General features: G+C 38.3%; 32 protein-coding genes and 2 long non-coding RNA genes across 56 annotated transcripts in view; 10 read left to right on the top strand and 24 right to left on the bottom strand.

The window, feature by feature from the left end:
• LOC135677524 (subtilisin-like protease SBT5.6) overlaps positions 1-2,649 on the bottom strand; it is a 3,194-nt gene extending 545 nt beyond the window's left edge. Inside the window, exons 1-9 of the mRNA XM_065189882.1 lie at positions 2,546-2,649; positions 2,349-2,446; positions 2,090-2,260; positions 1,824-1,935; positions 1,052-1,616; positions 872-972; positions 444-801; positions 164-377; positions 1-96 (exon numbers count right to left, since the gene is read on the bottom strand). The exon at positions 1-96 is cut by the window's left edge and continues 545 nt beyond it. Of these exons, the coding sequence (XP_065045954.1) occupies positions 1-96; positions 164-377; positions 444-801; positions 872-972; positions 1,052-1,616; positions 1,824-1,935; positions 2,090-2,260; positions 2,349-2,446; positions 2,546-2,649 (1,819 nt within the window). The remainder of the gene's footprint in view (positions 97-163; positions 378-443; positions 802-871; positions 973-1,051; positions 1,617-1,823; positions 1,936-2,089; positions 2,261-2,348; positions 2,447-2,545) is intronic.
• Positions 2,650-8,259: 5,610 nt separating this feature from the next.
• Positions 8,260-15,088, bottom strand: LOC135676862 (subtilisin-like protease SBT5.6). Its single transcript, XM_065188518.1, has 10 exons — positions 14,654-15,088; positions 14,485-14,579; positions 14,276-14,373; positions 14,035-14,205; positions 13,712-13,823; positions 10,039-10,603; positions 9,852-9,952; positions 9,415-9,772; positions 9,140-9,353; positions 8,260-9,058 (listed from the first exon to the last, which is right to left on the bottom strand). The coding sequence occupies exons 1-10, from the start codon at positions 14,735-14,737 to the stop codon at positions 8,538-8,540; spliced, it is 2,319 nt and encodes a 772-aa protein (XP_065044590.1). The 5' UTR covers positions 14,738-15,088; the 3' UTR covers positions 8,260-8,537.
• Positions 15,089-16,711: 1,623 nt separating this feature from the next.
• LOC135676861 (alpha,alpha-trehalose-phosphate synthase [UDP-forming] 1-like) lies at positions 16,712-38,155 on the bottom strand. Of its 2 annotated transcripts, none has more exons than XM_065188517.1 (18): positions 38,038-38,155; positions 36,816-37,256; positions 36,361-36,458; positions 35,785-36,173; positions 33,648-33,762; positions 33,354-33,455; positions 30,635-30,785; positions 29,227-29,315; positions 26,144-26,192; positions 25,609-25,709; positions 24,506-24,693; positions 21,896-22,013; positions 20,305-20,484; positions 20,112-20,234; positions 19,944-20,031; positions 19,708-19,838; positions 19,137-19,235; positions 16,712-17,244 (listed from the first exon to the last, which is right to left on the bottom strand). In XM_065188517.1, the coding sequence occupies exons 2-18, from the start codon at positions 37,234-37,236 to the stop codon at positions 16,822-16,824; spliced, it is 2,865 nt and encodes a 954-aa protein (XP_065044589.1). In that variant the 5' UTR covers positions 37,237-37,256; positions 38,038-38,155; the 3' UTR covers positions 16,712-16,821. The 2 variants fall into 2 exon arrangements, with proteins under 2 accessions (XP_065044589.1, XP_065044588.1); XM_065188516.1 differs by having other exon boundaries at positions 38,035-38,146.
• Positions 38,156-45,182: 7,027 nt separating this feature from the next.
• On the bottom strand, positions 45,183-50,413 carry LOC103989118 (protein phosphatase inhibitor 2-like). Of its 2 annotated transcripts, none has more exons than XM_065188514.1 (5): positions 50,185-50,413; positions 48,747-48,812; positions 47,923-48,065; positions 47,681-47,842; positions 45,183-45,769 (listed from the first exon to the last, which is right to left on the bottom strand). In XM_065188514.1, the coding sequence occupies exons 2-5, from the start codon at positions 48,776-48,778 to the stop codon at positions 45,546-45,548; spliced, it is 561 nt and encodes a 186-aa protein (XP_065044586.1). In that variant the 5' UTR covers positions 48,779-48,812; positions 50,185-50,413; the 3' UTR covers positions 45,183-45,545. The 2 variants fall into 2 exon arrangements, with proteins under 2 accessions (XP_065044586.1, XP_065044587.1); XM_065188515.1 differs by having other exon boundaries at positions 47,923-48,038; positions 50,185-50,389.
• Positions 50,414-52,491: 2,078 nt separating this feature from the next.
• LOC135677817 (GDSL esterase/lipase At5g45670-like) lies at positions 52,492-54,855 on the top strand. The gene is made up of 5 exons (XM_065190226.1): positions 52,492-52,756; positions 53,572-53,696; positions 53,779-54,024; positions 54,119-54,371; positions 54,469-54,855. Exons 1-5 carry the CDS (start codon positions 52,507-52,509, stop codon positions 54,690-54,692), a joined length of 1,098 nt encoding a protein of 365 aa, XP_065046298.1. The 5' UTR covers positions 52,492-52,506; the 3' UTR covers positions 54,693-54,855.
• A 437-nt stretch (positions 54,856-55,292) lies between these two features.
• LOC135676860 (serine/threonine-protein kinase 12-like) lies at positions 55,293-66,215 on the bottom strand. Its single transcript, XM_065188513.1, has 12 exons — positions 65,690-66,215; positions 63,845-63,919; positions 63,640-63,735; positions 62,190-62,275; positions 61,942-62,062; positions 61,213-61,292; positions 60,988-61,050; positions 60,769-60,887; positions 60,261-60,346; positions 59,370-59,491; positions 56,837-56,948; positions 55,293-55,529 (listed from the first exon to the last, which is right to left on the bottom strand). The coding sequence occupies exons 1-12, from the start codon at positions 66,026-66,028 to the stop codon at positions 55,434-55,436; spliced, it is 1,395 nt and encodes a 464-aa protein (XP_065044585.1). The 5' UTR covers positions 66,029-66,215; the 3' UTR covers positions 55,293-55,433.
• A 619-nt stretch (positions 66,216-66,834) lies between these two features.
• LOC135677523 (cyclic phosphodiesterase-like) lies at positions 66,835-67,316 on the bottom strand. Its single transcript, XM_065189881.1, has 2 exons — positions 67,072-67,316; positions 66,835-66,937 (listed from the first exon to the last, which is right to left on the bottom strand). Exons 1-2 carry the CDS (start codon positions 67,314-67,316, stop codon positions 66,835-66,837), a joined length of 348 nt encoding a protein of 115 aa, XP_065045953.1.
• A 390-nt stretch (positions 67,317-67,706) lies between these two features.
• LOC135676859 (MACPF domain-containing protein CAD1-like) lies at positions 67,707-76,860 on the bottom strand. Its single transcript, XM_065188512.1, has 6 exons — positions 76,235-76,860; positions 72,391-72,629; positions 71,993-72,188; positions 70,298-70,481; positions 69,397-69,560; positions 67,707-68,468 (listed from the first exon to the last, which is right to left on the bottom strand). The coding sequence occupies exons 1-6, from the start codon at positions 76,547-76,549 to the stop codon at positions 67,863-67,865; spliced, it is 1,704 nt and encodes a 567-aa protein (XP_065044584.1). The 5' UTR covers positions 76,550-76,860; the 3' UTR covers positions 67,707-67,862.
• A 739-nt stretch (positions 76,861-77,599) lies between these two features.
• On the bottom strand, positions 77,600-110,418 carry LOC135676858 (probable LRR receptor-like serine/threonine-protein kinase At1g07650). Of its 4 annotated transcripts, none has more exons than XM_065188508.1 (24): positions 110,267-110,418; positions 108,520-108,679; positions 107,394-107,465; positions 107,234-107,302; positions 107,071-107,142; positions 106,919-106,990; positions 106,749-106,820; positions 106,592-106,666; positions 106,371-106,442; positions 106,185-106,253; positions 106,025-106,093; positions 96,708-96,779; positions 96,534-96,602; positions 91,089-91,154; positions 90,967-91,002; positions 90,786-90,829; positions 83,889-84,274; positions 83,538-83,730; positions 82,872-83,006; positions 82,117-82,235; positions 80,312-80,522; positions 79,973-80,210; positions 78,418-78,565; positions 77,600-78,131 (listed from the first exon to the last, which is right to left on the bottom strand). In XM_065188508.1, the coding sequence occupies exons 1-24, from the start codon at positions 110,358-110,360 to the stop codon at positions 77,748-77,750; spliced, it is 2,997 nt and encodes a 998-aa protein (XP_065044580.1). In that variant the 5' UTR covers positions 110,361-110,418; the 3' UTR covers positions 77,600-77,747. The 4 variants fall into 4 exon arrangements, with proteins under 4 accessions (XP_065044580.1, XP_065044582.1, XP_065044583.1 ...); XM_065188510.1 differs by lacking the exon at positions 110,267-110,418 and adding an exon at positions 108,896-109,178; XM_065188511.1 differs by lacking the exon at positions 110,267-110,418 and adding an exon at positions 108,904-109,178.
• A 3,360-nt stretch (positions 110,419-113,778) lies between these two features.
• On the top strand, positions 113,779-124,748 carry LOC135676857 (probable LRR receptor-like serine/threonine-protein kinase At1g53440). 2 transcript variants are annotated; one of them, XM_065188506.1, is made up of 24 exons: positions 113,779-114,052; positions 115,047-115,221; positions 115,324-115,395; positions 115,492-115,560; positions 116,229-116,300; positions 116,389-116,460; positions 116,583-116,654; positions 116,817-116,888; positions 116,975-117,046; positions 117,131-117,202; positions 117,305-117,376; positions 117,543-117,617; positions 117,739-117,804; positions 117,905-117,967; positions 118,054-118,092; positions 118,203-118,252; positions 118,383-118,753; positions 118,993-119,185; positions 119,265-119,402; positions 121,363-121,481; positions 121,594-121,804; positions 121,936-122,173; positions 123,412-123,562; positions 124,157-124,748. In XM_065188506.1, the coding sequence occupies exons 1-24, from the start codon at positions 113,926-113,928 to the stop codon at positions 124,508-124,510; spliced, it is 3,015 nt and encodes a 1,004-aa protein (XP_065044578.1). In that variant the 5' UTR covers positions 113,779-113,925; the 3' UTR covers positions 124,511-124,748. The 2 variants fall into 2 exon arrangements, with proteins under 2 accessions (XP_065044578.1, XP_065044579.1); XM_065188507.1 differs by lacking the exon at positions 113,779-114,052 and adding an exon at positions 114,649-114,960.
• A 537-nt stretch (positions 124,749-125,285) lies between these two features.
• LOC135676855 (uncharacterized) lies at positions 125,286-127,964 on the bottom strand. The gene is made up of 2 exons (XR_010514444.1): positions 127,303-127,964; positions 125,286-125,540 (listed from the first exon to the last, which is right to left on the bottom strand). It is a non-coding gene; the product is annotated as an uncharacterized LOC135676855 (long non-coding RNA).
• Positions 127,965-132,745: 4,781 nt separating this feature from the next.
• Positions 132,746-134,605, bottom strand: LOC135677816 (gibberellin 20 oxidase 2-like). The gene is made up of 3 exons (XM_065190225.1): positions 133,732-134,605; positions 133,343-133,664; positions 132,746-133,138 (listed from the first exon to the last, which is right to left on the bottom strand). Exons 1-3 carry the CDS (start codon positions 134,265-134,267, stop codon positions 132,860-132,862), a joined length of 1,137 nt encoding a protein of 378 aa, XP_065046297.1. The 5' UTR covers positions 134,268-134,605; the 3' UTR covers positions 132,746-132,859.
• Positions 134,606-142,761: 8,156 nt separating this feature from the next.
• LOC135676852 (uncharacterized) lies at positions 142,762-152,970 on the top strand. 4 transcript variants are annotated; one of them, XM_065188503.1, is made up of 14 exons: positions 142,762-143,020; positions 143,978-144,129; positions 144,344-144,435; positions 145,293-145,406; positions 146,385-146,715; positions 147,808-147,987; positions 148,219-148,299; positions 148,713-148,931; positions 149,091-149,233; positions 149,521-149,687; positions 149,845-150,062; positions 151,268-151,360; positions 152,103-152,372; positions 152,485-152,970. In XM_065188503.1, the coding sequence occupies exons 1-13, from the start codon at positions 142,819-142,821 to the stop codon at positions 152,301-152,303; spliced, it is 2,193 nt and encodes a 730-aa protein (XP_065044575.1). In that variant the 5' UTR covers positions 142,762-142,818; the 3' UTR covers positions 152,304-152,372; positions 152,485-152,970. The 4 variants fall into 4 exon arrangements, with proteins under 4 accessions (XP_065044575.1, XP_065044572.1, XP_065044574.1 ...); XM_065188500.1 differs by having other exon boundaries at positions 152,455-152,970; XM_065188502.1 differs by having other exon boundaries at positions 152,103-152,377.
• A 767-nt stretch (positions 152,971-153,737) lies between these two features.
• Positions 153,738-156,294, bottom strand: LOC135676851 (DNA-directed RNA polymerase subunit 10-like protein). The gene is made up of 4 exons (XM_065188499.1): positions 156,139-156,294; positions 155,892-155,950; positions 154,050-154,144; positions 153,738-153,952 (listed from the first exon to the last, which is right to left on the bottom strand). Exons 1-4 carry the CDS (start codon positions 156,172-156,174, stop codon positions 153,930-153,932), a joined length of 213 nt encoding a protein of 70 aa, XP_065044571.1. The 5' UTR covers positions 156,175-156,294; the 3' UTR covers positions 153,738-153,929.
• Positions 156,295-156,525: 231 nt separating this feature from the next.
• LOC103989107 (NAD-dependent protein deacylase SRT2) lies at positions 156,526-166,520 on the top strand. 2 transcript variants are annotated; one of them, XM_009407867.3, is made up of 11 exons: positions 156,526-156,679; positions 158,020-158,062; positions 158,169-158,421; positions 158,536-158,601; positions 158,686-158,731; positions 161,433-161,593; positions 161,679-161,808; positions 163,015-163,179; positions 164,287-164,414; positions 165,996-166,095; positions 166,173-166,520. In XM_009407867.3, exons 1-11 carry the CDS (start codon positions 156,635-156,637, stop codon positions 166,224-166,226), a joined length of 1,191 nt encoding a protein of 396 aa, XP_009406142.2. In that variant the 5' UTR covers positions 156,526-156,634; the 3' UTR covers positions 166,227-166,520. The 2 variants fall into 2 exon arrangements, with proteins under 2 accessions (XP_009406142.2, XP_009406143.2); XM_009407868.3 differs by having other exon boundaries at positions 158,020-158,066.
• Positions 166,521-167,789: 1,269 nt separating this feature from the next.
• LOC135676850 (uncharacterized) lies at positions 167,790-179,569 on the top strand. The gene is made up of 8 exons (XM_065188497.1): positions 167,790-167,848; positions 168,191-168,304; positions 172,486-172,543; positions 173,114-173,270; positions 173,379-173,465; positions 173,970-174,102; positions 174,507-175,311; positions 175,875-179,569. The coding sequence occupies exons 2-5, from the start codon at positions 168,233-168,235 to the stop codon at positions 173,425-173,427; spliced, it is 336 nt and encodes a 111-aa protein (XP_065044569.1). The 5' UTR covers positions 167,790-167,848; positions 168,191-168,232; the 3' UTR covers positions 173,428-173,465; positions 173,970-174,102; positions 174,507-175,311; positions 175,875-179,569.
• LOC135676849 (protein kinase STUNTED-like) lies at positions 174,588-178,097 on the bottom strand. Its single transcript, XM_065188496.1, has 11 exons — positions 177,905-178,097; positions 177,733-177,833; positions 177,524-177,645; positions 177,328-177,452; positions 176,560-177,231; positions 176,229-176,477; positions 175,979-176,148; positions 175,810-175,889; positions 175,583-175,730; positions 175,151-175,300; positions 174,588-175,062 (listed from the first exon to the last, which is right to left on the bottom strand). Exons 1-11 carry the CDS (start codon positions 178,095-178,097, stop codon positions 174,805-174,807), a joined length of 2,268 nt encoding a protein of 755 aa, XP_065044568.1. The 3' UTR covers positions 174,588-174,804.
• A 5,576-nt stretch (positions 179,570-185,145) lies between the features above and the next one.
• Positions 185,146-189,239, bottom strand: LOC135580763 (glutathione S-transferase TCHQD-like). Of its 6 annotated transcripts, none has more exons than XM_065188493.1 (4): positions 189,162-189,239; positions 187,296-187,341; positions 186,229-186,439; positions 185,146-186,142 (listed from the first exon to the last, which is right to left on the bottom strand). In XM_065188493.1, the coding sequence occupies exons 2-4, from the start codon at positions 187,309-187,311 to the stop codon at positions 185,554-185,556; spliced, it is 816 nt and encodes a 271-aa protein (XP_065044565.1). In that variant the 5' UTR covers positions 187,312-187,341; positions 189,162-189,239; the 3' UTR covers positions 185,146-185,553. The 6 variants fall into 6 exon arrangements, with proteins under 6 accessions (XP_065044565.1, XP_065044562.1, XP_065044566.1 ...); XM_065188490.1 differs by having other exon boundaries at positions 186,229-186,451; positions 189,162-189,235; XM_065188494.1 differs by lacking the exon at positions 187,296-187,341 and having other exon boundaries at positions 189,162-189,236.
• Positions 189,240-190,981: 1,742 nt separating this feature from the next.
• Positions 190,982-191,942, bottom strand: LOC135677815 (uncharacterized). The gene has a single exon (XM_065190223.1). The coding sequence runs from the start codon at positions 191,805-191,807 to the stop codon at positions 191,262-191,264; it is 546 nt and encodes a 181-aa protein (XP_065046295.1). The 5' UTR covers positions 191,808-191,942; the 3' UTR covers positions 190,982-191,261.
• Positions 191,943-192,288: 346 nt separating this feature from the next.
• On the bottom strand, positions 192,289-192,915 carry LOC135677522 (uncharacterized). The gene has a single exon (XM_065189880.1). It carries the CDS (start codon positions 192,913-192,915, stop codon positions 192,289-192,291), a length of 627 nt encoding a protein of 208 aa, XP_065045952.1.
• A 665-nt stretch (positions 192,916-193,580) lies between these two features.
• On the top strand, positions 193,581-198,934 carry LOC135676848 (uncharacterized). Its single transcript, XM_065188488.1, has 7 exons — positions 193,581-193,830; positions 193,908-194,618; positions 195,421-195,776; positions 197,290-197,498; positions 197,714-197,970; positions 198,058-198,236; positions 198,345-198,934. The coding sequence occupies exons 1-7, from the start codon at positions 193,620-193,622 to the stop codon at positions 198,414-198,416; spliced, it is 1,995 nt and encodes a 664-aa protein (XP_065044560.1). The 5' UTR covers positions 193,581-193,619; the 3' UTR covers positions 198,417-198,934.
• A 4,880-nt stretch (positions 198,935-203,814) lies between these two features.
• Positions 203,815-205,706, bottom strand: LOC135676847 (U-box domain-containing protein 26-like). 2 transcript variants are annotated; one of them, XM_065188487.1, is made up of 2 exons: positions 204,781-205,706; positions 203,815-204,702 (listed from the first exon to the last, which is right to left on the bottom strand). In XM_065188487.1, the coding sequence occupies exons 1-2, from the start codon at positions 205,132-205,134 to the stop codon at positions 203,941-203,943; spliced, it is 1,116 nt and encodes a 371-aa protein (XP_065044559.1). In that variant the 5' UTR covers positions 205,135-205,706; the 3' UTR covers positions 203,815-203,940. The 2 variants fall into 2 exon arrangements, with proteins under 2 accessions (XP_065044559.1, XP_065044558.1); XM_065188486.1 differs by having other exon boundaries at positions 203,815-205,240; positions 205,353-205,705.
• Positions 205,707-208,108: 2,402 nt separating this feature from the next.
• Positions 208,109-214,145, top strand: LOC135676846 (pentatricopeptide repeat-containing protein At2g13600-like). Of its 2 annotated transcripts, none has more exons than XM_065188484.1 (3): positions 208,109-208,362; positions 209,581-211,301; positions 212,964-214,145. In XM_065188484.1, exons 2-3 carry the CDS (start codon positions 209,598-209,600, stop codon positions 212,976-212,978), a joined length of 1,719 nt encoding a protein of 572 aa, XP_065044556.1. In that variant the 5' UTR covers positions 208,109-208,362; positions 209,581-209,597; the 3' UTR covers positions 212,979-214,145. The 2 variants fall into 2 exon arrangements, with proteins under 2 accessions (XP_065044556.1, XP_065044557.1); XM_065188485.1 differs by having other exon boundaries at positions 208,111-208,362; positions 209,110-211,301.
• A 918-nt stretch (positions 214,146-215,063) lies between these two features.
• LOC135677814 (NAC domain-containing protein 104-like) lies at positions 215,064-216,249 on the top strand. Of its 2 annotated transcripts, XM_065190222.1 has the most exons (3): positions 215,064-215,376; positions 215,450-215,730; positions 215,821-216,249. In XM_065190222.1, exons 1-3 carry the CDS (start codon positions 215,214-215,216, stop codon positions 215,968-215,970), a joined length of 594 nt encoding a protein of 197 aa, XP_065046294.1. In that variant the 5' UTR covers positions 215,064-215,213; the 3' UTR covers positions 215,971-216,249. The 2 variants fall into 2 exon arrangements, with proteins under 2 accessions (XP_065046294.1, XP_065046293.1); XM_065190221.1 differs by having other exon boundaries at positions 215,084-215,376; positions 215,450-216,206.
• Positions 216,250-218,010: 1,761 nt separating this feature from the next.
• On the bottom strand, positions 218,011-220,628 carry LOC135676854 (photosystem I reaction center subunit N, chloroplastic-like). Its single transcript, XM_065188505.1, has 3 exons — positions 220,172-220,628; positions 218,999-219,124; positions 218,011-218,203 (listed from the first exon to the last, which is right to left on the bottom strand). Exons 1-3 carry the CDS (start codon positions 220,469-220,471, stop codon positions 218,108-218,110), a joined length of 522 nt encoding a protein of 173 aa, XP_065044577.1. The 5' UTR covers positions 220,472-220,628; the 3' UTR covers positions 218,011-218,107.
• Positions 220,629-220,778: 150 nt separating this feature from the next.
• LOC135676856 (uncharacterized) lies at positions 220,779-221,840 on the top strand. Its single transcript, XR_010514445.1, has 2 exons — positions 220,779-220,928; positions 221,044-221,840. It is a non-coding gene; the product is annotated as an uncharacterized LOC135676856 (long non-coding RNA).
• LOC135676853 (carboxyvinyl-carboxyphosphonate phosphorylmutase, chloroplastic-like) lies at positions 221,430-225,083 on the bottom strand. Its single transcript, XM_065188504.1, has 7 exons — positions 224,777-225,083; positions 224,612-224,685; positions 223,092-223,174; positions 222,969-222,993; positions 222,818-222,837; positions 222,568-222,717; positions 221,430-221,984 (listed from the first exon to the last, which is right to left on the bottom strand). Exons 1-7 carry the CDS (start codon positions 225,004-225,006, stop codon positions 221,628-221,630), a joined length of 939 nt encoding a protein of 312 aa, XP_065044576.1. The 5' UTR covers positions 225,007-225,083; the 3' UTR covers positions 221,430-221,627.
• Positions 225,084-243,169: 18,086 nt separating this feature from the next.
• LOC103989096 (mitogen-activated protein kinase kinase kinase 3) lies at positions 243,170-249,683 on the bottom strand. Its single transcript, XM_009407855.3, has 11 exons — positions 249,157-249,683; positions 248,176-248,622; positions 247,856-247,943; positions 247,635-247,697; positions 246,482-246,642; positions 246,321-246,396; positions 245,358-245,417; positions 245,154-245,261; positions 244,796-245,032; positions 243,866-243,987; positions 243,170-243,784 (listed from the first exon to the last, which is right to left on the bottom strand). Exons 1-11 carry the CDS (start codon positions 249,546-249,548, stop codon positions 243,502-243,504), a joined length of 2,037 nt encoding a protein of 678 aa, XP_009406130.2. The 5' UTR covers positions 249,549-249,683; the 3' UTR covers positions 243,170-243,501.
• Positions 249,684-255,225: 5,542 nt separating this feature from the next.
• LOC135676845 (exocyst complex component EXO70C1-like) lies at positions 255,226-258,529 on the top strand. Its single transcript, XM_065188482.1, has one exon. It carries the CDS (start codon positions 255,526-255,528, stop codon positions 257,659-257,661), a length of 2,136 nt encoding a protein of 711 aa, XP_065044554.1. The 5' UTR covers positions 255,226-255,525; the 3' UTR covers positions 257,662-258,529.
• Positions 258,278-258,959, bottom strand: LOC103989094 (abscisic stress-ripening protein 1). The gene is made up of 2 exons (XM_009407852.2): positions 258,746-258,959; positions 258,278-258,643 (listed from the first exon to the last, which is right to left on the bottom strand). Exons 1-2 carry the CDS (start codon positions 258,902-258,904, stop codon positions 258,491-258,493), a joined length of 312 nt encoding a protein of 103 aa, XP_009406127.2. The 5' UTR covers positions 258,905-258,959; the 3' UTR covers positions 258,278-258,490.
• Positions 258,960-260,612: 1,653 nt separating this feature from the next.
• LOC103989093 (abscisic stress-ripening protein 5) lies at positions 260,613-261,459 on the bottom strand. The gene is made up of 2 exons (XM_009407851.3): positions 261,128-261,459; positions 260,613-261,017 (listed from the first exon to the last, which is right to left on the bottom strand). The coding sequence occupies exons 1-2, from the start codon at positions 261,395-261,397 to the stop codon at positions 260,835-260,837; spliced, it is 453 nt and encodes a 150-aa protein (XP_009406126.2). The 5' UTR covers positions 261,398-261,459; the 3' UTR covers positions 260,613-260,834.
• Positions 261,460-262,973: 1,514 nt separating this feature from the next.
• Positions 262,974-266,447, bottom strand: LOC103989091 (thioredoxin Y, chloroplastic). 4 transcript variants are annotated; one of them, XM_009407847.3, is made up of 5 exons: positions 266,205-266,447; positions 264,471-264,559; positions 263,678-263,855; positions 263,453-263,526; positions 262,974-263,335 (listed from the first exon to the last, which is right to left on the bottom strand). In XM_009407847.3, exons 1-4 carry the CDS (start codon positions 266,382-266,384, stop codon positions 263,461-263,463), a joined length of 513 nt encoding a protein of 170 aa, XP_009406122.2. In that variant the 5' UTR covers positions 266,385-266,447; the 3' UTR covers positions 262,974-263,335; positions 263,453-263,460. The 4 variants fall into 4 exon arrangements, with proteins under 4 accessions (XP_009406122.2, XP_009406123.2, XP_009406124.2 ...); XM_009407848.3 differs by having other exon boundaries at positions 262,974-263,296; XM_009407849.3 differs by having other exon boundaries at positions 262,974-263,286.
• Positions 266,448-269,073: 2,626 nt separating this feature from the next.
• LOC135677521 (egg cell-secreted protein 1.4-like) lies at positions 269,074-269,626 on the bottom strand. Its single transcript, XM_065189879.1, has one exon. It carries the CDS (start codon positions 269,557-269,559, stop codon positions 269,074-269,076), a length of 486 nt encoding a protein of 161 aa, XP_065045951.1. The 5' UTR covers positions 269,560-269,626.
• A 400-nt stretch (positions 269,627-270,026) lies between these two features.
• On the bottom strand, positions 270,027-279,533 carry LOC103989090 (probable helicase MAGATAMA 3). 2 transcript variants are annotated; one of them, XM_009407845.3, is made up of 20 exons: positions 279,345-279,533; positions 279,094-279,244; positions 278,882-279,018; positions 278,601-278,798; positions 277,755-277,946; positions 277,608-277,643; positions 276,743-276,828; positions 276,525-276,575; positions 275,990-276,098; positions 275,787-275,892; positions 275,053-275,150; positions 274,867-274,977; positions 274,696-274,788; positions 273,146-273,199; positions 271,582-271,640; positions 271,415-271,499; positions 270,980-271,339; positions 270,777-270,899; positions 270,587-270,673; positions 270,027-270,509 (listed from the first exon to the last, which is right to left on the bottom strand). In XM_009407845.3, exons 1-20 carry the CDS (start codon positions 279,456-279,458, stop codon positions 270,285-270,287), a joined length of 2,475 nt encoding a protein of 824 aa, XP_009406120.2. In that variant the 5' UTR covers positions 279,459-279,533; the 3' UTR covers positions 270,027-270,284. The 2 variants fall into 2 exon arrangements, with proteins under 2 accessions (XP_009406120.2, XP_018682441.2); XM_018826896.2 differs by lacking the exon at positions 276,525-276,575.
• Positions 279,534-282,628: the final 3,095 nt, after the last annotated feature.

Here is a 282,628-nt window from a genome sequence, read left to right as displayed (position 1 = left end):
GGGTGGGTCGGATGTGACCCGACCCGTAGTCCATCGGCCCCGCAACTCGCCCTGATGCATCCGTCAGCGCCTCTCCTCGGGCGTTCTCCACAGCAGCTGCGAAGAAGGAAAGCCGATGGCTTAAATGAGAAGACAGGAAGAACGAGATCGCATGCGCGTGTACCAGTGGTCATCATGGCCGATCTAATGGCCGCCGAACTCCAATCGGGGTGCAGGGACTTGAGCAGGGCCGCCACGGCCGACACATGGGGACACGACATCGACGTCCCCGAGGAAAGATCATACTTGACGCGACGGTGATCGTCCTCGAGCTTGGTGGGCGACGACGACTCACTCCATGCAGCCAGGATGTTCAACCCCGGCGCCGTGATGTCGGGCTGCGCGAGTCGCAAAGCTTTAATCGTTGCCCTCGACCATAACATCTCGAGCTCAATCGAAATTACCTTGAGAATGTTGGGCTCGACTCGATTCGGACCGCGGGACGAGAAGGCGGCCATGGCGGGCGCCGGCGTGACGCTCAAAACGGTCCTAGCCGAGCCTACCTTTGCTCTCGGCCTGCGGGTTGCGTCGATGTACTTAAGGATGGCTATTGCGTCGTCGGATGACACAGCGGTCCCCGGGAGGACGTGGGCGTCCACAGGGATCTCGTTGCCATTGGCGACCGCATTCCCCAGTATGATGGCCGCGCCACCCGCCCGCTTCACCTCCAATCCTTTGGCCACCCTTGACCCGCTCCCTCTCAAGCACAATACTACCTTTCCTCTCACCTTATCGCCATCAAGAGAATTGGGTAAACATTGCCTGTTCGATGTCAAGAATAAATTCAGTATAGAAGCTAACACATAGCTATGCAAGGAAGCAAAAGACGTACCCAGAAATATTTCTCGGAGTGCCAGGAAGTACAGCATCGCGGGCATAAACTAAGGGGTAGAAGTCCGAGCTATTTAGCACATACGGCGTCACGGTTTGGCCCTGACGCAAGTTTATAAGCAGAGTGAGATCTCGATCTATGTCGCTCTGGATTCGTAGCAGGCGTGTATGAGCTGTATACCTTGATGGTCACTCCGTTCCCGAGTAGCACCAGCGAATCGAAAGCGCGGTCGATGCTGCTAGCGCCGACGGTGATCGTCCATGGCGCAAGGTTCGTCACGGTGGCCGGCCCCGGGCCATCGTTACCGGCGCTACATACCACGACAATATCACGCTTCGCCGCGTGCAACGCGCCGATGGCCATGCTGTCCTGCGAGTAATCGGGCTGCTCTCCGGTCGCACCGATCGACATGCTGATCACGTGGACGCCGTCGGCGATGGCGTCGTCGAAGGCCGCGAGCATGTCGGCGTCGAAGCAGGTGTTCTCGATGTTGGGGTTGGGCCCGGGGATGGGCCAGCAGACTTTGTAGATGGCGAGGCGGGCGAGCGGGGCGCCGCCGGTGGCCGTTCCCCAAGCGAAACCGCCGAGGGCGGAGACGTTGCGGACCACCCGTCCGGCGACTGTGGAGGCGGTGTGCGTGCCGTGGCCGTCGTTGTCTCGTGGGGAGCGGTAGGCATAGGTTCTGTTCAGAGGTCCGTAGTAGTACTCATAGGACTTCACGTAGTACCGAGCTCCGATTATTTTGCTGCCATTAACGATATGCAACAGTAAAGATCATGACACGCATTATGGTGTACATGAATTCAGAAAGAAGATGACGACTAAATGATCGTAGGCATTTTATGCTTCTTTTAAGCGGAAATATTGACAGGCACAGTCAAAACTCATCTCCAGAGAGAGAGAGAGAGAGAGAGAGAGAGAGAGAGAGAGAGAGAGAGATGAAAGAACTCACTTGTTGCAATGGGAAGAGTTGAAGGCATCCCCTTCTTGACAGATGCCCTTCCACCGTTTGGGGAAATGTCTTATCCCTCTGTCACTGAAACTTTGGGACTCCGGCCATATCCCTACCAAACCAAGCAGATCTTTCCATTGAGATCGTTACCATCTCATCGGACACGCAGTTAAGCCATCCGAACCCAACATGAACGCATTATTGACTTTCATCATATAAGCAAGCAAAATTTGTGTTCCATATGACGAGAAAGTAAGAAAGCAAACCGGAATCCAACATGCCGACGATCACATTCTTGCCGCACTTTGCTTTCGAGCCTATTAAGTTCTTCTCCGAACCCTTCGATCCTTCTTCCTGCGTTATGAACTTCCATGACCTCGTCGTATGTGGAGACGACCTTCCTTCACTTGGGAAGGCAGAGACCACTTCATCCATCTCTGATGAACACGGTGAAGGTGAGAGACAAAGAAAACGAACGAAGGATGAAAGGAAAATAGATTACTGTACTCGTCGGCTCCTACTTACGGGACAGCTTTGTTGCTTCCTCCTCGGTGAGCAATGCAGCAAAGCCATTGATGCTGTGCTTGTAGCTGTATAGTATAGCACCCGATGCCTCTTCTTCGCTGGTCAACCTCGAGAAGAGTTGAAATCCATCAAAGATTGAGATAGCAAGTGAAACAGCAGGAAATCATCAACCTGCAGATGCTACCATAAGTGGCTACCTGTTCTTGACAGACAACAACAAGGAGTGGTGGCCCTCTAGGATTTCTTGAGGGGATTTAAGCCCCTTGTGCTCTCCTAGATACACAATGTAGATCTGTTCCATGGAAACAAACACGCGGCTTTGTTAAATCTCATCCAATTCCGATTTCTCGTATGCGTCATCATGAAACTATGAAGATAACAAAGATCCAAGAGAAATAAACAACGATCAAATCTCACCCGGCGTTGCTCATTGCAATAAGCAGTGAAGCAAAAGACACAGAAGAAGATAGGTAGAAGAATACTGCGAGATGCCGTCCTCATTCTTGTTCTCTCTTTCTCTCTCTCTCTCTCTATCTCTCTCTCTCTTGGAGTACGCTGGTGTGTCATATATAAGAGGGAGGGAATCGAGATAGGATGTTGTTGATCTCTGCTGGAATAAGCTACTTTTCTCTATGTATGGAAAAGGAAGAAGAAACAAAGCTGGCGCAGTAGGTGTCGATGGCTAATATTAAAGCTACTTTTCTCTATACATAGAAATGGTAGGTGGAAAAACATGATCGTTCTTCTTCTTCGTCTTCTTCTAATCTCTCCAGTTGAGTGGAGAAATGTTTGCGTATATGAAGAGGAAAATTAATATTAACCTCCCTCAAAGGAGGAATTATATCAACAGTAATGAAATGTGGATGCTCACATTTCTGAACAAGATCCTAAAATCTGCATCATGTGTGTTTACTAGAGATCTTCTTCTAATTTGTTTTGATTTCTTAAGAATCACTGATAGATTTGTTTCCTTGAGAAACTTCATTCCTAATATTAATTAGCCGTAAATCTTGTCATTCTTGCCTTTTTACTCATTAATCATGGTTGGAGTGATCACTCGTATCTCTTGCTTCTAACATATCCCAAATGAAGATAATGGTTACCTCTGACTGCTTACGCAAAAGCTGGAAGGTAGTATCGAGATATGTGTTAGAATTTTTAGCGCCATATATAATTAAATATATTAAGTCATTATTTTTATTAATCAATATTAAAGTAATCTAATTAAAGTAATAATTATTTGATTAATATAATTACTATAAAAATTAATTATGTGAATATCATCATTAATATTTCTAACTCGAGAGACAAGTTAGAAATATTAAATATCCTAAGACATAATTGTAAATACAGTTATAAATATAAATAGGATTATGATCACCGATTCTAGTATTTCTCTGCACCCGTCAAAGAGAAACCAAAAGGTTAAGGATACTCTGCTTAATTAATCGGTGAAAAACTAATTCATCGATTAATTAAAAAAAATACTTCACTGGATTTATCAGGTATGCTTCCATGTTAATGTATTTCTTAATTATTATAAGATTTCATGTATATTATTATGGATTTAATACATTTTATGAAAACATTCTAAAATTCAGTTTTGGATATATAAAGATCCATATTTGTTATATTAAATCATCAACTCATGGTATTAAAGTCATCCTATCATAATTACTAAACATGTAGGCTTATTTTTCATATATTTTAATGATTTATTTAGTATTTTGGTATGATTCAGTTTTATCATCGGTCGAGGAAAATGATAGTTTCATATAATCAGAATGCTTCATAGTCTGTCATGCCTTCACGTTGCAATGCATAAACCTCCTCGCTACAACGTGTCACATAGTTTATTTTTTAAAATATTTCTTTTTGCTTGCTATTGCGGCAAAACTACTCACTACAGCGCCTTTGGATTTTATGTAATTAATTAAATTCATATAAATTTAATTAATAATAGTTGGTTTACACACAAATTGACTAATATTTTTCAACAAATTAATTAATAATAGGTGTTTGTTGACACAAATTGAATCAACAAATTAAGATCAAGCTAATTTGACTAATATGTTTCAATTTTAATTAGTGATTATATAGTTGTTTAATATTAGATTAAGTAATTTGATGAGTGAAGTTATCAAAGTTATCAATCATGTGTGACATTTCTTGAAAATATTAAATGTAGTGTATATTTACATCGTAATTACTTGGCCCAAAAGAAAATTAATGGTCGGTAGGATTTTATACACACTCGTAACGGTAAACACGTGATAATTATAAAATAGTAAATTAATTTAAAGATAGGTTTATCATTTTACATACCTTATTATTAGTGTTTGATCATTATAATAAGACTACAATTAGTAATTAATATTGAAATCTAAAGACAACATATTAATGTTACTCTATTGTTATTTTATTAGTAATTAATAAGATGTATTATATTATTATTTTAATTTACTTAAGTTTATGGTAATATATATGAGCATAATTTATAGTTATCTATTGTTCTCTTGTTTAAGTTATTTTATTACAATATCTGTTAACCTTAGTTCCCGATTCTAAATGAAACAAATTTTAAGGATTTAAAGGAAAATATTCTGATCATTTTGGGTTGTATGGATCTAGACCTTGCACTAAGAGAAGACCAACTTGCTTCTCTTATGAAAACTAGTACTTCTGATGAAAAGAGATCATATGAGAAGTAGGATAGGTCTAATTGCATGAGTCTCATAATAATTAAGCATGGGACTCCGAAGGCCTTTAGGGGTGTAGTATCTAAAGGGATTACCAAGGCTAAAGATTTTCTTACCAAAATATAAAAGCATTTTATTAAAGATGATAAGGTGCTTCATAGATTGATTTCCATGAGGTACATAGGAAAAGAAAATATAAGGGAGTACATAGGAGATGTCTAAACTTGCTTTAAAGCTTAAAGCATTAAAACTTGACTAAGACTTACTTGTCCATTTAGTTCTGATATCTCTCCCTACATAATTTAGTTAGTCTAAGGTCAATTATAATTGTCAAAAGGATAAATAGCCTCTTAATGAGCTCATTTCATATTCTGTGCGGAAGGTTGAAGTAAGAAAAGACTGAAAGTGCCAACTTGGCTAGCACCTCTAAGAACAAGGGTAAGAAAATGAAATACAAATCTCGAAAGAATGAGGCTGATAAGAGTCTAACGTAGAAGAAACAAAATAAGGATGATACTTATTTTTTCTGTAAAAAATCTGGGCAATTGGATGATTGTGCTAAATATCATGCTTGGCGTCCAAATAGCAACCCCTAGGGCTAGGGTTTGAAGTCCTATATAAGTATGTAGCCTCTATCTATTTGAGAACAAGATTTATCTACAATTGTAGCCATATGGTCGACTTCTAACTAAAGCAACTGTAAAAATACCTTATAAACGAACTTTGTTCTAGGAGAAAACCTAATCTAAGACACTTTAATATATAGGGTTGTCCAACTAAGGCAAAGCCCTATAAGCTTAATAAAAAAAAAATAGAAGCTCGAACGGTGAGTAGTTACTTTATTGGTTATTCTAAGTGATCTAAGGGGTATAAATTTTATGATCTCAAATCAAGAAATCTTTTTGAGACGGGTATTGTTGCATTAGAATATTGAGTTTGAAGGGAGAAATAAGATTAAAGATTTTACTTTTGGTTATAAATTATTGATCTAATTCATATAGTTGCCACTTACGTGGCAAATTCAGTAGCTCAAAAAATGTAGTCATTTCAACTTGCATATAGTATGAGAAAATTATTTATGAGGAACAAACTTAACATCCTCAAGAACCCATGCCACGAGAGCTAGCACCTTTGCAATAATCCACTAGGGAAAGGAGTGCCATTTTAGATAATTATATGATATTTTTTCAAGAACATAAAGAAAGTAGTAGTATGTTGTAAATAGATTTTTAAAGCCAAAAGAGATTCTAATAATAATGTGAAGAGATATAAGGTACGTATTGTGAAAAAGAGCTATACTAAAAAAGGAAGGGACTGACTTTAAGGTACGTCTTTTAGGACAATTATCAGATGGATGTCTAAACAACGTTTCTTAATAGAAACATTGATGAAATAATTTATATAGTACAATCATAATACTTTATGTCAGAGACCGAAAGAAAATGATTTATAAATTGATAAAATCCATATATGGGCTAAAACATGCATCCCGTCAATGGTATTATAAATTTCACTAAGTAATTTTCTCATTTGGTTTTAAGGTGAATGATGTTGATGATTGTGTGTATCATAAGTTCAGTAGGAACAAATTTATTTTCCTAATATTATATGTTGATGATATTATGCTTGCCACAAATGATATAGGCATATTGCATGAAACCAAAGAATTTCTATCAAGAAATTTTGAGATGAAATATCTTAATAACGTTTCTTTTGTATTAAGAATCCAAATATACTGGGATAGATCTCGACATATTCTAGGATTATTACAAATGAGCTATATCGATAAGATACTAAAAAATTTTAGCATGCAATATTACAAACTAGGAGACACCCTTGTTGTAAAGGGAGACAAGTTCAGTCTCAATTAGTGCCCTAAAGGAAATATAGAAACTTAAGAAATGTAGAAGATTTCCTATGTATCAGTTATAGGGAGTCTAATGTATGCATATGTTTATACGCATCTGAATATAATATATATTATTGAAGTATTAGGTATATACTTAAGAAATCCTAAAATGGATTAATGGATGGCAACCAAAAGAGTTATGTAATATTTAAAAAAGATTAATCCATTTGGAGATCATTGAGTATTTTGACTCTAATTTGCTGGATGCCAAGACAGTAGAAAATATATTTCGGACTATATTTATATGTTGGCTAGTGGGGCAATTTCTTAGCATAGTACCAAGCAATCTCTTATTACTTCTTCTACCATGGTAGCGAAATTTATAACATGTTTGGAGGTATGTCCAATCATGAAATTTGATTGAGGAATTTTGTCACAAGAATAAAAAAGTACAAAGGGTTAAAAGACCACTAAATATATACTGTGATAATAAATCAGTTGTTTTATAATCCAACTATAATAAGAGTTTGACAAAGTCAAAGCACATTAACATCAAGTTCCTAATTGTAAAAGAAAGGGATAAACTTTATGTTCACATATCTTTTCATAAAAGGTGTATCACCCAAGATCTTTCATAAATATATTGCTCATACGTGTATATTAGAATTTGAGAAAACTTCAGTTTAATGAGAGTTTGTCGTACGTTTTTTTGTATGTTCTATGTTAGATTTTATATATGTATAGATATTTTCTGATCAGAAATAAAGTTTTAATTTATTATAGTTTATACATTATGACTACAGTTATTAATGATCTCATAAAGATAAAGTTGGACTAGTTAAAAATTAACATGTGTAGATCACATTCATATAATTTTTAAACTACATGATCTATGTCATTTGGTTATATTAATATTAATGATCATTGATGGATTTAGCTATGATTGACATAGTAAAGACCGTTTTAGTCTTATACTAATGTCAATAGATAACAACAATTTTAAGCTTATAAAGTATTACATATTTATAAGGATACGATCCCGTGAAAGATTCTTAGAATTTTTAGGATTACACATATATAATTAAATATGTTAAATCATTATTTGATTAGTCAAAATTAAAATGATCTAATTAAAATAAAGTTATTTGACTAAGGGACATAATTGTAATAAAAATTAATTATATGGATACCATTAGTAAAATTTTTAATAACGAGATAAATTAGAAATATTAAACATGCTGAGCATAACTATAAATATAATTATGAATATAAATAGGGTTATGATCACAATATCAAATTCAGATTTCTCTTCACCCATTAAAAAGAAAACCAAACGATTCTTAAAGATACTCCGAAAGATTAATTCATCGATTAATTCAAAAAAAATACTTTGATTAATTCATCATGTTAATGTTTCTTAATTATTATACGATTTGATGTATATTATTACGAATTTAATAAGTTTCATGGAACATTGTTTTGGGTCTATAAAACTATATTTGATCCTTCAAATTACCGACGAGAATGAACTCTTTATGAACCGCACAAACAACACACTTGTTGTTGCTTTATTCGACGTTGCTCTTTGACCTGCGGTGTGCATTAGGAGAGCACAGGAGGAAGCAAAACAGGGCAAAGAGATCAAGCGACGGAAACCACGATCGGGCTTCGGACGACGTGTGCCCCATCGGACCACGTATAGGAACCCGCCACGTACACCTTGCTTGGTGTGTCCCTCGCTTTGAGCGTCACCGTGAAGCTCTTCTTCTGGCCTACTCTCTTGAAGCTCAACACTCCCGGTGAAATGCGCACCGAGACACCGGTCGGCTCGGTGATGGTGACTCGGTACCGGGCTGGGCCGCGGCCCACATTGGTCACGGTTCTACGGACGGTAACGGAGCCGTTGAGATCGGAGACGGCGATCGATGGATAGTTGAGGTCGGAAGGAGACGGTGAGGTCTCGGGGCAGGGGAAGGAAGGGTCCATCTGTGCTCCGATGCTGGAGCATGCAAAGAGCAGGTAGTCTTCGTAGGAGGCGTCGTAGACGAGCCCCGGGTCCGACGCATGGTTGGGTCGTACGTGACCCGACCCGAACTCCAGCGGCCCGGCAGCTTGGCCTGCCGCATCCGTTAGCGGCCCTCCTCGGGTGTTCACCACAGCAGCTGAGAAGGAAGAAAGCCAATGGCTTGAATGAGAAGACGGGCAGAACGAGTATTCTAAGCCATGCAAGCATGAGGGTGTACCGGTGGTCATCATGGCCGATCTAATGGCCGCCGAACTCCAATAGGGGTGCAGGGACTTGAGCAGGGCCGCCACGGCCGACACATGGGGGCACGACATCGACGTCCCCGAGTAAAGATTGTACTTGACGCTACGGTGATCGTCCTCGAGCTTGGTGGGCGACGACGATTCACTCCATGCAGCCAGGATGTTCAACCCTGGAGCCGTGATGTCGGGCTGCGCGAGTCGCAAAGCTTTAATCGTTACCCTGGATCATCTCGAGTTCAATCGAAATTACCTTGAGAATGTTGGGTTCGACGCGGTTGGGCCCGCGGGACGAGAAGGCGGCCATGACGGGCGCCGGCGTGACGCCCAAAACGGTCCGAGCCGAGCCTATCTTTGCGCTCGGCCTGCGGGCTGCTTCGATGTACTTTAGGATGGCTGTTGCGTCATCGGACGACACAGCGGTCCCCGGGAGGACGTGGGCGTCCACGGGGATCTCGTTGCCATTGGCCACCGCATTCCCCAGTATGATAGCCGCGCCACCCGCCCGCTTTACCTCCAATCCTTTGGCCACTCTGAGCCCGCTCCCTCTCAGGCAAACCACTATCTTCCCTCTCACCTTCTTGGCGTCCAGAGAATTGGGCAGGCACTGCCTGTTGGTTGGATATCAACGTCGAAGACTTGAAATCATCATCGAGCAATTGATCATTATATAGGAAGCGGAAAATGTACCCAGAGACATTGCCCGCAGTGCCAGGAACCACAGCGTCGCCTGCATAAACTAGAGGGTTGAACTCCGAACTCTTCAACACAGATGGTGTCACGGTTTGGCCCTGACGCAGATCAGTAGGTAGAGTGAGGAGGCCATTTATTTAGCAGCTTCGCTAGTCGCAGGTGATGCATTCACGAGTCTTCGTACCTTGATGGTCACTCCATTACCGAGTAGGACCAGAGAATCGAAAGCGCGGTCGATGCTGCTGGCGCCGACGGTGATCATCCATGGCGCGAGGTTCGACACGGTGGCCGGTGCCGGGCCATCGTTCCCGGCGCTACATGCCACGACGATATCATGCTTCGCGGCGTGGAGCGCGCCGATCGCGATGCCGTCGTTCGAGTACTTGGGAGGCACTCCGGTCGCACCGATCGACACGCTGAGCACGTGGACGCCATCGCCGATGGCGTCGTCGAAGGCGGCGAGCATGTCGGCGTCGAAGCAGGTGTTCTCGATGTTGGGGTTGGGGCCGGGAATCGGCCAGCAGACCTTATAGATGGCGAGACGGGCGAGCGGGACGCCGCCGGCGGCCGTCCCCCTGGCGAAGCCGCCCAGGGCGGAGACGCCGGGAACCACCCGTCCGGCGACGGTGGAGGCGGTGTGGGTACCGTGGCCGTCGTGATCGCGTGGGGAGCGGTAGGCGTATGTTCGATTGAGGGAGCCGTAGTACGCCTCGTAGCCCTTAAGGTAGTAGCGAGCTCCAATTATTTTTCTGCCATGCACCACCAGAAAGTCAACATGTTGAGTCAAACAAATAGTAGAACGGAACAGAATATATAGGAATCAAGAGACAATACGTCATTATTAACAAAGTGGAAGGCACCGTATTATCTCACGATAGTAATTATGATAAGACTCAGCTGACGTCAGATGACGCCTCACGCAACAGCACATGGTCAATGCAGACCGAAACATCGACCGAGACGCATTAACATCCTGCTAAAGCTCAATTCTTCACACCACACCAACACAAAGTCAGATGTTACCAGCCTGCCCCTTACAAGCGGGCAGCTCAAGAAGCAGTATGCTTCCCTATAAATACCCTCTCGTTCATTAGAAAGGGGGGAGAGACAAACACACAAAATACTTCTTCATCTGAAACCCACTCCACATCTGCTAACTCGATCGTCGGAGGGGTCGGGCCGAGCGCCTCGGCCCGACCTTTGTGCAGGTGCGAAGCCGAAGGTCCCCTCCGGACGCGCAGGCGAGGAGTTCCTGCCCGGAGGAGACGGCTACACCGCACTCGACCGCCTCAGCGGGCTCGAGGAACGCCCCAGGGAGATCCCCGTCATCCGGATCCGAACCGAGCCGCGTCGGCCCCGAGGCCACGGCTCAAAGTTGTTTCTCACAACACATTAAATCAAGATTTAAAACATCAAAGAGATATTTTATATATATATTTGCATGGACCAGTTGGATGGCCATTGATTCCCGAGAAGATGCCAGGCTTGAACAGCCACAAGAGTCCGGCGCTCGCAGTCGGACAAACAAAGCTGTCCTATCAGCAGGAAGCCGCCGAGCTGTGGCAAATAATTTTGATGGCCAGCCAGCCTATCATGTCTGTTCTATTCATGTAGTTTCGATCCAGAGTTTTCTTTCATTTTCCTCTTGGACGTCAGTGAGGAAGGTGATCATCTTGTGTGTGTCCCGTGCAGGGGTTCACGGGTGCTTCTTCTCCGTAGAGAAATCACACCTTGGTTGTTTGTTTTGGGAAGGGTCTCTTTCTACTAGCAAGTCAAGAGAGAATCTTTCTGATCCTAAGAAGAAGTAAAACCCTTTTCCAGCTCCTACTTCACCTCCATCTTCTCTGAGATAAGAGGAATTGATTTGATTTGATGGTGCTCTTTTAAGGAATATTTTATGAGTGCTCCTCTCATATTTCTCTTCAAGACAAAAAGAATTGATGCAATTGCTACTCTCCTAATCTACTGATCCAATCTATGCAAAGAGAACGAAATATCAAATTGAACTTTATGATTAGATGGAATCTTAGTTTAAGAGTCAAATAACGATGCTATAGTGAGAATAAGGAACACAAATGTTGCCAACCGATATTTTCATAAGAGAAAGGGAGAGAGAGAGTGGGGAGAAATTCACTTATTACAATTGGAGTCGAAGATATTACCAGAGAGACTCATTTATTATAATTAGAGGAATTGAGTGCATCATCTTTTTGATAGAGAGAGAGGGGAGGAGAAATTCAATTATTGTAATTGGAGAAATCGAAGACATTACTTTCTTGAGAGAGAGAGAGAGAGAGAGAGAAGGGGAGAGGAGACTCACTTATTGCAATCCGAGGAGTCAAATGCATCACCTCCTTGACATAAAGAGATAGAGGGAGAGAGATGATGCAGGAGAGAAAGATTCACTTATTGTAATCGGAAAAGTCGAAGACATCACCTTCTTGAAAGAGAGAGAGAGAGAGGGGGGGGGTGTGGGCGACTCACTTATTGTCATTGGAGGAGTCAATAGCATCACCTTCTTGACACACAGAGAGAGAAAGAAAGAGGGGGGGGGAGAGGAAGAGATTTACTTATTGTAATTAAAGGAGTCGAAGGCATCACCTTCTTGAGAGAGAGAGAGAGAGAGAGAGAAGGGGAGAGAGGCTCATTATAATTGGAGGAATCGAAGGCATCACCTTCTTGACAGACAGAGAGGGGGGGCGGGGGGGAGACTTATTACAATAGAATGAATCGAATACATCACCTTCTTGACACAAAGAGAGAGGGGCGGGGGAGGGAAGAGATTCACTTATTGTAATTGAAGGAGTCGAAGACATCACCTTCTTGACACAGAGAGAGAAAGAGAGAGGGGGGATGGGGGAGACTCACTTATTACAATTGGAGGAGTCGAAGACATCATCTTCTTGAGTGAGAGAGAGAGAGGTGAGGGGGTAGAGAGATTCACTTATTGTAATTGGAGGATTCGGAGACATCACCTTCTTGGCAGAGAGAGAGAAAGAGAGAAGACGGAGACTCACTTATTACAATTGGAGGAGTCAAAGACATCACATTCTTGAGAGAGAGAGAGAGAGAGAGGGAGGGGGGGGAAGAGATTCACTTATTGCAATTGGAGAAGTTGAAAGCATCACCTTCTTGAGAGAGAAAGAGAGATAGACGGGAGGGAGAGAGAGAGACTCGCTTATTGCAATTAGAAAAGTCAAAGGTATCACCTTCATGAGAGAGAGAGAGAGAGAGAAAGAGAGAGGAGGGGGGGGAGAAGATTTACCTATTGCAATTAGAGGAGTCGAAGGAATCACTTTCTTGACAAAGAGAGAAAGAGAGAGAAAGAGGGGGAAAAACTCCCTTATTATGATTGGAGGAGTCGAAGATATCACCTTCTTCGACACACAGAGAGAGAGAGAGAGAGAGGTACTAGGATGAGAGATTCACTTGTTGTAATCGAAGGAGTTGAAAACATTACCTTCTTAACACATATAGAGAGAGGGGGGAGGGGAGATTCACTTTTTGCAATTGGAGGAGTCGAAGATATCACCTTCTTGAGAGAGAGAGAGAAGGGGGGAGAGAGATTCACTTATTGTAATTTGAAGAGTCAAAGATACTTTTTTGATACAGAAAAAAAAAACGGAAGAGAGAGATTCACTTATTACAATGGGAGGAGTCGAAGGCATCATATTTTTTATACAGAAAGAGAGAAAGAGAAGGTGAGAGATCCACTTATTATAATTAGAGGAGTAGTCACCTTATTGAGAGAGAGAGAGAAAGAGAGAGAGAGATAGAGAGACACACTTGCTGTAATCGGAAGAGACGAATATATCATTTTCTCGACATAAAAAAGAGAAGAGAGGAGAGAAACTCACTTATTGCAATTGAGTGAGTCGAAGGCATCACCTTCTTCGCAGATGCCTTTCCACCGTTCTGGGATGGGACCCATCCCTGCGTCACTGAAGCTTTGGGACTCCGGCCACACACCTGTCAAGCCAAGCAAAGCAAAGCAAAGCCTTTGCATTGAGAACTCGGCCCTCTCAGCTCTCCTACGGGAGAGACATGCAGATGTGCCGTCCAAGCCAACATGTACTATTCTGACTTGAATCCTAAAATAAGCAATCATGGAAAGTTGCAGAGCATGCGGTTCCTCCTCTCGGACGAGAGAGTGAGACATCAAATCATTAATCGAGCGAACCTGAATCCACCACGCCCACGATGACCTCCTTCCCAAGCTTCGCTTTTGAGGTCATCCACTCCATCTCCCAACCTCGGAGTCCCTCTTCCTGCATGATGAACTCCCAAGACCTCGTGGTGTGTGGAGACCACCTCGCTTCACCTGGAAAGGCAGAAACCACCTCCTCCATCGCTGGTGACAAAAAGCCAAGGTTACATACAGGAAGACGAATCTGGAGACATGACTGAGACAAAGCACTCACCGGATAGCTTCGCTGCTTCCTCTTCAGTAAGCAATGCAGCAAAGCCATTGATGCTGTGCTTGTAGCTGTACACCAAGGAATTCAGCGCCTCTTCTTCGCTGCTCAATGTTGACGAGAGTCGAAACGAATCAGAGACTCGGGTAGTAGAAGGAAGAAGAAGAAGAAGAAGAAGAAGAAGAAAGGATGAGGTTGACTTCGAATCAGTGCACCTGTTCTTAACAGAACGCAACAGGGAATGGTGGTCTTCTAGGATTTCCTGGCCGGTTCTAAGTCCCTTGTGCTGTCCTAAGTACACAATATACACCTGCCCAAGAAATGGTACGAATACATTACCGTGCTTAAACTAAGCCAATCCAAGGAAGAAACCATCCTAATTACCCGGCGTTGCTCGCTGCAGGAAGCGGTGAAGCAAAAGATGAGGAAAAAGACAGGAAGAACAAGATAGGGAGAAGGCCCTCTCATCGTTCTTCTTCTTCTTTCTCACGTTCTTGGTCTCCCTTGGACTAGACTGGTGCTCTATATATAGGAGGGAGAAGATGGGGACAGAGTGTGGAAAGCATCAACAACTCACGCTGAAACGAATCGGTATCTTCGACAGTTTTGGAAGGAGTAAATGGAGAAGGCCGTCAGCAGCGGTCGATCATTGGCTTTGAGATCAAACCTTTTGGTACAACCATCTGTATTACTATTACTTGACGCTGTGCTCATCATCCTTCATATTTACTTGAGACAGTACCGATCATGGAGTACGTGTGCCAGCAACTCGGGGATTAGCGTTATGGTATCAACAACGGACAAGGCTCCACTGTCTCTGCTGTTCCGTACCTCAGGAACACACTGCCGTAATTCTGCACAGGAACTGAAACCTATTGCAACGTTACTTAGCTGAGTCGCCTTAGAGAATCGATTTAGCTCGATCTCGATGGTGACTCCTCAAGTTGGCACAAGTCATAGGGCGACGGGACGAGTACTGATTTGACGACGGTTTGAGGATCTATTTCCTTGTCAGTTCTGGGAACTTGATTCCGTTTTGTGCGGGGAGAGTGAGTGGAGCAGCAGCGGAAGGTGAAGGGATCCTCTTTGCTCAAGTTGTTCCTTTCGAGTTTCTGAAAGCGTCCAAGAAGAAGCAGCTCTTGCAACTACCGAGAAGCAAACATAAAAAAGCCACCGCCATCTGCCGGGCGGAGTAGGGTGCGCATGCCCGCGATGGATACGACGTCCCATCCCGGCCATGAGATCCGACGCGGACATCCACTAGCTCTCCGTCTCTCCATCTTAGAAGAATTGAGTACTTGTGCCATACTAATTTGTACATGTTTTCTTTGTCTTATTGATTTGAACTGTTGGAGTCAACTTCTAGACTCACCCAGCGTCAAATGGCAATCCATATCAAGGAGGAGCCTTGGTGGGTGAAGGCGAAGGTGAAGCTCTGACAAAGAATGTGATTGAGACGAATCTAAGGTCTGGCTTAGGTACCACTAAGTTGGAAAGATCAATTATTATATGCGGGAAAGGTCAATGACTCCCAGTTGTGTCTCCTGTGCTTTCGATTGAATAATCTTCCCAGCCGGTCCCTCTAGTGCAATAAGCTCCATCATGTATTATGTCAGGACCATTTAAACGACGGTCCTTCTTAATGATGGACGATCATCAATCATTCTCTCTCTGGTATCGCGACTTGGTACCTACGAGAGGCAAATGGCACGGCCTAATTGTATGTTTCGCCCATCTTTCACCAGGTAGTGCAGTTATCTATCGTCCCCCATGGACCATCCATCCATCGTCTATGTTGGAGGTTCCTTTCGAGCTTACGAATACCTTTTTACACGTCCCTCCCTTGATCATGCATGCTTCCCGGTTCAACTCTTTAAGGAATTCAACTCTGTGTTACCATCCGTATGCATCTTTCCTTATCTTGCGTCATGCACACTGTTAAAGATTGTGCAGACTGGTCTGGTTGGGTGACGGGTGCTTCCTAAACCAGATTCTCCACCTTTGCAAAGAGAGGAGCCGCAGTTGGATGTCGTTGTCACTGCTCTGCTAGTATGATGGTGGTACCACTGTTTATGGGGGCGGAGGAGCCCTTTAGTTCAGTAAACCTGTTTCAGCGTTACTACAATCAAGGTAATGATTACCGAAACCAATCTGCCGATCTTGAGAATTACAACTACTGTTGAGGTGCGAGAGATTTGCTTCCAATCATCAGCCTTTTTTCAGAATCGCATTAAAGCTTTATGTCTGCTACATTTCCAAATTAGCTGCATCACCGGAGAGCACAACAGGGCCTCACTATGATGGATGATATCATGTACAGGTGCGCTCTTATGATGTTCAATTAGCATCTAACAAACGTCAGATATAAAAGAAATCCGTATAGACACGTGAGAGAGAGAGAGAGAGAGAGAGAGAGAGAGAGAGAGAACAACAGGGCCTCACTATCCTAACTCTCCTGGATTGATGACTATGATGGATGATATCATGTACAGGTACGCTCTTATGATGTTCAATTAGCATCTAACAAACGTCAGATATAAAAGAAACCTTGGTTAAAATAATGCAGCAAGAGAACCTTGACAAGCTGCCTCAGCCATCTCTCTGAGGAAGACCACTACATCATCAGATGTATTTAGCAGATACCTTGCATTTGAACGCTTCCGCCCGACAGCACAAGAGAAGTAGTTGTCACCCTTGAGATCAAGCACCGATGACCCTTCACGCCATGACATGGTCTCTTGCGGAGATCGCCATCCGGTCAGGATGTTATGATTTGCTGGCATCCTCCTTTCAGATCCAACTGGAGCCCTTTGAGGCCTAACATGTGACATCCTTGAGTTGTTCCTAATGCTTGATGATCTTCCAGTAGACCTCTTGTCAGGAGATGCTTTACTGGTCTCAGATATTTTCATTCTGGTGGAACTTGCAGGCTCGGCTGGAAGCTCTGGCTCAAAGAAAGTATAGATATCCTCGTCCTGCAAGAGAGAACTATCTTCCTATTAAATAACAATTTCTAAAATTGTGCTGTCCACGTGCAAAAATTGAGAGGAGTAAATTAGAAAACTATGCACAAGTGTCAAGTCATATTCAGGGATGGATCTATAGGTTTAAAAGCCTCCAAACATAACAGCCAAAAACGTATAAATTTCACATTCCGAAGACGTTTGCCACTAACCTACTACTAGTGTGACATCATACCCTGAAGTTTCAGAAGCATCACCATGCAATATGATTGAGTCTATAATTTAAAGTCTCACCACTAGTGGAGAATCATCATTAGTTAGTGATCCCAAATGCAGCACTGGCAACTTGATGTCCTGTTATTGTCTAGATAACAGAAAATGAACATTACCTCTATGGTATCTAAAATTTGTATCAGGTGGCAAGAAGAGTACTTTAGAAATACTGTGTTCTTTTTTTCTTTCTCAAGATGTTCACCATGCAAAGACAAAACTAGTAACAACAACTATATGCAACACCAAACTTAGTTACCGGTCCAAACATGTCGACTTCAGCAGCCAGAAAAGATGCAAGACATAATTAAATATCAAGTACAATAAAGTTTAAATTTAGAATGTTGGTTCCCCATAGCTTTAGTTTATCTGTAATGATCCCTGAATATGACTTGACACTTGTGCATAGTTTTCTAATTTACTCCTCTCATAGTTTTCTAATTTTCTCCAACATAGTACAAACAACGGGAGAAAAATGCCTTTCTCTATTTCTAGGGGAGTCGAATGTACTTAGATAGGATTCTAAGCGATAGCAAGAAAAACAGGGTGAATAGGGTAAGCCTATCATCAGAAAAGAAATACATTTACATTTTTTCAATAACTATACAATCTTATATTATATTGAAAATATCTTGTAAAGATTAGACTAACCGTACTATCAAAAAGATAAGATTAACCTATTTACTACATTACACTTCTTTTATAGAGATCTCATGTTCAGTGCTGAGATACAGTATTATACAACATAACTGATATGTTTCTATGTACATGCTAACATCACATCAGACATTGGATGTCAGATCCAACACTCATAATAGAAACAACCCCTATAGAACATGGATTTTGTTACACTCTAACTAACCACAGGCCACGTTCCACCCTAGGATTGTCAATGAATTGGAAGCAAACCAATCTGATCCCTTCAGAAAATGATATAGATTTTTATGATGTAGTGACTCAAATGGAAAGATAATCCAGTATCAGATGATTAACTTGATTAGATGGAGACCAAACCTAGACAGAAAAGGATCCAATTTTCTTATAAGCACAGAAAACCATTGTATCACTCTATCATACACCAATAGTTAGGAAGTCAATAACTAAATACTACAAGGTAACCTGTTATTAATCTTGGACAGGAGCCACTTAGCTTCTAAACACATGAAGTACATGGAGGAAAGATCTTTTCACAACCTTGTTCCCACCTGAATATATAATTAATTCAGAGACTACAAAAGCAGGAGAAATGGAAAGTTAAGCTTGACAAACGCCAAAAAATGGAGGCCCTGCAGAGAGTTGATTGGTTTTGCAAGGAGAATGGATTTGCTAACCCAAGAAATTAAGATAAAAGGCCGAAAAGGGTGCCTATTCTTATCACTTATAAACCACATTTGCCTTCACAAAACCCAATGATTACTAATGCTAACTGACACATTGATCACAACAAAGCAATTTGGTGCAAAACGTTCCATATAACTTCTATTCTTTCTTTCTTAATGTATCAAAAACCTTTTTGTTCTACTATTCTAAGTATAATCAGGCAGATATGGAACAATAAGAAAAAGTCACAACAATAAAAGCAAATCTTCGTCCAAACATCATTCTGCAATCTCAACTATTTAAGAATGAGTTACCTTCCCCAGAAAATGGCCAACACATAAAACATAATCAATTGGTGTAACCATGCTTTTGCTATGAACTATTTCTCCCAATATACGATCAATTGCAGCACCCTGCACAAGTACATAAAAGAATCAAATAAAAAATTATGACCTTTACAGGTTTAGAGCTTTTTTGATCCTCTAGCTAATACCTACATATTGATGTTACACAACCATACTCATGTGCCAAGTTTAACATTGTTTTGCAGCAATAACTTCTACAACAATCCTAAATGATGCAAAGTGCATTAGAAAATGCTGCATCTTCTGTAGTTTATCATTGATACAAGTGAATATACAACCAGTTATGGTTTTCTGTAACCTATTTGACAGATGATCAGCCTCACATGAATGCATGCTATTTTACTTTGCAACCAACAGCAGGTAAAATATCAAACCCAGAAGTGCTGACTAATTTTCAGCACATGTATTCTTTCATGAAAAGAACCAGACATTCGTCTAAAACCAATATGTACCAACTAATCCAATACAAAAAATATTGTGAAATTTTTATGAAAGAAAACATAATTTTCTTCCATGTCACCTTTGTAACACCAACAGATCGAACCTCAACTGATCTGCTACCTTGGACCACGTCAACTGCAGTATTTGAAATTGGACCTGTCCACAAATGCTGCAACATATCTCGTGCCTGAAGCCTCCCAAACTCCACATCTGCCAAAAAAAATTGAGGAAAGAAAGAGAAATAACACAAACAAAACTGTGAGCAGGTAACTTTTTTTAGGCAAGTGACCAGTTGAACATGTTATGATACTCTACCTGCATACTTGTAGTTCCAAACAAGTGATGTCTCACGATGCTCAAAATGAGACCTAGGTGTTCTCTCAGTGAAATACTCAAACACATGCTGCAAAGTTTCAGTCAGTTACAAATCTAGTTCATCAAACAATGTGAGGAAAGAAATGGAAGCCTCAACAGTATAAATACCTTTACACTGTCAACCCAATCCATATTTAGATGCTCTGGCATTGTTGTCATCCAGTCTCCACCTGTGTGACGCAAAAACATTCCATTTTCTGCAGCAAGCCACATACTGTACTCTCCAAAGTTCTGTGAAAGAATAATGATGTTATCTAGATAGATAGATAATAAACATCAAACAACCATAATGAGGAAATACATCATCCAAGACACTTCTGTCACTTCCACTGAGAACAACTACTGTTGTCTGTGCATCATTGCAAAGAGTTGTCAAAGGCACTTTCAGCTCTGGATGCAACTTAAGCTCCATTTCTTTAATTTGATCACCTCCTCTTCTTCCAGAAGACTCAACAGATTCAGTCAATGTTGCATTGAAACCCTAAAATTAGACAACAAACATTACAAAAACTATTAGTCATGTTTGAGAAGTTAGACATCAAAAGAGTACGCATGTAAAATTTCTACCATGGAAACAAAAAAAAAGTTACTGATAATTGTGCTATAATAAACTTATAGAACTAGAGAGCAAGCAATTTTTAGCCAATAGCCATATGACAGGTTACTTCTATTTATTATTAAACTTTAAGCTAGATTAAGATTCGAATAAATGGCTCCCTTATGTTGCATTACAGACAGTTAAAAACAAAAACTGAACTGATCTATTACCATAATACTTGGCAGTACTAATTGTTGTAGACATTAGGTTAAATCGAAGACATTAGGTATAATCATTAGGCTAATCACATGAAATTATGAAAAAACAAACAGGCATAAGTAAATAGCTTAAATCAAAGACAACTTCCATCCGATCTCGAGATTCCCAGTTTCTTTAATCCAAATCACCCTCCACTAATTGCAATTTGAAATCAAAAGAGAGAGAAAGAGGGTGAGAAGTGAGAAAGAGTGGGTGAGAGTTAGAGGGGGAGAGGAGGCAGCCAAGAAGGGGGTTAAATAACAACCCCCTAAAAGTGGGCCAGTAGTCAATTTTGGTCAAATTTGACCATTGGCACTTGGCACTGGTCGAAATTCGACTGTCACCACAAGTACAGGAAGAGAGAAATAAGAGTGAGAAAGAGTGTGTGAGAGAGAGTGAATGAATGAGAATGGGAGAGGAGAAAGCCAAGAGGGGGTTAAATAACCCCCAAAAGTGGGACAATGGTCAAATTTGACTGTTGGAACTTGGTACTGGTAGAAACTGGACCAGTACCGGCCGGTAACAGTCAAATCTGCCTGTACCAACAGGAACAGTAGGAAACTAGGCATACCAGCTGGTACACCTTATACCACAGTGATTTAGCCCAAAATTGACTGGTACCCTACTGTTTTGGATGAAATTGCAGTCCTTACTTGGTACAGAGATGAATAAAATCATAGGTTATGAGATGTCAACAACAGGAATTGTAACAGAAAAATCGATAGGGTGCTCCAGTTGAATAGATCAGAAGAATAAAATTTATGTTTCTTGTATTAAAATTCACAATTTATATTAAAGATCAGATGATGTTGGCAATCGAACAACTTGGCAATTCACAATTTAACTGCTGGTATGAACAACTTGGCAATCGATTAGAGCAATGTACATCTAGGAAGCTCTGATTGCTTTTTAGAAATGTTCACACTATAAGAGCTTAGAAGTCAGCATCTACATAAGCAGAATATTTCAGAGACTACCAAGGGAATTACGATTTCTATCCATAAAATAAGTTGGAGACAAGAAAAGCCAGGGCAAGCAGCTTATCAGTTTATCATTTATTCCAAGAAAGCTCCAAATACAAGAAGAAGAAGAATACCAGTATAAGCAATCGATTCATGGATTGCAAGTACCGCTCAATGGCTATATTGGTAGGAAGTAGTGGTGGAACTTGTCTTGTTCTAAGCTGAGCTTCAACAACAGTATCATTAAGTTCACTATAGTAAGAAAAGAAAATGGTCAAAAATCAAAATAATCCAAAATAAGTACAAGATAAAAAGTTTAATTAGTTAACTCTAACTCAAAAAGCAAAAAGAACATGCCTTTATGTATAGGTTACAAAGGAGATGTAAATGTTCTGAACAAAGAGATTTACAATTTATAGAAACATGAAAGAAACTACAAAGAACTGATGATAACTTGATCAAACAAAAAGGCAAATATGTTCCTCAAATTAGCTCCCTAACGGACAATATATTGTTATTTTGAAAAAAAACAACATAGTAAATGATAGTTGTTTTGCTATAAGCATGCAGCATGACATGAAAAATGCTAAGATAACTCAAATATAAAGCAAGAACTATTTAGTCTAAAGAAAAAAATTACAGGTTATAAGCTTATAGTTAATGGTAGACTTCAGAAGAACTACTATGTTGTAATCAACTAAAAGGTTTCTGCAGTAATTAAAAATCGTATGCAGTAATTAAATGATTAAAGAAATTAGTCTTTGTAAAGTCAACCAAAATCACAAAAGAATCATGTTGGACAGGATATTGAATGCCAATACAGATGAGTTCATGGACCACCATTGCAACAGGTCATAAACAGGTACACAAAAGATGACCTTATATAAATTTATCATAACTAAAAGACACTCCATTAGACATTTAAAACAGGACTCAGCCAATTATTTACAACACAGTGAGCTAAAATTTACCATCATATTACATTGGTTTGCTTATAATTTTTATCTTTTGCCAGGGTTCGTCGTACCACGGTATAATGCCAAGTATGGGTGGTACATATAGGGCCGACAGGGAATCGATACATGGACCACCTTGTATTTACCAAACGACTCTGTATCGCCTATTACGGGCGTATATCACTCAATAATAGTCGAAATCTATCTGTTACCGACCTGTACCTATCGATAACAATCATATTTCGATTGTTACCGACGGATGGCTTGGATTTGGCCCTTTCTAGCGATTAAATCCATTTGAAAGGGTTTTTCGATCATATCCATAGACACATGCTTGAATAAGGTATATTCAATCATACTTACCTCAGGAGTCACCTTGGACACATGGTTCACGACAATCAAACTATGACCATTATCACATTGATGCACAATGGCATATGATGGATCAGTATACTATGTTGTAGGATCAATTTCAGGATTGGGTCGGACAAACACATCAAATTGATATGTTCATTGTCGAGTTTCGTCGTTCTTTTTAGTGGTGGAACAAGGTATATCCATAGATCGATTACTTGGTTCATTTGAATCTTGAAGTTTAAATTGTTTAACAAATAACCTAATGATTCAAATAATTTCTTTGTAGATAATTCAATATCAACAAAAGGATAGTCTGAAACGTATTATGAAGTTACTCTTTAAAGTTTGAAAAAAATATATGTTACTATTCTATCCTAATTTAGAATATTTTTGCTAAAATTATACTAAATTTATATATATTTTCAACTTAAAAATCCTAATCTTATTTTTTTATTTTAAAAGAATTTTTGGAGCTATTTTTTATCATGTTTTTTTGTGTCATTTATCGCCCGTACCAACTCATGGTACATTGGTACGGAGTGGTACGTATCATATCGTCGGTTGACCGATACACCGGTTCCGACTGGTAAGGTGAACCTTGACTTCTACATCTAGCGACAAGCCCCTTAAGTAGTTTCAAGTGAGAAAATTCTTCATGATGAAACATAGACACAATTATAAGATACTAACATGAAATAAGAAATTACATATCTAACAAAAATGTACTTCTAAGAATATATAAAGGATGCTAAGAACTTGTGACAAACAGCATGACACAATTATTTTAATTTCATTAATCAAAATTTAATGCTCACTATAAATCACAAAGACTAATCAAATAATATAGTATAAATATCAAAAATAAAAAGAATAAAATTCTAGATAACCAAAGTTCCCCTAAGTAGTATTTGTGAAGTATCAATCTTTCTAACAATTATTCAAAATGTCAAATATTTAGATAAATTTTGGATACTAAACCGAATATAAGCATCCAACATGGATTCATGAATTACCTTCAACGATGAATACAATCCTAAGATACGAGGTGTCAACAACAGAAATTGCAACAGAAAAGACGAACGATAGATTCTAGATGAGTAGAACCGAAAAATATAATCTATATTTTGCTATAAAATGCTAATATCTATTGCTATTAAATGCTAGTATCTATTAGATAATTCTGATAACTAGAACAACAAAACAGATGCTAAACACAATTATCGCTATCATGGATATACACAAAAATATTTTTCGGTTACTTCATTATGGAAAATATATGCATACATTAATGATTTGCATAAATCACAGAAATAGCTGTAAAAATTGTGGGTATGCCAGCCTAATAACAAGTTTGAGCTCTGTTGTTATATTGTGTGACATCCTTTATGTTAACACAAGATAGAGAAGTTTCAAAGTTAGGCCAACCCACACCTCACAAAGGTTTCTGCCCAGTCTTGGGCAGTGTGTGTAGTCACATGGGCGTAGTTATGCCTGTGCCTCTTCTCTCTCTCATCAGGAGACATGTCCAATGCATAACCTATAGAAGCAGCAACTTCTGTAATGTTCCAAGGGTTTACTAAAAGTGCACCAGCCCCTAGGGATTGTGCTGCTCCTGCAAACTAGATTAGGGGGACAAAAAAAGATGCATAAGTCAACTTCACATAAGATAAAGTAGATGGAAAGAGAATTGCTAAATTAGCAAGTGGAACACATTGAACCCAAGGAAAATAACTGATGATTCCGAGAGTTGCAAGATACAATAATGGGTAAGACAAATAATAGCACAATTTCCCTGTTTCTTTGTTTCCTACACTTGGAAACTCTAGAAGTGTTGAAATACAAAGGGCATCCAAAATTCAAAACTCCATTTCATTTACCTTTCCCATCACCTCCCTTCCATAAAATGGCACTTATGAATATGGTCAAGTACTTCTCCAACTGTTTTCCCAGATGGACCTAGCAACACAATTCACTCTGTGCAGAGAGTTTCTGACTTCAGTTTTTCACCATGCATAAATGGACCCAAGGAAACTGGAACTCGAACTTTTTTATTTTAACATTTGTTTCAACACTAATTAATATTGGAAAACAATATCAATTGTAGAAAATCCACAGATTATTGTTGAAATTCCCAATAACTATGTATAGGAAATATCTAATGGGATTTTTCACTCAGATTTTCTGGGATAGTGCTCATAGTGTTCTGTCAATACCAAGCTCTCTTATTTGCAATTCATAGCCTTGATAGATATTATGCATAAGCAGCCATTAAAAACTGGATGTAGATTAGTTCTGTAAAGCAACATCTGAAACAAAATCTTCAAAAAAAATGATAACACCATAAAAGATGCCATGGCAGCCTCATTAATGCATGAGGAACTTATTCCATAGAAGTATGCAACAAGCGACAAAAGGAACCTGCCATTAGAACAGTAAATGCAGTTGAATTTGCAACTAGGATGTAAGAATAGAAACTAAGATCACTGAATGCTAGAAAATCAAAAAAACTTTAGATAACAAGATTCAAGATTTACTTCACTTAAAATGAGAACTCCTTTTTTTGAGCCCTGGCATGCTACAAACTCATAGCTTACAAGATTCATCCCATCTCTCAATGATGTTACTAAAGCCACATCTGAAAAAAAATGGAAAATGTAAACTTGTTAAATGGAATTGAATGATGAACAAAAGCAATTGAAAGTGACATAAAGAGAACTAGAGTAAATATGTTATATTAAGTTAAAATAAGGCAGCAGTCAAGCCAAAACAATATGCACAAGCTATGAACTTCTATAAATGTGGAACTTCAATGCAAGAACTCAAAGAAAAGAATAAGATGAAATATTAACCAAAATACTACATCACAGGTAAAGGAAATGCCAGTCTAAGATTTTCAGGCCACTAAATTGTGCATAAGAATAATTAATATTTACATGTTACATACAGATAAAGATGTGTGTAGCCAAAAGGAATCATTGTCGTTTCCTTATTTATTCTCCATAAACTACCATGAAAAGAAATGCATTGCATAATCAACTGAAAGCAAATTCCAAGGGTGTAAACAATCACCTGTAACTGCGTATAGAGCACATAATGCATGGAAGTCAAGAGAACGATCCTGCAGGAAAGTAAAATCTCCATTAGGAGACACAAGTCATTTCAAGATACAAACAAGCTAATTAATAAGAATAAAGTAACAAAAATGTCAGAATTCAGGAGTTGTGCCGGAGCATTGCCGAGAGTTCGTCGGATGTTCGTCGGAAGTATGCCGAAAGCGTGCAAGATTAACTACGATAGCAATAAGACATAAAGCAGGTATTGTGCCGGAGTCAAGATTGAGATCACGTTGGGAGTTCGAGAGTTCGTCGAAAGTTTTGTCGGAACTAATCGAGAAGTCCACGAGCTTGCCAAGAAGATCGTCGTAAAGTCCAGGAGCTTGCCGGGAGTCCGCTGGAACATTGCCGAGAGTTCGTCGGATGTTTGCTGGAAGTACGACGAAAGCTCGCCGGAAGAGCAATTGACGCATCGGAACAAGAAGTGTAGTAAACATGTCTTAATTGTCATAGTTAGAGCGTAAATTAAGTTAGGATTGGGAGATAATCCAACTAACTTAATTAGGGGCCAATTGGGCTCTTAACAGGGCTGAATTGGGCCGAATTGAGCACCCAATTCAGCCCCTGAATTCTTGGCCGGCGGTGGCACTGCTTGGAAAGCAGTGTCCCAAGAAATCTGGGCAGTGGTACCGCCGACAGTTATTATTGCCAGCGGTGGTACCGCCCAGTGTCAGGTGTCAGGCGATGGTACTGCCCAGTAATGGCGGTGGTATCGCCAAGATCCCGAAAATTCGGGATTAGACACTTTTTGGCTCCATTTTTGAAGCCATTGGAGCCTATAAAAACCTCACCCTTTTCTGCATGAAAAGGCACAAAAACATTGAGATAATCTTGAGTTGTTGGGGTGTAAAAGTATTGTAAACAAGTGCTAGAGTTCTCCTCCCTTTCTAAGTTTATTCAAGAGAGGTGTGAGACTTGTAAGGGTTCTCTCCTAAACCCATGAAAAGGAGAAAGCATTGTAAAAGAAGTGGTTGGTCTTCACCTATTGAAGGAAGGCCTTTAGTGGACGCTGGTGACCTCGTCGGAGAAGGAATCCGAAAGTGGATGTAGGTCACATTGACCGAACCACTCTAAAACTCAGTTTGCATTTACTTTGAGCAATTTACTTTTATATCAAACTGCCTCTCCTCCTAACTATGCTTTTACTACGCCTACGTCTCATATACACTTTCAAGTAAACACCTTGTGAGATCATTTTTAATCGTACGAAGATTTAATAAAACCGACGCTTTTCATTTGTACAATTTACATTACTACAAATCTCTTTAATCTTCTCCTGCACTTTTACGAAAAGCTTTTAAGTTCAAATTCTCTCCAAAACGAATTGAATCAAAACCATTTTCGTCGGAATCAGTTTTGTCGTTGCTCTTCGCTCTGCCTCTCTCCGCTATCACTGCTCACCGCTACTCTCAGTCAGCAACCTCTACTATCAGTCAACAGTCTTGGTCTCTTCTCTTCTTACACTAATAGTATATTGTTAACAGTATACTATTAACAAGATTTTTTTATTTATCAGATTAATAATATATTATTTTGATTTTAATACTGTTAACTTTATTTATTGTTTTGAATTTTGAGACTTTGTTAACATGACATTATAACTTTATACTTGAGATTTTCTTAATTTAATATCATATTTTTATTTAAATAATTATATTTATTGATTATATTATATATTTTTTTATATTTTAATGCCTCACTTCACTCGGGCAAGTGCCTAACGCCTCGAGCGTTTTGGATCCTTGGCGCCTTTTGACACCCAGAGCTTTTTAAAATCACTGTAGTTAAGTAGTTACTGAGCTCTCAAGCTTGAACATTATGCGCAAATTCTCCATCAAAAGTATCAAGAACCAATTTATGAGCAGGATTTAAGTTGCAAATTCATAAGAAAATTCTCAACCATATTAAATTATCCCGAACAATGATGGAAACAAATAAATCTCCAAAAAAGTACATCAAATTTAAAACTCCAATTGGAACAATTTGGTGAACAATTTCTCAGTAACAAGAATCAGGAACCACATGATCTTGATACAAATGAGCTATGTAGAGATTAACAAAATTCTTGTCCTGTCTGGTTGTTTTAGTGAAAAGAGTGCATTTTTGTTAACATGCAACTACAACTACTAGCAGATGATCAACATCACTGTTCTAGGGACTTAAAGCATATAATGGCCAGAACCCTTTAGTGGACAAGAGTAGATATAGATCTTACCAAGTATGTTTCATCCAGGATAAGCTTATATAGTAAATCCATCATTAATATAAAAAATGTAAGCTGTTTAACCATCATAGAGTGATTCTAAATGTCAAATGAGGCAATCCATCTTAAGTATCTAAGTAACTAAAGACCTTTCAGGTCAATAATTATCAATATTTGTCTTTAAATATGTACATATTTATTGTTAAGAATGTTTTGTATTGCTAATGATAATTAACTCAATATCCCTTTAGTACAGAAGCTCTATCAAGTTTGTATCTTGCTTGGGTTGGTAAAAAAGGGCCACACAATATGGATCTAGGGTCACTAAAAGAGGGTCACATTACTTTTCCAGGAACTACTCAACGTATTACAGGGGATTTCAGACATACAAGAAAACACAGATGTCATTAAATTTCTCACCAACTAACATACATGCTTAAAGCACATATGCCAATGTGATATCATTCAAATTTCAAACAAATGATCTATGTAGTTCTTCAAAATTTTAACAAGTTGCATTGGAGCTGAGCTAACAACTTTTCTGTGAGAAAATAAGCAAGCTACCCTAATAAAAAAAATCAATGTCTGCAAGTCATGATTAAAAGCAATTCCTGGTATGTCTATTGTAAGATTTTATCAGGAAAATGACATTATAATTACTATAGACCTGAGCAACAGCAGTAACAACAGTAACAGATATTTTGTGTTAATATAGAACAGTTGCTACAAGTAGTAATGCCAACGAAGCATATCGGACTCTCTTCCAGTGTACAACTAAATGAATAGATAGAAGTGATGAGATATTAAAAACCATAAGAATAGTGGTCGAAACAAACCAGATGATGTATCGGAACAGCAGTAAGTGTTCCAAATCGACCATTTATACGACCCACAATTTCATGAACCTGGCTAGTAAGCTTTTGATCTGTTTCACAAAAAAGAGCAATTTAGAATACAACTACTTAGAACCAAAAATCAGTGAAGTAATGTTGTTTATTGCCATAAATTTCCTATACAAGTTGCTCTTGCATAGGAAATTTCAAGTTCCTCTCTTTCCTTCCTCCTTCCTCCTCGTCTTCCTACACCGCTATGCACTACCTTTGTCATGCACAGCCACACACCTCAGTTATGCACAGCCACACACCTCCGCATCGAGCTCATCGTAGACATCAACCCCACACAGATGCCTACTGGTATGCCTCTTCCTCCTTCCTCTTCCTCCTTCACCATCTCCTCTCCTTCCTTTCACCTTCCTCTTCCTACAGGTATGCCTACAGGTATACCGATACTGAGTGGTATGTACTGGTCTAACTATATCACCAAAATGGGTTCGATACTCGAAATGACAATCCTTGCTAAATACTTAAGTATAACGATTAGAATTTACCAAAAGATTAAAAATGACAGATAAAACATATGAATATAACATGTCTAATAAAAAAAGTAGCAATTAGAAACTAAGATATGATACAAAATCTAATATTTCAAAAGAATAAACATGAAGAGCTAGTGAACATAATATACTGTTTGTACTATACAAGAGCTAGCAAACATAATATAATGGCTTTCAATTTCAAATTGTGTGCATGGTTGATTCAAACTAAATAAGTATGTAAGAAAGAAGTATACGAGCCATTTGTTAAGTTTCTTAACTTAAAACATCTACCTGGTGCCTAATTTAAATTGTGATTCAATGAATGGTCGGTTTAGGACTAATGAATGTGTACATTAGCCTTTCCCATACATCCACATAAAAGGCATCTATTAACTCTCCTCTTACGTGACAAGTTATGGTAAAATGTAATAAAAAGTATAGAGAATGTTGTAGGATACACACACAAGCATCTCCCGACGAATGACAAAGTAGCATGGCAAGAGGTCATATGCCAATATCCATCCAACGACACAATCTTGTGTCATATAAGTCGGCAAGCTCATCCAAAAGTTGGCCGAGCCATACATCACCTCCATCCCAATCCACCATATACAGAAGCCCCTCCAGCACAAATACATTCCAAGTTGTGTTCATCGGCATCACAATCCTTAGTTGACATAGTTAATTCCCAAGGAAAACCAGGTAAAACTGATTTTCCATAAAATCTAACAGTAAGTTCTGGGGTTGCCATGGGAAATGGAGACCTTATAAGAAATGTAAATCATAGTATTGGTACCAAAGACAAATGGCTCGAGAGAACTGTGCTATTATGTAGAACCAAACAAATTAGTTAGAAGAAAAGACATTACATTCAGGGACATCAGTTCTTGTCGGCACAGCAATTTGCAGCAGAACTACTTTATCACGCCAAGATGGATTCTCTTCTAGGAACTTCTCAAATGCCAAAATTTTCTGTGGAATCCCCTTAATCATGTCAAGACGATCAACACCCAGCATTACCTACCAATAAATAGTTGATTTACTGATAATACAAAGTAACTGGAATATGACAAAATTTAGGGCTACGATCAAGAGATTAAACTAACAATTAAAGGGAAAACAAGTACTAAATCATCACTAATGACTCAACATTAGAAAAATACAAAGAACATGTGAGAACCTTTGAAGGCAAGGTTTCTGAAAGAATAGCAATGATCATCATAAAATATTCACAATCCTGATCAAGAAAACAGAAATGAACCTTAGACCAAGAATTCAAGCTTAGTTAATTATTCCACTGAATCTACGTAATAGGCCTCACAAATCAAAGTATCAAAGCATAATCTATTGAGACATAGATACATTGTATTTTGCTATAACCACATTAGACGTATGCAAGATAATTCTTAATATATGTGTTCAATACTTTTTAATAATAGTTCTATAAAATGTCATACTTAAGGACACCTAGATATACTTCATAGATACCTTCTGCCAGATACTCTTTAAAAAAAAAAAAAGGTAATCCTTTAAGATACCTAGGAATACTTCATTGCTACCTTCTGGCTGAACCATTAAATGTTTGTTCAGACAAACTGATTATAATTATACTAAGAATAAATTTACAACTGATGAAATTAAAAGGATGATCCTGATACATCCGTCAAATGTTTTTGCTATCTTTTCTACCTCATTACGGTATCACTTAACAAAATTTCTTTAATTATGGGTATGAGAATGCTAGTTAATTATTCGTTATTATATATCATGTTACATATCTTTATATTCCAACACTGCAAGTAAATTTTATATAATGAAATATTTCAATTTTCAAATCTTTATATCCAGGCATCCAAATTATGTCGTAACAATATAAAGTAACTATATCCACACTTCATAAAGTATAAGTTGAAATTATAAGAAAACAATTTTCAGATAATTGAGCCAGAAGCATAGGCTTACAATGTGAAAAAAATTTGCTCATTCAAGCCCCTGTTTTACTCCTCCAGAACCAAGGTCAACATCCCAACATCTGTAAATAATTTAAGTTTTACTGGAATGATTGTAAGGAAAACCTTGATAAGAACAGATACTTGATTATCACTTTTCTTTATTCAAGTTCCTTAGAGCTTAGGAATATATGCTTTGCACAAAATTTTCCTTCACCAAGGTGACAATTACTAACAAAACAAAACAGTCAAACCTAAGCTCTACCTTTGAATTTTACTGCTATTCATGGAAACGTAGCACTTGGGATCCTTTGAGCTGGAGGTTGATATTGCGCAACTCCAACATAGTAATGAATATGTAAACAACATCAAGAATAAAGGAACGAATTTTGAGGGATAAGGCTTTAATATAGAAAGCCAGAAACCTGAATGGTCATAGAATACTTAAATATATGCTACAAAATTTTGAGAGAGATGAGAATTCATGTTGCTCTTATCAAATGACCACAAGGCAGAAGTGAGTGGGCCTAATTTGTGATTGCTGAGAAACAATTAATTTGTCACATTAAACAAATTCCAATTGTGACAAATTTCAGAAAATGCCAAGTGCATTTGACGGAAAACGATGCAAAATCACCAGTGAAGTAGATCCATTACACCCAAAAAAAAGGTGCAAATTTTTACAAGGTTTTGATAACCAGAAGTTTGTAAGAGAAAACAGAGTTGAGAAGGCTCACAACAAAGTTACCCCAGTTATTGCACTCAATCCCTTAATACAACTAGATCTAGCACATGAGATGCATGTGAATTTATCCAAACATAGAGTGGTCCGGATGTCCAAATCTTATAATCTGATAGGCAGTTATCATAATTGTTATTGATTGTGCAAAACTTAGAATGTAGTTTTTACATGTTTGGCTCAATAAATAGGGTTTACCAATTGGATTAATCCCATGAAGTGTTGTCATATTGCATTGTTTCAAACTATAAAATGCTTCCGACTTCACACATGTTATTCACATCAACAAATTAATCTCAGATTGCTTTGTTCTCATGAATCATGACAGATGTTAGACTGCATTCTTAATCAAATCATTTTTTTACTATTGCACTCTAATTGCAATTGAACATTTTTCTTGTCAGTTCATTTTCGTGCTAGTTCAATATGAAGATGGTCATTTGCTCTAATTAGATTTATTGCACTAGGGAACTCTCTAATTTAATTAAAGCCACAGTATATCTGGAGTAGTTCTCACCAGGGTCCCCCTCATACTTTGACTCGGACACACATAATTGGACTGTACTAGTCCTAGAACTATCCAAATTTATCCAAAGGCAATATAACAAAACAAAAAAGGGTCATAAAGTAGGGCATGTTTTCACTTATAAAAAAACTTTTGCCAAAAATGTAAGATCATAACAAGAAAAAGTAACCTTGGCAATCTTAAAATGAGTGGTCCAGAAGAATTGGCAAGTTTGTGATTCAAACTAATTTTACAATGTCACTGGTTTGTCATGTCAAGCATCTAACTAACAACATTGGTGAGATTGCATTGGCTATTTGAAAATCCTGCTCGCTGGGACCTATAAAATTTAATAAATTATGTAGGTTGCGGAGATAAATGATCCTGTTACTTACCTTTCGACCTGCAAATCTGTGTGTCAGCTCGTTGATGTGCTCTTTGACAGCTGGAAGCTCAAGTGCTCGTTTAAACCGGTCGGAGTCTATTCCAATTGGAAACTGAGGTTTCAAAATAAAAATTAGAAGGAAAAAAAAACACCAACTCGAGCAATTATTTGTAACCAAAACTATCAATGCATTTGTTTTTTACTTGGTTGAAACCTAGCCAACAAACAAAGTAATGATGCGTCACACTTTCGAATACTGATGGAAGAGTCAAATGCCATCAGAAATTAAGCAATTCAACTATACCGCAGCCACCCTAGTCAGCCGTCCTTGATCTTCCACCCCTTCAGGTGTGCCCTCCAGCCCAAGAATGCGAGTGCAAGCACTAACAAAATGCCTAGCATAATCATATGTGTGGAACCTGCAGTAACAATTTACATGATGAAACCACTGGCTGGTGAAAAAAGCTCATGAGGCAGGCACTGAACAATAATGACCTTCAACCCTGGCCAAAACAAATGCAAGGGAAAGAATAAAATTCTAATTGAACTCCTGAAGAAAAGAAAATAAACAAAAGTGAAACTCATGGCTTATCTGGTAAGATGTCATGCAGTGTTAGTAATACAAATATACATATAAAATGAGCCAAAATCAAAGGCAGCGGTTGTATGCCTTTAATCATTAGTCTATTAATCTCCTGAAAAATTCCAATGCCACAGAGAACACATTCCATATCTGGAAACAAACAATCACCATCAACCATGCCATCGATGAATCAGAAGAGAACCACAGAACTCTGTACAGTACATGTAAAGCACAAGTACTTTAATAGCAAATTTGTCAAACGAAAATTTCTGCACGATGTTAGCATCATTATTAATTAAAATTTGTCACATCAAAACACAGACAGTAAGATTTATGCAAATTTTTGGTCTGAAGACGGGACAAAATTGTATGCATATGATGCAGAATGTCATATGCATCTCAATTCAAAACCAAAATAATCTGTCACAGAGGCAAGAGAATAAGTTAGGAAACAGCAAAGGTGACTTTCTCATTCATTCAAAAACAAAAATTTTGAAGTGATGTTTGGAAATTCATACATTCAATAAACTACATGTAGATCACTAGTTCTATGAGAGAAAAGCAAAAGTGATCCTTTCTTCTGCTCAGGCAATTAAGATTTAGTCATACACAAAAAACAAATTAGTTTCTTCTAACTATCAAACAAGAATTATAAAATTGCAGAAGTAATCCAAAGATTCTAGAATTCTTGCTGCAGTTAGCAAGAGCTGCACAAGTTAAATCTAATTGAAACAAACCAAGAAAAGATCAATCACTAAAGGGGCAAGGATGCCACCATTTGCAAGTTGCAACCATCAATCTTAATCTAAATGTTAGCCAAAAAAAACTGTCTAACATTGGCCATAACTATGTATATGCCATTTTCTGTAAAAACAAAAAAAAGACTACAATCTTCACAAATGCAAGTTAATACAATGATGACAAAAGAGAGAGATTATTAATCTCATGCTGCACTATAATGAATGATAGATAAATCCTTGATCCTTTTACGTGCAAGAGTTCAATAAGACATTATATATTAACTTTGGTTTTAAACTTTTCAACACAAAAGATTCATGTTATTTTTTGAAAAAAAATTGAAAGATACTTTAAGCTCTAAATCATCATCAACACTTTCAGCTAATCAATTATCACTTTATCCACACTCAGCTCATTAACTTTCCTCAAGTCATGTGTTATCCTTTTAAACTCTATCCTCTTCGCCTTCTCCTTTAAAACAGAGGGATCTATGCATGTGCATGTCAGTTGCATTGAAGTGCCAGATAATTCATCCATTAGGTTATGCATTGGCAATTTAAAAAAAAAATTATATGTAATTTGGCCCATATGAATCTATGGATAACTATTCTAATCATTATTCTCAAGAAGAGCAAATCCAATGAGCAAAAGATTTTATCATATATTCTCCTAAGGGAGAAAAACATCCTCCAACAAAATGTTAGATAACAATGGTAATCAAAAGTTACCTGCTATAAATAATTAGTCAAATAAGACAAAAAGTCTCCATAACAATAAAAATGAAGAAATGAAACCAACAAGATGAGAAGGAAGCTGCTTTAAATTCTGAAGCAGAATTTAGTTTTCCAAATACCACTCGTTTGTCAGAATGTTAACTGACAACAATCCTCACCATGAACTAGTGCTAGTTTTCCTTCATTCCGAATCATGTTACACCAAATCCATTGAATATAAACCTTAATGGGGCAAAATAAACCAGAAAAGACAATACACATAACTGCACTAACATCACAAGCATGAGACCAAGACTGCATTCCTAGCTTTCCAAAATTGGGAGTGCATGGAAATTCAATGTTATAACATTATACGAAGTGCGTCAAGATGGAAAATGCCTGCTTACCCGACCAGATCAGCTGCAAGAACTGATCTTAGTAACTCAGACCGAGACGGCAGGGTTCTGTGGATTTCTGAGGAAGGGAAAGGAGTGTGAAGAAACCAACCCACTTTCATCTTGCTATTGTATTCCTTAAGACACTTAGGAAGAAACATGAGATGATAATCATGGCACCAAACAACATCCCCTTCTTGGTAATGCTTGTTCACAACATCAGCAAACATCTGGTTTGCCCGCTTATAAGCATCAAACTGAGATTGGAAACTACGAGTGGTCGCTAGACGATCTTCTTGTGGAAGCCCAAGGTAATGAAAGAGAGGCCAAAGTATGTTGTTGCAGTAGCCATTGTAATACTGATGTACTATTTCTTCATCAAGAAAAACTGGAATGCATCTCTGCTTGAAATAAACAACTCGTTATAGTAATGATTTTGTAGACCTTTATCAGGAAAAATAACAGGCATCTATGCTCAAAAGAAAAGCATAGGCCACCTGAGTGAAATCCGATTATTTTGTATGGTTTCAAGGGCAGAATCATCAAAATCTAAAACAGGAGAGGCAGATACTCAAGTTTAGACAGGACCTTTTCAGCCAATGCCTTTGTGAGTGCTCTCTGCCCAACTTCATCTGGCACACTGACACCGGCCCATCCAATCCACTTAGCATCAACATCCTTTACACCTACGATGTTGAAGAAACAAGAAAAATAAGCTTTCCCTTCTCTGAAGAACATGCATTATGTCAAACGGAGCACCTGATAACCATGTCAATTGTGCTCTTCTTTGCATGCATGAACAAGACAAATATGTGAACAAAATGGAGTATCTCATATGCACGAGTTCCAAAAAAACATGCAAAAAAATTGTGTGGCTTTAACCTAAATTCATATACAAAAACAATATCTCGTTCTACAATCGTTATTTTCTTCAAAGAAAAGGGATTCCAAGGTGCAACGGCAACAGCAGAAAACTAACGATCGATATAGTGCACCTATCATACATCCCAGAGAGCATTTGGAAACTGAGAGAGCAGACTTACCGAGCAGAGCGCTGACAAGTCCACCGGCACTGATCTCCAACGACCAGGAATCCTCCCCTCGCCGGACCGCAGAGACGGGCAGCCTATTTGCCACAACCAGCAGCCGCTGCTTCATGGGTCTTCCCCCGCTCCTCCTACTTCCCTGTCCCGTTGTGATCACCGGCGCCAAGGACCCATCGACAATCTCTTCATCGGGCTCACCCCCGACCTCCCTTCCACAATCCTCCGGCAGATGCTCAGAGGACTCCGCCTCCCGGCCACCGTTGCCGCCAGCCTCGTCTTGCTGGAACGCTCTATTTATCTTCCTAAGCTCTCTGTCGCGCAGCAGCCGCTCGACCCGCGTGGGGTTCCGGCTGCCGCCGTACTTGGACCCCTGCATGCCCCGCTGCTCGTCCGGCGGCTGCCCGGATGCCGGCCTCATTCAAGCAGATGCCGGCCGCCCTGCATTCGGACAGGGATGAGCGCCGTTAGCCGCTGTCCAGCACACGCGACAGACACAAACAAATTCGTCATCGACAAAGGAAGCCCGGGGAGTTCTATCCGTCGACGGCAGGAAGCTCGGCGAAGGTGCCCTTCGGTGGCCACATTACTAACTCTCTGTGCGGATGTCGATGATCTATTGTCTTCTCTAGTGTCCGCTTCCTCCTCCTCTCGGTACGGACTAATCCTAGTCCAGGTTATGTGATCGTCGAGGAACGTGACAAAGAACGAGGGGAATCGGGATGGGGTCGGTTACGGGAGGGAGTGGTGCGGAAGCGGTGGTCCCGCTACGGGTCTCTTGAGGCCCACCCTCCCATCTCACCTGTTCCATTCGACGAACACGCGAGTTGCTCGAAATCAATCAATGGCGATTCAAGGAGATCAAGAACCACGAGACCAACCGCCGTAGATCCACAACTCAAACCCAAGAAGCAAGAAAGAACACGGAGAAAACCCTACGGCGATGAGAAGGATCGATCGCAAACACAGGTTAGGGTCGATTCAAGAAGTGGGTTCTTGACGGATTCGCACAAGGATCAGAGAGAAGCCAATCCCGCCTCGATCTGCACCAAAACAAGGGGCGAAACAAAAAATATTGGCCAAGTCAGGGTAGGGTGGATTCAAGAAGTGGGTTCTTGACGGATTCGCAAGCGAAGGCCGAGCGGTTCGACGCAAGATGGAGGAAAAAGAAAGCGAGGGAGAGGAGAGAAGAAACGAGGGTCGGAAGGATTTCTCGTACCACCTGATCTCCTATTTCCTCCTCCGAACCGCGAGGGATGCGACGGGGAAGCGAGGCGGGGTTGGGGGTGGGGGTGGGGGGAGAGGTGCTGCGGGATGCAATGTCTCTCCGGTAATCTGCCCCCCTTTTATACCTGTCAGTGAGTGGTGTAATGGCATGCAGGCGATGAAACCACTTCGCACGCCCGTCAAAAGTGTATCCATACATACGGTACAGCGCACAGCGACCATGGCCGCACCGACTTCTGTATGTACGTGCGTGTGTGAGGAACACATTTGAGATGGCGACCGGGAAGTCAACAGAAGCGAGGTGGTTACGATGATAATAACCATGAGTACACGTGGACGGTTAAGAGTGATCTGTAATCCGCCTTGGTGACTTGGGGGTGTCACGCACGAGAAGGAAGCCGCTGCGGAAAGCAATCAATTGACTGGGCGTTTTGTTGTATTGGGTGATTGATGTGGTGAGCGGGAGGGGAGGTGGCGTTGCTGTTGAGCCCCACAAACGTGGCCGGTTCGGTTGGGGGTTGGAAGGAGGGCGAGCGAGTCAGGGGCTGCTCGTGACGTTGGTTTTGATCCACGGGGACGACAGCTCGACACTCGCTCCCCAACCTACCCAGGATTATATCTGCTGCATACCTCGCTCAGGCTGCAGGTTCTGATGGGGATTACGTGTCTCATACATATCATGTTAGAATTTGTTAGTCTATCAAATCTGGATAGTAACATTACACCCAAAACAAGATTAGGATCAAATATAATTATTATATATTTGATCATATATTAAAATTATACTTATATTTTTTTTATATTAAAATCTTTGTTTATATTAAAAGGAGTAAAATATCTTTTATTGTCGATTTTTTTTGGAGAAATATTTAGCATCATAAGGAATTAATCAAAAGGATCCAAGATAAATAATTGACATCATGTTTTTACCAATGATGACGTCAGAGGAGGAGCTCTACGTATCAAATTTGAGTAGTGACATGAAAGTTGCGGACGTGCTTGAAAAATATAAATGAAATTGATGAGAGTCCGACAAATCGGTGCAGTAAGGAAGGCTACGTGAGCCGTCTTGGGACTGTCTGTTTAATGATGTTTGAATGGTTGTCTAAAAGTAGGCAAGCTTTGTAGAATGAAGTAATTGGTGGAAAACTTGGAAGCAACTCATAAAGTCCGATCATGCTTTTCTGACAAATATAGTCCAAAGAAAATACCACATTAAATTGTTGACTGATACAAAAAGATAGCGATAGAATCGGTCAATTTCATATTGCATTTTTAAGTTACATTGTGAAAAATGCCTACATTTTCGTGATTTCAAGGATAGGCAACTTTGACTTGTCATGATCATTTATGTATGTATGTATATATATAGATAGATAAAGCAAGAAAAGAGATTGTACGAAGTTTTTGTAGTACTGTAAAGAAGCAAGAAACAATGATTAGTTACAGCTTGGTATAATAATTAAGTATAAAATATATTAAAAAATAATTAGATCTCAATTAAAATAATGACAAATAGGGAAGTTTATATCGTAGAAAATTTGGAAGATAACATTCTAGTAATTATATTTTTTAACATTCTTATCTATATCATGACAGAATGATAGTAACTTCACAGGATATCTCACGAAGAGAGTAAAGTAGAAAGAGAACATAAGGGTTTAGCTTTTTGATCTACGACATAGTGTTTTTTTAATATCCAAAGTATCCTATTGATTATAATACTTATCGTACAATAATAATTCATGGTGTTAAACGTTCACTGATAAGTAGAGAGAGAGAGAGAGAGAGAGATTAAGGAGGTATAGATAATATTGACAGTGGCTAAAAAGAAGAATATTGTTTTGGAGAGGTCATCTGCTGAATATGATGAGATAATGATGAATGTTTTCCTTTCTGAATAGCATTCGTCAAAAGCAAAATGAATGGTCACCTTCCATCGGTGATGCTCTGTCTGTGCTGCAAATGGATGGATTGGCATCTAAAACACTAGGAGATGGAGGTAAAGCGTGTTCGTCACATACGTGCAACTTTATCGCCTCCCTTAGGCCTTTCTTTACACATCTTTATTGACTGCGAGAGGAATATGTACATGCATATATACATATTTATACCCACACACACGCCTTGAAAGGCTAAGGATAGAGCATGGAAAGGGAATTCCCCAGCTGACGACGACATTCACAAATCCAGATTTGGGATCACAAGCTGGAGCTGTCAAACCAAAGCCAAAAAGGTAGGAATGTGATGCCCAATTGATAACAGTAGAGATTCATTTTTATTCCTTGCTTTTGGCTGCATCCAAGCGATGGACGCTTTCGGACCATTCCTTTTCCTCGGAGATTAGTGATAGAAATAGAAATAATTGAAGATAAGAACAATAATTGAAGAAGCTTTATCGTAGAAATGAAAATGCTTTAGCTTGAATCTATTAACATGTTCCCTCTCCTATTTATACAAATTAGGATGAAGGATTTTCCTAACAGAATAGAGAAATTTCATCTTATCTTCTATCATGCCCCCGCAAGATGGTGCTCCTGACAAGGATACCAATCTTGGATCGATGCAAAGAAAAGAATTGTTTACAAGCGAGAGGCTTCATGAGTAAGATAAGTGTAGATCGCTGCTACTGCTGCTACGATTGCTGTTACTGTGATGGCACAGGCGTTCCCTTCATTCTCCTTAAGTCTGCTGAATGTTGATAGATCAACGAAGACTACCGCGGTGAGGAAGATGAGGATTGACCACGGAACCTCTTAGGAATGCAACGGCGTTGGTCACTGGCCGAAGGGTGAAGCTTCACTTTTCTCAGCGACGTTGGTCGCTGGCTGAAGGCAAGAGCGAAGCTTCGCTTTTTTCAACGACGTTGGTCGTGGTTGCGATTACGACGGCTGCGACGGTAGAGAAGAAATCTACAGCAATGTTGTAGTGATGCTACTACAGCAATTGAGGAAACTGCAACAGAGGAGGAAGCTGTAGTAGAAGAGGAAGGAAAATAACTACAACGAGGAAGAAAGGTGGGGTAGTGCTGATGAGCAGCACTAGAGATGCCGTAGCAGAAGGGAACGGACATTGAATTGGCAGCGAGATGAGAGCTTGCTCTAGGCAAGCGGCTCTGATACCATGATAGAAATAATAGAAGATAAGAACAATAATTGAAAAAGCTTTATTGTAGAAATGAAAATGCTTTAGCTTGAATCTATTAACACCCTCTCCTATTTATACAAATTAGGAGGATTTTCCTAACAGAATAGAGGATTTTCCTCAACAGAATAGAGAAATTTCTCGTATAGTTAGGAAAATCTTATGTTCTATCAATTAGTAGGGGTCCTGGCGAAAGAAATATCTCGGGAGCTTCACCATTCTTTCCATTCTTATCGTGAGATCGATCAAGGCTAAAATTAACCTTCGATCCAACTAGAGCCTCACGTCTAAAGGAGCAGCTTTCGTTTGGACGATAACGTCGGCCCCCGAAGCAATCATGCAAACATGAAAAGCTGCTCGAGAGAGCTTTGCAGGCTGAAAGCCAAGCCACATGCTGTTGCTGGGAGTGGGATACAGGGTTGCTTCTTTGTTGACTCTGTTCGCACTCCAAGAACAAGACGAACTGGTGAGGTCCACGCAATGGAGAGTCAACTGGGAGTCCAAAGCAAGCTCACCCAAGAGCCTGATGGTGGCTTTGTTGCCTTTGTTATCTCCAATATATGATCCAGTCATGCTTTGTTGTACCATGCTGTTGAGAGAGAGAGAGAGAGAGAGGTAGTGCTTCTTCCCGAAGCAAGAAGCGGATTCTTCATGTCAGCGTTGCCAAACAAAAGGTGCAAAGCTGGAGATCTCATTCCTTCTATGTTTTGGTCCACAATGTCTTTTTCTTTCACTATGTATTGGGTTCTAAAGATGCTCATCTCACTGACTACCACAAAGTAGCACTGTGGCAAGAGAATCCTGGAGGCGCTGCACATCCATATCATGACAGCCATTTCTGGAGCCCCCCACAACTGGCTTTTGCCTCTCTCAGAGGTTCTTCTCCCACGCTGCAAACTTGTGGTTGATTAGGCCACTCTTGAACCTAATTACTGGGGAATGCAAAAGAACAAGGTCAACTTTCCCATGAAATTTTAGTTGATGTGCATGAATTTATGAGCACGCACAGCAACATAGAAGCGGTGGAGACTGCAAAGCCTTTGCTCGGAGGCCAAGGCAGCAGTAGCTGATGATGATTGATGATGGATTAAGAGGCAAAGGAGGGCATTTTTGCTTGCGTGCGTGCGTGCGTGCGTGCGTGCGTGCGTGCATGGGCCATGCACGAAGGCGGTGGCGCCACTTTAAAAAGCGCACAAAGTTGGCGCATTGCTGCCATCCACTTTGGCCAGAAGGCTCTGATGCCCCTCTCCGACCCCTTTTCTCGACACCATACTATCACCAGAGAGCCATCCATGGATGCTGCCACCATCTCTCTCCACAAAGCTTGATTGATTGGGTCGGTACTCTCGATGAATCCGGACTTCACTCGTGGGGTAAATCAACTAAGATCGTTGATTGATGTGGTCAATCAAGTTACCATGAGCATGACATCCCAACAATAATAGTTCTTTCTTATGGCCAATTATTACCGCATATATCGACACCTCCTGATTAAAAGCTTCTGAAACACTCTAAAAACCTTCTCGGTACTTTGTTACCCAACTCGAACAAACGCTGCCTTAAGCATTAGAAGGTCATTTATGTTAGAAAAATATTCATGTACGAGATGAAAATAAAAAAGAGAGAGACTAATCTGATCGTTTAACTTACAAGCTTTTAACTTTTTAGGTTGGATCGGCATCAATTTTGCACAATTTGATTTATTATTATTATTTGAATTTTAAAAATATATGTATGTTAATAGTAAACGGTTTGATTCATCTCATCGTTATTTGATTTTTAAGAAATATTAACATAATTGTATATGCATGGGGAGGGGTTTGAAATTTAATTAGGTTTCTTCTAGCTTTAAGCATACTTAGAGATTACGATTCCATGTGATAAATTATGATGATGCAAAAATGTTTTTATTTTTTATTTTGTTATCTCTATGGATGCTTTGACCAGAAGATAAGCACTAATTTATTTGGATTTGTGATGCTGCACTCACGACCTGATCGACAAAGAGAATATAATTTTTTGACCTTCAACGAACACAAAGTCAACTTTATATTTGAAACGAAATGATCTTCCTCTCTAAAGGAAGAAAGCACCAAAAGCCAACACTTTGACTAATAATAACAATAAAAAGTTTGTCTTTACGCTAAAATATTAAGTGAATCAAAGTGCCATTAAACAATAGAGCTAACCACTGATTGCTTAAAGTGCATCATCATCATCATCATCATCATCATCATCATCATCATCATCATGTGTTTACGAAGATGTTATCTAGCTGAGTCGATAAAAATCTTGACTGAGAAGGAATAACAAGTGAAGTATAAATTTGATGGCCAAAAAAGCTTGTGTTAATGAACGTGAAGTTAGGTCTAAACTTGGACGAAGGGATTCTATGTTTGCTTAAGGAGATCGATGTTCCCTATTTCCAATCTCAAATTGACTTCTAAGATGTGGTCAAAGTATTCCACAAAAGGCCTCCAAATCCACGCGTCCGGTGGAGTGCAAGTAAATTAGTGGCGAACACAAGATGGAGGAGAGCTTCGCCAGGCACAACTCCAACATGAGGCCACCAAACAGCGTTACATGCTCCAACATGTTCTCCGTATGCTCACCACCTCCATGCATGCATGCATGAATCACGGGTTAGCAACATTTTTCTTCGTCGTCGTCGTCGTCTTCTTCTTCTTGTTTGAATTCTATTCATGCAAAGACCACTGCACAAAGCGAGAGGAATCAGACGCTCCTTTTCAACAAAGTGCGCGTGCCTTCTTTTCTCGAGGGATGAAAAATAGCTACAGATTACGTGACACGGCTTTTGGGCAGAGAATAAAGCGGCGGCTGTTAGTGATGTCGCACGAGGCGGCCCACTCGGGATACAATATCTCCAGATGTGATCGCCAAGGAATTTGGAAGATAGCAGTCGGTAGCGAATCTTTCTACGTTTCTTGCGTGTGCTAAACATGGGGAAATCTTACTATCGTCCCTTTTGTCTTGGACGACACAGTTACATTGGAAGCTCACCTGCATGTGGCAGGTCTGCGATGGAGATCGCCGTGCCAAGCTGGGAGATGCGGGACGATGGACCAGACAAGATAGCGAGAGAAGCACGAAGGAGAGAGATGATGGCGGATCCGAAATCCACAAAGAGGATCCGGGGTGCCGGGCTTTTGGAGAACAGCGTGGGTGAGGAGGACAGCAGAATGGCAATCTGTGGATGATGGGTACTCCTGCTTTGAACAGAGATGGACCTCAGGACATGAGCAAGCGACATGTCATGTTGCTGCTGCCGCCGCCTACGTTACTGGTGGTGTGATCGTTCTTTTCAGTGCCAAAGATCCGGAGAATCCATGGTCGCATGAGGAGGAAGAGAGAGGAGGAGGAAAGCTGTGTCGCGGGCATTTGTTCCGAAGCATATATGCTGCAGTGGCCATGGCGGTGGAGGCAAGCGATGAGGGCAGCGGAGATTTGGCTTTCCGCTTTGCGAGATCTGCGCTGTCCTCGGGGACGACTGCATCTGTTCCTTTTGGCCTGTGGTCAACACCTCGACGTCACACCGCCCGCCAGTGGGTCAGTCGGCAATTTAGTGCTTCCCGGAGGTCGGTGGGGCACATCAAAGCTTTGGGGATTTTGCTGGGGACACAGTTCGCAGTGGAAGTCTTCTTTTTTGTCTCTCAGTTGCAGCTGCTGTGGACGCAGCAGCCTCCACTAGATTGCGTGCCAAACGTTGTTCCACTATTAGATTAAATCTCTGCACTGCTAATACTGATGAAATTTTACATAACCCTGCCAACTTCTTCTTCTGCAATCTCATGATCGTACGCTGCTCATAACCAATGAGAATAGTGAAGTTTAATGTAATATCCTCCGTAATCTCAACAAACAAATGCAGCTCAAAACCAAGGAAAATAGTCACACTCCTGCAAAAAATAACACCAGATTTATTTTCCATGACCCTTTCCAATTCCTGCAATAATAACACCCATTTTACCCCACATATCGAGTGAAAGAAACCACAGAATTCAACCGTTTACACAGTTTGTAATGAAGATTTACAGCTCTCCAGAAACACTGCCAGGAAAAAGGGAGGTGAGAAAACATGGAACAACCGTAGTACAAATACAGTCAAAAGATGTTGTGGAGAGAAAGGTAGATCAGACTTGGCATCACATAAAGTAAGATGGATTAGAGAATCAAAGATTTTGCACTAAAAGTCGGATAACCACAAGCCATGTGATCACGATACATGCTTTTTTTTCATTTAAGCAGAAATCAATGATCGAAGCAAATGGCTCGGATGTCTTCTTATTGGAAATTATTCACCGGTGGGCTGCATCACATGGGGGCCGTAGTTCCCTTATTTTATTTGTTGGGTGTGGAATTTTGAGCTTCACCAGATTCGGGTCCCCTCACTTCATCCGATGTTGAATCACCGATCTCTTTGCCAGTTTCCCCGCCACTGTTGTCTTCTTCATCCTCATCAACGAGGGACTTCGCTCGCAAGAGTTCTTTGACCTTATGGAATTCATCATAGTGAGCCTTCCGGTGCTCCGTGAAACTCAACCTTGCAACATCCACTTCAGAATCTGAGTCGATGAACATATTAAATGATCTTGGTTAGCTATAGTTTCTGCTTCCTAATATAAATGGTTATAAGAAAGAAAAAAAAAACATACACCTTTAAAGCTTGTTAAACATTGTTGATATAAACAACTGAATTGGATGAGATATGTCACGAAGATGAAAAAAGCAGAACATATAATAAAAGATGCATAAAAGTGTTATCATCCACATGTAACAGCATTCGGAGGAGGTATAAGCACATGATGGGGTTCTCTTCCTAACAAGCTTAGATGGAAGACGACAGGCCAATGAACCATTTCAAAGATGCAGCATATCATATAATTAATGCAACACCTGAGTAACTTGATACTAGAATAGGAAAACCTTGAAAACCCCAAGAAACTTTACTCTCAAATGTGCTATCCATCTCTAGATTTAGTCAGTACAAACCTTACTCGATAAATGCAGGCTTTAGTGTGCAAGTGACTGGTCATTTAACGCATTTGAATGACCAAAGTGACACAGGTGTTTTACAGACTGGTAATATGATATCATAACACACAGGCATTAAAAAGCAAAGAGAAATGAGACAGGCGGCTACATTATCCCAATCATAAACAGACATACAATTACCTGAATTAAGCTTAATTTGTCTGATATGGGCATAAATAAAGAAATCATGCAAAAAATATAAGGTACTTATTAAAAAAAATAAAAAACCAAAAAAATTAATATGCCATTATGTATAAATGAGATTCTCTTACAAAAGTACCTCAACAGAAAACAGTTCAAAAACACACCAAGGTGGCCTGATAGGAGAGCACAAGAACATCATTAGCAACAAAACAAACTACGCAAAACGTTGGACAGAGTCCATAGTAAAAAAAAAAAAGGCAGACCCGGTGCATGACACTCTCACATTGTCTGGGGAGAGTCAACGTACGAAGGCCAATAAAGAGTCCACAATAACAAAGACTTAAAAATGATGACATATAATGCATTGGCAAAAAAGAAACAATCAAAGGAGATTAAAATTGGTGTTGATACTATTGATGTTGAAAATCCATGTTACACCAGTTGAATGATAAATGTTAACTGAAACATATTGTACCATTTCATCTATGTATCTCACCAAATCTAGCACATACTATCAAGTCACTTTTTAATGCTTCACCTCCTAAATCACCAAGACAAATGTATTTGACCCCAGTCCATAACGGAAACTTCCTGGAGAGCAATAAAGTTTTCACGGGTTTCAATGCTTGGCCATATCAGGAATCCCAACTGCACTCCATCTTCTCTCCTATTGTGATGCCAGAACAGATCATCATGGTCCAATAGATTCATCGACAAGCCCATCATAGCATCTTATACTTTCTAAAACTTCCAGCTAACTCAAAGAAACTAGAAAGAAGCTCGGAGCAAGAAATAAACATTCCAACCATAGCATACCATTACCCTAACATTTTAGTGCTATATCACTTAATCTCCTTGTAGTTTCTATTTTTCTCCTTTCCTAAAAAACAAGGTTAGAATTCCATATTTTCCTCAAGGTAGGCACATGCATTAGCCTCATTTTCCACAAATTACACATCACTCACCTGAAAATATACAAGTCATTCAAAACCAAAGCTTCAACAGGAATCACTTTTAAAGCTCATGCAACTGATTTCACTCTTCCATTCTAAAGATCATCACTTAGTCTGCATTCCCACCAATAAAGAACCTTTTTCACCATTCAACAATGATTTGAACCAATGTTTTTAATAGCAGTTATATAAGATGAAAATTTATAAAGAAAGAAAATTCAGCTATTCTTATTTTGCTAGTATGAGTTTGATTTGTAAGAAAAAATAGAAAACGATTAAGGAAAGACAGGAGAAACAGGTAAATTCCAAGTGGGTAGGAGCACTAAGCAGGAAGCAATGGGCAACCATCATCTTGCTCCATGGCATCAGTTTCATCTTCAGAAGATGTCCAATCCCCGTTAGGGCTTCTGCTTGAAGAAGCTACATCATTCAAAGCAGTCATAAGAGCTTCAGCATGAGCAGAATTATCCAAGCATTCGTTGAAAGCAAGTCTCGGTGATACAGCACCTACAAGTCAAAACAATGCATTAAAGTTACTCTTCACCAAAATTAACACTACATAAGATGAAATATAACAGATGTCTTACCATCATCTTCGATCATAGGGTGATAAGGTGTCTTAGGCTCTGTTATTTTCTGCCTCACTGGTTTATTTGCTTCAATCTCATCCAAGTTTGCTTCATTCCATCTAACTCGACTCTTTCTAAGAAACAAGCATGAAACAAACAAGCTGATCATATGCTGGATGCACATCAATGATCACATGTCTAAAGGAATGGAATGCATAAATGGAAAATTCTTTTTATTGAACTAAGTACATTTATATGTAATTAAAGAGAGGGGCCGGGGGAGAAGAAAACATGATGATGAAAGTTCTGCTTTATTATGATACTGTATTCTAAATAATTTTCCTTTTGCTATCATGTATAAATTTTCTGCTGGATTTCATATAAAAGACTAGAAAACCAAAGGTAAAAACAATATAAACAAAAAATATAAAAAAATTAAAATAGTATATAGATTGGTCTTCAGTTCCTCTTTTAGAAGCAACACATATGTACAATTCTACAAAAAATAAAAAGAGGGGAAATATACATACATACAAAATCAGGCAACCATGGTGTGTGTGTGTATACACACACACACACACATACATATATATATATATATATATATATATATATATATATATATATATATATATATATATATATATATATATAGTTTCTATATTTAAAATTGTTTTCTATGAGTAATTTGGTGTGTGAACACTATATCTCAAGAATAAAATGCATCAATGAGGGCAAAAGGCTATATCTCACAGTGTGCTCATATGGTAACAAGTAAATATCTGCAGAAACAAGATATCATCAACAGAAATATATCTAATACTAAAGGTAATGCTACTAACCTCATAATTTGTAAGTGTTGTATCTTCTTCATCAACCAGAAAACTTAAGGTACTACAAAAACCAACCTACAACCAAAAGACCTCCAAAAACTAAAAATCCAACTATCGATATGTATCAAAAGTAAATCGGCAACATGAGATGGTTTTTGGACATTTCACACATATAAATTATATCATTTATATACATAAAAAAAGGAAACATATAGAACTCCTAGCAAAAGAAATTCAAAATTCTAAAAGAACTTCTCCAGGTGATAAAAGAGAGGCCCATATAATGTGACACATGGACAACAATATTATCAGTACCATAGGAGCCAGGCTTAACTGAATCATGCAACATTTGACAAAAATGAGCACTACCAAGACAGAAATTTCTCCAGATACTTGAATCATCTTGAAGTTTAATGATCAGAGCAAGAGAACAGTAAGCCTCATACCTAGCTCTACCAATTGTCAACAACAATAAGATTCGATCATAAGATAAATCACATCTTTCTGCTCTTCGATCCCACAAAAATCCAGTTTTAACTCTTCCACAACCTATACTAACTACAAGTACTTAAATAGTTGGCGACAAATCAGATATCGATGCATAGCAACTAGTAAATGTCAAAATACAAGTGTAAACACCAATCATTTCTCTGTTCACGTAAATAACATAGCTATAGTGAACAATATACAAATTGTGAAAGCAAAATTTATTGGTCAGACTAGAACATTTGAAAAGGAAACACAATACAAACTAATAGGAAAACATAAATAACTAATGAAAAAAGAAGTCTTGTGACCATAGAGAAAAAAACCATCCCTTCCAAGAAGTCTTGTGCACTCATCGGTCCCGACTATCCATCAAAATTTTTCTCTGTCGTCACCATAAATTAGAAGAAACTTCCTGTGCTAAGCAACCAACGATTGCACAAAAACAGTAGTTTTGCACCACCAACTGGAGACTTCGAAATCAACATAATTGACTAACAAGATGATCCACAGTATCAAGAAACTAGACTTTAGCTCAAAGAAATCAAAAACACAAAAGTTAGAGCGAAGAGGAAATAGAAGGCGATACGTAACATTTGATCTTAGGCCTTCTAAAGGTCTCCATAGAACGTCTTTAGGGTTACGATCAAACAAAACAGCGAAGCAACGGATATTATAATCCATAATATCTTTGTTATTGCGATCGAACTCAAAGATCGACGGTCCGACCCCTGCAGAAGTTAGGGTTTCTATTGGAGCCCCCAATCAGCAGGTCGATCGTAATGGCCGACAAAATATGGTGATATCCGGCGGGTTAAGGGTTGTGCTCCTCTTCTCTCACCCACCACCCAAGGCACCGTAGCGATCATGTGACAGGCTGTGTCGATGGCGGCGCGAGAGGAAAAAGGGCTAAAGAAAGCGACGACATGAACGAGAGACGCCGGGGGGAAGCAAGGCGTACCGGCGAGCGGCAGCGCACGGGGGAGGGGAAGCGCCGGCGACGGCGGTACAGCGCGCGAGGAGGCGGTCCGTGGCGGGCGATGGGCCGGCGGGACTTTGTGCTGCTGCGACTGTCCGACCAACGTACACGCGCCCACGAAACTACCAAATCTGGTCCGCGTAATGACGTCACGAACCATTATGCTCATTCGTCTGTGACGTGGCTTCTACTTAAATGTGCCGATTTCAAGTCAATTTTACTCGCTCGCTATAATACATTCCTAAACACGAATCACTTCGTGTTCGACTTGTTGGGTTTGAAATGGCCCAAATAGAGCCCATTCGTATCGGCCCAAATACTACACTTGTTGGTGGCCCAAATACCATATGCCCATTTACCATTTCCCTGTGAGCGGGAGTGACGCTGGCGGCCACCGACGACGGAGCCTCGGCCGCTTGCCCTCCTCCTCACGATCGGTACGCTCTCGTTAGTGCCAGAAGCCCCGGCGTAGGGTTCGTTGTTGTGATCAAGGTTTGATTTTGATCATGTTTGAGGGGTCAGATGGTGTTGGTGCCGCACAGGGAGGCGGCTGAGGAGGGTGGAGGGGGGTTGCTCAAGAACTGTTCGGAGATCGGTGCTAAACACCTGGAGGGCTCGCTTCAGGTCTGTCGTTCTTCTCACCCATCATTTCTCTCTCTGCGAGTTGGATGTGCTTCCGTGGTGCAGTGATGGCAGCGATGGCTCGTCCCATGCAATCCAGATCGAATCATGTCATGCGGAGGACACCACCCAAGTTTTATTGCCGAACATGGGGGAGGGAGTGCCGAAGCTCCTCTCCCTCTCTTCATTTACTTCCATCACCGGCGCCCATATCCTTCGCCCTCGTAAATGCAGTTGGACTTTGGACAGTGAGTGTCAGGCACTTGCTCTGACAGCCTTTCGGAGATCGAATTCCAGCCTCGATTGCTTCCCGAGGCGTATTGATGATGGTTGGTTGGCTTCATAAAGGATCGGTCTGATGAGCACCCAAATTTGGTTGATTGATGGTGAGCTGCCTAATTCGGTATGAGAAGACATCATTCGCATTGCCCAAGCAGATTCACATTACGGTGCAGCCGATCTAATCACCACGAAGCATTGTGTTGGGATGGATTCGCTTCAATTACGAGTCAAAGCCCGTCTTTTTCTTGTGTGATGGATGTTGTCAACATCTAACATCCATATCCATCAGATGTCTTTGTTCACGAGGCATGACGAAGGAGAAGAAGACCTCTCATCTGTTTCGACCGACTACTCTATCATGAGACTGCATTAATGGTAATCACAACTGGCTGCTAAATCTACGATGAACTCCACGTATATGTTCTCGCTCTAAACTCGAGAAGAACAAGTGTGGGGACTCATCACTCCCACTTGCTGTTACCACCATTGAATTGGAAGGCAAGGATTAGATGAAGTGCTCCACAGCCTAATTTATTGCCTCGATTCAAGTCGCCCACATTATGATGCAAGTGTCACGCGGATATCCAACCCAACAAGCTGTGGAATCACAGCGTGAAATGAATCCTTTGACCTCAAGATTGAGGTATGAATGAAATCCAAATAAGAAGGAAAATTATTGGTCTTCGTTGATAGATATAGAGTTTCTTTCTTCTTCCTCTGCCCATCATTTTTGTCTCTTAGTTCCACAAGAAGCAGACAACCTACTCCACACATGGTTTCTAATGTTCTCTGTCACAACTTGGAAGGCTCAGTAAATGAGCCGGTAAATGTAGATGGTGTACATGTCTCTCTTGCATTATTAGCTGACGTTTATGACCATTAGTACTACTTCAGCTACATACAGCAGGCCATTTACTTGGTACTGCTCAAGTTAGGACAGCAGATCATATACAGATCGAACATGAGCTCACGGTTGGTGCATATATAGTACTTCTGCCTATGTTTGCATGAAGTCTGTACTCTCGACTTTGTTGGCCATGCACCATTTGATGGTAAAACCTAATCTGTCGGCATTGAACTATTGATCTCAATTGATTATTAAAGAGATCGATTTAGACTTGACTAGCATTTGATGTCATTTTAAAGACTTAATTAGGTGATCATAATCTCATACATGTAAGCTATTATTTCTGAGGAAGGTTGAAGGAACTCCGTCTCAACTCCGAGACTGTGCTCGCCTCTGCGTCCACGTTAAGCTCGCGAGGGCTTTAATGCACTGGACCAACCCGACTCTCCCAACCGATACCCTAATCCTTGTCTCCTTCCTTGCTTCCCTTATATATATCTCCCTCCATGTGGCCTTTTACTTCCCACCTCCCCATCGCTTCCTATTCCTGCTTCATGGCTCACGTTGAGCTGAGAAGGACGATGCTGGGCGCGCGGTGGCTGCTGCTCTGGGCGGCGTTCGTGTCGGTGCGACCGGAGCCGCAAGTCCCGTGCTACTTCATCTTCGGTGACTCGCTCGTCGACAACGGCAACAACAACAACATCGCGTCGTTGGCGGTCGCCAATTACCCGCCGTACGGCATCGACTTCCCCAGCGGCCCGAGCGGGAGGTTCACCAATGGCTTGACCACCGTGGACGTTATTGGTATGGCGTTCTACGCATGCCAAGTATAGTTTTCCGCTTCTGTTCTTAGTCGCTCAAGTAATGCTGCAACAGTGTCTGCCATAATGACAACTGATACTTCTCTACATCGAGAAGATATCGTACCCCATTCGCCATCATTGTTCGTGCAGGAGAATGGTAGAATTCTTGCTCGCCATCGTTCGCTTCTAAACCTTAATGAAACATGTCCTCTTGATCATTCTATCCAAACCAGAAAGCATAGGTAGTTTAGTGGCCGGCACACACGAGTCACCGCACTGAGTCCGGAACACGTGAATCGGGCGGCGGCGGCGTCCATGCTATGCCATTAAGCTTGCAGTGGTGGGAGCCTCGTGGTCTGGGCTATATCTTTTATGCTGCAGCCAACTAATAGTTTGTCTGTGACAAATTCCATGTTCTTGTGCTCTACCATATTAAGCAAGCCAGGATGTGGTACGTTCTGCGTCACGTACTAATAGTTTGGCAGGCCGCAGTCACGTACTTGAACAGAGCATAGGGATGAATCGGCTTCGACTGCGAGGCTCAGAACAGTAAATGCAGGATATGAGTATACTCGGTCATCGGATCGGGTGCTCCTAACTCCATTTATTATCTTCACGTGATCACTATTTTAGGTTTGCTTTCCTTCTGGTGATCCTATCCGCTTGGGGAAGAGTAGCAACTTTAGAACCAGTTAGGAATGCTCTGCTTCGATATTTGGTAAAAGTATGTAATGTTCTAACACCATGAACAGATGGATCATGGTGTCGAAGTTAGCATTGGGTATTGGAGGCTAAAGTTATGATTGATTTGTGCAGCTCAACAGCTGGGTTTCGACGATTTCGTCCCACCTTACGCAAGCACGAGAGGGCAAGCGCTTCTCACCGGTGTAAACTTCGCCTCCGCTGCCGCCGGAATAAGGGAGGAAACCGGCCAACAACTGGTACGCCTTCTCTGAAAGGTTGCTTGACACCTAGAGATCTACATGGAGAAGAGAACTAACTTGTCTAGGCTTGGGCTTGCAGGGTGGGAGGATTCCTTTCGGGGGACAACTGCGGAACTATCAATCGGCGGTGCAGGAGATGGTCAGCATACTGGGAGATGAGGACTCTGCAGCTAATTACCTCAGCAAATGCATATTCTCCGTCGGCTTGGGGAGCAACGACTACCTCAACAACTACTTCATGCCGGCGTTCTACTCGACCGGTCAACAGTACACCCCGGAACAGTACGCCGACAAGCTGATCCAACAGTATTCGCAGCAGCTCAGGGTTAGTCTTTCTTTTCCGGTTCAACTATGGCAGCATCAATGGCAGATCTCGACATGATACCGATGAGTTAGTTGCTCGTTCTCATGTGCTTTAGACTCTGTACAACTACGGAGCGAGGAAGGTGGTGTTGATAGGAGTGGGACAGGTGGGGTGCAGCCCGAACGAGTTGGCTCAACGGAGCCCCAACGGCGTCGCCTGCGTCGAGGAGATCAACAGCGCGATCAGAATCTTTAACGCGAAGCTGATCGATCTGGTGGATGAGTTCAACGCCTTGGACGGAGCGCACTTCATTTACATCAATGGCTACGGCATATTCGAAGATATCTTGCGGAACCCGGCAGCCAACGGTGAGGAACATCGGTCGCCTGCCTTCATCGTCATTTCATCAAACACTTACGATACGTTGTTGTTGGTTGCATCACGTCGTGGGTCTGTGTGCTTCAGGGTTGAGCGTGACGAACAGGGGATGCTGTGGGGTGGGGAGGAACAATGGCCAGATTACATGTCTGCCTTACCAAGCCCCCTGTCCGAACAGGGATGAGTACCTCTTCTTCGACGCGTTCCATCCAACCGAAGCTGCAAACATCATCATTGGCAAAAGATCTTACAGCGCGCGGTCTCCTGGTGACGCCTACCCCATGGATATCCGTCGCCTTGCTCGAGTCTGATGTCGCATCGGCGTCAAGGAGCCGTCGGTGTTCCCGCTCCCCCCAACCCCATCTGTACTGTAGCCTACTAAGTGCGTGGAACTAATATGTGTGGGTATTATTTGCCGTCTGTCTGTCGACTGAAAACCCCAAATAAGGCTCATATTCCGTGCCTTTTGTTTTCCTTGGAACTGTTTCTCCTGCCATACATATGATTGCTGGAGACTGCATTCCAGCCATACATCGAAGACGATTTCTACTTGCTTAAACATAAAGATCAAGCATCCTTAGTCAACTTGCTATGAAAATTTTCAATCAGAGAGTAACAGCGATACAAACCATGATGGATTTCAGCCACTCCATATGTTCCAAGAGATTGTGCATGGGTCAGGTCAATACGAGAATCAAAAGTCACATATCATCCTTATATACGCATGCATGCGGACAAAGAATAAAATGATCATTGTCACATGGCAAGGTATGTGTTATCACGAAGGAAGGCCCCAACACAATTGCAATGATACATTTTACCTATCACCAGACAATCCAAAGCTACGAGTTATGAGATGATCTCAGCACAAAAAAAAATGTGATTAGATGATTCCTGTAAGCACCAAAAAATCAACCATGAAAAAGACATATTACATTAGTTTGGCAAAGGGCCTTGCGGTTGTATAACATTGTATGTCGTTCAACAGTAGATTACACCAAACAGAACTAGCATCTCGGTATCTTACTCTTATTTGGAACATCCGATAGAAGTTACAAGTTTGTGGTGGATGAACGGGATGAGCGGGTGCTACCACCGTCTTTCTTCCATATGGCCTCAAAATTCTGGAAACATTTTAATGGCGTCACCTGGCAATGCAACAAGAAAGTGACAAAACCAGTACTTTTTAAGTTCATAACTGTCAGAGAAAGTATGTGGTGCAGCTACTGAAAACCAAATGTAATTTTGATGCAGCCAAATTAAGTTGCATGAGGTTCTCTGTTGAAACAGGGGCAGTCAAAATAAGAATACAATGATCAAAATAAATACTCACAAACCAAATTGGTCACTTACATCTCCAATTTATTTTTCAATTTTTAGCACACTTAAAAAGTATTTCCCTATGAAAACTGAAAAAGGTGTAAGAGTAAGAAACTTTGTAATGTTTTTATGTACACCTAAAACAATTTTGTCCACTGCACTATGTCATGTCGATTATTATATTACAGTTTGATTATATCATAAACGTTGTGGTAAGATGGATTTTTTAGGTTACCAGAAAGGACAGAGTGAGAAACATTTACATCCATCAACAATTGCAATTACTCAAATAGAAGATAAAACAAGAAAAAACCATTTAAGAAAATAATCATGCCCAAAGAAGACTTACAGATGCTTCTGAAGAAACAGGATAGAGTTATTTTAAATTAGTAGTATGATGATAAAAGAAGGAAGCTTAAGAAAATTTCATTAGAAACAATAATAGGAGATTCAACAGCTTTTAATTTGACAATTGATACTACCCAAAAACAGAACTCAATGGTATAAAAAGATTTATGCAGTCGATCACGAATAATTGACATTATGGTTTGCTGTTGAGTTTATGATTATGTTCTCCGCAATATATCTATATGTTCGGCTATTTGTGGTTTCAGTATTTGCAAGAAATCAAGTATGGGTACATGCGCCACTGAAGAATTAAGACTAGTACAACTGAATGCTCTTGCATCACAAGAACTAAAAGTATAATCTTTTTACCGCATGGAACTTTAAGTCGACATCGATTTTTAAGCTTCATAATGTTCTGATAAAAATGTGATTAATTTTTTAAAATTTGCTTCCCTCCAGCAATTCAGAGGTAGTAGGAATCCACAATGTTATGCATTTGTACTTCCTAGATATGACCATCTGCACTATGTGCATACATAGGTGGAAATTGAATCAAACTTTCACCAAAAAATGATTTAGATAGGACTGATCTAAATTCTCCTGGTATTTTGAAAACTCAGCTAATCAGTAGCACAATTCTGAAGGAGTAACAGAAAATAGTAATTGTTTTTTTGTACTTTCTGAACTAAGTAGCAAGAGTATATAGAAAATACTAGTTCCAGAAAACATGGGAAGCCAATTACAAGGAAAAAAGCTGCAACCCGAGGTAGAAATTGAACAAACTTACCTTCCAACGGCGTTTTTGAGCAATATGGTTTTGAATTTTTGACAACCGATCAATTATTTCTCTAAATGTTGGTCTGTCAGCAGGATTTTCACTCCAGCAATGCTCAATCAACCTATAAGGGGGAAAGATGTTGTATCAGATCCAGTCAATCTTCTGTGATAACAAAAGCAACAACAATAAGAAACTAATTCTGGACAAGCATGGAGTCTTCTTTGTTGGCATTAATTAGAGGCATAATCAACACCAAGATCTAGGACAGTGGTATTCAGAAACATGGAAAATGAATCAAACCAGATAAGTTATTTAACAAAAAATGCCAACTACATTATTACAACCATGAAAATCAAAGATTTGGCAGAGCAACCCTTGTTCGTCATAGAGGTTATAACAATTACAACAACAACAAATTGTAATGTTCCAACTATTTGGGAAATATGCATACTTTTTTTGGATACCGCTCAAGATATACATATTTTGCTTACTTAATGTCTATATGTTGTTTTTTATTTTATCAAGTAACCTCATCTCTGTGACAAACAATCATATGAACTAGAGCATGTTGTGGCTGGAATAACGACAAATGGGATGGTGGGAAAAAGTGCTGAAAGGTTTACAAGAAGAGGAAAACAGGAAATTCTCATGGATTAGGCCCCTACATAAAGCATATATTGCATGACTTATTGATTCCACAGTATTGTTTTGTGTGTTAAATTTGCTCATTGCATAATATCATCCAGGCTCCAAATGATCACGTGAATCCTACAAATTCTTGTTTTGAAACAAATATGTGGAATTTTCTCCTTAAAATCTTTTATAACAACATCTGAAATTTACCAAGACAAAGGAATCATCAAACAACAAAGATGCATCTTTCTTCATATTTTGCCCCTTGATATACATAAAAGATATTCTTAGCAAAAGATCCCAAAATTTATTACAATAAATGCTAAATTGTAGCTACTCGTTCAAAAATTTTCGGAGCTCCTAATGCGAAACACTGAAGCTCAAAAAGTTTCCCAAAGCATAGTATCACATTTTTCTCTAAGGAACTTAAGTGTACCATCGAGGACATTCATCAAACTGATGCAACTAGCCTCAAGACTTAGTTTCATTCAGGCCAAATAAAATTACAATGGACCACGGTACTGGTAGTAATTAAATTTTTAGTTTAATATTTAAAATTGCTACCATAGCTGAAATCAATTTTATAGTTGAATAGAGCTTTGGTCGACAGGCCTTAGTTTAGAGTTCATGAAATTAAAATTGGACTAGGCAAAAACTTAATAAAAATGACATGTCTTAGATTTTACAACACATAAAGAAACGAGAGTAAATCTTTCTATATTTAAAGACAAAAATTGACTAGAGAAAGAGAAACAAATGGCAATATATAGGTGAAGGTACTAGGTGGGTTATGGCAACTGAAAGTAAAAAATGACAAACAAAAATGGTATAACAATGGGAAGGTTGATTGATACTCTGGTAGTACGTATCACACCTATCACATGACCTCCCTCTCATCATGCAAAACCCACCTGGCTCTTGTGTCATACCATTGAAAAGCCGATTATATTTGTCCTCATTCATCCAAAAGATCCCTGAGCAAGGTTCGCTGTACCGTACCATATCGGCGTTTCAACCCGGGCTCGATACGGTACGGTACCAATGTACCGGGCAGTACATCAGGGCGTACCGAGCGGTACACCCTGTTGCGGTACCGGGCGGTCCGCGTACTGGTAACCTGTCGGACCGGTATGTATTGCCCGATATGGGCGGTACGCTTCGGTATGACAGATCTTGTCCCTAAGTATATATCTCTTTTCTGAATTTATGACCACTCCAAGGCAACTTGCCAAAGAAAATGAAAAGAAGAAAAAAATTAGGGGAATGAAGATTCTCCACAATTCCTTATTCTTTGATTTGAGATAAATAATGTCCATAGTAAAACATATCTTATGATCATCATTACTGATTAATCAAAATACCTGATTCTATAGCCTCAAGCTTTAGAAGTCAACTTAAGTTGATAGTAAAGAGAAGGATATTTCAAATGAGATTCCCTAGCAACAAAAAAATGTATTTGTTTATGATTGAATAAAACTAATGAGTGTTATCAGGCTTGAGCAAAAACTAGCAAATAACTGTTGAAATACAAGATAAAATATAGTGTGCAACTGATACTACAATTGTATTATCTGAGAATATTATACTCCTAACAGATAAAATGAGATCAATGAAGCCAACACAAATCAGTTTATGATGTAAATGCTGCTTCATGTAGATCATGCATTTGCACATCAAAGTGGGAAATCCATTCTTCGAGGGAGACAATAACTTATCACATAGCAAACCTAAGTGTTAAATGTGCATGTTAATTGGTTTTACCATCCAAAAGCAAAACAAAGAACAAAGCTAATCAGCATCATCAAATCTAAACAATAAAGCATTGCTGGTTGTGCCCAAAAAAGTAATATAATAATGAAAATAATAAATTAGACCAACTAAAGAATATCAAAGTAAGAACAAAACTTACTCTTTTAATCCATGACCATACTGTTTTGGTGGAGCCCTAAAAGGTGGTCTCTGTTTAGACACATATGCTTTTGGAACTTCATTATCTTGTTTATAGGAAAAAGGTGGGCATCCTTCAATCATCTAGAGAAATGATAAAGGGTTGAAAATGTTAATGCAATATGACAATGCATTGGCCTTAGCCACAAGTGACTAGTAAGATAAAATATATCCATAATAATCATATACCCAAGTACAATTTTATCACAATTACACAAAGAAATAATCTCAGTATATATTAAATTATTTAGGTGTATCGAGTCTCAAAGATAGCTTAGATAGCCAATTTCAACTAGAAAACTTAGTTCCGCACCTCCACTCGATTTTAAGTTGGCATGAGTATTAAATGTCAAATTGGTGCATAACAAATGTAAGGGGAAGAAGCAGTAATATGGTACTTAACAATTTAAAGGAAGCTTAGAGTCTAAAGCCAAAAGAACATTTATTACAATAACAACAGGCTCTTAGTTTCTCAAGCTTCACAAGAATCCTTCATGGTCAATCAAGTATCAGACTAACTTGTGTTAATAGTAAATAAGAAAGTATATCTCCATGAGATGAGATAAACAGAGAGTAAGAAAGGACAAGAAAGCAAAAGTACTATAACTGAAATTTAGCATACTTCATAGTTCAAACTTCAAACTACTACTACTAAACTATAAAGTCATGTAGCCGAACCTGTCACAATTGTCGAAGTTCAATCACAATACACCTCATGCATATAAAAAAAGACAGACAAAAAGGATAGATCCTAAACATTTGTTGGTGCAGTAGCTTATTTCTCGCAACAGATTCACGTTCAAATCCATGACTAAAATAAGTTCTTGAAATTAAATGAAAGCAAATCCTTTACCTCTTGCAGGATCAAAGCAAATGAAAAGACATCCACTTTTGTATCATACTCCTCATTGAGGAAGACTTCTGGTGCCACATACCTGCCTGTATATAGTGAAACCATAAAAGAATAAGAATGATACAACCAAATCATGATATACTGGAATTCTTTAGTGAGTGGCGACACAAAACATGAACAGGCACCAAAATGTCAGAAAAAAGTAGGTAAATCTTTTCTCCGCAATCCCAACTAACTTTTAATGCTTGATTAACAAACTAGACTCAACAGTCCATAATATGCTTGTATTCTGTTTTGTAGCATGCTTTATTAGATAGGCATATAGAAGATCTCATATGTCGGTGGATATTTACTAAACTTTGACGAAACCATATTTTTCATGTTCAAAGAGAAGATCAAAGTCTAGCAAGATATAGGATCACAAAGATCCAGAGCCAGTAGCCTAACGGAAAATTAACTATTGTTTGAATAAAATTAAAAAAGCATAAGAGAATATTGCCACACTCACATGCAGTGTCAAGACATGTCAATGGTCTTTCCTCTTTTACAGTCTTTGCCACTTTTAACAACTTGCTAACTCCAAAATCTGCAACTTTCAGATGCCCAGAATCATCTCGCAAGATATTTCTGAAGCAAAAATGTTTAGACAATAGAGGCTGTCAGGCAAATAATAAGATAAACACACAATTCAGATCAGAGAGCAAACGATAAGTATCTGGACACTTACGAAGGCTCAAGATCACGGTGAATTATGGCTTCAGGTTTATGCTCGTGTAAATAATTCATCCCTCTAATATATTTGTTTAAAAAATATTAGTTTATGCTCAATTAACTGAAGATAAAAATTTGAATTATGGTAAGAAATAACCACTAAAGAATTTGCATTTCCATTGGCATTCCTCAAAAATACACACAAATAATACAATAATAAGAAAATAAAAAGTGAACCAACCTAGCAATATCAAGCGCAAATAGCACTGCTGAGGATGGGCTTAGAGTTCGTTTCCGATTCAGATAGGCCCGTAGATCACCCTGCATATGAATGAGAACTAATGATCTGAATGACATCTTCACTCAAGCAAAAAAAGTTTTCTGTCTGTAAAAGAAAAGGTAACCAATCACTGGAAAAGCAAATAGGTGGTTTGCAAAGAAATCGTTCACTGAACTGATACGTTGGCAACATGCACTCATCTATTCTGGTGAACAACATGAAAGTAGACCCTTCTTAATATACACATGTCAATACTTGGGGGTCAAACAAGGTCACGCTTCTCATGTAGAGAATCATTGATAGTTACCTAGCATACATGTGAAATTGAGACAAAGTTCACTGATGCATGTCAGGATAGCTTTCATTTTCATCTTAATGCATGATAGTCTCTGTTTTCTTGTCTTTTCCCCAGTCTCTTTCTCCCTTGCCCATCCCTCCAACTCGTATATGTACATGAAATACAAAAGCTAGGTTCATACTTCATACTTGACATACTAACAATGTATGCATTTCAAAGGAATCACTCAGCATGAGGAGATAATTGAGCAGCCAATTTGGTCATTGCTCTCATGCCACTTTCATGAAAATGGAAGAACAAGAAAGTAAGAAAATATTGAGCAACCAGGTTTATATAGCCAGCTAGAATCCATTTAGCTACCAAGCTGAGTATTTCACACTTAGAGGAACAACCTTGCGCAAATATTCTGTGACAATCATCATTGGACTACTTTGAGTAACAGCACCCAAAAACTGGACAACATTTGGATGCCGTATTTGCTGAAGCAATGCAAGCTCATCCCTGAATGCCCTTCTGCAAAATATAAAGAAATCCTAACCAACAAATAAATGAACCAAAACCTGAATGCAACAGGTACATCAAGTAGACATTACAATTTGCAAACATAAAAATATGCAGAAAAAAAATAGGACCAACCCACAATTTATCCTCATCAGCCATTACATCATCACTGAACTTCTTCACAGCGACTTGAATTCCTCGCCATTTTGCTATAATAAATGTTCCCTAAAAGATGACATTGGTAAAAAAAGGGGAGGTAATAAGTTGTATTAACAGGAGAAGTTACATCAACTTTCGACTTCAGAAAAAACAGGATAAGTTTAAATCATTAATATAATGTCAATTACAAAGACAAATTTCTGCAGAGCTGAAAGTCATTTAATAGGAGTTATTTTAGTTATTTCAGAGCAGCTTGAATGTAAATGAAGCGAAAATCCCTAGATTGCAGAATCACAGTGGTCATACGACGTTAAAACAGCAATGAAAGAAGTCATAAGCTCCCAACTATTTAAGTCAGCTACATAAATCTTCTATCAGCATTAACCACTAGTCAAACTAGGAGCCATCATTTTTAATGAATTTCTCTTAGATATTTCTCTCTCTGCACATCAATAATCCTAATTCACTCACCTTGTTTAACTAGTGCATCTACAGGTGCAGCTCTAAGTACAATAAGACTTGACCTGCTTTGACCAGCACACAACTAGATACATGTGAATGTTTCCATGAACAGAATATAAACCATGGTCTGCAGTACCGGTCCGTACCATCCGGTACGGGTGGTACATACCGGTCCGACAGGCTTCCGGTAAGCGGACCGCCTGTTACCGGTCCGGTACTGTAGTAGTATAGCACTGCTACAGTGCTCGGCACGCATGAATATACCGCTCGGTACACCTGGGTGTACCGAGCGGTATACCGTACTGTACCGGTACCGAGCCCACATCAAAACTCCGGTACGATACGGTATTGCGGACCTTGATATAAACAAAAGTTTATCTATCATATGAGATACAGTAATATATGATAGAACAAATAACTTGGAGGGTGCAAGTATTAGGATAAACTAGGGACTACTAAGGTTGCTTTCACATACACAAAGGAGATCATGAAATGCACCAACAACAAGTCCAGGGAATTATTACATGTGGGAGGAGCCACAAGGAAGATTGAAGCTTAAGAAAACTTGGAAAGTCAATGGAGGCAGAAGAAAGAGACATGACAACCCTTAATAGGTCGATTGAGCATAAGCAGAGATCAAAGCAGAAAAGATATTCATGCAGTCAACAACTTAAGCAGTTGGATTTTGAGCTCCAATTGGCATTATTATTTTTTATTTAGCTTTCAACAATTTGTAAATATCTTCATTCAAATGCCAATACTAAAACATAGAAGAAGTATACAGTGTTAAATAATTGGAAAAACTATTCTGATTAAGGACAGAAAGTTAAAAGCCAAATAACAGAGATTAATGCTAAACATGTTACTACCATGCACTGACTGATTGAACATAAGAAAAGGAAAACAACACAAAGTTACAGTTAAGGACATATGTTATCATAGTTGCAGATGAACATGAGAAAATGTACCTTAGTTATGTTAACACTGTTAGTGAAATCAAGTTCGCTGGGGTCAATCTCATATTCAGGGACTTCACGGGCATTCTCAACACGCATAGGAGTCACCTGCAGAAGATACAAAACAACAAGAACTAATGCCACAAGAATTTATTAAAAGAAAAGATAACTGCCTTTTCATCAAACTGGAAAGACTAATAGGTCTTCAATGATGTACCCGTAGCTTGGCACCATGCTTCTCAAAAAGCTTGATCACTTCATGGTTATTGTAATGAACTGCATCTGCAAGTGGCTGTTTAGCAGGAGCAATAGTGATGAAATTTGACTTAAGACTAAAACCAAACAATAATGAATAAACTTTCATTATGCATACACCATGTGGATAATCATCATTGATAAAAAATTCATTTAACTCAATCCAGATATTATGACCTCACTGCCAAGTTCAAACAGAATTATGACTTTCAGCCAATATGCTCAACAGTTCTCCTCACAATGAATCAATGCTTCACCTGGATGTCATGTCCATCCAGATTCATTTGGTTCTCGTAAAATTTTGTTGAAACCAACTAGTTTCAGCAAAAAATAACCAGCATTGGCTAAGGAGAAACTAGTTTCAGCTAAAACTAACAAGCATTGGCTAAAGAGCATTATGTGAAAAAAATTACTAATATTTTAACTCTTATGTTAAAAGTTTTAGTAGATTATTTCTTCAGATCTTGATGGTACCATACTCCAGAATATCACTTGCAATCATCAGCTTGAATTTAACTAGCTTCAATGAGTTTTAGCTTGTACTGTGATAACTCACTTGTTAAATTCTTCATGCACCAAGTCTTGCTCCACTACTCTCTGAACACAAACTCAAACTTCCATGTAAGAATTATATATATATAAATATGTGTGTGTGTGTGTGTGTGGGTGTGTGTGTATTATAATATGTATGTATGTATGTATATACATATATGTACCTATACACACACACACACATATATATATGTATATGTATACACACGCACATATATATACATATATATATTATGTATGTCTATGCATGTGTATGCATGTGTATGTGTATGTATGTGCGTGTGTGTGTGTGTGCATATATATATATATATATATATATATATATATATATATATATATATATATATATATATATATATATATATATATATATATATATATAATATTTAGAACATGCAAACATGAATGAAGTAGGTCTATGGTTAAATTTCATTCAACAAGTTAATTAAGAATGCTTATGACTTCTGTTTTTCTTAGTCTTAAACCTTTGGATGACGAGTGTTATTCTGCCATCATATTATTTTAGCTATTTCTCAATGTTAAAATTTCTATTAAATCACACTGTCTATATAACTGAATGGTTGATAACTCGGGAAGCTATATTCTTATGCATACTCAGTTGTAGCCAATGGTTATAATATAAACTGTGTGATGTAGACAACTACAGATCCTAAGTAGAATATGCTCTAGCATTAAACAAACTAACTTTGCAAGATAAATTTTCTTCTATTTCTTCCATTTTTTTCAATAATTTTCCTAAACCTTCACACAAAACAAAGGGATTTGTTAGCAAAATATTTGTCATTCATGCATTCGTTTCTCTTAATTAAACTACATCCCAACAATCAAGGAACAATTATGAGAATCCATTTTCGGAAGTCTTGAATTGAACTAACAACATCTGACTGCAAGAATTAAAGCACCAAAGAGAAACAACAAGATGCTACAGGGATCCAGCAACTTGCAAAGGGAAATATTGCAGCACCTATTGCTCGGTTCAAAGTTTTTAATTGTCCTGACTCTAGCCCGTCTACTTAATTTTTACCAACATGAATTTTGGAGCGGCAACTAATTCAGCCAGAATGCACGATGCATATGTATGCAAGTCTAGCATGGTCATCTTAGCCACAATTCAAAATCCTAGCAATGACCAAGATTCGTATATTAGTCTTCCCACCAAAAGTCCATAAAAAATAAGAAAGAAACAATAGTTAATTCACAACAGAGAAACTGAAGAAGAAACAGTGTCGCGCACCGTACTGCCCCACCGATCCTCCGGGTCGACCTGAGCCCCCCTGTCGAGCAGCAGCTGGACGACGTCAGCGAAGCCCTGGCAGGCAGCGACATGGAGGGCTGTGCGGTTGTCGATGTCCCGGAAGTTCACGTCGACCCCAGAGGCAAGGGTCTCCTCGATCCCGGCGAGATCGCCCTCGTTGGCAAGGTACATGAGGCGGATGTTGGCGTCGACCTCCTCCGGGACCTGCAATCCATCGAGGTCCCCGGATCGAAGGGCCTGGAGCTCGCCGTCATCGCGATCCGGCGCGAGCGACGACTGCTTCCCGAGAGTGAATCGCCCCGTTGACTTGGCCTCCATTCCCCAAAGTCAGACTCCAAGCGTTGGGCGTATCGAATCCAACCCTAGGCGAAAGCAGGGAGAATAGGATCGATCAGGGCTTCCGATGTTTGGGGAAAGACGAATCTGAATCGAGGTAAAGAAACGAGCGCTTCGTCGTCGCTGGCGGCGAATACTTATCACAAGAAAGCAGGAAAAGGACACGCTGATTCCTCGACACGAATCGTGACGCAAGTTCGGTAAGAAATCGTAGTGGGGACTCATCTTCCCGTGTGACTCCTACTTTTCGCGGGCGCATCAGCCGCTGGCACGACGCTTTCCACGAAGGGTGGAGGGTTTTTGTTGTGTCGGCCGAGTCAGGGAGCACGGAATTTGCCCGTCTTCATCTGACGTCTAACGTACCCAGTACATCTAATCTTAGTGTGTTCCGTGTCTCGAACGAAACAGATTAGTCACCAGACCTCGGATCCTGCAGCGTTATCTGTTAAAAAGGCCAGTGAACGGACGTGGACCACACTAATGTGACACGACGACGGCTGCCGATTTACGGCACGAGTCTGTCCACCACATTGGTCGGCGGCGTAAAAGAGTAATCAGACTAGATTGAGAATTAAATTCAAACGAAGGTTTAAATAAAGTCTATGGAAATAGTTACGGTATGATGATGATAATTGTTAGAAATATCTGAAGTTTCAAGCTCATTATTATGTTAAGTATTTTTCCATCAAATGGGTGAAAACCATCGAACAGGTTGTAAGCATAAGAGGAATGCGTGTCTTAACGGAGGGAAATGGCGGAAGAAGCATCTTACAACGGAAACGAGCAAGCTACTTACCATTGGAGAGGTGGCAGAGCTCCACGACCTCCCACGACTCCAAGCTCTGGTCCTCGGTGTCCGTCTTGGAAAGGGCGAGCGCCGAGACCTCGAAGCTGAGGCCGAGGATCCCCTTATCCAAAGCATCGACCCTCTGCCGAGCCCTCTCGTTCTCCTCGTCCGCGAAATCCCCGTACAAAAGGCATCGAGTCAGCTTTTTGAATCGATGTCTCAGAACAAATTAATGTACTTGATCTCAGAAAAGGGATCAAGGTAGGGAGAGAGGGCAGCGCAGGTGGAGCCGAAGCGGCGGAGGGCATCATCGGGGGCGAGGCCAATGGAGCCGACGACGGTGATGTGGGGCTCGAAAGCGGGGTCGCCGAACTCGGATCGGAGGGGGGACACGAGGCGCTTGAGCCGGTCCCGGACATCGTCCGGCGGGAGCGCCCACACCGAGTAGACCTTCGTCGACGCCTTCATTGGAGCTCCAGCCATCGCTGCGGGGAAGGAGGGAGGACGGTCGACGCCGGCTGTGATGAGGATAAGCGAGCAAAGTGGCACCAACATGCGCCTGCGACATTTGCAGCTCAGGAGATTGTAACCCTTTTTGCTACATAAACAGGCATATAAGCCGAGATATAAAAGAATGAATACCAAGCTGTTTGCATGAAAGACAAATAATTAGGTCAAATAAAGGAGTCGCTTTTGGCCTAAGCGGAGACATTTATTGTATCCAATCATTTTAAAGAATAATAAGTTTCACAGGTTAGCCGTAACACATGGTTGGACACACAACACCATCAAAGCTTCAACATCAAGAACTGTTTCTAATGTTACACATCACACTAACCATCTTGAACAAAAGAAACAACAAAAGAAGACGAATGAGAAAAAGGAAGACATCAACAAAAACCCTGTGATAAACAACATTTTATGTCTAGAAATGTACAGGAAGAACAAAACAACGCATGCTACCCATAGAAAGAATGCCTCACAGGAAGGTGAATACAACAAGCAAGATTTGGACAAGTAACATCAGTATCAATAGTTCAACAAGGAATACTTTACACGGACAACAATCTTCCCCTTTTCAACCCCTAGCTTAGCTCCTGTGACTAACCAGTGGCCTGGTACATCTTGTGGCCCCTTCAACATCTCTGTCATGTCAACAATCTTTGCAAGCTTGGAATTATCCCCCGAAGTGGAAGATGAAGTGTCATCTAATTTCTGGGCGAAGGTAGGGCATGGATTGTGATCCCATACTGATCTCCGTATGGTGCACCCAGGGACCTTGGAAAACAATAGTTTGAGGTGTAGGACACTCTTGGCACCGAAATCCCATACCCCCAGCTGAGCTCCTGTTACTATGTAGACGCCAGATAGATCACCAATGTTTGTTTCGGTACTCTCAATCGGAGCTGTGCTAACATGTGCAAAGTTCTTCCACTTAATGGGTTCAAACCAGCGGCAATCTTGCTCCTCGGGGCCGTGCCACTTAGGTGGGCCAATTGCAACATAGGAGTCCCAGTGAGGTAGGAATATCTTCGGTAAGGTTGCGAGATGCTGCAAATGGATGGCGAGTCGGTTTTGTTTGCTTCCTTCAAGGCTTAGCCTGAGGCCAGTGACGGGTTTACGGCCAACAGATACCTGCATCAAGTTATAAAAGTCAGCTACGAAGAACATATGTAGTTCGTACCTATTAAGGTGCCATCAGTTTGTATTAAATAACATAGAATACCACTATAAATAAGGCAATAAGAGAGTTTACGGAGAATATAGCTAACACAATATATTAATTATGTCAATCTTCCAGTGCTTTTTTCCTCCACTATTGTGTGCCAGTAATTTATACTATAGATAAATACCAGTGTGCCATAAAGATCCAAGAAATCACTCGATTTCCATATAGGTAATATAATTAATGAAGACACTGTTAAAGTTTTTTTAAGTTTGCACTCTTCTTTAGTAGGAGTTGTGTGTTTGTACATGTGTGTGTGTGGTGGGGCGAACAAGACTCGCTCCAATTAGAATTTCTCTGTTTCATATATTACTGAAGCCTAGAACAAGGGATCCAACTTAAAAAATAAGTTCTCTCAGGCTTTGCAACCAGCAACTACTACATTTTACGATACATCAGCAAATTCAGAGAAAATAAACAGATCGGATAAATTTTTTTACTTCTTCAGGAAGTTGAAGTTCTGCTCACTGAAGCTATAGGGTAGAATTCTATCCAAAACTGGGTTTAGTCAATCTGCACAATAGTGCACAGAAGAAATGATGATCAGATGTTATACCACTCATACTATGCTCACATGCAAGCAATTCCTCCACTAACTGAAGCTTTATTACTACAATAATATGAATAATCATGGGCAATTAAATCTAGTCTGTTTGCTGATCCATAATCGAAAATATTTCATCTCACATATGAAAGATGAGAGAGGAATATGCTAAACCATAAGATGGCAATGTTGGTGAGAAATTAAGTAGGATTCATAATTCTCATACGACTGATACAAGATAAATTTCGTAAAATTTGTTTATAGAAAACAATAAAGAATTTGTATCCCATTACCTGTTCTGCGCTAATGTAGAGCTTGGGGCCCATTAAGCTGAACTGAAGAGAAGGGCATACAGGTTCCTTTCTCTGGTGTCCAGGAATGTTAACAGGTGCTGGAGCCCAAACTCTCTGTACTTGAAACTCCAAAAAATACTGCAGTTCCTCTATGGGGGGCTTATCTGGAGAAAGGTGTTCTATAAATATAAACATGAAATGGCAACCCCCAAAAATTGCCAAAAACACATGCACACACAACTCATCAACTCACCAATCAAGGTTCACAAAGTACAAATTTCAAGTCATAAATATTTGGTTGCTGAATTAATAGTAGATTTTGAAATCCCCATATTATGAAAGTCATGTTCACTGATAAGTTGCTTCCCTATACATCCTCTATTATGTAAGAATTAGTCTAATTTGATCTCGAAGTACTGATCTCATCAAAGTTTCAAAGCTTCAAATGGGGTATATGTTCTTCTCAATACAAGTTAAGAATAACAAAGCTAAGTTCAATCAGATGAGAAAATTCTAGTAGAAAATTGTATTCAAAAGTAAAATCATCCTTGCGATAAATGCATCTTCAGTGAGTTCAACTACATATTATATGTTGCTAAGATTATACACCAGCTTTAGATAATGCTGCACATAAATATGATCTCCTCTGTTACCAAAACTAATTCAGCAAGTCTAATTAAGCACTATATAGGTCAATTAATTTTTTTTTCTCAAAAGCTTGAAGTACCATGACAACATATCATTTACCATGTAGTGGCATAGAAACTACTCCCAATTTAAACCTCTAGATTCCTTAAAGTTCAAATTTTGTAGAAAATCTTCCCAAAAAATGAATTATTCAGGCAATTCAGATGTCAATATTAAACAACAGAGGTGCAACAAAGAATTAACTAGCACTTACACTCCAAATATAAGTCAACAGCACGAGATAGATTCTGAATTCCAGGTAGTCCATTCAGAAGAGAAACAATAGGAAGAAAAGTCATATTGATGACATCTGGTGCTGAAGAAATGGTGTGCACCCACTCTGCATGATTTTGGACAAGATCATCACCGCCCCTCCTTCTAAAGATTACAGTAACATCCTGCAAAAGAGGAAGCATCACCTTAGTGATATTAAAAGAAATACTATTTACAGTATAGTATAGAATAGTGACAGACTTCCAGCAAACGGCTATTGCTTTGCAATCTCTCAAACAGCTAAAGATTACTATTTATATGCATGAATAATCTTGACATAAGATTGAGAACAGGGACATGCCTATTAAGTGTGGCGAACAGGCCCAACACAATTAACTTTTCTATTACATTAGTACCTAGCAATCACAAAATACTGACAATACTTTGCTTGAAAGGGAAAAAGATTTTAAAAATCTACTGTAGTTTGCTCCTGATTAGATTTATCAATCATTGTAGAGACGAGTATACTCTTTGGTTTGATAGCCACTTCATAAGAATCTTCTTTTAGAAGCCCTTCTCCAAGTTTCTATCAATTGAAACCTAAACCATTAGTCCATGATTCAATTGCGTAAATTGAAGCCAGTTTCATATATCGTTTTCCATGCCCACATACCTCACTCCAAACTACCTTCACCTTTATGCCCCAATATTTCTTAATTCTTCTGTAAAAATCATGATCCTCTCTTTGCCAATGCTATGGTATATCACTATTTACTCTCACATACCAGTTCAATCAATTATTCATCATTTTATCCTTCAAAAAAAAAATCTTATGCCAAGAACAGAACCCAAAAAAAAACATAAATAAGATTGCAATTTTCTTTTGGTCTGGTTCTCTCCATATGGCAAATCTATTGAGGATGGGACTAAAGAATAGTACAACAGGCAGATAAAAAGTTTGGCGAGAAAATTTCTAGAATCAAATATTCCTTATAATTTTATAAGCACCAAGAATACCCTATTCCATGGGATCTTCCTGTTGCCACAGCCCTCATTTTTTCTTAGTAGATGTCTCTTCTCGACCACTGTGCACCCTACTGCTTTAACTTCACAATTCAGTTCTCTGACCCTAGGTTGCCCATAGCACTAGAAGGTGCCAAACAAGAAGCAACACATGATTGAATTATAGAAGACTCAGAATCAGAAGAAATTTCATTGCTCAAAATTCAAATACCTCAGCTTTAACATGAGGATATTCTAAGCAATGTCAAAGTACAAAGACCACAAAATATAATAACTGGATTTGAGCATCTGGTGAGGTTAATTCTATAAAATGAGGTTCCTTCCAATCTTATGTATGACATGTAAAATGTGAAAATATCTCCATAGCATGCACATGGAAGCCCTTTGAGAATAATGTATATCAATAACCAAATAAAAGTAGATGAATAAAGAAATAACTAACCTACGTATGATCCAGCTGGTTTTTAAGATATTACATTTTAGTTCATGACTTTGTGGGGTTAATAAATTGCAAATATATGTATCAGACAAGCTCTAGAACATTTTCCTCAGAGATGCAGCCCTAGATAGATGAGCTGGCATGTCAATGTTACTAATAGAAGATGGATATAGTATGACAATAATACATAAGATGTAATACAGTCTAGTATTTAAGACTACAGAAGGCACTGACCTTCTCTTTGTAATTCAAGGGGGCATTAAGCGTTTGGTGTTCCATGTTCAAGAATCTCTGATCCCCAATGTCCTTAACATACTTCTCAATTTCTGATTCTGATAACTGAGATGAATGGTGTTGCTTGATATACAATTCATCTTTACCACCAATAGTAACTGATGTGATAATATGGGTGCCAAAATTCTCAATGAAGCTGAACAAGGAGTAAATGAAAAACCCAACAATCAGATGAGATGAATTAAGTTCATTTCAGACGGTCGATGACTTCCCAATGGAAGCCAAGAAAATATATAATGGAAAAAAAAAACTAGATATCCACCAAACAGATAGAAAAAAATCAAAATCTAGTTTTACAATACCTAGTCATGATGAAAACAAGTCTATTACCTACTAACCTAGCCAACAGTGGTGGATCCCAACTGTGAGGAACAGCACGCTTCACATCATCCCGGAGCAATAAATCATCACTTATAAGTTTGGCTTTATATAAAGGAAAATAAAAACCATCCATGGCAAGGGCTTTCGTTGCTGCAGCATCGACTTTCCATGATCCAGTGAAACTGAACATTGAGTTAAAGCTACCAAGAGGTACTGTTCCAGATAAACCTGACTTCTTATTGAAATGCTCAGCCATCTGAAAAAACAAAACAGCAGTAGTAGGTGGTTGCAGGGGGCACAAATGTGTTTATAATAAAAAGTAATCCACAAGATGCAAAAACCACTCTGAATCACACATGAAAATGGTATGAGCAAGTGTGTTAAATAAGAGATAATACTATTGCTTATTCTTACATTTGTAGATGAAACTGGCTCCAGTATATAGAACTGAAACAATAAAGCAAACAGCTAGTAGAAGTGTATCACACCAAAGTAAAAGCAGCAAAAATGATGTTACTATGAATCTACTAAATCAATATATTGTACAGGATGGCATTATTCTTCACAAATCTGCACAAGCGCTTAGGCTCTTTGCAATCTCATTATCAATAGAATGTCAATGACCACTTTAACTTCTCATCTCTTTTTCAATGAAAGTTCTTATTTTAATGTAAAAAAATTTGTGTCTACAAATTTCAGTTCCCAAAAGGTTAATAGGCATGAATATCATATGTTCCAATATAGGTTACCATACATCAGAGAGATCAGACTTACTTGGTAATTAGCATATGGATTCATTTCTCATAGAGGCATGGATTTTGTCATGAAGTTGTTTGTATTAGAACAAGTCATAATGCATCAAATAACCTTGGTTACTTTGGAGAGCCTAGTAGCCAATTTGCAACAAATGACATGTAAACTGCTCCTTCCTAAGACCATAAAAATGTTCTTCATTACTTCTGCTAACGTTAGGTCTAACTGTGAGCCAAAAACTCATCAGACAAGGAAAAATGGCATGTTGATACCAATGAGTAATCACCATTACTTGGAAAAGGCATTGATACTCATTCTCTGCTCAATCTAGAGATTGCTTGCATATGGAGCCTATCAATATCACTATTAATCCATTGCTACAACAAGCATTTATTCTCAGCCAGTGATTGAAAAAGGCGCTCGGGCGCTCGCCTAGGCGCTCGGGCGAGGCGAGGTGAGGCCCGAGCGCCTCGCTAATGTCCCAGGCGGCGCGCTTCAAACAGGCGCTCGCCCGAGCCTAGGCGCTGGGCGCTTTTGGAGAGCGCTTGGGTAAACCAATCGAACCAGGATTTTAGGTCTGGTTCGGTCCTGGTTCGGTTGTTAGTTGGTTCAATCGAACCAACTAAACCGATATAACCCTTACCCAACCCTAACCCGCTACCGCTCCCGATCTCGCTGCTCGTCGCTCCTGCTCCCGCTGCCGCTGCTCGCGCCTCCCGCGAGCCCTCCCGCTACTCGCGCCTCCCGCTCCCTTCCCCTTTCCCTTTCCCGACGCCGCTCGCCGCTACTTCCTCGTTTCTCCGTCAGGCTCAGTATACAGTATACTCTTAATATTAAGTTTATTTGAATTTTGAAATGATTAATTTTCAATACTATTAATAGATTAATAATATATTATTTTGATTTTAATGTTGTTAATTTTTATTTATTTGAAATTATTGCTAGGTTTCAACATAAATGACTTTGATGTAAAATTTTATTGTTTTGAATTTTGAAACTTTTTGTTAATGTGACATTGTGATTTTGTATCTTAGATTTTCTTAATTTAATAGCATATTTTTATTTAAAATTTTAAATAATTATATTTATTAATTATATTATATATTTTTATATTTTAGCGCATCGCTTCGCTCGGGCGAGCGCCTACCGTCTCGGGCGTTTTTGGACCTTGGTGCCTTTTGACGCCTAGCGCTTTTTAAATCACTGTTCTCAGCAACAAGAAGAACAATTTTTACCCTCAAATACTTGTATATGACATGATTATTTCCTATTATTAACTCTGTAGAGGACAAAATCTTCAATTATCCAACAATCATCATGCCCTTAACTATTCCTAATCAAGTTTTTTTTTCCGTAATTCTCCGTCTCCCTGTAAAAGCTGATTTTAGAATGAGATCTTTCTCAACTGGTTTACAGAAAATTCATTTTGCACATATCCAAACCACAAACGTTTTTCTTCAGAAAATCTTCCTCGAGATGCCTCTTTATTCAATTTTGATCCATGATCATACCCACCACAGACTATCCCTGCAGTCATTAGTTTTCTGCAAACCAGAATGACTATTACATGCATAAAAAAACTCAGGTCTGAAAAATGACATCAACACATACATTTCGATGAAAGCAAAATCCTTCCCCCAATTATTTGGTTCAATAGAGAAATAAGTTTCTCTCATCATTTGGTTTTTGTAGAAGCCAATGTCATTAGAAATGGTTATGATCTTGCTTATTTGGTATTCCTCTCTTACAAACCCTCTACTATTTCCTGTTTCTTTAAGGCACCTCAATATGATTCGATTTGCTTCCGTGTCAGTGCATACAGAGATCTGTCCAAGTTCTGATCATATCTAAACTCTCCTAGATCAAGTTCCTCTTACTCTACCTTATTTGGCACTATTCCTAGCTTTCAGCTAATACTATCACTAGAACTACATATTTCAGAAGCAGGTCTCAACATTCTGCAATAGATACCTTAAATTATGATTTATTATCCTTAATCTTTGTGCACAGCCACTGGTTCAAATACGTTATACTTCAATTAACTTCCTTAGAAGAATGCTCTAGTATATACATGATCCAGGGTAACAAATTTGTGCAACAACACCCACAACAGAAGTTCCAGTGCCACCTATCCCCAACGCTCAAAGTAAATAACTTATCACTTATTGCAGACCTTTCCATTAGTACAGCCTAAAGTAAAACAATAAAAGTTCTCTTAAGGAACTAATTTCTTCCTGATGACTACATACTCAGGACCTAGTGATGAATTAAGGAAGCCTATTGTTTGCATATGAGTCTATAAAGATGCATCAACTTTCAGACAAAGATGATCTATCATAGGGGAGGGCTCCTAAATAGAACATTCTACCTTTCTTTGTTCCTATGAACTCTCTCTAAATCTACACACATGGCAATAAAGAAGCTTGTCTAAGCATCAAACTCTCTTTAAATTCGCCACCTTCCAATAGTGGGCATACAAGGGTTATCTGCGGAACAATGTCATCCTTGAAGCAAAAAGGTTCCTAATAATTAGTCCAAGTCTTCAGTAGATACTCTGAAATGTGCCGATTGATCTCTTTTTTCCTTCTTAGCACAGTAACAGTTGGACTCGTTCAACATTGGAGATGCTTCTCTCGGACATCGGACCCCATTTCATGAGTCAATGAGTAGAATTGATCAATATGCTTACTATGCTCCTTTTCATGTGTGATTCCTGTTCATTTTTCCTTAAGAAGGAGATGCATCGTAGAAATTATGAGATATGTGGAGAACTTAAGATATGCAACATTAGGCACTCTTCTTCTTCTGGTGAGTGAAAGTTTTATGTCCAGAACACTTTCCTCGAAGATATATAAGAACAGTAAAACAAAATCTCAAGCAATTTACAAGCAGAATTTCTCAGATTAAATGGAAAAGAGAAAGTTCACATACAAGCAAAAAACATCAAGCATTTCATTTCAGAAAAAAAAAAATCAGAATCGACCAACACCTGATCTCAAAAAATAAAAAAGCCCTAAAGAGGATTATTCCTGTCCCTGAGCGCAAGAACAGACCAGACCATATGACAAATCCCGAAAACTACGAATCCATTAGATGAGCCGGAATTACCTGTTGGAAATTACAGACGCGAGAGGGTTCCCGCCGGTCCCTCTCCCTGCAGATCTTGACGTCCAAGAGGACATCCGGGAGAACGATCTGGCCGATGCTGCTGCCGCTGCCGCCGTCGTCTGTAATGACCAAGCTCCTCGTCCGCGTGTCGTCGAGCAGGACGAGGCGGGACCCGGGCGCTCCCTTGCAGTAGAGGAGCCGCGCGTCGGAGGTGACGTCGAATCCCCGGCCGAGCGCCTGCACCGCGTTCGTCAGCGTCGCGATCAGAGCGTCCGATCCCCCCGCTGCCGCCACCGCCGCCCGTGCCCTCTCCATGCGAACAGCTCCGCCTGACTCGACGCAGTAGCAGTGCTCAAGCGCATCACACAAGGGTTCGATCTCATCTCATGTCGTCTCTCTACCTTCTCCGCGCCCCCGTCCACCGCGCCACCCTCCTTCCTGAAAAGGAACGAGCTTTGTTCTTCCAAGGGAGAGCGCGAGACGAGAGACGGCGAAAGATAGGTTGGGGAAGAAGGGCGATCGACGACGGGGGAATGGAATGGGGGCAGCGAGGCGCGAGAGAGAGAGAGAGAGAGAGAAGGGGGATTGGTTTCTATGGAGTGCAGAGTGGGTGGACTTTTTGACCGCCGGTATCGTCAGAAACAAAATAAAAAGAACGCGTTTTCTAAGGAGGATTAGGAGTTGACCGGTCCGCACAAACAAATGACCAACTACGCATCCCATCGCTCCCTCGCTTCGGTGGACATCCCTCGAGGGTTTGGTGGTGCGGATCCAATCAGCAAAGTTCACGATCTCCATTGGTCTGATCTAAATCTCAGACTGTGGGACCCACGGTATGGACGGACGAGAAGGATTTCTTTCCTGGTTGATGCCTCGATCGAGGCAGCTGATGCGTACCATGTTTCGGTCGGTCGGATCGCCCGGCAAGCGAGGACTCATGCATGGTTGGGTCGCATTCCAACGCTTGGTCGGCTGTCCACGCAAAGCTGCAGGCGACCCACACTTTTCCTCTGGCAATGCAAAGACAGATTAGACAAGATTGACCGGGAACTGTGTATGTAGAAGCCACTCCGGTCAGGAGAAACGTATGGTCAACAAACAAATACACGTCTCGTGATCCGCTTCTTCAACCGAGGCAAAAAAAAAAAAAAAAAGGTAAGAAGTCAACCACCCCTTGCAGCCATTTACATTTATCGAGAATGTCCACCAGCATCTATCTCCCTTCTTCAGATCTGCGCGCCACGACATGCGTCCATCGTCCTCGAACTAGATCGAAGCAACTGGCAGCATCAGCGCCGCAAAAGACTCCGTCATGCCTTGTGTGCATCGCAGTGAAACATCAAAGCAACTCAGGACGATACAAAGTAAGCATGAAAGAAGGTTCGAACCTTATTCAATATAAGCACGAATGATCGGATTGTCTTACACTACATACTGCAAATTTCAAACAGAATGGAGCATCTACTCGACAAGTTCTCCTGATTCAGGTTTAGCACATCCCGATCGAGTCTTTTTAGCATCTTCGGTTCCGATAAAGTGAATCTAAATTGAGGGGGTACAGATCGGATGATGATGTGGTAGAACCATGGACAGATCCCCCCTCAACTAAGAAGCTCTTGGTCTGGCTGTCTCCTGAACTTGGGTATCGTTTTCCACTTACCTGGATCTCGAAATCATCAGTCGAGAAGATCTGCTCTGGCGTGGCATCTACAATACTTGTTTGGGCTTCCACCAGCATGCTTACCACAGCAGACATGGGTGGTCTTGGCACTGGTGATGAATTTATGCATAGCAGACCTACATTTATCAACCGAATCGCCTCTTCCTTGTTGAAATCCGTTCCCAGTCTCGGATCCACAAATTTCTCCAGCTTGCCTTCGTCTCTCAGGATTTGCACCTGAATCACCAGGGTGAAAAGAATGTGGTACAGGTTATTTCTAGACATAGTAGCTAGTCTCTTAAATCAACAATCAAAGATGTGGTACAGATTATTTCTATACATAATAACTAGTCTCTTAAATCCACAATCAAAGAAAATACTGGAAGTCAGATGGGAAATTGGACAGCTATGCTTACAATCAAAGATGTGGTACAGATTATTTCTACACATAATAGCTAATCTCTTAAATCAACAATCAAAGAAAGTACTGGAAGTCGATGGGAAATTGGACAACTATGCTTACCCAGTCCAGAAGATGAATGCTGCCTTCCTTTCTGAAACTCATGACGCTGGTTCCACTGACAAGTTCCAAAGTGACAACCCCGAAGCTGTATACATCTGCTTTTTCAGTCAGGTAACCGCGGGTAGCATATTCCGGTGCCATGTATCCTCTGAGACACCAAAATTAGTCTATAAGGCTTGCTGAATGATGCCACAAAGCAGAAATAGCGCTTTTTGTAAATTAAACAGGCGCCACAGAAAACGATTCCTTCAAATACTGTTGAACTGATAACTTGATAAAACATTAGCTCTTCAGCATGGCAGTTCAGACCAGAACTTCGAGTTAGATCTAAGCAAGCATAGGAAACTTGATCATAAGCTAGGAACAGATTTTACTTGTAAGCTAAGCCTCACCTTTGTGAAGCTTTCATTTGAGGACCATGTTTGGTGCAAACCAGGGCATCTGAGTTAGCTACCAATAATTGAATGTAAATCTACTTCACATATAGTATGGAGATTGATTTAATTCTTTCTTGAGGTCCGGTGGCTTGCAGATGAATCACAAGTTGAGAATAGAATAAAAATATATAAAATACAAGTGAGAAGAGAACAACTAAAAGCATAGGCTATGTTTCCTATGAGATTTAGCGAAACAGAAACACGAATATAGCTTTTGAAGTAGATTGTTTTGGATCCAAAGAAAGCTGGTGCAACAACTTTGTTATATCAAATTAAATTAGTTAAACAAAGTGAAGGCATTTTCAGTTTCAATGACAAAAAATAAGGATCGAAATATAACCCAACAATATGGCGAATTAAAATTTAATCCATCGTCCAAAGGCAAGAGGAATAACAAAGTATTGAAATATATTTAATAATTAAATATAACAAAGGCAAGAGGAATAACATAAAAAGACTGCAAGCTGAATTCACTACACGAAATCTAATTTTATCTTTTATGGATGGCTTCACCCCATAAATGTCCAAGGCCATAAATCCAGTTTACTTTCTCTTAATCAAACAATTGGGTTGACTTCTTTTACATAGACCATTATCACATTATTTAGCACCACAATCTTTTCTTTAAACATTCAGGACCATTTATTGTTGTTCTTCTCAACCTGTCATTTTGTCCTACTAGCAGATATAATGGTCTCAATCTTAGTTCATAATGCAGCACATGAAAAACAAAATCATGCGCCAGTACTAGATTTGATGAGGAACAATTTTAGAAATATTGATTTTAGCACTAATAGCCCATAAAAATACCCCATGAAATCTCACCTGAGCAAGTATCAGTGAATATTGCTAATGCATAGAAGTGTGTGAATGAATCACTAACAATAATTTATCTATTAGTTGTACTTGTATGTTGATGTTCCATGCAAAATGACAAAATGATCCCATTATCAGTATGAAAAGCTCAAAAAGATAAAGTGAAAAATTAAATGAACTTCACCAATTTCTTCTTCCAATAGTTTCAAGGATCAATACTGTAGGACCAAAGTTATGTTCATTGGTGGAGATACACAAGTATACCAGGGCTTCGATGAGATAGAGTAGTGTTGATTGCTTACACAGTTCCAGCTATTCGTGTGCTGATATGAGTGTTTTCCTCTTCATCAAGCCGAGCCAAACCAAAGTCGGATATCTTAGCATTAAGATCTTTGTCTAGCAATATATTGGTTGCTTTTATGTCTCTGTGAACAACCTTCAGTCTCGACTCCTCGTGGATATATGCAAGGCCTTTTGCTATGCCAATGCAAATGTTTTTCCTTGTTGACCAATCAAGTTTCAGTTGATATTCTTCACTCCCTGTAACATTAAATTTATCGAACTCAAATATGTTCTACTCTTTTGTTAAATATAGCAATTATCATATGCAAAGGTTAGAAAAGGAAAAGAATTCCACTGACCAAAAAGAGCACGAGCAAGACTGTTATTTTCCATATACTCATACACTAATAATAACTGATTTCCTTCAATGCAGCAACCATGAAGTTTTACAAGATTTGGATGCTGCAATGCAGAAATCATGCCTAACTCATTTAAAAATTCACGATTTCCTTGTTTTGATTTGGAAGAAAGTTGCTTCACAGCAACTATTGTGCCATCTGGTAACAAGCCCTGCATTGAATACAGAATGAATATTCATATCATGTTCACAGCACTAGTAAAGAAGACAGGCATACTTTTTAAGTTACAACTCTATAAAGGTGGGAGAATAGTCTAAAAGAGTTTGGACATATTATATATCAGTTATGCAAATTGAGTAGATTTACAGTAGAGGTGAAAGGAGAAATAAGAACAAAAATATTGATTAGGATCAAATGACGTCAAGACGCTTGAATCATTTAGTTAAATTCCATTGAATTGACCCACATCAGGAGTTGAAGTTAGGCAAAATCAGTATGCAGGATCAGATCGACCTAACTTGTGGTTAAAACTTAAACGGCCCATTGTAATCAACATTTTGGCCAATAAGTTTTTATGTTAGTTGGTGACAATTGACATCAGAGCATTAGTCTTTCCAGGTATGTTGACACCTGGCAAGGTGAATGTTGCCTTGTGCATACTGAGATGGGTGTTATGCTTAGATTGGTCCTACCAAGGATTTAATTTTTGGCATATTTCAGCCATAATTATGGAACATAAACATATTAAAATGTATGTACACTCGGAATGAGAGGTATCGGTATTTGTTTAAGGAGAACAATTTGTCTTACTTTCTTGTTTTGGTTGTAACTTCAGTACCAACTCAAAAAAATAGATCAGTACAGGGAGCTAATTGACTAAATTAACTCCTTTTGTGTATAAAGTTTGTCAAGACTTCAACTTGATTCACCCCAAAATTAGACAATCTATATGGGTACAAAGGCTAAAGTGGATTGGATGTAGAAAGAGGAAGTAAAAGAAACAGACAAGAGGATTCGATGAAAGGATGCTAGAGAAAGAAAATTGCGAAGAAAAATAAAAATTAAAGATATACATTTGATGCAATCCTTCCCAGCTACCTCTAGTCACTTGTTGTATATTTTTCCTATTATTGAAGTAAAATTACCATCATGGTTCCAGACCAGAGTTTTGACTCTCCTCTCCTGGAGTTGATTGAAAGTTTGAATGAGTTAATTTGTTTAGATTTTGTGTAAACTCAGTACCTGATGCAGCTGCCTAAGTCAAACTTCATCTGACTCAACGAGTTATTCGGAACAACAGAACAAGTTATTGAACTGAGCTGAGTTGAAATGGCTAATATCACATAAGTAATTAGAAAATGTGTCGAGCATTTATTAGGATAGAACTAGTCTTCTATGAAGGATGTTTAACATATAAGAAAGTTGATTTTATCATCCCATTACAAGTTAGAAAAACAAATACAACTTTTTTTCCTCACTTGGAGACTTCAACTCATCTTCCAAATTCCAAGTGATGAAATACAAGTCAAATTAATTTGCTTCATGGTATTTGGCTGAACTCTTATATATTGCCTTTCCTATTTCCTCGTATTTGTCATAGGATGGTTATGAAGAATTTGCAATTCAATTTTCAGTTTTGGGAACATAATTATGCAAATCATTAAAAACATACAGAAAACTTATCTATAATCTTTATAATTAAGACTTGAACTTAGTCAAGACTGAGTCAACTGAACTCAAACAAAAGTCGAGTCAAGTTTCTGTGATTTTGAACATAGTTCTAGACATAGTGACTCAACAATTACCTTATAAACTGGTCCGAAACCACCTTCTCCAATCTTGTTAGAAGCACTGAAGTTCCTGGTAGCCATTTTTATTTGCCTTAAGGTAAAACGTCCAGTCCGCAGATCTAAAGCCCTCAGCTCTGTCCAACAGGAAGAAACTAGCATTATCAAAATAAGTCACACAGCTTTTGAAGCAGTGATAGCAGACATGACCATAAAAGCCAAAGAAAAGCAATGAAAGAAAAAAGTCATAGAAATAATCGAAAACAGTCGCTTCCATGCGACACATAATCAAACAAATTATCTGTTATAGAGCATAAGCATATTTATAACAATTAACAAGTACTTATTGGAAATAAAACCTCTGAGAAATTGCACTTAAAAATAGCAAACATTACATATACAATCTGCATCAGACTTTCACAAACATTTGCTCTAAAAAAAATTGATTTATGATGAAAGCCACAAAGATTGTAGAATGGGATACTGTCCCGTAATTCTCAAACAAACCAAAATAATGCTATCTTATTTTCTTTGAATCTATAAACACCATAATTAGAACTTCATGAAAGATATAAATTTGTTTATCAATTGATGTTATGAATGAATGTGGATTTATATTTAGTTCTAAAATTGAACTGAAGAAATAACAAGAAAAAATGTTCCCATCACTTAAAAGACTATAAACTTGCTCTAGCAGATATCACCTTATAACTGATAAAGAGAAGTCAAAAGTGTATTTTGTCCCACATATTTAGAAAGTGCTTCAATCTTACCTCTATCTTTTGCAGTTTGGCCTCCAAGCCAGCCTTTCTTCCACAATATACTCAATAACAAGAAGATCAGGCATGATACTGAAACAATGATACCTACAATAATTTTGGTACGCCTTCCACTACTTAGCGAGAAATCTGCAGTATTGAAAGCACATCAAGCTGGGAAGAACACCATCATCTCATATGATGATCCATCCAAATAATCGAAAACACAACTCATCTTAATATAACTTAATTGTAAAACAAAGTTGCATGGTAAAAGAGAACAACAGTCCATTAAGTACATATATAAGTAGAAAGGAGACAGAAAAACTCAATCAGTAACGTGTAAGAATGAGTCTTGCACATGGAAAACCAGAAAGTGTCTTGCTCTTAAAGTCGTATTCAATGTAGGTATTGTCTAAGATAACTAACTGATTGGCATATAAGTTCATAAAGTAGATCTTTTAATTTACACATTAACCAAAAATCATCAACCAATCAACATTTAAAAGCCAATACATGTGGAGATTAAGAGAGGTGACACAAATTTTCATTTTGTTCTGCCACTTAGATTAGTAAGGAAGAACAATCTTCAGTTTAGTTGTACCAGAAAAACTTCACACAGTGCTCATAATCAGCAAATAATAAGAATATGCACTCAGATGTTTAGAAAATACTACATACTAGGTTCCACTGAAATAGCTGATATCAGAGGACCATAGGTCCCACGAACCGGAAGAGATTGTGTTCCATTGCCAGCCCAATATAAATGAATCTCAAGTTTGTCTGTAACCATCACATTAGTACTCTTGATAATAGCATTACCAGACCCATTAGCCTCATCCCTGATATTGAAGTCCTTCCAAACAAGGTTTCCCTGTACAAACAAATATTATTGGACTAAAATCTGAGTATGTTTATGCGGGTTGGTATCCATACGACGTGTATGGATATTCATGATTTTATGTATTTATGTATCTATGTCCTACATATGTCTAGAATATAGACAAATAGATCAATTGATCCGATGAAGACCTGAATGTAAATATCAAAAATCCGTTTGCCAAGACTGCCATATCCATCATTAGTGATCTGTATCTCTGCAAAGTGAAGTTTGACAGAGTAATTCCCTTCTAATAAACAAAGCCCATAATAAGTAAGGGAGACAGGAGAAATGCGTGCTTCTTTATACAAATCTGAGTCAGGCATCGAAAGCTTCAAAGAACTTGTTGCTACCACATACTCATCATTGTCATTATTATTGTCCATGAAGACACCTGTGCTACTAAATGCCCAGTTTTTGTTAGAACTCACAAAGAAATTTGATGCACCATCAGACTCACTATCTTCTTCATATGTTGTCCCTTTCTTATTTATATGTACAGTGTGTCCTCCACAGTTTATGTATAACGATGATTGACCTGTAGCAAATAAAATGATTAAAAAGATAAATGTTAATCAAATGCAATTTAGAAAAAGAAACATCACAACCAAATACGATGGTTACATTTAGTATATCATATTTGCCTAATCAGGCAGATGCAAATTCTCAGAAATTTATTTTGTTTGAGACATCTCAATAATCTTCAACATTAGTACAGATCTTTTTCAAATTATGATGAGTTGCATGAGCCGAGGAATGGAACCACAATCTTATACCAAGCATACCAAGTCCACATCAAACTTGAATGTGAACCAGCCATTTTTTACTGGCTTAGTTGGATCAAGTTTAATCTTCAAGGTTAGAACAGTCCTTTTTCAAAGTAATGAAAGATGAGTTGCATAAGCCAGGGGATGCAACCACGGTCTATACCAAGCACACCAAGTCTGCACCAAACTGGCATGGGAGCTAGCCAAGTTTGCTTGCCTATAGTCAGATCAAGTTTAAAGTCCTGTGTATATAACCCTGCCTCTTTGGAGGGTGGAGATGATGATGCTCATCCAAAAGCTGATAAATAGAATTATCGCATCCTTGAGTCAGATGCATGAGCAGCCTTAACCACATTGCTTTGAGCCCCTTGTCTTATGATTAAAGAACAATAATGGTAATGGTATCACATATAGAACAAAGGAGTATCAGCAATATATGAAGAACATATACAAGAGGTCCCACTGAACACCTCTTGATCATACCTAGGTGGAAGGCACACAAGAATAAGGTTTGTTTATGACTTGATTTGTTGAGTGATGTTGTACAATCTTTATATAAACTAACTCATGGTAGTCATTATTCATGCCATCATTGCTTAATATTTATTCATGTTATATGACAATTCCATCTAGTTATATCATGTCATTGACTTGTTTTGGTAGTGTTAGCCCCCTAAAAGGCATATGATAACCATCTAGAAGTTCATATGCACGACACTCCTTACTGGACAGTAAACAAGTGGCAATTATTAACCACAACCATTCTTTATTTCTCAAAGATTTAGATAAATTGTTTGAAAAATAAGATAGGTATTTTTATTTTGATATAATTCATGGTCCTAAATAGAGCTCAATAGCAAGAAAGAATAACTGATACCATGGCATGCTGCTTTTGTACGATTTGTATTTGCCATGCCAGTGGTACAACCAACATAGATGATACTAGATATCTTAAAGCAAGACCTTCAGGACAAAATTACAGGTCCAAGAAAAGGAAAACCACAAGAATAAGAAAATCTACCGGCATTTATGATGCATGAGATTCTTAAGACTGACCAGTGAACAACATAACATTTTGTTAGGATTCCTTTATTTTCTGAGTTTTTAAATAATGTTTATTGAGTTTATTTAGTCCAGTTAAAATCGGATAGAGGTTTATTTATTATTTATTTATTATTAAGAGTCCAAGTCCTGATGGACTCTGGGTGGAATTCTATAAATAGGGATATAACTGTTTCTTTTCGGCAAGCAATGAAATGTTATTCAGTCTTTTGATAAATCCTAGGAGGCCGATCCCCTCGAAGTGATCAAGAAGGTCGATCCTCTCGAAGTGATTAAGAAGGTCGATCCCCTCAAAGTGATCATCCCCTTTTCTCTCCTTTCTTCCATGATAAAACCCTAAGGTCTTATCACATTTAAAGAAAAACTTGACTAGTAGCTTCTTTTTGTCCTAAATTATAAAACAACTAACTAAATAAATTTCCTTGAGCATTTCGTAGGCTAATAGACTTGACATTATGACCATCTGTTGTGTGACATAGCAGAGCGGATGCCAAATTTGACGTGGGACAAGTTAAGGAAAAAACCATGAATATTCATGGTTCAAAGATGATTGACAGAGTCAAAATTAAATAACTTCTCCAATAAAGTTTAGACTTGAAAATCTAAGATCTAACACTTAATTTTACATTTAAAAGAAGAGAGTCAGGCTAGTCTCAATCTGGTCACTGAAACTGTCATAACTTGATCTCAATTTTCCCACAAAAGTTTCAGTAAGGTATTGTCATGGACAAAGCTATAAAAAGAGTTTACAATAAAATGCTCGTGTATGTCTGTGTCTTTCGGTCTTGTTCATGCTTTGCATAGCATGTAGAGGGCTTATAGTAGGCTTGATAGCCCCATTTTGGTTGGCTTTTGTGATCGTTTCAGGCTCGTAAACGTAAGTTATGTGTAGTCGTCATGTAGAGGCAAAACTGCCTAGAAATAAGCCATCCAGTCATTTTGGAGGTTAGCTCCGTATAGTGGTACGGAGTGTCAACCAACATAGCACCTAGGAGCTACCCGAGTGGCACATGGCTAGATGGGCCTTTGAGGTAGTGTCTAGAGCTGGTTCGCTGTCTTGTTCCATAGCAAGGTCATGTGGGCACTTCTAGGGATTTTTGGCTGCGACGAACCACCTTAGACCTTTTATCACATGACCATTCAGAGCTTACGAAGTCTATGGTTGTAATTTGTATTGCTTTTCAAGTGTTTGCGGAAATGGTTGCTTGTGGGATCCCGAGTTAAATGCTTTCTCTAACCCGTCTTCTCTTTTATAGATTTTTAACGGACCATAAGAGGTTTCGGGGAGACTGACCCTTTGCAGATGGACATGAAAGGGTACCGCATGACTTAAGCAAAACTAGCTAAGTTCGTTATAGAAAGTATCAGAGCGGGATAAACACATATAGAAATACTTGGCAAGCAAAAGTGGGTGACTTAGCAGCTCTGCATTGAGGGCAGCCAGCACGTGTGACCGATTGAGAAAAATGGGTATTGAGATGTAGAGAAAAGAGTCGCTCAGAGGAGCTGGCATCCAAGATTGACATTTAGAGGAATAACTAACCCTTCGCACGAGAGGCACCACAAAGACAAGCGAGCTGGGAACTAAGAGGAACACGTAGCACACAAAGGTTGGGATGACAGAGTGCGAGTTATGACTCGACATTGGCAACCAAACTTGATGGTACTCAAAGCAAGCGGGGTGCTTAGCAAAGAATGAGACTATATAAGGAGGGAAGGGTTTCTTGGTGACCGTAAGAGTTGTGCAAAGCTCACAAAGGTAAGGGGAATTGCTAACTCGAAGAATTCGATACTCATGCAAGGGTTTGTATGCCAATAATGGACTATCCATGGTCGTTCCAAGGAGACTAAAACTCAGTGCCATGGAGCATTGAAACTTTCTCTTCGGTATGGAAAGAAAGTTCGTAGGAGGCTAAAGTGTGCAACAAGTTCAATATGGGACTTTAGATCGATACAAGAGTTCTCGACCAAGGAACGAAGTAAGCAATACGCGATGTTATACCTATTCTACTCAGAGGAGTAAGTGACAGAAATGATGAAGAAGATGGTACAATCCCAGAGGCAACCAAAACTATTTGGGACTTGCTCCAAGTTAAGGTAAAATTTTGCTCTTTTCGGGCAAAGCTTCTTGTATTTCGAAAGTTCGATGGCAATGAGAAAGTGAATAACAGTAGCTAACTCAACACAATGAATGCAAACACTTTGAGTGCTTTGAAAATGTGAACAAAGAGCAAGCAAAGGATAATAACCAGCTCGATGCATGAAGTACAACTCTCGAGAAGGTGGGTGAAATCTAGTTACCTTTACCTTCTAAACTCTCAAGAGAACGGGGGAAACTGAATACCCCCAGTTCTCTTATTTATCGAGCAACAAAGCTCTGTATAGGTTCAAAGATTCTTTTAAGAAACATAGTGAAAGACAACAGTTATCAAATCCTCACCAATAATGATTGATGCTACCGAGATTAGACTATCCGCTTTATTTCCTAATAAAATACCAATCGAAAACAAAAGTGAGATGAACCTACTTGGAGGCGACAACTAAGTGGAAGAGGAATCGATAGGCAAATTTTGTGGAGGAAAGACTTCAAAGTCTGCGAGACGATGCTCGTTAATGCTCCAACAAACATCCACCCAGTTCATGCAACGCGAGACGTTTGAGAAACTGGCGCATAACAAAGAAGGTCTTTTCCTTCATCTGAATGATCCGCAGGAACCAACAAAAATCAAAACAACTCAACCAACCCCACACCAAAGTTAGTTGTTGGCAAGTTGAAACAACATAGCGGATCAAAGTTCGACTACTCAACAACAGCGGTAACGAGCAGTTGGGAGCCAAGAGATGTGTTGCAATTAAAGCAGAAGATTGAAGATTCAACAAAGACGAAGAGATGTAGTATCCGTAAAGACTTCGACAAGGACATCAACGGAATAAGTGGGGGAGAATATCATGGGCAAAGTTGTAAATAGGGTGTTCGATGTAATGCTCATCTATGTCCATATCTTTCAATTTTGTTCATGCTTTGCATAGAATGTAGAAGGCTTGCAGTATGGTTGGCAACCTCATTTTGATTAGCTTCTACAGTCATTTCAAGCTTAAACATAGGTTGTGTACAATCGCCGCACAACAGCAAAACTGCCTTGAAACTGGCCATTCAAGTAGCTATTTTGGGAGTTTTCTAACTCTGCAAAGTGATACAGAGTGTCAACCAACACAGCACCCAAGAGCTACTCGGGTGGCACATGGCTAGATGGGCCTTTGGGTTTAGTGTCTAGGGTTGATTCATTGCCTTGTTCTACAGTAGTGTAATGTGGGCACTTGTGGGGACTCTTGACCATAGCGGATCACGTTAGACCCTTTATCACGCAACCATTCAGAACTTGCGAAGTCCATGATTGTAATTTGCTATCAAATATTTGCTAAAATGATTGCTTGTGGGATCTCGAGTTAAACGCTTCCTCTAACCCGTCTTCTCTTTTGCGGTAAGGGACCATAAGAGATTTCAACGAGGCTGACCCTTTGCGGAAAGACACGTAAGGGTACCACACGACTTAGGCAAAACCAGCTAAGTCCATGATAATACAGTTAAACTTGAGGAGTTAGTGGTGATATTCATGTTGAGAACTAAAGGTATTCAAATTTCAAAATATATTAATGACCATGTCATTTCATGCAATAGTACAGAGCAAAATCTTAATATGTCAAGGTAAATGGCATCAACAAGGAGGTCCCAAGTCCACACTATTTGGAGTTGGCTATATGTATTTTATTCTGCACTAAGCTCTAAGCTCAGGTGAAGGTAATCACTAGTTGCAGAAGGTGACAACAAATCTCTTTTTATTGTTTCTACTAAAGCTAACACCACTTTTCTTTTAGCTCTCCTTGCACCACTAGCCCTAAATAGGTTTCATTTGCGAATGTCCATCAAAGTTTGCAATATTGCATTGTATGGTAATACCGGTTCGACAACCTACACGAACAAGCGTAAAATGGGAAGTATGCATGGTACAGGGCTAGCATTGTCCGATACACCTGGTACAGGCCCTAATGATGCCCTGTAGCAGACAATTTCCTTTATTCCAGCCTTTTTCAGATCTTTTCCGAAACTCGATATATACTCTCATTACCAACAGTTGGTGACTAGTGTAGTACTGGTTCAAGCCTTGACCAAAACACTATAGGAACACGAAATTACAAACCTTGATGTTCATAACAACTTCAGCAATTTTTCCTCTTGTATTCTTCATCAATATTGCCCCTAATTATAAAATATTAAAATACACATTCATTTTGATATTTTAATGTTAGCACTTAGCACTACTAACTTTTTGTAAATTTTTTTTTTTTTGAACACCATTCTAATCTATAAACTATAAAGGATAACCGACCTTATAATTATGTTATAGATTTGTCTTTTAAATCTAAGAGACACACAATAATCACACAACAACAGTTGTTCCTCTCTTCCTTAGCCATTTCTTCAACTTTGTGAATAATGTTTTAATCGGTCTTCCCATAATCCCATGCTGCTGAAAATAAAATCAAATATGCTTCAAAATGTGTTAATGATGTATCAAATCATCCGCAAGAAAAAACTTGCAGAAACAAGAAATGATCCAATCTCACTTGCTTGTCTAGGATTCCTACCTATTAGCATGTTCTCACACCATATATCGCATTACGACATAACAAAATGACTCAGCTTTATTTCTGGAACCATATATTATACGGAACATGCATGAATATGATTAAAGGTCCAATTTTGTTTATCAACAATAAGGTTGTCATTACATTGAAATGATTCATGTTGCCTAGTTGATATACACTGAGGAATGTGAAACCATAGATATTGATACACCAAGGAATACCAGAGACAGTACAATACAAATAATATGCTTCATGCATGATGAGATCCAACAAGCACATTTAACTTCTATGATTAACATAAAGAATATATTGACATTCAAAAACTATAAATGGTCAAGCAAGCCATTCCCCCCCACCCCCAACTTATTTATTTTCTAATGTTTTCTTATGCCTACCAAAATTAGATATTAGGACTTCCTATACTACAAAACAGTTTTAAATGGCATATGGTTTCCATTTTTTATGATGTCATTGTTCAGCCAATTATGAGGCATAACAAAGACACAAAAACTAAAATCTTCACCAATATCCATTCACAAATAATGAAATATCCACTTGTAGGAGAATACATACGTTGAGTACACTGAAGTAACTCTAGGCATGGGGTAGCTGGTTGCCTAAATAAATATGAGATGATCATTAGCAATATAATATTTCTATTTGCTTAGAAGTATGATGCTACAGATTAGCTTAGCTCGAGTAGTCTTCTGCCACACAAATGGCTATTCAAGACTCAAAAAAATAAGAAACTTACAAGTTACTAACTTTGACTGAGTTCCCAACCAAGTTCCTGGATCAAGAAGAGTAACAGACTAAGAGATAGTTGTAGGACAAAGACTGAAAAAGACTTCTTTCAGCTATTTTAAGAATTCTTACATTTTTCCTTTTTGGCAGTCAAGGGAATTATGGCTTGTCCAAGTTAAGTTGTTGTAAGAAAGATCACTGCAAAGTGCAAACCACCAATTAAAAAGAAATATTTTCAGAAAGAGAGAAAAAAGAAAAATTACTTGTATAATCAGCCAGACTAAGAATTAGTTAATAAGATGGTTTAGATTTTTGAAGATCAATCTATTTTCTGATCATATATTTCTTACAGAAAATTAAAAAAATATATAAGACCATTGAATGCCATATTCCATTGTGTTCAAAAAACTTGACACTCAGGAAGCAACACCTTGGATGTCAAAATTCAGCTTGAAGTGAAAAATCTAGTGTTAACAAAAAGATAAAACCAGCAAAATGACAGATAAATCACCAAAGATAGATGGTGACTCTATGAGAACCTTAGATATGACAAAAGGCACTTTGTTAGCTTACATGAATTCTATTGTAAGTGCGACATATATCTTGGTCATAAGTCATAACCTTAGAATTGATTCATAGCTTCATAGCTTGAATTTTCATTAAAATAAGATTATATGATAGTAAATAGAGCAAGCTTATAAAGGCTCCATAACTGTTGAGCAAACAACCACTTATTGGAAAAAAGTACATGACGATATTATAGTATGAAGCTATATATAAAAGAAAAATGATATGACAGATGCAAAGTATAAAGAAGTATCTCCTTGTCATTGCTGGGATTGACAAGTATCTTCTTGAGATTCCTAGAGCTAGTGTCAAAGAAAGACAAGGAGAATCCTAGTACGTCCCTGTGAATGAAGAAAACATTACAAATTAGCATTTTATTCTTATATAAATATTTAATATAACAAAACAAAACTGTAAGTCTCAACTATTTAAGGTCGGCTACATGGATCTTTTGTCACCATTGAAATATGTAAAAATCCATATATTTAGTTAAGTTTAGAGTATTTAAATCTTTATTTATAATTTCTAATGAGGTCTTGTTAGATCTTCCTTTGCCTCTCCTCATACAAATACTATTAATCTTTTCACTTTATCTAACAACAAAATCCATAGGTCTCCAAGCACATGTTCATACTATCTTAAATGATTTTATCTCATATTATCCTCTATCGAAGTGATATCTAGTTGTTCACAAATAAAAATATTTCTTTTCATATATTTTTCAGTAACTCCACAAATCCATCTCAACATTTTCATCTCATCTCAGCAACATAAACTTTTTATATATGTTGTTTTTTAATTTCTCAACACTCAAATCCATAAAATATTACTGATCTTACAATTGTGTTATAAATTTTTTCTTTTAATCTCAAATATATTCGGTGATTACGTGAAACTCTTGAAATCCCTTATCATTTTAACCATCCTATTTTTACTCTATGAATAATATACTCATCAACCTTTCCATCTTGTAAAATTAGTTAAGATCCATGTTCATGAGATCTGACATAGTTTTACACAGGTTGTCAATGACCTAACGCTCTTTCCACCTTTTTCATTTGGGATTAAGACTGACATTGGCGATGTTCAATTTTAATAAGGTAAGAGCAAGATATAAGGAATACTTTGTTGAATCTCGGATTTTGATAATAAAACCAATTGATAATGTTATGATCTAATCTGCGTTTTGAGTGATGTAAGACTAGCTTCGATCAGGAGAGGCAAATTGATTAAAGCAGGAGGAATCGGATGTTGAGCCGGAGTTGAACATGTCAGAAGATTAAACGTCGGGCCAAAGGATCGATCGACGTATTGGCAGAAGGCTTCGTGCTGTGAATTCGGGCATCGGGTCGAAGGATCGGACATTGCGCTAAAGAGATCAGAAGTTGCAAGAGTCAACATGCCAATTGAGCAATACGCCGAAGAAGAGGACGATGTGCCAAAGGATCGGACGAAGCGCCGAAAGAACCAATGACATGTCGGACAACAGATGATTCGTGCTTTGTAATAATTTGTCTAGATCGAGTTAGTTTAGGTCGTAATTGGGTTGGTTTAGAATATAATTAAGCCAACTCAATTAGGGGCCAATTGGGCCAAAAGTGAGGCTATTTTGGGCCAAGAGAAAGGCCCATTCAGTGACCCAAAGGTTGGGTCAGGCAGTGGCACCACCAAAGGCTCAGTCTCCAAGACACAATCTCCGAGACTGTGTCAAGCGGTAGTACTGCCAAACTGGGTGGTGGTACCGCCCAGTGTCAGTGTTGCAGGCAATGGTACCGTCCAGCACAGGCGGTGGTACCGCCAAGACCCGGGAAACCCGGGATGAGACCTTTTTTTGCTCCAATTTTGAAGCAATTTGGGGTCTATAAATACCCCAGTTATTCCTGCATGGAGTAGCAAGAATTGAGCACGAAATTAAGTTGAAAAGGGGGAAAGAATATTTGAGAAAAATTGTGTAATCTCTCTTAGGATTTAGAGTCCACTCTTCCTAGTATTTAGAGAGTTTTTCTAAATGAAGGAGTGAGGTCTAAGAAAGAGAGGTTGTAAGGGTTGTCTCTTAAACCCGTGAAAAGGAGAAAGAGTGCAAAAAGGTAGTTGATCTTCTCCCATTGAAGGAAGATCGATAGTGGAAGTCGGTGGCCTCGAGTGAAGAGGAATCGGGAGTGAATGTAGATCACGATGACCAAACCACTATAAAAATCTGGTTTGCATTTACTTTAAGCTTTTCATTTTAATTGCAAACTGATTTCTTACTTTCACTACGCTTACGAATGTGTTTCAAGTTAACATCTTTCCGATATCGATTTTCATCGAACGTATGAAGTTTCAAAAACGACATTTTTATCGTAAGCACTAATTCACCCCCGGTACGCGGACCACCCGCTACCGGACGGAACATGATACAGTGCTAAAGTGCTATAGTAAGAGGAAGAAATATTTAAAACCGCTCAGTAACAGTGATACAGTGCTCCAACAGTTAAATTGATCGCTGAAGCCCTTTCTCATAGTATTTTAAACCCTTCTTCTCCCATATTTCACTCCATTACATTCTCATACTCTCTTAAACTATCTCAAACTCTTTTTTTCTCACATTTGTGCTCTCCTAAACTCTACAAAACAACGATTTGTGAATTGAATCGAGGCTAATTTGAGAATATTAAGAGGAAGAACTTTCTAATCAACATGTATGTTTACATAAGGACAATCCATAATAGACTGAAATACGAACCTTGCACAATATATTCTTCAAAGCCCGAAAAAGATATATGATACTATTCTTACCTAATTTACATTGATTTTGCTAAACTTATGTTATTACTATATTTATTTCTAACTTAAAAATCCCATCCTAACTTTTTTTTTTCAGGTATTTTCGGAGGGTTTTACACCTAAATTAGGTGTACCGCTCGGTACGCCCTGGCGTATCGCTCAGTACATGGTACCGTACCGTACCGAGCCAACCTCGAAACACCGGTATGATACGGTATTGCATACCTTGATAGATTTACCAATGAATATTTGCAACTATTACATAATGTGGCCCAACCATTTGCAATTGGGAAAAGGAAAGATATATGAAAGACACGAATTTGCACAAATGGCCATGCTAAAAGCTCTCTTAACCTTCTAAAGAAAAAGGTCGCCAGATCATTAAATCACAGGTTCATTTGCACTTAGTTTTTATTAAAGAAAATTTCTTAACTTATTGATTTATTCAACATTACCTAGATTTTCCCACACGATCTAAACAACAGAGCAAGAATCTGAATTTCAGCCCAAACTTCTGATTTTGACACCCCTCCTTGTATATAGCTAAAAGTTGTAGGAAAGTGCACCAATTCTAATGGATCAAATCTGTCAGTTCAATCTAAATCTAACTAAAAAGAGTTATGACAGTTCTTCATCTCAAAATTTAGGTTTTAACAGAAATTCCCCGGTTATTGCTTTGCTACCGGAGAAACTTTATCAGTTCATTCATCTAATCACCAAAAGTGACATCAAAGAAGGGAAGAGGTGCAGCATTTTGACATTTCCTTAGCATAACAGTTTAAAATCGAGAGTTCTTTTTCTCCCTCCCTCCATCTCTCTCTCCATACTACCAAAAATACACCGCGTGTAGACTGGAGTTGGCAATGGTTAGCAAGCTGCATGCACAGCAATAGAATAGTTAAATTTTCCACAAGATATATTAGTTTCTGCCTTCTATAGAACTCGACTGAAGCTCTTATCTAATGCAATATTTGTTACCATCAATTTTAAAAATTCTATTATGTGCTACACATAACATGATTCATCCAAAGAGGCCTTGATTACAAAACCAGCAAGCCCTCTTAAGGGTATAAAAAGAGAGAGAATTATCGACTTCTAGTTGTGGGGAGAGCTCTCCCTTGACCCCCTTGCCTACAACAAACTCAAAAAAGTAGCCCTGCAGATCTCTGCCTGAAACCCCGAACTTGGGACCAGAGTTCGTTGCTCCCACCCGACCACCAGTCCCTCAGACACTCTAGCTTATGATCAGTCATTCATGAGGGCAAGTTCATGTCCAAGCCCCGAACAGAATGGACAAGTCAATTGTTTGGGAGAATGAAATGACCAAGTCAATCTGCTTGAGGAAAATGAAATGACAGTCAATTCTCTAAGCAACTGAAACTAGTACTGTAATGCTGAGACAGTAATGGGTATACATGTATGTGTCTTCTAATTCAGGTGATGTTAGTGGAGACCTCGACTCCTATTGAGTTACAGATCAGATTAAACCAACCATTACATACACTGATGTTAAAAATGTGAACAAAAATTCATGGTAGGGACCACCAGGCACCTAACAAAAGTCAGGTGGGCCCAAAGGCATGAAAACTGCAACCAGACATACTATATTTTATCCTTATTTCCTCGAATGCCATTCTTTCTTGTATATAAAAACTGAATCATGTTGGACTACCGCTGCATGCAGCTAAAATAGTTTTGAATCAAAATCTGGATTTATCTTTCTCAGTAGAGTGGATCGGGTTGGAGTTGAATGTCTTCAATTGTTCTTAGTTCCTTGAAACTTAAACAAACCAAGGAACTTGAAGTGGAGATCAGAGCATATTGGTCTTCAGCTTAGGTCATGCAACCGAAACCACAGTGTGCAAGTCACATCAAACAGAAAAAAAAAACCGTCCTTAATGGCATATTTGGTAAGTCTCAGTTTGGGACTTTTCTTCAGTGGGGTTATCACAGCATGCCTATGATGTTTGAGTTGGGACTGTTACATGGGCAAACGGCTGCAGAACTCACTTCAAAGTGAAATATCAGAGCAAGATGCTTCAAGTTCCCATAAATGCCACAGGCCCACAATAATAATAATAATAATAATAATAATAATAATAATATTATTATTATTATTATTATTATTATTATTATTATTACAATATGAAGAATATGACAGTCAAAATGTGACAACATGCACACAGAAATTTCAATTTATATTATAAACTTATAATCTGAAATAAACATCAAAATTGATCGTACATGTGTTTTGGTTTTCCAGTAGATATCCAGTCAGGGACAGGGCCAGATAAATTATTGTTGTTCAGAAACCTGACAATAAAGTCGTAGTAGGTAATAAGTATCATGAAGGATGACTTCTACTACCAACAAATTGCGGTGATGAAATAACAAAAAGTATTTCAGTAGGTTACTTACATGGAGTCTGAGACTCTCAAGTTCTGAAATGTAGTTGGAATTGCACCCGATAGATAATTAAAACTAAGGTCCCTGATGAAAGAAACAGTCAGAGAAGTCATAGTTGAGTAACATCCAAGCGAGCGTATCTTTTTTGGAATATTAACAGTAAGAGAAGTCCTCAGTAATTGAAGTAGCAAAGCAAATGAGAAAATTGATAATCTTTGTACCACAATCAAGGACAGAGAGGAACCAATTTTTGGAATATTAAGATTCACCTATTATAAAAAATGGACTAGTATCGCATACATATTTGTGTATAGAATAAAAAAAGGCAATAGACATACCACTCAATATATTTTTGGTATTGAATACTTTACCAGGTGATACGCCACTACATTAACCTTGCTCAATAATTGCCTAGTAACAGAACGGATTGAGTGAAAATGCTCGATCCATGTGTTGAATGGCCATTGGATCAGCATATTGACGAGTACAGTCAAAACTGGATTCCATGATTCCATCTACCTTTCTAGAGAGCAAAAAATATTTAAGTATAATTATTTCATCCCTTATAAGTAATCAAACTAAATCCTACTTGTTTTTCTCTCCACATCCAATACTCCCATGCCCTCCTTTAGTTATCACTATTTTCTCTCTTTATATGATCAATTCCCTCTCAACTTATATACTTTCATCTAAATTTCCCAAAGTCCATTATGGTTTTAGAATAAATAACATATCCATTAAAAGATCAGGTAAATTTACATAAGGGAATATCTAAAACAAATAACAAGGAATTTCTCCATTGACCAAAACTTTTACTGAAGCAGAATAAACACCTAGTCTCTAAAAACATCTAGTGCAGTGAAGTTAACCACATAAATGGACTAAATTAAATTATCACTAAATATTTCTACTTTCATGACTCAATTATCATGCAGTTAGACCAGAATATGCTAACACCGAAAATTGTTAGTAAAAGGATGAAATTCCAAAATAATTGTTACACACTGCAAGATAACAAACCGCAAGACAAGTGACTACCACTTGGCAATCATTTTCAGAAGGAACCAAGTTAAAGTTACAAGCATGCAGCACAAAATCTTTTCATCATAGCTGCTGTTACAACCTTGGCTTAAGTTCAACATTAAACAATCCTATCCAACTCAATTGTTGAAATTAAAAAATGGGTTAGAGATGGCCCCAAAACTAATGCAAGCCCAGTCCAACTCAAACATGTATTCAATTAATAATGGTTTGCAGATATATATGTATGTATGTATATATATGTATGTATGTATATGTATGTATGTATATGTATGTATATATATGTACATATATATATATATACATATGTATATTTATATTTATATATGTATATATATATTTATATATGTATATATGTATTATGTATATCTATATATATATATATATATATATATATATATATATATATATATATATATATTTATATATTTATTTATTTATTTATTTATTTATTTATTTATGTTTGCATATATATACATATATATATATATATATACACATGGTATGCAGTACCGAATGGTACCGCCCGGTATGGGCAGTACATACCGGTCCGACGACATACCGATACGCGGATCGCCCAGTATCAGACGGAACGTGCTACAGTACTACAGTATTACACTGTAGCATTGCTACAGTGCTACGGTAAAGAAGAAAATATATAAAACCGCTCGGTACGCCCTGGTGTACCGCTCGGTACGCCCTGGTGTACCGCTCGGTACGCCCTGGTGTACCGCTCGGTACGCCCTGGTGTACCGCTCGGTACGCCCTGGTGTACCGCTCGGTACGCCCTGGTGTACCGCTCGGTACGCCCTGGTGTATCGCTCGGTACGCCCTGGTGTACCGCTCGGTTCGCCCTGGTGTACCGCTCGGTACGCCGATACTATACCGTACCGAACCAATCTCGAAACATCGGTACGGTACGGTATTGCATACCTTGTGTGTGTGTGTGTATGTATATACATGCATACATACATACATATATATAACATAGAAAATTATGCATTACCACTTTGTAGTTGCTGATTTAACCTCAAGATTTAGCAATGTATACAGCATGATCAATCTGACCAAGAGATCAACCCTATCTAAATTGGATTATGACAGGATTTAAAGAACCTCAGTCTGAGGTCAGCTTGATGGGATCACTCTTATATCCAGAATCATGATTTCAGTTCAGCATATTTATTCATGTTATTCTTGAATATTGTATCATTATCTGACATAATTTAGAGTATCAAAATTGGGATTTCAATCTCATCAATGTCATGCAATCAAATTTCTACAAACGCTCCTATTCTAGTATCCTTCAACGAGGTGGCATTTAAATTAACCTTCAACATGACCAACCGGATCTAGTTGCAATCATAATCACAGCCAAGTATGATAAACTATGATAAGATCTACTCGAAAGAAAATTCCATCTCATAAGTGATTCTTTCTACTGATATATTCGCTTCTATCAAGAGATTGATTGTACCATCTTTCTACTGATATATTAGCACATAACTCTTGGCCAAATAGTTACTCTAAACATCAACCCACTGCCCAAAAGACTCAACATGCTCTTGGCCAAAAAGCCCTTGGCATTGAAGTCTAAACTGTCTTCACCCAGTCACTATTCATGACCAGAAAGGAACTTCTTCCTCCTGTGCAGGCTGTTATAGTTTGTCGCTCTATCCAGGCCCTGTTAAGGTCATGGTTGCTAGAGCATCACTCTCCGACCAAGGATAGTCGAAGACTTGCTCTCTTGAACAATACACTCCTTATTATAGAAGTCCTTCAATGATTACAGGACACGCTATATTATCTAGTCATTGTTTTGATATATCTTCCTCACCTTAGTGACTTAAGCAAACAGGGAACCACATTGAAAACTTTCCTGACACCATTTAGACAGTGTTCATCGTGTAAGCTCTTGATCCTTAAAATACCTACCACTCCCCTTCCATTTATGCAGTCGGCAACATTAGGAAGGCCAAGTTTCCCAAAAAAAAACCTGCTTAACAAGGCACTAAATCTCATCTTATGTGAATAACTCTTCTCACGCCCCACTTAACATATATCCATACCTACATGTTTCATTCTAACTCATACTAGATGAGACCTTATATTAGTGAATGAGCAATATTTGAGTAGAAATATTTTTCCCTTCTTTGCAAACAGTCTCTTGAGATAGCAATCCAACTTGTTTTGACTTAATCTAGGTGAGCTTGAGCTTCACCGGTAATCCTAGTCGAGCTTGTAAATGATTTCGAGCTCAGCTTGGCTTTTCCAGGAGAGTTCAAGATCAGCTGAAGATTAGCCTCATCAGTAGTTTGTTTATCCTGTCAAATGAGTGGAGTTTGATCTTGTATATGGAATGAGCCGAGCTCAAGCTCAGATTATCAGAAACCTAGCTACAATTTCATAGAGGTAAAGAATTAATTTAGTAGGCATAATCTTTCAAGTAAATAAACAGAAATGAAATAAATAAGAAAAGCTAGAATAAAAACAACATCATTAATTATACTCAATACATATCTGAACTTCAAATACATATGATCCACTAACTATTATAGTATCATACTATGAAATATGCTCCATTGTGCATTCTCGGTGATCCTTCCACCATCACATGCATATATAGCTTGTACATCTATTTTTAATTGTTAAGTGAAGCAACAATCAACAGAAATAAGAGCTTAATCCATTTGTACAAAAAAGATATAAATTTTTCTTTTTAGGTTTGCAATTACTTAATCAATAATAACCACATGTCTATGTACAAGCCTTATTATTAGTTTATAAGGTTAGCGAGATTATAAAATAATTTTAATGACAACTATATGGATTTATCAACCAGGAATGATGATTTCAATCTAAACCTATGTTGTACTTACTTGATCCAGTTGGATTTAATTAACTCTGACAACGGACTGTCACGGACAAAACTGTAAACAGGGTTTTAATGTAATGATTATGTATGCCCATGCCTTTTGGTTTGTTCATGCGTTGCACAGCAAGTAGAGAGACGATCGAAGGCTTAACAGCCCCATTTTAGTTTAGTTTGGTGGTCGTTTTAGGTTTGTAAATAAAGGTTGTGCCATGTGGACACTTGGGAGAGATATTCGGCCTGTAATGGACCATTTTGAACCCTTTGTTGTGTAACCATTCAAAGCTTGTAAAGTCTGTTTGTAATTTGCATTGGCTATGAAGTGTTTTCTAAAATGTTTGCTTGTAGATCCCGAGTAAGGCGCTTTCTCTAACCCGTTTTCTCTTTTGTAGGTCCTAAGGGACCATGAGAGGTTTCGGGGAGGCTGACCTTTACGGATGGACACACAACGGTGTCGCACGACTTAGGCAAAACCAGCTAAGTCTGCGACAGATGGTTTCGGAGCGGGACAAGCACTCATAGAAACATTTGGCATGCAAACGTGGGGGACCTAGCGGGGCTGCATTAAGGGCAACCAGCACGCGCAACCGTTTAGGGGAAAATAGGCATGGAGATGTAGGGAAAAAGAGTCGCTCAGAGGAGCGGGCATCTAAGATTGACATTCAGAGGAATGGCCAACCCTTCGCGCAACAGGCACCACGAGGACAAGCAAGCTGGGAAGAATACGTAGCGCACAAAGGTTGAGATGACTGAGTTTGAGCTATGGCTCAACATTGGCAACCATACTTGATGGTGCTCAAGGTAAGCGAGGCGCTTGGTAAAGAATGAGACCATGTATAGTGGAATGGGTTGTTCAGCGACCGAAGGAGTTGTGCAAAGCTCACAGAGGTGAGGGGAATTGCTAACTCGAAGAATTTGGTACTCATGCAAAGGCTTGTATGCGAACGATGGAATGTTCGTAGCCATCCCAAGATGACTAAAACTCAGCACCCTAGAGCATTGAAACTTTCTATTCAGTATGAGAAGGATACGTCCGTAGGAGGCTGAAGTGTGCAGCGAGTTCAACATATTGCTAGGCCTTGAGGGGTGCAGCGGGGGCTGTATTGACATAGAGTCGCAATCTAGCAAGTGCATTTGCAGGAGGCAGAACAATGCACAGTTTGTTCAGCAAGGCGGAGTAGTCCAAGGGGATGGTGATCTCCGAAACTTTCAGAGAGAAGGAAGCGAAGAGAGAAGTTGCTCCAATGGGATAGACATCCAGAAGGGGTAAGTCCCGGCACTCCAGAGGGAGAACCATGTGTAACGAACCGCACATGTTGAGGAGTACCTTAAAAACAACTTCACAAAGCTCAACGGATCGAGCGAGCGGCGAGGAGTTGTCGCATGATCTCGCTTGAGATAATGCATTGGGGGGATGCATTGCGAGATCAAGTGGGGGAGCGATCCAAGGCAAAGCAAATAAAGGCACACTTGGAGTTGACATGGAGATCGGACTCAATGAAGGGCTGACCCGTGGAATGGTGGGCGTGAGGACCATCATCAACTCAATGCAAATCGAGGAGCGGAGCAACTTGGGTGTAACTTGGCGAAGTACCCAAGCCGTATGAAGGGAGCCGACATAGAAGATGGAATATGGAGCGGAGGCACAAAGCTTTCGTTAGATAGAGGTCAAAAACATGAACTCTTGTAGAGGCAAGAGCGGGATCATGTCGTTCCATGGGTCCCGTATTCTGATGGAGCGGGCTCATCCTGCATGGTGCCACAAACGAAGAGAGCTTCGAGGCATATGCACCTTACCTCAGAGAAGCATTTGACGGAGGAACTAAGGCGACTCAACTTACAGATGTGAAGTTGGGTTCAAAAGACCTTGGCACGGGGCAAGAGGACACGGAGGCAGGTACACTTGAAGAATATGCCACAGTGCTGCCATAAAGGAAGCGATGCACAGCGGATATTGTGCTGGTAAGGGCAGAGGCCCAAGATCCAGATAATGGTGTACCAATTTCTACGAAGTCGGTGGACTTCGGGAGCTACTAGGCGACGGACTGTCCTAGAGCAGTGTTTCGTCTAGGTGTGACCCGAGAGAAGGTGGACAAAGGTCGATTGTCAAATAAGCGAACACAATCGAAGGTGGAAAGGCTCTACGATGTGTTGGTAGAGGCCGAGGGATCACAATCCGAGTTCATCCCACAATGATCAGAATGCAATGGAGATGTCACCAGGAGGCGATACAGTGCAACGGATTGTGGTGGAACAGTTCGTGGCAATGCGAGACACACGAATATTGTCCCGTGAGGGACTATATCATACGGAGGTATGATCGGGAGCTACTGGAAGCTCCACTTCAGTGAACAACACAACGGCAAGAAGGGCTATGGATTCAAGGAGTGAAGGTCATGGTACCGCAGAGGCGAGTCTTCGAAGACTCGTGCATCAAATTTTGCATCAGATGAAAGCCTTGGTCATCAGCATATGGGGGATGTGTACTACCGAGGAAAAAGTTTGAATGCAAGTACCAGTGAGTCTCATAGGAGGGACCTGATCATGCAGAGGTATGATCGGAGCGGTTGTAGAGTTGGACTACTCCAGAGCTCATATTCGCTTAAGGAAGCCCGACAAGTCATAGAACAAGGCCGAGTAAGCGAACGTTGCTACCAAGGAAGCTAAGGAAAACAGAATCGATGCGAACCCTGCAACATGATGGCAGAGGCCATGCATGGGAGTTGCAGTCTGTCTTTCCATCGACCAAGGGGAACTGTTTGGAGAACATAGAGGTGTTGAAGCAGGGGGTTGAAAGGGGCGAGGAAGCGACGACAAATCCAGAGAGACTTAGCTACCCAAAATCAAGCATCGATTAGAATGAAGGTGGACTCGGAGGAGTGTCATAGTGCCACAAAGGCAGATTTACCGATCGTGAAGTAAGGGATGCAGATGTGAGGCGACGGATAATAGGGCCATGGGCATGGCAACGCCATGGTACCGCAGAGGCGGGACTTTCATGAAGTCATCAATCCCTTGCTCTCATGGAGGGAGAGTGCTTGGACGTGAAAAGCGCCGAGGAGGTGGTGCATGCGGAAGCAAACACCAAGTACCAAGACAAGGCTGAAGGGAAAAGGCAAAGGAACTTCGTAAGACCGGTGTCAACGAGCCTTTCATCAAGATAGCCGAAAGTAAAGAACTTCAGGTCATACAAGAGTGCATGACCAAGGAACGAAGTAGGCAGTACGCGGTGCTGTACCTTTGCTACTCTGTGGAGTAGGCGACAGGGTTGATGGAGAAGACGGTACAATCCCAGAGGTGACCAAAACTATTTAAGACTTACTCTAAGTTGGGGTGAAAACTTCCTGCATTCCAGAAGTTCGATGGCATTGAGAAGGTGAATCATAGTAGCTAACTCAACGCAAGGAGTGCAAACACTTCAAGTGCTTCAGAAGTGTGAGCAAAGAGCAAGCGAAGGCCAGTAACCAGCTCGATGCATGGAGTACAACCCTCAAGGAGGCGAGCGAAGTCAAGTAACCTTTGTCTTCTAAACTCTTAAGAGAATGGGCGAAATCGAGTACCCTAATTCTCTTATCTATCCAGCAGAGGAGCTCTGCACATGTTCAAAGACCCTTCGAAGAAACCAAATGGAAGACAATAGTTATCAAATCCTCACCAACGATAATCAGTGCTACTGAGAGTAGATTATCCGCTTCATTTCCCAACGGAATGCTAATCGAAAACGGAAGTGATGCGAACCAACTTGAAAGTGACATCTAAGTGAAAGAAAAGTCGATGGGCAAATTTTGTGGAGGAAGGACCCAAAAATTTCACAAGTTTACGAGGCGATGCTCATTTAAGCTCCAGCAAGCATCCACCTAGTTCAAGCAGCATGAGACATTTAAGAGACTCGCACATAATAAGGATGGTCTTTTCCTTCATCTGAAGGATCCGTATGAACCAACAGGGATCAACACAACTCTACCAACCCCACACTAGAGTCATAGTCATTGGCGAGTTGAAGCAGCATGGTGGATCAAAAGTTCGACTACACAACAACAGCAGCGGAGAGCAGCTGGAGCAGAAGATTGAAGACTCGACAAAAGCAAGGAGTTGCAGTATCGACAAAGGCTTCGACGAGGACGTTGAAGGAATAAGTGGGGGAGAATGTCACGGACAAAACTGTAAACAAAGTTTTTAATATAATGCTTATGTATGTTTGTGTCTTTTGGTTTGTTCATGCGTTGCACAGCATGTAGAGGGGCAGTTGAAGGCTTAACAGCCTCATTTTAGTTGGGTTTGGTAGTCGTTTTAGGCTTGTAAATAAAGGTTGTGTCATGTGGACACTTGAGAGAGATATTCGGTTTGTAGTAGACTATTTTGGACCCTTTGTTGTGCGACCGTTCAGAGCCTGTAAAGTCTGTTTGTAATTTGCATTGGCTATGAAGTATTTTCCGAAATGTTTACTTGTGGATCCCGAGTGAGGCGCTTTCTCTAACCCGTTTTCGTTTTTGTAGGTCTTAAGGGACCATGGGAGATTTCGAAGAGGCTGACCTTTGCGAACGGACACGCAACGATGCCGCACGACTTAGGCAAAACCAGCTAAGTCCCTAACAGGACAGGGCAGAGTTGCACATAACTTCTAAAATTTGAATTGGGCTAGGGATGGGATGATATCATTTCCCAATCCAAAGCCTTATCGCTCTATATAGAAATAGTTTCCTTTGTATTATTAAAATATATTTACACACATTCACATAATTTATTCTCATCAATCAGGATGAAGAACAACCAAGGTGGTAACTCTTTAACATAGTTCAGGGATGGTATTGTATTTTTTAACATGTGTTAGCGATGGGGTGGGAGCATGGTGGGATGGGAATGGTTGGGCAAAATCTGCCCCACCCTACCGTGCCTCATAGTCATCATTAGTACTGCCTTATGTAGATTCGCCACTTATAAGCTTATAAGTGAACTCGTTCACAAGTCTAGACATGAGTTTGCTCAAGTCTACAGGAATGCTTATTCACAATGTTATTAGTGAGTTAGCTCACAAACCTAAACGAGCCATGTTTTTGCCATGTTCATGAACAGTTTGAATCATTTGTAACCCCAGTCTAGATTGGTGTAACATTCAAATGTGCATTTAATTTTTTCCATCAAATGAACGAATTTATGATCCATGATCTATTCCAGTCCGAGTCCATCTACAATGTCCGATTCAAATCTTGATTGAGGGCAACTGTTAGAGATATTAATTCCCTATCCATATACAAGGAAGCAGGAATCAGGGAAACTGAGACAAGTATTGCCTTGCAAGTATTTTGAACTGCATCAGATACTGGTGCAATAGCAAGGCAACAATTGCAATATATTAAGTCCAAAAAAGGGTGAACCAAGTGTAATGCACAAAGATAGTCAACTTACAAGTACTTACAAGTACTTAAGATCAAAATTTCCAATATATTCAGGGATTCTTCCAGACAGTCCGCAATTTCTTAAAATCCTGTAACAAAAATCAAACCAAAAAGGTGACCCCTCTAAACTGATAATTTAAAATTATGAATTAATTAAACATTAGAGATCATTAAGCTCACAATGAGCGCCATTTTTTGGAGGCACTTAGCTGCGGAAAGCTCATGGTTCCATTTATATCACTGATCCGTCTGCAAGTAAAAACAGTTCCAACAAATAAGTCTGTCGCAATTTCAGGTCCCGAAATTACATAGTGGAAATGAACCCTAAATGTTACTCTGGATAATGGAGTCCTAAGTTTCACTCACAATTCAGTTAAATTCTTTAAAAACGCAATTCCAGAAGGACTTGGACCTTCAAAGCCACTTGCTTGCATCTCTCTACCATCCAAAGAAGGACAAATATTGGGTATCAATAATTCATGCATGGAAGATACCATCCGGAAAAAGAGATATCACATTTATATAAGAACTTCAAAATGTTTGATGACACATTGATACAAGAATTTCAAAATAAATGACTGACTTACAATCTGTAAAGATATGTCCAGTTTTGAAAAATCTGCTCTGGTATCTTTCCATTAAAGCGGTTATCATTGATCCTGCTGCAATGGTTTTTTTTTTTAATGAAATAGCCTACCAAGAAAAACTATAATATAATAGGATTTATAAAACTTTATTACATACAAGTCTTGTATCTTGTTGAGCTTTGCGAGATCCACAGGCAAGTTCCCAGAAAATGTATTTGAAGACAAGTGCCTGCAAAGCAAACCAGATATATCAAACAATCACAAAAGCTGATATTCAAAATTTGTATAACAAAGAAGAAAAACTAAATGCTTAAGAAAAGGTCTCACAATGTCTCTAAGTTGAGTAACTCCCCAAGTTCTTGAGGTAAATGTCCTGTAAACTGATTAGCTTCCAGATCTCTTCGTAAAAACAATCAAGCAAGTCATGAACCCAAATTATCATATTTTGACATAAACAAGTGGAAAAATGTTAAACCTACAGATTTTTCAAATTTGAAAGATTTCCAATCCATTGTGGAATTTCTCCAGAGAGGCGATTTCCCATTAGAGAACTGCAGAAATTCCATATCCAACCAGTTGATAGAAAACAGGGAAACCATTCTTTAGAAAATTTAATGGCAGAAAAGGAAAAGTCAAACTTACAGATTCATTAGAGGCAAAGTTGCCCACTCAACAGGTATTGTACCATTAAGGCAGTTTCGAGTAAAGTCTCTATTCAAGACAGCATAAATGCAGGTTAGTGATACGGAGAAAAGGCTTAATTGAACAAGTTCAACCATTTTGAAGATATAGAACAACCCACATTATTTTGAGATTGCGAAGCCGAGCCATTTCTGGTGGTAGAGTTCCTGAAAGATTCTGGGATTTGAGGATTCTGTAAATTCAAAGAATTCGTTAGGTGGTGCCGCCCATGACTTAAGTGGTGGGACCCATGGGATTAATTAAAAACTCCTAACCCTAATCTTACATGACTTAGATGGGAAAAACCTAAAAGGTGACCGTCATAGAGAAGAAAAGAGACTTTCATCTGGGAGAAAAAAGATTCGACTATTGGTCGAGAGAAATTGGTTCTGATTGTCATGATTTTTTGGTATGTTGATCTAGACACAATGCTCTCTGAATTGATCAAGGTAGATCTTTAAAATTTCTTCTTCTGCTTAGTCTTTTTTCCTAGTTTCTTGAAACTCATCTGAATGCCAGGTTTTATATGATATTGATATCCTCTTGTTAATATAGAGAGAGTGACATTGTAATCCCATTATTTTATAGTGGAAGATTGATCTGGTTTGGCCGTGATTTTTTTGTTCTTCTTCAAGTTGAAGGGTTTTTCCACATAAATCTTGTCTCGTGATTTGCTTAGGATTCTGTCACTAATCCGATTGACCTGCACTGTTAGATTATTTACAATATATTTGGTGTTAAACTATGTCTTATTTGATTCACATAAAAAGGAGAAAAAGAAGATTATGATGTTTGTCACTTTCGCAGATTCAGGACTCCATATCTAATCTTTTCCCAACAGAATTAACAACATGAATACTAATTAAAAATCAAGCAGCACCGGCAGTTCAAAACTCCATAAACAAAAGAAAATCATCCTAGACCAATTTCTAACTTAGTTATGATTGCAGACAGTCAAATAAATTCTTAGAAATGCACTCAGAATCTGCTAGCTTTTCTGCAGTAATACTATAGTTTTCAAGAAAAAGAAAAAAAATGTGTAATTAATTCAATGATCAATTTTGATCAATGGCCGCAAGAAACATGATCAACTTTAGTGTCAGCTATCCAAAATAAAATCTTAGTCATGGTGAAGTTAAAAATCAACAAAAGCATCAATTATTTAACAACTGCATAGAACAAGAAAAAAAACCTATGACGAGAGCAAAACCATTGTCCAACCAATCTCGGGTACTGGGGACCCTCACATTGTTGTGATATGGCAGACGGTGTTGTTGTTGTAGTTACAATTGCAAGTGACATTGTCATCCTTTCCGGTGATCCAGCTCGTTTCATTGTTACATGGGTCCACGTTGAAATCCCAGCCGGTTTTGCCCAAAGTCACCGCGATCTTCTTGAGCGCATCCACTAATCAAACCAGAGTAACACTTGGATCATTGAGCAATCAGAGAATCGGATAACTCCACCAAGAAATATCGATAGATAAAAAACACAAGGTGAACAAACATTCCGGAAATAACCCCCTAGATTAGGTAAAACCATCATAAATCTCATCAAGACGCAACGTAGTAATACAACCCAATAAGGAGGGAGTCAACGGAGAAAGAATCAAGAATCAATTACCGGATCACCTGAAACTCCAAAACATGGTTTGGTGATCGATTCCAAACCGGAGGTATCTTTTCCTTCTGCCTTCCCGCCGCAACCACGCCATCAAGCAATCGGTTTCGCACTCGGTAAATGTATAGACTTACTCCTGATGTTGATGGAGTCGTGGCGGATGAGCATCTCAATCCGGTCCGGAACATCTCAAACAGTAGGTAGGGTTTCGGAGACAGGCTTCGTCTCGTCGTCCCCTTCCGGCGACCGGAGGCGATTTAGGATTTTCTCTTCTAATGTTTCTTTCCCCTCCGCGAAATATATATATATATATATATATATATATATATATATATATATATATATATATATATATATATATATATATATATATTTGACACCTCTTTTTTTATTTTTCATACCTCCAGAAAAATACTATAAGTGTATAAAAAATAATTTATGCAACGATAACGCCGTAACGAACTTTGAATCCAATTCAAAATAATTTATCAAAGTTTCAAATAAAAATTATTATTAATCTAAGAATAAGACATATTTTTTTTAAGAGTAAATAACGAATCTTAAAACCTTATAATAACGTGACAAAAGTATTTGCCAATCAAACTAGTCAATACATTTTGCTCGCAATAAATTGACTTATATATTAGTTATATATTTTTCGAAAAGGTTACATAAAAAATATTATAGCTGACATCACAGAAGACCATTCACCCAATGGATGAAGCCTTTTCTTTTCTATTGATCCTCTCAAAAGCATTTTGAGGATCCAACGAAAGATGACGCTATGATAGGAAAATATAAAAATAGGCATCAATTAGAAGAAAAAAAATCTAAATTTATGGTTTTTCTTAAAATTTACCCTTAATATGTATTAATATCGTTGTAAGATCCAATATATTCATAGAGAATTGTACATTAAGACAACTCTTTATGATATCGCAGTTGTTACGTAAGCTAAATATCCAATATCTAAATTAGTTTATATTAAAGACAAAGAATTAAATTATATATATATATCAAATAATTGAAGGATAAAGCGGTTATCGATATCCCACATGGAGTGATAAGAAATATATGCATAGTATTAATACCTTATCATCCATCAATAAAAACTACAACATGATTCGTGACACAACAAATAAAATCAAATTTGCAGTGCTGTTTTTTATTTTTTATTTTGCTATTTAAATATTTTAATTCTAATTTGAAGTCAACTCTCAATCATGAACAAAAAATTTAATTTGATTCGAGTAATTCAATCTTGGATTAGATATACTTGAATTAGACTCGATCTATTAAAATTTAGTATATCAATAAATCATCAACGATAGTTTAGATAGAAAAAAAAGATGAAGAAGAAGAAGCTCGTTGTACCCTCATCATCCGGTAGACGAGTCTGATTGGATCCGATCGCGAGGAAGCAAAACAATGCGAGAACCAAAGAGGATGTAAGCAGCCTTCGACACATCTTTCTTTCCTTCTTCCTCCGCCTCCTTTGTTACGATTTGATCGGTCTAAGGAGAGACTATAAAATTTTATAGAAGAAAGCTGACTTATATACTTGTCTCTATATGACACATCAAATTCATCTATAACTGTAGCATTAATCAACTAATCAACCATGAGGATCATGAATTTGTGGAAGATCGCTCTGCATCGTTGCTACTGATATAAGAGTCAGCAAAAGGCAGCTTCCGGTCTCCAATCCTATTTGGAAACTATCAATCTCATAATATATCTGTAATTATTTTAAGAGATTGATAGTTTCCAAAGGCTGCCTTTTGCTGACTCTTGTATCATTAGTGTAGTGCCATTTTCCACAAATTTGATGATCCTCATGTCTCTAATGGTAACATCGATCCACATAAATATTAATTTTCTATGAGACATAATATTTTTGTGATTAACTTTCATCATCAATCTGATGTGTCCAAACCAACTTGATGAGAGCGAAATGTTTATCACGATTATTTTGACTTATGAGATTCTTGCAAACTAGTATGGAGAGTAATATGATTGTTTTCACTTATGAGGTTCTTACAAATTTGCATCGAGAATGTCATATGCTAATTGTAATGTTTAGGAAATCAATCATGGGTCATGATAAAGTTACAACTATTGTTCTTGTATTTATTATCAGTAAAATAAATTTTCTTGGTGATCATTTATTGAGATTGGGTTGTGAACGAAGATATGTTAGCTACCCAACTACTCCTAAGACTATTGAAAGGCTTTCGATGAAATTTTATAGATTATGAAACAGCCGCCGGCATATCTTTCTTCTTCTTCTTCTTCTTCTTCTTCTTCTTCTTCTTCTTCTTCTTCTTCTTCTTCTTCTATGAAATTTTATATCGTTTATGATGGGTAATGACATTGATGGCATTATCTTCTAATGGCAAGAAATCCCTCTATTTGTTCTTTTTGTTTTTCCTTCAAAATTCACACACTATGTGATGATGATGTATAGGTTCAAATTAGTGCGAGAAAGATTTTTTTAATCTTAGGTAAGAACAGATGAGAGTGAATCCGACTGACTAAGATTAATATAGATTATATCAATTTAATCTAAAAGTTTACGTCGAGTAGATTGTTGAATAAATTTAATATATATCATCTTAGTCTCTCGGTTTTAATCGTTATGAGATAGTTATTTATATTCCTCTTTCATTTTTTTTACGTTTGAAATTACTCATGATATTTTTGACTTAATTATCTAAAAATAAGAATCATCCAATAAATACGAGTAATTATGCATTTTGAATATTAAGAGGCATAAGGTATTAGGTTACGATGCTAATCTTATATTTACATATCGGACTATCGACTTGTCACTCATTCTTGATACTTTTAGTACGATAAAACGAAGCTATTACATCAATCATCTTTTTTTAAATGATAAATCAAATTGATTTACCAACTTGCCTAGTAATTCGATTCACTCAATTAAAGTTTTGACATCATATATTCTTTTTATTATAAAATATAAATAGGCAAAAAAACCTTTTCAAAAAATTATTAGAAACCAATTGGTTTAGCCGATCGTAATATTGTGCCCTCTGATAAGGATAAAAATGGTGATGTGACATGCCATGACGTCAGTCATGCCTGGACAACACACTGCCCAAGGAAGTCGGCATTAACACCTAACTCAGGGTTGGTTCTTCACGCCACGCCAACCCCTTGTCAGACGCTATCAGGCTGCCTCCTGCAAGCAGCCACATCAGGTAACATCAAACTCATCTATAAATACCCCAGAGCTCTAAACGAATGGGGGATAGAACTCACATAGAAGCACTCCCTCTTCCACCATCCTCTCCGCGTCGCTAACTTGATCGTCGGAGGGACGGAGCCCGAGATCCCCGACATCCGGACCACCGAACCGAGCCGCAACGACCCAAGGCCACGGCTTAAACAGATGCTCCCCACATCACCCTCCATTCTCCATATACTTTATATAAAATTACCCTATTGAATTATGAGATTGATAGTTTCCGATAGGATTGGAGACCGAAGGCTGCCTTTTGCTGGCTCTTATATCCAAGATAACTAAAACATGGAAGAACCCATGAAAAGTTGCACTCGAGTCATCACGTTGTATAATGTCCTTATATAATCTAATATAATATAATGATATAGGAATAGCTTCTAATGATCATCTCTTCCAACCGATGAACCAATAATTAATTTCCACTTCAATATAATTCATGTAGACTAAATATTCAAACACTATAAACCTAATCCGGTCCACCAAACACATGTAACATTGCCGAATCCGGTCCACCCAATTTTATCTACTAAATAAATATTCCAAACATTCAATTCAATCAATCTATATGTCACATGATTTGACCTATAATTCATATTCGATTCATTTACGGATGGAGTCAATCATTTCCTGAGATTGGATTGGGAACGAACAAATGTTACCTACCCAACTACGACTATCGAAAGACTTTCAATAAAAAATAAAGAGAGAGATTATTGGAAGGCTATGGATATATTAAACTATTTCCAGTCTTATTGAGTGGCTTCACCTTCCCCTTTTATATTTTATTATTTTATACATTATCCCATCAAAATAATAAATAAGTGTATTATTATAAAATTAAATCATATTGATAAGATCATACTTAATCTATTATTGATTGGAGAGTTTAAGATATAATAAAACTACACATCAGTATTAAAGGGTTTGGGATGATATAGTAATGAAAACTCTAAATGGTTTTTGTCCAAATTATGACTATTTACATGGACTTGGAAAAGTGCTTATCATACCTACCACTTCAGCTATTAAAAATGTCATGAAATCTATTAGGCATGTCATGTCAACTTGGCATTCTTTTCTCACGTTTTATCTTCAATTTTAATAAATGAATTCTCTATCTCGATATATTTTTAATTAATTAATTAAAAAACTCGAAATATTTTTTTTAAAAAAATAAAACTAAGATACATATATATATATATATATATATTCCCCTCAAAGTGGGATATTTATATTTTTCTTTTTTCTCTTTTTTCTCTTTTAAACATGATAATACTAAAATAAAAAAGCTCAAATCGATTTCATTAATTGGAATGGCCAATCAAATTTGATCATATCATATTATATATATATATATATATATATATATAATCATTCAAAGAATTAGTTATATAAGCATATATATCCCATTCAAATTACCTATTTTATTGTTTGAATTTAAAACTTATTGAAGGGTAGATATGCTATTAATAGACCTAAGAGAGTAAAAAGATTACTTCCTACTTCAGCATTAAAATAAAAATACTGCGTCCACGTGCCGCCCATTCCGATCGACCGGGAAAAGACGCGTGACATATTGGTAACTACCTTCACACCGGCAAAGAAGGCTGTACGTTCAACCTTCCCTTTCCGCCATCGTCAGCTCGTCAACTCCGAATGCTTTCTTTATAGGACGAGCCGCACTGTTCGATCTCGTTCTGCATCTTGGAATCCTTGCTAGATCGGGACGATCCGGAGAGAGCGAGCGCGAGAGAAGTGCAGAGAGATGAGAGCACTCGGTGGGACGCGTCCCTCATTTCTCCCACGTCACTTCCCTCTTGTGCTCGTCTTGCTCGTGCTGTGGAGCTTCCCCGATCTGGGCTGCGACGGCCAGAAACTGGCCCCGGATGAAGGTGCGCTGCTTCCCCACTTTGCTTTTAGTCAGAATACCTCAGATTCTAAGCGTGAATCGATGCGTTTCATGTTCCTTTGTGAGGTTATAGAATAGCTTGGCCACCACACTTCCCTTTTGAGCTCAAGTGCGTCGCTGTAGTTTTCGTCGGAATACCTTGGGTTTAATGTTGATAAAAGCTTCAGATCTAAAGGGGACCGAGGTATCCTTACTCGACCCAAGTAGCCGCCACAGCTTTCCGAATATCTCCGGTCGTTTCTTCATTTCGAATAGGGTTTTGTTTCTTCTTTATTCGAAGAAGAATATTGTCTGTCCTCTCCACTGCTATGGATAATTTGTGTCACAAATTTCTGTCATTCCTGAATTGGCACCGGTCGTCATCCTCCGCAATAAATTACCGGTGCTTATTGCTTGCGTTCCTCTTTGTTCTCATCACTTCTGTACCCACAAGAAGAGTTTATATCCATCTTTAAGGGCTAATTTTTGGGTATCCAAACCCATCTTTTTCTGGGGATGGGGGCGGCGGCACTGTCGATGTACAAATAATTGTTATCCCGCGCGGGTACAAATAATTGTTATCCCGCCGAACTCGTTTACTTACATCGGACCGCGTGTCCCGTCAAAGTGATGGGTATCGGCCTCAACAATTGGTAAAAGATCGGAGTTTGACCGATCCTGACCGTGGGATTGGTCAACCTAAGTTTGCTCTCTGCTTGTATGAAGAATTTATGCTCTAGAAATGATAGAAATAATATGTAGGTATTCTTTTTATTCAATGCTAAAAACCAATTGGTTTCTTCGGGGAATTGAAGATTGTACAAACTACAAAGTGTATATCTGTGTGTGTGGCCAACTTATGCAATACGATCATCAATGTATAAGACAATGCTTACCTCTGAGATGATGGAGGTAAGAGAACAAAAGCTTATATGTGTATTGGTTTGATCGCTCTGCAGTGGTATGTGGGACCTAATATTTGCATATTCCAAAAACAGTTGCAGCATTGCGAGTGATTGCATCCAAGTTGGAAAAGAAGTGGGACTTTTCTGTGGATCCCTGCAGCCAAACCAATGGATGGGTCGTTCCAGGTCGAAGTGACATGCCTGTCTTTACTGACAATGTCACCTGTGACTGTAATCGTACCTCCAACGTTTGTCATGTTACTAGCATGTAAGTTTTGTTGAATAAAGGCCCATTTACACAATCATACATCTTTTTTCGTCATTTATTTAGTAGATAAGATCATGTTTGTTCTTTTTTTTTTGGCTGCAGTAAACTCAAGGGTCAGAACTTAACTGGCACCCTGCCAGCTGAGTTCTCTAAGCTTCCCTTCTTAACAGATATGTAAGTCTACAGTGACTTTCTCTTATCACTCTATCAAGACGGAAGTTAAAAGGCTGTTGCAAGATGTGGCTCATGTTACTTTTACTCTTTGTACAGTGATTTAACCTGGAATTATCTGAATGGAACTATTCCAGCTGCATGGGCTTCTCTTCCTCTCGTCCATCTGTAATTTACTTCATTTCAGTTATTAACTTATGTTTATTCTTTTTTCTCTTTTCTTGTTGCTGGATACAACATACCACATTGTTGCTTGACTTGGAAACCAGTTTTTTTCATTATTAATGAAAATCTGGTCCACTGTGTCCTTTCTAGATAAAAAAATTCTTGTCGGCAGAAAAATTTCTTCTCAACATTTTCACTTTCTTGTCTATAAACTCATCGGTCTATCATTGCCATAAATGAAACCATCTCTTGGTTCGCCACCCTATTTCTTTCATCGTTATGTATGTGATTTGCCACTACCATCTCTTCTTCCTCTTCCCATCTCTTCTAGATACCAGTTGCCATTTCCTAGCTACACCCAGTTTTATCTAGTCGACAACTGCAACTATCATCCTGCCACCAATCATCATTGCCTCTTCCTCCACCAACAGCCTCTACTATCCACTTCTCATGCACTCTCTGTTGATAGTAAATTGTATTTTAATTATAAGTTTAATACATCCAGAGAATGATCCTTAATAGTTTTAAAAAGTAGACACAAGTATTAGCTTATTGACTAGGTTGGCATTTCTTTTAAAATTGTGGAGTTCAGTGATCTAGGTATGGTTTTTATGATGACTATAGAATTATATAAAACCGGAAGAAAATTTATGTATTGTAATTCTTTGCAGGTCCCTCCTTGGAAATCGGGTTTCTGGGCCAATTCCTGAGGAATTCGCAAAAATGATCACACTTGAAGAATTGTAACATTATACCTTCCATCTTTATTTACTCTTAATCACCAATTCTTTTCCTTCTTTGCTCATGGTGGAATCTCATCTCATCGGTCAGGGTTCTTGAAGGTAATCAGCTGCAAGGACCCATACCTGCGGCGCTCGGTAAACTTGCTAATTTAAAACGATTGTAAGGCTATGCAAAAACTCTTATCCTAGCCTGTAGGATGCCTTCTGTTTAAGTTATGTGATAAGATTCTCTTTTCTAGTTTATTTGGTTGAATGGTTCAACCCTTCTTTCTTTTCCTACAGCCTTGCCAATGGGAATAACCTAAGTGGGGAGTTGCCAGAATCACTTGGGAACCTGAAAAACCTCATAATGTTGTATGTCTCACAAAGTCTTTTAATCTTTGCAAGTTACTGTGTGGGTCCATGGTCTCTGCAATGGTTTTTTAGCAGCCAGCAGATGGCCATTGCATAAGACAATGGGCCTAACCTATGTTCAGAAGAAGCAATAGACACCTAATCACTTCTAAACCTTTGCAGTTTGATTGATGGGAATTCAATCTCTGGGAAAATTCCAAGCTTCATCGGGAACTGGACACAGCTCCAGAGGCTGTACTGATCACTGACTACTATTTTCTTTTACTTAGATGTTAATTCTTTTGTTGTAATTAACAAATTGATCTTTTATATTTCTACAGAGACATGCAGGGCACGGCTATGGAAGGGCCATTTCCTCCCAGATTCTTGGCATTAAAAAATTTAAAAGAACTGTGAGAGAATAACTTACCCAATCCAATTCAAGATGTTTCATGCATCCAATAATTACAACCAAATTAGCTTGTCTGGTACTGCAGGAGGGTGTCTGACTTGAAAGGAGGAATTGGTTCATTTCCACAGCTGCAGAATATGAGGAACATGACAAAGCTGTATGTTTAAAAGAAAGTCAAATGCCCCAAACATCATGATCTGGTCTGATTTTTTTTTTTTTTTACTTTAACCAGTTTGTACTGATTGGTGCCATGATGTAGGGTCTTGAGAAACTTGTCAATATCGGGTGAACTTCCTGACTATATTGGAGAGATGAAAGCTCTTAACAGCTTGTAAGTTTATCAGCGGGTATATTTGACAGGTTTTAGCTTCATTAGCTTCTTTGGGACAGAGCTCCACTTAACTTCTTCAGGAGAAGAAACTTAGTGTCCTGATTTTGTAACCGACCTGCCACCAATAAAATTGATTATTAAGATTGTCTCCATGGTTTTCTTGCAGGGACGTGAGCTTTAACAACTTGTCAGGTCCAATTCCGGGGACCTATGCAGCATTGACGAGTTCGCTAAATTTCATGTAAGCAATTATTGTCATTGTCAGTGTTCATGCAATAAGGATAGCAAGTACATCCAATCTCATATCTTATTGTGCTGTTTGTAATTTATCTGAAATCCATTTCTTACCTTTTCTTGTATAGGTACCTTTCAAATAACAACCTGAATGGAAAAATACCTGATTGGATCTTGAACAGCGCTCAGAAATTGTATGCAATGTCTACTTCAGTTATTAGTATGCATTTCCTTCAGCTATAAAGATTGTCAAACATCGGCATGTTTATTCATCGTGACACGGATTTTCTGCAGTGATATTTCTTATAACTCCTTTACGGGATCACCTGCACCAGCTATTTGTCAGCGTGGTAGTGTGTGAGTAGTCGATGGTCTGAAATCCATTGGTTATCTAATTTGCCAAACTTTTCTTCCTTTTTAATAACTGGTTCTCTTGCCTGTAGTAACCTAGTCTCGAGCTATTCTTCCACGAATTCCGATACGTAAGCTTTCAATATACTTGCTTCCTTCTTTTTTCTTCACAACTTCCAATTATTGATTCTGCTTTCACCATAGAAGGATGCTGGTGTAATTTGACTGCTCCTTTTTACAGGACACTTTCATGTTTAAGAAGAAACCTACCATGTTCTGGAGAATCTAGAAGTGAGTATGATAACTTGCAAAAGTATTTTCGCTTTGTGATAACCTTTGAGCTCATAATTCAGGTTCTGAGAAGATGGCAAAAAAAAAAAGTTTCATGACTTATTGTGTCTGGATTTTATGTCTGTCACAGATTACAACTTGTTTATAAATTGTGGTGGTCCAAAGATGAGAATTGACGACATTGAGTATGAAGGCGACATACTAGATCTGGGTACATCTGAATTTTATGATTCTGAAAGTGGAAAATGGGCCTATAGCTCCACGGGAGACTTTGTTGACAATCAGAATCCAAAATTCATAACTGCAAACACAACGGCACTAGATATCACCAAGCCAGAGTTGTACATGACTGCTAGGCTTAGTCCGCTTTCGCTCAAATATTATGGGCTTTGTTTATACAAAGGAAACTACACAGTAAATCTGCATTTTGCAGAGATTATGTTTACAGATGATGAAACATATAGCAGCAACGGTAGACGCTTGTTTGATGTGTCAATCCAGGTGATTGATTCCCTCATCAAAATCTTTAATCTCGCTGGAATTTTTCTGTTGTTTTATCTGCACTAACAAAATTTAGTGCTGTATTATCTATCATTTGTCTGTGCTAAAACTAGCTGTAATCTAGTATGTTTCATCACTAGGTCATAGTTTTTCCTCTTTGGGCCACATATTTCTTTTTCTCCTTACTTTCAATTAAATTATTGGAATAATAGTTATGTCATAATGATTTAATATTGCAGGGCCGAAAAGTTCTGAAGGACTTTAATATTGCCAAGGAAGCTAATGGGACTGGTAAGGAAATTATTAAGTCCTTTACCGTCATGGTAGATGGCACTTTGGAAATTCATTTTTATTGGGCTGGGAAAGGCACAAACTCTGTTCCACTGAGAGGTGTATATGGGCCTCTTATATCAGCCATTTCTGTTACACCAAGTGAGCCTATGGAAGCCTGTTCCTATTTTATTGTGCATTAGTTACATGTCAATGTTCTAAATCGTTTGCTTTTGTGTAGATTTCAAGATTGATACAGGTGAAAACAAGCTAACTGTTGGAACTATTTTGGCAATTGTTGCTGCTGCTTGCATTATAGTTCTGCTGATTTTATGCCTTATTTTCCTGTATATCAGAAGGAAAAATTCCAAGAATAATGGTAAGGACATTATTTATGCATTTTCTGCTTTTTGTACTTCAATCATATCAAAAGAGGGGTTTTGTATCAGCAAGAATAATTCTTCTTTTTGTATTAGCAAATTCACTTCGAATGCATATAGAAAAACAAAATGTTTCAAGAACATTTCTACTGTTGCAATCCAAGCAATCACTAACCTATGTGTAGTCTTGTCCAACGATACCCCAATAACATTTCTACTGTTTCAGTCCAAGAAATCACTAGCCTATGTGGAGTTAGTCTTAGCCAACGATACCAAAATGCTTAAACCTAAATTATCAATACTGCTCTAACTCTATACATACACATCCTTGCTCTTATTATGTCTGGATAATTAGATTACTTGGGTATCAGAATTTCTCTTGCTAAAAAATTTGACATTATATGGTGTCACATAGTTGAACCGAGCTTACATCAAGAGTGAAAGAGACAATGCTAGATGTTAATTGAGGAAGCACAAGAACATACCTTATTTCATGTATCGTAATACCAACAATGTATTTGCATTATCCTAACAATAGAACATGTAATGAATTTTTTGTTGATGAAAAATGAACATATTGAACAACATGATGAGGTAATTATGATAGATTGCTCTTGAAATGACTTCAAATGTACATAATTAATCATTATACTGGTGATGTATCATTAAACCAAGATCTGTCATACTGAATTGTACTGCTCGGTACGGGCGGTACGTACTGGTCCGATAGACGAATGGTACGTGGATCGCTAGCTACCAGTCCGACTGTAGCACTGTAGCACTACAGTGCATTATAGACTGCAACAGTACAGTACTGTTGAAGTACACTGTTATAATAGTAGTACTACAGTGCTACAGTGCTCGGTGCACCTAGGTATACCGCTCGGTACACCGTACCGGTACCGGTACCGAGCCCAGGTCAAAACACCGGTACGGTACGGTATTGCGAACCTTGCATTAAATTATGTCTCAAGTATAAAAAAGAGATTGGCTTCATTTTAGGTGTGATTTTCTTTGTTACATAGGTGATTGATTTTTGTTTCTAATTGTTAATTGATTTTTTTATATATTAAACTACCTGTTTTTGTTTAGGAACTTGTCATTTTATATTTTATCAGCTCACATGAAAGTTTTTCTTTTTTTTGGCATGGAAGAGTCATAAAATGGTTTTGTCACCATTTATCATCAGCTAGATGTTCAACAGACCTCATACTTAGTGGATTGTTCGAAGATGCTTACACCTAAGCCAGTAGTAGAATTGTATTCCATGGTTAACTCCATCTGTTTGTTATATCCTTATGTTTTGATGGTCATGATATATAGTCCAAAGTCATCCTCTAAGGTTCCAAATGTGGGATTAACAGTCTGTAACACCTAGACACCTCAAATACACCTGGTCTCGCCACCCACGCCACTCATCTTTAACATGTCTTGTGAAGTCCTGAACTACTATTTGATTGTTTCTAACAAATAGCTTACAGTATTCTCTCTGCTGTTAGAAGCTTATGTGAAATATGTAAGATTACATTTCATTATATTTTGATTTTTGATTGAATCAGCGAACAGAATCTAGTGATAATTACCAAAGTGTAATTCGTATCGAAGATCATTGTCTGCCTTGCATGAAATAATTCGAGGACCAGTGCATCTGTCCATTGAATAATGTCATATGTACTAATGAAATATTTTTGAGATAATTCAGCATAAATTAGCAGGAATGAAAAAAGAGTATTTGGTTTCCATGTGCCTTCATAAACTTGACCTCAATATTTTCTCTGCCTTGAACTTTAATCAATGGATGGATATCTCCGCACAATTATATTTCATAATTGATTAAGTTTCCAGTAACGACATTAGATATTTTGTTGATTAGTTATTTTCTAGGGAGGTGTTGCAAGTCCAAACCTCATAAATTCAGATTTAACATTTGTTATTTTCAAATGAAACACTTGCATGCAGAGCTCAGAGGTCTAGAATTGCAAACTGGACAGTTCAGTTTGAGGCATATCAAAGCTGCCACCAAGAACTTTCATCCTGCAAATAAGATAGGGGAAGGTGGATTTGGTCCAGTTTACAAGGTAAGATATGTGTTGAAAAAATTTAACTTAAATTTCTCACCATTGATCGGTTTCACTTGACTTTTCTTAGCATTGGCCTTACTGTTGTAATATTTTTTGTTGCTTGACTCAGGGAGTGTTGCCAGATGGTTCCGAAATTGCCGTCAAACAACTCTCTTCAAAGTCTAAGCAAGGGAACCGTGAATTTGTCAATGAGATAGGTGTGATATCTGCTTTGCAGCACCCAAACCTCGTGAAACTTTATGGATGCTGCATTGAGGGAAACCAATTATTGCTTGTTTATGAATATATGGAAAATAATAGTCTTGCTCGTGGCCTACATGGTAGGTGGTTCTCTAATTATGCTAAAAGAACTTTCTTATATATCTCGTTTAATCTCTCCTCTACTATCTTCATTTTTTTGCTAATAGTTATTTAAACCAAACAAAATTAACAAAAGTTTCAACATCAATAGGTCCTGAGGGATACCGATTGAGATTGGACTGGCAAACCAGGTGGAAGATTTGCCTAGGAATAGCAAGAGGTTTAGCGTATCTCCATGAGGAGTCAAGGTTGAAGATTGTTCATCGAGATATCAAGGCGACAAATATTCTTCTAGACAAGGATCTCAATGCAAAAATATCAGATTTTGGCCTAGCTAAACTTAATGAAGAAGAGAATACCCACATTAGCACTAGAATTGCTGGCACTTTGTGAGTATCTATTAGTTGTTTTGAGAAAGCAATATTTTTCTGTCAATATTCAGAATTCTTTTGCCATGCTGTACATGTGTAATAAACCATTAAAGAATCTGCATAGCGTATCAAAAAGCAATTCCAAAGTATCACATGTGACCGCAATTAAACATACAGACTGCTATTTGCCAAATCAGTTCTGGTGATACTTTAAGAGTGTCTTCATCAATCCTTTTTTATTAACCAAAATGAAACACATTAAAGGTATGAATTATCGTTCTCAATTTCTTGGAAACACCTCCCAATACTAGGAGTTGGATGCTTTTCTAAAGACCGACTGCAGGGCTAGATGCCTTTTGGTAGATAATAGATGCGTATACATGCTTATCTAATCAACATATGTAGATGCACACCAGAGGAATGTAATATCATCATGTAGTACAATTCGAAACAGATACATGTCAGGGTATGGACATCTAGAGAAAGATTGATTTTCTTTTGCAAAAATGCCTGTTAAGAGCTTAGTGTTCAAGACTTGTGATATTGGAAACTAACTTCATATAGATGGCTTCCTTGGCAGTTGAACTTCACAATATGCTCTATTTTTGTGAGGTTGTTGATTATCCGCATTTGCTTCACTAATTAAATTTTATTAATAATCAACAAAAATATCTTATCAATGATCAACGTGTTTGTGGTACTAGAACTGTTAATAGAACAAGAATAGATTAATCGTGTAAGTAGCATTTTGTGGCACAGAATCTCAGATCCTAGTTGTTGCTATTCTTAAAGCAAGAGTTTCAATATATGCAGGATATGGAGTTAAACCAAGTACAAGCTAAACATAATTTTGCATTATCTGCTTTGGAAGAACTACAGTAAAGGATATTGCTTTTCTAACAGTGGGTTCTTCCTCAAAGTCGATATCTGGGAAAGAGTGGCTAACAAGATTCTTAGTATGATGTATGACAGCCACATAGGCAGCAACAATTTATTAATTACTGGCATGAATATTATTAGTTTTCATTCTTTATAGGACAGTCTTTTGTATTTCACAAAATAGTCTGAGCTTCCTTATAGTAAATGCCTAATGATAATTTCTGATGAATCACAAGTTCAGTGACTCCTAATAATATATGCATTCAGTTGATAATAGACAATCTAGAATAGAAAAATGAAGATACTTTTTTGCTGGTTTTTTTTTAGCATATTTTACCAGCTTTATGATCTTTTTGATGATGAATTTGATCATGCAGAGGATATATGGCTCCTGAATATGCAATGAGGGGTTACTTAACCGATAAAGCAGATGTTTACAGCTTTGGAGTTGTCGCATTGGAAATTGTCAGTGGCATGAGCAACACAAAATATAGGCCAGAGGAAGACTGTGTCTACCTTCTTGATTGGGTGAGTATAAGCACTCTAAACATATGACATAACATTGTCTGATGACAGCCAAAAAATAATAATGCAACTACAATGTGATGACCAAGCTTATCCGGTTGGCTCTCGACCACCAATTAAAATAGTAATTTTGCTTCAGGCACTGATCCAGATGTTCATTTTTGTTACATTTTGACCATCTTGTGTTGATAATGTTATATCTAGAGAAGCAATGGGAGCATTATTTACATAACGATTTTGTTTCAAACGAAGGCTGCTCAACTCGATTCACTTTATTTGCCTTGCACCATTTCAAGAAGCAAAATGATTGTCTCATTCACATTTGCTTGAATCTTAGAGGGTCCTATTACATTCCTTCAAGAAAACCACTGTGCTTATTTTTTATTATAAAAATTTGGTATTAGGAACACATCATATCAGTTCATCAAGTTGATCAAGCAATAGTAGTCTTCCACAACTATCTCATTTAACCAAAGACCTGCTCCCAAGGTTTCTTGGGACCTTCTCGTCAATTGATTGCTTTTGTGAACTGCTTCTAAATGCTTTCAAATTATTGTGGTGTTCTAATGAGCTTACCGGTTCCTTTTTCTTCTCTAGGCCTATGTTTGTCATGAGAAGGGAAATCTTCTTGAACTGGTCGACCCTGCACTTGGCTCCAGCTTCTCAACAGAAGAAGCCCTGCAAATGTTGAAGTTGGCTCTTCTATGTACCAACATATCTCCGACTCTCAGGCCCAACATGTCGGCCGTGGTCAGCATGCTCGAGGGGAAGACACCCATAGAGCTCCTCTCTGTGCAGAGCTCAATCACCAAAGGTGATGATCTAAGATTCAAGGCTTTTGAGAAGCTATCGCGTGAGAGCCAAACAGAGATCAACTCGACAGATTGGCCATGGCCTGATTCGTCGGTGTCTGCCCAGAGCACCAAAGGAGATACCAGTCTGCTTCATTGAGAAGAACTTCGCTGATTATACATGAGAAAGGTCCGCCCGTCCACTGCTCATTTTGATTTCACTGTCAAGATATATAGATGGTGATCTTAGTATATGTACATCATGCAAGTAGAAGATGTAACTTGTTGCTTAATTAAATATGGAACATCAAAAATGCAGTCAACAATAAAATATGGAAGCTAAAATTTTCCAGACTGAAATTGTTATGAATAAAACTTCAGCAGTTTTTGTCTCTCTAGATTGTGTGTTTTTTGGGCTGATAAAAAGTTGTAGATATGAATGGCAAGCTGATGAACCAAACGCCATTCATATATCATCATGATCATATTTTTGGTATTTTGGCCTTTGAGGGAGTATGATTAGATCTTTGGTAGGTGATGGATTGAGAAGATCCATTTAAAAAATGGAGAAAAATTTTGAAGAATTTGGTCTCTTTTTGCCTTCAGATATAACTTTGTTGGCTAAATTGCTTAAGAATCCATTTTGCTCGTCTTTTGTTATTCTTGTTTTCACCTCCGGTGAGTTTATCTCACCAGAGGGTGACAAAATGACAAAAAGAATCAAACAGTGCCAAATCGCTGAATACTGTGTTCTTTCTTTTTGCTGAAAATAGACATCTATTACCATTGCAAAATAATTTAGTACACGGAAACTTTCCAAAATAAGACCAACCATTACCCTCTAAATTGTACAACAATATGAGGTGAGTTTATCTCACCAGAGGGTGACAAAATGACAAAAAGAATCAAACAGTGCCAAATCGCTGAATACTGTGTTCTTTCTTTTTGCTGAAAATAGACATCCATTACCATTGCAAAATAATTTAGTACACGGAAACTTTCCAAAATAAGACCAACCATTACCCTCTAAATTGTACAACAATATGAGGTCGCCCATAAAAAAATACAGTGAACTACAGCCATTCCCTTTACAAAACTATAAGAATTTTAGGGTATGCAATTCGATTTCGGTGTAAGAAACATTGAGCTCCTTAGTCATCCTTAGTCCTGCTTAAACATAAGACCTGTTCCTGCATATACCCATAAAAAGAAATAAAAGATATATCAGTTTCGATAATACACTCAACAGCAGATAAGTGCATCCATTAAAACAATAATTAACACAACATAAAATGATAGCAGATATCCAACTAACTTATGCCATAATGTAAAATGCTAGAATTGTGAGAAGAATTCACATGAAAAATACAGTATGGTATTATTTGATCAATTATTGAGCTTTGTCATGGTTAGCTATACAAATCCATCAATGCCGAAGTTGGCAATATTTACCAGCAACACTACAAGGAAACACTAATAACAACAACAAAACATGAAACTGATACCATTATTTTGTAAATAATGTTTGTTGGATATATGTGAGCATTACAACAGACACAAAGGTGCACAATATAAGCAAAACGTAAACAAGGATAACACATAATAAGATTCAAGGCAGGAAATGGTTGAAGACAGCAACACTGGTTGTCCTGAAAATGTAACCCTGATCATCACATATATGTAAGTCGACATTACCATCCGTAATTACTGTCCACGGTGATGGACTAAGATAGGTGCTGTCAAACCCAATGGATGGTCCACTGGTGATCATGAATCGACAGTAATCAAACACTGTTAGCTGAGGCCCTCAGATCTCATAGCTTTAGAAATTCACTGCAGCTCGAAGAATGGTATTTCTCGATGAGCATTTAACATGCATAAATAATGACGATAAAGTGGTAGCGGTGGTGGTGGTGGTGGTGGAGAAGTAGTGAAGTGGTAGCGGTGGTGGTTTTGTTTCAAGACATGAAGAAGGCATGCAGTTAATGCTCAAAAGAAATAACCATGGAGCAGCTCAAATCAATGATTTCCATCACTGGGCCTCATCTTAAGTGCAACATAACAATGTAAACACAAGGGAAAAAATCAAGACAAAAAAAAAAAAACTGTTCATTAAAAGATCGGCAAAGAAATTATGGATCAGCATGCAGGTAACACAAAATGAACAGTAAATCAGCCATCTGATTTAATAAAAAGAAAAAGTAAATTGAATATGTTACTAACATCAAATAAAGTGATACTAACAGTCATAAAATATCATGCCAATGGCTGGCACAGCCTGATGTTTGTTTTTCATAATCATTAATAGAGCAAAATATATAATATTTGTATAGCTTCACACATACCTATAAATGATCATAGTAATTTCTAAACCCAAACAAGTATATTAATGAAGTGTAGAATACCATGCAACTACTCTACATTAATGAACAGTAAAGACTGATATTTGCAAGTTCTACAGATATGAACAGTACAACTAGCCATTTCTACTAAATGCAACTTGAATCAGTATAGCGATTCTGTAACTCAAAAGATGACACAATGTATTACTAATATGCACAAAATGCCATGTCAATGGCTAGCAAAGACTGTGATACTGTAATCATAAAAGGGAGAAAGCTTCATATGTTTATACAGACAGACCTATAAATGCCCACAGTGATTTACTAATCTATGAAACGTACAAGCAAAAAAAGGTTCTTAGCAAACATGACTATGTTTAGAACTTGAAAGTACAATTAAAGATTGACATTGTCTGATACATATGTTCTGTCACAATTTGATCACCTAACTGTTGATCAAGTATTATAACTATAACACCAACAGCATCTATGGAAGCATCACATCTTTACTTCTAATAAAATTATAAATTATTTAAATACTGTTAAATGCAAATAAATTCAATGGAGCATAAAGAACACTGTAAATAGCAAATATCAGTCTTTCTCTTACCACCCCAAATATCAACAATGCCAACAACATAAGAACAGGTGGACAGGTGGACAGGTAAAGAGTCATGTTCACAGCACTCTGTTTAACAAAGAAGTCGATTTGGCAAAGCAAGAAATACTATTTCTCCTGTCTTCCTTTATCTATATGATAGATGACTTTGGTTAATGAAGCCCTCAGATCTCATAGCTTTTCGCATTCATCGAGGCTTAGTGAGTGGCTTTACTTATTGAGCACCTTCACATGGCTTCGAAGAAGAAGAAGAAGAAGAAGAAGAAGAAGAAGAAGAGGATAAGTGGAGGTGATGAAGCAGCATGCATCAGTGCTCAATATAAAACCACATAAGCCGCTAACGATATTAGATCTTCCATCATCGGGCATCAATCGTAGCAGCAATGTCAACCAAAAGAAGAACAAAAACAAGTCGCCCCATAAACAGGATTTCAGCAAACTTACTCATCCGAAACCATTAGATATCAGAGCTAATAAATCCCCAAAATGCGTAGACAAATTAAACGTATAAGTCAAACAATAACCAAAAGATCAGATCTTTTTCTTTTCTTTGGAAATAAAGATAAAAAATAAATATCAAAATGTTGTTTGCGGAAGATGAGATCAAATCCTTTTCATCCGCAGAAGAATACTGCGAATCAGAAAAGAAGTTGCCCAACGGGAAGAAAGAAACCTACAGAACCCTAAACACTGTTATAAAGGTTTAGATAGGGCAACAGACCACAGGTTGCCACTATTCACTGAACTGCCATCGCCCGAGCATATATCCATTAAATATTAAGATCCGATCTTGATTACATATATTAACAACTTCTAATTATGAGTAAAATTAACCTATATGACTTAAAAAAGGTATATTTATATGTATATATACACATATATATATTATGAGTAAAGATTTTTCATTCCTTTCTTTTATTGAATTTTTCAGTTTGGTTTTGTGTTATGAATGTTACTATCAATCATATGTTATCGATCACCTACTTTTGTCAAGGCTAAGACATCGCACGCCTCCACAAAAATATGAAGGGGACTAGCATTGGGGTAATTACATATTACCTCTTCTAATTAACTATGATTACTATCCTAGTTTTTATATTTAAAAAAGTGATATTGAGATATCTACATTTATGAAAATAAAATATTTAACCTTAATTCTTCTTATACCATTAGTTTTATTGACTAAAAAAATTACACGTGTTATCAAGTACAAACAAAATATAAGAATAAAAAGGATAAAAAATATTTTTATTATTTTTTAATTATTAATTTTATATAATTTCATATAAACTTCTGTGTAAGTTATAATAGAAATTACTTTTCTCCCTTTCGGTTCCCTCCCATTCGATTTCGTTGTAAACGACAAACTAGTGGTAGCATCGATGGTGCGTGAGGCCAGTGGCTTTCTAGAGGAGATTCGGGTACCACCTTTGACCATGATCGATTTCCTCCTTCCCTCTTCTTTTGCACTAGCGCGAAGTCATCGGTCCATAGCAACCAGCCCTCTAGCCTCACGATCTCCGCCAAGTTACAGTTGAGGAAAATCGTCCTCGAGTACTCCTTCCATGGCCTCTCAAGGTACGTGCGGTGGATCTAGGCTTCGAGTAATAAAGTGCGAGGTACTCATTGCTCTTGTTGATGGTCCAATGAGAAACATGAAGCCAGTGGAGTGAGCGGGATTAGTGCGGCCATGCGTTGTGATAATGTTGGACTCGTCGTGCTCGGGGTTAAGCTAGCGGGGGAGGACGAAGATGAGGCAATGGCGGAAGAAGGTGGCGGAGTTGCCGGAGATGAAGTCGACGAAGCCAGAGATGCAGTAGGATATATAGAATTGGTAGAAGGAGTGGGCGTAGAGGGTGTCTTGGTGGCCAAGTTACTCCATCGACTCAAGCACAAAGAGGGCTATCGGAGCGAAAGGCCACAGCTTGGTGCTTGTCTGCCCAGCGATGTTGGCGAAGGTCAGTTCCCGGGCCATGGCTAGGTCAGGATTGGACCGAGGATTCATGAAAAATTCTTATTGATTCCAAAAAGGAAACTATAAGTGGTAACTCTAAGGAAAGTTAAAGTCTGTACTCATTGACGGTGGTCGTGTTATAGGTGGAGACATTGATCATGTCAACGTTGAGGGAGCCCGTAATGATTGTTTTGCCCATCCCATCCCCAATAAATACCAAGTTCATCCTCTCAAACGGCACTCGGATCATCTCCTCGTACACCCCTTTCTTTATATAGATCATGCACCGATGGGCGCTATGCTCTAGCACAGCATTGACCGCGCAGCATTGACCACTGCCTGAACCACTCCGAACTGGCACCCACCCTCCTTGTAGACCCTTGCATCTGATTCTTTGCTTGGTGATGTCGAGGTGGCGTCTGACCAGTACCCATCCCTCTTGATCTGCAACAGGGCCCAGAGTGAGATGTCAACACACTACAAGGTGGCCACCATGGTGATGGCACCATCGGTGACGTTAGTGAGGTTGGTGAGGAAGGTCATGACATCTGCCACTTACTAGGTATCGTTGACATACTTGTGGACAAACCAATAATCATATTGGTAGAGCTCCACGACATGTGAGCAGGTGCAATGGGCAATATCTCGTATAGCACTGGGGGATCAACATGCTCTCACATATAAAACTAGGTGCGATAGGCGAGCAGGTGCGATGAGTGTTCATCTCCAATGGGCGAGCAAGATCAATAGAAGGGTGATGAGCGAGCAGGTTGGAAAGAGGACGGGAGAAGAAAATTAGTCACGGTCGAAGACGACGTCTGAATCTCCTTTGGGACGCCATTGGCCTCATGCACCATCGATATTGTCGTTGGTCTACCATCGACAACACAATCGGAGGGGAGGGAACCAAAGTGAGGGAGAGCGGTTTCTTTATTAAAGCTTCTACGCTACGATCGATAAGTTTGTATAAAATTAATAATTTAAACAATAATAAAATTATTTTTTTATCTTTTCAATTCATGTTCTTTTTGTACGTGACAACATGTATAATTTTTTCCATCAACGAAAAATAACGTAAGGAAAATTAGGATTAAATGTTTCACTTTCATAAGTATAGGGATCTCAATACTATATTTTTAAATACAAGGATCGTGATGCTAATAATAATTAACCAAGAGGATAATATGTAATCCATCGTTCAATAAAGTTGGCCGACGAGGCATCACTTACCGTGTAATATTACCGAAGCATCCTTCTACGAGACCAGCATGTCATCATATATGCTTGTCCCCCCACCTTGTGGGTTGCAGAAGTTTAAGGTTAGGGAAGGCGGAATTGGACAGATCCAACTTCCATTAAAGATGTTGCGGAAAAGGTTACCATCTAACACAGCCGAAGGAACGCGGGTGGGCACTTACCGGATTATAGAGGAATAACGTCGAGCACTTTCCATGCATGATAAATAGTCTGTCCTTCGCGTCCTCCCGGCAATGACCGAGTGCTCGATTCGGAGCTGCGGATCCCGCCTTTCCTTCCATTAATAATGTCGCGGAAGAGATCACCATCCCATGCGGCCAAAGGGACACGGGTGGCCACTTACGGACTACGAAGGAATAACGTCGAGCACTTCTCGGGCACGAGAAAGCGCCTGTCCACGGATCCCGCATTGTCTTGCACATTGTTCATGTAATCAATAATGGATGTTCCCGGGCCGTACCTCGGCTCGAGTGTCAGCATCGCTTGGCAGAGCCAATCATTCGATCAACTTCAGCCGCCCGATCTGTCGCAGCTATTGGGGTGGAATGGCGGACAGTCGATCGTGCACTCGAACTCTGTTTTGTCCGATGAGGACATGCTTTTTGATAGAAGATAAGATTTCCCCAACTTGATAGAGGATAAGATTTCCCCAATTATATGAGGAAATCTCTCTATTCTGTTTATTCTGTTGAGGGAAATCCTTTCTCCTAATCTGTATAAATAGGAGAGGGAATATGTTAATAGATTCAAGCTAAAGCTATTTCATTTCTACAATAAAGCTTCTTCAATTATTGTTCTTATCTTCTATTATTTCTATCATGGTATCAGAGCCGCTTGCCTAGAGCAAGCTCTCTTCTCGCTGCCAATTCATCATTTGTGTTGCTACTCTACGCCATCGTCCGTTCCTTTCCGCTACGGCATCTCTAGTGCTGCTCATCAGCACTGTCCCACCTTTCTTCCTCGTTGTAGCTATTTTCCTTCCTCTTTTGCTACAGCTTCCTCTTCTACTACAGCTTCCTCCTCTGTTGCAGTTTCCTCCTTTGCTATAGTAGCAACACTGCAACATTGCTGTAGATTTCTTCTCTACCGTCGCAGCCGTCGTAATCGCAACCACGACCAACGTCGTTGAGAAAAGCGAAGCCTCGCTCTTGCCTTCAGCCAGCGACCAACGTCGCTGAGGAAAGTGAAGCTTCACCCTTCGGCTAGCGATCAATGCCGTTGCAATCCTAAGAGGCTCCGTGGTCAATCATCATCTTCCTCACCGCGGTAGTCTTCGCTGATCTGTCAACATTCGGCAGACTTAAGGAGAATGAAGGGAACACCTGTGCCATCACAGCAACAGCAATCACAGCAGCAGCAGCGATCTACACTTATCTTACTCATGAAGCCTCTCGCTTGTAAACCATTCTTTGTATCGATCCAAGATTGGTATCCTTGTTAGGAGCACCATCTTGCGGGGGCATGATAGAAGATAAGATTTCCCCAACTTGATAGAGGATAAGATTTCCCCAATTATATGAGGAAATCTCTCTATTCTGTTTATTCTGTTGAGGGAAATCCTTTCTCCTAATCTGTATAAATAGGAGAGGGAATATGTTAATAGATTCAAGCTAAAGCTATTTCATTTCTACAATAAAGCTTCTTCAATTATTGTTCTTATCTTCTATTATTTCTATCACTTTTATGTTTCATGCATCGCTCCAACCATTCCATTGCTGAGGGATGATCTCGAGCTTGGGGATGATGGGCATGGCTTCACGATGGCGACTGAAACGACAAGTTGGGGCTCCCGTCGGATGCTGATGGCTCCTTCGGTAGAAACCATCGACGGTGAATCTTATCCAAACTCGTGACTAAGACACGACCGTCTTCGTTATTTGCACGCAATTAAACCATCCAACGCAAATCATTGCTCTAATTTTGAGAGCGAGTCATGCGTTGACCTGTCATGTTGACTTGACTCGATCCGATATATTACCTGTGGGATCCGTTGAACACGAGTCAAGCACTGTTGACTAGTTGACATGTCACCTTGGATTTGGGTCAGCTCTGTGCACTTGTCTTGTCCGATGTCAATCTCCACGACCGTTATGCATGTTTCGTCAAAGAAATTTTTGAAATCATTTTACATATATATTTTAGAAAGTTGAATATACATACATACTGAATATTTCAAGTAGATGAGAAGATGCTAAGTTATTCATAATAATTGATTTGCTATAACATGGCAGGAAAGGGAGGAGGTGAACTCTATGGGCATGCATGCAACCGGACATGAAGGTGAAGAGTCAAAAAGCGACGGCAAATGTACGTATGCCGACGAACGGTCGGTGGTGGTTAGGGTGGGGAGGCGAGGAACCGGCGGCGGGCAAAGTTTTGGAGCGTGGTGGTGTCTGCTCTGTAGTGGGTCTGCGTGAACTCCAGCAGCTCCGTCCAAGTGAAGTCGGGGAACTCCCTCGGCACCGCCTCCTCCTCCAGTAGCAGCAGCAGCTCCCTTGGCGGCCGAACCACCCTGTCACCTCTCGGGCACACGAAGAAGGCCAAAGACAGCCGCTCCCTCTCGCTGTTGACCACCGCCCGGTGGAGGCAGCTCTTGTACCTCCCGTTGGACAATGCCTACAACATAGCATACTTCGCACATGCAGCTCATACTTTCCGAGCTGTAAATAATATTGCCGGAAATAATAAAGATTGTCATTAATAATTGTAATGAAATTATAATCAAGAATGCCACGTGTTATCAGACCACTAAATGCGAGCCGCATCTGAACAGTATCAGGTCGCTACGCCAGAACAAAATGCTACCCTACGAAAACGTACCATGAACGTGTCGCCGATGTTGATGACCAGCGCGCTCCGGACGGGGCGAACGGCCTGCCATTTGCCCTCCGTGAACACCTGCAGGCCGCCCACTTGGTCTTGCAGCAGAATCGTCAGCGCGGTGGGATCGCAGTGAGGCCCCGTCCCCAGCGCCAGCTCTGGTTCTTGGCACAGCGGGTAGCTGTTGCACCTCATGATGGAGCTCCCGTCCTCGAAGAACTGCCTGTAGTACTCCCTTCCCACGCCCAGACTGATCCCCAGCAGCTCCATGATCGACAGCGACAGCTCCTTCATGGCCTCACAGTACCTCCGGTACACCCTCCTGTTTCACGAATCGTTCATGCTCGATCGGTATCCGACTGCGGCATAAAGTTAATAAAACACCGTACCCCATCGGCTCGAATCCTTCCCCGAGCTTCGACGTGAAGTAGTCCACGACACCATCCCCGCGCTCGCCGTAGTCGTAGCAGAACGTGAGTGTCTCCTTCCACGGCAGCTTGGAGGCGAAGCGATCGGCGTGGGCTCCGACGTAGCCCCACGCGCTCCCGGGCTGCCTCCGGGCCCTCAGTTTGGTGCTCAGGGGGAGCTTGAAGAAGTCCCCGGCAGCGTCAAGGGCGTCGCCGGAGACCTTCGCGTCAACCTTATGGTTGATCACTTGGAAGAATCCGTGGCGCACGCATGCGGCCCGGCTGGCCTCGGCCGCGCGGCTGATGGAGGCCTCGTCGCCCTCGAAGAGTCCTCGGAGGTCGACGACGGGCACCTCGAGCTCCTCCAGTGGGTGAGGCCTCTCGTTGCGAGGCCAGACGAATGACTCGGGTATCTTAGCTTGTCTCCGGAGGAAGGAGGTGTCGAAGACGATGGCACCGTTGCTGCAGTGGCCTTCCTCCTTGTTGAGGTCTAAAGTGACAGGAGAGACGGAATCCATGGAAGACAAAGAGATGAGATCGGTGAACGAAGGTTCGGGTTACTGGTGGGGCTATTTGTAACGACGGGCGGAAGGAGAAGACGACAAAAGGCGAGGAGAGATGGTAAAGAAGAGGGAAACAGGGGTTTAAGACACTTGTGAGTTTGGATAAATTCGATGACGCTAAATGAAGCTAAGAATGAAGGGCGTTAGTGGTGTAGAACTTCCATTGTCGTGGTCCAAGAAAGCTTCTGCATGGGAATCTCTTGTGAAGCTGAAGCCAAAAGCTGGGGCAACTGACGCCTATGATAGCGTCTCCCTCTTGTTGCCTTGCTTTCATCTCTTTGATCCAAGTCTCGTGTCACCTTCCTCAACCCTTTTGATGTGATTTAAGATATCTCTCAAGGATAGGATTAAAGGAAAAGCTTATCTTTGTGTATCTCACTATAAAGGTTGCTTTTTTGTCTTCTTCTTCTTTTGAAGCAGTATAGAAGATGTTGAAGAATTGACTGTATCAGGGAATTAAATTATGTCTTCTTTCTTCTTCTTTTCATCATATAAATTTTAGATATAAATTTATAGACTAAGATTTCTAACCCATGCATCCTCTCTGGCACAGTGCAGGTAAGGCTTAGTAGATCACCTGTCCTGACTCCAATTGCATGTCACACTCTCTAGCTCACCAATTTGGGCAGGCAAACATGCTTGGAATCTTTGCAGTGTCATCCCTTCCCTTTGTGTTGAGCTTGGTTACTAGGATGTGTTAGCTCTTGGGGGCAAATAGATCCTAAATAGGATGTGTCTCAAGGACGCAGATTTACGAGCATGTAGTTGGTCTCAAGATGAATAGGGAAATGGGGCCTGTCACCATGGCATCTTACTACCAAATTGTATAATCTCATCATCAACGCATGATTCTCAGAGCTTCTAATTGTATATGTTCTAAGGGGTTTTCTAAGGTTTCTTTTCTATCTCAATCATATCAGGAGTATTCTTGATAAATATTCCTCTAATATTTAAGTTAGCCTAAGATTTGAAGGATTTAGAAAATACTTCAAGGTCGTATGTAAATGTGTAGTGCATTTGGCAAGCCTTTTTATGATGGGTTATTAGGACAACTACTCTTGTAATTAGCATTGGTTACGAGAAGTTGTGTATTTCTATCAAGCTTAACTACTATCATGCCACGTTAAGTTTATAATAGTTTGATCGATTTAATCACGTGACATTGAGATATCGTCCTATATGACGTCAAGGTGTTGGACATATTAGGATCAAGAGCATTAAGAGGGGGGTGAATTAGTGCAGTGAAAAACTTTCGACGATTAAAACTGCGTTCGTACGATGAAATCGTTTCCGACGTAAAATCATTTTCGGAAACTTAACTTGAAAGCGAGTTCGTAAATGAATGTAGCAAAATTAATGAGGAAGTAAAGCACATATAGAGGTTTGCAGTAAGGTAAGCAGCAAGAATATATACAAACAAGAGAACACGAGAGTTTATAGTGGTTCGGTCAATCGTGACCTACTTCCACTCTTCTGATTCCTCTTCCGTCGAGGCCACCAGGATCCACTAACGATCTTCCTTTACTAGGCGAAGATCAACCTCCTTCTTACACCCATCTTCTCCTTTTACTGGGTTTAGGAGACAACCCTTACAAGCACTCACTCTCCTCTCTTAAATAGAATTCTAACACTTAAGCTAGAGGAGGGAAATTCTAGAGATTGCAGTAGCGTTTTTTCTCTTTTAATCTCTCTATGCTTGTATGTTTTACCCGGGGATGAGAGGAGTATTTATAGGCTCTAAACTGATTTAAATTTAGAGCTCAAAAATGTCATCTCCTAGATTTTTTGGGTCCTGGCGGTACCACCTCTTGACTGGGACGGTACAACTGCCTGGCAGCTCGGAGATTGAGCCTTTGGGCGGTGCCATCGCCCAGTCTTGCTCGAAGACTGAGCCCAGGCGGTGCCATCGCCTGACCTGGGCGGTTGCACCGCCCAGCTTTCCTGGGAGACCATCTCCTGGGCTGTGCCACTACTTGGCAGGAATTCTGGTCCGAATGAGTTGATCCATTCAGCCCAATTTGGGTCTATCAAGGGCCCAATTGCCCCCAGATTAAGTTAATGAGATCACTTCCCATTCCTAACTTAATCTACATGCTAACTACGATATTTCTTAAGACATTTACTGTAACTTGCTCCGGTGCATCAATCACTTCTTCCAGCGAGCTTTCGACGAACTTCTGACAAACATCCGACGAACCTTCGCCGATGCTCCGACGGACTTTCGGTAAACTCTTGGACTTGCGACGATCCACTTGGTGAGTTCCGACGAGCTTCTTTTGGCAAGCTCTTGGACTTCTCAGATTTGTTCCCATAGAACCTCCGACGGTCATTCGGACTTTCGTCGAACTCTCGAACTCCTAACGTGATCATAATCTTGACTTCGGCGCAACTCCTGCTGCATGTCTTGCTTCTATCGTAGTTAATCCTGCACATGTAAAACAAAACTTCGATCAAGACAATTAATCCTAAGCAATTAACCAAGTTATCCGGCATGTCATTGGTCCCTCAACGCTTCGTTCGATTATTCGGCGCATCGTCCTCTCCTACGACCTATTGCCCAATCGATCAGTTGACTCCGTAACTCCGATATCCTTAGCACAATACCCGCTCTTCTTGGCCCGATGCCCGAGTCCATGGCCCGAAGCCTTCTATCGATATGTCGACCGATCCACCGACCCGACGTCCAATCTTCTGACATTTTCCTCGGGTACAACATGATTTTTCCTGCTTTAATTGTCTCATCCCGATCGAAGCATCCTGCGTCACTCAAAACGCAGATTAAAACATAAATATATATCAAGTGGTTTCATCATCAAAATATGAGATTCAACAATCTCCCTCTTTTTGATGATGACAACCACTTGATGGCGGAGTTAACCTTAACTCCCGGAGTTTAAACAAACTCCCCCTATCAATATGCCATATTGATAGAAACTCTTGGATTCAAAAATCCAAGCAACATGTCATCATATACTTATGCATAACATGTCAGGTCATCAACATACTTCTCCCCCTTTGTCATCAACAAAAAGGAGAAGTACAACTATTTTTGTGTTTGTGATATAAGTTCAACTCATTACATGAAAAACATAGTATCAAATTTTATCATCATGCAATCAAGCAATTAAAGATGTGCAAGTTGAGCATGTTTGCTTTTCATGAGATAGCAAATGTTTGCTTTTCTTTAGACTACAAGCTAGCAATTTATAGATGTTCAAAAAAGTAACTCTTGCTTCTTGAAATATGCAAGCTTTACATTATACAAGCTATCAATTTTAAAGATATACAAGTTGGCATATTTGCTTTTCTTGAGATAGGCACGATAGCATATTTTTGGGTTTTCTTGAGATTTCAAGCTAGCAATTCTATGTTCAAGATAGCAATTTTTTCTTTTTTGAGAAGTATAATTTTTGCTTTCTTCTTGAATTGTACAATTTGCTTCTTTGGAGATAGCAGCTTTTTGCTTCTCTTTAGATCATAAGCTAGCAATTCTATCAAATTTTACATCATGCAAGGTAGCAAAGTTTTTTGATGTTCAAGATGTCAAGTTCATTTCCTTGCAATATGTAAGCTAGCAAATATTTGCTTCATTTGCAAAGTGCATGTTTCTAAATTTTGCAAGATGAGCTAGCGATATTTCTCCCCCTTTGTCAATGTCAAAAAGAATGGAAGACCCTTACGTCAATTTCTAAATCATGACAAAGATAAGTATCAATCTTATCATTATATTTTTAAATTAAAACATGCACATTTTCAAAACAATACATTTTATTTTTCATGCATGATATAAATAAATTAATCATCATTATGAGCATATCATATATGATATTCAAGCATTAAAATTTTTAAGCATATATCAACATGTTGATCATGATACCAAACATTCATCATTTAAAGCATTCATAATATGCAATAGATCATGTACATCATTATCATAAGTATTGCATGCATCATTTCAAATTCATGAATATTTCATCATTGCATGCATCATTTCAAATTCATGAATATTTCATGCATTCATATCATCACATAAAGAATATCAAGAAGAATTAGTTAGGTGATGAGATAAACATATCATAAATACAAGGAATTGCATAAAGATCATATCATGAAAGATTTAAACATATGAATACCAAAAGACATGATTTCTTTTTTAAAAACCTCATCATAAATAATCGAAAGAAAATCTTAGGAGATCGATTAAACAAAAAATCTTGATTCATAATAAAATTTCATGTATCGAATATCGAGAAATCAAGATGATGATTAAAAAAAAAAACATATCACAAGTTATATTCAAGAGAAAAATCATCATTCATTTTGTCAAATCAACATTTCTTGGGTATGCATAATATCAAAACATTGTTTCAAATCTTCAACATATAATATGCATAAATTCAAAAATCGAAAGAAGAAGGGAAGAATTCAAAGGTACAAAGATTTCAACCATCTCATAAACAAATGAAGGATCAAGTCATGAATCGAAAATTCCATGAATCATTTTGACAAATCTCCTTTTAAATAATCGAGATGATCATCAAGGGAAATCTCATGTTATTATAAGAAATCAAGATCATGATTTTGATAAAACTAATCTCAAATTCAAATCACCAAAATCATTTTTATGGTTCACAAAATTCATAACATAAGTAGATTCATGATTTCATTGATAATATATTTTTTCTTTTTTAAGTATTTCATTTTAAGTAATTGATTTCATGTTAGCATGCTTTTTTATTTATGTTAAATAAAAATATGCATCAACGTTTAGGATCAAAAAATGAATTTCATCATAAAATCATCAAGATCAATAAATCACAAAAATCAAGAGAATCCGAAAATAAAATTTAACACTTTCATGCATTCGGACATGGTTTTGCCATATGTTTTTCAAATACACTCATGAAAATAACACATGCTTATCATCATTGATACCTTAAAATCTTATGCATAAAATTATCAATCATGGTTTCAAAATATTTAATATTATATCATTATGCATTTCTTCAAATCAAACATGATTTTATTTAATCAAAATCAAGAAATAACAATGAAAATGAACGTGATACACATTATTACTTCTTAACCACATATAGCATGATTTGATATTTTCAATCAAAATCATTTTATTTGTTTATTATAAAATATGTATTTTTTATGATTATTTTCAAAACTACTAGCATGATCGTAATTTTTATATTTTTTTAAACATATAATTTTCAAGAAAATTAATTCTATACTAAAAAAGAAAATACATTATGAAAAGCATCATGTAATTTTGAAATAAATTAAGGGGGTTTTGATTACCTCATCGTTAAATGTCGTTAAGGCATAGTTTGCCACCTCGCATTTCTTAATTTTCTTATCATCTTCGGAGGAGCTCGATTCATCCCACTTTGTGTTCTTTTTCTTGTGTTCAAAGCAAGTAATTCTGTTCTTTTTGTTCTTAAATTTTTATTTCTTTAATTTTTTAAATTTCTTAGTGAGTAGTTCTTGTTCACCATCACTTGAGCTTATGCTTGAGTGGTTTTCAAATGTTCTATGTCTCAAATCCTTTCTGTTCTTTGGAAGGTGGTTCAAGTGCTCATCGGGTCCAAAATGTTCCAAAAGTGTCATTTCATAGGTCATTAATGACCTGATTACTTCTTCTAATAGAAAATTATTTAAATTTTTTATCTCTTATATTGCGGTTATTTTAGGATCCCACCTTTTTAGAAGGGATCTTAAGATCTTGCTTACGAGATCAAAATTCAAAAAAGATTTATCAAGAACTCTTAGTTGTACATGTCGCCTATAGTCTTGCTTTATTGCATTCGAAAAAGCTCAAAATCATGCAATAATAACTTTCAAGTCTTTGACTCTACTAGTTACCTCGTGCATGATTTCAAGTGTTCGTCAAATATCCAAAGTCGTTTCACACGTAGAAATCCGATTGAACTCATTTTTGTCCAAAACGTAAAATAAGGCATTCATAGCCTTTGCGTTTAAAGAAAAATACTTCTTCTCCAAATCCGACCGTTCGTTCATCGGTTTAGAGCGAAGTTGAAAACCGTTTTCAATAATATTCCATAAATCCAAATTCATTGAAATCAAGAAAACTCTCATTTGAGTTTTCCAATAAGTGTAGTCCAATCTGTTAAACAACGGTGAATGAACAACCGATAAACCCTCTTGAAAGCCATGAAGAGTCATTTGTCTCGGGTGTAAATCTGAAATGAGAAATACCGGGCTCTGATACCAATTGTTAGGATCAAGAGCACTAAGAGGGGGGGGAGCGGTGAATTAGTACAACAGAAAACTTTTGACGATTAAAACTGCGTTCGTATGATGAAATCGTTTCCCCGTTTTCGGAAACTTAACTTGAAAGCTTGTTCGTAAATGAGTGCAGCAAAAGTAATGAGGAAGTAAAACACATATAGAGGTTTGCAATAAGGTAAGCAGTAAGAATAAATGCAAACCAGAGAAGATGAGAGTTTATAGTGGTTCGGTCAATCGTGACCTACATCCACTCCTTTGATTCCTCTTCCGTCGAGGCCACCGACATCCACTAATGATCTTCCTTTACAAGGCGAAGATCAACCTCCTTCTTACACCCCTCTTCTCCTTTTACCGGGTTTAGGAGATAACCTTTATAAGCACTCACTCTCCTCTCTTAAACATAATTCTAACACTTAAAGCCAGAGGAGAGAAATTCTAGAGATTGCAACATCGTTTTCTCTCTTTTAATCTCTTTGTGCTTGAATGTTTTACCTAGGGATGGGAGGAGTATTTATAGGCTCTAAACTGGTTTGAATTTGGAGCTCAAAAATGTCATCTCCTGGATTTTTGGGGTTCTAACGGTACCACCTCCTGATTGGGGTGGTACAACTGCCTGGCGGCTCAGAGACTGAGCCTCTGGGCGGTGCCACCGCTTGACAGGGGCGGTTGCACCGCTCAGCTTTCCTGGGAGACAATCTCTTGGGCGATGCCATCACCGACCCTAGCGGTGCCATTGCTTGACAGGAATTCTGGTCCGAATGGGTTGATCCATTCGGCCCAATTTGGGTCTATCAAGGGCCCAATTGTTCCCAGATTAAGTTAATGGGAGTACTTCCCATTCCTAACTTAATCTACATGCTAACTATGATATTTCTTAAGACATTTACTGCAACTTGCTCCGGTGCGTCAATCGCTTCTTCCGGCGAGCTTCCGACGAACATTCGACGAACCTTCGACGATGCTCCAATGGACTTTCGGCAAACTCCTAGACTTGTGACGATCCACTTGGTGAGTTCCGATGAGCTTCTTTTGGTAAGCTCCTGGACTTCTCGGATTTGTTCCCGTAGAACCTCCGTCAACCGTCCGGACTTCCGTCTAACTCTTGAACTCCCAACGTGATCATAGTCTTGACTCCGGCGTAACTCCTATTGCATGTCTTACTTCCATCGTAGTTAATCCTACACATGTAAAACAAAACTTCGATCAAGACAATTAATCCTAAACAATTAACCAAGTTGTTCGGCATGTCATTGGTCCCTCGACGCTTCGTCCGATTCTTCGACGCATCGTCCTCTCCCGCGTCCTATTGCCCAATCGGCTAGTTGACTTCACAATTCTGATATCCTTGGTACAATACCCGCTCTTCTTGGCACGATGCCCAAGTCCACGGTCCGAAGCCTTCTATCGATTCATCGACCGATCCACCAGCCCGACGTCCAATCTTCTGATATGTTTCTCCGGCACAACATGATTTTTCCTGCTTTAATTGTCTCATCCTGATCGAAGCATCTCGCGTCACTCAAAACGTAGATTAAAACATAAACATATATCAAATGGTTTTATTATCAAAATACGAGATTTAACAGGACATATATTAATCGTATGGTTCCGAAGTATTAGGTGCATGTCAATTATGTGAGATTGAAGTATCAATCATATTCCTCAGCACCGTCCTAATTAATTTATTATATTTTAATTATTTTTATCCTAATATTATAAAGAAATAATATTAATTCGAAGATATCATGATCAAACCATACTCATTCTTAAACTTATTTATTAAGAGGAGTATGTAGTTAAAAAAGAAAAAAAAAATGTTTCCTTGTCTTTTGACTCGTAGACATAAAATCAGAGATTTGACCTTAAATTGTTTATAATTATTCCAAAATATTGAAATTTATTGAAGTTTAATTGAGAATTTTTCTTTTTTAATCCTTTCTTGGTGTGAAAATACAGTTGCATATTAGGTTTAGGGTAATTTTGGGCTCCATAAATTAGATCAAACATGCAATTGAGCATCATAATATCAATAATTGCTTGAAAATAGACACAAATAATAAACTTCATCTCGGAGAATCCGATGACATATTTACATTAGAGAATAACATGACATGATTAACATATATATATATATATATATATATATATATATATATATATATATATATATATGTCCTTTCTTCGCTATAACCTTAGAAAGAAGATAGGCCTTTTTGTGCTGTACTCACCGAGCGATCGAGCGGCGGTTATGTTGCTCCGCCTTCGTCCGATTGCCGCCACCGCGACCACAGTGGTTCTCTCCCGGCTAAGCTCTCGCCTCTCCCCTTTGTCCTGCACGTCTCGCACGCTTCTCTTCCCGTCTCCGGTTCGCCGCCCTCTCCGAAGGCAGTCTCTCTTGTCAAGAAGATGGAACTCTTCTCATCGCCGAGGGCTTACAACCCTTGCCCAAGGTATACCCGATTAATTTCTTGATTGGTACGAGAGAATTCTATGCACCTGGCTTTCCTGACCGGAGATTTCAGGGTTTGGGGCTGGTTTTTTAGGTCCACAGTTATGAAATTGGGTAATGATCCCTGGCAATTATTCTTTGTTGGTTGTTGGTGGAAAATACTCACTGTTTCTGGTAAGATTCACCATATGAGAGGTTTCATGGATTCGAATGTTCTTCTGTCTTAAATTAGCGGTGGAATTTGGATTATTGATAAAAACCTTACAAGAGGTTGCTTGTACATGTGATTATGGAGAGCCTGGCGAGCACTATATGGAGAGGCTGATAACATGTTTTGGGTTACTGTTTTGAGATGTGAATAAAGCTCTTTGAAGCTTGGCTGTTTGATTTAGGATGGAGACTTCTCTGGCCTTCAAAACCCTCAGGCTATAGACCATGACAACTTTTTCTTGGAGCTTTGTCTTGATAAGTAAATGTCACTTGAAAATTGTACCCCATTAACCTAATATAAGGCCCTATGTGGTATGGGCATTTTCCTTGAAATCCTAGGATTTTAAGCAAGAAAACCCTAGTGTCTCCAGTTGAAACCAGCAGTTTGGCAATTCTGGTCAGTTGCTGGAAGTATGGTGATTTGAATTCCTGGGTTACCTAAGGAACTTGGAAATCCTTGAGATTACATACCTTGTTAATCCTAGCTAAGCACAATATACACATGAAATTCTCCAACCAAATACAAAAGCATGAAATCCTAGGTTGAATCTAGTCATCTCTACATTTTTGTGGTTCTGATACCGTGTATCTGAACATATATTCTAGCTGCAAAATCAATTTAATTGTTTGGAATTGGAATCTTTAACAGATCTGCCTCTAACAAAATGTTTATATTATGAATTTATCATACTCTGGAAATCAGTAGTTTGTATTCCACGGGATGAAGCTCCTTTGTCATAATGTACAGGTGTGAAAGATAATTCCAAAGCAATTGAGGAACAATATGATGTCATAGTAGTAGGAGGAGGGCATGCAGGCTGTGAAGCTGCACTTGCAGCTGCTCGTCTTGGTGCCCGGACTCTTCTTCTCACCCTCAACATTGATCGCATTGCATGGCAGGTTAATTTTGTAATTTTGACATTTATCATTGTTTTTTGTTTATTATTGTTTAAATTTCATGGCATTTCTAGGCACACTAAAAGTTGAAAGTTCATTTTGAGTATTGAGTATGTTGATTGCATAACTGATACAGCTCTTTTTTTTTAATTTTCTTAAATTATGACATAACATATTTGTCTCACTTTATTTTGAATTCTTATTTCCTGGCACACAGCCCTGCAATCCAGCAGTTGGTGGTCCTGCAAAATCTCAATTGGTGCATGAAGTGGATGCCCTTGGTGGTGAAATAGGGAAAATTGCTGATAGGTAGAATTCCCATAATGGTTGACTTTGATATATTACTAGTTTAATTTGTTGTTCAATTAATCACCATATATTTTCTTAAGCAGGTACTTGGATTCTTGAAATTGTTAATTGAATTTCTGTGAGAAATTTGTTTCTGTGGGGATGCTTATTCATGCTTCTTAATTTCTTTTGGTTCATAATTTAGTTGGGACTTCATAAATTGAACTATTTGTTTTTTGGTTTTTTTTTTTTCCACTTCTGTGTTTGTTGTAATATGTTAACTAGTGCATCATAAAGTTTATTACAATTTATTACAACATATTACAACATACTACAACAAGACAAGCTTTGTGACATACAAGATCAAGCAGCCAATTTTTTTTTGGTGCAGTATAAGCATCTTACCATTTTCCTCTTTGAATTGATATTTTTTTTGTTAAACTTGCAGATCCAGATTTTGATTTTATTTGTCTTAATTCTTGATAAGTGGAAGCTTTTTATCTGGTAAAAATTGTGCCTCATTTCATGTAATTGCAAGGGTTACCTTTGTGCCACCTGGTCATTATAATTGACCCCATCTCACTGCATTTTACTTGGAAATTTTGTAAGATTTTTCGGTTATCATCTTTTGTCCATAAGAGTTCTGGTCTATCAGAGTACAAGGTTTTGTCACAGTAAATGGGTCTCGTATACCCTTTATGGCACCACACCTAAGAACTTGTGCTAGTTGCAATTGTTCCTAGTTAAAAGATCATTTACAATTTTATTTTATTCATACACTTCATTGCAGTTGGGGTTGGGAATTGGGATTACCATCTTTGTTGCTCGCCTTCCTTAACCTGGGTCTGATAATTCTTGCTGATCTCTTACCACACCAGGTGCTACTTGCAAAAACGTGTTCTCAACCGTTCAAAAGGTCCTGCTGTTCGAGCATTGCGTGCTCAGACAGATAAGAGGGAGTATGCCTTGGAAATGAAAAAGGTTGTTGAAAGGTTAGTCTATTTGCACAAAGAATTGATTATTCTCTTTATTCTTCTCGTGCTACCTATACCTAATGTTGGCAGGTCCATGTGGGTAGTTAAGCACCAATATTATGAAGAATGTACTAGTTTATACTTTTTTGAGATAAATGTAGTTTTAACTAGGCTTTGATTATTAATGATGCTAAACCTATGTGTCTAGTTCATGCAAAACTTCAAGTATTGTGCTAATCTATTGTGTCCCCAACTTGACATGCTCTTACAAAGTTTTGCATCATCTGCATAGTGAATCATAGTGTTTGATCGCTACAGAAAATCTAAGGACAAGAATGAGTAGCCTGTTGTCAGTTTGCTGACTTGAAACTGCTGGTACCCATTGAGATTATTGTTTGGTTGATAGGTACATCAACACAATGCCGTGCTACAGAATGACAATCCTTGTTCTTGTGAACACTTTTTGTTCATAAAAGTGCTCATATTTCTTATGATTTTCGTATATAATGATCATTAATTATCTAAATAGTTTAATGTATAGTAATTATCTAAGTAGCAGTAGCAGCACAACAGATAAATTTTTAGAACACATAGGAAACATACATGTACTGATTTTCCTATGCTCTATGTATGTATCCATGCTTGATTTCCTTCATCAAGAAAATGCTATTCATTTTCATATCAAAGAAGACTAATTAGTTTCTATTTATATTTTATATCAGTATGAGTTTAATATTTACTTTGCCATAATATTGAAATTAGGATTTTTTGCATAAGAACAGGGATTCAGGAATGATTGGACATATTGTTTCAGATTCTTGATTGTTATTCTGCATGTACCATTTTTTGGTTTGAAGTTCATTCATTTTCTCAGGCGTAAAATTTTGAAAAATATCAAATTGCTTTCTGAAATATTTTGATGGGGGCATTTTAGGGGCTTTTATGAATTGGTATTACAGATACTACATGGCTTTCTAACTAGTGCTACTTTTTCAGCACCACAAACCTTTTTATCAGAGAAGCTATGGTGACTAATATCTTGGTAGGCAAGAATGATACTGTGGAAGGAGTGTCCACCTTCTTTGGCATGAACTTCTATGCTCCTTCAGTGGTTCTCACAACAGGCACTTTTATGAGCGGTAAGATCTGGGTTGGTAGAACATCAATGCCTGCAGGACGAGCTGGGGAGTCAGCTTCTCATGGGCTAACTGAGAGCTTGCAACAACTTGGCTTTGAGACTGACCGTTTGAAGACTGGAACCCCTGCACGTGTTGACTACCGTAGTGTTAACTTCTTTGGTTTGGAACCTCAGCATGGAGATGAAGAGGTAGTTACTGTTATAAGCTCATGCAGGATTGTGATAACATCAATAACTATAATTGAGAGTGTCTTATAATTAAATGTATATTATTTTGAACAATAACATTAGTAACATTCTTATAATATGATACATAGACTATAATCTCCCTGCATATATGTTCTTCTCTAACAAGAAACTTTTGTGGTTTTGTAGCTGTGCTACTCCTGGTTGAGACATTTTGAGCAGTTCTAATGTGGTTGGTTTTCTTATATGTCCTGTTAGGCCAAAGCGTGCTTTCATATCATTATCTTGTTAGCATACCTTAATGGCTTTGTCGATGACTCAACATATCTTTTTGGTTGATCATGACACAGTAAAAGGCTTTTGATTGCTCCACAATGAATGAACTTTTCTTTATGCTGTCTTTTTTTAACTAGCACAATTGTTGATTATTAGTATTTTTCAAATTTTGTCATGGAATATAAGTTATCAATTATCTAGTGGAATCATTGCTTAATCTTTAGCAATGTTTGATTTCACTCGAATGAGTAATTTGTGAAGAAATCTTGTCTTTTTATACAGATTGAATAGGTTGCCAATGGATAACTTTTAGATGAAATGTGTTCTATATTCTTTCTCTAGTCTCAGATTTAGTGGGACCTTAGACTTACCTGTCAAGTGTTCACCACTGGTGTTATTCAAGTCTCACATGGTATATTAAAATTGTGCATTGTTGTTACAAACTTCGTGAATAAACTTATGTACACTGTATACAATTACCCTGTCATGGGTGTGTAAAAACAACTCAGCTGATTTTTCCTCGAGTCAACTAAAATATAATATTATAAACTTTGGTTCGTTGATTAAAATGCATTGATCTTCCTGTGTGCAAACATGCACTGTTGAGTTTCTCAATATGTACACCCAGGGGCTCCTATTTAGTGGATCATATGGTCTCCATTTCATAGTCACAAAATGGTTTGGGAACAATATACTATAGTCAATTTTGTTGTAAAAAATGGTTTAGGAGCAATATACTATTGTCAATTTTGTTGTGAAACTGATATGTATAATTGCAATTTTTTATTTACTATTTTAACCCTTTTTTTTCTGTAACAGGTTAATTGGTTTAGCTTCGATCCTGATTACCATGTAGAGCGAGAGCAAATGTGCTGTTATTTGACACGCACCACAAAAGACACCCATCAACTTATCAAAGACAACTTACATGAGACACCCACATATGGTGGTTGGGTAGAAGCAAAAGGCCCAAGATACTGTCCATCTATTGAAGATAAGGTAGTACACTAGTATTCAGTTAGAACCTAATGTTATTTGTTATCAAGGAAGAGCAATTATCCTTGTTGCACCCTGTTATTTTTTTATTTCATTCTGAGTCTAGGAGTTAGTTGTTATCAGGGAAGAGCAATTATCTTTTATTGCACCTGTTATTTTTTACTTCATTCTGTCTAGGAGTTAGTTGTAGGTATCATATCTTTTCTCTTAAGTAACCACTAACTTTGTTTTCAGATTGTACGATTCCAAGATAAGGATTCCCATCAAATTTTTCTAGAACCTGAAGGCCGTACTGTTCCTGATCTCTATGTGCAGGTTGTTCTTTTTCTTCTAAATCAATTATAATTTGGAGTGTTTAAGTATGATGATCACTGCAGCATTCAGTGACCTTTAATTCTGTCTTCTGCATTTTGACATACTGTGAATTGTGCAATCAATGTAGAGGATATTGGCTTAGCATGTTCTACCATTTAGTTGATCAGAATACCTGCATGATGTTATAATATTCATTGATTTGTTAAGGATTCCTGATTGGTTCGTGATATCATTATGCTTCAATGTTTTATGTGTAACTCTTCTACATTTTCTTGGATCTCCTCGCATTCTTGTTTTAGGACATGCATATGTAATTTATCATGCTTTCTTTTGTTCCCTTGGTGCTGCTATATGATATATAGTTCATCTTCACTGTTTTATATATTGAATGACAACATTTTTCTGTCTGATAGGGATTTTCTACTGGTTTACCTGAGAGGCTGCAATTGACACTTTTAAGAACATTACCTGGACTTGAAAACTGTTTGATGCTAAGGCCTGCATATGCTGTGGAATACGACTACTTGCCTGCCCATCAGTGCTCTAGATCTCTAATGACGAAGAAGATTGAAGGTTTGTTTTTCTCAGGTCAGATCAACGGAACAACAGGTTATGAAGAAGCTGCAGCTCAGGTTATGCATTGTGTAGTCCTGCCACATTTGATAGATTCATCTGTTTTCTTGCTCTTATCATTTAGGACCTAGATTGTGGTACCTCCGTATAAAAATAGTGGACTTAGTGGAGTATACAACTTTTGAGGTATTTTTTGGTTTCTTTTGTTTGATGTGCAGGGTCTTATTTCTGGGATTAATGCTGCTAGACATTCAGATGGAAAATCTATTATCATTCTTGAGAGAGAAAGCAGCTATATTGGCACTTTGATTGATGATCTTGTAACAAAAGATTTACGAGAGCCTTATCGCATGTTAACGAGGTATTATGTGTTTTTATTTGAAAACTTTTGATGTTTAGCTCCGCTGGAGATGACTATTTAATTGGCGAATGAACTTGTCTAATATAAAGAAACTCAGATAGTTGCAATAAGCAAAGCACTGAACATTTGTTTGAGCTTCATGCATTATGATGCGTATGTTTTGGATGTCATGCACTGATGGCTTGCTTTTGTTCATTGGCAATACACAAGGCCCAAGTAGTTCATGTAGATTTTTAACTTGTGAATTCTCACCGATTCCACTTGTAATGATGTTTTATCTACTTCAGCCGTTCAGAGCATCGATTACTTCTCCGTGCTGACAATGCAGACAGCCGGCTGACTCCTTTGGGGTGGGATATTGGTTTAATAGATGAAAGACGCTGGAACTTATACCAATTAAAGCAAGCTCGAATATTGGAGGAGAAAGAACGTCTGAAGTCTGTACGTATTTCAGGTTAGCTATCTTTCTCATATATTATAAGACAGTTCATACATCAGGACCTTATTTTGGGTTTTATGATCGTATATGGGGGACCGCTTGCATCCGTTGGATATTATCTGCCCTTTTTTATAGTTCATCACATGATGTGATGGTTCTGTTCTAATAACAGGGGGTGATTTTGCTGCTGAAGTTAGTCATTTATCTGGGCAACCAGTTAAAGATTCATCTTCGTTGGAAAGCATTCTAAAAAAACCACATGTAGAATACAAGGTCCTTGACAAGCATGGCTACGGTAATGAGCTTTTATCCAGGATTGAGAAAGAATGCGTTGAGATTGATATAAAGTATGCGGGCTTCATTGCACGCCAAAGGAGCCAGCTGCAACAGGTTAATTATTTTATCTGAAATAAGTGGTTTTCTCTGCCTAGGGAAGCTAAATTGGATTTTAAAAATATTCTTCATTTTTTTTCGCTTATGCAGATTCATAATTTGCATCAATAATTCTAAGTGTATATATCATGATCTGCCCTAGAACATAAATCTGAAGTTCAAATGAAATATTTGATTGGCTCCTTGCATCCCATTATCTTCTTGAATTTAGGAGGCTGAAAGAACAAATAATTAACATCGTTACATATTATCAGACCATCCAATTTGTGTTGTTTGTTAAAGCTTGTATCTTTAGCTGGCCTACCACAAGTCATAAAGTTTTCTCGCTTTTCCTAAGCATCAATATAAGATGACTTAGACCCAATTGTTGACTATGTGGAGACAGTTATTTAAATCATTTCCTCCAATATGGATTCAGAGTAACGTTTGCAAATATTGCAATAATCACCATGTGCTTGGTATCTTGCAACTTGTCTATGCCTGCCTCTCTTGTCAGCTCTAGATTGCTTTTTCTCAGTTCACATTCTTTTTATTGTTGAAATAACCCTAAAAAGTTAATGATAAGCTAACATTTTGGATTCTCTTAGATATCTGTATTACATCTTCAAAGGTACCATAATTCACAAATCTGTTATTTTCTCCAGTTTTGATGGTCAAATTGACATCATTTAGTTTCATAGGTACTGGCAAAGCAGCATCTTGGTTGTTTTTGTTGGATTTTGCAAGTTTATCATCTACATTGTTTGTTTGATCTTCATACTATTTATTGATTCCAACTTGTGGCTATAGGAGAATTTCAATAGGTTAAATGATCGCTAGAAGGGATCCCATCGCTTGATGTGCTATATACCAGATTTTTGGTCTAGTTTTACCCTTTATTATACCAACCATTAGTGGCTTGGTCCCTGATCTGGCTTAGCCTCATACTGATATGTACTGAAAATGCTGGGCAGTATACTGTGGTTGTTTATTCCTTGATATGAGGTAATTTCTATTATTTTTGTTTGGAAACTTCCGAATAAACTAGGAAGTACCTAACTACCTGTTGAAACCGTATGAGACGAATAATCCTATTTTAAAAGTAATTATTGCTGATATATCAGTTCTGTTTAGAAGATAGAGTAAACATATAATAGGAATTATAAGACTGTAGGCTTGCCATACTGTCTTAATTTTTGCTACATTTTTTTTCTTTTTGTCAGATTGTTAATCAACAACATAAAAGACTTCCAGAGGACTTGGATTACTATTCGATGACAACTTTATCTTTGGAAGCACGTGAGAAGCTATCAAAGGTATGTAACCTCGATAAGATTTGCTTTATGAAACTGGTGATCTTGTTGGGTGTTCAAAAGGAAAGCTATGAGAAGTCTAAGAACAACATCTCATCCATATTAAGTGTTTGAAGCAAAGTCCATTATTGTGATGCAACCCATGGAAGAAAGTTTCTCGATCCATTTGATACATTACTAAAAGAGAACCTATTTTATCATAGCTATGTTTCAAGACTTCCTATATGGCTTCTCTGCCATATCATTAGTTAGATCCTCAACCTCAGCTAGGTTGAATATATATATTAAACTGTTGATCAGATTGATACCATGAACATTTCAATAGCCTCAATGACATAATTAGAATGAGAATGAGAGTTTTAAGTTCTTAAGTTATAATCTAAGATGACGGTTAACCTGACTAAAGACCCAATTACAATACTAAAGCGAGCCAAGTTTGATCGAAACTGACACGATTCGGATATGATTGGCCAATCAGATTATTATTGCACCAGGCATGACAAATGTGTTGTTTTGTTTATTATTTTTCATGTTGCCTCGGTGTAGTTTTGATGTTGTTCTCAACAGATCTAGGTGACGGGAAATTTAGCATAGCTGACACCAAGTAGTTGGGTTCTAAAAATTTATTGCCATCACTAAAGAAGTTTGATCTTGATCCAGCTTAAAACTGTAGTTTATCAACTGCATGAATTTTGTGCAAATGCTAGAAAACTCTATTATGTGGTGCTACGATAAATTTTGGCAGGTCAGGCCACAAACGATTGGTCAAGCAAGTAGAGTTGGTGGTGTGAGCCCTGCTGACATGACAGCTCTCCTCATTTGCCTAGAAGCTAAACGCAGGATGGCCAGTGAAATGAAAAGGCATGGTTTAGTCAGATCAGCTGCAGATGATCTTGATGAAACTGAATCTTGTTTAGCTACTGCACGACGTGCTGCCGGTGCCTAATATGAAACAGGAGATGCAATTGTTCCGTGCACCGTTCTAACTGTGATTCTGTTTACAGAGAAGATGCAAGTAAAGTATATCACTGATGTCATTTTAACAAGCAAAATTTTGTTTTCCGTTCTTTTGGATTTGCTAACTCAATCTGTCCCAGCTTCTACTGGGATTTTTTTGAAATTGGCAGGTCTATTTTAAGTCTGAGTTGGCGCATCATGCAGTTTTCAGACAATGTGGCTGATGCTTGGTATTCAGGTTCCATGCGCATATGCAAGTTTGATTTGAAGACAGAACAAAGAGCCAGAATATGAGGTTGCTCAGAATGTGGTTCCCAAGTCATGCTAAGTAATGCGATCAGCTCTTCAGGGCTTGCATGCTTAATTGTGTCTTAATGAAAATTTGTGTAATTTAATTAAGCCTCCGGAAGGAACAAGCCCTGCCCTTTCTTTAAGTCACCTTTATTTATCTGCCAAATATGTTGAGACTGCTCATGTTTCTATTAGTGTTCCATCGCCTCACATAACATTATTGTAATCCTGTTGTTCAAGTTTTGAAGTAGGTTTTTTTGCTTGTGGGGATCTTAGGCAACTCAGCTCTATGTATTTAACAAACAACATAGAGAAGAATCAAGTTCTCTCGAGCAATGTAAAGTTCTTTACATATTATTTTGTCACCAGCAAACTCTCAAAGAGGAGAGATGAGATGCTATTCATTTCTATTCTCTACTCAGTTTGACGGCTGTTATATATATATATATTATATATATATATATATATATATATATATATATATATATATATATATCAAGAATAGAGATTTATTACTGCAACGCTGTATAACAATCAATCCCTACTTGGGAAAAAGCATGGAGATTTTTCGAGTAGAGACCCCTCAGTCAGGTCAATTATCTGTCCAATAAAAATAAAAATGATTAATTCTAACAAAATTTACCAGCCAGTTGAACACTCATTTCCTGCCTATTATGCATGTATATACAGTAAAATATGATAGCACGTGCATGACATCTCTTATTATATCAAGTAAGTTTCAAGATGAATCATTCTCCTAACAAGTACATCTAGATCTTAGTCCAAGAGGGATGGATCATTCTCCTTCCCAAGGACAGCCTAGATCTATCTTACATGCACTCTCACAGTCCAGGAGGGTTAAGGAAATATACATGCCCACCGTCTGTGATGATATTTGTCTTTGAAACACACAAATTCATGGGTGAAAGCATGCCCACCAGCATCTGTTGGTTGCTGAAGCAGAATGACTTGCTGTTGCAAATGACTGAAAACTATATAATCATCATCATCATGTTGAGCATTTACTTGGGGAACAGTTTGCATATGTTTTTGATGGTTCACATACTTATCAAGTTGCTGATGTAATCCTTCTCTTCACACAAACAAAAATGATTTCTAGACCAAGCAGCAATTGCAAACCAAACTTAAAAGACTTTCAACAGGTAATATTCTGGACAACTTAGAAATCCATCTTACTTGTAATTCTCATAAGAATGAATTACAATAAAAACACTACAGAATGTTATTCATAATGCCCAACACATCAAACAAAATTACGTGACGCCCGGATCGGAATCATACTCTTTTCCACCATATCATCTCCTTAACTATCAGTCTTCTCGAGAGCTGTTAGAGGACAAATTAACATACAAGTTAACACGTGTGTCAAGTAAATGAGTCAAATGTAATCCACATGGAAGGTAATGGATTCGAAAGAGCTTACTGTTGTAGTTCAGTAACTTCTCAATAAGGTCAACATGAGTCATAAGCATTCGCCTACAGCAATAGCGGACCAAGCCCAGAGCATCCAAAGCATCCCTATAGATTCATCATTTACCAACCATTATCCGATGAACCACAATGGGCACAAGAATGTGAAATGGACATGTACAACTTGTGGGATCACTTAATATGTAGAGATGCTATGCAACTCAATGAAGAACACCAACATATGGAAATAGCAAGGTAAACAATACTCACATGCATGTGATTTACTACATGGTCAACATTAATATAAATGTCAGCATATGTCATGTTCGCTTCTGTATGTGCCCTGTAAACCATGTTGGTGGTATTACATATGGTGGATTCAGATGTGACTGGACAAGTAATAATACCTAACAATTAATTGTGAAAATGCAGTGGCATGAAGAACAGGATGCATGAAACCAAAATTTAACAAAATCAAGAAAGCCTGACAGAAATCTCATATGCTGAGTTACGTTGGTTATGGCCACACATCAGAGTTGATGACCACACAGCATTAAGAAGGCTTGACAGAAAGAAACAGTGCTTGATGGTTCACAAAATTCTCACATTTAATCCATAAAGGTTTATTTGACCCATTAGTGACAGGTAATATAGAAACGATGTTCTAGATGAATTATTAAAGCTCCAAAATTTCTTTCTCTTGAATCCAAATTCAATAAGATTGAAGTACACCACTAGATTTAGTAATTTCGTATTAATCTTCCATAATTGATTGCCTTTTGGCTTCACCTTTGAATCAATCTCACTTGTTATTTATGCAATCGAAGCCAAGTGGTCAAAGCCTTCTCAACTCACTCCCAATTGATTTAGGAAATGATAGGGATAATTGAGACACTTTTGCAATTTATACTTGTAGGACTATCTATTATCTTTCGATGTATTTTCCTCATTATTCTTCATAGTTACTCCTATCTTATATCTATATGGAGTACAGAAGTACTACTAGTCTAATATGATTATAGTATAAGTTAGACAAGCAGTTTAATATGAGAAATGGCATTGGAAGTCAATGGAATTTTGGAGAGCGACACAATTATTATAAAAGGAAGATTTTTCCCCACAAGTCCCCTTGGTTATAACTATATATATATATATATATATATATATATATATATATATATATATATATATATAGTTATTTTCTAATAGTTTGGAAGGATTTTTCTAATATTCTTGATTAAATGAAGCCCTGATAAATAAGAGGGTCATATCCCATCACCTTATGAAGCTGTCAAATTGATCCATTAACAACCTTATTGACTATTGTTTCACAGCACAACAGTCTGCAAAAACCTTTGAAGCGAAATAGATCCTGTGTCATACGAATTAATATTGCCCCTCATGGTCCATCCATGATTGACACAACTTGGAATGTGTTGAGCAATGTCGAAAATACAACAATCATTATTCAAACAGTAAAAGCATATCAAATAATTGAAAGAACTCATATCAAAACCCACCAATAAATCCAAGAAAATTTAGATCAAGTGAAAACATTTTAGTAATACTACAGGAAGAACTAAGGATGTGGTAAGATAAATGGACAAGAAGTTCCAATAAGGAAAAGTTTTAGTTATCTTGATTCGATTATTCAACAAGATGGAGATTATTGAACCTGCTGGAGAGATTGATGAAGATATTGTTCATAGAGTAAAACTAAATGATCAAAGTGATGATGAGCGAGTGATCACCCGATCCCTTTAAATTAGAAAAAAGAAAACTATCTTGATAAAAAAAATTAATAAAGCAAAAAAAAGCAAACTACCAAAGAAAACATCGATCAGACTATCCTTACCCCTCAGTGTAATCCGCCTGGAGAAGGTCGAGATACGTGTCCCATTTGTTGCCAATGACCTAAACCAAGATCCAAAGAACAGCCCCAAAACATCAAACCTAGCAGGAAAGAACACAAAAAAGGAGGAAACGAAAGAAAAACGCACAGAACAAAAACCCTAGATTGATCGGGCGACGGACGCGAATCGCCAGAGCAATCATAAGAATAGACAACATCAACAAGAGCGTGAAGGGGAGAAGGAAGAAACCTTGCCGCAGGTGAAGCAGCGCACAGGGATGATCATCTCCCTTCGTCTTTCCTTTCTTCGCTCGCCGACTCCGGGACTCGAAGGGAAGGGCGTGTAGACTTAGGAACTGGAGTGGGATCCTCTCCAAGATACCATATGGTGGTTATATTATGCTCATATAATACTCAAAAATCTTGGAGAGGATCCCAACTCTCGTCAAAAGACCCTTCTATCCTTCTCTTATTTTTTTCTACGAGCCTTGTATGTACCTTTGGACGCCCAGCAAGTGGCTCCCACGTGTATTTAATGGTATCTTCCCAACCACCACACGAGTATTAACTTGGGTAATTAATTGATGGGTAGAGAAATCTATTACTCTTCTCTGTGGCGTACGCCAAAGAAGCAAACGGTAGGGAAGGCGGCTACGTGGTCGTCTTCCGACGGCCCCCGCTCTTTACGGCTTCGCCTCAATTTCCCCGCCTCCGCCCGAGTTGTTCACGATCACTCGCTCCCTGCCATGGCGATCGCGATGACCATGGCGACCTCTCGCCCTTCGGTTGTTGTAAGCTCCCTGCTCTTTCCCACTTCAGATCATTTGTGTGAATTCTTAGAAATACGAGATTTTGGGAGCGAATTATTCCGTATAAAGGTCTCGATTTTGGAATGTCGTCCCTGAAGGTGATCTCACTGCTTCTCGATCGGTGGCGGTGGCCTTGTAGGAGTAGGAAGAATTCGTAGAAAAGATCCGTTCTTCCTACCGCGTCGATTTCCCGGAGGCATTTGAGAAAGAGTGAATCGGAGACAGAATAAGACAATCCTGATAGTAGTATGGGTTGGTTTTAGTCAGTTGTTTGTTGAGATATTAGTGCTTGAGGTTTTTTTGGCTCGGAATGCGCGCTACAGAAAGAACTAAGAGAAAAGGTCCGTTCTTCCTGCTGCGTCGATTTCCCGGAGGGATTTGAGAAAGAGTGAACCGGAGATAGAATAAGACAATCCTGATAGTAATATGAGTTGATTTTAGTCACTTGTTTGTTGAGATATTAGTGCTTGAGGTTTTCTGGCTCGGAATGCGCGCTACAGAATGAACTAAGAGATAATGGGTTAAAAAGGCCTGCTGGATTTGGCAAGTTCGCTCATGTCTTATCTGAGAATTAGTTTAACTTTTGGTGATCACTTCACGATTATTTTCGCTTTTGTGGAATCTCGTCACAGTGTTGCTTTCAATATATCCTTTTACCGTTTGAATTTCCTTTTACATCCTCTTTGGCTTCAATTGTCCCATCGAGCTTAGTGTTGCATTCTGGTGTCTCACTCTCTTTTTTCAGGTATGCTACTTCATTTATTAGTTTGAGAAATTTTCCTTTTTTCTGTCATGTAGTCCCTCAAGTTTTCAAAAGAATCCTTCTTCCACTAGACTTGTATTAATCAGGAACACTGCACCTCCTTTTCAGGAGTAATGTCTGGTTAATGGTTATTTTTAGAACTCCTTTAAAAATGTTTTGTGGAGTCTTCTTAATTTTGAATTGTGCTGTATAATCCATACCATTTAAATAAGAAAACTTGTGCCTTGCCACTTAAATTGTGACGTTATAATTGTGGCTTGTTACTTAAACACTGGTTTCTGAAAAATCCATGAAGGCAACCTATATTCTAGATTTGCTATATCTATTTATTTGTTGAACTTGGAATATATTAAAGACTTATTCCCGTGAGGTTAGCAGTTTTTTTTTCTTTTTTTACTTTATTCTATTTCATTTTAGTATTAATCCCATCTTGTTTCTTCTCATCTTGCCTATGTTAATTTTCTCAAGCCCTTTGTAAGAGGGGAAAAAGTAACCTTTTATAGTGTTAAGTGAATCTTTGATTTCCTCTAACAGATTTTCTCCTTTGCAAAATTTGCAGCTTGTTGAAAGACTTAGAGAAGTTCTTGGATCCATATCCGAAGGCAGGTCAGCTTATTACCTGTTTAACTTGTTACTTGGTGGTGTCTCTCCAAGGGCAATACTCTCACATCATGATCTCAAGTTAACTTACTGGTTATCCTCTGTTAGGGTCTCGCCTTCACATGTTAACTGTTCAGACAAGGTTGACATGTGGACTATTTTGCAATAGAAGGAGGGGCCTTGTCTTGAAATGCTGCATGCATCAATTGCTGGCTAAAAGCAGTTATTCGACTTATGAATCCACACCGAGGGAACAAAATGGATCGCACTTCAAAAATTTGAACGACAGGAAGATAGTTCCTGATTCTGATCCTCCAAGTGTTAAAGATGTCAACCTTCTGTATCAATTTATTGATAGGAGGTATATTGAACCTTTTAACGTGTTTTTAATGATTGGGAATCAGATTAAAGTTTCAGAACTAGTTTGCTTCAAGGATATTGTGCCATTAAGTCTACGTTTGTTAATTTGTCTCAGCCACAAGCTTGTGGTTTTGACTGGAGCAGGAATAAGCACAGAATCGGGGATTCCTGATTACAGAAGGTGCATGTCTCAGATTTCATCTTTCTATTTTCAAGGCTAAATATAACCTCTTTTTTACGAGCTAAAGAATTGTTTTTATGACAGCCCAAATGGAGCTTATAGTACTGGATTTAAGCCAATTACTCATCAGGTGATTCGACTTTGCTATGTTATTCTCTATCTCTAATGTCTCAGGGCTTTACCTTTTGAGTATGAAGATTCGTTGGCTTTTTACAGTTCTATTTTATGGCAACATGTATCCTATCTCTAACTGCATCTGAGTTGTGTAAGCATGTTATTTCCTATCAATGTTAAAGCGATGAAGAACCAATAACCAAGTTTGCAAAGACTTTAGCTTTCATAAAAATCATGTTAATTGATGGAAGACACTGTATTCCTTTTTACTCTATATGGCACCTGCAAAGCACATTTCTTTCGTCATGAAATCTCAGCACCTTGAAGCCAAATTTGCAGAAATAGTTTGTTTACCTATGATGGTTTTAGATGATAAGATGCGTTAAATGAATAATAGACATGTAATTTAGGGCATTACAATATCTCTTTTTGATGTATTTGATTCTTTTCATTCTACTTCTCTTGAAATGGCTGCAAACATTCTTACATCACAAAGGAAAGATTGATGATGCCATATCCGGGAAATTGCTTTCTCATACATTAATAGTCACATATTTATCAGTCACTAAGGTCCTTGACAAAATCTGTAATATCTGCAACTGGTTCCCTAATTGTGTCAGCTCAAAAATTTGAGACTGCTTTGAAACGTATCTCTATTGTTGACATTAAACTGATGCAAAAGAGTCAGGTTGAGTTGCCTTATGCTTGAATTGCTGCACTTTAAATGATCCTTAAAGCAACGTTAAGCTCAACCCACTCATATTTTTTCATCAGATTTATTATGTAATAGAATGGCTGCTGGGCAGGTCGAGGTGGTTGAGATCCAAGAGGGAAATGCATTTCTATATTTTTTAGGTTTATAGATTAAATGTTTTTCACCCGGACCTGATGAAAAAAATTGGATCACTTATTATGGATTCGTTGAAAATGATTCTGATCGGGTTCATGGTTCATGGCCTATTAGAAGTAGAAGGCACTATGCATATGTTCAGATGTTTATATGCTAATGGGCTAGTATGAATAAAAGGTGTCAAAAGTCATGTGACATGCCATTTAACAAATCGAAGGCTTCAGATGACAGATAAGAAGTTTGACCTGCAAAAGCAAGATTTTGTTTTATCAAGTTATGGAATGTGTTTATCTTTTTAAAGAACTTGAATGTTTACATACTTAATAACAAGAGGGTTGTCTACAATGAATTATTGTTAATTGCTTGTTGCAAGAAAACTTCATTAGGAAGCAGCATATTTCAAATAAAATCAAAATCAAGAAAACTTCATTGGTGTGCTGAGCTAAGCCTTGTCTAAACCTCAAAAATCTTATTGACATAATGCCTCTTAATCATCATATCCATTATCCAACTGTGCTAAGAGGAACATCTATGTTGTGACAATTCCACCTAGAAGGCAATGGGTTATTACAGCATATCCTTGTACAACACTTGAGGCGCTAGGCTGAGCAGCAAAAGAATCTTTTAGCTTGTTATATGAGTTTGAGCAATAAATTTAATGAGTTCTTGTCAATAACCAACCTGAAGATATAATATCAAAACATGTTAACTAGCAGTCAATCAATATTCAGGATATCATATATCATGTACAAACATCTTCTTTCTTACTGTTTGACTAGGTGTTTGTCATCATCTAAGATCATGAATCATGAGGCTCTCCAAGTTTGTATACAGATTGCTCCTCTATGGAATTGTAGACTTGTCCTTCCACTACTTGGTTGCCCCTGTTGGAGGAGAAAATGCATAGAAATTTTCGAGAACATTCCAACTATGACACACACTATATAGTTTTTCAGGATATTTTCCCTTTTGTAGTTTGGGTAATTTGGTGTAGTATCTATAACTACTCATTCTGTTTTGCATTTAGCAAATGTTTAGTTCTGAGGCTCTTATTCTATACAAAATTGAGTGATTGGAATTATTGTCAGTGTACTTGTATTTAGTGTCATGTTATCTTGTTCTCTTCTGAAATTAAAATACAGTGCAATGTGATGCCACTGTGAACTCCTACATTGGCACATGGTGGTGTAAATTCTAAATATTATTATCATTTTAATGTTACACTTTTCTGGACTTCTGGAAATGATTAGTTTTCAAGAAGCTTCCAACAGTACCAGTGATGGTGTTCCTTGTTGCTTTGTGCTTCTCTGATAGATAATGCTAATTGCAGCTGACAGCAGATACCTTTAACTGTATTAGTAGGGTGTAGTAAAGATTACATGAGCCAATACTGTCTTTTTGTTGTCAAGTATTTCTGATTGATTCAATCAACGACTTGTAAGGAGAACTATACCAATGAAGCAGATCCTGACTCCTTGTTGCTCATTTGACAGAACTATACAGAGGAAGCAGATTCCATATCCTTTTGCTTGATAGACCAATTTAAAGATGAGGATGGTCAAATATTTGAATGTCAGATCAATGTTGTACATTGTAGAATTGGATGTTAGAAAAGTGCAAATAGCCTATTTTGAAAACCAATTTACAATCTAGACATCTTCTATTCTTTAGAACAATTTCAGCAAATAAAACTTTATGAGTAATCGTTTTTGAAGAGTCTCCTTTCAGTGCGAACCCAACTCTTTAAGGTCCCTTTTTCCCGTCTCTGGGTGAATAGGATTTTGACCAATTAATATCTTCAATTCACAAGTGACCCATCATTGATTTATCACACTGCTGTCTTATAATGATGAAACATTGTAATTAGGAGTTTGTTCGCTCAAGCCGTGCTCGGAGGAGATACTGGGCCAGGAGCTATGCTGGATGGAGAAGATTCCTTGCTGCACAGCCGAATGCAGCTCATCGTGCTTTAGCATCATTGGAGAAGTTTGGTCGAATTAATTATATGGTCACCCAAAATGTGGATAGGTAGGATGTTTGGCTCCTTTGTTCTATAAAATATACTATTGTTCTTTTAGGTCAGAATTACTGGTAGTACAATCATATTTTTCAGGTTGCATCATCGTGCCGGTAGTGACCCGCTTGAATTGCATGGAGCTGTCTATTCTGTAGTATGCTTAAAGTGTGGCAATTCCATTAACCGAGATTCGTTTCAAGACAGGGTGAAGGCCCTTAATCCAAAGGTGTGTTATTTGCAACTAAATCATATTATTGAAAGAACAAGGGGAACTTGAAATTCTATTTGAAAAGGTTTAGTGTTGCACTGTTAAGTTTACATGTTAGAGTCTCTCTATAGACTACACATACTGAAAAGACCATAGTAGTACATGATAAATTTAATATATGCATATTTTTATCTTTGTGCAGATAAAAATGATCTATAGAATACGTACATATTTCTAAGTACATGATAAAAATGATGACAAAAAAAATATTTTCAATTTGAATAGATCTATCTCCTGATACGAGTAGGGCATGACTTCTCTTTAGGGTTTAGTTTGGACTTGATTTGGATTTTGACTTGAAGATGATGTCTCTTGGGATAAAGAAGTGATTTTCTGATGGATGAGTCAAAGATGTAATCAATTGTTGCCATAAATCCACTTTTATGCAAAGTTGCCCCTTTTGTTTTTTTCAAGATGGTTTAATTATGATAGTTTAAGACCTAAATGGGTGCAATAAAATTTTGAATGATATGATTTAGATTAGGTTATATTTGCATCATAGTGTTGTACTTATGTCCAAGGATCACAATTGCATATTGGACGCTTGTACAAGTCCATGCCTGACCAATGAACTAATACACCAGTATGGACCGAAAAGAAAAAGGAGAAGACAAAGGAAGAAGAAGAGGCTGTGGAGGAATAGGAGGAAGAAAGAGGAAGAGGAAGGAAGAAGAGATGGTGGAGGAAAAGAAAGAAAAAAGAGGAGGAAGAGGAGGAGGAGAAGAGTTGGAGAATACCTGGTCAACAGCACATGGTGGGCTGTGGCAAGGTAGGTGGTGGTGGACTCCACAGGTTAAGGCTCACAAATGGGGATGGACTTCAAGGAGGAGGCATGCAAAGTTTTTTTTTTTCTTTTTAATATGGTGGATGAGACCACCCGAAATGGGTGAGCCTTGCTTAATCCACGTAATGGTTCATGCTCGGACCAGTAAACTGGTCAGTATGGACTGGTCTGGACAAAAAGGAGTTCCTTGCTTAATCCATTGAGTTTCTGAAATGTATCTGATATTTAGCAACTTGTTTGAATTACAGTTGACACATATTTTGAAGAAAAATATTTCATTTAAAAGATAAAATGGAAAAAAGAAATTTAGGCATTTTTATTCTTGTATGCATCGTTGTATAATGTGCTGGTAATGTATGATTGACTATAATCTGTTACAGTGGGCTGCAGCAATCGAAAGTCTGGAATGTGGAGATCCTGGCTCCAACAAGAGTTTTGGCATGCAGCAACGGCCTGATGCTGACATTGAGATAGATGCCAAGTTCTGGGAGGAGGATTTTGAAATTCCAAACTGCCAGCAATGTGGTGGAATATTAAAACCTGATGTGAGCGTGTTACACAGTATAGGATAACTACCCATTCTACTTTACACATGCTCAATTACGATCTATTATTGGCCTTGTCCATGTCTGAGCACACTTAGAGAACTAAGCAAACATGACATTTGACCACTCATTTTTGTTCTGAGATTGTTTATGTTACTTGTACAGTTTGTGCCTGTTTTAGTCACATTGAGATTGATCATTCCATTGTTAGCTATTATGAAGGTCGAGTAGAAGGAAATGTAGCTAAGATAAACCAATCAATATTTCTTGTTGCTTCAGTCACAATATTTGGCTTTGAATATCAGCATAAAATAATTATTGATGGTAGTTGCAGTTGTTCATAGGCATGGACATGAGAACTTGATATGGAAATGTATCCAAGTGTCCAATTTTGCAAGGAGATAGAGTGGAGATAAAAGAATAAATAGAAGAATAATCTGAGAAAACATGATATGATTATGCTGTAATGTTTGGTAGAATGTGAAATATTGGATGTTAAGTTCACAAGAACTCTTGGAATCACTAAAAGAGCCACTTTTATTGTTGTTATTTTGTTTAATATTCAGTATAGTGAAAGTATTATAAGTGATCAACTTGCGGGCATATGGATATGTATAACTTTAGAATATGGATTCATGAGTTTATACAAAAGGGTGTACCCAGTGCATGAGGCTCCTGATTTTTGGGACAGTGGGAATACTAGCACAACATTGACATGTCCTTTAATGTAACATTTCATTGTGTTTGTAATTCATGTGAAAATAAACTGTAGATGCCAAAATATTCTATTGCCTATAATTTTTATGGCAACGTAGGTATTTTCCTTCCAATGTAATTGTTAAAATTTGTATTCTTTCATTCAACTGTTTTGCAACTGTTCTTCCATGGAAGCAAAAGTTTTCTTCGACTGTACTGTGACGTCCTTGAGGATGTGTGCTCTATTCTCTGAAAATCTCTATGTTAAGTCATAATAATGCACCTGTGTATTTTATTGGATAGATTTTATCTTCATAATGCTATTGCATAACTGAATTGCTAAATGTACCATAGTCGGTGCAATATTTTTTTTGCCTTTGATTTTTTTTTCTTTTCTTTTGAACTATGAAGGTTGTCTTTTTTGGTGATAATGTTCCCAAAGACAGAGCTGAAAAGGCTAAAGAAACTGCAAGAGAATGTGATGGTTTTTTAGTCATTGGTTCATCAGTGATGACCATGTCTGCTTTCAGGATCGTGAGGTATATGAATAAAGACATCATTGGCTTACTTTCTTGCTCAGTTGTATTCCTTTGTCAGCACCTTGAATTTGTGGATGTATTATATGGATACTTGATTTGCTTTCTTGACTTACTTTAACTGAGGAAGTAAACAGTTCCATATGTAGTGTTTTACATGTAACCCCCATTTTATGGCATGATTACAAAAATTCTATACCTTATCAACATTTTGCGAATTGACATTGTGCATTTTCATGAAATTTGCAAATAACCCATGTTTCAATTATTATCAAAACTTGGAATATTCCATAAATTTTAATCTTTTCATTATTTTTTTAAGACTATAGGCTACAACGGCATAGTCTCTTCTCTCTCCATCTTTTTTATTTTTTGGTCTTCTTCATCGTCTCCTGTGGTTGTTGACACAATTTATTGTGGAAATGTAAAAGTTGGCATGGTGATGATTGTGGTAGAGTGAGTGTTTGAGGTAGGTGGACAGAGTAGGGGGCATTGCAATATGGTAAGTATTGTGATTGAGACATGGTGGTGGTGGTAGAAAAAGAGACAAGTGGTAATAGGCTTGATGGAGGTGATTATAATGGGAAGTAGGGTGGTGATGGTGTAGAATGAATAGGAGAAAATAGGTATAGTTGATAATGCAGTGGATTTTTAACCAATGAAGCTTTAGATTATTCATAAAAGGATGAAATCTTCATGGAATATTCTGTCCGCCAATGAAAACTGATGACAGTTTATTTGCAAGTTTTGTTATAATGCATAGTGTTGGATTGATGAAGTAGGTTCCACAGTTTTATGGGAGGACTCAAAAAAGAGGAAGCACTTTTTCTCCAGAGGCTATCACCTGTAGCATATAAATTACTTGCACTATCCTGGAATTATCTGGATTTACATTGCTTCATTTGAGACATCAGTAACAGGACATGCATATCTGCAATTCCTGTGTTGCTGACAGTGATGCCTATGATGTGTATGCTGCTTGTACTGGCACTAGACACAATTTATCAAGTGTTATCTGGTAAACACATGATAAATTGTTTTATCATCTATTCTATCGAGTGTTATCTGGTAAACGTAATTTCTTGAAGCTTTGGGTAGCTGATGAATAGCACCTCCCTCCGTTCGATTAGATTCTGTTGAATCATGTCTTTTCTGGAGCACAAGTTGCTTTTCTCATCATGTAGAATGTAGAGTGTAATTTGATCACATAAAACATTACAGCTAGAAAGAAGCATTTATTAAGCATCAACTCCAGTGTCTTGAGCTAGACTCTTCCTTAAACTGCATGTAACATGGAATTCACTAAACTCCAGTGTATCAAGTACTAAATCTTGTTCTTATTATTGTGATGGCAATGTGAATGTGCCACAATCACAAAGGCATTTTCTTTGCTACTCATCAGAGGAAATTCAAAGTTTCATACTCGGGAAATTTGCAGATTGTTGAATTGGTGAATGTAGACATAAGTTTGAAACTGAAACTTGAAAGCTACTCTCTTGCAAAGGAGTTTATCTTTCATTTTTTGCCCTCTCTATCATTGCTGAAGATTCTAATTTGATTGGTTTGCTTTCTTTTACTTAACAGAGCTGCTTATGAAGCAAATGCTGCTGTTGCAGTTATCAACATAGGCAAGACAAGGTGTGATGAGTTTGTGTCCTTAAAAATCAACGCGAGATGTGGGGAGGTTGGTTTCTTGTGATTCTGCTTAAAACTTTACTGCCTCATGGTATGTCTGTTAACTGTTCATCGGCTACTTTTCAGATTCTTCCCAGAGTACTTGAGATGGGTTGCCTTGCTATACCCAGCATCAATTGAAGATGTGAATTCAATGATTACTAGCTCCTATCAGTATAAGACACTCCAGAGAATCCTTGGATGAGTATGACAGTGAACAAGCATAAGTTGATGCAGCTTTTTCCAATATCCACTGCACCCCAAGACCTGTAATCTTAATTTATATATCTAGTCTCTGAAACAACAGCCTGACAAATTATTTGGTTCTTGAAAAAATGAATCATGGAGATAGAAAGTACTTATAAATAGCCACAACTGTTTTTGTTGGTTTGTTGTACTCCAATTTAATTCCATGTTGATGGAACAACTTTGTCCCGGTTGTTGTTTCCAGGAATATTGCATTACTTAATTCTGATAAACATATATTTAAGTTCAAAATTGATATAAAATCAGGTAAGATTTTTGGTTTGTATATGCCATTTTTTTTGTCGAAAAAAATAAACCCTCAATTCAAAAAAAGAAAGAAAAACTTATTACACTTATTACATTCTCATCAGTATATCCTCGCTCTCATCCGTATCGTCATATTTGATTATTTTGATATGTTTTTTATAATATGATAAATATATTTGTTCCTTTTTAAGTATTTTTTAAAAAATACTCATATTTTGAGTATTTTTTAAAAGGTATCATTCTTTTATTTTATTTTTCAAATAGTATCTTTAATTTAAAAAATACCTAAAATATCTCTTAGAAATTTTCTATCAAATTTTTTCATCTGTTTTTTTTTCACCAGTGTTAAATTGTTACAGTATTATCATTGGGTTGATTACGTTTATGATGTTTCATTGAGGTACTGAAAATACTATTAAAAATACTTTAAATATTATTAAAAAACATAATATGTGATATCATATTGTGTCTTTTCGATCGTCATTGCTTATATAGATGATTACAATATCTTATTTTTAAGCTTATAATTAATTTGATTGAGGTTATGAGTTTATTTATATCAAATATATTTTGATTTGGTTTGGTTCATTTATAATATTTTTAGGTTTTTTTTTGTTTTAGTAGCTAAAATATTATAACAGGTGAAAATTTTTTTGAAGAAGGATTCGAGTATTTTTCAAATTAGAGATATTGTTGGAGAAAAATAAAATAAAATCATGATATTTATTTAAAAATACTAAAAAATCAAATTTTCTCTTTATATAATTAAATTATGTTAATTAGAAAAATAAAATTACAATCTCACCATTCGACCCAATGACCAAAATATTGATCGGATGGCTGTCCCATTTGGGTTTGATCGGCTCCTTCACGTCCAATAGTGATTATTATAAACGTGTCGATTTGTCCCCATATAATTTAGGCACGTAATTTAATGTCATCGTTACTCATCCAACGCCACGTCATCTTTTTAAATTTTATTAAAAAATATTAAATAACTTTTACCCCCTTTCCGTTCCAAAAAGACCGAGAGAACGAATATAGTGATTACACGCCTAACGTGGGGACGAATCATTGGCGGAAAACGCTAAGCCCCGGTGGGATCCGCAGTGGGGCCCCTGTTTTTGCTCGAGCAGGTAAGACTCTGGGCAACTGGAGGAGGTATCGTGTTCCCACCTGTTTTTCGTGCTTTTATTCACCAACCGAAAGAGAGAAGAAGATGTCTCTTCAACGCCGACGAAGAAGAGATCGTGAGCTCAATCTACTCCTTCTCTCGTCCGCTTCGGGCGTCGAAGCGGCGGCGCTCCGCCGCCATTTTCCTTTCTTGCGTTAATTTTGTTTTTTTCTTGTTTTTTTGGTCTTTTAACGATGATGATTGGATTGCTTTCTGAAGCCTGTCGGGTTGTTTGCTGCTGTTGCTACGATTAGGGTTTTTAATTTTCTTGGATTTTTTGGGCGGTTGTTTTGGTTTACGTTTTCGTGGGGGTTTTGTTGGATTCGTTTATTTTTGTATGAATTTGCGGAAAAAGATTTGGTTTTGTGAGATGATGCATTGGCCGTTTTCTTTCTATTTTTTTTCTTCCCTGTTTCAGGGTGCTGGAGTACCTGTCAAGTTATCTGGGTATGGTGTGGGGATGAGGGGGTGCTACGGCGATCCAGATGACATGCATGGACTACCTGGAGGAATTGATGAAGGAATTCTTGAGGTGAGTCGATATGTAATTGTTGATGGTGAGGATGCGTGTTTATAGATGGCAATGCCGGTGCAGGCAGTAAGACTTTGGAAATGGTGAGCGGAGGTTCTTGTTCCTGTGATGTGATAGTAGCTCTTTTTTGGATGTTGGAAACGAGCATGAAGTATTGGTTGGGATTAGGGAAGTGGGGAAAGTCTCTCGAGGGGTCGTTGTAGCTGCCAAAGATAGTCATGATCTTGTCTTAGAACCAAGAGTCTCAGTTGAGAATTCATAGGAAATTGCAGCAGAAAATTCCAGTGTCGAGGGCAGCATGTTAGTAGATGGTGATGCTGATGCAGGTGATCAGGGATTAGAAAATGTTAGTAGGGTCTCTTGTCCTTGCGATGACAGCAACTCTTTTTTGGACGTTGATAGTTAGCATGAAGTATTGGTGAAGGAGACAAAGGAAATGGAGGAAGAAAATGGGGACTTTGTTGATGCTGAGAGAGAGAGTAATCATGTTGCCCCGGAACAAAGAATCTGTACTGAGAACTCAAAGGCAGTTGGAGCTGAAGATTCCAGTGTTACTTGCGTGGGTTTTGGGATAATTGAGCAGGTGGCCTTGCCTCTCTGTAAATCGTGTTACCACATTGGTACTTTTGCTGACTCTGGAAATAAAGCTTTCGAATATGAAGGCAGTTGATAAAGGCTGTGACAAGTTTGTGCTTGCTCAGGAAGAGATTGGACACGTTGTCCTACAGAAAGAACCATTTTTTAAGACACCAGATATGGCTGAAGATGAAGTGACTGCGTTTGAGGATGCAGGGACCTGTGCTAGAGAATTTTTGGAGGCAACTTGTTCTCATAATGATGTGATACTTCTAATAACCGGGAGACGAAGGGGGTTGAGGATGCTGGGTTAGGGGCTAGACAATTTTTGGAAAAAACTTGTTTACATCTTGATGGGAATGGTACTTCTTTTACTAGAGGGAGGAGGCTGAGGAAATGTGCAAGGGCTCTGTTGGGACCATCGAAAAAAGTAGGCATTTTGGCTTAGAAGACAAACATTTTATCCTGTGTTGCAAGATGGCTGATGAAGAAGAGCAGATGAAATTACATCCCATCACTGTTGTCAACAAGTTGTGGATTCATACTGTAATAGAAGTTGGAGATGCTAATTGACATTTTTATGAATATAAGGTTTGCAACAGATGTGAGAGTGTCCCTCTTGTTTCTTCTGAATTGACTGCCAATTGTCTCTTGATAAGTACTGATGAGCAAACCACCAAAGAAGTGGATGTGTCATACTCTTCTCTTCCTGAAAAGTCCTTGGGTTCTTCTATGTGTTGTGAAAGAACATTGGTGGAAGAAAATTTTGATAATGCACTCCTCTCAAATTTAGAGAAAATGGATAGTAGTGCTTGCAAAGATACAATCCTTTGCTTAAACAATGACAATCGTGAAAAACATAAGCCATTTGATTCAGAAAATGGTAAGCGGCTAACTCCAAGTTGTATGAGATGTCGGAAAGGTGGTGTTTGTGATCATTCAGAGAAAAATTAACCCTCATGTGAACAGGCTGTTGTTAGAGATGGTTCCCAGATATCATGCATACCAAGAGGGCTAAGTGGAGGTTCACTCAAGGAAGTCATGTCATGCTTCTCAGTGGAAGGATCTTCCTATCTGCAATCATCTGCCTTATTTAGAGCTGCAGTGGATCATGCTTCTGACCCCTTGCTGACAACAGATTGCGAGAGAAAATTCACAAATATTGTTAGTGCAGTGTCTACTTGCTGTAGCAATGTAAAGGATTCTTGTGCTCAGGTGAGTGATGGAGGAATTGCCGATTCAAGTTCTGTTCCTTTGATTGTCTTAAGACGAACCAATCCAAAGCGTGCTGCTGCCTCAAGGAATAATCAAATTGATACGAGGCCTAATTGCTTAGCCAGAAAAAGGAATAGTGTGAGTAAATATAATAAGGCAGCTGATGTCATGACTTCATTTTCAAACATTACTGATAAGATGAATAAAGTCAGAAGGAAAAGAAGCTGCTTTGACAGAATGACATGGGAATCTGCTTGGGGGAAACTGGCAGCTTAGTAATGCATTTCAAGGAAAATAATGAGCCTGCAGCATCCGATTTTCATCGTGCTCAGATTCAGAAAATTTTGAAGATGAGTCAGTGTTGTAGAGCTAGAAGGCAAACACAAATGGTTCATGGAGACAGGAATACGAGATCACCAGATACTCAATGTTCTTTCTCATCTCATTCCATGCACCTAAAGAATCAAATGTCTGCATCCAAAGTTTACTAATGTGGTTGATTCACATCATTCTATAGAACTTGGTAATGATGCCCTGGCCAATTTGAGTTGCCCTGCTGAGTAAGTCTGGTGAAATTGATTGCAAACCATTGACATGTGTGCCCACTTCCAGTGAGAAGTCTCTTCAACGGGATGGACAGCAAGGTGATGAGGATGCGGAAAGTTATTGTACTATAGTTTCTAGTTGAGTTCACTGATGCATCAACTCATTCTTCTAAATAGTAGTCAAGCCTCGCTACCCTAATTCTACTCTGTGGATTGGTACTTTTAGTCTTTCTTTTGTCAGTTCCGTTCTTGTCAACAGTGATTCGATCTTAACTAGTACTGGTTCAATTCTATCCATTCCAGTTGTCATTGCATTCTTTCTAGTGGTTAGCGTACATAGTTTTAGAGACAGTAAAGTAAGGCTTAGTTCTATTTTAGGTAGTGAGACTGTTCTACATGAGTTGTTGGCTTAACTAACACATAGGGATTTAATTTATAAGTATCAAAATGGAAGTTATGAGCAGCATACTTAGACCGGGAGTGGCGGTAAGTCTTTCTTCTTTATCTGATTTTATTCTTCCGAGTGGCCTTATTTCTCCAAGTTTCGAGTTCCAGTATTTATTTTCTTGTATTGATTCCTGTAGCTAGTAGTTCTATCCTTATAGGTAGTAGTGAAGGTATTGTAAGTAGTAGAGTAGTGTCAGGTTGAAACCAAAGTCAAGTAAGATTGATCTCTCATATCGTGTATAGAATAGAAGCCCGAAGAGGCATACCTTAACTATCAATAACACAAGATGCATCTTCTGAGAACATGCTGGACGAGTACCCTGGGGTCTCATCTTGTGTCGGTTCTAAAACCTTTGTGAAAACAGTCACTGACAGGCGTTCGCTTGATCCAGAATCATCACCCGATTCTGATGTATATAATCCAGTTGTTGATGTTGTTGTCAGTCCTGTTGAGGCTGGCAGTTTGACAATCCAGTATTCTAGATTGACTCAGAGTACAACTGTTCCTGAAATGACTGTTTTAGGTGACATGCATGCTAAATTTTCACATGACTCTGAAGCTATTATAAGTCCTGAATCTGCTTCATCCTAAATTTACTGCAGCTGCAAACTGATAACAAGAACACTAGGAAAGCTAGGAAAAATTGTAAGGCCAGCCAAAAATCATATGCCTCATCAGAACATGAAGTGAAGGATAAGTTGCATGATTCGGAGATTCAGAACGCAACTATGGAGCCTTTGAAGTGTGTTAGGCAGAGACCTAATGGCTTTTAGGAAAAGAGTCTTGTGTTCAGACTCCCAGAGAAAGTCCAGCAGAAAAGGATATAAAAGTAAGGCCTTTCCTGGCAAGTCTACCATATTTGGAATGGCAGAGTTGGACTCCAGTGAAAATTCTGGGAAAGCAGATCTTGGTCTGGAAACCTGGGCATTGACCGAGCAGGATATTGACAATATACAACCAGAAGAGTGTGGATCATTGACGACTGATAAAACTAAAGGGCATAAACTTTCTATAAATTTCAAAACAAGGGTTGGTATGGTGGGTAAAGATAAATCGAGTCCAACTGGTTCTGCCAGACACCAGAGACTGAAATCTTGTGGTCAAAAGAACCACACCACACAAAAGTCAGAATAGTGCAGAAAGAAGGAAAAACACAAGTGGCTTCATTCTGGTCAGGAAGCATGTGGAGGTTCTCCAGGGAGGTCTTGTAAGTCAGCATTAACTGAATCAAGTGAACAAAAATATTATAAAATTCAAGTGATTCTTTTTCTTAGCCTCAAGTACGTGAATATTTGTTTGATATTGTATCACATGCAACTCCCTTATGATCTTAGCCTCTACACATGCAGTAATTGCTGGACAAAACAGTTTTTTCAAGCTCGTTATGGTACCTGTAGGTAATGCGCTGGAACCTAAGGTATTTGTGGATTTGGAAGGTCAATCTTTACCACAAAGGTGAGCATGGGTTCTTTGTGATGACTATCATAAGTGGCGTTGCATACCAACTGCATTTGCAGATATTATTGAGGAAACCAACCGTAGATGATAAAAGATTTCAGACATCATTTTCATATATGTATTTATATAAAACATAATGTTTTATCCTCTCTAAACTCGTTTAGAAAAGCTTTTGCATGAAATGTCTATGTGATGGATAAGTTGCCAGCTATTTAGATTGTCACAAGGATTAATTACAAGCTTTAATGTTCACTGCATGTGTTTTAGTAACTTACGGATTGATGTCTAGGGGACAAGCATGTGATCTCCATGAGTGCTCTCTAGTCATTTTTTTTATACATGATTTCACTTTACATGGACAAGAACATGGTTCTCTGAGTACATTGCAAATTCATGACTTAGTCCATGGTTTATTTGCTTACTGCAATATAAATAAAAAGTGATAGCTTAGAAGCTTACTTTTGTTGTGAACTCTTTGCATTCTTTGATGTGTATTTGGTTCTGATTAGTGTCTTTTACATCTCCCAAGCATGCCTTTAATATATTTTTATTCTGCTCTATTTTAAGGACTTGTAAGGACAATACAGACAAGGCATTTGGTGACTGCTCAATACCACAAGAGAAGACAAACTCAGAGATCAATGCTGAATTGGAGATCTCAGATGCTTCTTGTGATGATGTACCTAAACCAAATTCTGCTGGACTGCAAATTCGAAATTAGCTGGTAAAGGAGTTCTGAGCCCATTTGCTCTCATATAATGTGAATCACCAAATCATGTCCTTGGATTGTACGTAACAATTTTTTGGGTGCATGTCCTTGCTAAATTTGCAGCTGCACAGCCAGCCCCTTGGACACATATCGAGTCCAACTTGTATCTTAATCGCAATTGGAAAAGTCAGACAATTGATGAGGTTTCAGGTGATATTACCATTTGTTTTCTGTAGAACTATGTTGTTTACTATTCGTTCATTGCTTGCTACCTGTCTGTTGATAAAAAATCATGTTGCAACGATGCTTCAGTGGAAAAAAGAAAAATTATAGTTCTTTGCATGATAGTTGTGCAACTAGAAACATCATTTTGTGGAATGTTTGAGAGTTTCTTTGCATATTTTATGTCAACACTTAAACCAGAATACCAGACCCTGCTTTTGGCAACGAGCAGGCTTTAAATATGTTATCTTTACTTAACCTTGAGCTTTCATAGTAGAATGTCCAAGTGAAATAGAGCTAGAATGGATGACAATGTCAATGAATTCTGCAGTCAACACTCTTAATCATATTCTTTTTATTTTTCTTTTTGAGTTCTTATGCTGTCTAGCTACATCACATGATCCTGGTTCTTCTATTCTTTTAGATGCTCATCCCAGTTTTTCTTGATTCTTTTTCTCTTGACATTAGTTTTCACTTGTTATTTCTGAATAGACAATGGTTTTGCCACCGTAAGCGTCCTTCTGATGCCAGTTTGGGCTGCAGTGATCAGTATTTGAATTGGATGCTTAATGAAGAATGTCTCAGAAGAACCTGCTCATGTGGGGAACTTTGTTCAAACCAACAGGTAAGTCGTTACTTGGTGATTGCTAGCAGATTGCTTTCTGATTTGGACTCCAGTTGCTTCAAGATGTCTCTGAGGGGCAGTATCTTATTGACTCCAGTTGAGTGGTTGCAATTAGCATTGTTATTCTGCAGCTCTGCTAAATGTATGATCTTTTGCCATGTATTGTATTGGAGATTTGAAGATGTTGTTTCATCCAAGTTACATGCTTTTGATGATTTGGGTTTCCAGTCGATCATCAGATTGTTTCATCCAAGTCTCATAAACAGCATGAGTTTGAGTTGTGCAATGTAGCACCTCTACCTCACACATTCTTTGTAACGTTTGTTCAAGCTGCTACTCGTATTGTAGTTTTGATATAAGGTTTTGTAGTCTATTCTCTCATTAAATATCTTTTGTATAACCAGGGATCCATCAACGAAACATTCACCCCAGATGAAGGATGAACTGATGCAGTATGTTTAATTCTCTTCTTCAGACACAAATCGTGAGTTCAAAAGAAAGTTCGAAGATTCACCCCTGTAAGCCCTGAACACTGTGTATGTGTTCCTCATCCTTTGGTTGAGGAAAGCAGCTGGTCCATTCAGAACATTACACATGGGAGGAGGAGGGTACGTATATCACCTCTCATCCAATCCCTTTTCCTATAATCCAACAAGAACATCAAATTAGAGGATAGAATGGGATCAATCATCAACCAGACAGTCAATCAAAGCTCGAGGAGCGACTCCATCTCCCCTGTAGATACTCCTCCCAGGACATGTTCAGTCGCTCTGTGCTGCTGATCGACATCGATTCATCGTCTATATCCTGCAGCGCAAGATTAATATGAGACTGGATGTTGCTGTTGCTTTGGAACACGGCTGCTTCATCGTCCAATCCCTCCAACTCCTCTGAAGTGCTGACCTGTGATCTCGCCCACCGCAGCACATCATCATTGTCACCTTGCAGCAGCTTCGACACCTGAGTCAAACAGCATTTGAATCCCTGTTGTTGCAGCATAAGCACAAGATGTCTCGATCGGTAAAACCAGATCATGAGGAGGTCTTACAAGTGCTATTTGGGGTCGAGAACGAGGGGCTCGTTTGATGCAAAGGGAAGCAGCAAGCATCATCCGCTCCAACTCAGCTTTGTCATAGCAAGTTCCTAAACATGGATCCACAAGCTCCTTGACTTCTCCAGCTTGAAGAATTCGTGTTGCCTGCAATCAAGGTACCATATTCTTGTTTATGTTTCTATAAGGTCTTTATACTTAGAATGGGTGCAACACAAGAACGTTTGAGGGGTCACCCATCCTAGAACTAACGGCATCCAGTCCGTTAGCGCTGGTATGAATGGAGCCATAGGATTTTGTAGAAGATAGAATGTGAGACATCTCCAATTCACTACATTGTAAGACCCTCCTATGGTTCATGTATTGGATGCCACACAACTCGGACAAAGCTAGTTAAATCCATGAACGCTTAAAGATTAGAGGACATACCCGCATAACCAAGCTCTCCGGGCCCTTGGAGCACCCTGTGGTGACAGGCTTCCTTCCTGAAATGAGCTCAAGAAGCACCACCCCAAACGCATAGACATCGATCTTTTCGTTGACTTTTCCATACATGAAGTATTCTGGAGCCAAATACCTGCACACAAACAGTTCCTACTTGTTAGATGATCAGATGCCTAAAGAAATCTCATGAGAATTCTTCATCCATGACTAACCCAAATGTTCCTGCAACATCATTGCATATCAGTTGTGATGCTGAAGCTGATGCCCATTTCGCCAGGCCGAAATCAGCCAACTGCAGGATGGTGAGACAACAAAACAACACTGTGATCAATCACCCATACATATCTCAATATGGGATTGAAACATAGAAGAGCAGGATACCTGCGGTTCGAAGTCTTCAGAAAGGAGGATGTTGGAGGACTTCACATCTCGGTGGATCACGGGCTGCATATTGCCGGCACCACCGTGCAGGTAATCCAGTGCCTCGGCAGTGCCCGCTGCCACCTTGAACCTCTCAGCCCAACTCAAAGTATGCTTGTTGGAACTCTCACCTGACATCGATCAATGATTCCGAGTTCAAGACACAGTGGCAAGACCCTGCAAATTGAACTGGTAATGGATGTAAACCTACCATGAAGGTTGTCCTCTAAGCTGCCTCTTGACAGGAAATCATAGACCAACACAAGGTCTTTGTTCTCGAAGCAGAATCCAAACAGCGAAATGATGTTCTTGTGATGCAAGGCTGTGATGATCTCAATTTCTGATATGAATTCATTCATTACATCTTCAGAGTGCTTCAGAATCTTCACTGCCAATTCCTTGCCATCAGGAAGACAGCCCTTGTAAACACGGCTGCTGCCTCCCTTACCTATCAGTTGCTCTGTAGTGTGTGTTATATCAGCAATCAGATCAAAGGATGACAACATTAACAGAGAGATGACCAAAGAAGGGTGGAACTGAACCTGGTGAGAAGTCGGACGTCATGCGACCGAGTTCCTTGTAGCTGAACAATCTGCAAATCGATGAGTACTTCTCACGAAGATGTTCCAGTTCCTTTGGAATCTTGTGTTCTTCCTTGTGAAGGAGAGGCGAAGAAGTGTCTTCTGCAGGAACTACTGCGCCGCTTTCTGCATCGCGTCTGTGATAGGCTCTTGCATCAGAATTCACAGGCCGGTGGTCAGGATGAACTGCGCAAGTCGCTGAGAACCGGCTCGGCAGCCGCATCGCCCACTGAACCACCGACGATCCATCAGCTGAAGCAGTTCGCCTGTTGGATAGCATGGCTTTTCTGAGAAGTGGCCAACCGGGTCTCGCTTCCGACGAGTCCGCAGAGAGAAGACAAATGCGACTGGCAGGAGCCTCAGGTTTCTTTGCAGGAACCGAGGCCACGGATTGATTTCTCTGAAGAGAACCCCTGTCTTTCCTGATATGATTGTCGCAATCTGATTTGCTTCTCTTTAGATTAGACAAGCATCGAGGCGACGAACTCGAAGTTTTGGCTGTTGTTCCTGGTCGTTGCCCCTTCGCCACTGCCGACTTCACAGGTCTTCTGTTCAGGAGCTTTGTGTAGCTTCTGGTCAAGGCTTGTTGGCCTGCAGACACCACAGCCGCCGCATTCTTGGCTCTGTTTTGGGCTGTAATCGATGGAAACGCAATTTGATTTAACTTCATCGGGAGATCAACACAAAATTGAGCACAGCCCACCCGATTGTTTCGAGAATCGAACCAACCTGAGGACTGAGAAGCCGGCAGGGCTTCTCGTTTGAAGAGAGTCTTGCCGTTGCTCACCGCGAACACCGAGCAAGCTCGAGGCAGATTCCTCGCACAGTACTTCGCGATCGAGGTAGATGAGTACCTAACCGAATCGATTGCGTGTGTAAACGAGGATGAAACAAATGGGAGGAGCAGAACAAAGAGGCAGATTACCCGATGCCGTGACTGTTCTTGGCTACGCCCACAACCAGGTTGCTGGCTCCGTAGGCGATGGCCTCGCTGACCAAGACCTTGCGGATGGAGGAGCCTCGGGCTATCTTCATCTTCAAATCAACCTATCTAGCACCGTCACGATGTGATTCATCAGGAAGAAGATGCACCAGAGAAAGGATCGATCGTGAGAAGGAGCAGCAGAAGGCGACCTGTTTCAGGTTGCAGAATCCCTCGTAGACGGCGAGCATGGCTTCGAACGCTTTGACGATGGACAGCAGGGAAGAGCAGCCGAGGGACGCATCCGACGAGTCTACAGCAGTGAGGTGGTCAGAAGGAGCAGGAGAAGCCATGAAGAGAACCAATCGGAGCAGGGAGTGGTACCGGAAGGGGTGGAGGGGAGGACGTGGAGGGCGAAGACGCGATCGCCGGCGTCGGCGATCTTCACGAGGGACCAGGTGAGTAGCTCACGGCTGTCGGCGTCCATCTTGATGCCCACCAACACCGTCTTCCCTCCTCCCTCATCTTCGTTCTCCTTCTTCTTCTCCTGCAACTCTCTTCCTCCTCTTTCCTGCATCACCGAGGTGGCCCTTCTTCTTCTTCTCTTCCTCCTCGATCTCCACCTCTCTTACCTTGTCACCCTGTTTTCTGATCTGCTTTCCTGTTGTCAGCGATTGAGCTGCATCGAGGACTTGCTCTGCTTCGCAAGGTCTGAGAGATCTCGGGTGGGCTCGTACGGCGAGGGGGGAAGGTAGGGACGGGAGGGATGCGCTGCGTGAATAGATATACCATATTTTTGGTTCGATCGCATCCAAGCCTAATTCTAAGTGAAGCATCTGTTCTCTCATCCCGTCCGTTCACTCGTGTGATCATCCCCGATTTAGATGTGATCGCTCTGCAGTAATTGGACAGGACAGGATAGGATTTCGAGTTTAGCAATAAGCTTATTTTCCTGTGCATTTTAATTAAAATAATAAACTCTCTTCGGTCTTCAAGAATAAGAAAAGAAGAATACAGTCCGTCATTGCTCGAAAGCAGTGCAGTGCGATATGCTTCAAGCAATATATAATACAAATGCATGGTCACATCACTACGTAAACTTGGGGATTCACCGCAACTTGGATCTCGTTTTGATGTTAAGATATTGTGTGGCGTGGCTGCTATGCTGGCTTTCTATTTCATCGTAGTTGACCCGTCTGGAATCAGACGGCTCTGAGCGACCCGGAAAGCGTAAGAGACACCTCCCTGACATCTGAAAGCTATGGCCTTTCTTGCAGAGAGAGAGAGAGACAGAGAGAGAGGAGGTCGAGGAAGAGTGACGCCAAGTGCTTTAAATTTCCACCCCGCGCTTCGATTCAATATTCCTCACAATAATGAAACATGAGATGTGTCAAGTTGTCGTCTTCCATTGGATTGAGTTGCCTCGGGAAGTGCAATGATGAGCGCCGCGGCCGCAAGGAGCAGCCCTTGTTTTCCGCCAAGTCTTCTTCCCTGGCTAGGCCTCGATCTCCGCCCCCGTTGGCTTCTCCGCCGAATCCCACGCCTGTTCACGTGAGAGTCGGGCCTACGCCTTCCTCCAGTCTCCCCTCGACGCCGCTCCATCATGTGACCCCGGTGACATCGACCTCCCGCACCAAAGGCGGGGCAGAAAAGGAACCGGGTGGCGTGGCGGCCACCCATACGTGACAGAGACAGAGACCAGCAGCACGCCAACTGTTTGTTAATATGCCGTGCCGAAACGAAAGCCTTCGTGAGCATGTGGGCGGTGCCGCAAGCGACCCATGTTACTGGGAACATGCCTTTCCTTGATGTCACCGGGAGGAGATGTCCATCAAAGATTGAGGCATTGCATGTGCTGCAGAGGATGACATTTGGGGGGCAATTAATTGGATTCTCGGAGTGCATTGAACAGAATTAAGTGCTCGGGTTGTCACTTTCTATGGCACGTAAATGGTCATTTGTCCGCAGTCCGAAGTGACCATATGCGCGCAATGACAGAATGTACATAATTTTATGCGGTCTATTTATTCTTATGTCATTATGATTTCATACTTCGTAAAGTATATATATATATATATATATATATATATATATATATATATATATATATATATATATATATAGGCAATTGATAATTATTATACTGAAACTAATACGATGTCTTTATAATTTAATTGTTCACGAAATAATATGTTCAAGAAAAAAATACTTCAAAATAATATATATATATATATATATGACGTTAATGAGTAAGACAAAAGTACATATTACATACTCTATTAGCATATCATTCTACTGTAAGGTTAAAAAAAAAAAGGGATATTTTTCTGAGCAATGCATGTACATTTAAAATTAGTATTTTTATATTTATCTTTTTATAAAGAGTAAATGAAAAATGCGAGCCTTAGATTGCACGATGATCTGATAAAGCATTTGAGTTTAGCGAGAGATTTCTCCCTACCAAAATCAAAGTCTTATAAATACATTAGTGTAAATTTTATTACATTACAACGCTCAGAAACTCAAATTTGAGATATATCACTTATGCAATAATACACTTATTAATTCAGATATCTCAAGAAAAATATTGATATTTATTATTTTATTAGTAAAAAATGATGTTATTATTTTTAATTAATATTATTATGTATATGAGATTCTAACACTTATTAATAATATTATTTTTAGAGTTAAGATTCATTTTAGCCCTTGTGGTTTTGATCGTGGATCACTTAAACTCGTGGTTTACTCGTGTCTAAAATAATTCATATATTTTTAAAAACGTAACATATAAACTCCTCCCGTCAAATTTAAGTTAACAGACATTAGAGTCTGCTTACTAGCACGCTAACTCTTAATAAATTATTAATATAATAATATATATAATTTAAGTGAAAAAATCTATTTTAGCATTTGCGATTTTGGTCATTGACCACTTAAGCACTTATGATTTTGCTCATATCTAAAATAATCCTTACATTTTTAAAAATATATCATATAAGCCTCTCCTATCAAGTTTAAATTAATAGATATTATAATCTGTTTACATGACATGCTGATTCAAAATAAATCATTAATATGATAACACATATAATTTAAATAAAAAAATGAGACTATTATCAATGGCGATAGAAGACATTGTCATAGAAGCAACCACTAGCAATAGCACTAAGTCAATGCTGCCTAGTAGGGCATCCTATGCACGCATCCTCTCTCGCGCTAATGATAAGCTCATGAGCTTTCGGTCTTATCTCAAGTGGATGTGCGTCGACCAGTTTGACACTAGGCATGCAATGGTCTTTTGATCCCTCTTCCTCTTTTTGAGAGTCTTTGTCCCCACTGTCTCTCACTTCGTCATCTCTTGCGCCCTCATTTGTCGCGCTTATGACGTGGTGGTCAAGCTATCATTTACCTTCATCTCCGGCCTCTCCTACTTCTGTCTCTCTACCTTCATCCGTCGTTATGGTTTCAATCGTTTCTTCTTCCTCATTAAGATAGATATTTTTTAAATTTAAATTATATATATTATTATATTAAATAATTTATTGTGATTCAGCATAACATGTAAGTAGGTTATAACTTTTGTAAAGAAATGACTTATATACTATATTTTAAAAATATATGGATTATTCTAGACATAAACAAAATCACAATTTAATATATTTTTACTTAAATTATATATTATTATATTAATAATTTATTATGAGTCAGCATATCACGTAAATTTATATATTATATATTTTTTAAATATATAAATTATTTTAGATATGATCATAAAAACTAAAATAATTTAAAACAACATAAAACGAGAGGGGCTAAAACTTAACCCTTAAAACAACTACGAGATGGCAACCACTCATGCTTAAGAGTCATCTGCGAAAGCAAGCAATCAATGCATCGGCTCTTTGTACTCGGAGGTCAGAGATGGCTTCTTCTCTTCTCGTACGCATCACGGCAGGATCTGTGTGTTCCGTAGGGAACCCCACACACCTTTGGTAGTGGTCACAAGGATGAGATGCTTGGGGGTAGGGGGCCCACAAGCTGCCCTACCAGGAGGGCCACCGCCCGCTCGCCACGCGGCTTCTTTTCCGCCTCCCATGTATTCAATGCTTTCATAGTCTCCATCCTCCCTTCTCTTTACGATGCATGACAGCCGATCCATCCTCCCTTCTCTTTCATATTCTCTTTATTGTCTTTTATATTTTTAATCTTATTAATACTTCGATATCTATACCTAAAAAATTTATATTTAATCATTATAATTCTAAAAATAAAATGAATAATTTTATTTATCCTAATATCGTTAATTATATTGATAAAACATATAATAAGTAACATCACAATCAGCATAAATTTTTTTAATATCTTTATTATTTTTATTTTTTATTAATAAAATCATTAGAAACGAAAGAGGTATTGAAATTATATTTTTGCCCATCATTTTCACATACGATCGAGCACATGATATTACGTATTATGATAAATAAAATTATTTATTTTATTTTTAGAATTATAGGGATCCCAATTTAATTTTTTTAGTACAGTGATTACGATATTAATAGGGTCCAAACATAAAAGGGTAATATATATTTATGTTTGCATCTTTGTTACTTAATTATTATTTGGTAGACACTAATTATACTTGGTCACATGATTTAGAGAACTTTACGGTAGAAAACGTTCGATGGATCTTCTCATATTACTTCTTGAGATATGTCAATTCGAGTATATATATATATATATATATATATATATATATATATATATATATATATATATATATATATATATATATATATATATATATAAAGAGGATAAATATATGAGGAATAAATATGATTATTTTGCATAAATAAAAAAATCAAAATATCTTTGAAGGATAGACATGCAGCCTAATTAATACTTTTTCATAAAATACACTTGGAATATTGTAAAATTTTTGGACGAATTATTAATAAAATTGTTCTTTTTGGCTTTTTTTTATTTTCAGAATTTTTTATCGACTACCTTTTTTTTTCCTAATATATAGAATTACCAGCCACCTGCCCCTTTTTTTCTTTATTTTCTCATGAATCGATCCATACGAAAAAAAGGAGAAAAAAATAATAGATGGCTAATATTTCAAGTATTAGATTAAAAAGAAAAAATACTGTTAAGGAATTCTAAAAATTCTCGGAAAAAACCAAAAAAAAAAAATATATATATATATATATATATATATATATATATATATATATATATATATATATATATATATATATATTTTACAGGGAATTCATCCAAAATTTTCATACAAAAAATAAGAATCCAAAGACTAATGCAGAAAATGAAAATTTGATATTCTTGTAATATTTATTTACTTATTTATTAGCCGAGAAGTAACCAACTAAAAGTTAATGAAAATTCGCATTGGTGATGGTGTAATGTTGACTCGGTCATCATTAATAAGAGAAAATTATTTCCTTAATTTCTTTCAATGGACGACAGGAAACATTCTTCTACGGCCAAAAAATGGGGATTTTGATACATAACACCCTATTTTTGTGATCTTTATTGTGTCGTAGTGAGAAGACTATGTGAGAGTCTCATCCATTATAGAATCATTTTAACACGTAACGTGTGGGACATGCCATTACTATTTGACGTATAGCATGTCAACTCTCACACTTTCGATGGCAATGGCATCGTTGGCTGCGTGTCAACTCGAGATGTTGAAGGAAGCATCAACCGATGGTCAATGCCTCGTCGACAGTAGCACCCACATTTCTTCTTCTCACTACGGTCTCTCTTAAGAGAGAGAAACATTTCATCTAGTGCCAGTGACCCAGTCGATGACAAAGAGAGAAGTCAGTTCTTCTACTCTCTTTGATTCTTTCCACAGAGCGAGAGAGAGAGAGAGAGAGCTGCAGTGGGTCACTCGAGCTGTTTGACTCATGTGGCAAAACCAGCATAGTTGTAGTTGGACGCAGTCAATAACCAATGTCTCTCTCTCGAGAGAGTTTTACTTGCATCTTTTCCACACTTGTCGACGAGTAGACGATTCTTGGCGATTTGGAATGGATTTGCTCGAGGCCAACTCGAGCAGTCCCATCCCACACTGCCAAGTCTTCCACTGACACTCGGAGTAAACGCCCGCTGAGCTCCAAGAAGAAGAAGAAGAAAGCATCGGTTTCTGTCGATGGATGGGATCTTATCCCCACTTCCCATGGAGTGGACCGTGTCATCGCCTGGCCCAAAGAGAGGTGGAAAGTAGCTCTGCTAGTTGCTTCCAGCCTTCCATGATAGCGCCATGAGAGAGGTGTGGGAGTACTGCTCCCACTGTCCCTTCCGATGGGGCAACAACCATTTTCAACCACTGGGTTTTGATGCAACCATTGACACAACGCATACAATATTGATGCTAAAGACTAATTCTCCGTTGATGGATCAATTAGCCTATCAAACTAAGATAACATATGATATCGAAATTGTATTCAGATACGATGAAAGAATCTGAATACGAAAAGACTATTCATGGATAGAGTTAAAAGGAATTAACGTGAAACTACCACTAGCTACGTATCACATGCATTATAGTAAGATTTGATTTGAGTTATGTTTGGACCTAGACGTCAAGCACATAAGTGAAAAAAAATTGTATCACCTTAATTAGTCCAACATAAAAAAATGAGCAAAATTAAAACTAACTTACAAGGATCTGATATGATGAATGTATTATTATTAATTTCAATCTAAACATTTTGACCAGTGATTTTAATCAAACGAAATTGATAAGTCAAATAATCCTGACATTTGGTATCATAGATAACTTATGAAGATTAACATTCCATTTAGTTTCACATTCGAAATGAGCAAGACTAAGATTAATTTAAGGAAAGTTTGATGAGTATATTACTATCAATTCGATGATTTATGCTAAACAAAATTGATAGACCAATTAATCCATGTAGTTGATATATGCATGACTGTCTTACCTACATAATCAATTTTGTATCTTCCTTCCTCCATCACTAATAGAAGAGTAGCAATGTTATAAAATCCTGTAATAAGAAGCTAATGCTTTAGATGAAACAAAGAATTTGCACCTAAGAGAGCTCTTCTTCTTCTTCTTCCCTGGAGAAAAAGAAAAAGGATACTTGTGCAGCCATAAACCTCCCAGCAAACATGTGATGCCTCAATGCAAGATACAGTTGTGAGTTGGATCAACAAACAAGTTTAGATGGCATACAAGAACCCCAATTTAAACATTTTGGGCCATACTGTTAAGTTCCATGAGATACCAATCACTAGTAGTCTGATTGAACTGAAACCTAGACATTGTGCTCAATATAGCTGGGGAGGAAAGGCTTAAACCTGCATGGTGCTGAGAGAACACTGAACAACAAATTGTTGTGTTAGTTTATTAATTGAGAGAATCCAGGTAAAAGAACAGAGAATTACTATCTTCTCTGAACAGAACTCAGTTGTAGTTCCATTTACATTCAGTGGTGGACAACATTGTGTAGTTGTGAACAGAGAGATTAAATATCAATCTGAAGAATTGAAGGAATCTGTATGGTGATATTAAAAAAAAAAAAACACCATGAGACACAGAAAGAAGGTTTCATCCTATAATGCTCAATATGTGAAAATAGTATATGCTTTTTTAAAATCTCAATTCAACTTTGTGTGTAAGAAATTTTGGTATATTACAAGAAGGCAGAGAATAATACATGCAACTTCACCTCCACTTTTTGAAATGAAGGAAATGCTAATAAAAATGAAAAGAAAAACATTATTTCACAGAAGAATATCTTTTGCTAATGGCAGATGTAAAAGGAAGAGAGGGTACCAAAGCTACAAGAACAAGAACTAGCAACTTCACCCAAGTGTTCACTGACCCATATAAAAAAAACTTCACTATTTACTTGTATTTTTCAGAAGATTTTGTATGAAATATGCCGGCAATGATGAAGCAGATCCCAAGTATATCAGTTTTATTTGTATGCTGCACAAACTGATGTCTTCAAACTACCTTGGACACCCTCAATTTTCTAGTACTTCCCAAACATGCTTCTGATGCAAAGAAAGCACATTGTTTTAAGAAGTGTTCGATACTTTCTCCATCCACCGAAATACTTCCCAATCACTTTTTTGTAGCTTGGCCTCCGCTTTACCAGGTCATAATAAGCTGTTATTTTGGGCCTGCAACTGATATACTTCTCTTCTAGATCTAGCAGAGTTATTCGTGCCAGAATTGGAACAAACATGGAATCTGCCGTGGTAAAATCTTCACCAACCAAATATGTTGTCGCACTCAGTTGTATTTCTGCATCATCAAGAAGACTAGATAGTTTTTCCTCACTCTGCTGCAAATTCATTGGGCCCTTCAAATTGTCTTCTGTTTCATAGGCTTCTCGAAGCTTTACATGGTAGAGACAAGCTAAATCTGGGGCTTCGACCATCCGACTAATCACTACACGCCGGATAAATTTGGAAACAAACAGCCGATACTTGTCTGGAATATGGGTGAGAGTGAATATTTTAGGATTCCAACTTTCGATTCTCTCCACCCATTCCATGACTTTGCTACTAATGGGGTTCTCCTCCCCATTAAGAGATACTGAGAGCCTCTCTATGTACCTCATTAGAGTCAGATGCAAGATGCCATAAAGTAAATAACCAGATAAAACACCTAAAAGTATATAATCAATAGATAAGAAACTTACTGGATAATATCAATGGCATGGAAAATGATATGAGAACCATTTTGGAAGACTGGAAGCTTTGCAGATGGATTAATGCGGAAGAATGGAACATCCATGTTCTTCCCAGTTAAAGGATTAACATGATACGATGTATAATCAATCCCCTTCTCTTCCAGTGCTATACGCACTTTCTGGCTGTCCATTGAATAAGGATGATGATACAGCTGCATGACTGCACCAAGAGCTACATATCCAATCAATTTCAACTCCCAAATACTTTTGATGCCAAAAATAAAATAAGCTTGCATCATATGAATACTTACATAATCATGACATAAATCTCAAACATCTAGCAGGGTCCAAAAACTGCTCATGTTTTATACCAAAGTTGAATGTTGAAATATATACACCGGTGCCAAATCTTGTTTTTCAGTGATGACGCAATATTCCAAAACGTTTTCTAGTGATAGTGTGATTTTTAGGATTGGAGCTAGGCCACCATAAGCAACAATGCAACAATTGAACGATCAGTTTTTATGTTTTAGCAAACAGAGACTCTAATTCATAGATTGATCCTTCCCAAACCCTGTATTAGCAGAAGACTTCTGCATCAAGCTGCTCTTTTAGCAATGCATAATATGCAAGATACTATTCCCTTTCATGAAATGAGAAAAATACCTTGTGATACATAATAATTTCAGTCTTTTCAGACAGGTAAGATACTATGATGACTTAATTACTTGCTTAAAAGTTTTGGACTTCGATGATGATGCTGAGAACAAAATTAACTAGAATAAGCTGTATCAAAAAGGCTGCCAGAATAAACATCAAGAAACCATTGCAAATATGATTACAACATTAAATTTTCACGAGAATTAGTAAATATAACAGTTTGACAGCTTCGATTTCACGATGGTAAAAAACTAAGTTCCATAATCAAGACCATCAAATGCTTCTTAGATTTGATAAGTGATTTCTAGCAACCAAATTCAGAGAGGCTGAAGTTCAATTCTTCTTTGCCATATGAAATCATTAGATAATCAAGTAACAAACGGATTAAAGAAGACAGGATCTGAAATTTTTCGTACCAAATGTGTTAGCCATCACCAAATAGGTAGCACAGATGCATCATCACTAGCAAAATCAACAATGTAATTCACAAGAATGTTCAAAAGTTTGATGATTGCTATGAAACAAATATAGAAAAATTTTAAATTTAGAAGCACTTGATCTATTAAGTGTCAATAATTTCTCAATACAATAAGTTCCAAAATGCAAAACTACAGAAGATACAAAAAATATAAATAAAACAACAAAGAGAGAAGGCACTCTAGCAAACAAAAAGAGCAACTAAGATATAAACAACAAATATTACAGAGATATCAAGTAAAAAACCTCAGACTGTTCGTTCATAAAACCTTTCGAGATATTTCATGTACAACACTTTTTTTACAGAAACATCCTCAAATTCTATTTATAATGAATGAGAGGTTATTGGCTGTAGTTGATGCATGAAGATACTTTCAACTTGTCATAGTTTTTTATTAAAAGAAGAGCGGACATGTATCCCCCAATTGCTTTTCGAGGAAATATATGAAAACCATCGTAATTGAATGTAATATAGCCATATATATAGAGCTAAAGATTTATTTCTATCACAAAATTAACTTTTTCAATCCCTTACAAATTTAACAGTGGTAAAATTGTACTAGGAGATATGATTGAAGTAAGAAATAGGGACATGTCTATCACCTTGAAGGTGATAATTTTTTTTGCTTATGATGACATACATTATAAAAAAAATATTAAATATCAGTTGGGCCTTATATATGTTAGAAAAACCATAAAGATAAATTATTTGTCACATTTCTTTAGAGTATGTTAATTAGCGACACGAGAGACAGATAGATCCTTAAGCAGTGTAAAGGCATCAAGCAAGCTTGTCCTTGAAGTTAAATTGAAGATGTAACTCTTGTCCCCAATATTGGAGACCAAATGAAGCGTAGGAACCTGAGAAATAAAGCAAGCATATAATAATTGAGTTGAAAAAGTAATGTAATCAAAGGTCCCAAGGAAAAGAAAGGCAGTCACCGATGTTATGCCAAAAAGCACCGAAATATACATTCAGATCAAAATTGCTCTATTCTCCTCAACTCTCAATGTATGGCTACCTTCATTGTAGAACATTCGGCAGTTTCTATTCTATTTTAACTCTCCTTGACAGAGGTCAAATATCAAATATCAAATGGACCTCAGTCAACAAAAAAGGAATATCTGCTTTACATTGATACTCCAGTACATCTCTCAAATTCTAACAGATAACATTGTTAATCCAATAAGTAAACGATTAAATATTGATTCCTTAAAAAAAAAAAAAAACCGAATTCTTTTATGTATGATTCCTAAACTTTTCTTAGAAGGTTTCTGAAACATTACTCAGTAATAAAGTTCACAACTTTTATATATGTCAAATAAATAAACCGGGAGTATAAGCAAGAGGTATCCATAATTGTTTAAAGCCTCGATGTAAATCATCGAAAGAATCAGAAAGCAACCACAATTCATATTATCTTATCTTTGTTACCAGAATTACCAACTTAATAGCTTTTACTTACTAAAAAGTAATATCAGCAATTAAACTCTGCAATCAGTATGACCATCTCTGCCGCAATCGGCACAGCTCCTTGACTTCCCAAAATTGGCATCCAATACTCGGTTCCTCTGGGGATTAGCTATTCATGGGAGGATAAAGAGAGTATTCCTACGGTAACCTATGGTTTATTTCCACATCATATGGTTCTTGCAACTAAAAAAAAAAGGATCTTTTTTTTTTTTGTGGAAATCGCAGACTCTACAGACCATCGCTTCAAAATTACTAATAGAATAATAGCATTTAAAATGAAAAAAAGAAGAAGAAGAGAGAACAGGACGAGGAGGAGAAGAGGGCGCGGGACCTTGAACTCGGCAGAGATCGGAAGAATGACGAGTAGCTTCGCGAGTTCGTGAAGCTTCGTTCGCTTGGTGGCGACGCCCTTTGCCCTGCGGGAATACGAACCTGGAATATATATATTATTTTATGCTCTCCGTGGGTCCCCCCTTTCTCGTTGCCTGCCGCTTCGCGTTCAACATCGTGCTTTTACTCATATACCCCTACGTAATTCGAGTTACATTTTTACCCCTAATGAAATTGAAATCAAATATAATATATATATATATATATCCATTTTTATCTTGATTTATTTAAGCATCATTTTATCATTCCCAAAGTAAGATATAGTGCTGTAAATTTTGGCTCAGATATTGTGCATTATGATTTCTTATATGTTATAAGCACAGTTCTTTTATATTTTTGCCGTATGGGATTTCCTTAGGGGTAAATAAGTCATTATATATTGTATGCGACCACGACCAAACTACGTCGACGCGAGGCGGTCAATGTCACGACTTAGAGAGAGTGGGGATAGTAATTCTAGCCCCAAAATTCCGAAGAACACGTGGCGTTCCACGATGCGGCTGGATTTGCTGTCCGCTGTACAAGTAAGCTTGTGATATGTATATGTAATATACTTCCTTTTCTAAGTTACGAAATAACGTATACGCCCTTAATTTCGATTTCGTAATATGTTTCCGTTTTCACGAGTAACTGTAGTTAATACTGATTAATTTTTAGTAAAAATACTTAATTACGTAAAATAATTTAATGTCCCTATTATCATTAAAAAATTGAAGTTCATTGTTATCAATAAAAGTCTTAATTAAATGAGATTAACCAAAATGATATATATGAAAGCTTTTATAATTTAGAAGAATATATATATGCTCATATATATTCTTCAAATGATATATATGAAAGCTTTTAGAATTTAGAATCTGAACCAATTAAAAATAAATAAAAATCTTAAATGATCAAATATCCTCGGAATGATAAATTGTCACCTTCAAATAGCTTAATAAACAACTAATCAGATGGATATTTAAAAAATAAAAATAAAATTGATGGTTTGGAATTAGTTTCAAATTTTATAAAAATTAAGACAAATCAAAACAAAAAATTAAGTCAGCTATCTTTAGCATATCGTTCACTACATTTTAAAAAGTTACATTGAAATCCTTATAGTTATGAAAATGAGACATTTGAGTTTATTTATCTTAGCGACGTCAGTTTTAATAATAGAAACACGAAAATAAAAAACAAAAGTGATGACGTCGATGGTGACAAATAACAATGTCGTTGTGGGTAATTGTTACGAGGGAGGAGAGCAATGGTGAGAGGTGAAAACTATTAACTATTTTACATATGTATCATCGTTTACCATTATTAATTGAAATATTAAAATTATATTTTTATCCTTTGTTTTTATGTTTGCGTTGATAAAATCATTACGGTAAATGGTTTCACTTTCACAATTATAAGAATATCAATATATTTTTTTAAAAATTAAGGATCAAAATGTTAAAGATAATTAATCATAAGAGAGGTAATATATAATTAGCCCATATATTTCTGCTAAGTTTACTGGTATCAACTTATTTGATTTTATGAATATCACGTGCATTTAGGAAGCAGGTAGAACTGGTTGAATCAAGATCACAAGATACAGCAGACACTTGTGATCTAAAATGCAATAATAGCATCAGTTAGCTCGATATGACGTCCAATATTACAATATATACATGGATAGTATTTGTGGAGCAGCAGATTCACCGTGGATAGATAACAAGTAGAACAGCAAATTCCAACAGATGAACCCAACCTACTTCTATTGGTGTCAGGGTGAGAAATCAATGAATCGAAGAAGAAAGCTGGAACGATCACAAGTGATGAGTTGAACCACAGGGTAAAGATTGAGATGAGGCAGATGTGGCGGAAGAGAGAGGAGAATCTAAACGAACAAATGCTCAACGATTGTATGAACAAACGGCCTATGCTCATGTTCTACAGTTGCCTCCTTTCATGGAGAATTCGAATCAATGGATGGGAGCTGTGAGCAGAGATGAAAGATAACGCAGGAAGGAGTTCAGTTCTTGCAAAAACTGATGCTGATGAACCATGATCAAGACATGGAGAAAGCCAGAGGCACTTCGCTCTCGTGCGAGTTGAGAGACGAACCATCGCTCGACGCGAGTGTGGCATCCGAATCCTCCTCGGCCTCTTCTCCCGGCGGCAGCCCACTAGCGCCTGCCGGCCCTCCATCCCCGTCGGCGTCGTTCTGTGTGCCCATGACGGTGGCGTTGCCGAACCTCACCCTCCTCGCGTCGCCCGGGGAATTAACAGGTGAGTCGACTGTGGCGGTGGCTGCTGCACCGGTGGCGGCCGCACCGCCGCCAGATGGGGACATCGTAGCAGCTCTGGTCGGCACCGGTCTCACTCCTCCTTCCTTCCCCGTCGCGACGAACCGGTAGATGCACGTCGTGAACCAGAACATCCACGGAACGGTCACCAGGGTCATCCCGGCGATCGGGAACCAGGCCGTGTCTTTGGTTTCGGGCAAGGTGATGTAGAGCACGAGGAAAGCTCCGCCAGCGAGGAGGACGAGAAAGAAGAGGCAGGAGATAAACCAGATGCACAAGTTACGGCCCCTTCCCTCGCTGGGCGGCATTGGTGCCAAGAAGAGGCTGCCGCCGAGACGATCGTTCCGGTCTGCGGGTCCACTTCGATCACATCTGCGTCGATGCTTCTCTCTGATGTGCTATGTTCTCCAGCTGTTCCCGGGTGGTGGGAGGAGAGAGAAGCCGGTCGCCATTGGAAGGAGGTTGAAGCCTTCTACAGAGGCTCACGTAAAACAAGGGCCAGGCTCTGAGAGAGAGAGGAAAGAGCGGGGAAGGGATATATTTAGCCTTCAACAGCATTCTATATAGAGTTGATGCTGTTGTATGAAATGTCCTGACGAAGAGCACTCAGCTGGCTGGCATCATCAATATTTCGACCATCCTTTGAATCATATATATTTGTAGTCATCGGATATATATATATATATATATATATATATATATATATATATATATATATATAAAGCTTACAGCATCGATAGTTCACAGCACACAGAAAAGAAAGGGAAACAAACAATTGCAGGGAGAAGACTAGCTGAAGCAGTAGATTGTGGAACGAGGGTAGAGAGAGATGCTGAGATCAGTGGATTCTGTTTTCCTGGAGAGAAGATCTCCGATCAGTGGAATGACAGGCTTCCTCTTGTGCAGTTTGATCTTTCTCCTCCCACCGTAGTCATTTTCCTTCTCGACGTTTCTTGGTCGGTCATCTCGGCATGGCTCGCTCCGAGTTTTATTAGGCAGTTCCATTGACACACTGCTCTCTGCTGCGGTGGCGGCTGCGTCGATCTCTGCCGCTTTACACATGCTTTTACGGAACTGGAAATTGAGAGTGGCAATTGTTCTTGCCGTGTCGGATTCTCTCTCCTTCAGGAGCATCAGTTCTCGCTTCATTTTCTCTAGTTCTGCCTCCACGTTTCTCAGAGAGCTGAACACTGAGAGCGCTGCAGAAGAGGTGTAGGAAGGTGGCGAAGTGGAGGCCGAGAAGACTGCCTTTGGCGCTGGATGTGATCTTATTGGTCGTGTCTTGGCCTTCGGAGATCGAGCATGGCCGGAAAGAAAGCGCTCGTCGAGAACTGCGACAGCATCCTTCACCGACCGGAAGGGGCGAGTCGTCTCCACCTCTCCTCGCATAGGAACAGAGGATGCTTGGCCTTCCATGGTTTCTGACATGGGCGACAATGGTGAAGTCCTCAGGCAAAGGAGATAAATGCAAGCATGTTATGTTAGTGTGATGATGGAGATGATGAGTTTGATTGCTTTGCTTCTACTTCATTCTCATCACTGCAAAATGCTGCATATGTTTCAAGGAAAATAAGTTGTCCAGCTGAGTGAGGAGAACTCTGCAATCAAGTCTCCACATGTGGTCCTGTCGTTGAAGAAGACAACGCAGCAGAACACGAACTTTTAATTGCTAATATATATATATACGTACATACATATATATATATATACATACACACACATATATATATATATATATATATATATATGTAATAGTGTTATCTCAATAAAAATATCTTTTGAAGAGTCTGGACATATATAAGTTTAATATCATTATATTTGGTGAGAGGGATAGCCATCATTATACTTTGACAATATATTTCAAATTGATATATTTATAAAGTTAATAAATCAAGAAAAAAAATCAAAATAATAATTTAAATTGAATTTAAATATTTTGATTGAGTGATTTATATTTATAAAATTAATAAATCAATTGTAATAATTAATTAAACGATAATAAATTATACCTTCCCCTTCCTAACCCTAGAAAAAAAAAGGGAAAGATATGATAAAGAAAAGAAGTGTTGGAGACGAAAGTATAAAATCTTGTCTTTGAAGAGCGAAGAAAACAGAATGTGATGATGGCTCAGTATCGGCCATCGGGCACGGAGAGGCTCGCCGTTCGTGTCCACAACGACCCCGTCGACCGGATCCCCCAACGCCCCGCCCGGATCCGCCGCCTGGGCAAGGCCCACCGACGCCCCTCTGCCGCTGTCCTCGCCGTGGCCCTCGCAGTCGTCCTCCTCGTCACCTTTGCCACCTCCGGTCGACTCTCCTCCTCTCGCAAGGGTGCGGCGCTTTCCCCGAATCCTACTCTTCTCACTTTCATTGATCTGGTTGTTGCCTCAGAGTTTTAATCTTCGCAGATGTTCGAAGAGATTTGGCCAAGGATGGCGACGAGAATGACGAATTGGAGTTCCATCCGCGGGTGAATCGGTCGGCGCACTCGACGGAGCTCAAGTTCGGGCGCGGCTCGGGCAAGATCGGCCGCGATTCGAGGTACTGGGATGGGGATGATAGGAGGAGGGACAACGATTTCAACAAGGAGGGTTTGTCGAAGGACCAACACGGCGTGGAAAAAAAAGGGTTCTCGGAGAGTGGAACGAGCGGAAAAGAGCAGGTGTCCATGAAAGATCGCCTGGATAAAGTTGAGGAGAAGGGAGGTGGGAAGACCGAGGACAAATTGTCCAATGAGGGTGGGCGGGCGGAGCTGTATTCTCATGAAGAGAAAAACGAGGTTTCCGTAGAAGATGATGAGGAGCTGAAGCAGGATACTGAGGTCAAGGAGGATGATCTTGATGACGAGTACAATGATGCCACTGATATGCAGGACACGCATAATGAAATCGATAATGCTGATAGGATACGGGAACTAGGTGAGGGTGATGGAGGCGAAGTCAAGAAAGATGCATCATTGGGTATGCGTGAGAAAGATTCTGGCAAGACACAGGGTGGTGCTGGTGGCAGCTTAAACTCAAAGAAGGGTCAGGCTCGTGTGGGTGGTGAGACAATGAGACATTCCAGCTCAGAGAAGAAGTCAGGCTCAAAAAGAAAACCAAAACACCACAAATTTTCTAGTGAGTTATCGATATTTTATGTATTTCTTCAATTTCATATTTGTCATCGTATCCTTTGGATAGTGGCTGTGCCTAAAGCATAGCAGTACTTACTGCTTTGCTTATTCTTAATGCAGATTCCCCAAGAAGAGAACAAATGAGTATCTCTATTGTAATTCTAAACAACCAACAAAATGCCTGCTTGATTCAAACTGTGATCGCAAAAGATATGAAAGAGGAATCATGCCAACTATTTGTTCCTATCTATGTGGATCCTTCCCCACAATTGAGAACACTAGATAATGTAGATGCTTACTAAAATATTTCATCCTTCTATTACTCCAACATAAATTGTCTTAACTGATCGTTTGAATCATGATTGTAATGACTGGATTTAACATGCTGCGTCAATTGATGCAGATGAACCAAACAAGTGAGCTTGCATTTAGGTGCAGGTATAGTTTGATTTATACATAAATATGTAACTATCATTATAAAGATGCAGAGAACCAGAAATGCCCTAATTATATGTGTCAAGTTGGCATGGAATGAGATTGTATTGGTAAAGTTACCTGTACAGCAAATTTGTCAGGTTATATTGTCAAAACTGCAAAAGGATATAGTTTCTAATGAGATAAAAAAACAAATTTTGACAAACACTTTTTTGGTTTCTTAATCTTTTTCTATTTTGTCGTGAAGAAGAGATAAGTTCTGTCACCAATGAAATTGAATCAATGATACTGTGTATATATTGCACTATGCAACTCTATTCCTTAAATTATTTATTTGCTGATCATTGATCTAAATGTTCTCTGTCGATCAGGTTCATCGTGTGAGATCAAATTCTTGAACTCTACGGCTCAAATCGTAGAGCCTTTACATGGAAAGAAAATTGCAAGTTTCTCTTTGCAGTATACACATATTGAAAACAGGCCAAATGGATTAGAGAACTGGGAGCCGAGGTTTGCTGGTCATCAGACTTTAGAAGAAAGGGAAATGTCGTTTATTGCCCAAGACCAAACAATAAACTGTGGATTTGTTAGAGGCCCCACTGGTTCCCCAAGTACTGGATTTGATATTACAGAAGATGATGTTAAATTTATGAGCAGTTGCCATGTAGCTGTATCTTCTTGCATCTTTGGAAACTCAGATCGTCTGAGAACACCTTTTAGCAAAACGGTACTAGCTTTATCTTTCATGTTTATAAAGAGACATGTACGCATTCAACTGTAACCCAACATATCATGTTAATTCATTTGATTCCTGTGATTTGTAATTATTCAGATAGTTCTTGCTCCTATGATCCAAGGACATGCTTTCAGCTGGTTGTGTATATGTTTAGAAAATGACTCCTCTCAATGGCTGTGATTCATTGGCTCTTAGGCATATCTTGGATTTAATATGAACTAGCAGTCTACATAACAAAGTTTGTCACTTGTCCACATTTCATGGAGATATACAAGGTCTAGTGAACTTTAATCAGTTGCACTGTGATTGGTCAATTTTAATCTACACTTGATAAGATAATTCTGTAATTAACTAGTTTTTCGTTTATTTCAAACACTGTTCTCCTCCTGTTTTGTTAGGAAGATTATTTAATTTAGGAGGGTTGACATAAATTTAATAGCCATTTATAAAAATCTATTTAATTTTCCTTGAGAACTTATTGGTGTTGTGTTATATTGCCAATTCCCTATTTTTGGAAAGAGCATGGATGATCATGTCTCCTTTTGGAACCCTAACTATTACACTTTCAGCAATAATTTGATTGAAAATAATTGTTTATTTTATGCATTCTTCATGTTCTATACATATTTGGGATGTTGCAGCTTTGCGTTGAAGTTTGGCAATGAGGCTAATAATCTAATCTCTACTTTGAATTTATTTTTTTTATAAAATAATAGATATTGCTAAATTGAAATAATTGCATATTGTAGTTCATTATCCAAGGGTATATCATTTGACATATGTTCTAACGGCTGCAGGATTGTAATTTGAAATGATTTTGCTAATATTTTTTCTGTCGATACTGAATTATCTGTAGGTCCTCCTGTTGATATACAATATTACCTAAGATAAACCATGAGATAAATATCACGAAAATGTATTCTTGCTAATACTATCATCATGTTACTTTTGACTTGTATGAACTATTTTGTAGCCAATAGCCAGCATCGCAGTGGTACTCGAGGGCTGTATCTGCCTTTGATTCCACTGGTTAGAAATAATCGTGATATAGTGTAAGAAAAAAATATATAATATCTTCATACTCAACAAAATTAAGTACATTGTAAAGGTGCCTAGTAGACATGTGAATTGATTATTTGAGCCACAAAAAAAATTTGTTTTTAATATCGTTTGGTGTTCAGAGGCTTTCGCTTCTGCCAGTTTTTATATTAGTTGATGATCATAGTGATAACACTTCCTGTCATCAAATACGTTGGTGCCAAATCAAGAAATTTTCTTCTGTTCACAGCTCTAAACTTATATTTTGTAACATGAGATAATAATTTGACATGACATATTCTATTTGGTTCCTGTAACGATACGTGTTTTGACAGTTGTCTAGATTCTAGCTTAGACCGAATTGCAATAGTGCAATGAGTAGTATAACTGCCTATTGTTATACAATCTTTAGCAGAACAATCGTACTTCTGACAATGATTCAAAAGATGTAATTTAATACTTGCAGATCACACCTTTGTCAAGGAAAAATGTTTGCTTTGTTATGTTCATGGATGAAATCACGCTTAAGACTTTGTTGTCAGAAGGACAAAAGATGGAAAATGGGGTCATTGGTCTGTGGAAGATAGTGGTGGTAAAAAATTTACCATATACAGACATGCGGAGAGTTGGGAAGATTCCCAAGTTGTTGACACATAGGCTCTTCCCTTCTGCCAGGTGAGAATGCAACTAGCTAAATTGTACTTTGGCTTGGTTAATACTGAGAATAAAATGGTAGTCTTTGTTCTAGGTGACATTTTCTCTCTCTCATCTCGTGAGATGATTTCTATTCAATTCTAATGCCCCCTTCACGTAGCTTTTCACATTGGTGATGTGAATCATATGCTTGTCAGTCTGTCATTGCTGTGTAATATTGTAATTTGCATGATCAGGTACTCAATTTGGCTTGACAGCAAGTTGCGACTTCAGAGTGATCCTTACCTCATCTTAGAATATTTTCTTTGGCGACGAGGTTATGAGTATGCTATTTCTAATCACTATGATCGGCACTGTGTTTGGGAAGAGGTGCTGCAGAACAAAAAACTGAACAAGTATAACCACACCGTCATTGATCAACAATTTGAATTTTACCAGTCTGATGGATTGAAGAGATTTGACCCTTCAGATCCCAACAAGTTGCTTCCTAGCTGTATGGAATATTTTTCTACCTTTCAGTGACTGTCTTTACATGCTGTCTTCAGTTTTATTGTTTTAACTTTTAAAATCTTTTAAACAGATGTCCCAGAAGGCTCTTTTATCGTAAGAGCGCATACTCCGATGTCCAACTTGTTTTCCTGTATATGGTTCAATGAAGTTGACAGATTTACTCCCCGAGATCAGCTGAGTTTTGCATACACATATCTGAAACTTAGAAGGACCAATCCTGCAAAACCTTTTCACTTAAATATGTTCAAGGTACATGCCATCACTACCTTAAACCAAGAAGTATATGAATTAAGCATTTTTCATTAGGCTTTTCTTCTTATATTTCTTTTATTAGATCTGAAAATTCTCGATTGCCAGGATTGTGAGAGGCGTTCTATGGCAAAGCTTTTTCATCACAGAGCGGAAGAGAAGAGGAAAAATCCGACATAATCAGCAAGATAACTGTTTTTCTTGAACAAAGAAGGAAAACAAATTTGAGGCTGCTCATACTGCTTTTATCATCTCATTGGTGCATGACAGATCAGGCAGTGCAGGAAGATGGTGTGATCATGGATATAAATGACTGCTCCACACGAAGTTTATGCTCAAGTTCTCCAAGGTCACAGATGTATCCATTTTTCCTTGTACCATTATGCATCGACGACTTCATTTCTAATTTGCTGGAGAAGATTTGAAGCTCCTAATCATGTGATATGTGTGTTATAATTGTCAGTAATTTTTGGGCCCTAGGGTTTCATGTGGGCCCAAATTTTTGTCTGCACATTGTGGCAGTTTCTGTATGACCACCCAATTAATTTATTTCCGGGTCACACCATGCCGCATTGATGATACTGTTATACATGTACTGCAGGATTTATTTAATTTTTGTTGAGCTGTAAATATTATTTGTATTAAATAATAAGTTATGTATGATGAAAGAATGCCTTACAATTTAGTTTCTGTACCAACACTATAGCTCAGCCAAAAATACTGTAAGACCCTCTTCCTTTTTCCTATTTAGAACTAGTTCTCTCAGCAAAAGTTAAACCAAAAAGTGTGTCCCTTGCATCTGCATCCTTCGTGCCGGGTGGTGATGTCGAGCATGTGATGGTCCATCAGATCCCAACTTCATCTTCAGCAGTGGCAAATAAGGTACTCCATTTGGTTTCAATTTTTACGCTAAACTTCTGTGTCAGGTGAGTACTTAAATAAATTTTAGAATGATTCAGTAGTAACCTGGAGTGTGGAAGCTGTCATCCTTCTCATAACTGCAGAAACAGGATTAAAACAACTTTAACATACACCAATATGATTCTTCTGGTTATGCTTGATTACTTTTTCTTGTTCAACAAACATTGTAAGCTATGAAGATCTGTCTAATTGGACTGCCTGGTTGATGTTAGTTCTCTTTGAAATAATATTAGTTTCATTTTGGTCATAATTAATGAAGTCAAAGTCTTTTTGTTGATTTACTTTTATATACTTCTAAAAAAATTTAGATTGCAATTATGGCAAGTTATTCTAATAACTTGCTTTGAAATTGCTTGTTTATGATAATGTATGATATGTTCAGTAGATTCTTACCATGATGTGTATCAAACATTAACCTGTCTTGCTTTTTATTTGTCAAATTGTGACCATCGTTTTATGGTGAAGCAATCCCTTTGTCTATTGACCACAAATCTGACTGGCCTGATGAGCATCAAAGAAATGAAAATGCAGGAAGATTCATTACATGGGCAGGTAAAGTATTTGTGTCTTGTCTTTTCATTTGGCAGTTTCACATTTATTTGAAATAAAATAAATTGCAATTAAATCATTCAGGTATTTGGTGGGTTGGTGGTATTTTTGCTGTATTTCATGATTTCAGAGATAAATTGTTTAAGCCATTTGTTGTTGCTAATCCAGATATTTAGGTAACTAATATGATCTCCTTTTATCAACTACAAGCAGAGAAAACAAATATTGAGCTGTTAGCAACCTAGAGATGTTTTCATAAACAACCAGCTAACATCAAAGCACCTTTTCAGGGAAGAAAAGGGAGATTGTGCTTAGTATAGTACATATATGGTGTATTTATTGCCCTTGATGCACATATTAGCAATAAATTCTTGGAGATGAGATAAATCTTGCTTTCAGCCTCGAATTAGTCAAATATCACTATATGACTACATACATATGTTTGAAATGTTAGGCAAAAGGTGGTGGCATAGTATACAAGGCTCTTGTCACCAACAAGAAGCTAGGTAATTTTTGAGACTCGAACTTGCCACCTATGTTCTAGGGGCAACCTTACTATGATGCCAAAGTTTTGCCCTTTTAAGTCCAACTCATAAATCTGGCGAAGCCCAAAGTTTGACCAAATCAGTTGGATCTAGATTAGGCCCAAAAGCAGCAGCCAGGAGTCATTTGATCTTATTATGCTTTCATAAGTCTCGTAGACAAGAAATTCAGAAATAGATCTTCCTGATTGACCACCCTATGTGATGGATCCTCACTTTTGTATCTAGAATAATTCATGTCGACCTATTAAACCATTGCTGCTTAAACCTATACATACATATATTATATGATACTTATGCTACTCTGCATTTGTTGGTGCTGTTGTGCTTTCTTTTTGTGCTAAATGAACATGGATACATCCAACCATACCCTTAATAATTGTCCTTGTATGGAATCCAGTCTTACTTTGGTTACTGATCTAAAGACCTCTGCAGCTAAGTGAACATGGATACATCCAACCATACCCTTTGTAATTGTCCTCATATGGAATCAAGGCTTACTTTGTGTGCTGATTGAAAGACTTCTACTAGATCTGACATTGAATAGTGGTAAAAAAAATGAACTCTAAGAATCTCTTTGTTATCATCCATATGTGGTTATTCATTCATGTTTATATGATTTTGTAGTCTGGAAATTCTTCGTTTTTCACATTTCTATTTTTCTTCTTTTTTTGCCCTTAAATAATGACAATGATGTAAAATATCTACAGATATATTTCATTTATATGTTTAGGAGGAAGATACTGAAATCCTTGAGTTTATTATAATTGCCCATGACAGACTTTGTAGTGTTGGATCTAATGAGATCAAATATATCTGCTGCGGTAACATTGTATTCGCTGTATGTTATTTACCGGTTTCCTGTGATATGAAAAAGAAAAACGAAACTCATCCTTCAGTTATCTTAACAAAAGATGGGCTTCTGAGGAACATCAAGCATATTCAGTATTTTTTTTTTTGAAATGCTTGGTTTCTGATCATTGATCTCAAATTTCTTTACTTGGAACATTAATGTTGCCTTACACTTGTAAGCAATTTGTGAAGTTTTATTTTTGGAAGCTTGTATTTCATGTATTTACAACTTGGCCTGATTACTTTTCATGTTTATCAAGTAGGTGGTTATTTGTTTTGGGTTGCTATCCTGAACTTTGTATGACAGTTTCAGTGGCATCTTTTAGTTGATCAAGAAATTAACATGGACTGGGAAGCTTTCCATGACTGCTCAGTGAATAACCTGTAATATACTCTACTATTTACTCAAGGTTCCTTGTGAATTATCCATGATGTTAAAATTTCATTTTGTTTCATTTTCATTATTATGGCCCTTAAGCAATATACGTGTCATACCCCACTTTCATTTGCTTTGGTATCCTTTTGGTATTTATGAGTACCTATAACCTAATTCCTTATGCACCTTAATTTCTTTAATAAAGTTCATCTTGTTATTTCAGAACCTACTTGTGTTGGTTTTTTCAGATTTCATGTAGTTAGGCCTGCAGCTAGAACCTAATCCCTGAGTTGGATATGTGTTGATCAAGATCTACCCTAATTTGTGTTGTTCATTAAGCTACTTGCAGGCACATCTACTTTGATCTTTTTAGGTCTGGCAAAGATAATTGCATGTTTGTCAATTCCATGCCATACATGTGTTACTTATTTTACTCTGCACTGTGAACTGAATAAAGACTGATTTAATACTGCTTTGACTGGATGTGGTCCAAACAAATCCTGATCTAGACTTTCATATGTCCTCAGCCGACATTTATTTGTGTGATGTCTGTGACCGGATGCAATATGCTCTGACCAGTATTATGGAGCACTAGATGAAGTGGAAAATTGTCCCCAGTCAAGGGGCTCTACCTTGTACTATCATTTTTTCCTGATGACTGACATCATGGGGCTCAATAAATGACCTTGTGACCCCAGTATCACATACAGCATGTTCCACAGCCATTTTCTGGGTCTCTAGTAGGATCATTTCTTGGGCATCTTTAATCACACTCTTCTTTATGTATCTTAGCCTTCAGTTCTGTTGACTTAGTGTTGGGAGCAGTGACCCCAATATTGGACTTGAGAGTTACCTTTTTGGAACTTATGGTGCAAAGGATGATGAATATTAGGGTGTATATGTATTTTTTGGACAATAAACGATGGTTTGGTTTTCCTTTCGTTTCATCAACATAGACTGTTGAAAGTCTACCTGCTATGGGAGCTTGACACACAAGCTTTCCATCATCTAATTGTTTTGAAGGACAAAGACTGACATAAGAGAGTATTTTTATTATCCAAGTAATTTCTTCTAAGAACTATTTGTGATTATTATAATTTTATTTTCTGTTCCTAGAGTTCTACTAAAACTTATTTTCCCCTTATGTGAAGATGACTGACATTTTCCATATTTTGTGATTGAAAGGTGCCTTTTAGCATGGTTGTTCAAACACTAGAAGCCTTGTTTATTGAATGTGGCAACTTGGCATCATGGTTGGTGGTTGATAGGTGCCTTTATAACTTGATCTAGGAAAAAAGATATAATGGTCATATTTTCACATCAACCATGCTACATCTGCATGATTTGAACAAGCATATTAAATAGCATGCCTCTGCATGGTGTCTAATTACATCCCCTGAGTAGGATGTTCTGGATAATGTTTTAGCAAGTGCTTTATCAACAAACACATGACTGACTGGTTCTGTACCCTAGAGAAGTTTGGCTTTTGACATTACTGGAAAAGATGCAACTCATAGCATATGATGTCCATGGCACTAATTGCTTTATGATGTCCTACCTGCTGTGCTCATCAACTGGTCCACACTCTCAGGACTAATTATCTTTGAATGTATATTAGTCTAGAGAACTAGTCAAATCATCTGGAAATCTCATGTTCGACTCACGGAAATAGTCAGATCTTCACATTGATATTGAAGTATTTTTTTCTTTTCTTTTGAGACATTACTCCAAATCAGTAAGTATCTGAGTGTTTGCTATAATCATGCAGTTCTAGCTTAATACTTTTTCATAAAGACATTCTCTATTCTCTCAATTCAGTGGAAAGAATGAATTGGTTGGAGCTCCCACCTCAGTGATGGTGCAGTCTAGAAGGGCTAGAAATATTCTTTTCTTGGCTGCTTCACTACTTCAACAGTGTTGTAGCTTCTGGAATGACAAGTTGCTTTAGACATGAAGGCAGTGGAGTGTACCCAAACTTATTCTCCTCACAATCCCATTTTGTCTCAAACCTCTGAATCGTGCCTCTTGGAATCTTCTATCAAGAATTATTCTACTTGAAAGGTGATGATGATGATCTCCACCTTTCCAAATCATATATTTATTTAGCGTGAGTTATCAGACCAGAAAATAAAACTTTATAGGTGATGATGGCTTTGCCTAAAGAGGCCATGCATGCATCAGAGGCTTTTACGTTGATCTTTTGAGCATTCTTATGTTATTCTCTTCTGACATTTGTGAACAGGAATCCAGAAACACTCCTTTATGCACCCCAAAGAAGGTTAATCTAAATGCTTGTGAATGCAGAAGTGGGAGTTGTTAATCTTCTTAGGTTCCAATAGACATGCAATGGCCAAATAACTTGAAAGAATGTGCATGGCTTCAGTCGTGCAACAAAGTAAAGCCATCACACAGTGGCTATTTGCATGGAGAAGATTGAGTCGAGAACAATGACAGGCACAAGAGATTACAACCTCCTGGTTTCTTCAGTCCACAGAGACCTCATTAATTTGAGCAAGTCCCTGGCTTTGGCCTTGGCCATGGAGCTGCACTGGCTCTGGAGCAGCAGCAGCAGCTGCGTCATCACCCCGGCGTCCATCGCCTCCGACCGCGCCTTCTCCGACTCGCAGCACACCGCGAGCAGCGAACCCAGAGCGTGCTCGCTCCCCTCGTGATCGGCCGTCGACATCCTGAACACCATCTTCACCAGGACCTTGATCGCGTCGGAATGTTCGACGAGAGCCTTCTTGCCGGCCTCCAGTGTCAGCAGCAGCTCCAGCGTCGCCAGCGCAGGCGCAGCAGTTCTTGGGTTCGGACTCGACAGGTGCGAGACGAGGCCGTCCACCACACCTCCTCTGATCGCATGGCTTCGATTGGGTTCTAACGAGCACATACCTGAGATCGCTCGAACTGCTGCCTCCGATGCTCGGATGCTGGACTTATCATGTAGAAGAGAGACGAGCGCTTGCAAGACCCGCCGCGACTCTCCTACGACGAGGCACAGCTCTCGAGTTGCTGAAGAAGCAGCTATGACTTTCAAGAGATGGCATAAGCTCGTCTTCGTCTTCGTGTTGCCTTGGTCTAACAGGAGCTCCAACGAGGTCAGCCTGGCGTGCTCCTTGAGCATGTCGAGAGAATCCAGTTGGGCGGAGGCTAACAAGCTCAGGACGCAGTCGAGCGTCGCCTCGGCGACTGCCGAATCGACCACCACCGAGTATTGGAACAGCAGCTGCAGCAGCAGCGGGAAGAAGCCTAACTCGATCAAACACGCTCGTCCTATGTCAGACTCCACAGACAGAACTCTGACCTTCTCGAGGCAGTCAAGCTTGTCGGCGCGGGAGGTGTTCGACGACTGAAGTTTCTGTTTGAGTGCGAGGAGCGAGAAGCCAGCGTCGATGTGGCCGGCAGACTGCACGGGCCTGTGCCGGCAATTCACGCCCGGGTCGGCGAGGAGCCACCGGTGGATAAGGTGGCGAAGGGTGTGGTTGGGGATTAACGTCGTGTCGGTGAGCCTCTGCATTGTTACCGGGCACGTCAAATTGCCATCGGCAAGCCATTTCTCGATGCTCGGCCGGTCATAGGTTTGACCTGTGCTCAGAGTGACTGGATCAGTGAAGAGATCGAGGCTTATCGGGCATCTGAACAAGTAAGGAATGCTCATTTGCTTCTTCTCTAACACATTCAAGGATCAGAGAAACCAGAATCCCGGCATAAACAAGCAACAGATGGTGAAGTCTATTGCTTTTATGTCTCTGACCTCTTAAAAGCTTCAAAAAAGATAGATAAGGTTACCAAGATTGAGAGGGACAAGGCGCAGCTACTTTGACACTGAAATCAAAGTGCGCGGGGAAGGAGAATTTGGTGTTCAGTGGCACTCACTCGCATGTGGTATAGCAATGGAGGATTGTGGCTCTTCCTCAGGTACAGAATCCAAAGCTCTGATGACATCTCAGACCAACCAGAGAGAGAGAAGAGAGAAGTACTGAACCTATAGAACCACAACGGCAAGGCAATGGCGCAAGTCTGATTGCTTGCATGAAATCCTCTGAGCTGGTACAACAGTCCCAGAGAGATTTGGAGTGCAGCATACAGGGATTGGGGGAAATGGGAATGGAGCTGTCAAAGGAAACAAGAAGCTGAGGTAGGCCTTAAGTGCAGGACACTTTTGGCTGGTTTCCAGTCAGAAAAAAGCAAAGCTTCTGATAGGACCAGAAGCAAAAGAGATTGGTGAAGAGGCAATAGCACTAGTAATAGATATAGATAAGTCTTTATGTCAGAAGTCTAGAAATAATGGAAGATAAACCTTGCATGATAAGATGAAATAGAAGAGGAAATCCATGTTCTTTTACATCAGTGGTGCAAAGATGAGAGAGCCCAAAGTGACCAACTTGGATGCAGTGGATGCCCTTTTCTTGGAATGAAAAAGACATGAGATTATAATTGTGCTGAATAATAAATGGACATTCAAACCTTGCAAAGTTCCACATTAGCTGGTCCAAGTGTCTAACTTGCATAATTAGACTGCTGAATGACAGTAGGCATATGAGATTATAACAGTGCTGAATGACAGGATATATGGACATTCAAATCTGCCAATCTTCCACATTAGCTGGTCCAAGTGTCAAACCCACAGATTTGGACTACTGCAACAAGGACTTTGATCCCATCAGCCCTGGTCTATTGTTTCTTCTTTCTACATGGTGGTCACAGGGTTCACAAGTGGGACAGTCAATGCCTAGAAGCCAGAAGAACAGACAATTGGAGGTGCACTATCCACTCAGGTATACTATCAGGATGCCTCTCATGAATTCTTAGACATGTTAAGACTACAGTTATACCAGTGATTACTAACCTGGAGCCCAAAAACTTAAATATTTTAGATTTAAATCAAAACTTGTGTTGGATGTAAAGGCTATATAATTCAGAAAAGATACTAGCAGCTGGTAAAATCCTCTATGGTCTATCATCAATCCTTGGTGTGATGAATTAAGGAACTCTTGCAGATTGAATGTTAGGTTGGACAATTCTAGCATGGGAATATAATATGATAGCACAAATTAAATTAACAAAGTGAGAAAGAATGGGCATTTTTGTCAAGAATTATGCATTCTTCTACTGACTTGTTCAGAATCTCATGTCTTCTACACAACCCCTGTCAGCACTATGGTAAGGCAACACATTATCTCTTCTTAATAATTCCATGTCTTAGTCATGAAAATTTTCTTTTCTAATAATCATGCAAGTTTATTTGACAAGTTGGAAGCTTAGTGATGTCAGAGATTGCTACTGAACATTTTGGTTTTCCCTAATCAGCTGCATTCCCATTTACAAGGTCAAAGATGATAAATGAAATTACACAGCTGTTGTCATGCACTTTTGAAAGTGTTCATTCTTCTATGGAATATATTTTCTTGAGTTGTCTGATCAACAAAACCAGAGATTATAATTAATACCTTTCAGTAGGATACAAAAATAGGAGACTCCATTATATTTCCTGAAAACAGTCAACACTGCATGTAGTGGATGTGATCTAGGTATCATCATTCATTGAAGTTGGATGCCCTGCTCCTACTCTGCTGTGGCTGCAACAGAGTTCTTTGGATGACCACATTCCATGGCAGCAAGTAGATCCATAGCATGTCAAGAATTAATGGAATGAAGTGCCTTGATCAATGATAATCGAAGAGCATTAAATTACAAGTGGAAGTCAATACATGGCCTTCAAATTGCAGTGCCGGCGCCGGAGAAGAATGGACTGGTCAACATGGGCATCAAATGCTATTGACAGGATAATTTAGTGTCCTCTTTTGACTGGCAATACCATCATCATCCTCTCTAGAACTTGAGTTCCATTAGCAGACAAGGTAGTGTTCAAAGGTTGTCCACGGTCACTGAATCCTTACCTTCATTCTTACCGGTGTCGCAGTTGGAGTTTTCGTCCATTGCATCATGTTCACATCCTTTGGTCATTTGACTGCATGTCTCTCTTTACTGGCCTGGAATTCCCGTGGGTATGAGCACCATTTATGGTCGTCTGCTTTAGATATACTTCAAAGACTGATGTGATGGTAGTTGAATTCCATGTCTTTCTGGATCCCATTTTGTGTGCAGGAGAAAGAGAGAGAAAGATATTTGATGTAATGAGAACTCTTCTCTTCTAGAAGAGCATCTTTCAGGACCAACATGCAAGCAAACATCATGATAAACTTGTCTTCGATTGGAATCTGCATCTTCTTCGATTTGTGCTGCGAGTATCAGAACAAAGTTTCTTCTTTCTTCGATATATATCATATTCTCCGCCCATCGGACTATTCGAGCATCATAGTATGGCCAATCTTTTGATTGATCTCTAATGTGTAAATGAAGTGTGTTACATTCAATTATAAAATTAATATAAAAAATATATCGAATTTGATGGTATTATATAAATAAATAAATTATATTATGCCCGATTATATTATTAAGATGAAAATAAATTACATTATATTATATTTTATAATTCAGTGATGTATTCCAATGGTCTTCATATTTATCGGATTTTTCCGATGTGATCGAATTTCGATTTCACCATATATATATATATATATATATATAAGAAATCTTTTTAGGGCACGTGTCGGGTAATTAAGAAATGGGAAAACGGTGATCGAACCGAGTGAACCGTTCGATCCAAAACGAGCGCACCTCCGCGCAATTCGGATTCCACTGGGGAGAATAATCCGCCCGAGCCCCGTCCGCCATCGCCTGCTTTCGGATCCTCCGCATCGCCGCCGCCGCCGCCTCCTGCGCCTGAACTTGCTCATAGATGATAAAAACCCTCGCAGTATCCTTCGCCGGTTTCCTTCCCGGTGGCAAGTTCATTGTTATTACCACCACCCACGACGTCGTGGTAAGATCATTATTTTCCCTCCCTTTTTCCCCTTTAATGGACCGATTGAAAGTATGTTCTTTGTCGAGAATCGCCTGGGAATAATGGTTGAATGGCCGGTAGTTTATCCTGTTTGGTTTGACTTATGACTTAGGGTTCTTCAATGTCAAATTTATTGCTTTAAGCAATTGCTTGGATTGGGGGTACCGTTGGGTTGATTAGATATGCGATTAAACTGTTCACAACGCTCAAAAACTTTAGAAGCACTCGAATGCAGTTGCTTGATTAATTTCTGAAAGATCACTAGTATTTTGTTTGAGGAAGATGAGTTTGCCGTGATTTATAGTTAGTGACAGACCTGAAGGTGGCCTTTGTAGCCGACATTGAGGTTTAGATCCTATAGATGACACTTAACGCTGATTATGATAATTTTGACTTGAAATTTTTTGGCCTTTCATCTTTTGTAAAGATTAACTAATAATGACAAAACTTTTAATTAATGTATTAAATAACACTGAATGGGTGAGCCTTCGCATAATGGTATAATTTTTACGAGTTAGATTTTAATCCATTATGAAAATATCCACAGCCGTAAGTGATTGCTTGCTTGCAGATCTTGCCTTTCTTTTCCATTTAGGTGAATTGATGCCTCATTGGACTAGTTATCGCCATGTTTGCACATTTGCACATACGTATTGTTGTTTGCTAATATTTAGTCCATCGGTAATAGTTTGCGTTGACTTATTGGAACCCTGTTCATTGTTGCAGCTAATGATTGTCAGCTTGGAGAAAATTAATTATTCTCGTCTTGATGCAAATCTTTGCGGATACATAATGAATCTGCATATGAAAATTTACTATAGGCTATCTGCCTTTTAACTGCAGCTCCATTAACCATAATTCTGCTTTGTCTTCACTAGCTTTATAGTCTGTACATTCATATGGATGAATCACGGCATAGTTTCAAAGAGATCTTTAGATGAATGACAGATTCCACAAACAATGTTGTATAATTGGAGTTATATGATCTTTCCCCTTTTTACCTTTATTGACCTACTGTATTGATATGCAGTTATGCACCATAATAAATGGGCTTTCTTCTCCCATGAATGATTTGTTTCGATGGATTAGTTTTTTAATTCCAGTGTCTCTCTAAACTTAGAACTTTTTTTATCCTCACATAGCTTTCTTAACCTTTATAAGCACTATGCCAACCGGTGACACATCTTGCTCTTGCAGAAACCACCACCAGCCCCATGTGCATCGCTGCCACTGATGCCATCGCTTTCTTCCTCTCCCACATTGAACAGTGCCTTGCCACCAAGAATCTTAAGCTTGGTCATTGCCTGCATGCTTGCCTCACCAAGACTGCGCTCACCCAACACACCCTCATTGCCAACCGCCTCATTGACATCTACTCCAGGTGTGGCTCCCTACCTTGCGCTAAATCAACCTTCAATGACCTTCGATTCAAGAATGACCAATCTCATAACACCATGCTTGCTGCCTATTGTCGCGCTGGCAGTCTTGACGTAGCATACAGATTTTTTGATCAAATCTCTGGCCGAAACCTTGTTAGTTATAACACCATGATCTCAAGTCTCACACACCATGGCCATCATGAGGAAGCACTTGATCTCTTTTCCCAAATGCGAAAGGACATCATCATCATGGATAAATTCACAGTAGTTGGTATTTCAGTTGCTTGCGCTAGCTTGTTGGCCTTGAGATGTCTTCGTCAGTTACATGCGTCGGTCATTGTTTCTGGACTTGAGCTGAATCTAATAATGTCCAATGTCATGATTGATGCTTACGGGAAGTGTGGTGATGTCGATGCTTCCCGTTGCTTATTTAATAGGATGAAAAGGAGAGATGTTGTTTCTTGGACCTCAATGGTCGGAGCATATGCATCAGCTTGTAGACTTGAAGAAGCTCGAGCGGTGTTTGCTAGCATGCCCGAGCGTAATGTTGTGTCGTGGACAGCATTGATTTCTGGGTATGAGCAGAATGGGGAGGAGGAAGCGGCGCTGGAGCTCTTCACACAGATGATGGCTGAAGGAGTCATTCCAACTCCATTCACATTAGTGTCCATTTTAAGTGCTTGTGCAAGTTTAGGACTAATTGAAAGAGGGAAACAAGTGCACGGGTTTACTTTTAGGAGGTTCATTGGTTCGGATTCTTTCAATGTCTTCATTTTTAATGCCTTGATTGACATGTATGCAAAATGTGGCAATATGGTCTCCGCTTCTACAGTGTTCGATAAAATGCCTGAACGGGATCTTGTGTCTTGGAATTCAGTTGTTTCTGGGTTTGCACAGAATGGACATGGAAAGCAATCACTTGATGTCTTTGAAAGGATGGTGAAAGCAGGTGTCAAACCAAATCATGTCACATTCTTAGGGGTGCTTTCTGCCTGCAGCCATGCAGGTCTAGCCTCTGAGGGATGCAGGATGCTTAGTTTGATGGAGAAAGAACATGGAATATGCCCTAGGGCTGAGCATTATGGTGCATTAATTGATAACCTTGGGCGGAAATGTCAGCTTAAAGAAGCTATGCAGTTTATAGAGTGTTTGGCTTCTGGAGGAGATTTGGCTAGCGTAGGGATATGGGGAGCACTCCTTGGTGCATGCCGGGTGCATGGGAACTTAGACATTGCTAATATAGCTGCTGAGTCCCTATTTAAATTAGATCCTAAAAATGGGGCGAGATATACTATGTTGTCCAACATTTATGCTGCAGCTGGCTTGTGGGATGATGTTCGACGCGTCAGGTTGCTTATGAAGGAAAAAAGATTGCAGAAGGACCCAGGTTACAGTTGGTTGGAGGTGAGGAGTGCAAAACATATGTTTGTAGCATACGACAAGTCACATTATCAAGCAGAGGAGATCTATAGCTTGCTTGCTACTCTGGTGGATCACATGATTGATGCAAGAGATAGTGTAGAATACAAGCAGTGTCAGGTTAGTGTCAATGATAATTATTAAGGAATAGATCATCTTGATGTTTGTGAAAGGAAACTTTGCATTAATTTTTGCAATAGCAATTGGTAGTCACATTTATATCCTGGACTGCTATATGAATTGAGGCCATCTGAAGAGTCATCAACTTTTGCACTGACAGTATCAATCTGGTTTTCCAATCACTTAACTTATTCATTCATCAAAAACTTTCTCAATTGAAAAACTGGAGGTCTTCTTGAGTTGTCAGAAGGTTAAAATGTCAAAGTTAAAGGTTTGACTGGCTAGTCCTGTGAAAACATCAACTGAAGATGGTAAAAAAGATGTTGCTTTCTGTCCAAGAATGGTAAGAAAAATTTATGAGGGTTGATGCTTAGTAAGTCAATGTGACATGTACCTATGCTGCAAGTTCTAAAAGCTCCTCTGATAGCCTCATCCTAGCAACCTAATAGTTTTTATTATTTTTTTTCTTTGCCATATATGAGGCTTCTTTCTCTTTTTTCCAAATTGCTAAACTATTGTTAAACAATCAACTTTTTAACTTTTGATTACTTCTTTCGTTCTAGTTGTCCTAGAGTTTTCAGCTATGCCTTTTGCCAATATCTCCACCGGTTTAACTCACACAGATCGCTTTATCTATCATTGGTTTGTTTGTAAATGGCAAACGACAAAGCTGGAACTTGTTAGGAACTTATCACTAAATAAATATCCTTGTCTGAGATTTCACATATGGATCGGTTTACTTCCATAATGAATTAACTTGATTTATTCTTGGCAAAGAAATTCAATATATTGTGCCAATAAGTGGTTGCAGGATATCACTTTGATACTTTTTTGACAATGTTTTGGCATGAGGCGATAAAGTAAATATGATTTATGAGAATATCTCTAGCATTTCTATACCAGGTTGCCTAGTACTTTGTTCTCTGTTAAGGATGAAACTTAAGAATTAAGTTTTCAGGTTTAGATTTGAATTGTTACATCATGAAAGTTGGATTCGTGTATTCCTTGATTGCAGAATTAAACTATAAACTTATTGCTCATGGTGCATTTCTCAAGTAAGATTTGGCTTCTTTGGACGATTCTCTTATTTGTTTTGTCTACTACAAGATTGGATAGTCCATTTTGTTAGAAACTTATTATCTTCTCAAGTTCTCTTCTGTAGTTCTATAACTTTTTCGTCCTCGTATCACTAAACCAAGTTGACTCATCCGTCTAATCAGCATATTTATGGATTCGTATGGATATGTGCAATCCATATACAGTAATTTATTCTTCAGAAGTTACCTCTAATTTATGAGATATTCATGAATATAAATATTCTTTTTAAAATTTAATGTTATTTTTTTTCTATCTTTTCTATTAACCTCCTGTGTATATCTTAAATCCTTATTCTAGTGATATTAAACTTTTAAATATATTGTTTTGTGACTGTTAGATACTGTGATCCATAAAGCATGGACCTCATGACTCAAAAGCAACTCGAGTGTTTCTCAAAGCATGTGAGCCAATCTAAGCAACTATGCTATCATATGATTACTGATTATTTGTCACCTCTCAGTAAACTGATTTGTCATATGCTAATTACTTCCCCAGTTATCATGCAATCACTATTATTCACCTCTTCTCTTGATGTGAGCTAATATTGTCTTTGCCAAATGACAGCTTTGGGATACTTAGACCACCGAACAGGAAGTGAAGCAGGTGAAAGAAGAGAGTGACAAGAGTTGCCACCCTTGCATCATCAAGTTCCAAGAGTGCAGCCTCCAACCACGACCACCACCGAGTCCTAATGGCATGGCAGTGCCACCCATTGCTCAACCATTCTAGTTTCCTCACAAGGTCTCAGATGACACGCCAAAAATAGCCTGAACCGGATCAAAGTGAAGGTCTCACAACCCCCCTTTAATTGGTGCAAACATCATGCTCTCCTGCAAGAACCCAACCTCATCTTCCCTCAGAAATCATCGAGCAACCACGTCCTCTCCATGCTGCAAGACTTGGTCACCTCCCACCATGAGAGGGTTGTTGTTTGCGAGGGGAGGATCACTTTGGGATGGCAACATCCCATCATTACGACGTCACCGGAGGAGGAAGAAGAGCTCTCCCGAGTCTTCTGTGGCCTGAGATTTTGGTGCGAACGTGCAATGGTGTACCAACCAACCACTAAAAGGGTGGTGGACTCGAGCTTTTTATCTTTGATGCCATCCCTTCTTCCGTGGTGGTGATAAAAGAAGCAGCACATTTCCTAATGAGGAGAGCACGGCGTAGAGGAGCACAAAGTATGTAGCCCTGGTAATCATTGCCTGGTTTTGGGACACGAAGCAGAAGCAACAAAGAGGTACACACTATTCTGTAGGGTGTATTATATATCTGAATGGACAAAGATGGTGGTTTCTTTTTCAAGTGATGCTCTCAACATTGGTCACCATCTCAGCAATGCTGTTCATGGTGAAAAGAGTGGAAAGTGACGAGGAAAGTAGTGACGTGCTTGTTGGGGTGGCATGACATGGGCATCCTCTTCTGAGTTCTAACCCCATTTTTCTCTTCTTGGTTGACTCTAGGGCTTATCTGCATTTGGTCATACCAGCATATGTTGATGTTAGTAGTTACCGAGTGAGATTTATTTGGAGTTTATAACTTGCTTCTCTCTCTATGTCATTGGATTGAAAGAGAGAGAGAGAAAAAAGACCTAATCTCTCGAAATTGCATTGGATTGAAAATATTATATTTGTCGGTCGGTTATCGGATGCCGAAACGGGTTCGGTCTGTTCCAGTGTAGTGTGTCGGTATGTCATGTATCATGAGATTAAGGAAGGAGAAAGGAGGAGGAAATTAAGGATGGAATCACAACTATAACTATAATGTGATTTATATGGGACACTAATTATTTGCTATAACAATGGATGTAAGGAGGGGAATGGAAGGATGTGAGTTCCATCCCCATCTCTACCCTCCTTTCTCATGTCTCCTTGTTCGTGTGGTAGTAACATCTGGAAGCGACGTCTCACCAGCTTCATGGTGCTCTCGCTCTTGTTCCTTGTTGAGTGCACATCTCACTAGCTTTCATTGGCTTCGAGTGCCGACACTCGTGTATAAAATCTCCGGTGCATCATCGATCACACAGCTGACCTTTCAGCTGATATAGAATGGAGTTTGAGAGAGAGAGGAACACGACGAACTGTATCCATCTGAAGAAAGCGAAGTGCATTGAAGTTTGTTTGTGACTTGTCGTAATGCCATTTGATGGCACATAAATGTGAGACCAATAAATGAATTGTGTTAATTACCTAATCCTCGATTAATAATAACATATATATATATATATATATATATATATATATATATATATATATATATATATATATATATAATGAAAAAAAGGTTAGTGGTGAGTAAACATCGGAAAGATTAGGACATAGAGACCATATTGGCAAGACAAAGTAAGACGACATATATCTAAATGTCAGTTAAGATGAGTAAAATGTCCTTTAGCTTTTATTTGTAAAAATGATTGATTAATTATGAGTATTTTTATGTTTTGAGTGTCTCGAGATTTGGAAATATATTTCATTTATCTTTTGATACTTAATTATTGTACATCCATATTTACAACCTAAAGAAGAAAATTATCCTTATATATATATATATATATATATATATATATATATATATATATATATATATATAATATTTTTTGGGTTTCTAATAAGCTTCAACTTTGCAATAAACCATAAAAATGCTTTCCATTGTTGTGATGTGGTCTTCTTCGCTTGCACGTCTCTCTAACGCCATTAGAATCACACCGACTGCCAAACGCCAATTGCTTGATCGCCTATAAATGCTTGCCTCCGCATCTTCTCTTCGTTCTCCTGCTCACTGCTTTTCCTTGCTCTCTCTTGTACCAGACCAGCCATGGGAGAAGGAGCTGCGGATCTCCCGCCTGGTTTCCGTTTCTTCCCCTCCGACGAAGAGCTCGTCGTCCATTTCCTCTACCGCAAGACCGCTCTCCTCCCTTTCCATCCCGACATCATCCCCACTCTCGATCTCCATCGTTGTGATCCATGGAACTTCCATGGTGATCCCCCTCTCTCTCTCTCTCTCTCTCTCTCTCTCTCTCTCTCTGATGTACGTGGTGTGTGACCTGTTAGGTAAAGCGTTTCAAGGAGGTAACAGGTGTTGGTACTTCTTCACGAGCAGAAGCGAAGACAGAGCATCGGTCAGTGGATACTGGAATCCAGTGGGCACCGACGAGGTCGTAATCAGCGGCAATAAGGATGTCGGTGTGAAGACGACGCTCAAATACTACATCGGCCAACCTCCCGACGGCATCAAAACCAACTGGCTCATGCATGAGTACCGTTTGCTGGATGCTACTGTTCATGGTGGGAGCTCAACCTGCAGCAGCACCAGAAGGGAGAGAGGACAACCAGTAACCATTTCTTCTTCTTCGTCCTCCTCCCCATCTTCTTCTTCTTCGGCTCTCGTAGCTAACACGAGTTTCTTCCATTACACCACCCAGGAGTTCAACAAATGGGTGATATGCCGCGCACAGGAGTGCTGCTCGCAGGCGAGCGCGCACGACGACGGCGGCGGCGGCACCGAGCTGTCGTGCCTCGACGAGGTGTTCTTATCCCTGGATGATCTCGACGAAGTGAGCTTGCCGAACTGAGAACATGGCAACCCCCAAAGGCCGACCAGAGAGTCCTCGAAACCACGCCAACACTCCATGCACGTATATGCCGTACTCACTCTTCTCACATCTGTCGCTTCCAATAACACAGAGCTCGCCCAAGTGATGATGAGGCGCTCTTCCCCCATTTCCTCTAACTCTACTGCACTGTGTATCGATCGTCAATGGTGTCTCCATGGCATTCATGATACGTTTGTAGACTTTAAAGTGTATGATGGCAATCTTGTGCGACAAAAGCAATGGAGTTGGCTTCGCTTATTGTTGTGAGAGGAGGGTGGAGCTCACGCAAGCATGTCGCTGTCGATGTCGTCAATGTGATAAGCTTTGGACTACCAAACTCCTACTTATATATGGATGGAACCAAATACACACACCAGTATGATTGGACTTGAGTTCATCCAATCCAAGTGTTAGATTTCCCAATAATTAGTGTGAGGGAAAGATTCGCGTTGGATGAGATGAGATAGTATAATTGTTTGTGATGACACACCAAAAAGATTTTATATGATTATTATTTTCGATCAATCGAGACTCGATAGTATATGGAGTTCGATCTTCACTAAATTACTGTATATGCTATTTTAGCTTCCTAAAAATATTTTAGCTTCTTAAACTGCTTATGAACATTTGTCAACTATGTTGACCATCAGCTATTAAACTATTTACTAAGTATTTGTCACCCATATAAAGAAGTCAAAGTTGACATAACCATCAAAGGGGTCTCAATAGATGCATTGTAATATAGTCTTTTTCAAAGGAACAACGTGGAATGATATATAATATATGAGATATAAATATTATCTTTCTTAAAATTCTCCCTGATTAGTCAAACTTCTTTTCCTTCTTAGATACAAAAAATGGGTCGAGTATGAACAAAGTCATGATTCGGATTGACGACTAAATTGATCATGTCATAATTCAAATCCAACTCGAGTCTAACCATCTCGTGACCTAACCTAGTCTAATCCTAACGCGACCCAATCGCATAATATGCCGTGTATAATAATTTTCATACCGTAAAATATTTTCTTGGTCTCACTTAAGATCAGAGAATTAGGTTTGGGTTAGACATGGACATGAGAGTTCCGGAGTAGGGTTTGTTGCCATGATGATTGGCATGGGGCCTTGCTTGTCTCGCTTTAGCTTTCATGAGAGCAATGTGTGTGTTCATGAAAGCTATGGGCTTGAGATCGACACAAGGAAGCTTCTTTTAGGTTGGCATCTAATTATCCTGCTAATGATGTGGATTGCGAAAGGTGTGAGTGGCGATTAAGTATCTTCTTTGTGTTTAATCATTCTAACAATGTGGATTACAAAGCAAGGAAGGAGAATGACACTTGAGGATCTTCTTTTCGGCTTTGCGACTAATCATTCTAAGATGCGGATTAAGCGAGCAATGAGAGTGATTAGTGGGAGACAACATTCCATCACAGAAAGACAAGCTACATAACTAATTAGGATTTATGTCCTAAACTCATGTCCAACTTGATGTGGATCAGCCAATGCAAAGAGTTAGAAAGGGTCTCCCTCTGAAGAGCAAACATTAGGTTGAAAAGTACTTGAGATGATTTGGGGATTTGGCTTTGCACAACAACTAAAGGTCTAGTTTGTATGATGATGCCATGTAAGATTGGATCAAAGTCAAAATCTAATCTTCATTTAACATCAAAGTTGCAAAGTATTTACATCCTTATTTGCTAGCTGCATGCATAATTGACATTTAGATTAAACCAGCAACAAAAAGGGATGAAAATATTTGTAATAGTACAATTGGATGATAACATGTCCTTACAATTCCAACAACACATCATGGCAGCTTTTGTAGAATCATGTTCAAGGCCTTAAGCATGAATCATTGTTGGCTCTCCTCCCATATATAGTGTTTATTGAAGTACTTAGCCATCCCAATGTTCCATGTTGATTGTTTCTGAAATTTGATCTATGGTAATAGTTCATAAAGAACATGAAAGTGCTAGAAAAAAAATTTAAACAAGGGCACAAAGTAGGAGAAAAACAGCAGAGAGAACGGACAGAGATTGATGAGATACAATAAAAATAAATTGTTCAGAGAGAGTCATTAAGGTACATAGAGCGAGGATTACATGCGCTTTTTCTTCTATTTTGACCATTTCCAGAAGACATTGGATCCACACTTGAACTTGTCCTTGCCTTCACACTCGATCTCCAGATCATCACTGAGAAAGGGCACTTTCTGCATTTCCAAGAACAAGAGGAATAGAATGATAAGAAACACAATACAAAATAGAAGATGTAAATGAATTTTAGCTTCACAGGCTTTCCATGTCGAAAAGAAAATTCATCACCAAGAATAAAAGAGAATTGGCTTTCACATTCAAGCAATTGCGTGATGTCAGGTGGTTTCAGCTTGGCACGCGTGAAGCTGCTAATTAAGTCTAAGTGGCACGCCAACAGCTAGAGAACTAAAAGTAAGATTTCTAACAAAGAACTGTCCTAGTTAGACAATGATCACTATCTTGCATCAAGAAAAGAGAAATAAAAATATATCTAGCAGATAAAAATAAAAAAGTTTTTTCTTTGCCACCGATTGTAGTAAAAGGAGAAATCAAATCAATGAATAAGCTATGATGGAACACAGAGCAGCAGTCTTAAGGTAAGTGCCATAAAAGTTCAGGCATAAGCAATCACGTTATACAAACAATGATTCAATTAGTCTATATGTATACTCACGATTCTAAACCAGAATAATATGCAAATAAGTATACCGGAAGTAAGGTAAGACTTGAATAAGTAAAGAAGAAATGGTAAGGTTAACATAGTTGATGATAGAAAATCTGAAAATAATTATTACAAGGTCTTAATAACTTGTGCCTGATATAGATAACACATCATAAAAGTTTCTGGGGTAACAAGCCTTACAAATGTCTAAACGTTCCAGATTCTGTCACTGGCAAAATGTTATACTCGCATGAAAAATCGAATGAAAGTTGCAAATAGGCAAATTGAGAGTGTTAGAAGTGCTCACTACCTTTTGCTTTGCCAAGTCTTGGCAACCAGTGAAGTTCTCAGGGAACTTGCATGTGCCGAACTCCACTGTGTATGCGCGTGCAAAATTTGCACCGCTAGTGGCCAACCTCTTCTTGTCATTGAGCTCCTGCAGAAGATTTCATCAGTGGCTTCAAGGCAAAACTGAATTTCTATGAGCATTCCGAGCTCTGTTAAAATGACATGAGCGATAAACTTTAAGAGTTAGTAAAATTCAGGCTGATACTCTTTATTAAAGAACCAGCTACCAATTGCAGTTATGACTTTAATGCCGACGATTCCAAGTTTGGCGTAAAAATGTTTTTCTTGATTTCATTTTGATAGTCAATCATAGTCAAGAAGTATGATACTCTGCAACAATTCATACACAAACATAGTCTTAACCAACATTTGGTTGCCATGTCCTAGAAAAGCTTTCTCTAACAACTCATTCACTTGAAGACATGGAATGATAATGCATTAAGTTCTATTGCAGAATTCTGCTATAAATCCTTATTCGAATACAAATTACTAAGAATTAAACAACAAATTAATTCATCGATTGATTACAGTTTATAGCGACTACTCCAAACAGACAAAACTTCAGAGTGATCAGTTTCTACTCTCAATTTCTTTCTCTTTTTGAGAGAGACAGACAGGATCAAGCCTGTTCAGCATTGAAGATTCCGAACCATCATGCTACTAAAAAGATATCTCATGCATGATTTCCTCTCTAATCCAGAAAGATCCAATTACAACCCCCTAGTTATTTACCCCATCTTAGATACTACTTCCTAAAGCAGTTCATAAAATCTTGCAACTCGCAATGCTTTTATCTCCATCAACAAGTTTGAAGATGTTTCACACAAATGATTTTACTAGGATTAGCATACAAAACAAGTAAAAAAGTTAATTAACTATTATATAGAACCAATATGATAGCGTGCATTTCTCTAAAGATCAGTAGATAGATGCACTAGTTGCACTTAGCGGTTGTTAACATTCATTAATCGAAGATCTATTTATGCTTATTGGTGCTAAGAGCAATCAAATTCCGTGCTTCAATACCAACTTTTGATTACCTGAAACTGTAGAACATTAAATGCATGACCAAATCCTATTTCTTTCATGCAAAATACGATACAGAGACAGCGTAACATAAGCATCAGTAATAAACCTTATTTGCTTTGCTCTTCTCGAGGTACTCCTCGATGATGCCAGCATCGGCCGGTGAGGTGGCAGCCGCCGTAGCGAAGAGGGCAGCAGCGAGGCCAACAAGTGCAGCTCTCCTTCCCTCCCTCGTCGCTTGCTCTCGTTCGCCTGCACGAGCATGCTGGGCTCTGATCACCGGCAACTTGGGGGATGAAGCCGAAGCCTGCGCGCGCGAAGACGGCGCGGAGATGAGCTTCGAGCTCGAAGCAGACGCGCCGGAGAGCGCATGGTTGCACGCCAACACGCTGGAGTTGATGGCTGCCATCTCTGCTCGTCGGGATGCAACTACCGTAGGAGATGGAAGCGGCGGTGGCTTTAAGGGTGTGTGCCCGAGTAGGTGCGGCGGGTGAGCGTAGGAGGAGGAGATGGGAGGGAAGAGGTGATTGTGGTGGGAGTGTGGATAAGGTGAGATTGCCTCGCGCCCTATTGGCACATCTCCTCGCTCTCGGACCCACCAATATGATTGGCTGGTGGAGAGGAGGCATGGTGGGGCCCCTGGAAAATGGTCACACGCTGATGTGGACCTCTGAAACTTCGAGGCATCTCATCCTCACAAACAAGGATAGAAAGGCCACAAACTAAATCAATCAGATGCACTGAACTCTGATGAACAATCACCAGAAGAAATTAATCTTTTGCTGGATAAGATTTTGTCAGCTGGATATGGTGAGAGAAAAATGACTTCGGTGAGGGAATTAATTAGTGCCTCTGCTTTTGGTCAGGTTTGATTGGTTTCTGATTCTTGCCCCCAATTTCTGTGATGCTCAACATATTATTCTCATCATCTTCTTCTTCTTCTTCTGTGGCACCAATTGCTCAGATCTGATACTTTGTCAGGTAATCCACAAGAAGGATCAGCTCATCTAGTAAGTAATCCAGGCTGTGCACTGTACTCCAGAATCTGACATGATTCAGGTCAAGGGAACCAAATAATGATTTCTCATGACACTGGCAATGAAATCAAACATAAAAAGAACCATGCTGCATATGTAGATAGCACAGATGCTGAGATCAATTGCAACTCCTGCTTCTGGCTGATCTCACAGGTGCCTCATATAGATTATCCAACCATATCATTTCTGCAGATTTAGGGGGAAAGAATCATAGCCTGAGTGATCATTGAGTTATTCATAGCAAAACTACAAAAGAGGAATCAACTCATTGGAGATGGAGAGCAATGGCCATCAACAAGTAAAGTAGCAAGCAAACTTTTTAGGAAGAACTGGTTGAATTATTGTCTCATCTTATTAATATTCATTCGATCTTATTGAAAGAGAAAGCTCACAGTAGTAGCTCAAGTCCTCACAAGAATATCAAATCTAGAAGCTAAACAAGAGCACAGACACAATAAACCTACTTAATAGCTATGCTTCATGGAGATGATGCCATCACATCCATCACTGATGAATTCCTTCCAATGTTTAGTTGGAGGGAACTCGAAACTTCTCAAATCGAGCTCCGGTCTCATTGTAAGTCTTCAATCCGATCAAGCTGTTGAACTCCTCAAATGTGGTGAGCTTGTCGAGTTGGCCTCTGCTGGTACCCTCTTCCTTCATTACTTTGAGTACGTCGATCAAGGCACGAGCAGAGGCATAGACGGCTGTGGTGGAGTGCACGATGAGATGGAAGCCCAACTCTTTGAGCTCCTGCGGCGTGTGCAGGGGCGTGAACCCGCCTTCGAGCATGTTGGCAGCTCTGAACCCGTTGGTCTTCTTGCAGACTTCTCTCAGCTCGTCGTCACTCCTTGGTGCCTCTACAAAGCAGGCATCTGCTCCTGCCTGCATCAAGTCAAAGAGCCAATGGCTAAGTAGCCGCTTTCTCTACACACACATCAACAGGGTGGACCGTGCATGTATCAAGTACTAGAGATTTCACTGATCTTGGACCTTGCTGCTTGATTCATACACTGATCAAGGCACTGTGTTAACAGTCTCGCTGACTGCTTTAGTCGGTAAGTTCTTAAGATTCTACAGCTCATGTTGCTAAGGAAGCATGAGAGTATGAATTTTGATCTTTTCAACGTGAAAGATCAAAACATGATAAATGAGAAATTATCAGAAATTAGCTACTGCATCTAAGGTTTTGTTCAGCAAGGTGCAGTGACCCTCCTTTCTGGTCTAATAACATGTTGTGCCTACTAACTTTTGTCCCCAGAAAACAAGGAAAACATTCGAAGCTGCTTCCAAGCCTCAAGGCATGATATAATTCTAAGCCTATTGAGCATACAGAGATAAAACTTATGTAGGACTATAATGTAACTTCATTTGATTAATATGTGAGGCAAGATCGACGGTGGAAAACAGAGATATTTCTTGTTGCCAAATAAGATTTCATAAACCCAGTAATTTATCGATCTGATACCTCCATGTAGAGGTTAGCCCGAGCAATTGCTTCAGGTAGGCCACCTGCGGTTGCACGAGCATCAGTCCGAGCAATAAGAAAAAAGTCGGCATCGCCAATGGCTTCTCTTGCAGCTGCTATTTTTGCAGCGTGATCCTCAGCTGGTATCACCTAAGACAAGCAACACAAAGCAAGGTTCAGTGCCCATTCATTTCCATTACACGATAAGTGTTGGTGAAAGAAAACAAATATGTATGTTCCAGCTTGTTACCTGTTTACCCTGCATGTGTCCTTGTTGCCGAAGATAAAAAATGAAGAACTCGTCAGAGAGGTTCCATAAGAAACTACTGTGAAAGAGTAGCATATAGAAACCAAAGTTGAATACAACTGTAATCTATAAGAAAAGGTTAATGTTCTCTTACCACACTTCTTTGGCCAAACTTGATCCTGGAATCAATGTGGAAGAAGAAAAAGTTAGCTCTCAAAGTTAGGACCAAATCAGAATAGACTGCAATTCCAAGCATGAAGGCAAGTCATCATGGTACCTCGAGAAACAGGCCAGCAGCACCAGTAGCAATTATATCTTTGACGGTCCTTTGGACATTGAGAGCATTGCCACCTCCGGTATCTGTAATATTTCATTAGAAAACAAATTATAAACCAAGTGGCATATATCAAGTAGACATTTTCTGAGCAAAATATGTGAAACAGACAATGACATAGCCGATCTGATTGAAATGTTTCTCAGCAAGTTAGTGTAGGTTAAATTTGGACAGAAGCAGAATGATTGAGCTTTCAAATGGCTAATTACATATACATAATCAGAGGTTGCAGTTGTGACAGATGAAGGATTTCTCAACATGAGGATGACAATCAATTACATGTGTCAGATATGATAAGTTTGCATTCAAATGAGGATAAGAGGCTCATAACAATTTCTTCTTGTGATAAATTGGATTCCACCACAGATAATGGACCATGAATGCCTTATATCCTGAAACACAGCCTTCTTGTCTTCTTCCATTGCACCATAACCCTTTTCCATTCTGACTTTACAGTGAATATCCATTGCAGGCATAGGTTGCTTGGGAATAGTGGAACCGTACTCTCATCTTTTAAATTCATGCTCTATGCAACATATAGAAATACGGATTAGTAGTTTGAAGTAGCATTGGATCTATCAGATCAGTAGGTCTATTTAAATCCTGACAAGATCTCACCACTCTGGAATTCAAGGAGTGAGAATAAATTGTGATGGACATTAACTACAAAGTGTAATCCCCAAGATACATTCTGTCCATCTTATTTAATATTTTGTAGCCACTTGTTGGACCATAATCTGTCACATCCTAGCACTGGTCCCATCTATATATAAACAATTGAAGAACTAGTTGAAATAGTACTATGGATATTAGTGTGGTCCTCAAGGACATGAATAGCATAATTATGAAGTTAACATTGTTTCCCTATTACCGATGCTAAACTTTCCTTCTCTTGATTCTTCCTTTTCTCCAACTTTTCATATTTTCTTCAACTTTCTAAAAATTTTCAATATGATCCAAACAGAAAACATCAAAACCTGACTCAGAGCCACAAAATGCCAAAAGATTAGCTGCAGTCAAACCAACCTAAAGCTGTTCCATGCTAAAGTGGAGCAGCCTAACACTAAGGATGCATAGAATAGCACATAAAACTTACCATTCGATGCATTTGTCCACAAATTTCTGCTCATATCAAAGCTACCTTTCACGATATCCCCAAACAAGTTTATCATGTCAAAATCATGAATTTTGACATTATGCTGAACTTGTTGATTTAGGAGTTCTGATCGAGCACCATAAATCATGCCCAATCACATCGAATACTTACTGGTCTCTTCAAATCATGGCCAATCGTCTTCAAATTCAAAGACAAAACAACTCCATTTAAGAGTGATTCTGGTCTTCACACCCACAATCGTTTGATTCTACTCCAACACTAACAGAGCAGACCATGGATTGACAAAAAACTGAAGCAATGCAATCGAAGCAAGCAATTTAACACCCCAGTGGAAAAAGATCGTTACCAGCGTCGACGATGAATGCAACATTAGGAGCAGCAGCACAGATTGCTCGAGCTGCGTCGGCCATCTCCGGCGGCCTAACGTTCCAGAAGAAAAGAGTCATATATGGATGAAAGAAACCAGCCGAGCAAGAGAGAGGCTGGGGAGATGGGGGTAAGAGGGAGATACGTGAGGAGGCCGATGTCTGGCATGCCGAGGCGGGAGGCGGAGACGGCGTAGCCGGAGACGAAACCGGCGCGGAAGCCCAAGCTCTGGAGGACGGCCGCGGAGAGCGCGTCGTAGATCCCTGGCATCAGCACGATGCCCTCCTCCTCGATGAGGCGGTGCATGCGCGTCTTCCTAGGCCCGGCGGCGGCGGTGGGAGGCCTCAGCGTAATGGCGACGGAGGAGTCGGCCATCTCTCTTCTCACGCGCAAACGGGGAGGAGGCTCGGAACTCAGACTTGGAGAAGAGGGAGCGAAGACGGAGAATAGAGGGAGTGGAGAGACGTTATTATATAGCGCGCGCAAGGCTCAGATTAGGTGTGCGTTAGCTCACCGGGGAGGACCGTCAACTTCCTTATGGCCCCACGCCAAGGGCTGAGATCGTTCCATTGTCCAAGAGGATCTAATCGTAGCCGTCCGATGCGGTAGAGAGAGCCCGTAAGGAAGGCATTGGTTAGGTGTATCTCTCCTCTATATAAAATAGGTAATTGACTATTTAACCTATTACAAACATCCCCTCTATCATTATTGATCATATTTAGTTGATTTTACAAAACTTAATCGACCAATTGATCATTTTATTACCTTTTTATATAAAAATTCCAAAAATAAAGCTTCATGGTACAAACACAATACTCTTCTGCTAAAGTTACCGACGGTAGACGTGAGTTTCCCGGCGTGACAAGGCATATTATTAATACGCATAATAAATTCGATAAAAATTTCGTACTCGTTTATGAGCCACCAGCTCAGCTACCTACCTTCTGATGAGAGAGAACACCGGAGCCCGGCGGGGCCCATCGAGAGTGTCAGTCTCAATTCCGTATCTATGATTAGGCGGTAGACACATGGGGGAGGGGCCCCGACACTGACGCACACCCGTCCCAACTTTTTCACGACGCCCGTTACGACCGCGCACATGATGGCTTCTATGACGAGAGTCGTGCCAGGAATCGTAGCAAATCCGGCACACACGAACCTCCATTATTGCGCCTCGCCAGCTCGCCAACTCGGGTGGCACACTTGACCGCACCTTATCTTGTCGTCACGTCTCGTCCGTCCAATAAGATAATGCGTGTATCGACGCCGTGGCTGATAAGCGATTGAAACGGTGGACCGGCGAATCGCCGCCACAAGATTCCACGAGCGATCACAATAAAAGATAATTTCCCTCCCTGTCTCTCAAAATCTAAAAACCCCATCGTCGAGTTACTTCGGTCGATAAGGAGGTATACTTGGAAGGGCTGACTCAGGAGGATGTGATCTGGCCGGCCAGCGTGGACGACGTGTCATCCTTATCTTAATTGAACCCTCTATTGTCGTCAACGCACGTTCCTACGAGTGCTCACAGTCTGGCGACACATGGCGTTTAAGAATTGCGCACGGTGATTAATCCCTGTGGGTGGGTTGGAAGAGCCGTCACGAACTAAATGTCTGTGGCAGGAGATAGCTTTTGATTTGCCTCATTCGTTGGAGATAAGTGGGCTGCGCTCTCAACTCTGCTGCTTCACATGCCACGAGCCCCACCTGTGCAGATAAGTCCAACGTCCTATCATTATTGACCGCCTATCACCTTTCACATCGGTCAATTATTGCGGGGAACGAATGACTCATCACATAAATCGGGAGAATATGAATTCTAAAATAGGAAAATAAATTGCGTGGTGTGGCGTTTGGCTATCGAGAAATCGAAGTGGGAAATTTACGATTGCCACTTAAAATTGGGGGCATAATTGCGAAGATACACACAATGCAATCATTATAATGGACAAAAGACATCATGTTCGACGCCATTGTTGTGCCAGCTCACCAAATCAGATAGATCTGTCTCTTGCCTCCCTCGTGGACCATGTGCTTTGTGGGACCGGATCCAATAATTCGCAAGGACGCGACCAGGTACAATGTACCAAATGAATGATGTAGATCTTGGATTTAATATGGCCCCGAAAGCTTACCTGACAGGTGGGGCCCGGAGGGAGCGGTGAGCCACGTGGGCTGCGAGTACGTCAAACACGACTCTACCGCAAGTGGGTACGAACGGGTGTGAGCTGGTCCGTACGGTCTTTGAGGCGTGGCGTGTCAGGAATGCCACATGGGAGCAGTAGGATCCAACTTGGATGCCCATTTTTTGAGAAGAAAAGAATTAATGAAGTATCATTCATATAATTAAATTTTAAAAAGAATTAATTTAATTTAATTAATACCAAAAAATGTAGACAAAATCTTGAAAATCTCATATTTAATTTTTTGCATTGTTTATAAAGTTAAGTTTTAAAAAGAATTCAGTTGAATTTAATTATTACCAAAAAAATGTAGATAAAATCTTGAAAAACTCATATTTAATTTTGAGCCTAATTTGATCTTATCATCATTATACGTTGGCAAATTAGAGAGGTTATATTCTTCATAATGATAACATCAATATATGCTATTTATGAGTGAAATATAATATATTGGATGTCAAGTAGATGATAAGTCCATGTCAGGCAGCAGACAACCAGACTTACAGAAAATGATTTGACCGATGTACCCAATATTTATTACATGCATCATAATATTAAATTATTCTGATCATCATAATGATCGAGATAACTGTTAGAAAATCTTATGATAAACTATCAAGAACGTGACTAATTCAACCATCATAATATTGAATCGCGATGAATCTTTAGCTGATCCCCATGCCACTCGCATGCATGATCTAAGAGATCCCAAGTCCAAATTTGAGATTTTCGATCAATAACTTTTATTGACATGTTCTTAGCATTTTGCCAATACGAAGAATAGAGAAAAAAAAATATGTTAATGGGTGATAGATAATCACATTCAAATCAGATAGTATCATTGTGGATAGTTTAGTAAATACATAATAAAAGAGAAAAAGAAAAACTCATAATAAAATAAAAATAAATTTTCTTTCATATTTTTTTCTTTGGATAATTTTTTTTTTCTATGAGAGGGGTTGTCGATAGTTATTTAATTTTTATTTGAGTGTATATATATATATATATATATATATATATGTGTGTGTGTGTGTGTGTGTGTGTGTTCATTTCTCAAAAGAATAACTCAGAGAATTTGCTTTCATTTATAATCTTTGATGATAATCTAATTTAAATGCACCATAGGACTTGACTTGACTTGGTAATGGTTTTAGTGTCATGGCAGCCACGTTTGGAATAACCTAAGTGGGTTCCAAATATGAGCATCATAAAATGGATGTGATACCCAAGTCGCATTTATTATGAAATGTCAGCAATTTGATTTACTTTGGACAATCATATTTAACTACGTATCCGCTACGCATCTATAAAAGTATTAATACCTTCACATGCCATGCGCATGAAAGCACGAGGCAGTGGCATATATATATATATATATATATATATATATATATATACTCAAGTATCAAATCTGAACATATATATATATATATATATATATATATATATATATATATATATATATATAATAACAATAATAATAAAATCGTAGGTCTTAATTACTTAAGATCGATTATATAAAAATTTTTTATTATCATTAAGATATGTAAAGAATTAAATTTGAGACAACTAAAAAGGTATTTTATGTCACTTTCAAATGATAATCTAATTTTATATTAAAATTAATTAAATTTTATGATAATGAGTGATATCAAATAAGATTTTTTCATCTGTAAAAGAAAATCTCGTTGATTAATTAAGAAAAATCCTCTTTTTTTATACATTACATTTTACATTCAATTAATTCAAATATGATTTTGCCATTACATTTCACCTTGTCAAATATACATTACATTATATTCAATGAAATCCGATATAATTTTACATTGATTTTTAGAAATATAATATCCTGAATTTGGAATAAGAGGTGATGGTGTTATGCCTATCTTGTGACAAAGTGACATTGGTTTATAAATGCTAGATTTGTTGTATGTGGCAGATCTCTCTAAGAGAATCTTATAGAGAGATACATATGATATAATATATACTACAAATAGAAAAGTAATTCTGATGGAATAATTTTACAAACTCTATAGATAGAAAAAATAGAGAAAATTACTATTAATAGAGGTTAAACATAGAGGAATGAGATTTAATGTGTAGGACTGACAATAATGAGATATTTTTTTATAAAAAAATAGAGGAACAAAAATAATAATAATAAATAAATAGATAAATAACTGTCAAACTCGTTCTAATTTAAATAGAATGCTCGAAGGATAAATATATTGTACCTATGTGTATTTAGCACATGAACGATAGGAACATTTAACATGTGATCTCACACCACTTGAAAAAATAATTCAATTCATTAATTGATATTTTAAATTTCCGTCACAATGTTATTGTGTTTTTTATAGGGTTAGGTATAATAATATATGAAGAAAATGTTATAATCAAATATATGATTTGTTCTTTATATTTGCTTTCTTTTTATTGAATAAATGTAGTAATATGGGACGAATTATTATTACTATTTAAATTTATTTTAATAATAATATATTCTAAACTAATTAAATTAATTTCATTAATAATCCAACTAAATTATTCTATCGTTTAGTTTATTTTTATGTGTGAGTTCATTGTTAGATTTTGTGATCCTTTATAAATGAATAAGATATATATAATATAATTAATTGGATTACGATGAAATATATTGATCAATAGAAAAGAAGTCCACTTAAAGTATGATTCTTTAAGAGACAACCTTGATTGGAAGAATTCTCATAATTACTTATTCTAGATCATCTGCTCTTACCTATAAATAGGCAAGACCACTAGAGACTTAACATAAAAAATAAGAAAGAAATGAGAGAAATAGAGAGATTATCTCAGTTAAGGGATTACCGTCTTTCCCTCAACTCTTTCCGAAAAGACGGGAAGAGAGGAGAAAGATCTAGTTCCTTTTTGCAGATTGACAGCGATCTTAGATTAAAAACGGTGTCATTGTAGATCAAACAGAGATATCTTTTCAGATGACATCAAAAGGTATGTATCGTTAAATCAAATCTAATTATTTGATTTCAATCTTGACATAAAAGATTATTTTTATATTTAATACAGCATATTACGAATTTTAATGTTACAATTGGTATCAGAGCCTAGGTTCTTGAGATCAAATACATTATATATATTATTTTTGTTTACGATGCATAAATGATCCCTATTCTCCAATGATCACGAAGTAACAATGGTCGTCGTCGACCTTGCTGTGTACAACCAGTGATTCTACTGAGCTCGGCAGCGTGTGCGCCACAGCGCAACAGGCAACAACATCGCACCCATGTGGCAACCGCACGTAGGCAAAACACGCATCTATGCAGCGACCGCACGAGGGGAAACAATCGCATCAGGTGGTAGCCGCGCAAGCAGCAGCCACACGGATGGGTAGGAATCGTCGTAATGGCTACGCACGAGCAGAGGTAGCCCTACTGCGACAGCAGTAGCGCTGCACGTGAAGGCGACGACGACGACGTGCAGTAAGGTTTTGGCAAAATTATAGTTTTTGCCCTAGGATTTCCCTTTGGTCAAATTAAAACTTTGCCCTTTTGTATTTTATTAATATCTTTTAATTCTTTTGATAGTTCTATCCTTTATAAATCACATATTTCTAATTTATATCCTATCAAATATTTATGTTTTTACCCTTATGAGATTGAGAATTTTTAATTTATATTCTCAATAATAAAATCAATAAATATGATTTATTATAATTATGATTGAATTAATCATGATTATATTTTGATTTTTTTATTAGACTTAATTTTAATAAAAAAACCCATAAATTACAGTTCACTTTTATAGTTTTCTCATATGAATTATGGATTGTATTTTTACATATGGTAAATAAAATTCAATTATTATTCTTGGATATTTATTTGGTTATTTACATATATATTTGAAATTATGAAATAATGTTCATCTTTCACATAAAGGCATGATTTATATGTTATCATAATTATCATATAAGTTTTCTTTTGCTAATTAATGTTCAATAATTATTATGGTTGTCATTATATTATTGAACTGCTTAGCATAAATTAAATTAAAAAAATTTGATGAATAATATTTGTAATCCATCTCCCTAAGTTTTATTTGACTTGTAACTATCAAAATGACTTGAGATGATAGACCTTTCTGATGTGAATTACAATAAAAGTTTTATTATTTATAGGATATTTTAAATTATTATATTAGTCTTATAGCTACCAAAGTGACCTAGACCAATAACTTATAAAATAATATTAACGAATCAATCCTAAATGATATTAATAAAATAATATTCACAATAGCATACATAATTAGGAGATTTATATAATTTCAAAGGAGAATCTACTTCAAATAATTATGTAATGGGGTAGGATGATATTATTTTAGATATTCTTGTAGTTTAGGTTTTATACCCAAAGATTGTTGAATCTCGTATTTTGATGATGAAACTACTTGATATATGTTTATGATTTAATCTGCGTTTTGAGTGATGCAGGATGTTTCGATCAGGATGAGACAATTAAAGCAGGAAAATCATGTTGTCCCGAAGGAACATGTCAGAAGATTGGACGTCGGGCCGGTGGATCAGTCGACGTATCGACAGAAGGCTTCGGGCCGTGGACTCGGGCATCGGGCCAAGAAGAGCGGGTATTGTACCAAGGATATCGGAGTTGCAGAGTCAACTGGCCGATTGGGCAATAGGCTGCAGGAGAGGACGATGCGCCGAAGAATCGGACGAAGCGTCGAGGGACCAATGACATGCCGGACAACTTGGTTAAATTGCTTAGGATTAATTGTCTCGATCGAAGTTTTGTTTTAATTGTGCAGGATTAACTATGATAACGATGAAGATATAAAGCGAAACAAAGTGTCGGAGTCAAGTGCGAAGGATTTGTTGCGAGTTCGAGAGTTCGACGGAAGTCCGAAGGTTCATTGGGAATGCTACCGGAGCTCGCCGAGAAAGATCGGAGCTTGCCGAAGAAGCTCATTGGAACTCGCTAAGATCAAATCGTGAAGTCTAGGAGCTTGTCGGGAGTCCGCAGAATGGTTTCCGAGAGTTCATCGGAAGACCGCCGGAAGTTTGCCGGAAGCTCGCCAGAAGAAGTCTTGACTTGCGGACTTTGTAATAGCTTAGAAAATGTCTTTAAATTCATAGTTAGCTACTGCCCTCTGCGCTTTTACGAACAAGTCTCTAAGTTCTAATTTTTCCGAATCTACATTCAGACGTAAATCGGTGTTTTCGTACGATCTTTACATTGCAGTTTACGTTTACGTTTTGATTCCATTTATAACTACAAACTATCTTCTGTGCTTTTACGAACGAGTTTCTAAGTTCAGATCTTTCTAAAACTGCGCAAATTGCGTTTAGACGTAAAACTACGTTTAGACGTAAAACTGCGTTTAGACGTAAACTGCACAAACTGTGTTTAGACGTAAACTGCACAAACTGTGTTTAGACGCAAACTACGTTTAGACGTAAACTGAGTTTAGACGCAAACTGCGTTTAGACGTAAACTGAGTTTAGACGTAAAACTGCGTTTAGACACAAACTGCGTTTAGACGCAAACTGCGTTTAGACGCAAACTGCGTAAACTGCGCTTAATCTTAAGATCGGCTTTTACATCGAAATCGCTTTTATTGAACAAATGCAGCTTTCGTTTTTAATCGCTGAAAGATTTCCGCTGCACTAATTCACCCCCCCCCCCTCTTAGTGCTCTCGATCCTAACAATTGGTATCAGAGCGGGGTATTTCTCATTTCGGATTTACACCCGAGAGAAATGGCTCTTCAAGAGGGCTTTTCGGTCTTTCGTCCACCGTTCTTTAACGGATTGGACTACACTTATTAGAAAACTCGAATGAGAGTTTTCTTGATTTCTCTAAATCTGGATTTATGGAATATCGTTGAAAACGGTTTTCAACTTCCCTCTAAACCGATGAACGAATGGTCGGATTTGCAAAAGAAGTATTTTTCTTTAAACGCAAAGGCTATGAATGCCTTATTTTGCGCTTTGGACAAAAATGAGTTCAATCGGATTTCCACGTGCGAAACGACTTTTGACATTTGGCGAACACTTGAAATCACGCACGAGAGAACTAGTAGAGTCAAAGACTCGAAAGTTAACTTTTTATTGCATGATTTGGAGCTTTTTCAAATGCAACCAAGCGAGACTATAGGCGACATGTACACCCGTTTCACGGATGTCGTCAATAGTTTAAGAGCTCTTGGAAAATGTTTTTCGGATTTTGAACTCGTAAACAAAATTTTGCGTTCTCTTTCTAAAAAGTGGGATTCAAAAGTAACTGCAATACAAGAAGTTAAAAATCTAAACAACTTACCACTTGAAGAACTAATTGGTTCATTGATGACATATGAAATGGTGCACAATGCACATGATGAACATGTTGAACACAATCACCTTCCAAAGAATAGGAAGGATTTGGAACTCTGGACAAATGAATGTCACTTGAGCGATGACTCAAGTGATCAGGACAATGATGAACAAACCAACCTTCCAAAGAACAGGAAGGATTTGGAACATAGAACATTTGAAGACCACTCGAGCATAAGCTCAAGTGATGGTGAACTTAAACTACAAATGAAACGAAAATTAAAAAGCAAAAAGAATCGAACTACTTGCTTTAAACGCAATAAGAAGAACAAAAATTGGGATGAATCGAGCTCCTCCGAAGAAGAGAAAGTCAACAAAAGCAAGGCGGCAAACTACGCCTTAACAGCCTACAATGATGAGGTAATCGAAACCCCCCTAATTTATTTTGAAATTACTTGATGCTTTCATGATGTATTTTTCTCTTTTAGTTTATAATTAATTTTCTTAAAAATTACATGTTAAAAAAAATTATTATGATCATACTAAGTAATTTCGAAAATGATAATATTGCATATTTTATGATAAACAAATAAAATGATCTTGATTGAAAATATGAAATCATGGTTAAGAAGTAATAATGTGTATTACGTTGATTTCCATTGTTATTTCTCGATTTTGATTAAAGATCATGTTTGATTTGAAGAAATGCATAATGATGAAATTAAATATTTTGATTAACAATTTTATACATTAGATTTTAAGCCGATGATAAGCATGTGTTATTCTCATGAATATATTTGAAAAACTATGGCAAAAATATGCTCGAATGCATGAACGTGTTAAGATTATTTTTCGGACATTCTTGATTCAATGTTCAAAACACTTAATTGCCATGATGATTTTACACTATAACATGTTGGAAATTATATTTTTTGGATACATCAATTTTTATGATCATGAGCATGTTTTATCTTCATAATTGAACTTGAAGATCTATAGCAAAATCTTATCCGAATGCATGAAAGTACTAATTTCATTTTCGGATTCACTTAACAATTGGTATCCTAACAATTGGATTTTCTCATACACTTATGAAAAATATTTTTCTAAAATGGATTTGATGAAATGATTCCTGCTTATAAATTCCATCTCGAAATATGAATGATAGTGTTTTTGCTAAAGAAAATAATTATTATAATCATGATCTTGATAATTATAACATGAAGCTCTTTATAAATCAAGATCGTTCATTATGCTCCCTACATTTATCAAAAAGGAGTTCTTCAAATGAAATGCAACTTGTCTTTTGATTTCTTAGAATTCAATGAAGTGTCATATTGATATCTTGAAACTTGGAATATTTTAAAATGTGATCTTGATATGAATGTTTCAAGTTGCTCTTTGTACTATATCTTTTCAAATGAATCATGAGCCTTGATATCATATATTTCATAATACAGAAATAACAAGATTTTTTCGCCTTGTATGTCTTGTATGATTATTGTACATCAATTTGCTTTATTAAGAATTATATGAATCTTGATCGTGAACTTGTTAAGAAGAATTGTAATGAACCATGAATCATATCTTTGGTATTCACGAATTGATCCTCATTGATATCTTTCATTGATATGATAAATTATCATCTCATGATATGTCGCATAATTATATCATGCCTTGCGATTGTATCATGTGATCGTTGCTGAATTTTCACATTGATATTCTTCATGACATGATTTCTTTGCATTGTTGTCCTGTATGCTTCATGTGATAATATGAATACATGAAACACTTATGATATGATTTTTATGTAATTCCTTGTATTCATGAAATGTTTATCTATCACCTAATAATTCTTCTTGATATTCCTTATGTGAAGAGAAGAATACATGAAATATTCATTAATTTGTTTTGATATATACAAATAAGAAGTTTCAATCATGTATGGTAGGATATAATTTGACAAAATTGATACCATCATGATATATTTATGATGTGCAATTATGCATGCAATACTTGTGCTTTCTAATTATGATGTGATGTATTGCATATGATGTAAATCATGATTTAAAATGCTATGAGTGCTAAGTTACACACTTTGAGAAAAAATTGCTATATTGAAACATTAATGTAATTATGAATGATGATATGAAATTATGCATGTAATACTTCAACCTATGATAACGATGTATGCAATGATATTCATGATGAAAAATTGTCTTGACATTCATGACTTGATTATTCATCCTTTGTCATGATTTTGAAATCATTGTAAAAGGAAAAAGAACTACAAAACTGTATTCTTCCTTTCTTTTTGACAATGACAAAGGGGGAGATAGCTAGCTTGTACAAGTCAAGAAGATGCAAAAACTTGATTGCTAGCTTGTCTATCTTAAGTAGCAAAGATTGCTAACTTGCTTATTTCAAGAAGAAAAATTGTCTTCTTGAACATCACTATCTTGAATATCTCAAGAAGCAAAACTTGAAATTTGCACATTGCAATAGGAAGCAAGAATCATGAGCTTACACAAGAAAGCTATCTTGCATTTGCTTTCGAAATTTTTGCTAGCTTATATATTGTGAAACTTGTATATCATAAAAATTGCTAGCTTGTTGGTCTAAAGAGAAGCAAAAAGTTGCTATCTCAAAAGAAGCTAATGTGCTATCTTGCCTATCTCAAGAGGCAAAAATGCTAACTTGCGCATCTAGCAAAGTGAACAAAATTTTCAAGAAGCAAGAGTTGCCTTCTTGAACATCTCTAATTTGCTAGCTTGCATGATATAGAACTTGCTATCTTGAACATTACCAAAAGTGCTATCTTATATGCTATAAAACTTGCATATCTAAAACTTGATAGCATGAATGTTCTAAGCATGATGTAACACTTGCTAAATCTTCTAGCTCCAAGATTGCATGATGATAAAACTTGATATTATGTTTTTCATGTAATGAGTTGAACCAATATCACACAAATGGTTGATTGTGATACTTCTCCTTTTTGTTGATGACAAAGGGGGAGAAGTATGTTGATGACATGACATGTGATGCATAAGTTTATGCATATGTTCATGTTGACGTGTTGCAAGTATTCATGATGAATATTGCAATGACTTGAATTCAGTTTGAATTCAAGGTTCTATCAATATGGCATATTGATAGGGGGAGTTTGTTTAAACTCCGGGAGTTAAGTTTAACTCCGTCATCAAGTGGTTGTCATCATCAAAAAGAGGGAGATTGTTGAATCTCGTATTTTGATGATGAAACTACTTGATATATGTTTATGATTTAATCTGCGTTTTGAGTGACGCAGGATGCTTCGATCAGAATGAGACAATTAAAGCAGGAAAATCATGTTTTGCCGAAGGAACATGTCAGAAGATTGGACGTCAGGCCGGTGGATCGGTCTACGTATCGACAGAAGGCTTCGGGCCGTGGACTCGGGCATCGGGCCAAGAAGAGCGGGTATTATACCAAGGATATCGGAGTTGCGGAGTCAACTGGCCGATTGGGCAATAGACTGCAGGAGAGGACGTTGCGCCGAAGAATCGGACGAAGCGTCGAGGGACCAATGACATGCCGGACAACTTGGTTAAATTGCTTAGGATTAATTGTCTCGATCGAAGTTTTGTTTTAATTGTGCAGGATTAACTATGATAACGATGAAGATATAAAGCGAAACAAAGTGTCGGAGTCAAGCGCGAAGGATTTGTTGCGAGTTCGAGAGTTCGACGGAAGTCCGAAGGTTCATCGGGAATGCTACCGGAGCTCGCCGAGAAAGATCGAAGCTTGCCGAAGAAGCTCATTGGAACTCGCTAAGATCAAATCGTGAAGTCTAGGAGCTTGCCGGGAGTCCGCAGAATGGTTTCCGAGAGTTCATCGGAAGACCGCCGGAAGTTTGCCGGAAGCTCGCCAAAAGAAGTCTTGACTTGCGGACTTTGTAATAGCTTAGAAAATGTCTTTAAATTCATAGTTAGCACGTTAATTAAGGTTAGGATTAGGTGTTAATCCTATAACCCAAGTAGGGGCCAATTAGGCTCAAGTTCGGACTGGTTTTGGCCAAGTTTGGAGCCAAACCAAGTGAGATGAAATAGTGAAAGAGGTGGAACCGCCAGGGTTGGAGGTGGCACCGCCCAGGAGAGGATCTCCCAGCAAAGCTGGGTGGTGCAACCGCCCCAGGCAGGAGGTGGCACCGCCTGGGCTCAGTCTCCGAGCGAGATTGGGCGGTGCAACCTCTCCTGACAGAGGTAGCACCGCCTGAGCTCGGTCTTCGAGCTCTGGCAGGAGAGGTGCAACCGCCTCAGTCAGGAGGTGGCACCGCCTGGGGCTCAGTCTCCGAGCCAGACTCAGGCGGTGCAACCGCCCCTGACAGAGAGGTGCAACCGCCTGGGCTCAGTCTCCGAGCTCTGCCAGGCGGTGCAACCTCTCCAGTCAGGAGGTGCAACCGCCTGATCCCGAAATTCCGGGATTTGATCGTTTTGAGCTCCAAATTTGAACTGGGTTGGGGCCTATAAATACCCCACCCATTCAGCATAGAAAGAGCAAGAGACCTACACCGAAATCTTAATCTTCTCTGTGATTCTTGAGCTCAAAATTGTTGAAAAGCCTTTAAGTTCTCCTCCTTCTGTTCTTCAAAGTCTTGAGTTGTAAAGAGAGGAGAGAAAGGTTCTGTAAGGGTTGTCTCATGATCCCGTCAAAAGGAGTGAAACTGTAAAAGGACAGTTGGCCTTCGCCTATTGAAGGAAGGCATCTAGTTGACGTCGGTGACCTCGTCGGTGGAGGAAGCCAAAGTGGAGTAGGTCAAGACTGATCGAACCACTCTAAATCTCTGGTTTGCTTTTACTTTGAGCACTTTATCATTACTGCAAACCTCCTACATAGCTACTGCCCTCTGCGCTTTTACGAACAAGTCTCTAAGTTCTAATTTTTCCGAATCTGCATTCAGACGTAAATCGGTGTTTTCGTACGATCTTTACATTATAGTTTACGTTTACGTTCTGATTCCATTTATAACTGCAAACTGTCTTCTGTGCTTTTACGAACGAGTTTCTAAGTTCAGATCTTTCTAAAACTGCGCAAATTGCGTTTAGACATAAAACTATGTTTAGACGTAAAACTGCGTTTAGACGTAAACTGCACAAACTGCGTTTAGACGTAAACTGCACAAACTGTGTTTAGACGCAAACTGCGTTTAGACGTAAACTGAGTTTAGACGCAAACTGCGTTTAGGCGCAAACTGTGTTTAGACGCAAACTGCGTTTAGACGTAAACTGAGTTTAGACGTAAAACGACGTTTAGACGCAAACTGCGTTTAGACGCAAACTGAGTTTAGATGCAAACTGCATTTAGACGCAAACTGCGTAAACTGCGCTTAATCTTAAGATCGGCTTTTACATCGAAATCGCTTTTATTGAACAAACGCAACTTTCATTTTTAATCGCTGAAAGATTTTCGCTGCACTAATTCAACCCCCCCCCCCTCTTAGTGCTCTCGATCCTAACAATGATAACAATACTATTCCACAAGAATGGTATCAATCGTCCATAGATATCTTGAGTAAACACTAAATATGTCAATATTTCGCCCAAAGGTGTAATATATATGATATCAATAGTTCATCAAAATTTTGACAAACTCAAAGCATTAATGTTATTTTATATTTTACAATGGTATTTTCGTCCATACATTATATTGTCTTTCTTTTGGTAATGGTATTGTCTTTCTTTTGGTAATGGTAAACTCAATATATTTTATGATTCAATAAAGTTGGTTTTGGAATTCTGTATGATGGTTTGTACAGAATTAATTTGGATCTTGAGTTTGCAAAAATATTATTGACCATACAATCAAGTGTTGGATTGAAACATAGTTTCAATAATGAAAGATCTTCTATATTGTACCATAGACGATTGAGACATATCTCCAAGGAAAGAATTTAAAGATTAGTGAAAAATAATATTTTAGAATATTTAAACTTCATTGATTTTGATGTTTGTATAGATTGCATTAAGGGAAAACAAACTAAACATATAAAGAAAAATACTACAATAAGTAAAGAACTCATTGAGATTATTCATACTGATATCTGCGGACCACTCCATATTCCTTGTTTTAGTGGAGAAATATATTTCATCACATTTATAGATAGCCTGTCTAGATATGGCTATGTTTATCTAATAAATGAAAAGTCTTAAATCGTTGATACTCTTGAATTGTACATAAATAAGATCGAGAGACAATTAGATAGAAAAGTTAAAATTATCAGATCTTATAGGGGTAGTGAATTTTATGGTAGATATGATGGATCTAGTTAGAATATTGATCCTTTTGCTAGATTCATAGAACAACGGGGTATTTGTGCTCAATATGTATTACCAGATGTGCCACAATAGAATGATGTTACTGAAAGGCGAAATCGTACTCTTATGAATATAGTTATGAGCATAATGAGTTATTCCTCTGTACCTGAGTCGATATGAGGTGAAGCTCTTAAGACAGGTATGTATATCTTGAATAGAGTTCCTAGTAAGTCAGTTTCATCAACCCCATTTGAGTTGTGGACTGGTAGGAAGCCCGGTTTAAGACATTTACATATTTGGAGGTGTCCTGCAGAGATAAGAGTATCCAATCTATATGAAAAGAAATTGGATCCAAGAACTATTTCAGGATATTTTATTGGTTATCCAAAAAAATCCAAGGGATACAAATTTTATTGCCATAATCATATTACGAGGATAGTAGAATTTTATAATGTAAAATTCCTAGAAAATGATGAAATCAATGGGAGTGAAAAATCTCGAATGATCAATTTTGATATTGAGGAGATTCAAATTAATTCTCCCATATCATTTCCTATTCGAGAGATTGCCTCAAATTAATGAGAGCATTGACGAGGGTGAACAACAAAATAACATCGAAGAACTCTCACATGATGTTGATGTCACTACTGATGATCTTGTAGAACAATCATAATCGGCAACTTTGAGAAAATCTCAAAGGAAAAGAAAACATGCTATTTCTGATGATTATGTGATATATCTACAAGAATCAGATTATGATATAAGAACAAAAAAAACCCCTTATCGTTTTCACAAGCTATAGAAAATAACAATTCTAAAAAAAGGTATGATGCAATGAAAGAAGAGTTAAAATCAATGGTCTGGAATGGTGTCTGGAAACTTGTTGAATTACCCAATATTTATAAAATAGTCGATTGTAAATGGGTCTTTAAGATAAAACATGACTCAACGGGTAATATCGAACGATATAAAACCAGACTTATGACCAAAGGTTTTTCTTATAAAGAAGACATCGATTATAATGAGGAAATCTATATAGAACAACTTGAAGGATTCATAAAAAAGGGAAAAGAAAGTTGAGCTTGTAAACTTAAGAAATCTATTTATGGTCATAAACAAACTTCTAGATAATGTTATATAAAGTTTCATAATACCATTACTTCCTTCGGATTTAAGGAAAACATTGTTGATCAGTGCATATACATGAAAGTAAGTGGGAGCAAGTTTGATATTTCTCAACAAGAACTTTAAGATGATTGATATGAATGAGATAGCCTATGTTATTGCATTGAGATATTCAGGGATATATCTCAATGATTATTAGGATTGTCTTAGAAATAATATATTAATTGTATGTTGGAGAGATTTAACATGCAGACTTGCTCAGCCAATGATATACATATTACTAAAGATGAAAAATTTAGTCAAGATATATCTCAATGATTATTAGGATTGTCTTAGAAATAATATATTAATTGTATGTTTGAGAGATTTAACATGCAGACTTGCTCAGCCAATGATATACATATTACTAAAGATGAAAAATTTAGTCAAAACCAGTGTCCGAAAAATGACTTAAAAAAGAATCAAATGAAGAATATTATTTATGAGTGTGTAGTTGGAAGTCTATTATATGCTCAAATCTATACAAGACCATATATTAGTTTTCGGTTGCAATGCAAGGAAGATATCAAAGTAACCCAGGAATGGAACGTTGGAAAGCTGCAAATAAAATAATAAGATATCTACAGGAGATGAAAGATTATATGCTCATATATAGGAGATCAGATTAACTTGAAATGATAGGATATTCATATGTTGATTTTACAAATTGCCTCGATAGTGAAAAATCCACTTTAGGATTTACATTCATGTTAGCTGGTGGGATAATTTTTGGAAAAGTGTAAAGCAATTGCTTATTGAATCATCAACAATGGAAGCTGAATTTGTTGCATGCCTTAAGGTCACAAATCAAGCTTTATGGCTATAAAATTTTATTTCAGGACTTGGTGTGGTCGACTCAATTGCTAGGCCGCTGAAGATATTTTGTGATAACACCATAGTAGTTTTTTACTCTAAAAATGACAAGTACTCTAGTGGTTCCAAGCACATTGAGATAAAGTACTTTGTGGTTAGAGAAAGAGTTCAGAAACAACAAGTATCAATTGAGAACCTGAGTACCACTATGATGATTGCTGATTCATTGACAAAAGCTTTACAGTATAAAATATTTAAAGAACATGTTCTTAGAATAGGACTTGTGAGCAAGTCATAAAAGATATATTGATGCATGTTTAGGTGGATGTTATTATTGAGATTTTTTTACTTAATTAAAGTTATTTGTTTTTGCTATCCTATTTATATTTATGTTTATACATATTATAGTTAAATATAATAACATGATTGTCTTAACAAGATAAATTACAGGAATTATTATGGACTATATAAGGAAAGACTAACAATGTTGTGGTATATAGAAAGGAGTATAACATTGATGATATATAACCGTTATGACTCGCATTGATAATTTGACTTAATATATTATTATTATGTTTATTGGACTTATTAGCTTGTTTTAAAATTCATAGCCATATATAAAATGCTTTTCAAAAAAATTTTGGAATCTAGTTAGGTAAAATTATTTTTAAATAATTTTATTTTATTTATTTTGATTTTAAATATCTCTTTTATATCTTATCAATTAATGGACCAAGCGAGAAAATGTTAAATTTTGTGATCCTTTATAATTGGATAAGATATATATAATATAATTAATTGGATTCTGATGAAATATATTAACTAGTAGAATTCCATAACTTTGATAAGAGGAACTCTCTTAATTATTTATTCTAGATCTTTTTCTATCATCTATAAATAGGTAATTTATAAATAGACAAGACCTCATTCATATGCAACTATTTTGAGTGCAAACTTTCTTTCACTAAGCATGAATGACATTATATATATATATATATATATATTATAGAGAGAGAGAGAGAGAGAGAGAGAGAGAGAGTGTGTGTGTGTGTGGCAACTTAATGCAGTTTCTATTCTCCAACGAGAAGTCGAAATGAGTAAAAGCTTTGATGCGGTGGCATTTTTCCCATCTCATGTCAAGTCAATGACGAACTGCATTTCATGATCTGAGAAGACACGAAGCAAACAATAGAGATCCAAGTTGACTTCCCAAGCTGACAATGTGACTCGAGAAAATATTCCTATACCCAGAAAGTCAACGGAGTAAACGTCCCTTCTCTTCAAGGATCCATCCATCATCCCCATCCCGCTCATTACTGGGATTCATCGGTATGGTGGTGTCATCTCCAACGATTTCACGTAGTTTTACTCCATCATTTCCACAATCATCTCCCGGAGAGCACGCTTCCATGGATAGCATCCATCCCCACATGCATAGGGACGAAATGACCCGCCATGGTTGATGGAGTTCTCAAAACCCATTTCAGGACTGGACTGTTCTCCTTCACATCTCTATCCACTGAGACAGATGGAAGTATCCTTCTGGTGATTGCTATTTGCTACACCATAATTCAGCTTCTCATCTGCCTCGAATACCTCCAAAGATTTCCTTGGAACTTCACAATGGGATTCAATCGGAGCTCGTTTTCTGCATCATATCTTTATCTTAGATTTGAAGAACAACAATCAACTCTGTTTTTGTAACTCTCATTCTGCAATCCTGTAAAATGCACAAAGCTGCAACTCAAGGCAGGCATGAAGTGGTCTGAATTCATTTTTGTATTTCTTTTTTTTTCCATATCATTTTTTCTTTTCTGCATGAACACTCTATTAGTTATTCCATGCTATGAACACAAATTTGCTCTATACAACATGTGAGATCTGATTGTACTTTACTGCTACATCTTTATCAACAAAACCAACTACATCAAACAAAACTAACATTCCAGCTTGAAGATCATATTTGAAATCTTCCCATGATACTACCCAAGTGGTCAGCTGAACAAGATGAAGGATGAACATTTTAGTAATAATGTTCCAACCCTTCCACAAGCAGTTGCCCGATCAAAAACTCGTATATTCACAATTTGGCTTCACAAACCCATGTTCGATCTCCGAGGAGAATCATATGGTGCTTGCGGCTTGAACAGCGCGATATCGAGCCAAGGATCTGGAAGCTTATTGCATGGTCTGGTTGGATAGAGTGCTGATTTGACTGGGCTCTGGTTAGCTGCTCCAGATAAATAATATGAATGAGGAGGAGAAGGCAGGCAACTTCTATTAGTTTGCTTGAATTGCCTTAATGGACTGGAACAGGGTGAGAGAGAACATGGGGAGACAGGTAGTGACATGTTCAATCTCATGCTGGGTAAATCGCTGCAGAAAAAAAGAAAGTGTTAACACCGGTTTAGGAACAAACACGGAGTTATTATGAAATCAAGCTTGAACTCAGACTACCTCGGGTTCTGGCATGCCATAGGAATTGGCAATCGTAATCCAGATCCTCGTCTCATTCCATAATCTCTATCATGTAGTGGAGAAGTACTCCTATTGGAAGAGAACTCCATGGTGCTCTGTTTCTGCATCAGCAGTAACATTAAGGTAGGGATTGTATTGCCGAAATAGACCAAAATAACTGGTGCAAGCTAACTGTGAGAATTAGCATGCATAGAGTTATTAAATTTGAGTTATAATTGCATGTTAATTGAACAAATATGTGCGCAAAACAGACTCAAAGTCCCCCCTTATCTAAACTAGTAAATATCAGAAGTAATATCAGGTTGATTGAGCATGTCTGCACACATAGGACAAAATCACGAGACAAGCGATCAATCAAAAACATGCCTCAATTTCATTGAAAAATATTTCAGCCAAATATGATTCATGGGAGGAATTATGAAGCAAATATCAAAATTTTGTCTGAGGATAGATAAACTATCATAAAATTATTATCTTAGAACATTATTTAATAGTTTGGTCTATGAAATATACTGAACAATATAGCTGAGAGAAAAGTTATGGAATTGGCTCCATCTTTAATAGAAATGCCAGTATGAAGAAATAAGGAAGCTAATTTTGATGGAATATCTAAATAACTTGGAAAAGATGCACAACAGGAAAAAAATAAATGAGTCGAAAACTCAAGAGAAACATGTCTTTCATTTATTTAGAAAAATAAAGGGAATCAAGTCTACTTCCATATGAAATATATAAAGGGACACCCCAGACAAAAAAAAGACACTTCCAACATATCAACAACATCCTCCATCCTTCACGTAAGGAAAAACTTGAATTTGATCTGTTGCTAGTAATCAGAATAATAAAGCCTGATGTGCATATAATCGAGAAATTATTGACATGCTGGTGCAATTTTCTGTGTAACTGTACCATTGGATGACTTGCATCAGAGGTAGAATAGGCCACATCCTTGATAAGATTCAACTTTGCAGCTTTAATTATTGCTTGGTCTCGAACAAAAGGGTGATCCATCAGCTGCGCTGATGAGGGACGAGCTGATGGGTCACGCTGCAAGCATAGCTTTAAAAACTCCTTTCCTTCAGAAGAAAAATAGTCTGGGAATTCTGGTATATCTTTACTGTTACCAATTTTAAATATCGCAGCAACCTGTTAATTGAAACATAAACCTAAAAATTAGGAACATTAAACATGTACCCATGAAACCTTAGAACACATTCATGCTGGTTTTATCATTGAATAATCAAGTGCCAACATATGGATAATGTACCCCTTCAAACTGGCTCCAGGGAGGCTTTGAAGATGCCATCTCAATAATTGTACATCCTAGGCTCCATATATCTACTGAGAGGTCATAGCCACTGCTATTCATGACAATCTGCATAATATTAAAATTTCCAGAAAACCAGAGCACTTAGTAGTTTGTACATGAACTTCAAGAAGGCAGCATTGCAAATATCAGGTAAAATCTTACCTCAGGAGCCATCCAGTAAGGGCTTCCCTTGAAAGAACGTATTGAAGTGTAAGAAGATATCTGTTTCAAGATGAACAATGTGAGAAACCGAGTAAAGTTAGCAAAAACAATAACCATTAGTCAGCACAGATAAAATGGAAATCTCGACTAAAGTACAGTAATGCATCTTGCTACATTCATGTCTCAAGTGAAAAATAGACAAGGCTAATTCTTTTTTTGAAGTCACTATAGTATATGATTGTTTCTTCAAAACATTGTTTTATGTTAAAATTAAATATTTGGACTTGGATAGATTAATTTCCTCACTGTAGTATATCCTTGACTTAAAATAGTTTGAACAAGTCAGATGTTTTCACTCATGATGATGTCATACTATCTCCAGTTGCTTTGGTCCTCTGGGTCAATATCCATATGCTTGAACACAAAAATAAATTAAGATAATAATAGTTTCCAAGTTTTATTTTCAAATTAGCACATTTAGATCTCTCTACCAATTCAACTTAGTTGCAAACACTAATAGTCACAGAAGCTATCACCATTAATTGCAAAAACATCATATACAATTTTATTTGGTTGCTACTTCATCACTGACCCTGCACTCCTGGAATGATATGCATAACAGGGAGAAGTAGAACTTGTTTTTCCGCTTTTCATTTATGTCCTTCGTTGATGGCATCAGGTACCACATACTGGACATTGATCTCAAAATCTTTTTTCTACTCATCAAAACCATTTCGTAGTTCCATAATCCCTTTCTTCTTTTTGCATCGCTATCTTCACTTTTTAGGACATACGATCAATGTTAAAAAGAAAGAACATGAATCATAAAGAGAGGGTATGCTCCAGAAGTTTCCATTGAACCAGAGATATGCTTTTAGTTTTCTGCAGTTTTAGTAATCAAATTGCATTCCAGATTATTCCATTTTGTAGATATGATAGAAATTCAATTACTAAGAACCTTACATGTTTAGCCATGCCAAAATCAGCTAGTTTGATTTCACCATTAGGATCCACCAGTATGTTTGCTCCTTTAATATCCCTGCCAGGTAAGAAACCATCTCACGCCATCAGAGCAGCAACAAAAACAAAAGGTGTTTCCTCCACAAGGATTTGTTGTCATATACCTATGCACAGTATTCCTCCCATGTAAGTAGGCAAGTCCAGAAAGGATTTGAGCAGTGTAGTTGCGGATTAAAGATTCCCCAAAAGGACCATATTCCTGAAGTAACTTGTAAATAGAACCTCCAGAGACATACTCAAGATAAACTGAGAGTGTGTCTTCAGCCTGGACAAGAAATTTTGTAACTGATTCAGGTTACATTTACTCAAGCTATTTAAAAACACATTCTTTGAGTAGATCCTAACAAAAATTCAATAGATAAGTCCAGATCAAATTGGTCCTTACGATATTGCATATTCATTATCTTCTTACAAAAAGTCATAAATACATGAGTCACATATTATTTAAGATGTCTGAAATAGCATTCTTCATTTTTTTTAATTACTCATAAATCCAACTTGATTTTTTTAATGTTGTTCACAGGTTAATTGGTCTATAAGCTGAAGCTTCTTCAAGCTGAATTATAAGGGTTACTGTCCTAAGAATTTCTTGTTTCACTAAATTTTGTTGTCAGATAAAAAGGTTAAGGATGTGGAAATTAAACACATCTTTGGCTCCATCCATCCATCCATCCATCATCGGTTGCAGGTGAAAGCTCCAACAGCCATCTTGAAGCAAGGCTACAACAAAATTACATAATGTACAAATTTTTATCTCTTGTATCTATAACTGTTTTATAGCAAAATGAGGTGAGAAATGTCACACAGCAGATTGATTGTCACATCAGAGATTTATTCAGATAGGTAGATTTCAGCTCGTTTTTGTATGGTGGACTTATTTAAATCAATCCTGAAATATCTCCAGTTTTTTAAGAGAACCAACAAGTATGATGGCAAATGCTGCAAAAGACATCCTCATGATCTAGAGTGTGGCAACTACGAATTAATTAAATGGCTTTCTAGATAATGAGACATGATATTTAGTGGGTGACTTTTGTTCGTTCCCTTTGTTCACCTTTGTCTCTCCCTTAATTTCTTACCATACTTGCATTCTCATTATGCAACCTAACCCAATGGTCATCACAAAAGAAACTTAAAGCATAAATCACTGGACTAACAAGATCCATTATGTGGAAAACATGGAATATATTTCACAAGGTCCTTAGTTTAAATAACTTAGTAGGTTTAAAGTTACCAGCAAGGTAATCAAACACTTACCAGTTCACTTCCGTAGTACTGCACGATGTTAGGATGTGAGAGCTTACTAAGCAAGGCTATTTCCTGATGGAATGAAAATAAATATCCAATCAGTTCATGATTTGATGACTTGTAGTACTCAAAATGGCAATTTCATGTTAGCTCAAATTCTAAAGAGTCAAAACCGATCTGGAAATGGGAAGGGATGTTATCTGATAGGCGAGACAAGATCAGAAGATTGCCTGGTTTAGCTGGTTGAGACATTCTCTGGAATTTGCATCATCAGAAATTTCTTTGACCTCTTTAATAGCACACATCTGCCCATTTTCACTGGAGCATGGTCACTTGAAGTCAGATCTAGAATAGTCTAATGTTCAGGAAATAAACAGGGAATCTGGAATTCTTTATTGTACAAGAATGCAACTCTGGAAAAACATATTCCTAGTTAAAAAACTACGGAGGTTCATGTGTCATGACAACATCAGCCTGCTCTCAATCAATATGAAACCACATTACAAGATCTCAAGTGTATATGCATAATTGTGCACAATAAACCAAGTACCTGTTGAATCCAACATAGACTTGACCAAAGGTCCCCCTGCCCAATAATTTTCCCTTCTTCCACAGTGACTTAGGAGAACGTGAAGAAGACGAAGATAGAGAAGCAGAAGAGCAGCTGGGAGAGCTTGGAGGAAGAGGCAATGGATGAGGTGGGCTCCTCAGATTGTCCTGCCAGCAGTTTGGGGATGCTGGACCGATACCGAATGAACTGGGATGCACAGGTGATGTAGGAAAAGTATGCCCTCTCAAGCCAGGTGAAGGACTCGCAGTCCTTCTACTGAATATGGTGTCTGTAAAAGTTCGACCATGAGAATATGCATTTCCACCATTAGGATGCTCCAAAACTGGACTGCATGAAAAGAGTTGCATATCTTCTGCCGTCTGCTCACGCCTTCGGGAATCATGCGTTTCGTTTCTTCCCCTCGGCGTGTTGATCGGGTCGGAATACCTACAAACAATACGAATATGATCTAAATCTCATTTTTGACAAAGATAACAACAAGTCCTTATTTGCAAAGTAAGCAAGCATAGCCACCAATGTTAGATAAGTGACTCAAATTAAGGGTTATAGAGGAAACAAGAAAAAGAAACAATGATCCATCATTCCATGCGAAAAGAACAAGAAAACCAAAGGGATATTTCAGCAAGAGGCAATTTTTCAGCCTAATAATTGAAGTAAAATTTAAGAAAGGGGAAAGACAATTCTTAGTTTTACTAACGGAAAAATCTGCCCAAAAATAGCAACAGACCGAATCTGAAAAACAATCAGAAGTAACGATTTCCACTTTATTAAGATCTCTGAGCTCCAATATAACTCATCGCTTTAGACCAATCAAGCCAACCAAAAGATTCAATCTTTACCAAAACCAAAATCAAAGAATGAAAGGCACAACAATTTCATCTGGAACGAGCACAATCCAATCAGGCCTCCGAGAGACAGAAACCACAACGAAAAGAACAAAAACGAGCCAAGCCCAGTTACCTATAGATCCCAAGATCTGGCGTCTCCTCCGAGGAGCCGGAGGAGCTGATGCTAGACGCCGAGGCCGAGGCCGAGGCCGACCCGGTCGACACGCCGTGCGGCGGGATCGAGGTCGGAAGCGGGAGCGGGTGACCAAACACAAAGCCCGTTCCAGATCCCCTTCCACCGGAGCCGCCGCCGCCAAGAAGAGGAGGGTTTCCGCTCATCCTAGGGCGGAGAGCCTCGTCAAAGCTATGAGCCTTCGCCTTAGTGCCATGTCTACCCACCAGCTCCTCATCCGGCGGCAGCGTCACCGTCGCCCTCGGCGTTCGCGGCGTCTCCGGCTCCTTACTCCGAGGGCTGGGTGTGGACTTCGACTTGGATTTCGACTTCCCCTTCCACCACGCCGGCATCTTCGCGCGAGGGGAAACTTCGACTGCTTCGGCAGCAGATTTCACCGGAATTGAGATAAGATAAGGAAGAAAAAGTTGTGATTTGGGGGAGAGGAGAAAGCAAGAAAAGAGAAGGAACCTTCGATTTGGATTGAGTGAGAGAGAAAGTGAGAGAGAGAGAGAGAGCGCGAGGGAAAAAAAAAAAGATCAGAAACTTACCCGCCGTCGAGCGGTCAAGGGACGTCCACGTGGGTTCCAACTGTGTCCCACGTAGTTTCTCCAATCAGCGAACAGGTAGCTGTGGGAGACGCCTGACGACGGGTGGAAAAAGTGGTCCGGGTGAGAGGCATGCTTTCGGTGACAGCTCATCACAGCGCCGACCGGCGCTTCTCGCGTATGAGATGACGTGGGCCTCCCTGGAACAGCAAACATCATCTTTTCTTTCGCTGCCCCCACCGTCACTCCGTTCCCTACCAGCGTGAAGCGACCGTTGGGGCCCACGCGTGGGTAAGAAATGGGGGACGGTCGGGTTGGCGCCGAGGTTTAGAATCTACCTCGATTGTGCCATCGGGGGTGTAGATTTTTTCGGTGCATTTAATGCAAGCGTTGCGTTTCGCCTTCCGCCTTTGCAACGGACAACCTCATAAATTTAATCTCGTTTATGAAGATACCAAAATCATAATATATATATATATATATATAGTGTTTATTGCATGTTTTACGTATTGATCTTATTTTTCTCCCACATACATAATGGCTTAAGCCAAGTTGCATGGTGAACCCCTCATGAATGATAAACATGGGGAAAATATATAATGTGACAGTTGATTTGTAGTAGGGAAAATATCAAAGTCGCACTATGGGATATCTATCATTTACAAGTAAAATGACATGTTTTCATTGATAATTATTTGCGCATTACATGTAGCAATATTACCAGTCCCATTAATCATAGTAAAATAACCCATTTATAAGTCTTCAGTAACTATCTAAGATTCAGCAGAAGAGGAATTCCACCTGCAACAATCACATCCATGGCTTTTCCTTAGCTAGAAAGCCATTTGGTTTACAAGAACATGAAATGATCAACACTGGTGTAAAAGCCTGGAAGAAGGAAGATTACATCACACACACATTTTCTTGTCGTACCAAACCTACCTACTTTGTGTCTAATATACATAGAGAGAGAGAGAGAGAGAGAGAGAGAGAGAGAGAGAGAGCACTGTCGTGGATGCTGTTCACTCTCCACCTACTTATCTGTGTGGATCAAGCAATTAAATTAAGTACCAGAATATGTGAGCATGTCCCTGTCATTTAAGGCCTAACCGAGGAGTAGAATTGAAGCGAGAGAAGCTTTTTCCCATGACATACTTTTATGGTGTTGGTGGGAGGGAAGTCGGTAGGTTGGGTTGGGGAGGAGGAAGATGATGATTCCACCGACATGTGTAGTAGCTGGTAATGCGTGCAGGCTTAGGCCGCGGTTTGCAGTGACATTGCCATCCACAAGTACCTTTTACCTATAGCGACAAAATCGATCATCGATCCATGTTACGGTATATCATCACATTTTAAGAATCAGATCCGCAGTCAAAAGTAGATTTCATCCTCCTTTTGATATTACGTTTCGAGAATCAAATCTTTGAGAAGATGGATATTTTTTACAAAGGAATTATCGTTCCTCATATGATTATTTCTAAGCTGCTCAGCATTATGTGATGAGATCTATAGATCGTTATGTTTGTGTAGAAAAATTATGCATCTATCTTTTCACCATTAGATGTTGGTAGATGATGCCAGGTGCACAAGAAGATGCTTGGTTAGCCTTATTGGTGGTGGATAAGCTTCCCATGGACCACCTTTGGTGCAGCTTTCTGGTGCTGGGAATGTGCAGGTGAGATGCATGGAATCTGCCTCTCTCTCTCTCTCTCTCTCTCTCTGAGCCCAAGTCTTTTACCGTGTATATGTGGAAGAGAGAGAGAAGAGAAAGACTTCTCATTCTCTTTATTGATAGTACTGCTACAACAGCAAAGATTACCCCCCTCTTTAGCTTGTGGCTTTCGAGGTGGCGTTCAGATCTCTCTCTCTCTCTCGGGGAAGCTTCCAACTATGATGGGGGAGTACAAGTCCAGGTTCAGAGCTCCACTTGCCAGTGACAGGCTGAGCCACCACCACCACCACCACGTTTCACCTTGGGACTGGAAGAGATGAAGCAATCCACCATGTGAAGCACACCGTCTTCCCAGACGCAGTGTGAGGAAGTGCAAGTGACGTCGGTCATGTCTCGTGGAGATGATGAGGTGTGGCTCGAGTCATGGCTGTGCTGGGGCACCACCTGAGCTGTCCAACACTGCATTGGATTAGGTCAAGTCCCTCTCACATGACATCTCCTTCCACCTCATCTTGGTGGGTGTTGCATAGCTTAGGTAGGTCAGATCACAACACCCTTAAAGAGTCCTGTGTGAGGTTGGGAGGGCTATAAACAACAAGTCATGTTGTTGTTGTTGTTGTTGTTGTTATTGATCCATCTTTACTATAACTATTATTATTATTACTATTAAATGGAGGAGTAGATTGGATTGAGCTTTTACAGATAATTGGAATAAAAATCCCTATTTGATTTGATCCAGTTCAACACTGGCTTGCTCATCAATTGAGATGAATGAGTCTTATGTCCTACTTATGGCTGGATGAATTATATTTTGTTTGAAACCTCTACTTGTGGTGATTTGTAATTTAGGATAACTCATTTGAGATTTGTAGCTTATTGTGGAGAGCTTATTAATTAATATCTCTTCTAAAACAATAGCAACTTTTTTTCTTACATGCATCCTTATTCATCCAACTCTAATTATATCAAACCATATTTTTTAGAACAAAATGGAAGGAGTTCATATGATCTCATATATAAAAAAAAATTGTTTTTTGAATTGTTAATACATATAGTGAATCCTTTTCTAATGACTTCAGTTTTTCAAAAAATTTATTCATCTATTTATAAATATTGAAGCAAAAAAAAACTTGAAATAGACACATATTATTGAACTAGTAAAAAAAAAACCCCCACAACTACACATGAAAGAATCCATTGAAAAATATTGATAAGGTTCTTATCACAATGAAAATTAACAATGGACATAAAAGTTTGCAGCTTGTTTCATTGTGGCTGCATAGGTCACAAAGGATGATGTGGGTGACTTCATGTGGTGTGTCTCTTGAGAAAGATATGGCTCAAACTTAATCTCTCCTAACCATATCCAACACTAGATTACATGTTGTCTCAACAAAAGAGAATATTTGGCACAAGAGTGTCCAATGTAGAATAGAGATGCTTAGATTCTTTACAAGCTTGTCCCTGATGGACAGATTAGGCATCACATCATCATGAAAGCTAGTTGGACACAGCCCCATGATTGATCAAAAGAAGATCCCAAGATAATATTGCTTGCCAACATTTGTACTACATATAGTTGTATGACAGAAGTATCTACTTTTTTCCTTCTCTATTATTTTTTATATTAGATCAGATTTGATATTGTGATAATGCTTGAATCACTGGATCAAAGTATTAAACTCAATTTTATGATGTTTATAGGTTTAAATAAGTCTTTCTTTTATTTTTTATATGCTCTTTTATGTGTAAATATAATTTATTGTTGGATCAAATAAATCTCCCTATCACTATTCTATGACACAAGAACAATGAAATCATGTCCTTGCATTGCATCATTTCCATGAAGGCCAACAATGTAAGCTCCAAGAACAAGAAAATGGTCATAATCTTTCTTTTTCTTTGGTTTAACTTAAGAGGTGAACCATTTGCTAATTTAGCCCCCACATCAGGCACTTTTTGGTACCAATTTCTTTTTGATTTGGAGCCAATCATTGAGATTCTTATATTGTCTTCCTCACTGTTACAATTATAAATCCAAAGTGTAGTCCACTAATTGAAGAATTATTGTTTGTAATTATGCAGTTCATCGCCTTAACAAAACAAATTTAAACATTTTTTGTACATTAATATGATGATTGATCACACATCTTCCTTTCTACAAACTAATTGATGTTATGTTTCGACTAATAGTGTTTAATGGTGCATGAAAGAAGATTATAGTGTCTTTATGTATATAATTTCTTAAAATTTAGATTTATTATTATTTTTAAGTAGCTATATAACTGACTTCGAAATCTATTTTACTTGTCTAATTTCTAGCGGATCAAGAAATCCGTTCTTCGCGTAAACAACCCGTGCGAGATTATACATTTATTGTCATTTGATTCTAAATTCTTATCAAGATTAGAGATAAATGATGGAAAGGATTCTAACTCTAAGAATTATCAGCTACTTTGTTTTATGGTTTTAATTTGAGTTGCAAGAGTATTCATTTGGCCTCACAAATATAGTGTAACCTTCAACCACAGGATCTTCCAGCAAAAAAGCCAAATTAGAAAGACCAGTTAGGTTGCTGGCTGTGATTTAGGATTTGTTTGTTTCCTTGATCGAATCAAGTCATAGAATAATACTAATGAGATGTTCTATCTTGATGCATTAATCTGTTCTAGATTGTTTATGTTCTATGCTACTCTAAATTAAAATAACTATGAGGCAAAGAACAATTGTTTCTTGGATTTCAAATTGGGGCAAAGTGTTAAGAGTTCTAAATCACTCAACTCTTCTAATTTCTCTTTTCTTGAACAGAATTATAAGATGAGCAAGAATTGTGTGTCTAATTACTAAAAGGAAAGAAACAAAGTTACAACTTTACCATGTATTTAAATGTAGATCTAGAAAAATTGTAACTACAAACTATAGGAAAAAATTGAATGCTTGTTGTTCATGTTGTGTATTTGGTGTTTGTATGATGAGATCAAGAAAAGTGTAGTCTTTGATCACATTTTATGAGTAATTTTCAGATCATTGGAGATCCAATATTCATCCATCATATGTAATTTAAACAAAATATTTTTTTTTTCTGGTTCCGATTAAAGCGACTAATAATAATAATTAAGGTGAATAGAATAATTATAACTCAAACAATACTGATTGAATATTAAGGCGAAATTCTCGATTAATCCTTACACCTATTATATGCCTTCAGATTTTTTTAATAAATTATATTGTATTTATTTATTTTAGATTATGATTAAGAATCTAATAAAGAATTAGTCCTATTGAAAATTAATTATTCATTCTTCTTCCTTGTATTTATTGGTTTAATTTGGAGAAAAACATATATAGTTCCAAAAGATTCTACAAAAATATCTTCATACAAATTTTATATATAACTTTGAATATATATATATATATATATATATATATATATATATATATATATATATATATATATATATATATATATATATATATATATATATATATATATATATAGAGTGAATTCTCAGAAAAAAAAACTCTCTTTTTTAATTTTTCCCTCGATAAATAGTACCTTATATTTTCATAATTTCTTATCATTTTTACTTAATACTTGAAATACCCTGATTGGACAATCAATCTGTCTATTTTTTTTCGTAGATCCGTAAGGTGAATCGTTATAATATTTTTATATTATATTATAATTTTTTTTAATAATATTTAAAAATATTATTACATAATACAAAAATATTATAATATTTTTATAATGTTTTCAACAATATGAATGTTTTTGCAAAAAAAGACTACAATATTTTTATTAAATTAAATTATTATTATTATTTTTGTGCCTATAATGAGTCGAGACAATACGTGGTTCCAACTGCCTACGAGTCAACCATCTGTACCTCCGTCCATCTACATCTATCTATGTAAGGCGACGACCGGTTCAAATCTCCCTGGGTTTCCGCCACCCCTACTCCTATCTCGGGGACTCTCTCTCAACCTCGTCTCTATTGACGCCCAATCTTTCCTCTTCCTTTCCCCCTTCTCCTCTCCTCGTCTTCTGCATCCATTTGTCTTCCATCGAATAGTATGCTTGGATATTAACCGCACCAGCTGCGATTATTCATGGAGAGAAGCCAAACCGTTACTCAGAAATTTAGCAGCTTCTCCTCCTCCTCCTCCTCCACCTCCGGCCGCGACGACAAACCCCGGGAGATCGACCGCAGCCGCTCCTTAGGCCCCGTCAAGCTGGAAAAGAGCTACGGGAAGAAGGAGAGGGACACCGAGACGGTGACAATCGAGGAGGATGAAGAAGAAGGACAGGAAGAGGAGGAGGTGGAGGTTGTTGTGGTCGTCAACAAGGAGGAGGAAGCAAGCAGCGCTCCCGAAGAGCCACCGGAAGCCAGCTTTGGCTCCATTTCGGAGGAAGTCGATGGTTTCCTCTCCTTTCTTCTCAGCATTGACGATGGGCGGGATCAGTGGCCTGAGCCGCCGGCGATGCCCGAACCTACCATCAAGAAGTTTCTTGATTTCGTGGAGGAGGAGCTGGTCAAGTATGAATCCGGCAAGGATGGAGCGTCTCCTCCTGCCAACGACGAGCTCGTCCTTTTCGACGCCATTGATCGGGTGGCCAAGCTGACTTCCGCGTTATCGATCTTCTCGTCGGATACCAAGTATAACAAGGCGATGACTCGCGCCAGCAGCATCCTCCGCTACGCGATGTGTTTCCTCGAGGACGAGTTCCATTCCCTTCTCGAGGACTCTAAACCGAAGAAGGATACCGGCACTGCCAGGCCGAAGACTAAGCGGCGGCCGTCGATCGGACACCTTCACGATGCCATCGATCGCTGCGTTCCGCCGCCGTCGGAACCCGATCTTGCCGAATTTCCTTCGACTTATACGCCGGAGATCATCGAGAGGCTGAGTGGGATCGCCGGCGCCGTGGTCTCCGCCGGGTACGCGACGGAGTGCTGCCAGGTGTTCACCATCTCCCGCCGCAATGCGTTCGACGTCGCCCTGTCGAACCTCGGGTACGAGAAGCTCGGCGTCGACGACGTGCAGAAGATGCCGTGGGATTCGCTGGAGGCCAAGATCGCGACGTGGAACAAGGTCTTCCGGCAGACCGTGGAGGTCGCCTTTCCCCGGGAGCACGACCTCTGCGAGGCCGTCTTCGCCGGCCACAGCGCCATCGCCTACAGCATCTTCCACAACTTCGCCCGTGGCGTCACCGTCCTGCTCCTGGGTTTCGCGGAGGCCGTCGCCACGACAAAGCGCTCCGCGGAGAAGCTCTTCAAGGTGCTCGACATGTACGAGACGTTGCGCGACATGGTGCCGAGGATCGATGCCCTCTTGCGCACCACCGAATCGGAACCGGATGACTCCTCTGCCGCTCACGATCTCACGACAGAGGTGGCGCTGGTTCGCTCGCGCCTCGGGGAGGCCGTCGTCGCGATCTTCTGCGATCTGGAGACCTCCATCAAGACCGACATGGGGAAGAACGCCGTGCCGGGTGGCGCCGTCCATCCGCTCACCCGCTACGTGATGAACTACCTCAAGTACGCGTGCGAGTACAAGAACACGATGGAGCAGGTGTTCAGAGACCACAAGAACTCGGAGAACCCATCGTCGCAAGTGGAGGACGCCGCAAAAGGCGGCAGCGACGACAACCATAACCCGTTCGCGATTCAGCTAATGGAGGCGATGGAATTGCTGCACACCAATTTGGAGTCCAAGTCCAAGCTCTACAGGGATCCCGCACTCTGCAGCATCTTCTTGATGAACAACGGGAGGTACGTCATGCAAAAGATCAAGGGGTCGACGGAGATCCATCAGCTGCTAGGGGACACCTGGAGCCGGAAGCGGTCATCGGATCTGCGGCAGTACCACAAGAACTACCAGCGGGAGACGTGGTCCAAGGTGCTGGCGTGCTTCAAGGACGACGGGCTCCAGGCGAGGGGGCACGTCGCCAAGCCGGTGCTCAAGGAGCGGCTCAAGAGCTTCAACTCCATGTTCGAGGAGATCCACAAGGCGCAGAGCTCGTGGGTGGTGAGCGACGAGCAGCTGCAGTCGGAGCTGAGGGTGTCGGTGTCGGCGGTGATCGTGCCGGCTTACCGGTCATTCCTAGGGAGGTTCTCGCAGTACCTGGATCCCGGGAAGAAATCAGGGAAGTACATCAAGTTCGGGCCGGAGGAGCTCGAGAACTACATCGATGAGCTCTTCTCCGGCAACCCGTCATCCATGGTTAGTCGGAAGAGGACATGAGTGCCGAGAGCTTCTTCTGGATTCCCTCACAGTCTTCTGTGTCCTCCTCCTATTCATGTATGTCACCAAAAATTTTTATCATCATATCAAATAGGGATTTATGGATTCATATTTCAAGAAATTATTGAACTGACTTCTTTGGGACCTCAAAATATATCTATCTATCAGATTTCTTTGACTTAAATATAAATATCTAAAATTTATGTCAAATTATTTTATATTTTTTTAATATTGTATTTCATATTTATATTTAACAAATTTAAATTTACATAATTAAAATTTATTTTAATAAATTTAATTTTTTTTGAGCCAAAATAAATCAAGAAAAAGATAAATAAATAAAAATATCATTCACCTTTAAGAGATTAAAATCGAAAACGAAGAACTCTATAAGAAAAGAAAATTAAAACCTGCAACTTTTCTTAGGAATTTTTCCTTTTTCTCAATATTTATTTACAGGACTATTTTTAGTTCTTGTCCGAACTCCACTACAGATGAGAGCCTATATTTGAGATCGACTTCGGCATGGCTTGCTAAGATTAAGAACGATTGCATCTGTCGATCGTATGAGTTCTGTCAGAAATCTATGCGGCTAAAAAAAGATTTGCACCTGATGGAGTCAGAAATCACGAATCCACACATGATTATTAGAACACCGGCTGAAAAAGACAGCGAAGCGAAGGAGGAAGAAGATCAAGAACAGTGCTCAAAGCCATGAAGCAAGCAAACTATTGGGGACAGACACACATGGTCGTACGACAACCAGGAGATGAGTCCTTTATTCTACCAAGCAATCTTTCTCGGAAGAGGCGGGTGGATCGTCGTCTGTCTACTCGCAGGCGTGCTTCTTCGCTTCCTTCTTCTCATGGTGCTCGTGGAATGCAAACCCAGCGCTGCCCACCGCAACAGTGGCAGCGATCTCCTCGGCGACCTTGTGCTTGTGTGCGTTCTCCGGATCCTTTTTCGCCTGGTGCTTCTCGTGCTGCGCCAATGGAACAACCAGATGACCACCAACGATCGCAAGTCGACGTCAGATAATGACGATCGATGTCGAGATCGGGGAAATAGAGTTTTGGTGACTTACCAGGGCATAAGCACCGGCAGCAAGGGCACCCAGCTCACCTAGGTGTTCCTTGTGCTTGTGGTGCTTCTCCTCCTTCTTGGGGTCAACCTCGGAGGGGCTCTCCTCATCCCGGTGGTGGTGGAAGAAGTGGTGATGGTGCTTCTGCTCCTCCTCTGCCATGGGGCAAATTATTGATGGACTGTCAGAGGAGAAGAGATAAGGGTGTGGTCATGGCTTGATCATCATATGGAAATTTATAGGAGGAAATTGGGGTTGGAGATTACAGAAATGCCCACAATAATCTTATAAACAATTAATGGACCAAAATATAAAAGGATTTTGTTGCTGTGTGTGACTACTAGTCATGAGGTGGGTGGCATAATCAAATGGGATGGATTATGCATACAGCTGTGGCATTTGGGTTGACATGAATTGGCCTCATCTCAAATGTATGGCTTGACAACAACCAACAAGAAAGTGTGAACCCACTCATCATTTCTTTCCACTCCCATGTGTTAATCAAACCATCTCAATTGTTTAGAAAGGTAATGTTGACCTAAATGAGTTATGAAACCAATAAGTTCATTTTTATCTTGGGGAGGTGGTTTCCTCCACCAGTCATGACTTGCTTGCTCAGGAAGGAGGGAGAAGTATGATTGAAAAGGATCATGCCTTCCTCATGAAGGAAAAGAAGATGGGATCACAAGTGGTCATGCTTTTATTTCAGATTGATTTAAGAGGTGGTGTGTTGTTGGCATCTCAAAAGATCATCCACCCTTTGTTGGCCAGATTTGCATTGGGATATTATCATAAAGACCAAGTACCTGTTTCAGGCTTCCTTTAAAATTAGCAATCATTGTCAATGTGATTGGGTTCACAACAATTGGGGTAGAACAAGTGGTTTTTTTTTTTTACTTCTTCTTCAGATAATGTCAATTGATGTTAGTAACTTGTAAGAAAATTAAAATTCTTAATATCTAGAAGCTTTTGACCAAGGTAAAAGATATTTAATATTTTATCGGACTAGACTTAATTTTGAATCACATGTATAAGAATCTAAAATTGATGTGTTGGTTTATATGAATACCAAAGTCAAGTAAGATATTTGATCTAATCCTTTCGACAATCCAGTTAGGACTAAGGTAACAAATGAAGTCATGATAACTAAACTTGATAATAATAAATTCATGAATTTTATGTGATCCTGATTTTGAATCTTATCACATCATAAAGATCACCCAACATGTCAAATTTCAATGAGATGTGACTGATGATAGAAGAAAATTTATATCCAATCAAGCATTTGATGGCCAAATTAAGAGGTAGAGAGAGAAAACAACTTGCATCATATCCTATAAATTAGTTTAGGAGTATTTATTATATATCATAAGTTGCCAGATGAAATATCTACTCAAAGAGGATAAAAATGAAATAAATATCAAATATCAAATTCAATCTAAATTGAAGACCTTAAAGATTATTTTATAAAGATGAAATTTTATCAATAAAAAATCATAAAAAATAAAAATTATTCATCGAATAATTATAATTTGATATAATTATAATTATAATTATAATTTTCTTTCTACTTATATTCAGATTAGAACATTATAATGTATCATAGAATAGTATATTATGTTCTTTCCTCACATTATGTTTAGAGACCATATTTATTTAATTTCTTGATGGTCATCAACAGCCAATTAATTATATTATTTTTTCATATTATATGTGACTGATATATTCTTTCACTTATTTTCCTCTATTATTAAAATAAATCTTGATGGTTATCATTCGATAGTTGCATATGGAAACTCTAATGTCCCATCACAAGAACACATTACAGCCTTTAACAGATGTCAAGAGAAGATTCAAGTCAACTATCATATTTTATCCAGAAAAAAATTATATGCACTTCTTTTTCATTAATAATAGTAGAGAGAGAAATCAACTGCAAGTCGCACCCCACACTGATACATATTAGATCACACAGTAACATATGCACCAAACCAGCACTTATTTGGGTGCATTAGAGTGTCAAATCCATGAACGTAAACACTCCACCTCAGTATATATATAACGTGATATATGTGTATACATAGATGCGCCCTTAGAAGAGGTGGTGGTGGTGCTTCCCGGTGGCCTCCTCGGCTTCCTCCTTGGCTTCCTTCTTCTCGTGGTGCTCATGGAAGGCATATCCTCCGCTGCCGACCGCCACCGCCGCGGCAATCTCCTCCTCTATCTTGTGCCTGTGGCCATGCTCCTCGTCCTTCTTGGCCTCGTGTTTCTCGTACTGCACTCGGCACAGAAGATATGAGTAGAACACAAAATCTATTGAGGTCGAATTCCGTTCGATATAGAGAAGAAAAACAGAGTGCAAAATATACGATCAAAGAGAGCTACCAGAGCAAAAGCACCGGCGGCGACGGCGCCCATCTTTCCGAGATGTTCCTTGTGCTTGTGTTGCTTCTCTTCCTCCTTGTACTTCTCGTAGTCGTCGGAGGCCGACCCGGCCACGACAACCGTCTCGGTGTACCCGGAGGCGTAGGCGTCACCGCCACCGGAGTAGGCAGTCTCCGAGTACACCGCCTCCTCGGTGAGCTGCTCTTCGGCGGGCTGCTCCTCCTCCTTGTGGTGGTGGAAGAAGTGGTGGTGATGCTTCTCCTCGGCCATCCGCGTTTCGACGATGCTTCACGTTGTTCGGGGACTGGTCGCTGTGGCACTCGACATGGGTGGCTGCGGTATTTATAGTGGCTCCGAAGCTGAAAGAACGGTCCGATTCGATCAAGCGGACGGTTGGTGATCTGATTCGACCTAGCGATTACCGATGAGTGACTTGAAGATGGATTCGGACCGTTCGATGTCGATCGGACGCCCGAAGTGCCGCACGCGTCACCGACAAAGTCGGAGGGCGACGTGGTGGGCCCCAGCGCACGTCCTTCTCATTTGGCTCGTTTACGTAGACATCAGCGACGTACACCTTTCGCCGGGGCCCACTCGAGTGTGCGGTGGAGAAGAAGACGCGTGGATTTGCTTCGTCGCGAATCCTCTCGATAGGTCCGCGAGTTGTGGGGCCCGACAACGCGCTGTGTCGGCAAGAAGCAAATCCGGGAATCCAATCGGGTCTTGGCGGTCCGGGTACGGATCCACCTCTCATCATCAGATATCATTCCAGCCGTCCATTATCTTTAGGTGTACGGTGTGATCTAAAGATGGAGAAATCAGTCAAAATAATAATAACAAAGGGCAAATAAGTAGAGGAAAATTATCGATGGTGCTTCACATCTTCTTCAAATTGCAAGTGTCATTGACATGGGAAAAGGATTGATACAGCAGCAACCTACCAAACAAGACTTGTAGGTTGGCACACGGCATCATATTCCTTCGTGGGAAGGGAGATTATAATTATGATCACTCATGACTTGTGTGTGATCGTATCAATTCCAATACAGATATGGGTGTCATTATCACTATAATATGTGTGTAACATAGCAACTGGCAAAAAGATAGGAGGGATGTATAGTATACTTGTCGACAACTCTTTCGCAAGATGTGTCCAAATGTTGCAGTCCTCTTTTAGATGCCTAATTAATTGTACATATATTTCCACCGAACGAACTGTAGGTGACTTGTGAAACCAAATGTTGAATTGGATCCAACTATTTTGGCTACATACGATTTGCAAGATAAATCGAAGCAAGTATGGCTGGTGTTGCTTCCAAAAGAATTTCTTTGAGAATCTAATAAGATTAATTTATTCTTTTTTCTATGATAGATAGTCAAAATTTCATCTAAAGGTCTACTAGAGATCAAAATTATTATTAAAAAAATATATGTTTCTTTTGTCCCTTTCAATCCATCAAAAAAAGTATAAAAAAAAACCGATCGATATATTTAAGACGATTATGTTCTTACAAAATACATAGCAAGTGAATAAAAAATATTAAAAATATATGGGTTTTGGGTATTGTTATACAATATGAGAGAAGAATCCACCTGCGGAAGGCTAATATACTAGCGAAATAAAAAATAAATAAATAAATCTCAGACCAGGAACAACTTGGAAAGTTTGAATCACCTGTTTAGCATCTAATCTGATTCACATAAACATCATTAACAATTAAGAGAGTCATGTAAGTTGTGTGTGTGGAAGAGTATGCTCTCATTTTCGGTAAGAGAACTCACTCATGGTATTTAACCATGCAGTTCTTGTATCAAGAGTAATGGAAACCACAAGGCAAAGCCATCAGACACAACACTGCAAATCCATGGTTGTATATTATACAAAGAAATTGTATATGATTTCCCGTTGGTTTCACTTATGGAAACATAACAAAGTACATCACACATAGAAGGAACAGAAGACATTAATAATACAAGAGTAGAACTTTCAAATCTAGTTAGGGAGTTACATGCAACAGAGCCACAGATTGATCAGTGGATGCTGTTACTTATGAGGTCCCTTTTTCTTGTCACATGAAACTTCACCACCGCAGTGACTCCAACTGACATCTTGAATTCTGTGGGTATGCAAACATTACACAAAGCCATCCGATTCAGACCTGCTTAACGCTATGCGAGGCAAACATCATAGAGTATATGCAATATAACCTAATAGAATTAACAATGAATGAGAATGCTGAGAAGTTACATAAGGGGGGAAAAAAGTCTAACAAGAACATGTGGTATCAATTGGTGGTCAATATGATTAAATGGTTAAAAATCTACCTTATCAGTTACTGTTTGACTTTAAAAGCATCCTCAATGCGTTGGATAAGCTGATGGGCAGGCATGGCTCCTTCCTGAATATTGACCAAAATGTTGTTGCCACAACAAGATGTGTACTCAGTGTCAGTGCATGTGCATTTCAGGATGAGATAATGGTATAACAGTTTTAGCTAGAAGAAAAATAGGGAACAAAATAAACAGAGCAATGTGCTTTTTCAATCTTACGAAGCGATCCAAGGGTTTTCCATCCTTGAAAATGATGAATGTAGGCAATGCCTTGACTTGGTACCGATCAGCGATGCTAGTGTATTTTTCTGTATCAATTTTGACCACTTGGATTTTATCTTTCATTTTTTCACTCACTTCTTCAAGAACAGAAACCATGAATTGACAAGGACCACACCTACCGGATAAAAGAAAAAAGAGTCATTTCAGATTCAGAACAGCAGAAATATTATATGCATCTGAGGCACCATTACAAAATATAAACACTGTACAAAAACTACCTCCTTATTCACAAAAAACCAAAATTCCAAGAGAAAAACTTTCACATACACATGAGAAAAATGATGTGCATGATTTGCTCCCATTAGAAGAGAGGCAGGCGTCAAGTGGTGGTCAAATCAGTGAACCTAGCATCATATGGTGCCCAAAGTTGAGAGAAGGCTTGGCCCAAAAAGAGGATTTCTCACTATCAATCAGTAGTCTTTTGCCGTTTGAGATGATAAAATACTAAAAACTCGTCTGTTTTAAATGATAAAGGTCTCAGCCTGTTCGATATTACACATCAGTGTGTGGGCAATCAGCTCAATGATTTACAAAACATTTGAACTTCTAAAAGAATCAACTTCAAAGCTTTTCAAAATTGAGCTAAAGAAAGTTTAAACATTGACAATACAAAAAACAACAATCATCTTAAAGAAAAATAATAGCTTAACATCTAGCATCATAAGCTAAGACAATGACCACCGGACAAAAAAAAAGAATAAATTACCTAGAAAGTGAAACAAGGACTTACCAAGTTGCATAAAAGTCAACCAACAGAGGCTTATCACATTTTTCCAACAATTCATCAAAAGAAGAGAAGGCTTGCTTCTTTGCTTCTATCTGTAAAACCAAATAAAGAAATACTGTTGTTAAATTCAACTTCGTACAACCTCTAATTACATCTGGATAATAAATGAAACAAGAAAAATGCATAAAATGGGCATGTATAAAAAAAGTGCCAAGCCCAATTCCTTAATCTATCCAGCTACACATTCTTTGTCAGATAAAAGGATGCTCATCACTCATTTAAACAACAATAAACTAGAGTGCATAACAGGATCAGGCTAAACCTATTCATGAGAGAGGTGAAATTTTAGCTTTTGAATAAAAAAAATAAAAAATTATTCGACATACGAAGAAAGATTGTTGTTAAATTCAACTTCATACACCTTCTAATTACATCTAGATAATAAATGAAACAAGAAAAATGCATAAAATGGGCATGTATAAAAAAAGTGCCAAGCCCAATTCCTTATTCTATCCTGCTACACATTCTTTGTCAGGTAAAAGGATGCTCATCGCTCATTTAAACAACAATAAACTAGAGCGCATAACAGGATCTGGCTAAACCTATTTGTGAGAGAGGTGAAATTTTAGTTTCTGAATATAAAAAATAAAAAATCCTTCGACAGACATACGAAGAAAGATTGTTGTTAAATTCAACTTAGTACACCTTCTAATTACATCTGGATAATAAATAAAACAAGAAAAATGCATAAAATGGGCATGTATAAAAAAGGTGCCAAGCCCAATTCCTTAATCTATCCTGCTACACATTCTTTGTCAGGTAAAAGGATGCTCATCGCTCATTTAAACAACAATAAACTAGAGCGCATAACAGGATCAGGCTAAACCTATTCATGAGAGAGGTGAAATTTTAGCTTCTGAATAAAAAAAATAAAAAATCCTTCTACATACACACACACAAAAAAAAGAAACACCTTTTTGACTGTCAAGATATGTTACGTACCACTCCAGCTTATGCTTCATAGGCAGCTAAAAGAATGCATACAAGCAGTGAAAATTCATAAAAAAATCTATTCACAGGTAGGCACGGGAAAATTTTCATCATTCTGTGACAACATGTCGAATCAGAAAAAGCTATGCAATGCAGCAGGCAATTCCGAACTATGTCTTCCAAGTACCTCACTCCAACTGCTAAAGAACATGCGATATTAGAATAGCTAATGTAAATACTCAGATTCCGGAAAAATGCAGTTCTATTATAAGATATAAGCATTTAACCGAAATATCACACCGGCTGAATTCTCTATATCAGACGCCTTCCAATTGAATTATCGTCTAACACTTAAAAGGCATCATCTCAGCTTTTAGTTTCTCATCGGCTACAACCATTCAAACCAAGCTCGAATTACCACAAACAGAGACGCTAATATCATCCAAAGGCCATAAATAATTGACCCATAGAAGCAATAATCGGGTCAATTTCGAGACCGTGCGAATTCTAAAAGAAATCAGACATTACTTAGCATCGAATCACCACGTCACAACATATCACTCATGCAAGGACCTGTAATATCCAAGAATCAAGCGCAAAGAAGAGACAAATACCGGTAGCACTTCAAATTTCCAAATATTAGAGTTCTTCGAGCAAAAGAAAAATCAAGATTCCAAATCCAAACTAATCATCATCGAAACAAATCGAACGAAAGAAAGCGTTGGGAAAGGGGGCAGGACGAATCACCCGCGGAAGAACTCGGCGTTGCGGGAGGGCGCTAAGCCGGCGGGTCCCGGTCGCGAGGCGGCAAAGCCGCGCGACGCGCTGCGACCCGAAGGCGGAGAGCTTCGCGGCGCGGAGGGAAACGGAACTGCGGCGGAGGTCGCAGGTCGGCAGGACCGCCGCAGCAGAGGAGCAGGCCGCCATTGCTTTATTGCTTAGGATGGGATGGAATGTCCTCAACCCCCAAACTCGGCGGAAGACGGAGATTTTTAGGACGGCTTAAATAGAACGCGACGGGGGAGCGATGAGACCGTCGCGTGTTGCGGGTTTTAGGGTTCCTTTGCGTGTCGGGCACGCCCGACCCGTTTGCGGAAGACGCATCTTTCGGCATCAAATATTATTATTATTATTATTAATCACATCAATAGGTTTGGATTAATTGTTGTTTTTACTTGGCAAGTTTACACATAATCCAAAAATAACACATAATCCAAACCTATTGATGTGATATAAGAAATAATAATATCAAACTTTTAATATTATATAATTTTGAAGAATAATATCAAAATTATTATATAATAATATTATTATTATATAATATTATAATATATAATAATATCAAAAAATTTTGAAGAATCATATTCTCCATGAAATTGAAAATGTACACTACCATTCTATATTTTACAGGATTTACAATATCATATATATAATTTTGATCAAATGCATACAACTCTTATGAAAACTAAAAAATGTTCACGAAAATTTTTATCTCGAAAATTGATCTTACAATTTGTAATGGAAACTCCTTCATTTGCTTTCGCTTGTGAAAGAACAACACTAAAAATTCTGATATACTTTATAATGAATATAAAACATATAAAATTGATTAATTGATTAATTAATCAATGATAGACTATTTATGATATTTTACAATGTTTATAGTAACTTATGATGCAACTTGCTATTTGTTATATTTTTTCTATGACCATTCTTTGATTCGATGATTAGCGTAATTTCGAGATATAATAATTCTAGATTTGCGTCACTTATATTCTTCAATGTGTTTAATTACAATATTAGAAATAAGCTTCATTAAATTTATTTATCGAAATAAAAGATTTAAAAGGAATCCAATGAACACTTACCATTTTATAATATCTTTTAATCTTATATTTTACATTGGACATTGAATTATAGTGCTCCCAAATCTTTTTATACACATTAACAATCAAAAAATATATTTAATTGGTCTTGCTTGATGTGTTATGCTAAATTATCTAAATAATATAGGGTTATTTCCTTTGAAATATTTGTAAAACAATAAGGAAAGTCGGTAACCTATAAATTCTATATCAAATAAGAAAAATATCAATAACACTGAATACTAAATGTACATCGAAATCATGAATACATTACTACATATAGCACACAAAATTCTTTAGGTGGAGTACATGCCTTCTTAATTAGAATGTTAGCATATGTATCTATTACATAACCTTATAACATATTGTTGAAATCTATCAACTTCACGAAGCAATAACATAAAGTTCAACTCTCAAGATTATTTTGATTGATAAATTATATTATCAAAGAAATTAAATAATTTAGTTAATTACCTTATATTTAATAGATAAATACAAAACTAATAAAGTACAATGAAGCTTTAATTAAAAAAAAAAAAACCCCACGACGATTTCAGCTTGCATAAGATTTTGTTGGATCAAAACATTTTAGTTCATTCCTGTTTAATACATCTTATAAAAAATATAAAACATACTTTCAATATGACAATCATCTTTTTCTTATATTCAATCTCCTTCTTCGAAGTTGGGCTAAGATCAACAAATCCTTTTGGATCTAATTCTTTATCTTTCTTTATTTTTTTCTTTGATTTCCTTTTTAGAGTCTCCTTTTTCACAAATGCTCCCCTTATCTTTCATCTTCCTTGACTCCTTATTTTACTCCCCTTATCTTTCATCTTGTTTGACTCCTTGTTTTATAGTGATTGCGTGTATGCAATTTTGCTGGAATAGATTTGTGGATAACATATTTATATCATCGATTCAAATATTTTTCAAGTTGTTTGTGCACTGTTTTATGGATTGCATTAGTCAAACTATGTTATCACAGTGATACATGAACCTCCTAAGTGTCTTAAAATATATCTGGCAGTTTTTATATTCAGCTTATTGAGGTTTATGTGGTTTTAATTATTCTTCTCTAACATCATCTGTACATATTCTAGTTTGAGTTTGCTTCTCGTAGAATGAAAAATAATTTTTTTTATCTAGTTATATATATATATATATATATAATTGATATGACTCATGAAGCCCTCAGTGGTATGTGATTGCCCAATCATGGCTCCTCAGTTATTGGTATCTTAACTCCTCAGCTAATACATTTATCTCCTCAACTATTGGTATATAAGAATGTAATCATGCTTTATATAGCAAATTATTTAACTCTTTAATGATCTATAAATAATAAAAAATAATTATTAGAATAATTTTTCAAAAGTAACTATAACAAAAAATCTGAATTTGATTCCAAAACTAGATACTTACTTTTGATTGTCTATATATTTTAATTGACAAAAATCATCCTTATCAAATATCAAATATAAATTAGGATTATATATATATATATATATATATATAATCTTTATGTAGAGTAAGATTAAAAGATTTAATTAATCAGATTAAGGTAAGGCAACCAAAAGATCGACTTCATAGCTTCAATTCCAATTTATTAACACCGATAGACTTGTCGCAGTAACATGCACTTGCATTTGCATGGATACATGTTTATATCGTGTGTGATACGTATAAGTGTAAGACTACGTGATGACCAATACTCGTGTAATAAGTAGTAGGACTGCAGCATTAGAGGCTTAGACCGTTGGGTCATCGAAGGCGAGTTCCGTGTCGGCCTTCGAAGCAGTGGGTGCGGTGGTGGGAGGCGGCGGGAGCTCAGGGGCGGGGGGAGGGGCGGTGGCCTCGAAGTCGCAGTAGCCGCGGAGGATGTCGCTCTCCTGGGTGGTGAAGCCGAGGGTGGTGAGCATGGAGGTCCAGCAGTGGCGGGTGATGACGCGGATGGCGCGGCAGCAGTCGAGGCCCAGGTAGGACTCGCCGTTGATGAAGAAGAGGACGATCTCGTTGGTGCAGGAGCGCAGCTCCAGCAGCGCGTTCCAGCAGTCGACCAGCCCGCCGCCGCCGCCTCCGGTGAGCCCCGCTATGAGACGTGCCTCGAGGGCGGCAACGCGGAGTTGTTCCGCGGCCGCCGACTCCTCCTCCAGGGGCGGAAGTTCCCCGGCGGCGCCGAAACCGACGAGGGAAGCGACGATGAGTGCCACGGTCAGCTTCTGAAGGGAAGACATGTTGACTGTGTAAGCAGCTACTAAAGTCGAAGAGAACACATGAATTTATAGGCGGAGGTGGCGCCGTGGCGGGAGGCGAAGAGGGAGGGGGAAGACGAGCAGTAGTTGTACGGGTTTGAGGAGTTACGAAAGGAGAAGACACAAACAAGTGCAGTCATTGTCACATTTGCAGCCATGAATGCTGCTGCTTCTTCTTCTTCTTCCACATTAATTAGCATTCATCAGTGCTATCAACGGACCTTTTTATTATGGTGTGGCTTTTATCTTCTTTATTCTTTGAGTACTTCGTAGTGCCATCGATAATACTAAGATTAGAAGAATAAAAGCAGTAGTAGCAAACGAGAGGGTCATACCGAAACGTTTAACCATCCAAGGATGCTGCTAACCTGCTACTGCCTTAATGACTTTGCTTCTGTGGTGAAAAGCGAGCACATTAGAAAACAAAACCTATGCAAATTACATCAATGTGGAAAAATGGGTTGCAATGGTGTTAACATAACAATATGTCTCATAAAAATAATCAACCACAAAAAATGACCCATCACGACATGAGACTGTAATGATCTTACTGGCCACAAATGCAAGCTAGACAAACCAGAATCAACCTAATTGTCTGCTGAAACAAACAGCAGTCTGAGTTCCACTCAACATCACACCATACGACATGATTGATTCTCCCACCTGAACATTGCATATATGTTTGACAATTCACGAAAGCCCAATTTCTAATCCTCGTCAAAACCTCCACCATCATCATCCATACCATAATCCTGCATATCCCCCGCATTTTCTTCAGGATTATTCAAAATGGTGTTTTCCATTTTTTCCATTTCACCATGCACAGCATTTATCGTTTGAGCCTTCTTCAGATCCCTCTTCTGTTGTGCAAGATCAACTTGCATTTTCTGCAAGCTATCGTCGCTAAAGAATGCAGCATAGGGCTTCGTTACCTGCAGTGACATATTCATTAAATATGGTCAAACGATCATGCAGGCAGGCCTAAAGGATAAAACCCGAGGAAACAAACCTTGGCATAGCAATTTCTATCTTTTGCACTCGTCACAAGATTACTCCAATGATTGTCTTGCATCAAGGTTGAAGCAGATCCCACCACCTGAAGCATCACTTATATGATATCCAGGAAGCTAAAATCATATTGCACATGAGAAACAAAAAAAAGGGGCAGCAAGAATCGTGGCTCTAAAATAAGGCTTTACCAGCACGGAAGACTTGGCTCTGGTTAAGCCAACATTCATTCTTCGAAAATCAGAAACAAACCCGATCCCTTTACCAGTATTTGCTCGAACGCAAGAAAATATGGCAATATCTTTTTCTCGTCCCTGTTCAAACAAGAGGGTAAATACGGTCTAACATATGCAGCAAGAAACCAAATAAGGTTGACATCTATTAGCTACATCACCTGGAATCCATCAACAGTATTTATATCTACAATTTGATCAGATTGCTCTCCAAAAGTGGCACGAAAGTGTTCCCGCAAAAGCTTAACTTGATAGCTGTACGGAGAAATGACTGCCACCTGAGGACTGCCTCTCAGCTCTGGGTAATAAGTAGCCAGTTTATGATACATAAGAACTATAAACTCAATCTCTTCTTCATTCACCCAAGAACCACTTCCTGATGGCTGAGTTTCAGCTCCATCTATATCAAAAAAATAAAATGGTCCAAAGCAGCGGTGCAAATGCCAAGGACGCACTCTTTTGACTGTTTCTCCATCTTCTAAAGAACCACCATAAAATTCTTTCGAGGGAAAGATGCTAATCTATGTTACCAAAAAAAAGGATAAATTTCAGAAAAATGAACTAGCACCTTTTTCATGAAAAATAAAACCTCTAACCTCAGGATGCATGCGATATTGGGTTTTGAGCATATGTACAGGAAATCCAGCCTCCTGAAATCTCTTAAACAGACTCGTACCATATCTAACAGAATCAAGGACATGATTTCAACTACAATATTTCATAGAAAACAAAGGCACAGTTTTAAAGTGAAGTAATAGTTTACCCAAAGTGCTCAGCAGTCGTAGAAATTACAGTTGCCGGCAGCTGAATGGGATCACCAACCTAAAGGAAACATATCATGACCACCCAAAAATTTGAGATATTTAAGACATTTCATTGATTAAAAAACAATTAGCAGTTTAACACCTTAGAACAATTAATCAACAGTGTGATCATGTGGCAATAATAAGTTGCATGGGGCTGACATGCAAACACTCACATACACAAAATGGAGGCTTGAACATGATCCTGTATGTTCAAGGATAGATCAGAAATATCACAACCACTAAAATTTGGTGTTGAGATGTTTAGAATGGTGAAATCAAATAAATGAACAGGACATTCTGTTTTATATGCTTCAAAACTTTTCTTGGTCTGCTCAGATATTTCAAATTGATGATTTGGATTCCACCTAGCATATGATTAAGGAGCTTCCTGCAACAAAGGAAGTTGATCTATAAACAATTTATAGGATGTGCATCATGTTGAAAACCTTGAATAATCAATTTTAATCACCAAGTATTGGATGACTTTAAAAACTGAGTATTGAGTCATCTCAAATCCTCAACTATATGGATCTGCAACCTAGATACACTTGCTAGAGCTAGCAAGAGAAAATTGAGCTAAGATACTTTACTAATACTTTCATATTACACTCAAAATCAATTATGGAAAACCTGAAGGAAGATCAAAGTGTCAAGTGCATAAGACGTAGACCATGGGCCATAGTTGAATGCCCACATTGTTGATCTTACTCTAAATACCTTACAAACATGAACACTAAAACTTGACCTACCTGACTAGTGGTAATTAAAAAAATTTAAGTTAAAAATTCATGCAATTTTAACATATTTGATTCATGTTACTCCCAAGTGATCAGTAGCCTAATTTTAATATTAGAACTTCAACCTCCATTCAAGGGCTGAGATCAAGGGCTGAAATTCAACCTAGGCAATGAGAGTTCCAGTCATGAAATAGCCTCTCCAATTGTGGGGATAAGACTGCATATATTGACTCTCTCCAAATCCTGAAATGGTGTGGGATCCTTGTACAGTAGGCAGCCCCCTATATCAACCTGAATACCAATTTCAACTTACCAGCCTATGACTTTAGTTGTGAGTTCAAGATGATGCGAATGGCTCATTAACATATGTGATAAATGTCTAAAAAATAGTACAACACTAATCATAAAACCAAAAAGAGCATAAGCAAATGAACTTGTCCAAGGAGAGAAGTATGCCTCATCTCAGACAAGAATTTATCTTGCGAGTGCTTGAATATTGTACATATACATTACTTCTGAAACAGTAACAAGTTCTTCCTGCCAGTGGGTAGACCTTGAGTTGACTGTGTGCTGAACTTATAAGCCTCATTTACAGAAATTATGCCTATTATTACATGGAAGTGCACTTTCAGTGAAGCAATTACTAGGCTCAAATTAATGAAGTAAAATGCTAATGCTTATTTTTTATAAGAGGCACTTGTGTCATGTAAGGTAATGATACTACTGCCACAACACAACCAACAAAAGGATGACTTTCACATAAACCGCTAAGAAAGGAACATACAAGAAAAACTTGTCTGCATCCATGCACCAGAGGAACAAGAGTTGCTGGTTCTACCTGAGGAAACAGAAACAAAAACTGAACATTGTAGCTAGGTTGGTAAAACTTTACTTTGAATTTTTGGCAATTTGTTACACATCAAGAGAGCAAAAGCAAATAGCAGCAGACTATGCAAGTAAACAAAGGTATCAATTAAAAACTAAACAAAATGAGAAGACAAAAACAATAGGTTATAAATTCTTAATTCAATATTTTCCAGGAAGCAGCTGAAAGGAGAGAACCAACATGGCAACCACAACCCATAAGGTTACTATTTGTGGTTTTCTGGATGGATCTTTTCTTAACATTAATCTTAGTTAAAGGCCATATTACCAGACAAATTAAAGCCCTATAAACTGTTTATAATAAAGCTTTCTTAAATTTACCTCTAACTCTAGTCACACGATTACTGCTAATTCAAACCCACTTTAAGAAAGCAACATTTGTTACGAAACTATGTTTAAGACATCAAGCAAACCTGTCATCTCAATACTAAATACCAGGAGTCCACATTTTCTATCTTCGTGTGTGGCAAAGTGCAGGCTTGTGCCTAACATGCCCCTGGATCTTTTCCCAAGAATTTATAAAGATGTGAAAAGCCTCATGACAGCTGCCTAGATAATCACTTAGAACCCGGACAATCCATAGCATCTTGCAGTCCATATAGAACCAAATCAGAAGCCTATGATGACTAGTGCAAGCACACACGAACTATGATTAGGTGTGAAACCTGCAGTTTGGATGAGGACAGAATCTGACGAGTATTTCCTAGAAGCCAAATTGATGCCAAGAATTACTCTTTGCTCCATCTTATTTATTAAATTTACACTATGGATTTTATTTTTTCCAAGATCACCACAAAATAATTCAAATCTTTAATAAACACAAACAACAGCGTGATTTTCTTGAAGCCTCAGTTAATCTTATTGGCTTACTTTCGTAAGTCGATAGTAAATATAAATTGTTTTTCTATGCCTTGAAAATGTTAGATCAGAACATGATAGTTCTATGCTATCCTCGGCTTAAGACAAACTGCTAGGGCTTGAGAGTTCTAACATCAAAATAATTATCACGAGAAATTAAACAAAAGCACTGGCACCACCATAAGATTGCCCCTCTGCAACCTCGGTGACTGGCATTCAAACCATGGCAATAGCCACTCTGCCGGGAGACCTCGTGCATTTTGCCACCCTTTTCTTTAAAATTCCAGGAACAGTATCAGTTACCCAACTTAGGTTTTTTTTTTCCCCCTTGACAAAAGCTAAGCTTTGCAACTTCAATTTTTGGTCCAGTTAGATTGGCTACCTTGCAAATACCAATATCTGACTTGCCTTCTGATTCCAAGCCTAGCAACCACAAGATAAAGCCTCTCCTATCCTGTCATATCACACTCACCTATGTCTATCCTGTCCAATATGTCAGGAAAACAATATAACCCAGCAAAAAAGAAAACTTAGAATCTCCAAATCATGATCAAAATTATATGACATCAAGCGAAAGGAAATGATACTTACAGCTTGTGCAGCTTCATCAATTATAACAACATCAAATACACGATTCATCCTACTGAAATGAGCTGATCCGCTAAAACTAAGAGTAGAAAAAACCTGCAAGATAGAATGAATATCAGGATAAAATGACAAATAACAGTTTATGCCAATTCTTTTTAATAACAGCTAGCATACAATTGCTGCTTCATCAAGAATTGAAGCACGAATACGATCCCGATCAGCTGCCCCTCCAGATCCATGTTTCCCCACACCAGTGCGATCTACACCAGCACGCTTTTGTTCTACCTGCATAAAGAAATATCAGGCACCACTGGTTTGACTAAGATTTTAAAATGTAAATCCCAACTGAGTAATACATACAAGGTAATCCATCGATACTGCTTGCACGGAATGATGTGCTTTTAGACCAATTCGGACAATTTTGGGATTATATATATGGCCATTCTCATCATGGATACCTGAAAAACATATACACTTAAATTTGTCTGGATAGAACTACTACAACCAAATTACATATGGTAACAAAGGATCTATCAAAACATCTAATGCTTGGCCACAAGGACAAGCATATTGCATTAAATATTATCACCAACAACGGCATGAAAATCCTACTTGAATTTCAGAAACTAATGACTATATAAACAATCTAATAATCATCCAAACCCAAAGAAAATCAACAGATAACTACTACAACTGTTAGATAAATCATATATCTGGTCACACTACTACAACTGTTAGTTAATATTATATGGCAAAATGCCTTCAACCAAAATAACTAACATCCAACATTAAAAATGTAGGTCGAAATTAGGTATATGGTGTATCATGAATTTCATTATAATACAATTTTTATAGATCAAGCTCATTCATCCCCAAAAGTATCACAAACTTCACGATCTGTATCACACATGCTTCTTTGCTTATGAATTCTACTAGAGAATATAGTGCCATGCAAACTAGTATGAATCTTGAAATGATTTGTATGAAATTCCCAGCAGAGTCCACCAATCACTTGCATTCATACAATTATATAGTATGAAAATCTTGAAATGATTAACAACAAATGAACCATGTGCGTATGTAAAATTTCTCACCTGTATGTAAAAGGCGCAATACTATCTCATCAAGTGCTGAGTTCGATGGAGCACAAACCAGGACATGTACCCGATATTTGCGGTTAGAATTGACAATCTCGGGTTTCTATGCAGAATATGAAGAAATTGTATTGGTCTAATCAAAACAAAGTGATCCAATTAAAACAAATCATAAAACAGAATATGATGTTTCTGAAGAATACCAATTCATTTCCTGTAGGATAAAAACCATCATCACCATCTACAGGCATGATTAGATCTCTTGGATTAGCACCAGACAACCAGGGAGATGCTTTCTTCCAGTGACAACACCTGTGAATCTAAAAACGTTATATGACCCAAAACCTTTAAGGTCATAAAATAATGCTCCATCTACAAAACTTAATTGCTTAATGGTTACTTTAGCTAAATATTTATATCAATTAGTTAAAAAGAAAAACAAATGAGAAAAGAGACCTATACACAAAGGGTTGAATCTCATAAATAAACATGAAACCAAATTAAAATATCACATGATATCACAATCGCAAATAAAGCAACGCCTCCACCATTTATCTTTCCGCAGATGTATTGCACAACAATATGCCTTCTAACTATATGATTGGGCATATGTATAAACTGAAGATGTCATGAATAAGTTCTCATACAGCTACTTCTCATATCACTACTCAAGATAAAAAATGTTTCAGTCTACTCGTAAAAGTACATGATTAAGGACATGGAGCATTTGTACCATACTTTTCCTCAATTTGCAGTTCAGGCATGTGTTTTACAACAGACAAACCCCCCCTGTGGATAAAAAGTATTCAATTCATTACTTTCAGGCATTATTTAGAAATAAACAAAAACCACCTTCTCAGTTCTAATAAGTAGACAGACATATGTAAGTCAAGGAAGATGCTCCAATTATTTTAATATTCTCTTCGGCAACACATAACAGAAAGGGAAACAATTACTTTGATCGCACTCTTCCAGGAGATGAATGAAGAACAGCACTGAGAAGTCCAAGAATTGTCTGTGTTTTTCCAGTTCCTGGTGGACCCTAGGAAAGAACATGCCATGAGAACCTGGATAAATGACTTCCATTCATACCAAAAAAAATAGTGTCAACAAATTCCTCTACCCAAAGGAAAGAGATACCACTATATATGTTTTCATCTATTAATTGCAGGAATTACTACAAGACTGTGAAAATACTCAGCATAAAAGATTTGAACTAGCTATTTCAGTTATTAACAAGAATTAGAAATCCACATTATCAATTTAACTTCTCATGCTCTTGCTGTCTTCCTATATATAATGCTGATTGATGATTTAACTTAATAGAAACTTTATAATGGAACATTCATTAAGATTGGAAACCAGAAGTAGGAGATTGATAAACCACCTCAAGTGGATATAAAGATATGTTATAGTTGATTCTCAATAATCATGCCTAAAGTTTTGGAAGATAACTCATTATAAATAGGAAGCATGTCAAATACTTGGGTAATCACTGAAAGATACTTGAAATGATTTATACATACAGAACAGATATGGTTGTATAATCTCAAAGTTCTTATCTAATTTTTTTCCTTTATTTTAACATCATCCTTCTGTACAACTATTGCTACTACAACAACAAACCCAACTATTTGGGCTCAGTTATCTATTACTGCTTCCAAATCCCATTTTTAACCTAAAATATGGATATACATCAGAAAATTTACAAAATGTAAGGAGATCCAAACATCCAATTATATATATACATGGAAGCCTTAACATAAAATTTTATTCGAACAAAAACAAATAGTCCAGACAATAGCAATGTTATAACAGTACCTGTATTAGAACAAAAGTTCTACGTGAAAGTCCTGCCTGCAAAAAGAGAGAAATTATATGATCAAAACCATGCATGTACAGATATACAAAGTACATTTCCATTGCAGGATTGCCTCTATATGTTGGTAGTTTGTGGAAAGGGCTTACATGTATGGCTTCTACTTGTGACTGATTGAGATTGTTTTTGAGGTTGTCCATAAGTGGTCTAGGAACATTCCAAGACCGATCTTCATCATTGTCTGGCTTTTCACTAGCTGACAATATCAATCCCCTGAAGGGAAGAGAAGAAATAGAATGCAGCGCCACATATTCACGAATGATTGTTGATAAACTGCATATCTGATAAAACAAATCTTGTCATAATGAGTATTTGATCTCTTTAAAAATAAATTAACATATCATACTCTACAATTGCTTAAAAAATGTCCACACTCAAATAATTCTTCTCCTAGGAATGCCACAAAGAAGTAAACCAATGGGCAACAATGACTACTACACTGTAAAACTGATCCACTGTAAAGTTTGAAATGTCAGGACACATTTAGGAAAATATAATAAGCGCATATTATTACTGTGCCTGCTCGTACCACAGACATGGCACTCAACAAAATATCATATTTCCTCGACAGTGTAGTGGCATGTAAATAGCACACTCCATCATTTAAAGGACCGTACTGTGTCAGAAAATAGCAGGTACTGGCGCAATCATGACAATCTTTTGCTTGATTTACAATTCAGGGAAGTTTTATAACATCGTTGAGAATCAAAATCTGCTGTAAGGTGCGATGAGAAATGGAAATAAGTTAGGATTCTGATGCACGTTGGGGAAATACTGAACATAATCTTCAATGAACTTTTACATTGAAAGGAAATTAGCATGAATCTTATTTGACTTTCTTTGCATTTTTTTAACAAAATGCTGACTTAGATATATTTTGAACATGGAAATTAAGTTCGAAATTCTCAAGTATGCATAGAAGAATGCAAACTAACTTTTAAAATCCATAAGAAACTCTCAGTAGCTTTAAAAATAGCAAACATCTTCAACAGCCTTTGGCTAGGTTCAGGTTCAGCTGTATCCAAACGCTTGACCTCTCCAGCAACGAAGGTTCGGACTGCAAGAGTTTCTCTTCCTCCGCGATGTTCCACCAAGGCAAATGCATAAGCATCCGGTGCTATTCCCACTTGGAACTGCAAGACGCAAGACAACTCCCACCAATTGAGCAAACATCACGGCCAAGATTAAGGTAAAGCATAAATGAACAAGCAAAAACCTTGCTCTTCGAAAGGAGCAAGAGATCATTCTCCGACACTTCTCCTCGGAAATCATCGAGAACTGCCAACGAAACCCTATGAAATCCATCGGTCTCATTGCAAGAAGCGATGGCGCCCTTCTGCCAGTCCGATTTATCTGGCACCAGAAAAAGGAATTACGGTGAAATCTGATACTTTTCCAAAACAATGATGCCTCGAAAAGAAGATTCACCTTCGTCATCGTTGCCTTGGACGATCTGAGCCTTGACCTCTTCGAAGAGAAGGGGCTCGAAGATGCCGAGGTACTCCTCGACGTCCTTGAATGTGTTCTTGACGCGCTTCAGCCTCGAAGTGGATTCATTCCGGTCTTTCCTGTTCTTCTTCTGGCCATCGACCCAAAATCCTTCAGAAACCAGTGAAAGAACATATCGAAAACCCTAAAGAAAGAGGATAGAAAAAATTGAGATAGAGAGAGTGGAGTACGCCGGATTCTCTGACGAGGCGGAGGTAGTCCCAACCGAGGACGACCCTCTGGAAGCGGTAGAGAGGAGAAGGGGAGGAGGAGGAGGGAGCGGCAACGGCCTTGTCGACGGCCATTTGCCGGCCGCTTCCCCAGTAAAACCTTCTCGCGAGGGTTTACGGAGACGACGCCAACACAAGCGGTCGCGTTAACCTCAGTCGAAAAGAGACTTGGGAGACAGATATAAATATATATCTTCGAAATTTAGAATATAAAAAAAAAAACAAAAACCATTTGAAAATACAAGTGTTATTTAGATTTAGACGAATTTTCGAAAAAAATCATATTTTGACTTTTGTTCTGATAAAGCATCCTTATTTTGAAAAATGCTCAAATAATATTCTCGATAAGTTATTTAACCTATTTAATCATGAACAGTTAAGCCTATAAAGCTTTTTCACAAGTTTGGGATGAAATGGTTCATGCTAGTTTAATATTTTTTATTAAAAAATCTACAAAGTGGCTATCATTTGGTACGATGCTATTGTCCTAATACTGATTATGATATCGATGAAAAAGTAATAAAAAATAAAAAATTCTCTTTTGTTATTTTTCATTTCTTTCTTGTTTATAACTACTATATGATCTTTGTCTTCTCTTTGTTCTTTATGTTTTTTTTTTCTTTTTAATCAAAAAATAAAAAACATCATGTAAATTTATTATTGTTTTTGTTAGATCAATCATTTAATAGTTATATAATAAGATTATATATATATATATATATATATATATATATATATATATATATGCATATGTATATAGTTTTCATGAATAGTGTGATATGCTGGCATGAAGCTACTTTCCATCTACTTTTTCACTCAGCTAGTGAGAGAGTTTGAACTTCACTTTCTTATAAACGTATGCCCTCGACCTTCAACGACAACACTCGGTAAGGAAAGGAAGAAATGCTTATAAACTTTATCGCTCAATTCACAAATGATATATGTGATATATTAGATGCTTATATATCCCTTATAATATATACCTTTATGATGGGACTCAAACACTCTCATCTTTTTTAGTCATAGATAGAGAGGTTACTAATGATTATACTGAAAGTATCTCAAAGAATCAATCAATATGTTGTCACCAAGACAATAGTCTTAAGCAAGTATGAGTCACGCATAGGCTAAAACAAGAGCGACCATAATCAGCCTTAACCCAGAGATCATCGCTTTGAGAAAGAAATAAACGACATGAGTTACCTTACCCAAGGCTCAAGTTGACCCATATAAATATGAACAAAACTAAAGTCTTCTTATATATAAAAAAGAAGGGGCTCTTAAGAGACCTTTACCTAATGAAGACTTTATTGATGAAAAAAGATAAGTTCAAGTACTACTAATTCCATTGAGATTACAGTTGCAAAACCGAAGAATATCCTAACTTGAAAGAGTAAAAATTGAAAAGATCAAACAATGAGGTCATGTTAGATATTTTATTCAAAAGCATAGAGAACCCTCACCCTGATTTTAGGAGGTCGGTGGAGAAGTACCCTGACTTTAAGGGTTGGTGGAGAAGTAAATTGATATCATCATGGTGGACTAACCGAGAGAGGGGGAGGGAGGGACAACTCTTAGAGTCATATGGCTTATCCCCGAACTCCTATTAAAATGCATTTGAGGACAAAGGACAAATCTCGACCCAAATCATAAGAATATCATGGTAGCTGATCAGTACCTAAGTGAAGAGGGTCATGATTGATATAGGTAGTTCTACCAATTTTCTTTACTTGATACTTTTCAAAAACTTAGGTTGTCAACTATTGACCTTACTTCAATGACTTTTTTATTGATCGAATTCACCGGTGACTCCGTCTCTCTCGGAATTGTGAACCTACAAATCATATTTGTAGATGAGTCATACTCTAAAATAATATTGATTAAGTTCATGATGGTGGATATCCCTTTGGCATATAATGTAATTTTAGGTCGACCCATGCTAAATAAACTAAGAGCGATAGTGTTGAGTTACCGCATGACAATGAAGTTCTTAACGAGGCCGATACCATAAAACTAAGAAGCAACCTGAGAGAATTGCTAACGGCAATCTCTCTATCAAAGAAAGCTCGACTTGAGATACTAGCTATAAACCCTTTAGAATTAGCTAAATCTATCCCATATCATAAGCTGATAGATTCACTAGTTAAAATGCCCTTAGAAAAATCCCGACTCAATTAAACCATCAAGGTTGAGGCGACCCTTCATAAGGAGAGGTGAATGTAGCTCATCAAGAGTGTTTATGTGGTTATCAAGGAACATGTCATAAATCGACCATAACATAGTTCAACATCACATCATCATCTACTATATTATTAAAAGTTATCAACTTCGTAAAATAATACAAGTCGAGGTGGCATGTCACCTCTCCATATTATATTATTTCAGTTGATAAACTATAATGTCAAAAAAAATCAAATAGTTTGAATAGTTACCTTATATTTAATAGACAAATGAAAATAAAAACTATTAAGAACTTAATTTTACGATAATCATCTCCCTAATCAATCTCCTTCTTTTATGTATGGCCCTAGAAAAGATATATAAATCCTTTTGGGTTCACCTCATTTATCTTTGTTTAATTTATTCTTTGATTTCTTTTTGACTTTCATCTTTAAAGTTTATTTTTTACAAAAACTTCATTTCATGTATACTATTTTATCAGAATAAATTTATGGACAACATAATTGTATCATTGATGTAAATAATTTTCAAGTTATTTGGGTATTATTTTATAAATTGTATTAGTTAAATCATGTTTTCGTACTAACACCACGAACCTTCTAAGTATCTAAAGATATATCTCATAGCTTTTACATTCCGACTATTGAGATTTGAGTTGCTTGTTATATAATGAAAAATAAATTTATTATCTAGTTACCTTAAAGAAAACTATAATTTGTGTGGCTCCTGAAAGAAATATACATTAATAGTACGTGATCGTTTAGTAGATCATTGCTCTTTGGTACCTCAATATCTGGTACCTTAGCATCCAATATCTTAGTATCTAGTGCCTCATAAGAATGTAACTTCATCTTATATGATAAAAAAATTATTTCTTTAATAATCTATAAATAATAAAAAAAATTATATCTAAATTTATCCCAAATAAAGATATTTAATCATATGATATTGTTGATATCATTCTATTAATTTTTTTTAATACAATGTGTGAATAGACTATTTCTACCTTTATTTAACCGTTTAAAGCATGAGATGACAAAACCACCCCTATCAAATATATATTA

This window comes from Musa acuminata, chromosome BXJ1-6, assembly GCF_036884655.1.
Source record: "Musa acuminata AAA Group cultivar baxijiao chromosome BXJ1-6, Cavendish_Baxijiao_AAA, whole genome shotgun sequence".
NCBI lineage: Eukaryota > Viridiplantae > Streptophyta > Magnoliopsida > Zingiberales > Musaceae > Musa > Musa acuminata.
This window is presented reverse-complemented; position numbering and strand designations above follow the sequence as displayed.

Coding starts and splice junctions, on each gene's coding strand:
- LOC135676851 (XM_065188499.1), bottom strand. CDS start 156,174: ATGATCATCCCTGTGCGCTGCTTCACCTGCGGCAAG. Junction 155,951..156,138: donor GCTGCTTCACCTGCGGCAAG/GTTTCTTCCTTC, acceptor ATCTTGGTTTAG/GTCATTGGCAACAAATGGGA. Junction 154,145..155,891: donor CAGGCGGATTACACTGAGGG/GTAAGGATAGTC, acceptor ATGAATCTATAG/GGATGCTTTGGATGCTCTGG.
- LOC135676850 (XM_065188497.1), top strand. CDS start 168,233: ATGAGGGGGTGCTACGGCGATCCAGATGACATGCATGGACTACCTGGA. Junction 168,305..172,485: donor TTGATGAAGGAATTCTTGAG/GTGAGTCGATAT, acceptor TGGTACCTGTAG/GTAATGCGCTGGAACCTAAG. Junction 173,271..173,378: donor TGCAAATTCGAAATTAGCTG/GTAAAGGAGTTC, acceptor CTAAATTTGCAG/CTGCACAGCCAGCCCCTTGG.
- LOC103989093 (XM_009407851.3), bottom strand. CDS start 261,397: ATGGCCGAGGAGAAGCATCACCACCACTTCTTCCACCACCACAAGGAG. Junction 261,018..261,127: donor CCGCCGGTGCTTTTGCTCTG/GTAGCTCTCTTT, acceptor TGCCGAGTGCAG/TACGAGAAACACGAGGCCAA.
- LOC135677817 (XM_065190226.1), top strand. CDS start 52,507: ATGGCTCACGTTGAGCTGAGAAGGACGATGCTGGGCGCGCGGTGGCTG. Junction 52,757..53,571: donor GACCACCGTGGACGTTATTG/GTATGGCGTTCT, acceptor TGATTTGTGCAG/CTCAACAGCTGGGTTTCGAC. Junction 54,372..54,468: donor GCGGAACCCGGCAGCCAACG/GTGAGGAACATC, acceptor TGTGTGCTTCAG/GGTTGAGCGTGACGAACAGG.
- LOC135676846 (XM_065188484.1), top strand. CDS start 209,598: ATGTGCATCGCTGCCACTGATGCCATCGCTTTCTTCCTCTCCCACATT.
- LOC103989094 (XM_009407852.2), bottom strand. CDS start 258,904: ATGGCAGAGGAGGAGCAGAAGCACCATCACCACTTCTTCCACCACCAC. Junction 258,644..258,745: donor CTGCCGGTGCTTATGCCCTG/GTAAGTCACCAA, acceptor CCATTGGCGCAG/CACGAGAAGCACCAGGCGAA.
- LOC103989118 (XM_065188514.1), bottom strand. CDS start 48,778: ATGAAGAAGATACAACACTTACAAATTATGAG. Junction 48,066..48,746: donor CAACACTTACAAATTATGAG/GTTAGTAGCATT, acceptor GCATATGATCAG/CTTGTTTGTTTCATGCTTGT. Junction 47,843..47,922: donor CCCTATGATCGAAGATGATG/GTAAGACATCTG, acceptor TTTGACTTGTAG/GTGCTGTATCACCGAGACTT.
- LOC103989090 (XM_009407845.3), bottom strand. CDS start 279,458: ATGGCCGTCGACAAGGCCGTTGCCGCTCCCTCCTCCTCCTCCCCTTCT. Junction 276,829..277,607: donor GAACTTTTGTTCTAATACAG/GTACTGTTATAA, acceptor GTTCTTTCCTAG/GGTCCACCAGGAACTGGAAA. Junction 270,674..270,776: donor GAGCCAAGTCTTCCGTGCTG/GTAAAGCCTTAT, acceptor GTGATGCTTCAG/GTGGTGGGATCTGCTTCAAC.
- LOC135676852 (XM_065188503.1), top strand. CDS start 142,819: ATGTTGCTCCGCCTTCGTCCGATTGCCGCCACCGCGACCACAGTGGTT. Junction 144,436..145,292: donor ATAGGGAAAATTGCTGATAG/GTAGAATTCCCA, acceptor TTACCACACCAG/GTGCTACTTGCAAAAACGTG. Junction 147,988..148,218: donor GTCCATCTATTGAAGATAAG/GTAGTACACTAG, acceptor CTTTGTTTTCAG/ATTGTACGATTCCAAGATAA.
- LOC135676861 (XM_065188517.1), bottom strand. CDS start 37,236: ATGAGGCCGGCATCCGGGCAGCCGCCGGACGAGCAGCGGGGCATGCAG. Junction 36,459..36,815: donor ACTTGTCAGCGCTCTGCTCG/GTAAGTCTGCTC, acceptor TCAACATCGTAG/GTGTAAAGGATGTTGATGCT. Junction 29,316..30,634: donor AAGAACTGATGTCCCTGAAT/GTAATGTCTTTT, acceptor TTTGTGAAACAG/ATCAAAAGCTTACTAGCCAG.
- LOC135677521 (XM_065189879.1), bottom strand. CDS start 269,559: ATGTCTTCCCTTCAGAAGCTGACCGTGGCACTCATCGTCGCTTCCCTC.
- LOC103989107 (XM_009407867.3), top strand. CDS start 156,635: ATGGCGATCGCGATGACCATGGCGACCTCTCGCCCTTCGGTTGTT. Junction 161,594..161,678: donor GTCACCCAAAATGTGGATAG/GTAGGATGTTTG, acceptor CATATTTTTCAG/GTTGCATCATCGTGCCGGTA. Junction 163,180..164,286: donor GTGGAATATTAAAACCTGAT/GTGAGCGTGTTA, acceptor TGAACTATGAAG/GTTGTCTTTTTTGGTGATAA.
- LOC135676860 (XM_065188513.1), bottom strand. CDS start 66,028: ATGGAGGCCAAGTCAACGGGGCGATTCACTCTCGGGAAGCAGTCGTCG. Junction 60,347..60,768: donor GACATGTCTTGACACTGCAT/GTGAGTGTGGCA, acceptor CACTATATACAG/GCAGGTATGTGGCACCAGAA. Junction 55,530..56,836: donor CTCAAAAACGCCGTTGGAAG/GTAAGTTTGTTC, acceptor TTGCATTGCCAG/GTGACGCCATTAAAATGTTT.
- LOC135676849 (XM_065188496.1), bottom strand. CDS start 178,097: ATGCAGGAAAGAGGAGGAAGAGAGTTGCAGGAGAAGAAGAAGGAGAAC. Junction 176,478..176,559: donor GACGTCCGACTTCTCACCAG/GTTCAGTTCCAC, acceptor CACACACTACAG/AGCAACTGATAGGTAAGGGA. Junction 175,731..175,809: donor GATGTTGCAGGAACATTTGG/GTTAGTCATGGA, acceptor GTTTGTGTGCAG/GTATTTGGCTCCAGAATACT.
- LOC135676854 (XM_065188505.1), bottom strand. CDS start 220,471: ATGGCAGCCATCAACTCCAGCGTGTTGGCGTGCAACCATGCGCTCTCC. Junction 219,125..220,171: donor AGAAGAGCAAAGCAAATAAG/GTTTATTACTGA, acceptor AATCTTCTGCAG/GAGCTCAATGACAAGAAGAG. Junction 218,204..218,998: donor AAGACTTGGCAAAGCAAAAG/GTAGTGAGCACT, acceptor TTGGAAATGCAG/AAAGTGCCCTTTCTCAGTGA.
- LOC135677816 (XM_065190225.1), bottom strand. CDS start 134,267: ATGGATTCCGTCTCTCCTGTCACTTTAGACCTCAACAAGGAGGAAGGC. Junction 133,665..133,731: donor GAAGGATTCGAGCCGATGGG/GTACGGTGTTTT, acceptor TTCGTGAAACAG/GAGGGTGTACCGGAGGTACT. Junction 133,139..133,342: donor ACATCGGCGACACGTTCATG/GTACGTTTTCGT, acceptor GCTATGTTGTAG/GCATTGTCCAACGGGAGGTA.
- LOC135676848 (XM_065188488.1), top strand. CDS start 193,620: ATGATGGCTCAGTATCGGCCATCGGGCACGGAGAGGCTCGCCGTTCGT. Junction 194,619..195,420: donor AAAACACCACAAATTTTCTA/GTGAGTTATCGA, acceptor TCTGTCGATCAG/GTTCATCGTGTGAGATCAAA. Junction 197,499..197,713: donor AGGCTCTTCCCTTCTGCCAG/GTGAGAATGCAA, acceptor TTGCATGATCAG/GTACTCAATTTGGCTTGACA.
- LOC135677814 (XM_065190221.1), top strand. CDS start 215,214: ATGGGAGAAGGAGCTGCGGATCTCCCGCCTGGTTTCCGTTTCTTCCCC. Junction 215,377..215,449: donor TGATCCATGGAACTTCCATG/GTGATCCCCCTC, acceptor GTGACCTGTTAG/GTAAAGCGTTTCAAGGAGGT.
- LOC103989091 (XM_009407847.3), bottom strand. CDS start 266,384: ATGGCGGCCTGCTCCTCTGCTGCGGCGGTCCTGCCGACCTGCGACCTC. Junction 263,856..264,470: donor GTTGACTTTTATGCAACTTG/GTAAGTCCTTGT, acceptor TTTATCCGGTAG/GTGTGGTCCTTGTCAATTCA. Junction 263,527..263,677: donor GAAAACCCTTGGATCGCTTC/GTAAGATTGAAA, acceptor GTCAATATTCAG/GAAGGAGCCATGCCTGCCCA.
- LOC135676853 (XM_065188504.1), bottom strand. CDS start 225,006: ATGGCCGACTCCTCCGTCGCCATTACGCTGAGGCCTCCCACCGCCGCC. Junction 222,994..223,091: donor CTGCTGGCCTGTTTCTCGAG/GTACCATGATGA, acceptor CATTGATTCCAG/GATCAAGTTTGGCCAAAGAA. Junction 221,985..222,567: donor GGGCTAACCTCTACATGGAG/GTATCAGATCGA, acceptor GACTTGATGCAG/GCAGGAGCAGATGCCTGCTT.
- LOC103989096 (XM_009407855.3), bottom strand. CDS start 249,548: ATGCCGGCGTGGTGGAAGGGGAAGTCGAAATCCAAGTCGAAGTCCACA. Junction 246,643..247,634: donor AGTACTACGGAAGTGAACTG/GTAAGTGTTTGA, acceptor TTTCTTGTCCAG/GCTGAAGACACACTCTCAGT. Junction 245,262..245,357: donor CTTACTGGATGGCTCCTGAG/GTAAGATTTTAC, acceptor AATATTATGCAG/ATTGTCATGAATAGCAGTGG.
- LOC135677815 (XM_065190223.1), bottom strand. CDS start 191,807: ATGCCGCCCAGCGAGGGAAGGGGCCGTAACTTGTGCATCTGGTTTATC.
- LOC135677522 (XM_065189880.1), bottom strand. CDS start 192,915: ATGGAAGGCCAAGCATCCTCTGTTCCTATGCGAGGAGAGGTGGAGACG.
- LOC135676845 (XM_065188482.1), top strand. CDS start 255,526: ATGGAGAGAAGCCAAACCGTTACTCAGAAATTTAGCAGCTTCTCCTCC.
- LOC135677523 (XM_065189881.1), bottom strand. CDS start 67,316: ATGGCTGGAGCTCCAATGAAGGCGTCGACGAAGGTCTACTCGGTGTGG. Junction 66,938..67,071: donor GATCCCTTTTCTGAGATCAA/GTACATTAATTT, acceptor CCTCGGCCTCAG/CTTCGAGGTCTCGGCGCTCG.
- LOC135676857 (XM_065188506.1), top strand. CDS start 113,926: ATGAGAGCACTCGGTGGGACGCGTCCCTCATTTCTCCCACGTCACTTC. Junction 117,618..117,738: donor ACGAGTTCGCTAAATTTCAT/GTAAGCAATTAT, acceptor TTTCTTGTATAG/GTACCTTTCAAATAACAACC. Junction 119,186..119,264: donor AGCCATTTCTGTTACACCAA/GTGAGCCTATGG, acceptor GCTTTTGTGTAG/ATTTCAAGATTGATACAGGT.
- LOC135676847 (XM_065188486.1), bottom strand. CDS start 205,134: ATGAGCATTCCTTACTTGTTCAGATGCCCGATAAGCCTCGATCTCTTC.
- LOC135676862 (XM_065188518.1), bottom strand. CDS start 14,737: ATGAGAGGGCCTTCTCCCTATCTTGTTCTTCCTGTCTTTTTCCTCATC. Junction 14,580..14,653: donor CCTGCAGCGAGCAACGCCGG/GTAATTAGGATG, acceptor TTTCTTGGGCAG/GTGTATATTGTGTACTTAGG. Junction 9,953..10,038: donor GTAATGGAGTGACCATCAAG/GTACGAAGACTC, acceptor GATCTGCGTCAG/GGCCAAACCGTGACACCATC.
- LOC135676859 (XM_065188512.1), bottom strand. CDS start 76,549: ATGGAGAGGGCACGGGCGGCGGTGGCGGCAGCGGGGGGATCGGACGCT. Junction 72,630..76,234: donor GCGTCTGTAATTTCCAACAG/GTAATTCCGGCT, acceptor TTGTTTTTTCAG/ATGGCTGAGCATTTCAATAA. Junction 69,561..70,297: donor TGTTGACTTATATTTGGAGT/GTAAGTGCTAGT, acceptor ACCTTTCTCCAG/ATAAGCCCCCCATAGAGGAA.
- LOC135676858 (XM_065188508.1), bottom strand. CDS start 110,360: ATGTGTCGAAGGCTGCTTACATCCTCTTTGGTTCTCGCATTGTTTTGC. Junction 106,094..106,184: donor TCCAAAAAATGGCGCTCATT/GTGAGCTTAATG, acceptor TTTTTGTTACAG/GATTTTAAGAAATTGCGGAC. Junction 80,211..80,311: donor TCTTGCTCGTGCTCTTTTTG/GTCAGTGGAATT, acceptor TTAATGTTACAG/GGAGTGAAGAATATCAACTG.
- LOC135580763 (XM_065188489.1), bottom strand. CDS start 186,518: ATGATGCAAGCTTATTTTATTTTTGGCATCAAAAGTATTTGGGAGTTG. Junction 186,143..186,228: donor CATGCCATTGATATTATCCA/GTAAGTTTCTTA, acceptor GACTCTAATGAG/GTACATAGAGAGGCTCTCAG.